Source organism: Triturus cristatus, chromosome 3_2, assembly GCF_964204655.1.
Source record: "Triturus cristatus chromosome 3_2, aTriCri1.1, whole genome shotgun sequence".
Taxonomy (NCBI): domain Eukaryota; kingdom Metazoa; phylum Chordata; class Amphibia; order Caudata; family Salamandridae; genus Triturus; species Triturus cristatus.
The window spans coordinates 829261628-829480855 of NC_140584.1; the positions used below are offsets into that span (position 1 = coordinate 829261628).

At 46.6% G+C, this 219228-nt stretch overlaps 1 protein-coding gene across 1 annotated transcript; it reads right to left on the reverse strand.

Annotated features, from left to right (window-relative positions):
• Positions 1-426: 426 nt before the first annotated feature.
• On the reverse strand, positions 427-130716 carry RILP (Rab interacting lysosomal protein). Its single transcript, XM_085649061.1, has 8 exons — positions 130347-130716; positions 64683-64806; positions 60923-61041; positions 59821-60012; positions 49338-49507; positions 19112-19234; positions 18320-18403; positions 427-1916 (listed from the first exon to the last, which is right to left on the reverse strand). The coding sequence occupies exons 1-8, from the start codon at positions 130635-130637 to the stop codon at positions 1790-1792; spliced, it is 1230 nt and encodes a 409-aa protein (XP_085505187.1). The 5' UTR covers positions 130638-130716; the 3' UTR covers positions 427-1789.
• Between the last annotated feature and the right edge of the window lie 88512 nt (positions 130717-219228).

Here is a 219228-nt window from a genome sequence, read left to right on the forward strand (position 1 = left end):
TACTTGGAGGCCATTTTTCTCTACCTTCTTCACTAACACTCTTCCCCCAAAAGCTTTCAATCCCAATATATCTCCCGCTCCTCCACTGGTTTTCAGGCCACACAATGTGCTCATCCTGCTCCCACTGATTTGGTCCCCACAGTGTGTGCCCTCTGCTGCCCCAACTTCAACCTCCACTGTGTCCCCCACCCTGCTGCCATATGCCTTAAGGGCTCCAATGTGTCCCCCCCATGTCCTACAGACCACCAACCACAACATTATGTGGTGCTCCCTCTTCCAAGGTCTTGGTCTCCTTAGCCTGCTGCTCCCTTCAGCTATAATTCATCATGCCACACTCTACGCAACATCAGCCACCCTTGATTCTGCATCCATACATCATGCATGGGCATTTGCTCCCCTGTTCCAGAACAATTATGAGGCTGAGACTGTAGATTAATACTGTCTTTATTTACCCATAGAGTTACAGAAAGTAAAACATCTGGAAATAGACATTAGAATCCATGTCACAAAAATACATTTCCTAATTCTTCAATGAATAAAAAAATAGATTTCAATCTGTTCAGATTATTAAAATAGAAGGTACAGAACGGAAAAATGGCTCATTGACAATTTCACCAATAATTGTGTCAGTGCAGTAAGTGAATACAGTCGGTGTTGAAGGGCTTTAGGTGAGAGATGGTGAATGTACCCCGAGCTGGTTTAAGAGAACTGAAGCAAAATCTCTGTCCCACGATAGGCCTTGAATGCAACCCATCGCACAAGACATCGAGACAGTATGGTGCTCATCAGTTCATTCATATCAAGTGCTGAAAAGGAAGTGCCGGTCTTCACCGCTCAGGATGTGGAGAATCAGAATGAGTCTATCGATTGAAAACTTTACTCCTTCTGAGCATTTCTTATAAGGGAAAAGTGCCAATAATATCAAGTGCCGAAAAGGAAGTGCCTGTCTTCACTGCTCAGGAAGTGGAGAATCAGAATCGATTGAAAACGTTATTCCTTTTGAGCATTTCTTATAAGGGGAAAGTGCCAATAATATCAAGTGCCGAAAGGGAAGTGCCTGTCTTCACCGCTCAGGAAGTGGAGAATCAGAATGAGTCTATCGATTGAAAACTTTACTCCCTCCGAGTAGTTCGAACCTGGTCCTCCCATACAAGGAAACTGTAAAATGTTCACATAGGCAATGTCAGCGGAGATGGTCCTCTCACCAGAGGGAGGAGAGGGGCAGATGGCAATGCTCCCGATATTGAGAGTGTGTGGGAGGAGCCTGCTGGGATGTTGGGAAGGTGCAGCACCCTAACGCACCTCTCAAACAGGAAGAATGTAGTAGGACATTTCTCTATTAAAACATACGGAGAGTCCCAGAGGACAAGTCCACCTGCACAGTGAGGGTGCCACAGGACAATACCCCTCGAACAGTGGTGGAGGTTAGTGCATCTCTCATACAGTGATTGTTGAGAAATGAGAGGAAACGTTTCTCCTGCAGGACAAAGGCCGTCTTGTACAAGGATAATGCCTCGGGGCAATACTACTGCTGATCATAGTTAGTGTTGTAGGGCAACTCCGCCATCCTTCTCCAGTACAAGCATTGTGAATGGATTTTTTCTTCCTTCAACAGTCACCACGTGATGGGACAGATTCAACGAACAGAACCTGGGCCAAAGCGCCCTTTGCATTCGCAGCGAGACCCAGGCAGAGTAAGACCACACGAGCACACAGCTCAGGCATGCGCGGGGGTGCACAGCTGGGTATCCGGCCCGGGTGCTCTCTCACAGTCCCTTCTTCCAGCTCCTCATTCTTCTGGTCGGGTCTCTGCCCCTTCAGCCTGGCCCACTTCCTGTGCATCTATGAACTCCCAGACACTCGAAGCCGGCATGCTTGTGTCTTCTTTGCTGCTGCGTCGGTACCACTGTCCAAATCTGTCAAGGAAAAGCAAAAGAGATGTAAGCATTCCACAGCTACATTAATTGCATCTGCAAGAGAGCACAAAATAGGCTTTCGGGTAACAACATCTGAACTATTACCGCCTACAGAGAAGGGCTCTATTCTAATAGAAAGCAAGCCTCCTGCTTAGATCGCCCAGGACAGATCAGGGCATTAAGGCTACAGCACATGGGAAGGTGGAGGGAGTAATACTGCAGTCAAAAGACTATGTCATCGCCTTCTCGGAGCAGGACAGCGTTTCGATCCCTTTTATTGTACATCAATGATCAAGGAAGGCATCCAGGTCAAGCAAAATAGTACACAGTTGATTTACACAATCCCTATTGCAATTTCAGCGAAGACCACATATCTGAGATTCAATTACACCGTTTGGTTATCTTGACCATGAACTTATTTACTACTCATAAGAGCCAATGGTTCGATATGGATTCCAAACAGTGAGAGGGACAGGAATTCACCTTTATGTTGGTACTAGCACTCTAGAAAGACTCCAACATCCTTACCAACGACGCCGACCCACCCTCAACTGTGGAGAGTGCGGTGGGATCCAAAGAAAACTAGCAGCCATGATAGAGATGGCGGCCCAGTAAAGCAAGGTCAGAACACAACAGGTCTGCTGGCCTTCTGCTCATCTGTGGACAGAGATCACAGCCATATTCAAGGACAGTGCTGGACCTCTTGGTCAAGCTTACACCTTCAGGACCACTGGCACAACTCTAATCCCAAGTGGAAACGGGGCGAAGCGGCTGCTCTGTCCTGCGTTTAGGCTGCAACGGAGCAGCAACTGCAAGTGAAAATTGCCAGCAGCATGGCGGTTCAAGAGCAGACCGCTGACAGACAGCAAGCCTCTGCCAGCTCAATGACGCACAGGAAGCACCAACACAACAAACCTGAGATAATGGAGGCATACATATCCGATCCACAGCATGACCATGACAAAATCCTGGCGGCAATTGCGACCAGCATTGGTGACCAAGATAGATAAGATGGTTATAGATGTGGGTATCCTCCAGGATAAGCACTGCAGACTAAGGCAAAGTGAAGCAAATTGAAACGAAACGAGGAAGCCCTGGGAGAGGCATGTCCCACTACTGAGAAGCTAAAGAGACAAGTGGACGAACTGAGGAACACAGGGATGAAGATTTGGCACGCTAAAGCAGGCACATTAATATCTGTGCCATAGGACTGCTGGAGAGGAGTCAAAGGATCCAAAATGTGACCATATTACAGAAGTGTCCTGGGGGCGCAACAGGTGTTTGCCCCTGCTTTGTGCACCCCCGGGGCACTTTGGTATTACAGAAGGGGCCGCAGATACTTGTTCGGCCCCTTCTGTCATACAGATAGCGCGGGTGCAACAAGTGCGCCAGCGCTATCTCAAGAGGGCATGCTCTCATTTGCATTGGAGCGTGGCTCCATGCAAATGAGGGAATCTCTTTACCTCAGTGCCTGCGCAGTATTTAAGACGTGGGAGCAGAGGTAAAAAAAAGGTGTCAGGAGGCATACCAACAGTGTGCCAATAAAAGGTGGTGCACTGTCAGTGTGCCCCATGGTGGCAGTCCTCTGGAGGGAGTCAAGGAGGTCCTATGGACACCCAGACATCCCCTTGCAGGTGGATGCAGTCTCTCATTACACCCGCCTACAAGGGGATCTCTCTCTTCCCTCTTTAAACGACAGGCGGGTGCCGCCTGCACAGTGAAACATTTCACCTGAATGAGCTGCCCTCAGGGCAGCACGAGTTTACACCGCCCCTGGGGGCAGGGTATTCAACCTAATAGGGCGCACTTTCCCTGTTTGCACACGGCAAACCTGTTTGAAGGTGCGCCATGGGGCAAACAGGGAAAGTGCGCTCTATACATAATAGGACCCATGGTGTCTTACCTACAGGGATGTCAGTCTACGGAGGTAGCTCCACAGAGCCTGTCCAAACTCTATGCCCAGGAAAATGCCTACAGGGTCCCAGCAAGGCACCTGCCACTGGGGCACAGCTGAGAACCATACTTGCCTGCAGGCTTCACTACCGAAATAGGGACTGCATTCTGCAGTGGACCAGAGCAACTAGGCAGATCGGATTGACAGCAACTTTCAGTATTTCCAGATCACACTGAAGCAGTTCAGCACACAAGAGGTTTGTTCTTGGAGGTTAAGAGAGGCCTCCAGGGGCAGAGCTGAGGTACCCATTGATATTCCAAGCCAGACTGAAGGTGATGCCAGACTTGCAGTTGGTATTCTTCAAGGAGCCCGCTGACGTGTGACTGGCTGAAGACACACATGGTGGTAAATGACGGCACCACCTGGCAACGAAGATTGCCACCAAAGAGGAGACAAGCCAACAAGAAAGGTGTTAACTGGCCCATTATATCACACGCTAAGCAAGAAACTGCTCCAGCCGTTGAAATCCCTAATACTTTTAAGGCATCCTAAGGGCAAGAACTTAGAGGAAACAAAAGAGATTCACCTCGGGGAAGTGTGGACTCAGACACCTTATTGGAAGATGGTCAGTCGAGGCCAAGACTGATACCTAGGGCCTCAAATTATCTCAGAGGCCCCTCATCGCCCAGACCTTCATAGATGAAGTGCACACTAACATTTGGTAATATGGGTAAAACATTTAGTGAGGTACTGATAATCTCACTATCACGGTGGTGGAGAAGGGCATATGAGGGTGTAAAGAAATACCTCTTTTTGTATAGTACTGGTTTTTCGACTTGAGTGCACTGCGGACCACTTCCATGGGAATCCATTGCAAAGGGGATAAAGTGCCTGGAACTGCCTGAAGATTGCCTCACCTATAAAGGAAACTGATTCTGAGGACCTTGCTGGTACCCTTGAATGGCTCCCTACTGGAGTTGGTCACCTAAAGTGACTCTAAGTGACCGCAATACAACTATCCCAACTTTTTGGTGAAACTATTTCCAATTTGTTGAATCTGCCAGTGCTTGTTTGTGGTCGAGTGAAATGCTCTGACTTACTATACCTATATCTCTAGAACCCTACGGTGGATCTTTTTCATCGTGGTGTCTAAAAATACAGTCTATTTTTATAAATTGGGGTTTGTTTTCTTTGGTGACTTGCCATTTTCTTTAATTGTTTTGGTGCCGTGTAAATGCTTTACATTTGTTCCTTTTCGTACGCCTTACTGCTCAGAACCATAGCCACGCAGGGTTGGGCTGAAGACTTGACAGACAAAACCCAAGGGTCCTAAAGGGGTTGTTAAGACTATTATTACATGGTGAGGGTGCACAACAACACCATATAATGCAACCCATTTCCTCTCAGAAGGGGACGCAACAGAACCACAGTGAATCTGCATCTCTGAGGTAAGTAGAAAATTGTCTTTAACAAGAACATAAATAGAAACATACAGTGTCTATTACACAAATAACAGTATACGAGAGAAAAGTGGTTTATTATATGGTGTGGTTGTGTGACTTCACCATGCAATAAACTCACAGACCCATTTTGGATCCTGTCAGGTTTGTTTGCTAGACCTTAGCTCAACCCAGGGTAGCTGTGGCTTCAAGCAGTCAGGATTTGTCAAAGGAACAAGTGTAAAGCATTGGAAGTACCAAACAGTGGAACAAGGAAGAAACACGACAAAGGAAATCCAACACCAATTTAAAAAACATCTTATTTTAAAGAATGTTTAGACACCAAAAATAGCAAAATCCAACGGAGGGTTCCGGAGATGTACACTATTAAGCACATTGTAAATCCCTGCTTTTTACCTGAATTGCAAACAAGCTTTGACAACTAACACGGTTAGCAGTCAATTGGAAATTTTTTGAAACTTTGTAAAGTTCTATTCTGTTACTCTAATCCAGTCGGGGGGGCATTCTAGTCATAAGGGCCCTTAAGGCTTGGCAGGACAGTTAACCTACAGTCAAAGCAGCTTCCAGTCCAGTTCCAGGGTCTATGTGCAAACCGCCATAGACATCAATGAAGTGGCCCTGATGCAAGGGATATACAGGATGCTGAAGGATGCGGAGAATATAGATCCAGTGATAGGGGTCTTCCTGGGGCCACCCCTCAGTCCACGAACACGGTTTGGTGACTCTGGCCACAAAAGTCAGTGTCCCTCGAAGTCCGGTTGAAGTCCAGACAAAAACCAGTTGCAATTGGTCTACGGTTACAGCAAAACCAGTGGTTCCTTTAACTGAGGATGGAGTTAGTCATAGGCGAACAAACAGTCCAGCAGACTTGGTTCCAACTTTTGAACGTTAAGACTCGGTCTACCAGGCTGTGCTTTAGTAGTCAGTGGGGATCACGCAATTGTGGCTACCAACTTGCCATGGCAGGCTTCTTCAGCTTTTGTTAGCAAGGTGCTGTAACAGGAAATCAGACAACTGACTCTTCTGTCTGGGGCTCGGGGATGGCTTTTTCTCGAGCAGGGCTCCAAAGGCACAGCCCTCTTGTTGCTAGCTGAAGGATCAGAAGGTGCAGTCCAGTCATCGGTGCAGCTTCTTTGCTGGGTCCAGGGAATAGCAGCGTAGCCTTTCTTCAGTCCTCTCTCCAGTGCAGACGTGATCTGACGTCTGGGTGCCAGTGGTGCCACTTCTATGCCCACAGCTTACCCTCAGGGGATGCAGGGACTACTAGCCAATGGGCTATCAGGTCCCCTCCTGCCTGATGACTACCACCTTCAAAATGTGGCATGTAGGTAGCGCAGAATGAAATATTCTGCCCACTCTCAAGATGACAGACCCCTTCGCTTGGTGTGTGGAGCTTGGTAGCCCACCCTGTAGCTGTGGCTACTTGAGAGCCAAGGGAAAACCAGTTTGGCAACCGTTTTTCCCTCTCTGTCTCATGCGTGTTTGTCTACCATCGGTCCTAATGTGGAAATATGGATTTTTCTGGTCAGTTATGTCCCCTATCTTGGACCCCAACGGTTCTATGTGCATGTTACAAGTACATGTATGCTCCCTCCAGTTCCAGTTATGAAGACGCAAATACATGTGCGTCCACCGTTAACATGTCCTCTGTTGATCCGCCATGAATGGGCCGGATATTCCATTCCTAAGTACGAAAGGCCACCGCCTTTATATGGTTCACTTATGCCATTTTACAGTCCAGGCAAGTAGGCCCTGATTCTGTCATCGAACTCTTCTTGCCTTCTGCCTCTGAAAACTCCAGTCTGAGCCTGCATCTGTGACCATGAACTTTGTCTCATTCTCTGCGCGGCTCACGAAGCCTGACATCAGCTTGCTGCCTGCCAAGAACTGTATTTCACCTTCAAGTTATCTGCTTCGCCCCTCAGCCGATGCATTCCTGTCCAGTAGTTTAAGTAAACATTCTTCCAGCTACCGAGCAAAGGCTCGGCTTCTCTGTCTTTATGCAAGTAATTCATAGTCCTGTTACTATGGAAGATTCCTACCCCCTCGCATTTAGTGTAGACACTTAGACGCTTGTACACGCACGCACAGTCAGTATAGAATAGATTCTGTCCGAGAGTCCTTCTTTTGTGGATAACATAGTTCTTTAAACATAGGATGTTAGATATGATTTGGGATTAGGTTGACTTGACCCCCCAGACTTTTCGTCTCCACATGTAGAGCTAAATGTCAAGTCCCCTTCACCCCCTAGTTGCACGTCAATCACACGTCATGCTGCTGCGCGCGCATCTATGCCAAGTATTATCTTATAGATCCACCTATATATGACATCATAACCAATTATGTTCCTTTTTACTCCTTATTACACCCATTTTCGGTTACGCATATGAATCGTCATTTTCCTTATCAATTGTTACGCCTACTGTATTCGCTTCATTGTAATGTATGTTCTATAAAAGTCATTTCTTGTCAATAATGTATGTACTTCACTTCCTGAACCTCCGTGGTGATGGAACTTGGAGCAACCGATTATAATCGTTCATTGGAATAAAGCCCATTCCGAACCTCTAATACCACGGATTCTGCCTCTCATTTTACTGAGCTGTTTTATTATGTTTCCGTATCAAATTAAGTCCAGGTAATGAAAATTATTTACCACACTTCAAAGGTGGCTTCTCCTTTGAAGCTCGTTTTTTGGGCTTACACCCCATTAAACCTTCCTGCAAGGTAGAGGTAATACCTCTTCCAACAACAGGCCCATTGTGTTCCTTCCTGAAGATATTTTACACACTCAGAGCATTGGCATCGAGGTCTGGTTAGCAGGCTTCAGTGCACTCAGAGTCAAAATACCAGCAGCATCAGTCCAAAACCTAGGGGGTAATCATGCAAAAACAGACATTTCCTTACACCCACTTTTAAATTCAATTTACGGCAGTAACTAAGGAACTGCACCCCTTCTATATCACATGCCTGATGTGGGGAAATACACTGCATATTAGCTGGCCTGTCTCTGAACACATGTGATGGTGTGGTTTGTGATAAAGTTTCCCGAACTGTGGGTCACGACATAAAGATACCTTATATATGTTATTTTGATAACTCATAACATTTTTAAAACAGTTCTTATATTTTATAAATAATATTCACCCGCCTCATGTCCGTTAAAGCTTGAAAGCTCACGAAAATTTGTTGTTCTGAAAACTGGGTCACAGTTGCGGCTCCACAATGTCACAGTTCTTTTTTTTTTTTTAAACAAATTTTTATTAGTTGTTTTTTTTTTAACACAAAACATGCCACTAACACGTTACTCTAAGCATTGAAGTGGTACATACTGCAACCGTGCTGCATCATTGGCCGTATTAGTAAAGGATAAGAAAGAGAGCAGAAAGTCCACTGTGCATCATAATAATTTGTCAGTACCAGTCTTTACCCAATGTCCTCAACTTGTTTCCCCTCCCCCTTCCTCCAGTCCTTCATCTTGTTGCAATCTTCCCTAAGGGAACCTTAATCCTCAGATTCCGGCAGGCATTGTCACTATCAAATCAATAACAGTCCTAGTACGAGATACAATACTATCTCTTGCTACCCAATGATTCATATTCCTGTCATTGTATGTGTTGTGCTGTGTTCTAAGACCAGCTCCAGATCCCATAATCATCATTGCGAGCTATTGTGTAGTTCCATGACATCCACTTCCTGCATTTTAAAAGTTTCTAGCATTACATCCCACTCCAATGCTATCGGGGTTTTCCGTCGCAGGGCCACACTTTCAGCGCTACCCCACCTGACCATTTCGCTATGATATGCATGTGTGGAGGGCGGTTTCTTGGACTTCCATCGCATGGTGATGGCCCGTATTGCGAGGAGTGATGACAGGTTTATAAACCTATATTGCACTTTGTGTTTTCAAGGGGACTTATGGAGGCCCAGTATACATTCCTCCATCGTGTTGGTTACGTCACTTTGCGTGGCAGCAGTTACGTGTCATCTGACAGAGTCCCAAAACCTCCCCAAGTGTGGACAGGACCATACCATGTGAGCTAAATCTGCTCCAACTTCGTAACATCTGGGGCAGTGGTGTTGCGTTTGCGGGAATATTTTGTCTAACCTATGGGGGGTAAGGTAGGCCCTATGCAATATCATGGTTTGAATAAATTTGAATTTTCAATTTCTTGTAATTTTCCTAGGGTGTGCTATGATTTTCTCCCATTCCTTATCACTGAGGGCCCGCCCTATATCTTCCGACCATATGGTACGCAGCGTAGTGAGGGCTATCCCCACGTGTGCTCGGATCCCAACGTATAGCCATTTTACCAAGTGCCTGCCCCTCCCCATGTAGTATAGCATCTTAACCAATTAGTTTGTGGCTGCCTCCTGCCGTTGTGGGGCTCAATGTGTCTTGACATAGTGTGTTACTGCTGCATGTAATATGTACATATGGTCGGGCACTCCCGTCTCCCTAAAGAAGTTGCCATAGTCCAGTAACTGTCCCTCGTGGAACAAGTCTGACACTGTGTGAACTCCTGCGTCGGTCCATGGAGCAATGGCGCGTTTTGTGATACGCCCAGCTGTTAGTGGTATACCCACTAGGGGGATGTTGCCGGCATAAGCTGGATGTGTACGCGTGTAATGGAGGGCTGCTTTCCAGCATTGTGGTGCCATGCTCAACAGGGTAGGAAGCTGCTGTGGGAGTTTGCTTCGCGGCAGTAGTAGTGCATGTAAGGCGCCTCCTGCAACATCGCGGTCAGTGTACCCTATTTCTTGGAGGTTGCGTCCGGCTGTCCAATAGGTCAGCCATTGCAGTTGGCAAGCATAGTAATATGCCCTGAGGTCTGGTACTCCGAGGCCTCCTTTATCCGTGCCCAGTTGAAGCTTTTGGAGGCTTATACTTCGTCTGCCCGATCCCCAGATGAGATCCACCATCAATGTGTTTAAGAGTTAAAAAGTACGTTGTGGGAGCAACACCGGTAAGTTCGTAAAATAGTAAATCAGTCGGGGTAGGACCACCATTTTTGTTATAGCCACTCTTCCCATTACTGACAGCGGCAATGTGGTCCAGAAGGCAATGCTAGACCTTAGGGCTCTGATTGCTCTATGTAGGTTGCCATCTAACAGATCAGTGGGCGTCCGATAGACATGTATGCCCAAATATTTAAAGGTATGTGGAGCAACCGTTAATGTCATGGGCCCGAATGAGATATCCATGGGTAGCGCCTGTTCCCGAAAGAGAAAGGCGTGAGATTTCGTCGGGTTAATGGCCAGACCAGATATACGTTCAAAAGCAGCAAATATCTCAGCCAGAGGTGCCAAATCCGACCTCAGGTCCCTAATGTATAGAATTATGTCATCTGCATATGCCGAGAAGAGGTGGGTGGTAGGCCCAATTGGAAGGCCCATCTCCTGTGCATCTACTCGTATTTTAATCGCCAAGGGTTCCAACGCTAGTATAAACAAGAGTGGCGAGAGTGGGCATCCCTGCCTTGTCCCGCAGAATATCGGATATTCAGCCGAGATATGGCCTCCAGTGCGGACACTGGCAGTGGGGGCGTGATATAGCAGGCGGAGCCATTTAACAATCTTCTGGCAGTCCAAATTTTGCAAGTGCCTTGAACATGTATTCCCAGTTCCACAATGTCCCAGTTCTGCTCCACATATCATGTGCATAGGCTATACAGGCAAATTGGCTTTGACCTGTGTACAGATTACTGGACTTGGGGCCAGATGTACGACGGTTTTTTGCGGGCGCAAATGGGTTTTAGACCCGTTTGCGCCCGCAGAACTCCTGTGGCCCATGTACTAATCCCATTTTGCCAGTCGCAAATTGACTTGCGACTCGCAAAATGGTATTAGCGACTCTCTATTAGGAAGGGGTGTTCCAAGGGCGTCCCTTCCTAATAGCGTCTCCAAAAGGTATGTATGAATCGCAATTGCGGTCGCAAAACACCAGCAGTTTACCACCTTCCCAGAGGAACCCTTCCCCTTTGTGAATGCATGTGCAAATATTTTTTTAAGGGCAGGCACGTGGTCCCTGGGACCACTGCCTGCCCTTAAAAAATGAAACTGAAAAGTTTAATTTTTATTTTTTTTAATGCATCCCGTTTTCCTTTAAGGAAAACGGGCTGATTTGTTTTTTTTTTAAACTGCTTTATTTAAAAGCAGTCCCAGACATGGAGGTCTGCTGACCCCAGCATGCCACCATCTGTGGGAGTACCAACCATTCCCAATGTGGTCTCAAATTGCGACAGCCTCATTAATATGCATAAGGCATGCAATTTAAGACCCTATTGGCAATCGCAAACAGTGTCTCAGACACTGTTGTGCATCCCAATTAGCGAGTCGCAAATGCGACGCAATTTGCGACTCGCTAATTGGCGGGTCGTACATCTGGCCCTTGGGATTTTATTAACAGGGTAGAGCGCAATTCACAGAATGGGGAGGATAAGAGGGTTGGTGAGGAATCTGCGGTTAGACACTCTCTACCAGAAAGAGTATTACTGAAGAAAAGTACCGTACTCTTCTGATAGAGATTTCTACTACAGATTCATGATCTTTGGAATGCATACCAGAGCAGTACTTATTAGGAGGTAGGTCTATGAATTTGCTATAAGCAAAAAGCCCTGGAGGAACGAGCGGGCAAAATGCCCTCTTAGGTAAACCTGGCTAGCCAGACAGTAGTGCTTCATGATGTATGGAGCGATGCTCACATTGCCACCTGGCATGGGTCCAAGAGAAGAACTCCACGTGCCAACGCAGTGGTAGAGGCCTTGGTGGAATGAGCCTGCAGTCCTCCTGGAGGATAATTATTGGCCAATGCATGGCAGATCTTCAGGCACCAGGAGGAGATGGCCCTTTTCTGCACAAACTTGTTTTTTTGCCTCTGCGAACCCTATACAGAGAGGATTGTCCATCCAGTGTTCTTTTATATGATCAATGTAAAAGCTCAGAGTTCTTTTGGGGTCTATGCAATGGAATCTCTCCTCCTCCCTAGTAAGGTTAGGCCGAGCATAGAACGCAGGCAGGGTGATGGTATGACCGATGTGGAATGGCATCCCACCTTCAAGAAGAAAGATGCCTGCCTCCGCAGAACCAGTTTATCTGTGAGGAACATGATGTGCGGTGTACGGACACAAAGAGCCTGCTGCTCCCCCCCTTGCTGTGCAGATGTTGTGGCAAGGAGGACTACTGTATTGAGGGTTATAAGCAGGAGAGGGCAGCAGTGGAGTGGCTCACAGAGAGTGCACATCAACAATGTGAGAACCAAGTTAAGTTCCCACTGTGGCATGATAAAGGGAGGAACAAAAGCCTTTAAAAAAAAAGCATCACAACCGGCGATTTAAACAATGAGAGCAGGTCTGACAACCATAAAGGGGCCAAAAGGTACCCTTTAACTTTGCCTGAAGCAAAACCTTGCCAGGCAATAGATAACACATACAACTTAACGTCATATAACTTGGCCTGGAGGGGAGGTCAAATCTGGCCAGTGTGAGCATCTTTAATTTTTTTTCTGGAGGAAGGTGTTAAGAGTGCACAGGTCTAAAATAGACAAAGGCCTACATCCTTCTTTGGCACCAGAAAGTAGAGGAAATAACAATCATGATTGACTTCTGGAATAGACACCCTCTCCATAGCCGTAAGACGGACAGATAGTCCTTCGTCAATCGCTCTGGGGATGACGGAAGGTGCAGCGGTGTGGCAATGAAGGGCAAGGTGTCCCTTGCAGACAATCTGTAGGACTCACCTGTCCAATGTGATAGTCAGTCAAGCCGGCAAGAAATGCCGGATCCTGTTTCCAACCAGGTGGCTGTGCTACACGAAGGGTATGCTAATGGGGTATGGCAGGTGGGGCTGCTAGAGAGGAGATGAGTGGGGGACATGACGTAGTGGCTCGCCGATTCTGTCCAAGAGGGTGATGGGAGCCACAACTGCAAAACTGCTAGGCACCTTGCTCAGTTTGAATTAGTTGACTGTATACGGTACCTCTGTCAAAGCCTCAAAAGAAATGATTGTGCTAACGTGCCTGGAGGGACAGATAAGACCATGGATCACGCTGTGAGCCTGCTCTTCTTGAACTGCTCTAGAGCAGAATCTGCCTTGTACTCAAACAGGAGAGTCCTGTCAAAGGGCATGTCCATGAGTGACTGGTCATCACCTGGAAAAACGGTGGACCACAGCAAAGTGTGCCAGTGAGTGGTAATGCTGGTTCTAAAGGCCCATCTGATGGAACTGGTGGTGTCCAAGCCGCAAACAGTACGGAGGCCTTTTGGGATACCTGGGAGGAACTGAACTACCGAATCCCAAAAAGTGTAGGCCCTGCGCCAACCCCTCGCCCCCCAAGGTGCACCAACCCCCAATGCTGCACACAACTGACTATGCCATGTAACAATATAAAGGGTGTAATTTTAAATAAGGCACTCCTACTGCCTTTGTCAAAGGGTCAAAATACTTACAGCAGTAGGTCTATTGGCTTTATCACAGAGTCAGCACATAAACATATCTAAAGCAGACCTACTGGTTTTGTCAAAATCCACTAATAACTATAAATCAAATGTATATATCATAAATTCATATATAGACATTTTTAATAACGGTGACTTTGACATTTTATTTTAATAAATATTTTTTTAATTAAAACAAACTAGTGTTCAAGTCTTTTAAAAGAAATAAAAAAATGTAAGCTTCAAAGTTCATCCATAGTATCAACCACAAGGAAGATCTGCCCTCCACCTAAGTGCGTACAGCTCCAGCTCGGTGTGCTTTGAAAAATATGGTAAGCTCTCCTGGGAACATGGATTTCATGACCCAGGACACTTACTGTGTTTTTTTATGTTAGTGTAGTTGCAGGGGGGACTGCCACACTCCCTGCGGCCCCCAGCATTAAGAAACAACGTTTGGTGGTGTCCCTGTTTGTTCAAGGGGCACCACCAGCATGCATTCAAAAATATAAACAAATAGTCATTGCAGGAAATTATGGGGTGCTCCTTGTCTAGAGCAATGAATAATAAATGATTGTCTCCTGCCTGCCGTTCATTCATTTATTATTTTATTTTTTTGGGGGGTGCCCACCCTGGGCACCCACACCTTTTTATAAAGTTGAGGGCCACAAGGGAAGCCCCAGACTGCTCCTCAGCCACCTCTGTGGCAGGAGCTGGCGGCGGTTTCATTTTTTGAGGGTATTCTGGTGCCCCCACGTGGCACCCACAAACCAGCTTGCGTCCATGGGGGGGGGGGGGGGGGTGAGGGGACAGGTGGGGAGCCAAGGGCCTCAACCGTCTTCCCGGCCATCACCATAGGTGATGGTGGGAGCCGGCTCACTAACTTTGCACCCTCTCGGGTGGGGGCAGCTGTTTTCACTGCTAACGCCCAGAGGGAGCATAGTTGTGTTTTCTGGCAGGGACAGTGTGGGCAAGATTTGAGCAGACAATAGCAGTGTCCTGAGGGATGGAGTTCCAGGGACACTGATTATATCTGGCCTTTGGAAATGGGGTCGCCGGGGCCTCATAGAGGCGGTTCAACCTCAGTCGCCCTGTAAAAGTGGTTTTACATTTTTTTTTTTTGCCCCTTTAGCAACCCACCCAGTAGGCGTAGGGGGCAGGGTATCCTACCCTGCCCCTTGTATCTTATTTTTGCACTTAATTTCAGGATAGGGGACTCAGTCCCAGAGACCTAAAATGGCCACCACATCTTTGTCAATGTGGCTGCAGCCAATAAGATCTTATCTCATATCTGTAGGATTTGAGGTCATAAGCAGTACATTGCGGGGGCGCGAGTTATAATTAACTCAGCTAACTAGAACTGCTGAATTTGTCTGGTTTTGTAAGAGTGAAACCTGAGCCTAACTAGAACATCTCTGTAACCTTTGGTTTTTTCAGTGAAGTTCTAAGATTTTTTTGTATTCCATTTCCTAACTATAACATCCCTGTAACCTTTGATTTTTCAGTGAATGTTTATGGTTTATAAAGTAGTAGTCAAAGTAGTAGTCCAGAGTAGTGGAGAAAGGTGGCGGGCCTCCAACCAGCTCTCAGGAATTCAGCTGTGTAGGACTTACAGGAGGTACCAGGAGGGCTATTTGGCCCCCAAGGTCCCTCTGGAGCCAAGGGGACTTCATCGCCCAACTAGCAGTTAGCCAGGAGGCACGTTTGGAGAGTGGTTGAAAAAGGGGCGTGCCTCTGACAACTTCTTAGCAATACTGCTGTGTGGGACTCACTGGAGGTGTAAGTCCCCCTTCCCTGTACCATCCCGCAGGGCCTGATCCTTTTTTCATTAAAAAAAAAACAAAACAAAAAAACAACAGGGGAGAGGGGGCGCGCGCGGCCCCCCTCCTGGGCTGATTTCGGCCCCGGGGACCCCATCTCTCGGGGCCTGGCCTTTATTTAAAAAATATTGTCAATTTCAAAAGGGGGGGGGGGGCTAAGGGGCCCCCCTCCAGGGCCATTTTCAGCCCCAGAGACCCCATCCCCTGGGTATGAATTTAAAAAAAAATTTTTTTTGAATAATAATTAGGAAGGGGTCCACGCGGCCTGCCTCCCGAACTGATTTCGGCCCTGGGGAACCCATCCCCTGGGGCCAGGCCATTTATGTAGCAATGCCTTTACGCTCTAGCTAATCCTATGTCTTGCGTTTCTAGACACAGTTACGGCTCAAACGCAACAAATCACTGAAATTCACTAGCTACGATTACCAAAGGACACAACACATGCCATAACTTGCATCAGCTACCTGGCTCAAAAAATCAGTTTGCCAACAGTCCAGAAAACAAGGACATAGCAAAAAAAAAAAAAAAAAAAACTTGGGAGATGGCACAAGTGATGGTCTGTTTTGTGCTTTGGTAATTGATGTGAGAAAATGCCACTTGTGTGGTCACCAACATTTTGTGCTGAATTTTATTGCTAGTTTCTAGACTCTCTACATGGGGCACTGCTGACCAGTGCCCAGTTTATGTGCTCTGACCACTAAGACATGTAAAAACTGGCTAATCCCTAATTGGTTTATTTAATCCTCCTGTAAAGTCAAAGTGTATGGTGTAGAAACTATACCAATGGCATGTAAAGTTAAAGGTCACCTGTGGACTACAGCAACTATTGTGTCATCCACTCATGTGACAAGTAAAAACATGGTTTTAGGCCTACCCTGTGTATCCTGACTGCAGCACCTTAAACCCTGCTTCACAGACCTGTCAAAATCACCCATGAAAGGTTGGAAAAGTTGATTTTAAATATCAAGTAAGTCACCCCTTGCTACCCACAAAGTAGGAGGCATGCTATTAAAGAGTGGAACATGTGTGGCTTTAGAAATGGCATGTTCCCCCAGTAACTAGGCCCAAAATGACAACGCCACTGGTCGGGCTGTAACTGGCACCTAGGAAAAATCAAACTATGGATTATACACTTTAATCTGTAACTTTTCTCCTGTGCAAACTACAGACTCCATTCAAAGAGTAATTGAATAAGATACCTTCAGTAATGGTCTTATTGATGCACACTAACTGTTGACTCCTCACATTGCCGTTCTGCTCCAGAAGTGACAAGCGGGGCTGCATACAAGTGCCACCCAAGTGTGCTTACGTCAGATGCTTACCAAGGCTTGTCAGAGCCCTCAGAAGCAGAGCCGAGCCCAACAGAAAATTGGCTCAACCAATGTGTAGATCTCTAGGTTGAGACCTTTTTAGATGGGAAAAGGACCCATCCCACAGAACAGGGTAGGTGGGAGGCTCAGTGTGGAATCTACAATTCAATGCAGTATCCACCAGAAAGAGCGTTACAGAAGGTATGTAACGTGTTCTGCAGATGGATACTTTTAAACAATGATTCTTCAGCAAAATCAAAGCAGTACCTTCCCAATGGAGGGTCTGTGCAGGGACTCACACTTAAAAGTCCTGTAGGACCATACGGGAAAAAAGCCCATCCTGAGAGACCTGAATGACAAGGAACGTAGTGAACGTGTGCATTGATGCCCACATAGCAGCCTGACAGATATCCAGGACAGGTATTCCATATGCTAGTGCAGTAGTGGCAACCTTCACTCAAGTAGAATGAGCCCTCAAGCCTTTAGGCGGCAGCTTCTTAGCTAGCACTTAGCAGATGTTTCTGCAGGAGACTATCTCAAGAAGCTCACAAAGAGCTGACTATTCACCAGATGGTCCTTGGTAACATCATCGCAGAAGCCGATGGCTCTCTTGGAGTCCAAATGATGCAGTATCTCCTCCCCTTTCGAAAGCTGAGACAGGGCAAATAAAGCCAGAACAGTCATAGCCTGCTGGATGTGGAAAGCTGCTACTTCCTTTAGCAGAAATGCAGCACACGTTCTCAACAGCACCTTGTATGGAAGATTGTCATAAGGTGCGTGGACTGAGAAGGCCTGCACCTCACTCACGTGACAAGCTTAGGTGATTGCAAACACAAAGAGTGCTTTAAGGGTCAAGAGACAGTGGAGAGCTCTGCATTTGGGTACATATTAGACAAATGAGAACCAAATGTAATTTTGACTTTGGCTTCACAAATGGCTTTAGTGGTAACGTCCTGTAAACCTTTAAGGAATATCATTACAAGCGATTTGAACAAAGAAGGCTAATTTGGCAACTTCAAAAAGAGCTGACAAATAGCCTTTAATCGTGCCAACACAATTTCTTGCTGGGCCAACTACAAAAAAAACCCACTCCAGACAGCTTAGCTTGTAGCAGGTCAATCAGACAGGTGCCGCACCAAGCGCAAACATGTCCCAGGGCCAGAAGTACATTGATTTTGTAGATGGGCGACTGACTGCCAGAATCACATCAACAACTTTGGGAGGAAGGAGACTAACAGTGGCCTCTTAAAAAAAAAAAAAAAAAAAAAAAAACTATGTACAGAAATCTATTAAATAAAATTTACAATGAACAGAGGATTTTTTGTCAACTGTGTGCATTCAATCTCAACAATTATAGTTACTTTGATCCTACTGCATAAAACAGAGTGTTAAATATTTCAGGTTCACCTAATAATGAGCCATGAAACCGTCTATCCACATTTCATCTCACTGTTACATCCCCGAATTAACATAATTTGAAAACTTACAGTCTCCAAATTTTAGACTCTGGAAGCCGAGCATCAACACAGTCCGATTCAGGTGATTGTGGCCATGCACCGTCCTCTTCTTCACTGTGTAACAAAACATAACAAGGTTGGTAAGTCACAAATATCCACTGCGGAACTCAGCGAAAGACCAATATATTTGTTTTGACCTCAAAGCAAGGAAAAACCTCCCATCCTGAAACTCGTAAATGCCTATAACAAAGATCGAAGTTCCATCCCATAAGAATAAAACATCACAAAAAGAGAGGTCAAAGAGACAAGAAATTCAGAGAATCAGGCATTCTGATCCCTCTTTGTTATGGTGTTTCTTTTGTCTCATCTCTGGACTGTGTAGCAAGCTGTACTGAACAAACCTCCTGTCATTCACATCAGAGGTAAAAAACAAAACAGAAACCATGTGAAAAACCGAATATTCCGGATTCTCCAAGAAAGGCATTTGAACAAAATCATAGAAATTAACTGACTGGTGAGATTAATGGCTAAATGTCCCAAATGCAGATAATTTGTCATTGAGCCAGTACTTAACTTCCGCCACCCAGTCCCCAAACATTACACCCAACATCACAAAAATAGAAGCTATCCATCCATTAATCACATTCTACTCATTAATTGAACTCAGACCTCACCACTGACACGTGGACGCTTGAGCCCTCAATGGCAATCTAAGGGCCAAAGGGTCCCTTACTTACTCTGGCCGCAAGACACTATGGGATTACTATCAAAGTGCATATCTCAGTGGACAGAATATCCACTTCTGTCCTCTGGTACACTCACCTGCTTTCAGAAGACTCAGTGATCCCCAACATTTTAGCTTTGATTTTTTTCCGCTGCCTCTTGATGGCAGATTTCATACCGTCCAATAACAGTCCTGGGATTCTCTCATCGCTTAGCAGCTCCCTGAAAGAGACCAAGCCCCAATGTCAACCTGGGTTATACTTTATTACTTATTATGCCACATTGACGTTATTCGGATTGCATTCCAAGACTCCCAATAGCTATATCCAGGGAAGGCGGTTTGCTATCTTAGCTGCCTCATGTAAATCGATAATGCATAGGTGTGTTATTAAAAGTTGTTGTTTTACAAGAGTGAGTAGGAGCAGGACCATCCACAATCATTCACAATATAGAGGGTCTGTAACTTCTTCTAAGTTTCCCACTGGGATCTTACTTGGGCTACCTTCCCAGAAGAGCCCATCAGGACTGTCTGGCAAACACAGGATCTGCTTATCAAAGACCACCCGGCAACCCCAGCATCTATCAAATCCAACCTTACTCCTCAGACCACTATCTTTATCGCCCATACCTCTTTCAGCTTGCACACTATTTGGTACCACAGAAGGGCCATCCTGCATCCTGGAGATCTCAGCACAGAGGTCCAGCATCATTTCTCTGCCTGTCAGCCTGCACCCACAGCCATTTTTCTGAAGCCTATAGCTCAAGAAACTAAATCATATGTAAGAGACTCAATGGACTTTATTACAAAGTACAAAGGCTTGCCTTTTGACAATAGTAACAAAATATTGGTATCAATGGACATAGTCTCTCTCGCTCTATATAAACATACCACAGGATGAAGCGTTGGCAGTGATGGAACACATCTTGAACAACAGATGACAGTCATGTCCAGTGCCCACTAATTTTCTGATTAATTTAGCTGCCCTTTGTTTTTAAATGAATTTTTTTTCTTTTTCAAGCAATCTATTTTAGGGGGCTCGGAAAATGCAACAAAGAGTTGTTGCATCTTTCTGAAAAGGTTTTGCCCGGTCTACGTAATACATGAGCGCTCACTTTAGGTCTAAATTATAGAGAGCCCGTTACACATTGGAGCCAGGTTGTGGAAAGAAGACCGGAAGTTCAGTGGTCTGGTTCAGGTGAAACAATGAGACCACCCTGTGAAGGAATTTGGGATTGGTGCGTAGGGCAACCCTATTCCTGTTTACTTGAATGAAAGGTTTTTCTGTTATTAATGCCTGGAGCTCACCGTCTCGCGAGGGCAACATTGAGATTCCACGTTGGTGCTGGGGGTACCAGAAGCGGGATAATCCTATTGAGGCCCCCCCATGAAAGTATTAATGACTAGTATTTTGAAGAGGGAAATGTGTTGCCTATTCTGCAGATAAGCAGCCACTGCGACCAAGCGAAGGCAAATGGAAATGAAGGGTAGGCCACACGTCTGCAAGTGAAGTAGGTAGCAGACTAAATCCTGAACCCTGGGCAACAAATGGATGATTTGTTTGGAATGACAATAATGGACAAAGTGTTTCAATTTGGCCGCGTAACAGGCGTGTGTGGTAGGTCTGTGTGCTCATGAATTCTGTGGTAGATTAAGCTACTCAAATTCTAAGACCTCAGGAGCCAGATTGCAAGACTGAATGATTTGGAGGCAGTGTGTCTGATTTCTCCATGGTCTGCGTGAGGAGGTCTGGCTTATTGGGGAGCATCGCTTGAGGAACTACTGAGAGTTCCAACAGAATTGTGAACCAGGACTGGCAGGTTCAAGTGGGGGCCACCAGGATGGGAGTGAGGGACATCTGCCATAGCCTCCGAACCACAAACAGAAGTAGCTGGAGAGGTGGCAAGATGTAGCCAAATATCCCTGACCAATTCATCCACTGAGTGTTGCCCATGGACTGGGGGTGATAGTACCAGGGGTCGAAGCTTGGGCATTTAGCTTTTTCTGCTGTGGCAAGCAAGCCTACCTCTGGGAACCACACTGCTGGAAACAGGGGAGGAGAACTCGCAGGTGGAGTTCCCAATCGTGGACTTTTTCTCTCATCCTGCTGAGCAGGATGGCAAAGACGTTGTCCACTTCCAGAAGGTATTCTGCTAGCAGATGGATCTTGTGGTGGAGAGACTATCTCCAAATGCTGTCGGCATGCTGAGAGAGTTGGGAGAAAGAGTTCCGATCTGTTTCTTAAAGTAACTGGCCATCATTTTGTCTGTACAGCTGAGGATAACCTTGCTAGTCACATGGGGTAGGAAAGCCTTCAGTGCCAGGGGGACAGTGAACAGCTCCAAGTAGTCGATGTGGAGACTCTAGTGCCTGGATTCCCATTGCTCTTGGACAGTCAGGTTTTGTAAGTGCGTCCCCCACCCCGAGAGAGAGGTGTCCATTGTGATGGTCGCCTGCGGAACTGGGTAGAGAAAAGGCAGCTTCCTGCAACCGGTTGTTGGTGTTCCACCACTGCAGAGAGCGATCAGTGTGGCAGCTGATCAACACTAGATTGTCCTACTGATCCTCCGCTTGAGACTATTGATACGCTAAGCACTCCTGTAACAGCACATATGTAATCTGACATGAGGCCATCATGCCGAGAAGGCACATGACCGTCCTGACCGTGAGCTGACAAGGTTGGAAGAGAGGAAGCAGTGCCTGGAAGGATTGTATCTGGATAGGGTTTGCGTAAGCCCTGCAGATTTCAGAGTTGTGGATTGCCCCCAAGAAGGGTTAGATTTGGAGGGGTTGGAGGTGGGATTTGGCAGCATTGATGGCAACACCTAGCTTGTGCCAAATGTTCTTTGTGATCAGAGTGTGTCTGCAGCACTGTTTTTGAGTGGTGCTCTTGATCATCCAGTCATCCAGGTAGTGGAAACGTGGACACCCTGTCTGTGCAGGTAAGCGGCCACAACTGTGAGGCACATGGCAAACACTTGAGGTGCAGTAGTGACCCTGAAAGGATGCACTTTTAATTGGTAATGTTTTTAACATAAACCTGAGATAGAAGTATTGTGCCAGGTGTATTGGTATGTTCAAATAGGCACCCTTCAGGTCGAGAGCTGCCATGAAGCTGCTTTTTGGAGGAGCGGAATAACATCCTGAAGAGTGACCATGTGAAAGTGTTCTTATAGGATGTATTGGACACTCATTGTCATTGCACGTGTCATAGATATACTCCTCTTTGTCGAGTTCCTCCAATATCAAGGTAATACTCAGGATCCATCTAACACTTGCTTTAGAACCGTACAACAGACAGATGTGTGCGTCTTACGTTACATGCATAATATTTAATCAAATCAAACAAAGCTTTATTTCGATTGTATTGTAACAATCATAGAAAGCACAGATAAAATACATCACAAATTTAAAAATAGATACACATTTTTGTCTGATAGAAAAAGTACATTTCATGTATATTTAAATCACAATCAAAAGTACGATAAAAAGAATAAAAACAATACATCTAAAATAAGCCACCTCTTCATTCCTAGATTGCAATACTCTTTCTTTGATGCAATATTGTTTTTAAGAACATAGACATCCTCCAAGCTACATTCTCATTTTCTAAAAGCTGAAGCTTAATGAACGCAGGGCGGCATTGTCTCAAGCCATAGTTCTGTCAAATTGGGACTATCCAAGTCTTTCTTAACTCCTTATAGAATTTACAGAATAAAACCAGATGTAGAGAGGATTGATTTGACAAACAATCGCATGGACATAGTTGTAACTCCCTGGCCCAGTCGTTCATATTGGGGAAAGAGACTAGTCTATGTATTGTCCCCAATCTAAATCTTATTAATAAAAACCTATCAAAAACACTGGGAACAAATACTAAATATGGCTGCAGATTAAAAATTGTAAGTACCATCTGATGCTGTAGGACACTGGGCTTAATGATTTGCCCCGGCAGTCGTAGTGTGTCCAGGAAAGTCAGGATCTTTTTTCTAAGGTCTTTCCTGGATACCAAAGTGATGGTGCTAGGGTTGGTAAAATATTCGGGATTACCCATATCTTTAGTAAAATCTCGAATATACTTAACCCATGGTATGCTTTGTGCACCGTCCAGCCTAAGACTATCTTGTAATGGGTCCCTATTAAATTTAGTCTCTTCCTTAAACCAGATCCTATGCCAAAGCAGAATTGCCTCAAGTTTTATGAGGTCGGATATATACGGGAGACCCAGCTCCGTATGACAGACATAGGTGGATGTACTAGTGGATGCCAACAGAACATATCTTTAAAAAGAGTTCTCAACCAGTTGAATTAAGTTAGTGTCAGCAAAACCCCAAATCCCAGCTCCATAGAGAACAGTTGAGACACATATGGCTTTGTAGATCTTCAGAAGTTCCAGCGGTGGATTACGTCCCAATATTTAATCACTTCTTGACAGCCCCACAAAGTTATTTATTCCAGTTGTCTTTCTTTCCTCTTTTTTTCCTACTAAAACAGATTGGAATTGTTATTGTGATACTTGGCGAGTAATTTTGAGACCATTTTTACACTCTAATACTCACCTTGCAACTTTTTCTTGTGCTAGCATGGATGTTTAATATTTTCTCTACAGCACGGCTGTCTTATCTCTCTTTTTATGTGACCAATCAGTTTACATTTATCTTGGAGGGAGCTCAAAGGCTTTTAAATTTTCCCTGTGACTTTCCTCCTGGTTAAAACACGTTAGAAGCTCTGATTGCTTGTGGTTCACTATATAGCACCATAATAAAAGATTACCGTAGTATTATGTAATCAGCAATTTTTGCATAAACTTTTGACCGGATTCCCTTGTTATATATGCTATCATTAAGAAATTGAAATTTGAGTTCTATATTAAAACTGACATTCTCACTGGATTCTTTTGTTACACATATACTATCATTATGAAATTTGGAAATTTGGGTATGTTCTAACAAATTATAAATACTGATTCTTGTTTTTGTTGTCCTCTGTTTACTTCCTCTTGTTCTACCTTTCCTGTTTTCCCTTTTTGTTATTCATTTTGCGTTTTTTAAATGCGTTTCTTTTTTCCACTTCAACAAGTGAAGTTACTTTTGATTGTGTTATGAAGTCTTATCCAAATATTGATATCATACGTTGTCTATTATATTTTTTATTTATGATTTATGTTTATGTTCTGTAAGTTTCGTTTTTACTACCATTGTGATAGGATTATGGTGTGTATTAATCAGCCTTGAAAAAGCCCTAGGCGTGCCAGCCATATGGGAGAAACACGTGTCGGCTGTTCTTTTGTTATTTTCTATAAATAAATACAGAAAAACACATGACCTTTGGGTATTTGGATATTTATTACAAAAATCAAACTATAAATATTTGCCACCACCCGTCTTTTCTACAGTTCTCCCTTTCTCTCTGGTGGATCTTTGTGGTGTAACCACCTGACCGGTTGACCTGCCTTTGGATCACTAATTAGGGTCTAGTCCAGTTGTGCATGAACCCCAGGAGCTTCACCCCTTATTAAACAAAACTAAAAGGTAAAATATACACAACACACACCACTCTAAAGAATCAATCTCTAAAGCATTTCCACCTATGACTGAACTCGCAGCATGCAGCCAGGTTAACACACCTCTCTCCAAGCACACCACAGAAGATGCCACACCAGAGTTTGCCCACAGTCATTTATCTACAGTTCAAGAATATCTCCCTGAAAAATCACATCGTCTTCCAAAATGTGGTCACCCATATTGATTTCAAAGCGATACCTTAACCTTGAGGATTGAACTTACTTGGCGGCTCAGTACGTTAACACGTATGCTGTTGGCTTTACACTTACAGTTGGACAATCTTTGCTACTTGTGACCACTCTCCTCCTGAACCTGGTTGATATCCACAGCTTGTTTTTTGGAGTCCTGAATCTTATCCCTGGCCATAGGGCATTGCTGAATTTCTTATTATAGGACATTTGCATATACCTGTGATTTGTTAGGACTGCACAGTTTAACCCCAGTACCCAATGTACTTTTAATTTTATTCTAAGGTAATGTTTGTGAACTGTAGAAACAAAATTGTGTCTGTTGTCATACACATCAAATAATTTATGTTGGTTAACACTGAACTTGATCACTACACCCAAAAAAAGGAATTGCAAAGCAGTCATTTGTCCCAACATAATGATAATTATTTGCTCTGCATCAAGCAATGTTTACCAGTGAAGTATTTCCCTCAACAAAAACATATGGTGTTAAATATTGCATCAATGTTGAATTTGCACCTGTAATGCTAGCACCAGGGGGACATTTATGCCAGCAGTTATTGACTGAGCGATTATTACTGCAATAATTGCTAACAGTAATCATGTTTTCGTGCCAAATTACTTGTGACAGTATAGTCATTTAGAGCAAGGGATCAATGTCCGTGATCCGTGCATAACCTTCCAATTTAAGGAAAGACTTCCTTCTTGGTACAGGATAGTCCAGTTACCCCTGAACACTTTGATGCTCAAGCAATCTGCTCATAGTGCAGCCCTTGAGGCATCTTGCTGGTACTTCCATTGGTTATGCTTTCAGCAGGTCTCATTGTGGGGCAGAAGCTAGGGTCTTGCTGAGGTGCCACTTCATCCCCATTTTGAGCTGTATTTTGTAGTAAAAGATAAAAGGGGAACATACGTACTCCATGGACAAGCCACGTTTTCCCCTCTCTGCTGCCAGTTATTGCTTCAGTTGCATCTACACACTGAGCCTCTCCACAAGCAACCTATGCCAAGTGGCATTTTGCTCAGATGTCACAATTCATTCATGATAACTCAATTTTTTCCATCTTCCAAACCGGATTCCGTCCAGGAAGACACACAGAATTTGCATTCGTTGCAGACTGCTGGCCTGATCTTATTCCTCCCTTTGTCCCCAGCTACATTGGTGCGTAATCTGGTGGTTAAATTTAATCATTTAATTTCTTTTGGGCCTCAGGTGACCGCGGTGGTTGGCGCTTGCTTCGGACTTCTCAAGTCTATAAGGAAATTCTTACACCTACTCCCGGTTCTGGCCCAGAAGGTGTCGTTCATGCTATCATCACGTCCAAGCTAGATTATGCTCACTCTTTATGTGGGTCTTACGGCCTATCAGCTACGGAAACTCCAGCTGGTACAAAATGCGACCTCACGGCTACTCTCAAGATGTCCCCTGGGGGTTTCATATCCGTTATTACCTTAAGGAGAGGATCAAGTTCAAATGTTTCACACTGGCCCACAGAGCCTTCTATCGGGTTGGACCAGTATATTTGGCCAAAAGGCTCACTCCATATCACCCTACCTGATCTCTCACCTCTTCAGGCACCGTGCTATAATCTAAGATGAAAAAAATGGGGTGGCTCCTCCTTTGCCCCGTTTCCGACCAGGATTGGAATGCTCTTCATTTGGCCCTCTGGGCCATGAAGGACGAACTTGTTTTCAGACTCAATCTTAAACTTATCTGTTTCATACTACCTATCAGTAGGTCAGCTCCTGCCTGGGTCGATTTCTAGCCTGTCTAGTGCTGTGACACACTATGAGTAGCCATGCGCTTTATTAATCCTCTTTGATTGATCGCTACCTGGGATGACCTTAAAAACACAGATTGGGATGGGGTCATTGCACTACCTCTCTTTGGCCTTTCAGCTGTCTTCAACACAGTAGAACATGGCACACTAACCCAAAGGCTCTAGGAAGCTGGCATAGAGGGGACTGCTCTCGACTGGATCAGGTCTTAACTTCAAAGCAGAACACAGGTCAAAGCGTCATTTTACCTTGAAATACCTCGCTCACAGGAAAACCATGTTATCTTTTCTGCCAACCACTTTTTGATTGACCTGTTACTAATGTAATAAAAACTGTTCACTAAAAAAAGTCTAAAAAAAAGAAAAATGAGGCAGATCTTTTACTGGTTAAGAGGCAGCAATGGAAGAGCCAGCGGAGACTTAACCGTTGAAAAGTAAGTAGTTTTCACTTTGCCTCCAAATGATGAACATCTGATTATTTGAGCCAGATGCCACATATTTGGCAAACCTTGAATGACAGTTCTAATGTGAAGGGGGAGTTTGTTCCAGCCTTCACCAACTAAGAACTGGAAGGTGTAGCCACCAGGGCCAGCTCTCTGGATGTGCAGGATGGAGGTGAACAGGTGGCTGGCCAATTAAAGGTGTCTGATTGGTATGAAAGCTGATGTGACTGTTCAGGTGGAGCGCAGTGGAGGATGGGGAACCAGTGGAGCTCTCTAAGGTGAGAGGATATGTGGGTGCAGGGTGAGAGATTCTGTGAGAGTCTGGCCGCTGGGTTCTGGATGATCTGGAACCAGTTGGTAAGTTGGGCAGATTCTGGAAGTGTGTTGCCATAGTCCAGATTGCTGGTGATTACAGCTTTGGTGATAGTTTGATGTGTGTTGAGAGGAGACCCTTTGAAGATCTTCCAAGGGGTCTTGAGAGTGTGGAAGCAAAAAAAGGTAACAGTTGTGCTGGCTGAAATCAATATCTGGTTATCAATCACGATTCCCAGGTGTCTGGCTTGGTTGGACGGGGTAGTGTTGGTTCCAGTTCCGATGGCCACAATGCCGAGTACCCGTGTAGCATTCCTTCCGAAGAGTACTGCCTTTGTCTTACCAGAGTTTAGCTTCAAGCAGTTGGATTCCATCCAGAGGGAGACCTCTGACATATAGTCCATAAACCTGAAGAACAAGTTACTTGCCTTCGGTAACGATGTATCTGTAAGAAACATTAGTTAGTTAGATTCCTCACCTTAGAAAATCCCCAGGCGTCAGGCTGGATCCGGAAAATGTTTTCGTCAGCAATACCCCTTGCGCGTCGCTAGGCGTCGTCTGCGGCTCCGCGTCCATCGTCGGCGTCGTGCGCCGGAATGACGTCGGAGTACTTAAGACGCCACCTTTGCGCGCTGACGTCAGTTCTTGTGCATAGCTTTCCGCGCCAGGAACGCAGAGCCATGCAAGAGACCGACACTGGTGCCAAAAAAGTCTAGGGCCCTGAAAAGGATAACCTTAACCCTAGATGTCGGTTCGCAGAACGGGGAGGATGGGTGGGTCGGTGAGGAATCTAACTAACTAATGTTTCTTACAGATACATAAGTAACTTGTTAATCTGAAAGAAACACGTTAGTTAGATTCCTCACCTTAGAATAGATACCCCAGCAATACCAACCCCGGTGGTGGGTCTGCGAACCCAGATCACACCAGAAAGTCCTGGAGAACAGAACGGCCAAAGAAGCCGTCTCTCCGGACTTGGCTGTCCAGGCAATAATGCTTGGCAAACGTGTGCAGCGTGGCCCACGTTGCTGCCTGACAAATGTCCTGCAAGGGGACTCCCCGACCCAGGGCAGTCGTCGCCACCGTGGCCCGAGTGGAATGGGCCCTCAGCCCAACAGGAGGTTCCTTTTTAGCTAAGGAGTAACTAGCTTTGATGCACAAAACTACCCACCGAGAGATGGTCCGCTTGTGCACCGCCCGCCCCTTCTTAGCGCCCACGTAGCCAACGAAGAGTTGGTCATCCACCCGGAACGGTTTTGTGCGGTCCAGATAGAAGGAGAGCGCACGTTTTGGGTCCAGACGGTGGAGCCGTTCTTACTCTTTCGAGGGATGCGGAGGCGGAAAGAAGGTGGGCAGTATAACAGACTGCCCGATGTGAAAGGCAGTCACAACCTTAGGAAGGAAGGAAGGAAGGAAGGAAGGGAGAGTGCGGAGCACAACCTTGTCCGGATGAATATAAAGGAAAGGAGGCTTAGAAGAGAGAGCCTGGAGCTCACTCACCCTTCTAGCAGAGGTGATGGCTACCAGGAAAGCCGTCTTAAGCGTCAAGAGACAAAGAGGACAATTATGAAGTGTCTCAAAGGGAGCGCACATCAGATATGTCAAAACAAGATTCAAATCCCACTGAGGCATTACGAAAGGGACAGGAGGAAACATGTGAGTAATGCCCTTAAGGAATCGAGAAACAACAAACGGGATTTGAAGAGAGAAGGCTGATCAGGAAGCCGAAGGAAGGCAGAGATAGCAGAAAGATAACCTTTAAGAGTGCCCAGAGGAGAGCCTTGCTGGGCCAAAGAAAGGAAGAGGAGAACCTCAGAAAGAGGGGCGGGAAGGGGATCCATAGACTTTGCTTGCCACAAATTTGTTCCACCTACAGGCGTATACCGTTTTAGTGGAGGGACGCCTGGCTGCCAGAATCACATCGCAGACTTCAGGAGGCAAGTCAAATGGCATCAACAATCTCCAAGCATAAAGGTGGAGACTGGACAGGTTCGGGTGGAGGACCGTCCCCTGCTGCTGCGACAGAAGGTCCTCCTGAAGAGGCAGTCGTATCGGGGGATCGATTGACATACTGAGTAGCTCGGGATACCAGTACCTTCGTGTCCAATCCGGAGCCACCAAGATGACTTGGGCCCGGTCGCGCCTGATCTTCTTCAGCACTCTGGGCATAAGTGGTACAGGTGGAAAGGCTTACAACAGACTGCAACTCCACTCGCGACGAAAAGCATCCCCGAGCGAGTGCCGCCTTGGAAACTCCAACGCGCAGAACTGCTGACATTGCACGTTCTCTTTGGTGGCAAATAGATCTAACCAAGGCTCTCCCCACTGCCGAAAGAGGCCTTGCGCCATGTCCGAGTTGAGACGCCATTCGTGATCAGTCATGCACCGGCGGCTGAGTTTGTCTGCTCTGGCGTTCAGAGAGCCCGCCAGATGGTGAACCACCAGGGTGATGCCCTGATGTTCCAGCCATGTCCAGAGGCGCAGAGCCCCCTGACAAAGGGTCCACGACCCCATCTTGCCCTGTTTGTTGCAATACCACATGGCGGTGGTGTTGTCCGTGAACACCTGCACCACACTTCCCCGGACAACGGGAAGGAATGCCTTCAGTGCAAGTCGGATCGCTCGCAGCTCCAAAAGGTTGATATGGAGCAGAGACTCCGCCGGAGACCATAGTCCTCTGATCTCCGCCTCCCCCATGTGGCCTCCCCATCCCAGGAGGGATGCATCCGTCACCACTACGTGTTCCGGGTGGGGTAGGGAGAGGGATCTGCCGCTGACCCAATCGCGGTTCGTGAGCCACCACTGCAACTGTTTTGCAGTGCCCTCCGAGATCAAGACATGGTCGGACAGGTTGCCCCGATGCTGGGCCCACTGAAACTTCAGGTCCTACTGCGGAGCCCGCATTCGCCACCTGGCGTGATGCACTAACAGGATGCAGGAGGCCATCAGACCCAGAAGCTGCAGCACCAACCTGACCGAAACCCGGGATAGAGGCTGAAAGATGGGAATCAGAGCCTGAATATCCCGGACCCGCTGCTCCGGAGGTTAAGCCCGGAACTGCGCCGAGTCCAGAACCGCCCCGATGAAAAGGAGCTTCTGGGAGGGACTCCGATGCGACTTCGGCACGTTGATGGAGAACCCCAGCAAATGCAGGAGGTCGGACGTAGTCTGGAGTGGGAGACGACCTGCTGGGGCGAGCCCGCCTTCAACAGCCAGTCGTCGAGATAGGGGAAGACTGGAACCCCTGATTGGCGCAGATGAGCTACGACCACCGCCATCACTTTCGTGAACACCCGAGGGGCACTGGTGAGGCCGAAGGAGAGCACCGTGAACTGAAAATGCTCCTGACCCACCATGAACCGCAGGTAACGCCGGTGGGCCGGCAGGACAGGAATGTGAAAATAAGCGTCCTGCAAGTCCAACGCTACCATCCAGTCTCCAGGATCCAGGGCAGCCAGAACCTGAGCTCGTGTAAGCATCTTGAACCTCTCATTCCGGAGGAAGGTGTTGACGCTCCTGAGGTCCAAGATAGGGCGTAGGACCCCTTTGCCCTTCTTGGGAACCAGAAAGTAGTGGGAATAGCAACCACGACCAGCTTCTGGACCAGGAACGCGCTCGACGGCCCCCTTGGCTAAGAGGGCTGCAACTTCCTCCCGTAGAAGATTGAAGTGATCCCCCGATATGCGGTGGCACTGCAGTGGCATGGCTAGAGGGGTCGTCTCAAAGGGGAAGGAGCATTTGGACGATTTGCAGCACCCACCTGACCGACGTGATGGAACACCAGTGGAGCAGGGGATGGCGAACTCTGCCTCCCACTGGCGTGGAATGGGCCTGAAAGCACGGATTAGGAGGGCTTTGAAGCGGATGCTGCCGGGGTTGATGTGGACTGACCGGCATGTTGACCCCCAGTACCGCCTCGGCGGAATCCATGTCCGCATGCAGGTTGGATCTGCGGCCGGTGGCTAGGCGGACGTGAGGGGACGCCCATTCCTTGGCCACGAAAGGGATGAAAGGCGGAAGTTTGCGGTCGCGGCCCCGAGAGGCCCAAGGACTTGGCCGTAGCCCGGGATTCCTTGAAGCGCACCAGCGCACTATCTGCCTTTTCGCCAAAAAGGCGAGTGCCATCAAAGGGCATATCCATGAGGGGGTGCTCTGGACATCCCCTGAGACAGATGTGGACCGCAGCCAGGCGTGGCAGCAGAGCGCCACCGTGGTTGACATCGCCCTACCCAGCGAGTCCGTAGTGTCTAGTCCACATCGAATAGCATGTCGTGCTGCATCCCGCCCGTTGGCAAGAGCCTGGGTGAGCCGCGTCCAGGCCTCCTCCGGACACTGGGGCAGCACGTCCTCCACCGTATCCTACAGAGAGTGGGAATAATGGTCCAAGAGGCAAGCGGTGTTCAAGGACCGCAGTCCCAAACTAAGGGAAGAGAACAGCTTCTTACCAAACTGCTCTAGCCTCTTGGATTCCCGATCCGGGTGAGCGGACGGAAAGGAGGATTGGGAAGTAGGGGTGTTAGCACAGAAAACTGGGGTCGCCCCGGAGCAGGGCGTTGGCGCCGGGCCACGCTCCGATCCACAGGAGGTACTGTGGAGGGCTTGAACCAGGTGCCCTTCAGAACGTCCACTAGTGCCTCATTGAACTGCAGCAGAGGCTCCGAGGAGCTTGCTGACAGTTGAAGCACTTCAGTGAGGAGGTTAGTCCTCACGGCCACAGCAGGCAGCTCCAGCCCAAGGGCTTCGGCCGCCTTGCGCAGCACCACTGAAAATGCAGCACCTTCCTCCGAAGCCACAGTCGGAGGAGAGATGAAACCAGTGTCCGGGGAGGTGTCCAGACCACTGGCATCCCCAGCTCATCTGCCCAGTCCTGAGATAAGTTGGCCTGCATGGCCAGAGGATCCTCAGACCCCTCCCAGTCGCCCCCGTCATCCGATTCCTGATAAACAGGGGGAATAATCGGAGCCGGACGGTAGATGAAATTGTGATCCATCTGCGTCGGACCGCGCTGCATCGGTGCTGAACCGGAAAACGGCGTCGTCCGGAGACGGCGCCGGGGGTGGAACCGGTGTCGGCGCCGGGGGAGGAGGCGTCGTGAGGTCGACCGGCACCAACTGAGATCCAGGCCTGGATCCCACGGGGACCTGCGGTGTCGGGACTGAAGTCGACGCCAGGGCCGGAGCCGCGACGGCAGGCGTCGATGGCGGAGCCAGGCCCCTCATGGCCGAGAGGAAGGCACTGATCTCCGCCGGAGTCGCATCAGTCCCAGGGACCGGTGGGTATGGGGACGGACGCGGCTCCAGCGGAGCTGCGGGGGTGGTACCACCCAGACCCTAGACCGAGTCGCGCGACCGGCGAGGGGAGTCCGAAGAGCGGTGTCGCCTCTTGGACTTCTTAGCATGCTTCGGCTTACCCGAAGACTTCGATCCAGACGAGCAGTGGTGGTGGCTGCGGCTCCGCGACTGGTCCTTCGACCTCCTCCTGGACCGGCACAGTGAACGGCGCGGAGCAGAGTTTCGGAGCTCGAGAAGCTTACAGGACCGCTCCCGCCTAGCCTTCGAGGTCAAGGCCTGGCAGTCGAGGCACGACTCCGCATCGTGGTCAGCCCCCAGGCAGTAAAGGCACCGGCGGTGGTGGTCCGTCACCGACATCAGTCGATGACAGGAGTCACAGGCTTTAAAACCAGGCATCCTACCAGCACCAGTTCGAATCGAGTAGACAAAAGAGTCCAAAAAGTTTTAGTCAAAAAATGACTAAAGGGGTAAGCTCTTCCCGGATCGGCGCTGTCTGGCGCGGAAAAAAATAACTGATGTCAGCGCGCGAGGGCGGCATCTAAGTACTCCGACGACGTTATTCCGGCGCATGACGCCGCCACCGGACGCGGAGCCGCAGATGACGCCTAATGATGCAGGAGATGCTGTTGAGACCATGGGTTCAGACGATGTTGGCAAGCAAGGCCATTTAGACACTGAAGAGTGAAGGATGATCCCTTGGGATGCCATAGATCAGATTAAAGGGTTCAGAGGTGTAGGGTACTAAGCAGACCTTCTGTGTGCAGCCTGTGAGGAAAGAGCTGATCCATAAAAAGCTGTTCCTTGAATCCCTGTCTCATGGAGGAGATGGGTGAGAATCGGCTGTCAAAAGCTGCAAAGAGGGTGGGGAATGTGTCACACTCCATAATGAGCCGGATGCCGTTGGTTGTGGCATTAGGGCAGTCTTGGTGCTGTGGTTAGGTCTGAAACCCGACTGGGGTGGATCCAGGAGGTGGCTGCCATTGCAGTCTCTTGTTGGGGAGTTTCTCAGCAACTGTTGCTGTAGCAGGGAGATGGGTCTGTAGTTAGCTGTTGAAGTTGATTCGGCTGTAGGTTTTTTTTCAGTAGTGGCAGGATGAGGACATGTTTCCAGGCATTCGGGAAGGCAGCAGTGGTGAAGGGGTCATTGAGGATCAGGGCTAGTTTGGGTGCAGATGGGCTTGAGAACATTGGAGAAAGCGAAGCGAAGGTTTCCTTGGAAGTGAGGGTGAACCAGTAGGTCAGGGAGCCTTCTGGTGTGGTCATAGTCATGTTGGAGGGCTGCAAGAGTACTGTGCAGTTGGAAGGGGTGCAAAGTTATCATAGATTGTGATTATCTTGTTGCGAAAGTAAAGAGTGAGCTGAGACCAGTAATTTCTGAGAGGGGGCGATTGTCATTGAGTAGGCAGCGAGAGTGGTAAATTCCATCACTATGGAGATTACTATGGAGATTACTTTCTTTTAGTTATTGGTGCTTTTGGTAGTGTCAGAGGGCTGATTTGTATGTCTGTTTGTAGCTTGGTCATCTGTGTACCAACTTGCTTGAGGTCTGGTCCTCGAGGTGGAATTTGTTTTGAGTGGGGCTAGCGCACCTGTGCAGGAGATGTTCCACTAGTTGATGTTGTTGCTGGATCAGGTGAGATAGTCTTGGTGCATAGGGTGGTGGTTTAGAAGTTCTGAGATCTATGTTTCCTAGGAGATTGTGTTCTAGTTGCCTCAGGTAGTTTGGGTTTTATAAGAGGGTGGTGTTTCACAGGTCGGTAAAGTCTTCCAGGTGGAAGCTGAATGAAAGAGCCAGAGTTGAGCACAAGAGAGGCGATGAAGTCTGGTGTTACCATGTTACCAATGTTGGCTCTAGGTCAAGGTGGCCGATAGAGCAGGGCTCCTCCCAGGGTGGAATTGTTGGAGATACTGAGTTTGAACTCTAAGTGTTCCAGTTGGTTGCAGGTGTTGATGAATTATTGGATCAGATGTATTCTTTATAGACAATTGAGATTACTCCTCTGGGTTTGCTAGTTCTTTCAAGCCTTTTGATCATGTATCCAGAGGGTGGCTGTTGCAGTGTCTCGGGCTGAGGTTGGCCAGGTCTTTGTGAGAAAGAGTAGGTTTCGGGAGAGGTTGGTAGGAGGCCCCAGATTTTGATGGTGTGTTTGGTGGGCGAACAAGTGTTCAGGATGGGGCAAGTTTTGTGTATCTGTGTCGAGAGGCAGGGGTGTGCAAGCATAGTGAGGGGAGAGGAGGGGAATGTGTTTGGTAGCACAAGAGAAGCGGCAGGCAGTGCTAAAGAACGCACCTTGGGAGCTGGCCAGGGCAACCAGGCGGCAGTGCAAGGAGAGGTGTCCTGTGGTCAGGGCATTGATGGCTGAAGCTAGGTAGCATCTAGGGCTGTGCTGGGAAGGTGGAGGACCAGGGGTCCTGGCGATGGATGCGGGCTGGGTACAGAAGGGCTCATCTTTGTAGGAGCAGGAATAAGCATGTGAGAGCGCAGGAGTGCACTAAGATAGGAAAAATGTTATGGAGGCGACAACAAGCAAAAAAAAAAAAGCAAAAAAAAGGAGGAAGAGAGAAAAAACTGAAGGGCAGAGAGGAAAGCTAAAACCAAGGTAGAAGGTGAGAAAAGAAGAAAAAAGTAATAAAAAAGTGTCAAAAAGAAAAGCAAATGTGAAAGTGAGTGAAGAGAGTGAGAAAAAAAGGGCAAAAGGAATGGAAAAGTAGCAACAAAAAGAACTAAAGTGAAAGCTCAAGTGAGGAGCAGAGAGAGTGAGTGAAAGCACTAATAAGCAAGTGCGAAGAAGCAGAAAAAGCGGCAAAAAAGAGAACTGAAGTGAGATAGAGTGAAGAGCAGATAGCATGAGAAGAAGTGCAAAGAGGCAAGCAATGAGAGGCAGAGGGGGGAATTAGGCAGCAGAAGAAGCGTGCCGGGCTTTAGGGGCTCCTGCCGAAGCATCAGTGTGGCAGGTGGGTGGGGGAGGGCCGTGGGATCACAAATGGCTGGACCTGGCCGGAGGGTCGAGGGAGTCAGGCAAGTTTGTCAGTCCGGGTCAGACAACATCTTCTCAATCCTTGCTTGGTCCTTTTCATATGCACATTAGTCAATAGTTTTGAGAGAAGGCGAGTCCAGGACAAAAGCGCTGGTCCCAAAAGACTCCATAACAGATATATCTGTACCAGTACCCAGGAAGGAATCAAACCATCAATAGCATTTTGGGTTGAGAGGGGCCATTTAGCTACAGGAGCCATTTAAACTCTAGGATGTTGTATGCATGTTGGTGAATTTCTGTTGCAACAGCTCCTCTGTTACTGTTCTAGCCAGACTAGGTCAGGTGTGAATATGTTTCCGAATGCAGCAGGAACCCAAGCCTTAAGTCTTGGTGCCTTCGCTCTGAGTGATATCTGAAAGCGCATGTCCCCAGATGCCAACCCCCCTAAAGAATCCGGAATTGAGGAATCAACCCTTCTACAGGAATAGGTAGGCATTTCTAGCTTAGTAACCACATCCGGCACCAAACCTTACTTAGATACAACCTCCTACTACTCCTCCTTCAATAGTGGCCTGTGATGAAGTCCACTACAGAAAAGTCGAAAACTCACCAGATACCATTTCCTCAAACATAATCCTTCTATGTGTTAGTCTCAGACAGCTATCTGTGACGTGCACTGTTGGCAGCTTACTGTGGACAGTATGCATAACAGTGCCAGGCAATGAAACAAGCATTGCATAGCCTATAGGTCTCACCTTTGTGACCTTATAAGTGTTTAGCCAGAGCTATTGGCTTTGCTAAGGTCTTTAAGCTATGTTGTAGAGCAGTGTGTCTGCTGTGTAGTATGTTGAAGTTACAATAAAATAGTTTTCGGAGCATTTTTGTTACCTGATATATAAACAAGAAGACATTATGTACAACTGAACGAACGCTTTAAAAAAAGAATTAACTTAAAAATGTCTTCTAGTTTTTCTTGTCCTTGAAATGCTGGCAACTTCTTCCTGCTTGTTCTAATGCTTCTTTGATATATATTTTTTGTTTTGGGATGTGGGCAGGGCGCATAAACAATGGGCGGGTGGATGTTGGGAAATAGTACCTGAACTGCAACATAACCAGAGGACGGATATTTGGCAAGAATCAACAGGTGTAGAGAACAATGAGAGAGCTAGGGAAGCGTGGGGTGCGTCTGTATCCCCTGTATATATATCAGTTTTATCAAAGTTGGACGAACCCAACGATGTTGGTACGATCACTGTCAGACAGTGCTAGGGAGCCCACTAGGTAAGTTAAAAGACCCCTCACACACCAACCTGGTTGGTGTCATGCTTCATCATTGGGGTCCCAACCAGGTGGCCGAATGCCCCCCGGTTGTGCTACAACGCCTGACTACAGCGGAGCTGGTGTGGTGCAAGAGTGTGATGTAGTGAAGGTTTAAAAATATCTCTGAGAGACCTTGCCGTGGGAAGTTTATTGTTGGCGGCTCAGGATATGCTAAAATAAAGGTATGTGATGCAACTACGAAAGAAATTATTTTCTAATAGTTGTTAGTGTTGTAGGTCTACATGTTTCAGCCCTCATCGAGATGTAAGGGGCTTTCGACAGGACCAGTGAGTGGCAAAGTGAAAGGTGCCACGTGATGGGTGAAAAAATTAAAAAGGTTGATTACCTACACACTCGCTAAGGTGTGCGGACCAGGTGTCTGCGAACTTGCGGACACCGCAGCGAAAAAAGACCTGTGGGAGGAAGAAGACAGCACAACAACATGTATAACAATGACATATTGTGCTGAGTATAACAGCAACTATAAAATGCAATCTTACGTGCTGTGAAGGAACAAACACTTTCGGATGGTCGTACCTGTGGCAACACACACACTGTGCTTGTGTAGCATGCTGCTAAAATTGGGGTTTGTCGAGGGTAAATCACTAATAGATGCTATGAAGACGCAGGTCCCCCTGTTGACTCTATAGACCAAGTGGTGATAAGCAAGACAAAACAAGCAATAAAACAGATAGGAGTGCAAACTATGCACGCTGGGTGCCTGGTGAGTGAATGCAGCAGGCAAATAGGTGGTAGTACCGTGAGGCCTCTGACTAATAATGGTCGGGCTGTGTCACAGTAGGGACCCAGTGAACGCTTGCAGGTTTGACATGCCAAGTGGCAGTGCACGTTGCTTAATAGGTTCTGGGTTTGAAGAAGGGGTGGTGTGCCCCTGTTCGCCGCGCTAGGGAGGGGGGAGAAGAAAGTTAAAATAATTAGACTATGGCTGAGTGAGATCGCTGCTCAGGATGCGGGAGGAGTGCGCTCCTCGAGCTACAATTTCTGTGAGGAGAAAGGTAATAACGGGCATGAGAGGCGGGGCGTGGAAAGCATGTCCAATCCACCGAGAAAAAGCGCGCGTCACCTTACTTGGTCGTAGAGCTGCACCTGCCTGGCACTTACTGGGGTCTCCCGGGTCCCGGATGGTGAGGGACCCATGGTGGAGGGAGATTAAATAGTAATGGGCTCCATAGGATACGTGCTGACTGACCGGAGGTCGCGGGCTGGGAAGTGGAGCCTGCGCATGTGCAGAGCCGGAGTGATGACCTGCCGCACATGCGTGGAAGGTAAAGGTGTACCGCGCATGCGTGGAGGTAAAAGGGCGACTAATCATGTGCAATAGTGTTATTACGCAGCGCTGGGATGGTGCTGGGCCAATGGGAAGAGAAACAGCTGGAGGTAACGCTGGGCATGTGGGGGAATAGATGCCAGGTTGGGGATCAGCATTCATGGCTGCAGTTAGGCCGAGTCAGTAAATGAGAGAAGTGGGAGGTAGAGAAGCGAAAGCTCATTCGCGCGTGCACCAAGATGACATTAGGCAGCGCTGAGATAGCGTGGGGATAGTGGAAGGAGAAGGAGCTGGTGGTACTGCCAGGCATGTGGAGGAATGGATACCCGGAAAGAGATCAATACTCTGAGGCTGCAGTTAGGCAAAGTCAGTAAATGAATAATTAAAGGGCAGGGTTAGGATCTCCTGAGACTGTTCCAGGGGATATTGTCGTTTAAGCCAATGGTATGGCTAGACAGACGATATATCCATCTTTGTTCTTGTTCCAAGAGGCGGCTCTGGATGTTGGGTAGGTTATGGTCTAAAGCCTCCAGAACGACCCATCTCATATCATTGGTCGTGTGGCCTTTTTCTAGGAAATGGTTGGTCATTTTCGTGGTGTTTTTCTTGCAGCGTATTGTGCTGCGGTGCTCACAGATCCTGGTTTTTATTTTGCAAGTAGTCATGCCAATGTAGGTGAGTTTACATGGGCAAGTTATCCGGTACACAACATTTTCTGTGTTGCAGTTTGTGTGCTTGCGTAGTTCCCATGTTTTGCCAGGTTCCAAATTGAGGTGTTTGGTCGTCTCGGTGATGTGGCAGACGCTGCAGTTGCCGCACGGAAAATGCCCTTTGATGTTGGGAAGGCCCCAGGCGTTTAGGACCGTGTTGGCAGGTCTGGGAAGGAGAGACGGTCTAGTAGATACAATGGTGTCCTTAATGGTTCTGGCTCTTTTGTTTGAAAGGAGGGGAGGTTCCCAATTGAGGTTGCCTGTGTTCAAGATTTTCCAGTTTTTTTTAATAATTTGGGAAACCTTGTTGGTCACCGTGTTGTAGGTGGTCACGCATGTTAGTGGCGGACTTGTAGGTTCTTTGATGTAGTTTTCCAGTAAACCTTCGCGATTTTGGTTTCTGGCCCTCTTGTTGGCTGTCTTGGTTATGTTTGGTGGGTAACCACGTTGGTGCAGCTTGTGGCAAAGGTCCGTTGCCTGTAACTTGTAATCCTTGGTGTCACTGCAGTTTCTGCGGAGACGAAGCAATTGGCCATACGGTAGGTTTTCGCGAAGGGCTCGGGGGTGGAAACTGGTAAAGTGTAGTAGAGAGTTACGGGCCGTGGGTTTGAAGTGAGTCTTGCTCATAAGGCCTCCTGATACTGCTTTTATGTCTAGGTCCAGGAATGTGGTCTGGTGCCTGTCTGAGCTGTGTGTGAACCTGAGGTTGGGGTCACACGTGTTGATCCATTCACAGAAGGAGGCCAGCGATTCTCTGGATCCTTCCCAGATCAGAAGAATGTCATCAATGTATCGTTTGTAAAATTTGATTTGAGGAATGCGTGGTAAATTGTTATTGAGGAGATGTTTGGTCTCAAATATGAATACGTACAAACCCGCTATGCTGGGGGCGAAAACGCTCCCCATAGAAGTGCCGTACTTCTGGAGATAGAGCTTGCCTTCGTATTCGAAGTAGTTCTCTTTGAGCGCAAGAGTTGCACATTTTAGTACAAAAGAAGGGGGAGTGCGGTATTGCCAGTCGGAGTCATTGAGAGCCTCTTCTAGTAGTCTAAGGGTATCATCTTGTGGGAGGCTCGTGTACAAGCTCTCTACATCGAGTGATGCCAAAAAAGAAGTACTGGGGTCATAGTGTATGTCCGCTAGAAGTCCTAGGAGGTCTTTGGTATCTTTTAGGTATGTGCTGGTGGACTGGACCAATGGTTGTAAAAAATGGTCACAGAAGCGTGACAAGGGTTCCAATAGGGACCCGATGCCTGAGACGATGGGACGTCCAGGGGGAGGGGTTTTGTTCTTGTGGATTTTGGGAACAGTATAGAAATATGGTATTTTGCCTTGTGTTGTTGTGAGGAATTTGGCCTAGTTCTTAGAGATTTGGCCAGTGTGTTCCGCATCGTCCACTAGAGTTTGGATGCGAGTTTTCAAGGAGGAGCTGGGGTCATGTGTGAGCAACTCGTAGTTTTTGGTATCATTTAATAGGCGCTCGCATTCTCGATGATAGTCATCTTTGTTGAGTATTACCGTGCCTCCCCCTTTATCAGCTGGTTTGATTATGATCTCAGGGTTGTTTTTCAGTGATTGTAGGGCCATCCGTTCTAACTTGCTTGTATTTTGGAACGTGTGGGGTTCTTTGAGGGCTTCAATTTCTTTGAACACTGTTTGCTCGTATACCAAAATTTCGAGCAAACCCTGAGATCATAATCAAACCAGCTGATAAAGGGGGAGGCACGGTAATACTCAACAAAGATGACTATCATCGAGAATGCGAGCGCCTATTAAATGATACCAAAAACTACGAGTTGCTCACACATGACCCCAGCTCCTCCTTGAAAACTCGCATCCAAACTCTAGTGGACGATGCGGAACACACTGGCCAAATCTCCAAAAACGAGGCCAAATTCCTCACAACAACACAAGGCAAAATACCTTATTTCTATACTGTTCCCAAAATCCACAAGTAATAATTTCTTTCGTAGTTGCATCACATACCTTTATTTTAGCATATCCTGAGCCGCCAACAATAAACTTCCCACGGCAAGGACTCTCAGAGATATTTTTAAACCTTCACTACATCACACTCTTGCACCACACCAGCTCCGCTGTAGTCAGGCGTTGTAGCACAACCGGGGGGCATTCGGCCACCCGGTTGGGACCCCAATGATGAAGCATGACACCAACCAGGTTGGTGTGTGAGGGGTCTTTTAACTTACCTAGTGGGTTCCCTAGCACTGTCTGACAGTGATCGTACCAACATCGTTGGGTTCGTCCAACTTTGATGAAACTGAAGAATCAACAGGTGCCAGATTCTGAGGGCATATTGATGCTGAGGTGGTGGTGTGCTGGTATGGAGGTGATGCTGAATGATAGTTATGTCGTGCTGAGGTGGTGGTTTGCTGGTGCAGAGGTGATGGTGAGTGATGTGGATTTGATGGTGAGTGATGATGAGGTGGTGCCGAGTGCTGCTGAGGTGGTGCCGGGTGATGTTTAGTTGGTGGTGCTGAACTGATGCTCCGGTGGTGCCGAGCTGGTGTTCAGGTGGTGCTGAATGGTGCTGAGTTTGTACTGTGCTGAGGTAATGCTGCGCTGATGAGGTGCTGCACTGATGCTGAGGTGGTGCTTTGCTGATGCTGAGGTCAGAGTCGGCTCTAGGGGGGTGCGAATGCACCGGGTGCTGACTTGGGGTGAGGCGTCGTATTTGGAAGCATTGTGTGGTTTTAAAAGCACCTGCTGCCATATTCCTGGCTTCCAGAAATTTACAAGCAACAATATAAATGACAAGATAACTCAAGTGATTAATGTTCTTCATGGGGAGAGAGCATGGAGGTTTGTATAGTGGAAGTTTTGACTCCTAGAAAGGTAGCACAGGGGGTTTATATGCCTGCTGCAAAGAACTTGTAACATTCAGATCACAAAGCACATATAATACAAACACGTCAGTAGGTTACTGTTTTTTTCCAAAGAGATCCTTTTGAGATTTGCAGTTTATAAATTATAATCCGAACATAGGGAGCTATTAACTGTCACCAAAAAGCTGCATAAAAACTCTAAGGCATAGATTAGAGCGTTATGATTTTATCCCGTCTTTCATTATCCTTATGTTGGAGAAAGGGTTCATTTGGATAGAAATCAATTCTGATTATTAAAAAGAACCCCCAACCATGGTGTTAAGTTTTAAATTCAGAGTTTGTGCTTCTCCAGACCAAGCACTATGAAACTATACTGTCTACCAGAATGGATGACGTGACGCCTGTACCTTGTAGTCCTCTGTTTTTTTGTAACATTTCCTATACACTAATCTACACACCTATGATTGATTGTCTCTGTGTAGTGTGTGTGTGTGATGTAGCGGCTCTGACACCCTACATTTGTATGAGTGGCAACGGCGCTATAAAATGAATAAACGCATCTGAGAGTGAGTGGTTATGGAGACATGAGGGGCACTGTTTAAGGGTGGTGATGAGGGAATCCGGTACGGAGGTGGTTAATGGGGGACGCCAACAAACATTGTTGCACAGGGCGCCACCAGCGCTAAAGCCGGCCTTGGCTGAGGTGGTGCTGCGCTGATGCTGAAATGATGCTGCCTGTTGCTGAATCGGTGCTGTGATGGTGCCGAATCGGTCCCGAGGTGGGACTGCGCTGGTGCCGAGGTGGGACTACGCTGGTGCCGAGGAACGGCTTCGCTGGTGCCTAGCAATGGCTGCGCTGGTGCCATGGAACCGCTGCGCTGGTGATGAAGTGGTGGTACGGAGGTGGTGGTAAGGAAGTGGTAGTGGTGCTGTGGTGGTAAGTAAGTGGTGGGTAAGTGGTGGTGCTGCCCTGGTAAGGAGGTGGTGGTGCTGCGCTGGTATGAAGGTGGTGGTGCTGCGCTGGTACGGAGGTGGTGCACTGATGTGGAGGTGGTGCTGATGCGCAAATGGTGTGCGCATGCTGGGGTAGTGCTGTGGTGATGCAAAGATGATGCTGTGCTAATGCAGAGATGGTGCTGTGGGGATATTGAGGTGGTGGTGCAGAGTTGGTGCTTAGGTGTAGTGAAGAGATGTTGAGTTGTGGGATATACTGTGCTAAATAAAACACAGGTGTAGGAGAGTAGGATCTGCACTTATGTTGCCCCCACTTTTTTTCTGATGTATACACCGGTTTCTGGCCCTAGTCTGGCTGGGTCCCTGCTAATCAGGGCCCCAGTCTCTCTGTTCTCTCTAAACGACTTGGTATGCATATTAGATGCACTAGTGATTGGATACTGTGGTACCTTATGAGCCCCTAGTATATGGTACCTTAGTTACCTAGAGCATAGGCACTTCACAGGCCTACCAGGGGCTGCAGCATGCATTATGCCACCCCTGGGAAGCATTCACAATCGGACACCACAGGCCTGCTACTGCAGCCTGTGTGAGGTAGTGTTAGCACTCCTCACTGAGATATAGGTTTCTATATCTCACCATACATACACATATAAACCTATCAGCCTCCCCTATGGCAGGCACTATCAACCCTGAGGGCAGGGTGCTTGGTTTACAATGTGAGGGGGTGCCTCTGCCTGAGCAGGGCCCCTCTGCAGCTACCAGAGTCTATTCTCTATGGCTGTTTGTGGATGTGGTTAAACCATATACTCTTTAAGTGCATTAAAATGCTAACTTTGGACTGACTGCATCAAAACATGTTTGGTGTCAAACAACTTGGAATCATACCCCCACATCAGTCCATCATGTGGGAGCATGATCCCACCCTTCTAGAGGGGACGACATGTAAAACAATAGAAATCCTATAGAGCCCTGGCATCACAAAATGTATGCCACCAGCACAGACACTGGGCTGCCCTCCTGCTGCTGACTAAAACTCGCAGTGGAGGAAGCCCAACCAAAGGCATCCTGTCACAGGGAGGTGTCACCACCTTCCAGACAGGATTTAGTGTATTGGGGCTGGGTGGGTGCACTCCTAGAGTGCTTTGAAGTCCTGCACTGGGGGAGCAGTAGGCTCCTCTGTGCATATGCCAGCTCAAACCGGTTCAGGGGCTAACAGCCCCTGCTCTGGCGCGAAACTGGACAAAGGGAAGTGGGTGTAACCACCCCCTCCCCTGACCCTCCTAGAGGAGTGGTCACAGAGCTAGTCCCTCCCCTATCTTCACTATAAGATAGCAAACTTTGCCATTGCAAATCAGAAAACCCTGGACGACGCTCTACAAAGAAGAATCCTGGCCCTTCGACGTTCCACTACCTTTGGAAGACAGAAGAATCTCCCTTGGAGTCAAGGAGTGACTCCCCTGCTTGGCAGGCACCAAAAACCTTAATTAACGGTTGCAAACGTTCCCGCTCCCGCCGGAGTTCGAAGTCCCTGCTGCCCCGGAAGTGGATTTCCTGACTTCTCGACGGCCATTGTGAGTCCTCAGCAAAGCTGTGGCGAGTGGACCCCACGAGTGACGAGGAACAGCAATACCATGCACTATTGTCGAGTGCAAACCCTTCACGACGTCCTATGGACTTGTGCATTGGACCATTTGTGGCCCACGCCTCCAGCAGGTTTTGCAGTGAAAATCAGAGGCCTACCCCGTCCCGATTGACCGTGGGCTCCTGTGAAGCATTTCCTGAAGAGGCGTCTTCGCGATCACTTGCCCGTTGGTTAGTGGGTCCCCGAAGACTTTATCGACTAAAAGGGCTCCCCTGGTTGCTCCAGGCCTGCCTTCACTCACCCTCGCTGGGTGAGTCCCTCAGACCTTGCTGGTCTGCACCATCGACTTTCTTCAGTCTATACGAGACTTGCAGTTGCCAAGGCTTGTTGGCTCCAATCCGGGTGCAGAAACCGCCATCAGCTGCAGACGTCGTGGGACACTCCAAATCCAGCCGCTGGTCATCCTCGATCTCTCCTGGACCTCGTGAGCGAAGAGTCAAAACACCATCGACGACCTGAAATCACCCGACATCCGTGGTCTGCCATCTTCCTGGCCACCGGTCACTGGTAAGTGACTTTGAACACTGTCCCTTCTATTTTCAGGTCGACTCCATCTTGAATCCACCTTTGGATACCACCGGACACTTCTTCAGTCGACGCAAGCAGCAAGTCTTCTTTGGTCTCCATAGAAAACAGCTACGCGACCCGACACCAAAAGACACCTATGCACCCGGCTTCCCTGGGTGAGGTAACTCGTACACTCCGGTGCCCTAGTGTGTGTTGGCCCTCGAAGTACTTACCTTGTAAGTGGCTTGCTTGTAGACTTCCTCGAAGTACCCTAGAACTTTAAAAATCTAACCGCGACTTGCACCATTATAATCAATAGGGAACCCGCGTCTGTGTTCACACACTGCACGTGTCTCCCGTGGGCCTGTTACTTACCTGCTAACAGTGCAGTAGTGAAGCCCCAGCAATTCCCCAGGCCTTGTCATTTTGCAAGTCGACATTCTTATACCATTTTTTTAGTATATGGTCTGGTACGCCCCTAGGGCTCCAGCCATATTTGTGCTTAATTTATTGTGAAACGTTGACATTTGAATGTGTATCTGGCTTCTAATCTCATAAAGAGATTAGTAGAGTGTGTCTAGTAATAAATACATATATATTTGATATATATACCTGTGTGGTGTCCTTTCATTTGGTAATTCAAGAGATTGTAAGGTAAAACAAGCTGCTTTACATTCCTCCGAGACTTAGCCTGAAGGCTGCTCTCCACAGCTACCACTAGGATAGCTTTCTTTAAAAGGTTGTCTTAAACCTATCTACCATAAGAGTCGAATTGGACTGGTGCAAGGTGGCCACTATAACTAGTGACCAGCATATGCCAGGCCAACTTCTCACAACATGTTATTATTAGCAATAAGAAGTTGCATAAGAAGAATTTAGTTCTGAAACCAGAGAAGGTGTTCTTGTTAAGAAAAACTTAATCTCTTCCGGTGTTGCAGGGACCTCGAAGTGTGACCCTGGGTGTGGTCAGAGTTGATGGGCCTGCAAGACTAACCTTTGAAACATGAAATATATTTATTACTTCTTTAACAGCTTTGCCTGTGCATGTGCATGCATACTGTGGTATGCTCTTGTGGTGGCCCTCCTTCGGGCCTGCAGTGTGCTTAAACCATGAAACAAGAGGCCTAACTCTACCACTGTAAATTAACAACCTCAGGTCGCTAGCTGGCGGAAAAAAAACAATCTAACAATGGAGTCGATGACCATGAACACTATCACCGAAAGGAGGAGTCACAGTACCTTGTGACTGGAAAAACTTCCTTGAAGACAAAAACAACTTTCAAACATCCGGACCCAACATTAGATGGCAGGAGTATGCAAAGCATGTGTATCTACAGCACACTTGCCTCAAACACTGTGTTTCTTTACAAAGCATCTTGGCATCACCACCTCAGAGTAGCCCGCTCACTGAGCGCTTTTCTAACATGCAGCCACCACAGAGTAACTCACAAGGGGCAGGCTGCCAAAAAACACCCATGAAGGTTCCAGTCCGACAGCCGAGAGGTGGTGCGGTGCAGAGAGCGGCTGCCAACAGAGGACCTTGACGCGGGCAGTGGTAAGTTACAACTGAGGAGGATGGGCTAGCCAAAAGCAAAGGAAAAAAAGAAAGTGCGCCAAGAACCCCATAAGTAAATTAAATAGTATGGGGACAGTAACAGGGGCAATCTCCTGGCAGGGTCCAAAAGACCAAAAAGCTGGACTATTTAAGCATGTCCACCAACATAAATTAGGCATGTATTGAATGGTATGAGAGCCAATTGAAAAGATGGGAGGTCCTTGAAGCCATATAAGACCTACAGAATGCCTCGCAGAGCAGTGCATGTGAGCAGACTCTAGGCGCGACCTAAACAAGCATTTGCAATGCAATAGGTCTTGCATTTGCTAAAGTTAGAGCTGTTGGTGTTGAAAATACCAATGATTTTTACTTTTGTTTTTTTATTTGCTGTGGAGTTATTATATTTGCATAGCACTATTGCCAATGGAATAAAAAAGCAAAAAGTAAAAAACATTGTCATTTTCAGCGCCAACAACTCTAACGTTAACAAATGCGAGATCTATTGCATTGAAAGTGCAATCGGTCTCACATTTGTTGGAGTTATTGGCATTATAAATAGCAATTTTTTTTACCTAGCCATGTTGCAGAGTGTAGTGCCATATGTAGCCAAAAGAGGTCCCATAGGACCTCTTTTGGTACTGCACCGTGCAAAGTTTGAGTTATTGGCATTAAAAATGCCAATGTTTTTTATCTAGCCATGTTGCAGGGTGCAGAACCATATGTGACCAAAAGAGGCCCCATGGGACCTCTACATATGGTACTGCACCCTGCAGAAGATATGGTAAAGCCACCCTACCCATAATGCATTGCATGCATGACAGTACCATGAGTACATTCAAATAGCTATGTACATATCTACAATTGGTGGCTTTGAAATGTGACTAAAGAATTATTATATTAATTCCGGATTAGGCTGTACTCTGGGTGGAGCTGATGAAGGGAAATTTATAGAAGGTTGCCTATAAATATGAGATGTGCTAGAGAGTTAAGTAACCACTGCCAGCCTTGCTTAGAAACAATCGTGTGTCCTTTCTGAACCCCATTAAGAAAATCGTGCTCCGAGGCTGAAATTAAAACCTAGAGCATAACACATGTAACAGGGGGTGTCCTCATGGGACTTTACAAGAAGAGACAAGGCGGTACTAAGAAAGGACTACTAAGCCTATTGACCAATTAAAAGCCACAGTTTACAAAGGCCTGGGACAGGAGACAATTAAAAATATGGGCGGAGCTTTATGCCCATATCCTGACTACAGCATGTCTCGAAGAGAGAGCGCTGATTAGGCGAGACCTAAAAATGGCACTTCCAGGAAGGGGGATAGCAAAAAGAAGGACACTGTCCACTGCCAATCCCCTCCCCAATCAAAAACGCCACTTTCAACTCCTTATTCCTTCTTAAAAGACAAAACAACAGGAACAGTGAGGCAGTTGGTAATATGAGGGTAAGAGGTAAAGCTCACAAATGAGAAAGCATGCAAGCTCACCAAGGTTATTAAAGTGTCAGCTTTCTCTCTTGAGTAGCATCTCCTGGTCCTGAATGCCAGCACAGGCAGTTTGCAACCAGGTAAAAGAAGAAGCAAGAAAAGATACCATTTTCTGAATTAAGTGAATACTTTTCATAACTGTGCTATGCAAGCTAAATAAAAAAAGAACAGCTAATATCCCAACCTTCTAAATCAAATAACATGAAATAAGGGGTGAAACAAAACTGAAGAGGATTTAAGAAGCAAAGCCAGACAGGTCTTTTGGAAAACAGGAGCAGGAAAGAAACCCCAGTAAAGGCAACTAGGAGGAAGAAATGTCAAACGCACAGAAACCCCTACATTAAGAGAGTAGTAACCTTTAAGTGTCACTGAATAACACTCCAAGCCCTTCTTCAACATCTTTGTCTCTTTCATAAAAGGATTCCACAATGTGACGGACCATATTTTGAGGAGGTAAAGTATGCATGCAATTAGTTTAATTCCCATTTAAGTACAGATAAGTGATCTTCGTAAACATTCTGAACAGTTGTTTTTAAAGGTCTAAGCATTCTTACAAAAGGCAATGCTTTAAAACCAGATTTTCACTTGAACTGTAGATAGAAAAATATGAAGAGACGTCTCCTAATCTGCCAATGATAACTTACATCATACGATAATCCATTTTAGTTTTTCTGAAATATATAATGAATTCTAAGCCTGCAGATGCAAACATCTGGAATACATAGCAGGTCCTCGCATTGAACAGAAATGTAAATGTAAATGTAAATGTCAAGGTACTTATAGAGCGCACTGTCACCAGACAGCCACCTTGCGGTGTCGCCTTTGCGGTTTCCTGGCGCTGATACTCATACCGCTGTGGAACCCCTCCTGGCTTTCCCTGTGAAGTGTCCACTCCTGGGCACCCCCAGGGTGAAGCCAGGCATCCTTAGCGCTGTTGGGGCCGGTGTGGAGGCTAAGCAAACTATTGCCCAGAGTTGCAGCGTGGGGCTCGTGATTAGAATAGGCACGAGGCGAGAATAGACAGGTCCGAGGAAATTGGGCCCGAGCCCCGCCGAGGCGGGAATCGAACCCTGGTCCCTGGCCAGAACTCTGCTTCAGGGTCTGCCGCTCTAACCATTGAGCCACACTCCTCCACTGTGGATGATGACATAAAAGGTGAAAATACAGAGCAGTTTAAACCGGTTGGGTTGTAACATCACACGCACAAATAGCAAGTGGGTTTTTCTTGTGTTCTAACAGCTCCACACAGCTATGGTGAACGGTTACTAAATGGCCCATTATCTGTGATGGTCCAACACCAATGTGCAGTAACAAGGGCAGTAATGGCCAACAGGTGCATGCAGTCGGTGATAGGGAGACATTAAACCAGTTAAAAACCCTAACTAACAAAGACTAGAGCATGCTCTGTGCTAACAGTAAGCAGTGCAATCTGAAGGTTCCTTATTAAAGACACTGTGGCATACATACCGCTGGTAATAGGATAACTCCTCTTGTATAAGGAAGAGATTGGTCTTGAGTTCATTGCGTTCTTGAAGAATCTGCTGGACTTCCTTCTTGGTGAAACATGGCTTGCTGGAGTCATTCTTGCTATCTCGTGCCGAAGGCTCATTTTTGTTCTGTGCTGGTCCACTTGTCGTCTTTTGCAAAAGAAACAAAACAATTGCCATTTCCTGGATTCGCAGTACATGGTCCTTTCATTGCCTCAAGATCTGTGCCTAGTGCATTTGGAACAAAGGGGATGATCAGTAGGGTGTCTACACAATCTGTACAGGACGCGTACAAGTGGGATACTCCTGCTGAGACTAGAGCTTTGGGCGTGAGGGTGTAGCCTTTGCATATTGTATTTGGAATCCATGGGAATTTTTCCTCAGGATATCAGTGTAATCTTTGTACTCCCTTTAGCTGTAGGGTAGGGATCATATTGGTCCTGAAGAAACGCAGAGGATTCGTTAAGACCACAAAGGCGTGAAACACGTTGACCCCATTGGAAACCCCACCAGCATCACATTAGAGCTATCCTGGTCCATTGAACCCACACAATAGCATTTTCCTCTTTTTAATCCTGTCAGGGAGACGGTTATATTAAATTACATTCAGGCCATCCCTAGAAAGTTTTAATTTACTTAACTTTCACTCCACCCTACACATCTTACACCCCACACATACACCTCAACCTATACAGTGTAAAAACAAAAGAACTCCAATAAAGAGCCCTCTAGCGGGGCCGGCAGGGCATTGCAGCGCCAGTCCTACGAGGAGTATGCCGTATGATGAAGCATGACACCCAATTAGGTGTGTGAGGGCAACAAGTACTGATCATTAGGATCCTCTCCTGGTTGGACCCGCTCCAACCCCCCTCTTCAGGGACAGCACCCCCTTTTTGTCTAACAGATATCATTTAGGAGCCTGGGTGCTGGACCTTTATTAGCTCTGTGTCCCCCCCTCTCATTTTATATTCCATAAACAAGATAGTCATATCGCCAAAGCAGCTGCATCTTGACATAAGTAACCATTGGCCATAGCAGGTTTCGCACTGTTTGGAGATTATGATGAAAACTTTGGACATTAATTAAACAACCCTGTCTGTTAACTTACAGTCAGATGCTTGAAAACAGCGCAGTGCATCTTCTGAATAAATTTCTGGAGACAAGAGTCCCTCCATTATTTTGAACTAATCACCAGACCTCTCCAAGACAGTGAAAAGCATAGGAATTTTATTAAACATAGGTCTCAGCATGAACCCCGACCATAGCACGGGGTTGAGGGGACCGTTGTCCAAGGTTTAACTATTAAAGAAAGCGCTTCACCTCCTCCCAGTAACATCACAAACGTTGTAGAAGTTATCAAATGTTCAGCAGCTTTGTGCCACTGCTATTACTGGATCCTTTCAGGTTACCAAATTCAGCTTCTGCAAATGGTTAAAAATGCTGGGACTGACTCAAAAAAATAATATGGGATGCTGTTGCTTTCTGTTCATTAAATCTTCACTGGCTCGGAGAGACAAGAAAGGGATATCGATCCACAGATTATTTTTTTTATGGCACACATGATTTGGCACCAGAGGGAAAATTTGGATTGTGTGTACCAGGATGGGACTTTTTGGTCAGCAGATCATTTCCTACTTAATGGACCTAAACCCCGGCTAGAGTGAGTGGGAAGAGGCGAGCGCACACTCAGTGCTCATAGACCACGGCACGCTGTCAGTGGAGATTAGACTCACTCCGGCTCTACTCAAGCTTAGAAACGCTTCTAAAAACATTTCTGTTCATGTAGGTGGTTTCCTCCTTCATGGACTTCTTTGTTGTAGGGCAAATCAAGGTAATGGGGATTGCTTTTAGGCCGGCTTCACTGAAGATTGAGAAACAATTTTTGACATGGCAATACATCTGTGCCTATATACCACACACCTAGTACTCACAGAGAGGCATGGTTAATAAGTTACTCACCTTTGTTAACACTCTTTCTGGTAGATACGATCAAATTGTAGATTCCTAACTCTTGGAATATTACCCAGGCCTCAGACTTGACACCGAAACATTTTCAGCAGTACAACTGCAAGCTGGTAGCTGGTGCATTGCGACTCCACACTGATACTATACCACTCTGTAAACGACGTGCAGAGCCTACATAGGCGCCACTCCCATGTGCTGACATCAGTTGATTTCAAAGCTGTCTGTGCCACACACGCAGAACCTCAGCAGCAAATTGACCCTGACCAGTGTGCACATTCCTATACTTGGGTTTGTATCAATGGATAGAGTCAAGTGCACAGAACAGGGAGGATGGGAGGTTTAGTGAGGAATCTGCGGTTAGATAGAGTCTCTACCAAAAAGAGTGTTATCGAAGACAAGTAACTTGTTCTTCTGATATAGACTTCTTCCCCCAGATCCATTACCTTTGGAATAATACCAGAGCAGTACCCATTTGAAGGTGGGTCAGTGAATAGACTCAAATCAAAAAAGTCCTGTAGAACCGTGCTGGCCTAATGCCCCTCAGCGAGCCGGGCTGTCCAAACAGTGGTGCTTCATGAATGTACCCCCACATAGCTGACTGGCAAGACATGAACTCCACATGCCAAATTAGTGGTAGCAGCTTTGGCCATTGTAGAGTGAGCTTGCTGTCTCCTGGAGGCTGCTTTTAGGTGAATAGTTAGCAAATCTTATTGTAGAGCAAGATCCAGTCTGAGATGGTCCTTTTCTGCATGGCCTTGTCTTGCTTTTTTTCACTATAGTGAAACTCACAAAGAGTTGATCATCCACCCGGTGTTCTCTGGTACGATAGGTTTAAAATCTTAGTACCCATCTGTGGTCCAAACGATGGAGTGTTTTCTCCTCAGAGGAGTGAGGCAGAGGAAAAAAACACAGATAAGGTGATATGTTGACCGATGTGGCACAGCGTCACAACTTTCGGCAAGAAGGATGCTCATATCCACAAACCAAGTTTATCTGGAGAGAATGTGGTAAACAGCGGGTTGACAGAGCATAAAGATCATTCACTCACTGCACCGATGTTATGGTGATGACGAGCACGGTCTTGAGGGTGAGAAGCTACAAGGGACAGCTGTGCAGTGGCTCAAATGGAGTGCACATCAAATATGTGAGGACCAGGTTACATACATGGCAACATGTTAGAGCAGGCAGGCGGGAGATTTAAAATACAATAAAAAAAATAGTTGGGAGAATGTATTTTCCCCATATTGAAACCGAAGGCAATCTGCCTGAATCAGCCTATTGGCATTTCCTTTTTGGCAGTTTAATAACATAGCACTTACAAAAACAGTCCTAAACTCTGTTTTTGTATCTGCTATGTAAAACTTCCAAAAATAAAATGTCGAGGCCTGTCACATGCTGTAATCTCCCCCTCCAGGAATTAATTACAAAGCTCTAACTTTTAAATCGGAGGTAATTCTTGGAGGTGGAGATGAAAGAGCATGCATGAGGGGTATCAACATTTCACTTTTGCCATTTTTCCAGTAGTTCACGATTCTGTAACCCAAATCGGGTTCTGCATGCAAGATTTGGGAGACTGGCCTTGAAATCGGTATAGTCTTCCACTGGAATCGGCAGAGTTGGCTTGCATGAGGGTAAGGTCCCACTGCGGCATGACGAAAGGGGAGGGAGGAAACAGATGTAGGCCTTTCAAAAATGTATCACCTCAGCTGATTTAAATAAGGAGGGTTGGTCCGACAACCGTAAAAGACAAAAGACCCAAAAGGTACCATTTAATGTGACCAGAGCAAAGCTTTGTCAGGCGAGGTACAAAAACAACAAATGTCAGATTCCTCAAGGAAGGTCAAAGATGTTCAGATGTCGCCGCTCAATCTCCAAGCATGAAGGTGGAGATTGCACAGGCCGAATTGCTGCGACAGCAGATCCTCCCAGAGGGGCAGCCTGATCGGTGGCCAGATTCGAAACACAGGCATTGTGGACATCATACTCTCCATGCCCAGTCTGGTGCCACTAGGATGATTTGGGCCCAGTTGGTCCTTATCTTCTTCCGAACAGGTATAAGCGTGAAGGTGTAAAAGAGTCCAGAGTCCTACCCTGGGTAGAATGAGTCTCCTAGAGAGATATGGCTTAGAAACTGCAATGCGCCACAGTGCTAACATTTTGAGTTCCTAGCAGTGGCTCATAGATCAAGCCAAGGTTTTCCCCCATTTGCGGAAGAGATCTTGCACCAACTACCACTCGTAATCCGCTAGGAGTTGGTGACTGAGTTTGCCCGCCCTGACATTCAAAGATCCTGCCAGGTGGTTCTCCATCAGGAAAGTTCTGCCATTTCCAGAAGCAGAGCGCCTCCTGGCATAGGATCCAGGACCCCCACCCCGCCCTGCTTGTGGGAATGCCACACAGCGGTGTTGTTATCCATAAAGACCTACACCAGCTTCTTTTCAGTGGACGAAAGGAAGTCTGTTAACGCCAATTGGATGTCCCTCAACTCCAGAAGATTGGTATGGACCCAGCACTCCACACGAGACGAGAGGCCTCTGATATCCACCTCTTGTAGGTGTGTCAACCTCAATTCGGAAGTGATGCATCGGTCACCACGGTCTGCTCTAAATTAGATAGGATGAGAGATCGGCTACTGACCCAATCGCATTACAGCAACCACCCTTGCAGATAGTTTGCTGGCTCTTCTGAAATCTGGACATGGTTGGAAAGGTCCCTTTGATGTTGGGCCCACTAAGACTTCAGTTTTACCAACAGAATGCAGGAGGCCAACAGTCCCAGCTTCCTCAGAGTCGACATCACTGAAACCCAGGAGAGAGGATGAAAGATCAGGATCATAGCCTAAATGTCCTGGTCTCTCCTTTCTGAGGGAAAGGAACAAAACTGAGCGGGATCCAGAATGCCGTCAATGAAGTGGAGCATCTGAGAACGAGTTAACTGTGACTTTGGCACGTTGAACCCCAAAGATGACAGCAGGTTCGCTTGCCTGGGGCGAGTCCACCTTCAGCAGCCAGTCGTAGAGGTAGGGAGAAGAGAGGGACCCTGACCTCTGTATTCACAGATTGGTAGTAGCACCCCATCAGAGGGGCACTTCGTGAGGCCAAAGAAGAGCACAATGGACTGAAACGGCTCCTGTCCCACTACAAACAACAGGTAGCACTGATCAGCCTGCAGGACAGGTATATGACAATAGGTGTCCTGCATATCAAACTCCACCATTCAGTCTCCAGGGTCGAGGGCACACAAGACCTTGGCCACAGTGAGCATCTTGAATTTGTCCTTTCGGAGGAAGGTGTTAAAAGGGTGCAGGTCTAAAACAGAACTAAGTCCTCCATCTTTCTTTAGCAAGTAGTGGTGCAGAAAGTAGTGGGATTAACAACTGCCACCCTCTCAATAGTCCCTTTGCTCAAAAGGGCTTGCACATCTGGCTGTAGGACGGACAGATGGTCCTTAGTCAGTTGTTCTGGGGACAGGAGGTGTGGCAAAGTATTTTTGACGGGTAAAGCATGTCCCTTCTGGACAATTTGCAGGACCCACCTTTTTTATGTTATGACTTAACCGGGTAAGAATTGTCAGATCCTGCATCCACACATCGGCAAATACCTTTAGTGTGCCCATAGTGTGCTCCACTATGGGCACACTAAAGGTATTTGCCGATGGGGATGCTCGGGGGCAGGGGGAATCTTAGACTGACCGATACACTGTACATGGCTGACTATGTGGTCGGTGTTTGCCACGGCCGCAAAACTGCTGGGCATCTTGCTACGGTTAAAATGGCTTTTGGTATGAAGTACCTCTGCCAGAACCACGAAAGGAATAGTGGTGCTGATGCAGTTGGCGAGGTGGGGCAGATAAGCTCATGGAAAGAGCTGTGGCCCTGCCCTCTTTAAAGTGCTACGGAGAGGAATCTGTCTTGTCTCCAAAAAAGATGGGTCCCGTCAAAGGGCATGTCCATAAGGGAGGACTCAACATCACCTGAAAAGCCTGTTGATCACAGCCAGGTATGGTAGCTTTGAGGAAGTGTGGTGTTTTATACGGTGTGGTGTGGTTGTGTAATATCACTGTGTAAGATGCTCACCAACCCATTTAGGACGCTAAGGGTTCGTCTGTCAAACCCTCAGCTTAACCCTGGGTGGCTGTTCCACTGAGCAGCAAAGCTTACACAGAAGAACAAGTGTAAAGCAATTACACAGCACCAAAACAATTGGAGAAGAAATCAACATGTCACTCAAGAAATCAGACACCAGTCTATAAAAACAGACTGTATTTTTATAAGAATTGAGACACTAGAATGAAAAAGATCCAAAGGAGGTTATCCGAGCTATAGATTTTACAAGCAATAATAAATCAAAGCAATTTCACTCGCGAACAAGCCTTGGCAAAGCCAACAAATTTGATGCTTAGAAACCATTTCAAAGAAAACTTGGGCAAGAGTCAATGCGATCAATTAGAAGTACTTGAGGCGCCCAATTTCAGCAGGGAGCTAGGCAGGACCACCAGTTCGCAATTCTCCAGCAACTACAAGCACTTTATCAGCGTTGCATTGGATTCCTAAGGATCAGACCTGATGCAAGGGATGAAGGATGCTGGAGATGCTCCAAGGATACTGTGGATGTGCCGCAGTCGATGAGGGGGTCTTCCTGAAGGGACTCCTTGGTCCACATAGATAGTGAGGGAGGTCCCTGGTGCAGGGTCAGCATCCCACAAAGTCCTCTCCGGTCTTCTCGAAGACCAGTTGCCACTGGATTGCCAGTTGCCTGGTGTCAGGGTCACAGGACAATCCTTCCTGGGTCGATAACTCTCCTTCTGAGGGCCACAGAAACTTTCCGACAGCACTCCCAGGCTCAGCAAACGCGGGTGCAACTCTGTGCGTCAGATCTAGGTCTTTGTTTCTGCAGGGCAGTTGCGGTAGCAACTTGAAGTCTTTGGACTACCAACTTACCCCAGCAGACTTCAGCTGATGTATCCCTGTGCTGCGAACAGGAGGCCAGTCGCTGGACTTTGGAGTCTCTTCGCTTTACTGGGCTTTGGAAACGACTTCTCCTTGAGCAGGACACAACAGCCTCTGTTCTCTTGCCACCATGTGCAGTCTTTGACGGTGCAGCCTCTCTTCGCTAGTCCTTTAGTGCAGCAGGGCATTCCTTCTTCGGTCCTTCTTTCAAGTCGGTCGAGAAAGGAGGTCTGGGTGCCAGGAGTACCCCCTTCATGCTTGGAAAGTGCCCTCAGGGCAGGATGTGGTTGGTCATCAATGGGCTACCAGGTTACCTCCCACCTGGTAACCACTTCCTGTGGAGTGTGGCATCTGGCTATCCCAGTATGCACCATTCTGCTCACTAAAAAGATGTCGATACCCCTCTATCGGTGTTCAGATCTCACTAGACCACCTCTGGAGTTTTGCTACCTAAGGGCTACGTGCCCCTGGGCAACGCGGTTTGGCAACTGGTTTCCCCTCTCTGCTCCCCATGCCAGCCTGTCTCCCTAACAAATGGGGCAGCCCTCCCCCCGGCATAACACATTTGCCCTTTAAAGGCAGCTTTTCCTTTGAAGCCTTCCTTTGAGGTTAACACTCAAGTGGCTTCCCGCAAGAGGGAGGCGGCACCTCCCTGGCCTGCAATCCTTCATTGTTCTCCTTCCGGACAGTCGCCGGCACCTCTGTCCAGAAAGCCAGAAAGCGGTCTCATGGAAGAAGCTCCGTGTTGCTCCGGATGGCACAGAGGTTTTAAAGGCAACAAAATGGCAGCTTTGCCAAAGTTGTACACTGCAACAAGTTATATTAATTTCGACTTGAGATACAAGTCGATCTTAATGTACAGAGTTGTTTGATTCCTAGGAGGGCCCACTTTGGGCGCACCATTCAGGAGTTAGTACAGTTGAGAGGTCAGCGTATAAAGCTGTAACAAGTCTTCCTACAGTAAACGTTTTGTGTGTTTACTATCAGGACATGTAAAGTACATGTCCTGCCTGTGGCATATGTTGCATCCTGCCTTAGGACTTGGTAGGCATGCTAGTGGGGTGACTTGCACAGATTTACAGGGAACGTGGTGGCTTTGTCATTGCTTTCAATGGCAAAGCCGGGCTAGCAGCGCCAAACTGGTTTACCCATCTGAAGTGGTGAACTGGGGGACTCTTTTTACTCGGGGGAGAACCAGCGTGGCACAACCATTTCTGCAAGACCTGGGGTACCCCTCAAACTTATATGCCCAGAATACCATATACTAGGGACATACAGGTACATTAGCTACTTCCAATTGGTTACAGCCAATTCGACATTCACTTTAGATTCAGGGCATGGGTGTCTGGTTAGCAGGTCTCAATGCATTTTCTGAGTGGGAAAACCAGCAGCATCAGTTAAACTGGGTGGTGATCACACAAAAAGAGGCCTATCATAACAACAACACTCCCGATGAAGTCTGTGGTGTCCAGCCACAGCGAATTGTACATTTGGCAGCGTCACACCCATCCTGACAGTCCTGGGTGACGAGGTGGCAAAGGTCTTTCAGTATACCTGGGAGAATCTGAGCAACTGAATCCCAGAGAGTGTGGGAGTGTCCGTCCCACAGGCTATTGGCATTAACAGACCAGAGGGTCAAATATATTGAGGAAAGTATTCTACTAGAAAGTCTCTACTCCTTTAGACTTTATATCTGATGGAGTAGTCAGACAAGTGTTAGGATTCCTCTGACTAGCAGAAGCGTGCACCAATAAACTTTCAGGAGAGGGGTGCCGAGACAGAAATAAGGGGTCACCTGGGCAGGGGGGTGGCGCCTCGCAATTTGGCGATGTGCTGGAGGCCAGGCCCTCAAGAGGGTGTCTGTCAATGCATCATTGAAAGGCAGCATGGGCTCTGCATTGGTTTATCCTGACTGAAGGACGTCCATCAGAACATTGGATTTGACCTCTATATTTGGGAGCTTTACTTCAAGAACTTTGGCTGCCCTCCGCATGACTATGGCGAAGGAAGCACTTTCCTCAGTGCCATGGCTTAGAGGTGAGAGGAGGGCAGAGTCAGAAAAGGTGTCAATGCCACTGGCATCCTGGAGGTCATCACACCAGTTCACCTAATAGTAGGGTTGGCCAGTTTCATCATCTGCATCATAGTCATTATCTGAATCAATTCCGAATAGGGAATGCAGCGTGTGGGTGGAGGGGGGACACTAAGCAGATCCAAGGCAGAAGGCTGTGGTTGGTTAGAGTGCAGCCTCTGTCATAGCAGCGCTAAGTTGGAGTGCACAATGGGCATCCCTTCTCCTCCAGCATGGACATTCCGGGACCCAGCAGCGGATTTGGTACAGGTGCCAGAGAAGGCCCGATGACTGGTTTGATGGGTCCAACTGGTGCCAAGGGCAAACCCGCCGGCAATACCTCAAATGCCTGGCGGCTCCTTGAGGCCTGTAGGCATGCGTAAGAGTGTCAGAAGTGTTCTGGGGAGTTGGAGTGTTGCCTCATCGAACTCTTCCATCTGCTTTGTTGTCACAAACGGGCCTGGAAACTCCGATTGGGCTGGGACAAGTTGCAGGATGGGCTCCGATGTCGACCAATGTTGGGAGAGAGAGTGAGAGGGCATGGCAATACCCTTGCACCTTCTCAAGAGACCAAGAGTTGCGTTAGGAGGCTGAGTCCCGTTAGACATTGAGAGTTTTTTCTTCGACTTACCTGAATATTTGGAGTGTGACCAAACCTTGGGACTAGTCACAACACTGAATCTTGGAGGTGCTTGATGTAGAGTTTGGCCTCGCGTTCTCGTATGGTCTTCAGGTTCATCGATGTGCAGTCATTGCAGGCCTTCAGAATTGTGGCTCGACCCCAGGCATACCTGATGAGTATCTGTCACAGTTGTTTGTTTGCAACAGCCCTTATAGGGTTTGAAACCTGTCAAATTGGGAGGAGACATTTCCCTTGCACACTGTAAACTTTGAGGTACAAGTGTCTGAGAGAAAAGGTAGTTTGAGATCCACGTCTGGTGATGTAAAAAGAAAGGAATCGACATCAGCGTGTGGCTCTTCGGCTGAATGGAGCTGCGTCCAGCCCCCACCCCCTCCCTCAGCGCCTGGGGACCCTCAAGGGTGAGTAGCACGCTTCCATTTCCCGAATTGATTGAGAGTGGCATCTATATCGGCTATGTACCAGATTTCTAGAGTGTAACAGCATCAATGAGAAACCACACAGCACCATTTACCTGTGCAGAGGTACTGCTTCATGCTTTCCCCATACTCACTGTAGTTTAATTTTTATTTAGCCAAACTGATTCTGCAACACTAAAGGTTTGAGTATTAACAGACCTCAAAATTGCTGAATTTGTTTTTAACTAAACAGCATACACCTTCCAGCTCCTTCACCTGATTACCACCTACCAGCAACAGTAATCAGGTATCATTTACCTGAGTGTCTGGTACTGAATAACTTTGAATCACAAGCTTTTGATCTAATTGTGTTCAGTTTAACTAATGGCTTGTGTATAACTTTGTTCTAAGTGCATAAGAATTTAATGGTTCATAACTCACTGAATCAGAAACAGACGTCTCCAACACAGCCAAGCTTCTGGGCCTCTTGTCCACCTGACCCGGTTGTGTTTGCAACAGGGTCTCGAGCTCCAGTTTCCGTTCAAGCGTGGACTTCAGTTGTGCCTGAACCACAGAAAGCTTCCGGCGCAGATCTTCATTCATCCGCATGAACCTGTCCAACTGTTCCTGCAGCTGATCCAAGAAAAAAGAGAAGAATTACAGTAGAGCCGAGGGAGAACAAAAGTAGCATGGATGCAAACCATGGCGAAGAACAGCAAGCACGAGTTGTGCATGCCTCTCTTTCTTACGGTTCGCAGAGTAGGCCAAAGTATTCCTGAAAAGGGAGGAAGAGGGAGGCAATGGGGGAACTTCTTAGTAAGCAATGAAGGATAAATAGAGGGGTAGGTATATCAAAGTATTCAGAGCTGTGCACACACTTGATTTACACCAATGACGAGCCTGGACAGTGATTTGAGGACGTTTCAAACCGGTCTTCGCTCTTATAACATTTCAATCATTATAACAAGTAGATCCCATATTGTTCTCTAGCTTAAAGGCAGGAGCTGGAAACAATGGACCTTCTAAAAACTGAAAGAACCTCAGTGAGCCTGGAGTAACTGTGCAAAATGGAAGAACCCTGCTAGCTTTTTTGGAAAAACAGAATGCAATGACTTTGTACAAGTCCTTCTACGAACTAGAAGACTTTCCTAGAAAGATGCGGTAGTTTCCAACAGTGACATCTTTAAAAGCAGAATGGTCATACAACAGGAAATGAGAAGAAATCACTGAGGCAATGTATTGACAGAGAAATGTTACCACGTTGGCATGGGAGTTCATTGCAGTACCAAGAGTACTCCCTTCCAGTAGTATGAAGAGTAAGCCCTGCATTGCTTTTAACCCTAGTGAAAGGATAACAGTCTCTAAAATTGTTCAGCGAATCATCAACAGCAAGTCGTATCCTCCTGCTGGCCTTTTTTATTCCAGTATTAAGTAAGCTAGGCTCCCCCATAGTAGGCCAGACTCATTGGCATATGAATAGTGTGTACCTAAACCCCCCCACACTTCGCAGCATTTTTCAATGGGGAAATCCAGATAGTCTTACCGCCTCAGTGTCACTGTTCTTCTGTTGAATCTCACGGGATTGGGCTCTGATCTCATCCCTCTGTCGGTCCACCACATCTTTCAATTTCAACATCAATTCATGTTCTTTTGCTGCACTGTCTGATTTGTAAGGAAATAGAATGGTTATTCCTGCATTTGTGCCCATTCTCCTGCGTTATCTAGCCCCGTATTTGTTCTATTACCCAGAGCCAATCGCTCAAGATTCCTGTCTTAGCGTCCACCAAGCTTCACTGATAAACCCTTCTAAATCATCTCCGCACACTCACTTTCTTAAATCTATCCTTAGTGACGGTCTCCTTTAAAAAATGGGAGGTGCATTACACCTCCAAATGGTCCCTAATAATAATAATAATCCACATTTGTAAAGCGCGAACAATCACCCGTAAGGGTCTCTAGGCGCTGGGGTTCGTCGGGAAGATTAAGCAAGCTATTGCCCAGAGTCACATGGTGCTGGGCTAATCTGCTAATCGAACCGTGATCCCCAGATTCCGGAGTCAGACGGCGCCACACCTCTTCCACTAAGAGGAAGTGTTGATTCGCAATCCTCTTTTAATGACAGGTTGGCTCAATTATGGTGGTCCCATTCTTAAATATTGCATTTTATACCAATCCCGCACTCTTAGTTCAAACACATACATCAATCATAGCCTAACAGGGTAGAAAATTCACCTCTGATGCAGCAAACACTTGACACATAGGAAAACACTTTGTCTTTGAACAACGTAAGTTTTTGAAATCCTGTAAAAACATCTCCAAGTACTTAGACATTTTCAGCATGATACTTATTTGATAAAGTCACCATTATGATCTCTAAATTCTTAGATGACAAAATATTATGAGGTTTAATTTGACAGTCTTAGAATACCCACACAAATTGATTACTTAAATATTACAGATTTTTTTATTGTAAAGACAATAAAGGTCATTCAAAATTACACAGTTGCAAGCATTTAGGGAATGGAAATATCCACGTTATAGAGACACGCCCATGCAGTCGAGCTGGTTACGAAATTGCAACCTTAACTACGTCAAGTCATTCAATTTAACAAGGTCACTCATTACAAAAGAGTGGCGACCCTCAACTTTGAATTGCTGCTCCACTATTTCCCTAATAAAATGCACATTTTTAACAGTTTTACTCAGTTAATTCAGTCTTAGGCTAGAAGAGGGAAAGAGGTCTGTGGTCCCTCAACCCCCCCCGCCCCCAGGTAAAATAATATACTTTTCTATTTTCCTTTTTCGAGGATTAAAGAATCATGTGACATATGGTTTCTCAACATCTCATGTCGTGTATTAAGGCAAGCATAATACATGAGAGCATGTTGCTTGTAATACAAATAAATAAACACTGTAACTGTTCAATTTTGAGGACTTATTACAGTTCAGTTCCGACATCACATTGCCTGCTGCCGGAAGCTAAGGTGAAAAGCAGATCATGGAGCATATTTACAGCTGCATTTAAGCAGCGAAAACGAATCTTAATTTTCCTTCTTATGCTGTGTTTTAAGGAACATATTTGTGATAACGTTTATTATTTGTAATCTTTCGGTAATTAAAGAAAGACCGACATTAAAGGTGACTTGTATTGAACTGATACAATTATCTTTTTTGCAATAAATATGTAACTGCTTTTTCGTGTGTTTATTTTTGCACTACAGATTCGACTTTTATTCTTTGTGTCTGCATACATCCCATCTTTCTCATCTGAAAGCGTAAAACACCAACTATTTAACCAGCTTTTGGGAAGGGTGAAAGTATGCCCATGTATTCTAAGAAATACAGTACCACCAGCAGTACATTATAAGGATATTGCAAGTCAGCTCGGAGTGACATGACCGTATAAATAAATTCGACCTTCAGACTCATTTCCTTATATGGTCCGAAAACTCTTCGGTGACTGGCCATATCCTTATAATACGCCGTTTGGAGTACTTTATCAGATATATCATGCCTGCTAGAAATAGTCTCCATATTATTGCCTAAAGGTCTACCTCTCCAGTTCATACCAGATGGAAGTATAGTCTATTACATGGGTACTCGCAAACATTCCTCCGGGGGCCGCAAAATACTATCTGTGGCTATACCCCTGTGCACCACAGCCAGGAAGCTTACAAGCTTACACTTGCAAAGTGTATAGAAGGCCTGGGTGTGTCTCAGACCTCTTCTTAATTAAAGATTTTCCAATCCTCGTGAATATCCAGAAAATTTACATTACCCATTTAAAAAGGACATTTATATAAGTATTAGTATACATTCACAAGAAGACTAGGATTCCAAAGTAGCCATAATATAGCACACAACCTTTATGATTATACAGTCGATTTAACAAATATTAGGTGATCAGCTTTAAGGCCCAATACAGTTAAAACCGAGATATGCACATAACTTGGTATTGACTTATTTACCACATGCAATACTCACCAATAGTACTCCACATTTACTGTAAGCCTCTGATGTTGCTTAATGGCCAACAAAGAAGCTCATATTATAGATGGGCAACTAGCTTTGCCGGATATGATTATTTTAGGATCCACCAGAGAGAGGATGTAGCGGCTAGGCGGTCGACCTCAAATCTGGGGAACCGGGTTCGATTCTCAGAAACAACGCTCAGCATCCTGTTATTCTGGGCAAATCACTTAATATCCCCGTGCCTAACAAAAATGAATGTGTCCTTATTGTAACGCAACTGGTGCTCATGTAAAGCGCTCCGATACCCGATAATTTCGGGTCAAGTTCTTGCTATATAAAACTCTGGAGAAAAAAAAAGCCTACAGCCCTTGGTTACCATATGCAATAATTCAGGGAAAATATGAATTGGGTACCATGCATGATTACTGCAGAGTGATTTTAATATTTTTAATTTACACAGGAAAAGCTGCTGATAGTATTTTCCTTTGCTTGTCAAGTTTTGGATGGAGTAGTGCAAGATTTCTTCTCCATCTTCACTTATATATTGGTCTTGACCCACAATTCACTTGGAGGCTGGGACAGTCATGCATGTATGGAAGCAAGTGCTTACGAAGACAAACTATTTGAAAAAGATTTGCGGTTCCTTGTTGAGCAAAGTTGTGCTGCTGAATTTCTGTTGAAGTTCCAACACATGTAAACAAATGCAACTAGTCAAAGAAAGGCGAGAAAGACCTCTTTATACCACATCGGATTCCAACTTTCTTCCATTATTTCGAAGTGTAAGTAGAAATTCCTTTCTAGAAAAATATATTCTATGAGGTATACAGTAAAAAAAAAATTAAAAAAAAATTGAAACCGACTTTACCATGTATCCATGTACGGAACAAAGATTTCCACAAACCCTTGTACAATTCAGTCCGGTATCAACAATCACGACTGTTACAAACCCCAGCGAGTGCTCGGTCACTTCTGTATGCTGCATGATTTTAGTGATCAAAAAGGACGTGGAGAAAATCTAGCTTGCAGATGGTAGGGTAGAGGGTGGCAGAATGGGCAAAGAACAACTTTTAGACGAGTTTACTGGCCCTCAGTCCAGAGTATCCACTCTTTCTTACTAGATAATTGAGCCCCAGAATTTTCTTACACTCGCTCTCAAACTAGAAATCCACTATCCTACAATACAGAGTGTACTGACTCTATGCATGTCACTGATTCCTAGAGTACAGCTACTGTCTCATAGGTGCACAAGTCCCAAGTGATTTGTGTCTGGTTAGTGGTAAAGGTAACCAGCCAGCCTTATGTTCGTTTCCACTTCTACCACACCAGCTTACCATCCTGAGACTGGTTTTCGGCCAGTTGGACAAGCAATTTCTGGTTCTCCTCCTTGAGATGCGCCACCTCGTTCTGAAGAAGATGTTCCTTTTTCTGGGCTTCGAAAAGTTTCTGCTCCAATTCCTGTGCAAGTGAAACGTATGAATTAATCCTCTACACCAAACTAACATAAGAATATTCAGAATACATGCCCAGGTGTGAGCCAGTGTCACACCTGGAAACTAATTCTCGGCTAGTCACTTAAAGTCACCAACAAATTGAGCATGTCCAATTTGGTTATAATCCACTGTTGTCCTCTGCACTTTCCACACTAATTTAATGGCAATACAACGTACGCTCTTTTCAAATAGTAGCCAAAGCATTGCAATACATGCTTCCTTAAAACCATGAGCTGCACACCACAACCCACGCTTTCTTCAAACCCTGATCCATGGATTCTACACAATTCATGTTCTGCTGAGCTCTGATGTATTGCAAACGCGTTCCTTTAACTCCGAGATTCAACAAAACACTATCAGTTCCTTAAAACCAACCAATTAAATGAAGCCCATGCTCTACCTGAGCTAGGAGCAAGCCTACAAAGGGCATGTCCTCCTCAATTCCTGAGCCACGCCAGAGTAGCCTGCTCTCCTCAAAAGCCTTTGCTGTGTCAGAGCAGAATTTGTTCTCCTCAAATTCTGCACTGAATTTACCACAGGTCATTTCTAAAAAGATTCGTACAGATCCAGCTCAACCCGATAACAGTGTACCTAAAAATGCATTTAAGAACAACCAGATTAAAGTAAAGGAGTTACACATACAGCAGTGAACATCTTGGTACTTAGCAGGGATCAGAGAGCCTTGGGACATATGGTACCCTTTTGCCTTTGGCAATTTATCTGGCCCACAAAGTATCACAGGCCAAACGCCTCAAGATTACAGACCTTAATCTGGAATTGGACATTGTAGGTCACAAAAAAAAAGCCAGAGGACATTATGGGAAGCACGAGTGATATGATCTACAAGTCCTATTTGAGTAATCCAGTTCTGCACACACAAAAGACGTAATACACAAGTGAAGCTCTGCATGATGAGGAAGCTTCCAAAGACTATGTGTCAATGCAAAGGCATAAGGCAAAGATTTTAATGTTGAATGAGAGAAATGATTGGTGTGAAGAATCTGAGCACTTCGAGTTTATAAAAGCCAAACTTAAGTGTACCAACTATGTGAAATCGCAAATTAAGGCTATAGTGGATGAATAACTCAAGGTTACAAATCACAAACAGTACACTCCACAAATAAAGTCAACACTCAGCCCTACCAAGTACCACGCATCAGGCGTAAAGACTAATAAATATCAGTATGGTGATCCGCATCACCGCACTGAAATGCAAAGTCACGCATTTTGTAGCGCTGCTATTAGCACTGAGGAAAGCAGCTCACAATCCATGCTGCTCTGGCAGCCACAGACGGTGACTGACAGACAGTGCCGGCAAGTTTAGGAGGGAGGGGGCAGAAGGGACAATCACGCACACATACACAGTCATGCATTCACGCGTACACACAAAAACATATCCATTCACAATACTCATTACCAAACATTCATACATAAATGCACCAAACATATATTTAAAAAACAAAAAACACTTACCTGCTTCTCTGCTCCGGAGGTCATAGGCGGCTTGGGACTGCTGCCTTCCCTCATTGGCTGACCAAATGTCAGCCAATGAGGGAAGGCAGCAGTCCCAACGTAATCACACAGTGGGGTGGGGTCAGTGAGACTGCTGGCCCCACCCCACTCTGTGGTAAAGTATCACTGATTGAACCTCGGTCCTGGGCGCTTCAGGGCTTAAAACGGAAGCGCCAAGGTGCGAGGCAAGCAGTGATGCTATCCCTTGTCACTGTGGCAAGGGCCTCGAGGTCCTTTGCTGAACTGAGGAGGTCACGCCCACAGGAGCTGTGACGTCCTCAGCCCAGCAACGTTCAGCTCCGGCAGCCAGGAGCCTGAGCATTTAGCGCATGTCTGGCTCCTGGCTGCCTGACCTGAAGATGAACAGTGTCTGTCAAGCTGACTTTTGTTCAGCCTGACATACACCATTCATGAGGGCCAAAAGGTGGTTTTCATTGCTTGATTTTGGTTACAAGAAAGTGTCACACATAGTCGTTGAATGTCACTCATAAGTACACTGAAATTATGACAATGTCACACACAAGCAATTTGAAACCTTGACAGCTATGGACACTTCACATGCTTAAAACCACTTGGATCTGAACTCTTCAAACATGAAGCAGAACGTGTGCCCTTCAAAGATAGTGCTAATATGATAACTCATGTTCTCTTCAGGACTACCAGAATCGCAACAAAAAAACAACAACAAATAAAACATCTGACAGAAATATCCTGTCCTAAATAACACTTACAAAACATATATCACCCCATTAGAGTTAAAAATAGAGAATCTACACCCAATTGGAGAATATGTTTGTAAAGTTTGTAAAGGATATTTAGGACACAGTATTTCAGTCACATTTTATTTTTGCTGCCTATATTTTGACATACAGCCCTCATCAGACTGAGAGGTTGGAAAATAACCTGGGCACTCATTAAACTCATGTCAGAACAGGAAAATACTGCGTACAGAAAAAACGAAATGCACTATTTTCACATTTGTTTCCGAAGGGAGAACACGTGGTATTAGGATGGCACAAGCATACCAGCAACATCTCTGGGAACTGTTCTCTCTAACTCTACCATTTAAACATAACCCACTCGCTATAGCTCAAAACAAATCATTCTTGTGTTATCCTACTGAAATGCGCCGCTTTGCTAATAACCCTCCTTCCCATAAGTGAGGTGAGCTACAACCACCAGCTCAAACTAAGCACAAAAGTCAAGCATAATTTATATAATGCATGAAGATGGGTAACAGGAAAAGAGGCACGACGCTCTACTTTCAGATCACTGGCTACCCAACCAGTGTGTTCTTATATGTGCGCATAGCAAATTAATGATCAATTGGAGAAAATCAACTGCTGTCAACAAATCCAAACTCTGATCCTCAATGCAAGAAAACTTGTTTATTCATATGATACTGTCCACCAATCTTTCACGACAAAGTGAAGAACATTCACAAATTCCTATGTTTTTGAGTTATCACGAGAAAGGGCATATCAAACCAGTAATTAAGCTGTACAAGAATTGAGATTCAAACAAATTGTGGCCCTGAAGAGGTGACTGTCACGAAACATGTGTTTGCTTTTCTATTAAGTGATAATCAGTTATTTTGATGTTTAGATGGCTGAAGAGTAGGGGCGCAACTAGAGGAGGGGGGGGAGGGGGGGGGGTGACACTCCCAGCCAGGGCTGGCCCTAGCACTGGTCTCACACGGTGCAACAGTCTTTTTTGCCGCCCCTCCTCCATTTTCTCCTTATCCATTAATTACCTCACTACTACTCACCAACAATGCACCTCATCTCTCTACAGCACTGTAGGAATGTAGGATCTGCTTTCATAGTCACCCCCACTTTTTCCTAGTGTCAATGTTTTTTCTGACTAGTCTGACTGGAATCCTGCTAATCAGGACCCCAGTCTCTGTGCTTCCTCCCTAAAAATTGGACATCGTGAGTACTTAGGTACCTCACAGATTAGCTACTGATGAACCCTTTCAAGTCCCTTGTATATGGTACTAAGGTACCCAGGGAATACACCAGGGCCCCCACCCCCATGGGCTGAAGCATGTATTATGCCACTCATGAGGGACCACTTAAATTGTGTCTACAGGCCTGCCATTGAAGCCTGTGTAAGCTGGTGCTAGCACCACTTACGACAGATATAGGTTTCCTACATCTGAGGGCACTGCACTTAAAACCTATAAGCCAACACTAAGGCAGGCCTTTCAAGTGCGAGGGTGCCCTGTGCACGAGCAGGGCACCCCTACAACCTTCGGAGTCCATTCTCCTGGGTTGTGAGTGCATCAGCCATTATAATACATTGAGTGGCCATGCGTTATTACGTGATGGCCATCTCTAAACTGGCTGTAACTAACCCTGTTGTGTTTGGTATCAAACATGTTGGAATCATACCCAAACACCGTAAATGTTGTTGAGAGAATGATTCCATGCACTGCAAAGCTCCTCCGGGAGGCCCTCAGTGCTCCTGGTACCAGTCTTCTAAACTCGGACAGCAAGCTATGGCTGCTGCCGACCAGAGACCCGATTCTGCCCCCCTGCTGCTGAGCCAGGCTCGGGCAGGGGAAGGCATGACAATAGATTTCCTGTCACAAGAAGGTGTAACCACCTCCCAGACAGGATTTAATGTATTGGGACAAGGTGGGAGAGCTTGCCAGCACCACCACGGAGACTGCTTGTGGGGCACATTTGGTGCCCTCCTTGCATACTCCAATCCAAACCAGCTCAGGGAGCCGTTGGCTCCCACTCTGGCGTGAAACTGGACAAAGGAAATGGGAGTATCCTCCCCACTGTCCAGCCCCTCCTCTGGGAGGGACCCCTGAATCGTCCCATCATCACCTTAGGGTACTTATGTGCTTACCTGTAGGTGGATCTCTACATTCATCGTGGGACAAGATTCAGATCGAACTCCACTTCATCTCACTTTCCGGGCACTCTGGACTTCGTGTTGGGAACAGAGACCGCAACTGGGAAGACTCCTGCTGCTTCTGGTCTCGTCGTGGTGCAAGTCTTCTGCAACGTCTGTGCCCGTGCTCCATACAGGTTCTTCACAGGGCCTGTGGACATCAAAGACACCCAAAGGAGTCACTCTCCTGCATCTGCAGGCACCACAATGCAGCTGACCGGTCTGCTGATCCTGGACTCCCACGGACTCTGAAAGGCTCAGCAACACAGGTGGCAGTTCTGCAACTCCCTCGAGGCCTGACCTGTCTTCACAGCAAGTTTGAAGCCAGTATCCCTCTTCAAAACCGCTGGAGCAGAACTCCTGTGCATCCCGTCGACTTGCCGTTGCCAAGACTTGTTGATGGTCTCCTACAGAGATCTCCGGGCTCCAAGAAGCTCCAGCATCAAGCATCTCCTGCAGCCAAGATATTCGTCCTCACCACATCCTCTGAACCGTGGCCCTTCATCCCTGGCAAGCTGTTTGAGGTCCACTTGCGACCAATGTACCTCCGGCCTGTGGGTCCTCTGGAGGGTCTTCTTTGGCTCCAGTATGCTTGCCTGCTTGCTCTGGGCCTGCTCTGACTTACCTGATCGCGGTTAGTCACTTGGACCTTGCTGGTCCCAATATTGCACCTTTTTCGAATACTGCGCCTGTTGCCAAGTCTTTTTGGTGCCCCTGGCGGACACGGACATCCTGGCTCTCGACACCAGACATGGGACAGCTTGTAACTGGCTCCTGGTCATCCTTAGAGTCGCCTAGTCCACACAGCTGCAGCTGCAACTTCCAGGGTTCTGTCAACTCTCCTGCATCGGACGTCGGTGGGCATTCGTCTTCCGTGCCTCCTGGTCACTTCTGAGTGACATAGACTGTCCCCTCTGCTTGCAGGTTCTTCTCGCCTTGAATCCACCTTTGGGTTCCACCGGACTCTTTCACCTTCTTCGCCAGGGGCATCTTTACTGAAGTCGTCCATCGTGGTCTATGGCCGTTTCCGACGTCACTTCACACCTATGCACCTGGCTTCCCTGGTGTAGGTATTCTGGTTCCTCGGGTATCCACAGGTGGGGTGACTCTCCAACCTTCCATCTTCCACTGGGTTTCTTCAGGATCCACATGGAAGGGTCGTTCTTTAAAACTGCAACCACGACTTACCCATTGACTTGTATTGAGCATGTGTTCCCACTCAGCACTCGACCTCCGTGGGGTTCCTAGATACTACCCTTCGGTGGTTTCTTGGGTCCCTGACTCTTCTACATTCTCTGGGTCCAACTTAGGTTTTGGTTTGCATTCCACGATTTTAGTATATGGCTTAGTCTCCCCCTAGGGACCACTTTGTATTTGTGCTACTTACCTGTTCTGTTACTGAAGTATTGTGTGTATTGTGGTTATATCTACGGGTAGGAGATATTGCAATGTGTTAGTGAGTAATTATAATGAATACCTAATTTTGCAAGTACACTTTGTGGTTCTTTTCCACTTAACTCACACCATAAGATTATGTACTGGTAAAACAAGCTCCTTTACACTCCTTCTAGACTAAGCCTGAAGGCTGCTCTTCACAGCTACCACTTAGAGAGCTTTATATGGTTGTCTAAGACCATTAAAATCACCATATGGGTTGTTTGGATTAGTGCAGGGTGCTACACTTACATAACGGAGCACCATATACTAAGCCAGCATTCTACAAGCACCTTTCTGACAAACATTTCATTTTTTATAGCACTACTCATAGTTTATTCATACTCAGTTCTGAGAGCTGCACGGTACACATTCTTTGTAGCAGGCACATTAACCTTCTGCGCGGTGTGGGTGGCAGAAGTACCCATGTGGATGTACCCCATGTGGATGTACGGTGAGTGATGAAACAGTGTGAGAGTAAGGTAAGAGGAGCAACTGCAGGGTGAGTGAGGTGACCATATAAATTTGGGTGCGGATGCAAGTGCAGAGTGGGACGAAAGAATGGATGGTTAGCGATGGGTTTGTTTGAGTGAGATTGCAGATTGAGCAGTGAGGGGGACAATTGAGTGAAGTGTCCATAAGTTCAGGGTGAGTAGAGTGCGTGTGTCACTGCAGGGTGAGGTACAAGGTGAACAGCACAAGTGCACTGTGCGTGCAGAGTGACCGCTGTGTGTGCAGGGTGAGCGGGTGAATGGTCTGAGTGCATGGTGATCAGTGTAAGTGCATTGTGATCGCTGTGAGTGCAGGGTGAGCGTGAAGGTGAAGGGGGAGAATGAGGAGTGAGTTATTTGAATGCAGGTGCATTCCCAGACTCTTGAAGTAACTCAGCATGTTATTGGCAGCAGCATAGGATTTCGGATACAAGTTAAACTATTGCTATTATGGCATTAATCAGGATCGAGGGTGGAGGAAATAAATATTGTGCTGATCCTGAAACAAACTTCCAGTCTTGCGATTAGGGTTGCCAGCTCATTATTTTGATGTCCCAGATGGTACAAAAATAAGCAGTAACCTAAAGCCGCATTTTCAGCACTTAGCTGTGCATACTTCGAACAGCAAATCTAAATAGAATGCACTTTTAATTGTGTTCTAGGGCTGCCTGAATGGTCCGTGACTAATAATTAAAGGGAAAAAAGACAGAAAAGTCACATTACAAATTAATACAAACTTTTAGATTAATAACCCTATTTAGTGTCAAGACAGGTCTTTGCAGGCTCTTTAAACAACAAATGGCTGGCATTTTTCTTTTGGCAACCCTACTTTATATTCCTTTTCATTAAATGCATTCTCACACTACAACAGTAACTGTAAAATGCAAATGTAAGGAATAGGCAGAGTGGGGGCCCAGGGGGTATTGGAAATAGAAAAAATGAAGCCTCCGTAACCAGTTTACAAAGGTATATAAATATGAAAATGGTCTTTAAAGACCTGTGAAAAACTCGGGCGTGCCAGAGATAAGACTCCAGACACTGCCCAGCCAAGCCCACAGCAGCTCGAGCTGCAGCAGGCCGGGCTGAGACACGCGATGGGGGAAAGGGAGGCTGGAGCCCTTTTAGCCGGAAAGAGAACGTTTCCTCTAAAACTCGTTTTTTAGGTCTCGTCTGGCGTAGATTGTGCAGACATGCGCAGTCTCGCTGGCAATATTTAATGAGTTAGGGTAGATTTCACTAGCAGGGTTGAAGCACGGCCCCTCTTTTCCATTGGCTGGCGTCACTGTTTATGCTAAACGGTGGCCAGCCATTGGAAAAGAGCGTCTAGTGACGTACACTTTTCTCTTTTAGAGCCGTCCCAGTTGGACTGGCTCGCTTGCTTTACGTTTGTAGTAAAGCCTTTTCTTATCTTTATGGGGCCATGTGTTTCAAACACATGGCCCCATAAAGACAAGAGATCACCGCCTGGAACTTCATAAAGCTCCGACGTCACCGCAAGCCGCGCTGGGATTGGCCCAGCCTCGCAGGTTGCCTAGCAGGCAGTGGAGGGGTGGGCTCGGCTGCACGCTTTCCTGCTCCCTTTCCTTACGAGGCGGCGTGTTGGAGGCCGCGCATTGCTCCGTTCTAAAGACTCTGCTGAGCCTCTGTTTGCCGACGGCGAGAGGAGCGTCGGCCTCTTGCTGCTTGGCCGATCAGAAGGCGTTCCGCCTCCACTGAAAGATTGTGGTATGTTGTAGCAGAGTTATTATTAAACGGCCGCTATTCGTTTGAGTCACTGGGATAGATTCTCCGGTGTGGTTTATCATGATTCTGTTTTGCGTCTGTTTAGTTCCAGGTATTCGGGGACTATGTTTGTGAGGGTTCTACTGGGATTGACTGGTGCCAAATGTGTTGAGGTTATGGTGATGGTGCTATCTGTTTGAAGACTAATGTTTGGCATGTCCTGTGTGTTGCTTGTGCTAGAATGTTTTTTATATCTTGTGTTAAAGTTGTGTTTAGGGTGTCTTGTAGTTTATGTATTATGTTGAGACACTCCGGGTGGGAGGTTTCGGATCTAGATTCTGGCCGGAGTGCCCTCTGTGTTATGATCAGTCAGTGTGCTGTATGTGTTAGTTTTACTGGGTCCTGTGTCGTGGGGCACATGTTGGGTTAAGGGTTATTTATGGTGGATTTGTCCTGCCCAAGTTCCCTCCTGTACAAGTTGTAAGATATGACGCTTGGCGATTCAGTGCGTACGTCTGCGCGTCCCCATGACGTCCGTATAATACGAAATGAACATGCACTAAGAAATGAGATTAGAAAGCAATACTTTGTGAGAATAGATTTGGGGATGCGCAAGCAGGGGCGGGTGCTTGTAGGGCGTGGTGTGCCTTGTGGCACAGACTTTTTTTTTTAAAGCGTGTACTTCCGGAGGGCAATTGAGCAGAAGGGGCTGCAGTGATGGTGGTGCGAGTTAGAGGTCCAAGCAAGTGAGGCACCATTGGAGTTCTGGTGTGCAAACAAATCACTGCTGGTATTTTTGGCGCATGATGCAAATAGACACGGAGGAAGTGCCGAGAAAGTGATTGTGTATGAAGGAACGAGAGAAGGGGTGGCTTCCGTCAGTAAAAAAATCTGTTCATTTTCTGCCCTGCCAGTCACCGCTGGAACGTGACACTGCTCAACACTGTAGAGAGGCACCCCCGGCCAGACATCTGAGGGACAAGGGCAACAGATGGAGAGAAGACTTGTGCACACGGCTTCAGAGCCTGGCCCGCACCGAGCAGAGAGGTGCATTACGACCGAAAAATCACGTAATGGATCTGAGGGCCAATAACTGCCCAGTGGGTATTCGAGCAGAGAATACAGCTCTGTCAGTGCACCTCTGCCTTGCCTACAGCGCAACCTGCTTACCCATCACTGGGGGCACACTTGCATACATGCCAATAGACCAGAATCATGCGCGAGACGCACGATTTTTGACACACAAAAAAGGTTTTATCTCGCCTTTTATTAAGTTAAAGCCATTTGCTTGGCTATATAATACCATTAGCAAAGCAAATGGCTTTAACTTAATAAAAGGCGAAGCCTATTGCATTTTCAATGCTTGTTGTTGATATATAGTTAATCAAATTGTGCAGAGAAAAAAGTTCAATACCCCTGTTCAACACCCAACAAAAGCACACAAACACAGCCTGCATCAAAAAAATAAAACTCTTTCTCCACGAGTTGCTCACAATGTCCTATTACACTGAATAAAAGGGCAAGTTGATTTTCATGTAGAGAATAGAACTAGGCAGGACAACTCTGGTCAGAACTAGTTTACAACGGATCAAATAAAAACCATTTCATTCTAAATCTCATAATTGAACCGGGAGAACAAAACCGAGTAGTCATCATTTGGAACGGATCGGATCCCACACCTTTTCATATTTTTTCAAGACATCACCACAAAAAAATCTTCATGGCATCATCTGAGTACATGGCCCACCACAGACTCATCATACTTGACTTTCTCCCCATCCTGAAAGAAATAGTTAGTGATATATTTCGAGTGAATGCTCTGTTTTGCACAGATTACTCATCTGAACAGGCGTCAGGCTGGATGAGAGATTATGTCAATTCTACAATGATTTCAGGAACAGGGACGGCATGGCTTAAAAAAATTGTGCTGTCCTTATTATCCTTTCCGCCGTCACTGCTAATGGCACACAACAAGCACGAAGACACAGCAAAAAAAAAAAAAAGTGTCAAAAATTAAGGCTCCTATGTTAGAAGAACAAAACCCCAGAAATTAATATCCAGGAAGACAGTTTCCACCAGAAAAGTCAAAAGGGAAATACGCATTAGAAGAAACGGTTACTTTAGCTCGAAAACAAAGAAGACCTCACAGTAGTGCACCAGAAAACCCGAGGCGGGTCTGAGGATTAACCTGATATCATAGACATAACTGCTGGAGCACAGGTCACCTAGAACTTGCTCAATCCCTAGACTTCCCAACCCAGCCTGTGGCTGTACTAAAAGATATGAGCAGAGGATGGCATTTCTACAATGTAAACTTCAAGGCAAGGCTTGTAGAATCCAAAGAGCCAGTGGTTCCCAAACTGTGCACCGTGGCTCCCTTGGGAGCCGTCAAACCTAGCTGGGGGAGCCAAGCTCCAAGCACTTTAATGCATTTAATGTTGAAGGGTCCATTGGCTTTATTTAAACTAATTAGACTTAAACGCATTATTCCGATGATTTGTAAGTGGCATGCCTAAAGCTGTAAACGTAGTGCTTAATTGATGCCATATCAAGGGAAATGACCTCCATAATTCACTGGTTCTCCACGTTCCAACACTCCCAAAGAAGGCGGAAGATGCCCGATTAATTTTGTTAGACTCGTTAATGGTTTTATTTTTTTTCAGAATGCATTTTACACTAATGCAAGTTATTAGGAAAGTACAGTTGTCCTGTCTATTAAACACACTTAGTATTATTAAGTATTGACATTTGTACTTGAATCATAGGTACTTCCAGTACACATTTCATTCAGTACACACACATTTCCGTACAAGCCTGGAGCACAGGGAAGTAAAACACCATATACGGCATAATGCCAACATCTGAAAGCAAGAAAAAGACGTTTAAAAAAAAAAAAAAAATCTGAGGAATTTATTTTACTTGCATTGATTTGGAGGCAATTTTAGGGAGGAGATAGCAAAAATAAAGCTGCATGTGGTTTAAAAACCATGAGTCACCCTTCTAACACAGGTGTGCTGGCACGTATGACACAGGTAGAAATGTAAGTGCATGTAAATATTCTTCAAGTGCAGAAACACTTTGGCAATGGGGCCTACAAGCATGGGGGTGCTATCTAGCACTGTAAGTGGGATAAAAAGGTTTGAGAGGGTACTCTAAAAAAGGCATGGGCAAAGTGTAACTAGGAGTATTTTATTAGAGGCGCTGCCTTAGTAATACAAAACACCCTGCGTATATGATTATAATACCTCTACCCACTTCATCCCAATTATTTTCAGGAAGAAAAATGCAAGTACTCCCGAGGATGGGCTTACATCCCCCCCCACCCTCCAAAAAAAAGTAACATTAGGGAGCCATGAGCAATGGCCAATAAGTCAAGGGAGCTGCAGGTTGAAAAAGTTTGGGAGCCACTGCACTGAGCCATTATAGTGGCTAGAAAATGGTGATTGGTGGATCCAAACAAAAAGCTTGCAATTCTAGCGTCCTTTCCGACCGAAAAAGTCATGTAAATGCTTATAAAGAGAATTGCGCAAAACATACCAACGAAAACTTGTGTTGCCATAACCTTGGTCAGTGTGATGAGTTGATAAGACTTTTTCCTAAAAAAACAAGCACTGAAAATGCAACAGGTCTCGCCTTTGATTAAGTTAAAGCCATTTGCTTTGCTAGTGGTATTGTAAAGCAAATGGCTTTAACTTAATCAAAGGCGATACCTATTGCATTTTCAATGCTTGTTTCTTGTTGTTTGTGAACATGGCTGTAAGTGGGCTCCTCTGCCTGCGTGCTTGAATATGTGCGTCTACGCCTGCCCCTATGTGCATATATAATACAAAAGTAAAACCTATTTGATTTATCAGTGATTGTACGTTCTGGCTTTTCTTTGCAGCGTCACCTTTGTAGTGTAAGGTTTTATAAAATTGAACGCTCGGATACACATTTTCAAGTAAAGCAGCCAGGCTGCTTCGGAAAGTGAGAAGACTTGTAATTTACACAACCTGTCATGAAATATCTTCTCACAACTTGCAGGCAATGACCAAGATCCAGTCTATATTCACAATACTTACCTTCAGAAGCCCTGAGACAAAGAGCTGGAGGCCTGAGCAGTAAGATGTAGGACTTTACATCAAAGCTGCAGCGCTTTTTCTGGGATAAATCCCTTTTCTTGATTAAGTGTTATTAAAGCATTTTACCAGAGTCGATATAGCGGCTTTTGTCGGTTTGCCTTGGACGACGCCTGCCCAATTAGTCTCTAATTCATGTAACACCTCCATAAGGCCTTTCAGCCAAATGCCTCCTCCATTTGTCTTCCTTGCAGGGGACGAGCGCGCAATATCAAGGGGAGCCGAGCAAACAGGAAGCCCGAAGATGAATAGAAAGATCCTGTGTGAGAAGCACCCTCTTAAGGAGAGCCGCAGCCCGTCTGTCCCCACGCTGCAGGAAGCGCACACTCGTGTGTGCTGTGGACGAGACACGCTGACACAGACTCTGATGGCACTTGTCAAGTCAAGCATTTGCAATGCTATAGGTTTCGTATTTACGCGAGTTTGAGCTATTGGCATTGTAAATGACAATGCCTTTTATTTATGTTTTGCAAACAAACACATAAATAAAAAGGCATTGTCATTTACAATGCCAATAGTTCAAACTCGCTTAATTGCGAGACCTATTGCATTGCAAATGCTTTATTTTTTTTATAAATAATACTTGGTCATCGTGGGGGAGGTGAGGTCAAATGCTCCCCACTGAGTTATACCTCTGTTTAGTTCTTAATTGTATTAGGTCATACAGGACTAATTTGACAGCCTTCAGAATATAATATAATCTTTGTGGGCCAATGTAATAAGGTTATTTGTCAGTATCAGCTAGGCTGAGATTGCTGCGACATATTAACATTCTGATGACATGGTTTACATTCCGCACTTGAGTGGTTGATGTAACAGTTGTTGTTGTAACTGCGTCTGGTTGAGACACAGTTAGGTGGTTTCTTGTCTCTTGATAATAAGTCTCTTGACAGAAAGAAGTGAGGCCTGCGACTACGATTTATTACAACCATTTTGGCGACGAACCTACATGGAGCGTCGAGTGCAGACGGAGCGTCGCAGCACGAATCAGCTACAAAGGGAGGAAGTTGGCGGACAGGCAGTGGATGACACAGTAAGGGCAACTGTGACGACTTGCCCATTAAGGTACTGCTGCATGTTTATGAATATCTTGGGAGTGCTTACTTCGGTGTGTCCAGCGAGGTGTGCGAGCGCTCTCACGAGCAGACTGTGCACAACCAGGGGCGGAGGAGAGGTGCGTCACGAAGAGTAAAACTCACACGCACCTTCATTCATGCTACATGTACACCTTAAAGAATGTACACCTTAAAGCCTTCGGCATGTCCTACATGGTGTGAGGTACACCCCAGCAAGCTGTGTGCACATCTGGAGGCATGCGGGAGCCGTGTTGCATCAGCTGTTATTTCAAACGTGCTAGAAACATTCAACAAGTGTTCTGTGCAAGCGCGTATTCTGCAATTAGGCGGTAGAGTATGTTTATAAATAGACATATCTAAAAGGAAAGGTTCCTCTTTGGCGTGATGTTTAGCTGCTGCAGACATATGCTTACCTCAGGCATTGGTGTGGTAAACCCGTGCAGCGTGCACTGTGTTCAACGACTCTGGGTCGGCAGCAGAATACTTCTGTTCAAGAAAAGACTATTTCTGGTTGGCATTCAGTTCAAACATCAGGAAAAAAAAGCTCTCGGCTTTGGCAAAGGCAGCCGCTTGTTAATAATTGCATCGCGCTTTCACTTTAAGTGAAAGGGCGATGAAAAAATAAACACACGGCTGCCTTTGCCAAAGGTGAATGATAACAAAAAAGCGCTAATTAGGAGACACTGTCTCCTGCCGCCGGTTAGAGATCCAATCCCGCTGGGTGTGGATAAAAGGAGACAGGGTAACAAGCAGTGAGTGCAATGCCGTCAGTGCAATCATTGCACTGCCTTTGGCATAATTTGTGACGCCAAACGACGCGCACAAATCAAAACTGAAGGCGGAGCTGGGACAAGGCTTCTGGAATCGTATCGATTCCAAGAAGCCTCGTATGACGAGAGCAGAGCATGCCCTGTTTACGTCAGGCAGAGACCTAAAAAAATGGCAGACATCCAGGTCGCTTTCTCCAACACAGTTGAGGCAAGAATCCACTTGGCTCAACCCAGTGTATGTTTCATTCCATAGATATGCCTGGGAGGAGGAAAATCCGCCAAAGAACCCACGAAGGCCAGGGATGAAGAGGCGTGGAGGACGCCCAGAGCGACGTGCCCAGAGACTGGGCTGCAGCCACGACAACAACTCCGGCGCTCATGACGGGGACGCCCGAGCATCTGTGTCTGGCCCACTAGAATACCGTCGCACAACCGCCAAGAGTCCCAGGGCACAAACAGAGTCTCACGCGGCATCAGCCAGGCCAGAGAGAGAGTGAGAGAGACTGCGGCCTTGTCAGGCGCGCCCGCTCAAACGGGTAAGAGGCCTACAGGGAAGGCTGGTGCTACAGTGGAAGGCTGGTGCTGAAGAGCGTCTAAAGAGGTGGAGCACAGTCCCTGGGGCGGGGCGCAGGTTGAGGATACAAGCCACAGCGCAAATAATTAGATAAAGTTTGCAGCTTGTGAGCGGGGCCTGGGGCCGGACATACTGAGCAAGTATGCCGGGCGGCCCATATGAGAGACTGCTACGACCCTGAGAAGCATTCATTGAACGAAATAGGGCCGAGGAGGCCTTCCCACACCATATCCTAGAATTTAACCACGGTGTGCCCAACTGCCAAAGGAAGGCTTAAGGAGGCAGCACTAGAGCACAGGGATAAAGGGCTGAATATGCTGCGTTGCACTTAAAACACTCCTATTACATAGGGGGGGACAAGCCGGGCCATCTGCTGGCAAGTAAGCTTTGAGCGCGAAGCCAACAGACAAAAGTCCATTCTCTCAGGGGTCACAGCGGGGAGGAACTCACAGATGACGAAGACATAGCAGAAACATTCCGGGACTTTTATGCGGAATTTTAGAAGGAGGAGGCCCTAGCAGACCACTACTTATCATATTTAGAAGGAGCTCACACATCTAAGATAACTACCGATCAAGCGGACTCTCCTGATGCGCCTATAAGGATTGAAGAGGTGATCGTGGCGATATATTCCGCCTTAAGTCTCTCAAGTCGCCGGGTCCAGATGGATTTTCAGCTGCTTTTTAGAAGACAGTCTGCCAACCCTTGGTTCCGATCCGGACACGATTATTTAACTCCTTTGGGGTACCGGGATCGATCTCCTCCAAAATGTTAGCGGCGGCCATTGTGGTCCTATCCAAACCTGGGAAGGACAAAGAATTATGTGGCTCCTACCGCCCTGTATCCCTTCTCAATGTGGACTTAAAATTGTTCACAAGTATCTTGGCTAAAAGTTTAGTCCCACTGATGCCAGCTATATTTGAGCCCGATCAAGCAGGATATATGTAAAACCATCAAAACGGGGATAATACCAAACGGATTCTTCATTTTAATTAATACGACCCATCATACAAATATGGACGCACTCTTATTGACAGCAGACGCGGAGAAAGCGTTTGACCTGGTGGATTGGGGATACTTAGAAATAACACTGGCCCACTTTGGCATGGGGGATCGATTTCGATCATGGGTGGCAATATGCTACAGCTCTCCCACAACTTCAATTAGGGTTAATGGCATTTCTTCTCATCCTTTCTCCATTCAAAGGGTACTAGTCAGGGGTGCCCTTTGAAGCCCCTTCTATTTGCCCTCTACATTGAACCACTGGCCCAAAAAGTTCAAGATAATCCACACATTAAGGGCATTCCATTTGGGGGGGGGGGGGGGGGGGGAAGCCAACTCAATAAGCCTATATGCCGATGACATATTAGAATCACTTGAGTCTCCGGAGAGGTCGCTACTGGCTTTTCAAGAAGAACTGTAGACCTTGGTCGGGGCTCTGGTTTCCGGTTAAACGTAGGTAAATCACAGGCCCTCAGCCTATACGGGACGTTTGAGGGTTCAGCGACAGTGGGAAATCAATTCCCGGAGGCCCAAGCAGCTCACTCTATCCAGTATCTGGGGATAGGTCTGGCCTCAACCATTAAGCAAACGGTCATGTTGATTTACGCTAAACTAGCTCGACAGATTAAGAAAGATTTAGCTAGCTGGAGACATCATCGCCTGTCACTCCTGGGTCGCATTACAGCCATTAAAATGTCAACTCTACCTAAAGCATTATATCTGTTTCAAACATTACGGGTCTCCCCGCCTAAGGGAACCCTCACTTCACTACAAAAGGACATACTCCACATTGTCTGGGCAGGAACTCGCCCGCGCATGTGACGGCAACTGGGTTATTTGAGCCCAGAGGATGGGGGATCCCAAATTTAATTGATTTTTTTTTTTAGCAGCTCAGATGAGATATTTGGTGGAGTGGAGATGAGATGAATAAGAAAAACGATGGCTGTTCCAGGACAGGGCGATAGCAGGACTCCCCCTGTGGAAGGTGCCTTTTCTAAAGAAATCCGACAGGCCCCGGCGTCTCCAGAGGTCAGCCATTACAAAGTCAGTGATGGAGGTGTGGGACGGGGTGGCCACTAGAAGGGAACTCACAACTTTTTCCTCTCCCATGACGCCACTGTCTGAGAACAGGGCGTTCTCCCTGGGTATGCAGGGCAAGTCATTTACAGCATGACAGGCTACCCTATGCAGGGCAGCAGGACAAATATTCGATGTTGAGGGGATTATTCCATTCCCACAGCTGCGGCAGGAATACACATTACCAGAGTCAGAACGGTTATGTTACTAGCAGTTAAAACACTGGCTGCTCCATCCCAGTACACATCCACAAGTTAGCCGCCGGTTGACGAGATATGAAAAATGGCTGTTCACAAAAAAACAACGATAAGAATCTGATCTCCGAACTATATGCTATGCTTCGTTAACCGTCCCCCCTGCAACCCACACCTAGCCAGAAACGTTGAGCAAAGGAAATAGAGAGGGACCTATCGAGTGGGGAGAAATTTACTATAGGGCCAAAGACACCACACAAAATACGCTCAGTAGAGAAACTGCCACCAAAATAGCTACTTATTGGTACCAATCGCTAGTGCGCCTTAAAGGAAAAACTGAACGTAGCACTACTTGTTGGTGGGGGTGTGGGGAAGGTGGTACCCTCTTGCATTTGCTGAGGGATCGCCCCGTCTTGGCATCTTATTGGCCCAAGATTTTAGACAAAAAAAGATCAGCTGTTTGACACACAGATCAAAAGATGTCCAGCATACCTAGTACTGGGATTGCCCAATCCTTTAACATTCCCATTGAAATCTCGTAAGGGGAGACAGATGGGTCTGGCGCTGGGGGTGCGCTTCAAAACATTTTGACACACTGGGGGACGTAAACAGTACCTACGTACCTAGGCTGGCTAGATAGAATATGGTACGTCCTTGGGATGGAGCGAATAAATGCCACTATTGTAAACTCCGAATCTGCATTTAAAGAAGTATGGAAACCGCTCCTCACCCTCCTATCCACAGAATTTAATGAAATCACTTACCTGAAATATCTCCGCCTTCTTCGGCTAACGGATACAGAATAATTCCCCCAACAAAAAATGAAACTTAGCTTTGAGATACCTCTGTAGACCAGTTCTAAAACTGTAGTCTGTAATAAGATTACCGGTAAGGGGGGTGGGGGGAGTTAGGAGATGTTTGAATTTCCTTTGCTTTGTTTATCTCCTTCACATATTTAGGAGAGCACCACATTACATGTAATACACCGTGTATCATGGAATGTAACCACAGTGGAAGAAAGACGTAGGTGGTGTAACAGATGTGTGTTGTATATTACAAACTGTGATGTGCTCATAGCAACTGAGACCATAATGATGATGATAATAAAATGATTTAAACCTAACCGTTTGCAAATTGCTTAAAACCTGGCTGCTCCAACTCCTGTAATTCTCTTTTAACTCCTCTTTCTGGACAGCACTCTGGTCTGACCAGCGTTTTGGGATGAGCCCAACATTGGGAAACCTTTCTTAGGTAGCCATGCAATTTATAAATCACGTATAGTAATAAGGGAAATAGGCAAATGGGTGACAACTCAATATTTGCACACAGACAGAAATGTTATCAGAGTGACAAAAGTTCAGCTCCTTCTCCAAGAACCTTGTAGCAGTTAGAAAGAACCACATCACCCCACAACGATCAGTCCACCAGGGCTACACCCAGACTTCAGAAATCAAGGCAATATGTTTGGAGGTTTTGGTTTACAACCGGACTCCTGCGGAGCTGAAACAGCAGCAACCTCATTGGACATACCACGCCTGTCTGACCCAATATAGTGTGATGAAGATTAGGCTTGATGGGGCCAACCTTTGATGCAAAACACCAAAGTCAGAGTAAGACCAAATGTGCAGAGCAACGTGTGAGGAGACAGTATGAAGCCCCTACCCCAACCCGCCCCTCCCATAACCACCCCAGCCCGTGCCCCCAAAACCCCCCGCCCCACCTACACTGACAGGAGGGAGAAAAGGTGAGCCTTCTGTCATATGTTTGTTGGAGCGAGTGCACCACCATAGAAAGTGTCCTAACGGTCCCATAAACTGATGTCACTGCAAATTGTACCTGGTTACTTGCCAGATTCATTTTTTTAAAAACTCACGTTACGTGCAGTTGCGCCTCACTGCAGAGTGCTGACCTTTACCAACCAACAAACAGTATAGGTAGAGGGTGACATGCTGCCTCCGCCCTCCTGAAATTAGAAGCTTTGACGAGTAAGTCTTTGAGAAAGGCCTTCCGGGTTAAAGAGAATCCAAATGGGATGAGTGAAAATGGAAGGATGCTCAATTCAACAGAACTTCAGGCGATACCTTCAGACAGAGATGCAGAATAGAGAGTGTGCTGAAGAACTAGATCGGGGGTCCCCAACCTTTTGTGTAAGAAGGGATACTTATATTCAGTGACATCATTCCGAGCTACCACTAATATTAGTGTTGTAATTGTGATCACATGAAACAAAATTACATTCTTGGCCACCATATGCAAGAATACCAGCACTGGTCACCTCAGTGAATCATGGGTAACGCATAACAGCCATATTCCCCAGGCATATAATATTAGCGATAAGTTTCCCCAACACTGCATGATTGATCAGCTTTACATATATACTCGGAACTCAGCCATTTTTCTCTTAACACCAGCTTATGAGGTGTGAAAATACACACATTTTCGTCACGCATGCACACTTTTCAATTTTGATATACTTATATTATTTGAACAAGCAAATACTTCTAATTTAGTGGGCTAGGCTGCATGCAGGAAAGCTACTTACAGGTAGCTTAAAAGCTATAAGTAGTTCACTAGCTACTCGTTGGAGAATCCTGGCCTAGAGAAACAATATAGTTTTCAATGCTGAAGGCTTACATGAATTAAAAGCCCTTACATCAATCTATACCAGACAACAATTTATGCAGAAAACTTTCAACAGAAGAGCAGGCAGTTCCTTCTGCAGAATGTGGGCAGAGGCGAGTTCGAAGACTTCTCGAAAATGGGAGTAAGTAAATTACAAATTAATAATAGGATCCATGCTCCTATGGTTAACTCCTCACACAACTTCAGGAAAGTTTCACTTTGCTTTTCCCCCCATGTCCACACCATAAGAAGAAAATGACCATCCAAGTTCATTGGATGTCTTAACTGAGGTCACTGTCAGGATGGATTGGTCTGCCAGAGGCTTGGCAAGTGTATTGTGACTACCAAGGTTGCAGCAGAAGCCGCTGCTGCTGAATGTGGATCTTCTGTAAAGGATGAAACATCTGCAATGGTTCCAAAAATATTTTTCAGTGAGGACAAATTTAAAGCGCTTGCAGTAGTATTACTTTGTTTTAATTTTTCAAGTCATTCACCCTCTTTGTCCCTAAAACCATGCCCCATCAAATAGCAAAGCAAATAGTTTAATTTGTATACGTGAATCTGGCACGGTACATCCAAGATTCTCTTCTAAGCACAACCCAATAGTCAAACTGCAATTCTTCTCTCAGGTTTTACACATGGAATGTGCCTGGAAGCCTCAAACACAGCAATAACAAAAAATAATGGCTTGTACAAGCTCCAGCGAAGGGGGACCAGACATATGAGCATGTTTACATCACTTCACATGCACACAACAAGACACAGCTGTCATTTCTGTTATTTTTTTATTTTATTTACCTTTCCAAGATGGTGGACGCCAATCTAGGAGCGGTAAATAAGAATTCATTTAAATGTGCACAAAAGTGTATTTTTACAGAAGGAACAGCCCGACACCAAATGGCAGCTGCAAGGCCTTACAAAAATATAAAAGATACAAGTTTTTTTCTTTTTACAAGGCTCTGACGGGAGGCGTGGGGAAGCAACAAAGAAACATGGGGGAGAAGTGAACACGGAGGGTAGGGAGGGAAGTAAAGGGAGCATCAGAAGAGTTTGCGGTACCTGGGGGTTCAAAAACAAAAATTAAAGAACATTTTTTTTTAAATTGAAGCCGTGGTGGGAGAAGCAATGGAGCTGCAGTGGGTGTGGAGAAGAGAGATACAGACCGCATGGCGGACTGGATATTTGAGAGGTAGCAGCAGACAAATGAGAGAGGAAGAACACATGCACGCCCATGAGTGCTGAAAGAAATATAAAGTAATTCCTGAATGCAAGCAGTGGAAGGATAAAAGCCATCTAATCAACAGGATACAAAATAAGCTATGCTTCATGGAAGGGACAAAGATATCAGAGGAAGGAAGAAATCCACTCAACAAGAAGCAATCAAATGGGTTCTGACAATAAAGCCAACCAATGGTATTCAATGGGCTTTCCAAAAAGAAATTAAGTGTTGGCACTGAGTTTGTAAAATAAGAGTGCCGGTATCCAATGTTCTGCTCAGAAACCTGCGGTTGGCGCTATTAATGTTGGTGCACTTAATACCAAGGATGCGTAGTCTTGAATCCACCCCAGGCATCTTTACTCCACTGCTTGACACTCCCTTCCCTTTTAACTCACTCTTGTGGGTTCCTGATTTTCCCCTTCATGACTGTTTTCCTTCTTTCTCTTTCTTTCTCCTTTGTGTGCTTGTACCTCTCTTGGTTTTAGGAAATTTCTGAAAAGGAAAAAATAAGTGCTGGTCCTCAAAAATGTGTTTGTGCCCAGTCACCAGTTCAAATTGAGTAATGGTATTGTTCACGATAGGTCTTTTGACAACAGACAGCTAAAAGCAAAACTGTAGGGGAGATCTTACAATATCTGTTACAATAAGAATCAGAAAACCAGAAGTTGCTAGCAATTTCTTGGGTTGAAATGCAATCCAACATATTAACAGTGTTTATATTTTAGGCTCCAGATTTTTTAATTAATATTGAGAACTATAGACAAGTTTTTCTGAATCAGCAGCGTTGGGTGCTCTGTAATCTTCAGGGCTCGCCAGATTTACTTCAATTGTTGATCAAGTCTCTGCAATCAGAACAGTTGCCACACCAATCATTAAATTGTAGCGCAGGCTGATTTTAATAGGCTTGGGATCTGTTTGAATGTTGTCTGGTTTCATTACTGGGCCATCTGATTGCCTGGAGTGCAGCGACTATGTCTACATTTTAAGACTTTTGCAGATCCCTCCACCCCAAAAAAACATTCAATCAATCAACAAAGGTTCCTATTCAAGCAAAATTAATGGTGGAGGTTAGAAATTGGGTTTCTGCTTGGCAGAGGTATACATCATGTCCAATCAGGAACCACAATCTTGGTCACGGTAAGTTATAAACACCCTAAATTAATTTGTGCTCACCCTCTTGTAGCCTGGCACAGCGCAGTCAGGCTTAACTTAAGAAGCAATGCGTAAAGTATTTGTGCAACACTTCAAACAGTAAAACAGTGAAAATACCACACAAAAAGATACTACAACTGATTAGAGAAACAGAGCTTAATTTCATTACCAAAATCCAATAAGTGTAAGAGGAGTTATTAATTTTTAAAGAATAAACTGAAGGGTATTGCTTAAAAATATAAAGCGCTAAAAAGGGCTATCTGGTCGCGTAAGACTAGGTCAAATTCCCCCCTTAACAGATGACCAATGGACCTACTGCTGCCAGCAGCCCGGGGAAATATCCGCTAGCAGTAAACTGAGAATCATCCACTACAAATACTCACACCGACTATATTATACACCTGTGAAAATCATGCGCTTCCATCTTAGAGACACAGAGCGCTGTGGAGGGTGCGGATTTCTCACACTTGGCCTAGGACTGTGCCCCTGTTCGACACTGTTGGGCAAAAGTACTAGGGGCGCTAGATCAGATGACCGGGCTGCACATTCCGAACTCCCCGATAATCCTATTAGGTTACACTAAAGAGCTGGACATCCGCTATAGGCGGTATGTATCACTAGCTCTCCTGATAGCCAAACACAGAGTGGCATGCAGATGGGGAAGCGGGAGGGCGCCCAAATTTAAAGAATGGCTGCAAGACCTTACATTCTGCCAAGAACAACTGAACACATATGCTGAACTACTGCCACCTTCGTCTCTCCTGTGAGACATCTGGAGTCCCTTACAACAATACCTTCTAGCACAATCAGAAGTTGCTGAGGCAGAGGTTACTGAGACTGGTAATAACGGATTGCGAGTCCCCATGGGGGGCACACAAGGACTCTAGGTACTTTAAGTTTGCCGGGGGCACAATACTGTTTTTATTTGTTGCAGCTTGACACTCGCAACGTAAAGGGTAGCATCTTGTTATGCATTGAATAACTCTCCGTAAATGTGACATGGCGTTTTCTTTTCTTTATTCACCGTTGTGCGAAGATTTCTCCTACGGTGTGTATTTCTATGTTCATGAAAACCAATAAAACAAAGTTTATAAAAAAAATATAAAAAAAAAGAAGGACTAGCTCAAATTCAAAAGCTCAAGCGGACTGCGATGGAGCGCAGCGAATACTGGGACCAGCCTTAGCCCACTGAAACAGTATCATGGTTTGCGCAAAGGAGACTATGAATCAACAACGATCCTAAGGATGTAGGCGATGCGTTGGCTCCAAGCCGCGCAAAGTCGGCGAAGCGCCGGTAACGGAGGCGATGCACCATAGTCGATTTGATGTCCTTGATCCTCACAGCAGCGGCAATGTGTTGGTGGAGATGAGCCGGTTCTGCGCTCCGCAACGGCATTAATGCTTGGATTTTTAAGGGAGCAGAACTTTATAACCACTACCAAGGGCCTAGGACTGTATGGGTACCACTTAGCAGGGCAAGACTCACAGATGGCAGAGTCCAGGTGCTGACGTCTTTGGAGTCCCAGATATTTCAGAACAGGAGGCAAGCACACAAGCCCTTTGAGTCACTTTGGTCCTGGGTTGTAGAGATGCAGGTCCAGTTCTTCTCACTCCTAGGCCAAGAGGGCAGCAGGCCGCATGTCAGCACAGCAAAGCAGGAGTCCAGCAGAGTAGTAGTCCTTGTAACAGCACAGTAGTCCTTTTTCCTGGCAGAGTACCACAGGTCCAGAAGTATACTGAGTTGTTAGGGTCATTAGTCCAGTTCTCACACTTAGCAGAGCGTCTGAAGTGGGAGAGACTTCAAAGAGATGCCTTTGAAGTGCAGAGTCACTGCCCTCTTTACCCTGGTTCGAGACTTACTACAGGGGGGTATGCAGCCTTTGTGTGGGGACAGGACACAGCCTATTCAGGTGTGTCAGCTCATCCCTCCCATCCTGCCCCGGATGGACCATCAGGATGTGGATAGCCCATTAGTCAAATCTAAGCTCCATTTGTGTGAGGCTGTCTAAAGGGAATGCACAAAGCCCAGCTGTCACCCGCCCCAGACATGTATTCAGAGACAGGCAGAAGGCACCAAATGGCTGGAACAGCATGGAGAGCAAAGAAACGTTGGATTTAGGCCCAGATCTCTGTACTAGAGTGAATGTTTGACACCGTTCTACATTCTGTCCATTAATTGTTCTTTTTACATTTTTCACCCAGAGTGAGACGGGTATGACCAAACGTGGGTCCTGTGCTCTCCATGCCACTGGAGTCAAGCTAGCCTGGCTGATGAGGGGTGAAATCAGTCCCAGGATGCTTGTTTCAAGCCCAGGAAGGACCTGGCCTGGCAGTTCGGGCTGGACTGTTCCCATGAGGAGCAGGGTCAAAACTGATTTTCATATGGCTGGATTTTAACTGGAATGGCAAGGGAAGCAAAACAAACAATGGATTTAGGCCCAGATCTCTGTACTGGGGTGAATGTATGACATTGTTCAACATTCTGACCATCAATTGTTCTTTTTCAAACTTTCTAAAAGTAGCATTTTCAGAATTACAACTTACAATCCGACTTCACCAAAAGTTGTGATTTTAAATTGTGATTTCAGAGACATTATACTTGAGGTCCCATCTCTTTCTACTAGGAAATGACACTTATGAAATGTAACACGGTAAGACCAATGGTATCCTACTGAAGAGATAGGCCTCGCAGTAGTGAAAAACTAAATGTAAGAGTTCGTCACTACCAGGACAAGTAAAACTTAAAAGTAATTGTCCTACTTTTTAAATACACTGCATCCTGCCCTTCGGCAGTCCAAGGCCTACCTTAAGGGAGGCTTGTATGTATTAAAAAGGAAGGTTTAGGACTGGCAAGAGGGTTAAATTGTCAGGTCAACATGACAGTGTAAAACTGCACCCACAGTCTGCAATGGCAGGCCTGAGGCATGTTCAAAGGGCTACTTAAGTGGGTGGCACAATCAGTGCTGCGGGCCCACTAGCAGGATTTAATTTAAAGGTCCCGGGGACATGTGGTGCACTTTACTAGGGACTTATATGTAAATTAAATATGCAAATTGTGGATAAGCCAATGTTACCATGTTTTAAGCACATACACTTTAGCACTGGTTAGCAGTGGTAAAGTGCCCAGAGTCCCAAAGCCATCAAAAACAAAGTCAGCAAAAAGTGTAGGCATGTAAACAAAAAGTCAAGGGAAACCACGCCAAGGATATCAGGTCTAACAGTTGAATTTTAAGGTGCCAGAATGTTAGTAACCTGTTCCTAGGTGTGACATTGCCCAAATGCTTTTAAAGACCAGTTGCACGTCAAATAGTATGTTTCCAATGTGAGCAGATGCTGTAGTGGGTCAGTACACACCATGATTCTCCTCAAATCCATCATAGTGTTGAGACCCATTTCTCAAAAATGGCTGGCTGCGGTCAAGATTTGTCACTGGCATCCACGGTCCAGGAGAATCCATTTGACTGCAAGGCTTTATCAGACTCAACTGAAATCTGACTATGGGGTTTGTGAACTACCCTAAAATAGTGAGATCTCAGAACCACAATACCTAGACAGTGGGTGCAAATGGTTCCAAAATGAGGATGGCCAGCTCTTTCCAAAGGGACTTGGGCACATGAGAAAGGCTTAAAGGTTGAGAACTTTGAGTGCCTCTGCGAATGAAAATGTATAACTTCCTGCAGGTACAGCGTGGGCCAGAGGGGGTGAAGGCTCAACAGTGCTGATGTACAAAAGTGTTGCTGCAGCTCCACAGACCAGGTGTTGCTCATCCATGGTCTTGGTGTTATTTCTTGACAATATGGCCAGCAGTAATGTCATGGGTTTATGGTGGTCTTGGTTACTTGAGGCACTCTCCACTCAGGCGATTTAACCATCTGGCCTTCTGCAGATCTTACAGCAGTCAGGGCAGCTCCTCTTTGGGAGAATTTGACTTTCTCCGTTTTTTTTGTGTTTAGGCTTTTTACTTACTGACTGGGTAGTGCTCTGCCTCAGAATAGCCACCTGCATCCTACGGGGCAGGAGCTCGGCTTAACCGTACAACAGAAGGAGTGGAAGTCTGGAGAACCTCTTTCTCTCGGAGGGTGGGACTTCCATAGAGTCTACCCACAGGCGTGTGCTTGGTTCCCCGTTGCAAGTCACCAAAAAAAAAAAAAGACTTGATCCACAAACCATACTTCCAATGATGAAGGCATGCTCCACCAGTCGGTACAATGGGGCTCCCACAAAACGTCACTAAGGACAGATTGGCTCACCCTACAGTGCAACAGCATTTTGGGATCTCCCTAACATAATCACTGGATCGACTTTGTTAATCAAACTTCAGAACAAGAGAGGATTTCACAGCACTTGACAAGCTTTTCCTGGAAGGTGGCAACTGGATCAGTTTGAAATAGGTTGTCTATTAGTAAGGAGAAAACAGTCTTGCAAACCAGGTGCCCTCTATTCCCAGGAGGTGCTATTAATCACACAACTTCGGCAGGGCGGTGTGTGGATGACCTCCATTCAGGGGATGGAAGAGTTCCTAGTGACTGCCTCAATAGCGGATGGCTAGCTTTGTATTGCACCCGGTAGTACCGGTCTGTACCCGCCCTACCTGTTTTTCCCCAAAGATGAAATCCAACTAGTGGGATCAGTGCACTCTTACTCTGCACGCAGGCCTGGCAGTTCCAGCCGTAACTGGTACCGACAGTAGCACACATTTTTCCCAAAATGAGACGCCATGGTTTTGCCAGTCTGCTGCTGTCGACGTTTTGGTGACCTGACCCGTATAACTTAAAGCTGGAGCATAGCAGCATCCACTACGCAATCTTAAAGATGGAGTAAATACCTAGCCCGCAAGGTTAAAGTACGAATTATCCATGAGCTGTCGGGGAAAGGACGTTCATCAGAAATCAGCTGAGTGCAAAAGACGCAGGTTCTGATACATACCACTCTGTGGTTACAAGGGAAAAGGTGACAAGGCAGCCGGTTAAAGGTGAATACACTTTTATTCCTTGAATGAGTCACACCAATTACAGGCAGCTGGCGGCCCTCACAAACTGCTCAGTCCCACTCCAGCCGTCACCTGCCTGCTACACCCGGCCTTTATGGAACATCGGTATCGACATTCCATGAAAGCATATATGCCACGAGACAATACAGCATTGTCACAAGCGTGTACGGCAAACTAACTAGGACATAACACACCTCCCTTTTTCCACTCAAATAGAATTTTAAAAAACAATTGAGTAACTTGCAAATATACTTATAAAAACTGTGAAGGTAAAAAACCCTAAAATGTATGATGATATTCTACGGAATAAATAATACAGCAAAAGCCCCATGAGGAATACATAGTACATGTAATACAGGTAATGTAAACAGTTTCACATGTGATCCAGCAAAGAAAACAATCCAAATTCAAAAGAGAATAAAATCTTTGAAAATCTCAGGCATTTAACAAATACATTTTCCTGAGGAACAATTTCACTTGTCTTACTCCCTACAGGCCCAGTACGCACGTTCGGCCCCCCTCCGCCCCCCCCACCAACCACACTTACACTAACCATGCACCATTGCCCATTCAGCAATTTCACTGCACATCTATCTGTGCCCACCGCCTACCCCGGACAAGGTGGGTCAAATCTTACTCTACCTTTAGTGCACCTGGATTCAGTTAGTATCACCCGTACCCAATCACCTTTTCCAAAAGGCACACACTTAGCTCCTTTCATGACATTATACCTCTCTTTGCTTTTTCTTGGACTACCACAAATTTTATTTCTGATTTCTCCAATATCCTGATCAAATTGACCACTAGACCCTAGATAAGTTTTTCAACGACGACGGCCTCAGAAGGTCCTGTGTGACCCTGCCCCTCAAGGCCACAAAAGTTGAAACCCCTGTCACACTGTGAGGCGTGTTGCGGTATGACCACGACAGAGCACGAACAGCATACACCACTTCAACATCATCAATCAGTGCCCCGCTGACACAGTCACTGACCATTCTGTTAGCCCTATTAATTTGACCATTACCCTGGGGATGATAGAGACTACACCTTTTGTGCCGGATACCCGCACCATTCAAGAACTCATATCTCTGATTAATCAAACTGCACATCATTATCAGACAGTAATTTTGAAAGAAAACCTTCTACGGCAAAAACAGTGATAAATGTGATAATACTTCTGGTTCAAGCTACTTTGTCTAATGATCAATTAGAACAACGGCAAAATGTTGAGCATGAGGTAAAACATTAAAAGGCCCCAGGAAATCTATAGTAATTTTTTCCCATACTCTCAGAGGACATTCAGGAATGACCATGGGTGGGGTTCCATATTTCAAACCTTTGTCATTTCTCACACAATTCACACGCTTACCAACCAAATCCTCCACATCCCTGTGCATACCTGGCCACCAGAAAATTTATCTCAATCTTTTTTTTTGTCATGGTCATGCCTAAATGACCCTCATGACTTGTACTTAGAAGTCTGTCTCTGATCTTCCTTGGATGAATCAACTTGTCTATTCTGAACAATAACCCATATTCCATTGATAATTCTGACTACACCTTACTATACGCTTGAAGTTCCACAGAAAGATTGCCTTCTCTTGGCCAACCTTTTTTCACATACTTCACAATTTTATTCAACACCAAATCTTGGTTGAGTGGACACTTCCATTCCTCCTCACTGACATACTTGGTACCCAATATGTAACAGGTGATAAATAGGGTCCGAGGGAAACACCCGACCAACCTAGACAAGTCCCCCACTAATTATGTATAAACAAAGAGGTCCAGGGGTCAGAAAAACAGAGAGACAGAAGTCAATCAAGAAAAAAATATGAAAACCTGTGTAATACAACAATCACTATCTGGACAAGAAAGTCCTCAAAAAGAGGACATAATCCCATCACCCACCGTGGTGGCATGCTTAATCATATGGGATCTCCTCTTAACCACACCTGGTGTGATTAAGGAGCTACTACTCCCAGGAAGAACTAGATCTCATAAAGATCAATGAAGCCAGCATAGGTAAGGTGAAAAAATGGAGTGCAGTGTAAGAAAAAAGTGATATCAAATTGACTACAGGGAGAAAAATGATTTAATAAGGATCTCCCGGTGCCAACAATAAAAGAACAGTAGTGGCGCGGTCTAAACGAAAAACAATAAACCAAATAAAGGCCCTGGTGCATCTCCTTTAAACAGTTGAAAGAAATCGTTTTTGTTACACAGGTGATTTTAAAGGAATATTTGTATGTTTCAAAAATCGACACTTAGAAGAATTTCTGGCAAAAGCCAGGCAATGTTATCCTATGGAGGAGAGTTGGGTTATCGGAAAATCACAGTTGTAATTACTTTTTAGGGTCAGTGCTGGGCACAAAGATCCAGCACTGGGATCTCTCCTGGGTGATTTTTAGTGAATATTTTAAAGTTTAAAAACTCGACACTTAGAAGAGTTGCTGAGCATGCCTTTGAAACTTCCCCTGCCCATCCTGGGGGAGGAGGCTTGGTACCTCATCCCAGGATGTGAATTGTTGCAGGCCCACGAGAGCGGATGGCTCTTTACCCAGGGGGCCAGCAACCTGTCTGCTGGGTGGCAGCCTAGGCAGCCTCTCAGTCCGGACATGGGTTGTGGGTTAGTTTGAGGGGGGCAACTCTAAGTTGCCCTCTGTCGTGCATTTTACATTAAATCCCACACTGGCATCAGTGTGGGTTTAATGTGCTGAGAAGTTTGATACCAAACTTCTCAGTCTTCAGTGTAGCCATTATGGGGCTGTGGAGTTCGGAATGACAACCTCCCAGCACCATATACTCTTAATGGCAGCACTGCTCTTACAGTGCCCAGGAATGGACCAGGGTACTGTAGGGGTACAGGGCTCATGCACCAGTACCCACACCACTGGCATAGTGCACCCAGCTAGAAGGGTGAAAGAGGAATGCCAGGGTAGTGTGTTTGTGGGCATTGCACACAGGGATGTGTGCCATGTCGACTCTCTGTTTTGTTCTGCACCAAGGAGGGAGAGGGAGAGGGAGAGGGACGGCACAGGGCCTCTAAAGGTGGCACAATAAGTGCTGCAGCCCTTAGGGCGCCTTCTCTGGTCACAGGGCCCTGGGTACCTAGGGTACCATTTACCAGGGGCTGACATGTGGCCAGAGATGCCAATTGGGTTTAGGATTCAATACAGTTTATGGGGAGGAACACAGGCCCTGGGCACCTGATTGGCAGGAGCCCAGGGCACACTCAGTCAAAGTACATCAGCAATTCAGCAAAAAGTGGGGGCATATCATGCAAGAAAGATGGCACTTTCTCACAGCACTTCCTTAAGGGCCTTCAATAAACCCGGACGCAGACCAATGCCCTTTCCAGAAAAAACATGGACCAGGTACTCTACCTCATGTATGCCAAAATAACATCGGTCTCCTGAGTTTCAATCCTTTCTCTTTCAAGGCAGCCAAAACCACATCCAACCTAGCCAAATGCTCATCATGATCTTCCCATAGACCAAAATGCCATCCTGGAAGACAAGAAAACCCTTCAGTCCTGTCGATACCTCACACATCACTCTTTGGAATACCGCAGGAGTGGCAGCAAGTCCAAAGGGCATCCTACAAAATTGGTAAACCTCACTAGGTGTGATGAAAGCAGTAAGATATCTAGATTCTTTCACCAACACCACCTGATGATACGTGGACTGTAAATTTACTTGCTCCTGCCAGAGTACACTTCATTTCTTCAATTTTGGTAGAGGATACCCATCAAACCAAATGACTGGATTTAAACTCCTGAGATCAATGCACATCTTAAATTCTTTGTTCTTTTTACAGGCAACAACTATAAGTGACAACCACAGGGATGATTCTATAGGTTTGATCATCCCTCCTTGCATAGTTATTCAATCATTCGTCTAGGCCCGGTCTTACACTTAACAGTACCACTCTCAACTTATGCTTCACAGGAATGCTCCCTTTCTTCAATCTGATAACATGTTCGAAATCTATGAGCATTCCCAATTCGTCTGCAAACACCTCTGTGTTTTTCCAAACAAGAGTGTACATTATTGATTTTCCTTTTCCAATTGACATTCTGCTATATTTAAAACTTTGCGCATGCACCCTGACTTGAGAATAATTCCTAAGAAAGCTTGATGGTACCAACTTAGAATGTCTGGCCCACAGTACGAGACATTAATCTTACCTTACACCTCTTGACCTTTAAAATTGACAGTTTGAAAAAACTCACCAAATCAACGTTGATGCCAATATATCCCTGAGGAGTAACATCAGGTGGTAGTAACCCATCTTTAAATTTGTTGTGCGAAAAGTATCTTGGGATAGATTGGTCTGTTAGTGAAGGTAATATCACCCCACCAATTTTTGAAATTTTCCACAAGGTCATCAGATTTAGGTACATTATCCTCATGAACCATCACACACAACGATGGACTGTTCATAACATTTAACATTTCTTAGTCACACCCTTTACACTTGAATTCTTGTACACAATCTTTGGATTTTGAACAATCGTTCTCTTGAAATTGTTACACAACTATAAACTATTCAGGTCATCAGTCAATTTCTCATCACATTCCTTCACCAGATTCACACTACCTTCTTTGCATTCATACGACGCACCTTAGCAAAATGACCAGCGACTCCACACTTACTACTTTCTTTGGTAACTGCATGACACTGTTTGTAAGAAGCTATGTGAAACTTGTTCCGCAATATTAGCAATTGTCAGAGTTGAAGATTCTTCTCTTATCACCCTATTTGTTTGTACTGGTCTGGTTTCTTTTAATAAATAAAACTGTGTCATCCATCTTGTTAATTTCCTTGGCAGATTCTTTTGAATCCTGAATGCTGTTTGCAATTTCTAAGGCTTCATTTAATGGCGGTGTTTAACAAGCAAGTAGTCTCTCTTGTATTATCGTATTATGACACTGAGTTACTAAATAACTGATCTGCAAAGTTTCCAAATTCACATTTGGCTGCAAGAACATGCAATGACGCTACATACATGTCGACTAATTCAGAGGCAGGTAGTTCTCTCGAAAAAAACGTTATCTCCTCATAACCAAATTTGAATGCTTTGAGAAATGCTCTTCTAATCTTTTTACCACCTCCTCATTCTCATCCAGTTCATCATTTTTCTCTGGTGTATACAGAGGAAGATGAGCAAAAATGTCATGACCCTTGAGGCCTAAGGAGTGTTCAAGTAACCATTTAATCCTCAAAAAAAGATCAAAACTTATTCTTTTAAAACTTTTCTTCTAGGTAGGCTACATAGAAGAAGAGTTTTATAAGCATAAGCAGATGTGAATAAAGGAACCCTTAAAAAAAAAAAAAAAATTGGAGGTGGAGTATGTGCATTTTGTATTTTAAATGACTTGAAAAATTACATATTTGTTGTGATGAATGGTGGGTGCTGACCATTTTTTTTTTTATTGTTCTATGGAGCTATGCTCCTGTGTGGATGATTAGGAAGCTGATCTTCCAGATCGATGCACCACACTTGTTTGGACTACAAGGTTTACTAGAAGTGATGGGTGCAATTCAGGTTGTTTCAGTCTTACTTTTGTAAATCAACCATTTAATCCCATCAGGTTTAAACCTGAATCCATCAATGGCTCCAAGAAATTATTTGAAAGCTCTAAAACATTCTTTCCAGGCAATGTTTGGCTCCCCTGGAGACTGTAAGAATGTCCGCGGAGGGTAGAGAGCCTGCATATTTAATGTTAAGTCTAAGCTAACTCGGAAAAGTCACAATGTGTAGTAAGAGCTAATAGTCGCTTCTTCAAGAGAAACAAAAAAATTAATAAGTGGGGACAGCAACTATGGTTTATTACTAGAAGAAAATGATCCTCATTCTCATTTTTTGCACTCTTATTCAAGCGACCTACTAAATAAGATTCTATTCTCACATGATTTGGGCTTTGCCAACAGCTTGTGCTCTCTCCCAGTCGATTTTCAGAATACTTTTATTGGGAGAGGTTTGAAATTAAGAATCAACTTTATTATTTTACCTAGTCGTCATGCTTCATGCCTCTTAAGTTATAAAACCCATACGAACGCAATAAGCGACCACCTCCCATTGAGTGTAAATTGAGCACTCCCAACCAGCAGGCGGATCCAACATATTAGCCAAGTACCTTGGGCCCAGAATTTATCTTTGGGGAGGACCAACGGGTATTAATTGCGCTGGTCCAGTTGTGAACCAGTAGAGTTCACCAAACAAATTGTGACCAAGTGCTATAACTGTATTTTAACCTGTTTGGAGGAATACAGTTCCCATGATATTACGCTAGAAGCTTTCGCTCAACTTACATTGGATATACGAAATACTCTTAGGGTGGAGCGTAAAGGAGCACAAACACGCAGCCAGGGTTGGTTCTATACCAAATGTACGAAAGCTTACACTAAATTAAAACCAGCTCTCCATAGATCTGAAAGGGACAGAGTGGAAATTCGGGAGTGCAGGAAGGTATATAACCAGGCCCTAAAACTACGCAAAAAGGAGTTAAAAGATGACACACGGGCCACTCTTCATGAAGCCTCAGGGAATAAAGATAGTGCCGCTTTTTGGCAGGCAGTGAATGCTCATTTTTTCACTGCCTTTAATAAACCGCCGATAGAGGTTGCGATCGATGAAAAGCAATGGAAGGATTTTTTTCCAAGGTCTATAGTTCTTACCCAGATGAAGTAAGTTTAACGTCCCCTTGTAGCCAACAGTAAATTAGTACCTATGAAAATACCACCCGAAGACCTTTATTTTACATATAATGAGGTCACTGGTGCAATCAACGAGAGCAAGGGCGGTAAGACTCCTAACACAGACGGTGTGCCTATTGATCTTTTTAAAACAAATCTGCCCCTTTGGGCTCCTTTATGGACACGGGTATTGCATGCCTGCTGCTCGGAGGGTTTGATTAAGACCTGGTCCGAGTCTATTTTAGTACCCATTTTTAAGAAAGGCGACCGGCAAAACCCAGCCTGCTATCGCCCAATATCTTTACTGGACTCTTGGGTGAAGGTAGCCGGAAGATCGTTTTAAACCGGCTCCAAGATTGGGCAGTAGAAAAAAATATTAGATGTACAATATGGTTTTAGGCTGGGGTTGGGCACTATGGAGCAAGCTCTAAATCTCAGTATTTTAACAGGGAAATACACATAGGCTAAAACAGGGAGACTTTACCTGGCATTCGTCGACCTCACAGCCGCTTTCGACTGTGTCATGCATAGTAAACTTTGGGTCATTTTAACTGATATGGGGGGGAGAACCCCTCGTTGGTCCTGTTTCTGAGGCAGCTGTACAGTGGGGCGACAGCCAAGGTCAGATATGGAACCAGGGGAGAATGCACTGTACCATTTATGGTGGAAAGGGGGGTTAGACAGGGCTGCGTCCTGGCACCGTTCTTGCTCACTTTATACACAAATGCCCTGGGACAAGTGATGGTTGAAAAGGTGCAGGACACACCATTTATTAATAAACGCCCTATAGCTACCCTTCTGTATGCGGACGACTCGGTGTTGATGGCCCGCACACAGATAGGCCTACAAAAGGCAAAAGCCACCTATACTGCATACATGGACAGTCTTGGCTTAAAACTGAACGCCACAAAAACCTACATAATGACGTGTGGGAAGGGAAGCCTGAAATGCAGGAGCATGTTCATAGGGGTCAGTAGGGTAGAATCTACCAAGACATTTTCATATTTAGGTATTTTATTCGATTCTAATGGGTCCTGGCTTCAGGCTGTTAAAAGCAGGAGATTACTTTTTATAAAATAGACGGCAGCTGTGGCCAATTTCGCAAAACAATTGGGTAGAAGGCCACCAGCCCTGCTCCTGCAGATCTATCAAGCTAAATGTAGGAGTATAGCTACTTATGGGGCAGGCATGTGGGGATTCCAAGACTCCCAACCCATTCAGAGAGTTGAAAATGCCGTTTTAAAGTTTCTCCTGGCGGTCCCAGCTAGTACTTCTGTCCACAATTGCCATAGTGAATTAGGCGTTCCATATATTGCAGACATCATTAAAGCTCAGCCTGCTCTAGTATGGCAAAGGATTTGGATTAAACAAGGTAGCATTAAAGACAGCATGAAGCTGGAACAGGTTACTAAGATCGCCTGGTTAAAATGCATAAAAAAAAACCTTCATGTGTGACCTTGGGCACCCTGATTATTATCATTCCCCTGAATCCATAAACTCGGTCTCCAGGAAGGAGCTTAGAATAATTTGTATGACTCACCTGGAGGCAAACAGATTTATTTTAGAAGCAAATAAACAGACAGTACAATGGCACCAATCGATTTTAACTAACCCCACTATACAGCCGTATATACAGAACTTTTACCATCTGATAAGTTTTCCTGAAATAAATAACTGGTCAAAAGAGTTATGCTGTTGTCCATGCGATAATATGTCTTTGCAATCATCAATGCACGCGGTTTTATTCTGCAAATTTTACAAAAAACAAAGAAAGAGGTGGATTCTGTCAATTTTAAGGTTAGGGGAGTGGACACAATGCCGACCGGCGTTTTTATTTCTGCAATTTGTAGACAATTAATGTTTTACTAATGCAATTGCCTGTCTTTTAAAAAGTATATTGAGAATCAGAAAGACTATTTCTGTTTAAATTTCACACGGACATGTGTTTTTGATACTCTGTGATGGACTTAATTCCGTGAGACATTGTTTTAATTGTGATTCCTTTTTCTTTTTTTTTTGTCTGTGCTGTATGTCCATAATTACGTGTTTTTTGAAAGATGAACTGTTTTTTAATTGTTGTGTCTGCTTTTGTGATTTTACATGTATAAAATCGAATAAAGCTTGTTCTGATACTGATTACGGATACAGTAGTCACCAATAATAATTCAACTTTGACAATAACAGTGTATTAAAAATATATTTTATTTTCTTTTTGACTTGGTAATCACTTGAAGTGGAGGCTCAAATCACTCAAAATCACTAGAATTGTCAAGGTTTAAAAGACAAAAAAAATTGCATGACCTTGTTGAGGACATGACAGGCAATGTAAGAAGGCTGCCATTATTTGATAGGCAGATGTCTGACCTAGTTTGAGACATGTCAGGCAGGGTAGGATGGCCACCGTTCATCAATCAGAAGAGCATATCAACATTCCATGAACGAATATATGCATCGAGCCCACACAATTCAACACTGTCAAAAGTGTGTACGGAAAACATTAGGACATAACAGAAACAGATGATGGACTGCATATGCGCAGGGTAGGGGGTCAGCCAATCTACAACCCCAAGAAGACACTGCAACACCAAACAAGGATGAAATTTTGCAGTGAAGACACTCAATATTGAGCACATTTCCAGCTAATATGAAATTAAAATCCAGCGAATATGAAATTAAAACATAACCGACTGACGTTTAACTAATATTTTAAACCAATCTGCTCTTAGCCATCCACTCAGCCAAGAGCATGCTAATCCATTTACAGTGTTGTGCTATAAAAGTGTTCTCACTCACACAGCGGACCTCACAAGTAGGTCTGGTGTGCATTCGGATTAGACGGAGCATCAAGGATCACGTGATAGGAGTGAGGGGGGAAAGCTTGCCTGAGGTCGCAGCCTCTGTCTACAAGATTATTCAGCAGATTTAGTTAACGTTTGTGTAGAGTCTGGTCTTTCATTTTACTTCCATATGTGCCCAACAGACACCACCACAGTCTCCTTCTCTTTCAAAGAAGGTAATTATGGGTAAATTTGGTGAACTATAGTGAACTTCAATGAAGACTCTTCCCTCAGAATGTGTTAAAACACTGGTGATGTTTAATCCAGATGTCTCCTGTTCAGCGAAACAACAAAATTCCCATTCCCAAGAAGGTGCAGGGCGTGAGGGCAGACTTTGGACATTAGTGCCGACAAGTCTAAGTACACTGGGTCCTCTGCAAAACAACCACAAATACCAGTAATTAAGAATCCGAATCCGAGGAGGAGCCTAGCGCGCAACCAAGATGGCCGCGTAGGTGCGAGGCTCCCGAGGACCTCCGCGACCTCCTGAATTAATCCTGGCGATATCCTGTCCTTGTTGAGGGGACTGTGTTGGGGAACCGGAGCTGAGGCGCCACCCGTTTTTTGGGCTCGAATCGGACCCCGGACGCCGGTGGGAGCATCGATCGAAGGTTGTGGCCTTCTCCTCGCCGGCCCCCCGGATTGGAGTAGTGGGGCGATCCGGGGACAAAGTGAATAACAGCGGCGAACGAGGCTGGGCGACTGGCGTACCCCGCACTTTCACTTTCGCTTTTGCGCCCTCCTAGCTCTCAAGCGGGGTCGGACTGCGGAGCGGGGTGTGGCCTTGTCCAGGAGCCCGGCTGACCCGCCGGCGGTGGGTTGACCCGCGGTTCGGTGGTCGCCCCTGCCCCCCCCCTGGCACCCGTGACTTGGTATAGCGGCCCGTTTGGGGTGCTTGGCACGACGGTGGAAGAGCCAGCATGTCCACCAAACAAGATGGCGACCGGGCGAAGGTGAAGACGACCCGCCGTGGCACGGCGCACCAGGCCAACAGTATGGACCGCTACACGCTCCAGAAGGGTTCTCCGGAGACATCGCGTGCATCCCCGGTGGGCCCGACGGAGGCATCCGCTCATCCGGTGGATCTGACCCTCCGGGACGTCATGGGCGCCATCGCAGAGATGAAGGCCTCGGTGGACCAGCGTTTCGACACCTTAGCGCAAAAAATAGACTCGGTCCTGGTGGATGTGAGCCTTGTGAGGGCAGACTTGTCCAAAACAAACGACCGAGTCGACTCCCTGGCCCACACCACGACGAGCCTCACGACAGACGTGGTGGCCCTCCAGAAGGAGGTGCGCCGGCTTGGCCAGGCGAGCGCCCTGATGGACCGGCGACTGGAGGACTCCGAGGGTCGGGCCCGGAGGAATAATGTCCGTATTGTGGGGGTGCCGGAGGGACGAGAGGCGGAGGCGGCGGATCTTTTCGTGGAAGAGTTGATCCTGACCCATCTCCAGCCCCGGGGGCTGAGTAAGTTTTTTGCGGTGGAGCGTGCTCACCGGGTCCCCGGGGGCAGACCTAAGACTGGTGCCCTGCCGCGGCCTCTCATTGCCCGGATTTTTAATTTCCGGGACAGAGATGCTATCCTCCAGACCTCCAGACAACAGGGACCGGTCAAGCTTGACAACATGGAGGTACATTTCTACCCAGACTTTACCCCGGCGGTCCAGAAGCAGCGGCAGAGCTTTCTTGGTGTTAAACGTCGCCTGAGGGACCTGAACCTCAAGTACTCAATGCTCTTTCCAGCTAAGCTGAGGGTAGAGGTGGATGGTCGCACGCACTTCTTCGACCGGCCCGAGGCGGCTGGGGACTGGCTGGACACTCTGCCTGGAGATCGGGGCCGGGGGGGCGGGGGGGGCGCGGCTGGCGAGGAGGGCCCGCCGGAGTAGAATTGAGGGGTGACTGCATAGGCCTTGCTCTGGACGTTGTTCCTTCACCATTTATTGATTGCGTATTTTCCCCTCCTATGGAGGTCGTGCGGGGTCTGTTGGGGGCTTCCCTCCTCCTCTGGGGGACTAGTTAGTATTTTAGCTATGGGGCGACAGGCACACTGCACTTTGGGGGGGCTGTCTGGGCTCATGCAGGGGTGCAGGGAGGGGGGAGTTTTGTTGGGACCGGGGGGTGGGGGGGGTGTGTTGTTTGTTAGCACCGCAGGGCAAACCCGCTACTATGTTGTTGTTTTTAGGATGCTCGATGGGGGACGACCGATTGTTTCGACGTATGATGGGGGGTAGGGATTTGGCTGTGTTGTCATGGAATGTTAACGGCCTGGGGGATAGGATTAAGCGTGGTGTGGTCCTGCAGTACTTAAAACGTATTTCACCAGATGTTGTCTTCCTGCAGGAGACGCACCTTATAGGTAACTCCTTTCATGCAATGAACCGGCGGGGATATCGTTTGGCGGCCCATTCTGGCTTCACCTCGGGCTCGCGGGGGGTGGGTATTATGATCAAGAACTCGCTCCCGTTGGAGATTGATGAGGTGCGCCATGATGAGAGGGGACGCTACACGGTTCTGGTGGGAAGAATGGAGGGTAGAGTGTTTATCTTTATATCAGTGTACGTCCCGCCTGGGTTACAAGCCACCACATTTGCGGACCTGGGGCGCCTCCTTCTGGACCTTCCGAGTGGCCTGCTGGTGGTTGGAGGGGATTTTAATGCGGTAGCCTCTGGGTCTATGGATCGCCATCCCCCTAGGGACCTCCCCCGGGCACAGGCGTGGCTGCCCGGCCTTCTGGACACGCTGGGCCTGGTGGATTGCTGGCGATTAAAGCATCCTGCATTGCGACAGTACACCTTCCACTCGGGTGCCCATGGTAGCCTCTCGCGGCTTGATTACATCCTTGTCCCGGCGGCCCACGCAGGGAGGGTGGGGGAGGTGCGCCATCTGGCGCGGGGTATCTCAGACCACTCCCCATTGTTGTTGCATCTCGATGTCTTCCCGAGGGGGGATGGCAGGGTGGCCCCAATCAATGCATGGTATTTGCGCGACCCCACCATTCGTGCCGATTTGATCAAATCCCTACAGCGATATTTCGATGAGAATGTGGGGTCGGTCTCTTCGGCCATCTCCCTGTGGGAGGCTTTCAAGGTAGTCCTTAGAGGGGAGGCCCTCTCCTTTATCTCCCATGCCCGGCGGCGCGAGCGGGAGGAGGTGACCCGGGTAGAGGCCGAGATTGCAGAACTGGAGGGTGCCCTGGGAAGCGGGGTAACAGACGACAAGTTGCATGTTCTACACCTAAAGCAGGCGGCCTATCGGGCCCTCGTCACGGAGGCGGCCAGGGGCCTCAGTAGAGAGCAGCAGGGGCGATTGTATGATGTGGGTGATAAGGCTGGCAAATTGATTGCGTGGTTGGATAAGAGGGAGAGAGCGAGCCGTGTGGTGCCTTTGATTGAGAGTGTTGATGGTGCGTGTGTCACTGAGCCGGAAGCCATTGTCTCCTGCTTCGCGGATTATTTCCGCGAAGTCTACTCCCCGGTTTCCCCCTGCTCGGAGGCAGACTCCCATGCCCTGCTTCGGGACATCGCACTGCCCTCCCTAACGGTGGAGGACAGGGATTCGCTGGACGCCCCTCCCACCTCGGACGAAATTGCCTTGGCTATTCGCTCGGTTGCATCCGGCAAGGCCATGGGCCCCAATGGTATTCCCATCGAGCTCTACAAGCTACGCCCGGATGTGTTGGCGCCCCACCTGCGCGCGATGTTCCTGGCGGCCCACTCGCGGGGTTCCCTCCCGCCGGACCAGCGTCTAGCCACAATTGTGGTGATCCACAAGGAGGGGAGGCCCCGTGAACGGGTCACATCCTATAGGCCGATTTCGCTTTTGAACGCGGAGCCCAAAATCCTCGCCAAGGTGTTGGCCAACAGGTTGGTTGGCGTGGTGGGCGATTTGGTCCACCAAGACCAATCTGGCTTTATACCGCACCGTAACACGGCGCTCAATCTGCGGCGCTTGCACGGGGTGCTCGCGCGTGTCCCATTTGTGCGGGAGCCGGCCATCTTGGCGTCCTTGGACGCCACCATGGCGTTTGATACGCTTGAATGGCCATACATCTGGGCGATGCTGGCAAAATTCGGGTTTGGCCCGGGTTTCATTAGCTGGGTCAAATTGCTATATTCGGGCCCATTGGCGCAGGTGGTAGTGAATGGGCGAGTCTCGGCCCCATTCGCGCTGGGGAGGGGTACGCGACAGGGCTGCCCCCTGTCGCCTCTCCTGTTTGCTCTGGCCCTGGAGCCCCTGGCGGAGTGGCTGCGGTGGCACCCTTCTATCCGTGGTCTCCGCTGGACTCCCGAGCATGAGGACCGTGTGTCCCTCTATGCTGACGATATCCTTCTGTATCTCGCCTCCCCGCGTAAATCACTGATCGTCCTGGTTGATGTTTTGCGTTCATTCGGTCGCAACTCAGGCCTGGTCATCAACTGGGCGAAATCCTGTGTATATGTGCTTTCCGGGGAGGCTCCGGCCTTACCACGGGACTGTCCGATCCAGATTGCCTCCCAAGGTTTTCGGTACCTGGGTATCTATATCACTCTTGACCCGGAGGCCCGCTATGAGCGGAATTTGTTACCCCCCCTCCGGCGTTTGAGGGAGGACGTGGTGCGCTGGCGGCGTCTGCCGCTCTCGCCGCTCGGCCGAGCGGCCTTGTTTAAAATGATGTCCCTGGCACGCTTCCTCTACGCCCTCCAGAATACTATGGACTTGGTCCCGGCACACTATTTCCGTGAGGTGGAGGGCCTCCAGCGGCGCCTGTTCTGGGACGGGAGGCCGCGCATTGCTCTGGCTAAATTGACGCTCCCGTGGTACGATGGGGGGGTCGCCCTCCCTGACATTAAACGGTATTACTGGGCCTCCCAACTAGCTGCAATTAATCATGGCCTTTACGGGCCCGCCTTGAACCCGGCATTTGAGATGGATAAGATGCTCCTGCCCGGTGGCGATTACAATCGAGCGCTCTACTCTGGCGCGCCCGACTCCCGTCTGACGGGGCCGACGCGTGTCATGGTGCGTGTCTGGCACGCGGCTAATGCAGCTATGGGGTGGAAGGACAGTTTGACCCGGGCGTCACCGCTATATGCGTCTGAGAGGTTGGGCTCCCTGTGGACATCGAAGGGCTTCGAGAAGTGGGACACGATCGGAATCAGCACAGTGGGAGATCTCTGGACGAGGGGGGGATTCAAAACTTTTGAGACGCTGCAGGCGGAGTTCCAGCTGCAGGGCAGTGAGTACTTTCGGTACCTACAGGTCCGGCATGCGCTGGGCTCCGTCTTCCCGGATGTCGCATCCATTCCGGAGTCTTCCCCCCTGGAGGACAGAGTCCTAGATGGCCATGTCCCGGACAGTACGATCTCCCTCATATACAAAAAACTGATCAACGATAGATCGTGCCTGCTGACTAATCTCCGCGAGGCTTGGGTTGCCGACGGGCTGGAGCTGGACGATGAGGATTGGATTTCCGCGGTGGCCTCTCCGAAAGAGGTGGCCATCCCGGCTCGCCTTCGTTTCGTCCAGCTCAAGATCCTTCACCGGGTTTACGTGACGGGGCCAAGGCTTCTGCGTATGGGTTTTGCTGGTGACGGAATGTGTAAGCGTGGCTGTGGTGCGTTGGCGACTTTCATGCATATACTGTGGGAGTGCCCGAAGGTGGAGCGATTCTGGCGTGGTGTGCTTGAGGTCCTGCGTGTGGTGACGCGTGTTGCGCTGCTGCCTGAAGCGAGGAGATGCTTGCTGAATGTATGGGAACCGAATGACTATTCGGTCCCGCAGACGCGGTGGGTGACTCTGGGATACATGATAGCCAAGCGCGACATTGCTCAATTGTGGGGATCCCAGAGGCCCCCTGCGGTGTCGGCCTGGAAAGAGCATATGGATTGGTGTATGTTTCGTGAAAAGGTGGTGTATGTGGCGAGAGGTAAGCCTGGGGCGTGGGTGAAACTCTGGGGCCCCTGGAACGCCTACCGCGGGGGTATTTGTGAGCCACCACTGCTACCGGCTGCCTCGCCTGCTCCGTCTCCCTAGACGGCCCTCCTCCCTCAGCCGCGGGCGCGCGGTCCCCCAGTCCCTGATCTATTCCCATTCCCCTCTCCAGAGTTCTGCTGCTGGTTTGGATCCCCCACTTATGGAGCACGTGCTGTTATTTTGGATCGCGGGTTGCCTTGCGGGTGTGGTTTTTTGGTGTTGTTTTGTTTCAAGAAAAGGGAACCGTACTGTGGGCTTGGAGCTGTGTGGCCTGCACCATTGATTACTCCTGTTTCACTGCTCTGCACTGCCTAGAGACTTTTACTGTAAGTGTGCAATATGTTTTTGTCATTCTAGCGGCCGGCCGGATGGTTGTAGGCCCATACCTGTAACTTTTACGAACTGCAATAAACGGTTTCAAAAAAAAAAAAAAAAAAAAAAAAAAAAAAAAGAATCCGAATCCTGGAAACCACTATCCTATCGGATGAGTCATTAGTAGCAAGAAGATCCTGCAACACCAATAAACACTGAGACTTTGACCCCACTGTTGAATTAAATAACAGGTCTAGATCAGGCAGTCATCACAGTGGGGCAAAGTGCCTAGTATGAGAACAAAGTGTGCACTCCTAAATTTCAAAGGTGCACAATAGGGTCAGCCGTCTCCAACTGAACTCAGACAAGACAGAGGTCCTCATCCTCGGACCATCCCCATCCGCCTGGGACGACTCCTGGTGGCCTACAGCACTGGGCACCGCGCCGACACCCATGAACCACGCACGCAACCTGGGATTCATCCTGGACTCCTCCCTCACAATGACCAAGCAAGTCAACGCCATCTCATCCTCATGCTTCAACACCCTGCGCATGCTCCGAAAGATCTTCCGGTGGATCCCTACCGAAACCAGAAAGACGGTCACCCAGGCCCTTTTCACCAGCCGACTGGACTACGGGATCGCCCTCTACGCAGGAACCACAGCCAAACTTCAGAAAAGGCTCCAGCGCATACAGAACGCATCCGCACGACTCGTCCTCGACATCCCTCGCCTCAGCCACATATCTGCCCACCTGAGAGAACTGCACTGGCTTCCCGTCAGCAAAAGGATCACCTTCAGGCTCCTCACCCACGCACACAAAGCGCTACACAACACGGGCCCCGAATACCTCAACAGCCGCCTCACGTTCCACACTCCAACCCGCCACCTCTGCCCCGCCAGCCTTGCCCTCGCCAGCGTACCACGGATTGGAGACGTGGAGCTCCCTACCCACCCACCTACGACTGACCCAGGACCATCTCGCCTTCAGGAAACACCTCAAGACCTGGCTTTTCGAGCAGTAGCAGCACCCCCCAGCGCCTTGAGACCCTCACGGGTGACTAGCGCGCTCTATAAATGTATTGATTGAGTGATTGATAGGGTACCTTGGTGAGAGGTCTTCATTCACAGACATATATGACAAAATCAGGACTAGAGCAGCCAATGGCACGGAAGCTTCATTCTAGCAAGAGGGCAGCAAGAGTGTGTTTAACGCAAAACAAAATTGAGACGAGACCCAAATTAGTTGACCAAAGTGACGGAGGGGGAATCACAGAATCTAAGGTCTGGACACCAAGTAAAGCTTGGGGGAATACCCCAAAATATTGCACCTTATTGTGAAGTGGACAGTGATGTCAGGGAATGCCAACTTTAGTAGCAAGAGCGGTTGTCTGAAGACAGAAACAACATGTATAAAAAGTATGGAAAATGGCAATGTAAAGGTCTACTTCTGCCTAATGGGAGCACCATGCATCTTGAATAGGGGGGCCATTAGAGTGTGGCAAAATCCTAGAAAGTGAAAACATTGCATTAATCAGAGGTTCTGTTAGAGGGACAATGGATTAATACCACAGACCACGCCCGAAACCTCGGCATCGTACTCTACTCCTCTCTCTCCATGACCCGGCAGGCCAACACCGTTGCCTCCACCTGCTTCACCACCCTCCGTATCCTCCGAAAGACCTTCAGATGGATCCCCCGAATCAAGGAAGACCGTCACACCCACACACTCATAACCAGCAGACTGGACTACGGCAACACCCTCTATGCCGGGATCAACAAGTCTCTGTTTCGCAAACTCCAGACCATACAGAACACCGCAGCCAGACTCGTCCTCGGCATGCCTCGACACGAACACATAACCCATCACCTGCGGAACCTCCACTGGCTCCCCGTTGAGAAAAGAGTAACTTTCAAGATGCTCACCCACGCCTACAAATGCCTCCAAAACACCCGACCCCAATATCTCAAAGACAGAATCTCCTTCCACGTACCCAAGAGGAACCTCTGATCAGCCGACCTTGCCATCGTCAAACCCCCGCGCATCAACAGAGCAAGAATGGGCGGCAGAACCTTCTCCTACATCACGGCCAAAGCCTGGAACAACCTCCCGATCGACATCAGACGCACCCCACCCTGCACATCTTCAGGAAGGCCCTCAAGACCTGGCTCTTCGACTGATCAGAGCTGCTCCCCCCCACCCCCCACTCCCACAGTGCCTTGAGACCCTTACAGGGGAGTAGCGTGCTTAAAAAAAACCTGATCGATTGATTGATTGGTTGAGTGACCCACAGAGGTGTGAATAAAGGGAGAGAATGCATCAACCAAAGGGCCAGAACACAGAGTAATGGAACCTGTGGCAGTATTGATAGAGGGTCTATGATTGAAAGTGTTAAGGAGGTAACTTTTTGGGCTGGATGTAGTTCTAGAAAAGAGTACCAACATTTTAATGAAAACATACATTACGCTTCTCTCCAACCGATATTTCTTTAACGTATATCTAGAAGCACAAGCCACACAAAGACCCTTAATAGGTTTCGATATTCCAGGCGCTCAAGGATTTCAAGAAAGCTGATTCAAGAACTCAAGAGTTGAATTTTTATGATATTGTAACAACTAAATTATTTGTTGTCAAAATCGCACCAGTTATGCTAACACTTCTCTCCACTTTAATTTACTTCATTTGATCATTACATACAACTACATGGGTTATAGCAAATTAATATCCTCTGCTAGAATGACTGCAGTGTATTGAATTTTCGTGTACTAATTGGGCAACAAGAACCGTACTGTTCCTTCTTTGCGATGGTCACTAAGTATTTAAAAACAAATATTCTTTAGTTGCCTGAAAGAAGACTACATTTCGAAAGAAGTGCACATTGTTTTCAATAACTTAATAAAGCGTTTTAGATGAATTGTAATGACTGGTAGATGCATTCCAAAAACAACTGAATTCTGCTAGGCCCATTACATTGCCTAGAATACCGGCATCAATCATCATTTAACAGCCCAGTGAGCAAATTTATACTCTATAAATAGGGGCGATCGATCAAACAATATCTACCAAATACCCTTTCCTAGTAACCGATCTAATCAACTCCAAACTCGTCAGCTTTGCCCCATTTGGACATTTAAGAATATGTGTGGAGCATACAGCGCTTAAAAAAAAGAACCTGCTTTATGGTGTATATCATGGAGACCAGCATATCAAAGCCAGCAAAGCACTCTACCCCCTCACTCACATTCTGCTGAGTGACTATCCCCACACAGTCTTTAGGAAACAAGCCCTCCAAGTCCAACAGGGAGTGCCACTTATCAAGATGCATGCAACAGTTACAGAAGCTTGCATTCTCTCCTTCACTGGCAAATCCAGAACACAGCCAAGGCAAACACATTATTTTTAGGTTTAGCCAACAGACAGCTTTATACATGAATTGTCTTAGACCTAGTGTCTACAGTACAATATAATACAATGGGCCAGACCTATGCTTACGACTGGATAGCTTTCTTGTCTAACTCAGTTGCTCGCTCCTTACACAATGGATGTCCTATGTTTGTGTTTTTCCCACCCCTGAAGCATTTCCTGTTTACATTGCTCTATTTTTTTGGGTTTGCACTGCATTAAGGGGCACACCTTTTAATTTACCTTCCCAAAATGGAAGCTAGCCGTCTTGGAACAGTAAATTAGTTAAAAAAGAAATGAAACTCCAAAATGGCAAGTGAGTGATTACATGCGTACATGACCATGTGGCCATCTTGGAATGTATGTTCTTTACAACCAAAAACATTCCAAGACTAATGTCTAAGTGTGCACATGCATTAGTGGCCAACTTGTAATGGGTTTTATCATTAACTAAAAGAAACAGCATTCCAAATGGCCACCTGTGTGTGCGCGCATGTATGCTTACGCACCTGTAGCCTTTTTTGGAATTGTAGTTATTTTTTTAATTTACATTTTATGATACAATCAAGCACTAGCAAGCTAATAGCGCTACGCCTCGTGATATTTTTGAGCAACAGTGCTTTAGCAGCACAGTAAAAACTTACATTAGTAATACAAGGAAACTTGCTGTAGTTACTGTTAGTTACTGGTCCTACTTGCTAAAAGATTTTTCATTGGAATCCATCAGCCACATTATATAGAAGAAGTGTAAGCAAGAAGCACTGACCCAGTATAATGCAAATACGTGCTAATTCTAGCCAATGTCTGTGGAGAATATATCACATTTACTTATTCTACAATGGCCATGTCAAGCCCAACTGGTTGACAAAGCCAACCCTAGGTTCTTCTCCATCCCTGGATGCATTGAGAGAGCTCCATGGGTAATGTACTTAGGGGAACAGCGCTCTGCAAAGATTTCCCCAAGGGACTGAAGGAAGCTTCAAATAAACAGGAATAATCGTAAAATAGTTCTAACAGGAAATGGTATTATTGGTGGATATTTTAAAATAGAGCAAAATGCAATCTTGCGTCCATTTTAGACGTGAGGGGGTATTTTTGTTCTAAAAAGATAGCGCCAAATGCAGAATTACTCTTCTCGTGCAATCCCGCATAATCTCGCTGAATGTTTGGGTAATTCCGTGAGATCATGCTACACCTATGGTACTCCTAATACGACCTCTCTTAGCGGCCCGCGAACCTTTCAGGAAATGTACCCATGGGGGGGGCGGAAGAAAAGAGAGAGAGACAGAGAGAGAGAGAGAGAGAGAGACACAGAGAGACAGAGAGTAGAGACGAGTAGAGACAGAGTGGAGACAGAGTGGAGACAGAGTGGAGACAGAGTGGAGACAGAGTGGAGACAGAGTGGAGACAGAGTGGAGACAGAGTGGAGACAGAGTGGAGACAGAGTGGAGAGAGAGACTGACAGAGAGAGACTAACAGAGAGAGAGCTAGAGAATGACTGACAGAGAGAGACTGGCTGAAAGAGAGAGAGAGAGACTGACAGAGAGAGAGAGACTGACAGAGAGAGCGAGACTGACTGAGGTAGAGCGAAAGACTGACAGAGAGGAACTGAGAGAGACACTGACAGGGAGAGTTACACTGACCGAGAGAGAGCCTGACCGAGAGAGAGCCTGACCGAGAGAGAGCCTGACCGAGAGAGAGACTGACCGAGAGAGAGAGACTGACCGAGAGAGAGAGACTGACCGAGAGAGAGAGACTGACAGAGAGAGAGAGAGACTGACAGAGAGAGAGAGAGACTGACAGAGAGAGAGAGAGACTGACAGAGAGAGAGAGAGACTGACAGAGAGAGAGAGAGACTGACAGAGAGAGAGAGAGACTGACAGAGAGAGAGAGACTGACAGAGAGAGAGAGACTGACAGAGAGAGAGAGACTGACAGAGCGAGAGAAACTGACTGACAGAGAGAGAGAAACTGACTGACAGAGAGAGAGAGACTGCCTGACCGAGAGAGAGAGACTGCCTGACCGAGAGAGAGAGACTGACCGAGAGAGAGAGACTGACCGAGAGAGAGAGACTGACAGAGAGAGAGAGACTGACAGAGAGAGAGAGACTGACAGAGAGAGAGAGACTGACAGAGAGAGAGAGAGAGAGACTGACAGAGAGAGAGAGAGACTGACAGAGAGAGAGACTGACAGAGAGAGAGAGACTGACAGAGAGAGAGAGACTGACAGAGAGAGAGAAACTGACTGACAAAGAGAGACTGACCGAGAGAGAGAGACTGCCTGACAGAAAGAGAGGGAGACTGCCTGACAGAAAGAGGGAGACTGCCTGACAGAAAGAGGGAGACTGCCTGACAGAAAGAGGGAGACTGACTGAGAGAGAGAGACTGACACAGACACTGACAGAGAGAGAGACACTGACAGAGAGACTGACAGAGAGAAAGAGAGAGAGACTGCCTGACAGAAAGAGAGAGAGACTGCTTTAGAGAGAGACTGACAGAGAGAGACACTAACAGAGAGACTGACAAAGAGAGACTGACCGAGAGAGAGAGACTGCCTGACAGAAAGAGAGGGAGACTGCCTGACAGAAAGAGGGAGACTGCCTGACAGAAAGAGGGAGACTGCCTGACAGAAAGAGGGAGACTGCCTGAGAGAGAGAGGGAGACTGACACAGACACTGACAGAGAGAGAGACACTGACAGAGAGACTGACAGAGAGAAAGAGAGAGAGACTGCCTGACAGAAAGAGAGAGAGAGAGACACTAACAGAGAGACTGCCTGACAGAGAGAGAGAGAGACTGCCTGACAGAGAGAGAGAGAGACTGCCTGACAGAGAGAGAGAGAGAGAGAGAGAGGGAGACTGCCTGACAGAGAGAGAGAGAGAGAGAGGGAGACTGCCTGACAGAGAGAGAGGGAGACTGCCTGACAGAGAGAGAGAGACTGACAGAGAGAAAGAGACTGACAGAGAGAAAGAGACTGACAGAGAGAGAGAGACTGACAGAGAGAGAGAGACTGACAGAGAGAGAGAGAGACTGACAGAGAGAGAGAGAGACACTGACAGAGAGACACTGACAGAAAGAGAGAGGCACTGACTGACAGAGGGCGAGAGACACTGATTGACAGAGGGAGAGAGACTGGCTCACAGAAAGAGAGAGACTGGCAGAGAGAGACTGGCTGACACTGACCGAAAGAGACTGATTCAGAGAGAAACTGACTGACACAGAGAGACTGACCGAGAGAGAGAGTGAGACTGACCGAGAGAGAGGGACTGAGGTACAGAGAGAGGGACTGACAGAGTCTCTCTGTCAGTCTCTGACAGAGAGAGACTGAACGACAGAGTGACTGACTGAAAGAGAAAGACGGACTGAAAAAGAGAGAGAGAGAGAGAGAGAGAGCGAGAGAGCGAGAGACTGTGATGGAATTGAGGTCAAAATGTGTATGAAGCTATGCAATGCCTCTTAAGGTTGCTATTGTCTGCTAATAAAAATGTATTATAAAATGTAATTTTGAAATACAGCATTGACTGTTTTGAAACGGGTTTGATTTTTTTACTTTAGCCCCCTCCCACTGACACTGCCCCTCCACTGAACCCACCCCTACCGGTGCGGCCCTCGGCCACAAACCACACCAAATATTGCGAATACCCATGTACTACACGGAATTACACAAGTTATTCCCACCCCTAGTGTAAATTCACTTTCAAGAGTGGTAGAAATCAAATACAATTAAGACTTGTCCAACAAGTAACCTAAATGCTTTTTCGTCAAGCATGAGAGGAACTAAATAACTATGAAACTTTTAATGTGGATGCAGCCAATTTACAGCAATCACATGTGGCGTCTGCTAACTGGGCGACGACTCCAGAGAGGAATGTACTGTCAATATTTGCTGGAATTGCATCACTTGTAATGCAAGAGAACTGAACGTCTTCTGAAGTGTTTTTGTTGTGCAAGAAAGGCAAAACGCTTCAAATAAGTTTAAAGAGCAGATAAGTTCATGTATTTGTTTTATTATGAAATGTTTACGTTTTGGACAACTTTTGGGATGCATAATTATTAACAGATCATTAAGTTCAATGTATTGGAGGTTGTATCGTCGTATATTCTTTAAAATTTTAGTCAGTAAATTATTTTTTCTATAAATTATTTGCAAAGATGCACACATCTGACTTCATCCTTGTACCAGCACAGATGTTTACTAGGTTATGTGTGCTTATTGAGTACACAGACGGCTTAGTCAGTCTGATTCTCTTACTTCTTTAATAACCGCCTGTGATTTTCTCAGTACTTACTGAGAACGTCAAGATCCAGTCCTTTAGTTTGAATCTTTTTCATTGTGAAAACAACAGCTTTCAACATTTTACTTACAGAGAACTTGCAATAGATATTTCTCAATCTTAGTAGGGTTGAGAGCCTCGAAAATACCCAGGGAAGCTCTTCGACAAACCACCATGGGAGTTCCAACTGTCTTGTCCTGCGCCTGAGCGAAAATTTCCTTTGTATGGGGGACCAGCTGAATAGTGGACCTTCGGCCTGGGAAAAGGAAACTTAAACCTCCTACTCCCGGCACCTAGGAGTCCATCTCCCTACAAGGGCACCTTGAGCACAAATAACTTTATAATGCAGACAGGCTTTTTGAAAGATTGCCCTAGTCAGACCACCAACTAGATCTCAACTTGGAGCAACATGATCTCAGAACAAAGATTTTCAATGGTCAGGAGAACTGTACTTTCCAGCTCCTGTGCCCCTTTTTCTGAGCTGTGCTATGGTTTTGTTGTTTCAGGATGTATAAAGCATGCCAAATCACCTGTGAGCGTCTGAAGGCACTGGAGTTGCTAGCTGATTCGCAGTGCTCTGTTCATTTGAACAACCACGTCTTGAGTCATTTTCTGAATTCCTGGAGCGATGCAGCATTCCAGAGTTGCAGGGGAAGGTCGTTCCAGGCTTTGCCGCTAGGTGAGAAGAAGCGTCCTCTACTGTTGGACCGGCGGGTCGGGGGGGGTCTATGAGGAAAAGGGAGGCTGATCGCAGGAATCTGGTTGGTTAGTGGACGGTCATTAATTTGTTGATGTATGCTGGTCTTTCTTCTTAAAGGGCTTTGTATGTGTGGTCAGCATCTTGAACTGGCATCTCTTCTGGATCAGGAGCCAGTGTAGCTTCTTGAGGTATGGGGTGATGCAAGTCCATCTGGGGAGGTTAAGGACAAGTCTTGTTGCTGCGTTTTGTATTGTCTGTAGTCTCTTAATGAGGCGTGCAGTGATTCCTACATAAAGAGTGTTACTGTAGTCCAGCCTGCTGGTGATGAGGGCTTGAGTGATAGTCCTTTTAGTGTCGATTGGGAACCACCTGAAGATATTACGTAGCATGCGTAGGGTGTGGAAGCAGGCCCACAAAACTGCGTTTACCTGTTTCTGCATAGATAACTTGCTGTCCATGATGATGCCGAGGTTGCTGGGATGGTCTGTCGGGGTGGAGGAGGGCAGGGCCGAGTTCAGCAGGCCACCAAGTGTCCTTCCATGGTGAGATGTTGTTCCCAAAGATGAGGACTTCCATCTTGACAGAGTTGAACTTGAGACCGTTGTCTTTCATCCAGTCGGCAATGTTAATCATACATCTGTGGCAGCTGGTTCTGGTGGTGGAGGGGTCTTGTGACAGCAACAGGATGAGCTGGGTGTCGTCGGCATAGGTGAAGATGTTGAGCCCGTGCAATTTGATGGTGTTGGCCAGGGGGGGTCATGCACGTGTTGAAGAAGATGGGGTTGAGCGACAATCCTTGTGGGATGCCACAGATGATCTTCTTGAGTCCTGAGGTGAATGGTGGGAGACAGATTGGTTCTTCCTTTCAAGGGCATCTCCCTGGATTCCGATTTGGTGGAGTCTCTTGATCAAGATGTAGTGGGAGACTGTGTTGAGGGCGACTGACAGATCTGGGGAATGAGGGCTGCTGATTCGCCGTGGTCTACGAGGGCCCAGAGGTCGTCGGTGTCTGCTATCTCAGAGCTGTGGTTGGCTAGGAATCCGGATTGAGAAGGGTCCAGGTGGTTGTGGTGCTCGAAGTGTTTGGTGAGTTGCTGGTTGATTATCTTTGAGAGCCTTCACCGGAAAGAGGAGTACGCAGATGCGCCGGTAGTTCTTCGGATCCGCTGGGTCAGCGAATGGTTTGTTCAGGAGGGGCCTCACTTCAGCGTGTTGCCAGTCCTCAGGGAAGCAGGCTGTGGCGATGGAGGTGTTCAGGACTTTCTTGATCTTGTTGCCAATTGTCTTGCCTTACTTTCCGCTAAAGAGCTAAATAATCAAGGTTGGGCTTCAAGAATGTGAAGATATTTCTATTAGAACCCTAGGTACAGCTATATATCGGCAGTTACACACAAACTATTTATTTTACTTACGCATTTTCTTGAGCGACACATAAACCCAAATTAACAGTAACATTTTACAATAAAATAAAACACAACAAACTGCCAACGGCAACAATAAAGAAACACTGAGAAAAGATAGAGTCTATATATGGAAAATAATACACTATACAGAATAAAAGGTAAATTAGCAGACAAATACGAGAGTTTTCAAAAGTGGACTGAGGTACTCCAAGAAAAACAGTGCATTTGTTCTTTTTACTAAAACATCTTCAAATTTCAATTAAGTTGTAAAAGAATTACACACAGCTGTGGCGATGCTGGAAAACATCTCCATCGTTTTAGATTATTTAAAACTTGTAATCATTTTCAAAATTCAACACCTCTCGTGCTCCAACTTTCTCTTGAATTTTTAGGTTTTTCTGTTAGAAATGGTGGTGTTCCAAGACAAACCACTTTATGAGATAGTCCGGCGATCGTAACCTACAGGCAATGCAGGTTTTGAAGTAAGGGCCAAATATGAATAAAAATGCCATTGTGGCTATCAGTATGGTTGTAGCATGAAGCAATAGCTTGAATGAAGTTACAGAGATATTAGGCATCTCATAATTAAACCAATTTTCCTGCTGTGAAACAGTACTTGTACCGGATAGGTTAGCCCCCAAACACATGAAGATTTTACAGGTCCCGACTGAAAATGGCCATTACACTGGATCCCTTTGATTTTTAATATGGGACTCTTGGGATGGGAACGTTCCCTGCATGGTGTACAGGTGTGACCCCTGTCCTGTGTTCCCAACTCCAAGTATATCGTATCACAGTTTTCAGATTTATGGCTCAAGTCTCCTCCTAATCTGGCGTCCGTACCACAGCCTAGGTCTGCCCTGGACTAATGAATGGGCTGGACCTAGAAGAACGCACTAAGTGGATCTTCTGTAGTGACAACAGGACTATTGTCCCCGTCTCACTGGTTCACATGTGTAGCGCGGTGGTGGCAGCATATCCTGCTATTACACATGAAAACTGAACTGGCCCAAACTGGTTCTGTAAAGGCAAACAGAAACTACATACCCCTTATGCTAATGTGGGAGCACTTACTTATTTTTCCAGCTCCAAGATCTCTCTCATCACGGATGGTATGTCGACTGAGTACCCAGAAGACTACAGCACAAGAGGCTGCCTCTGCCGGACACTCACCTTTCCAAAGGTGAGGGATATTACCTGGAGTCTAATGTGAAGGAAGAACTGCCCGACTTGTCCCAGGAACCCAAAGAGTCCTTGTCTGAGTGAAGGAGAAAGCCCACCCTGCAGAAGGCAGCCTGAAGGTGGCTAGAAGCAGTTGATTCTGGTTCAAGGGTGCATCCACTAGAAACTCACTGACTGTGTGACTGGCATGATCATTGTTCAGAAACATGCCTGAGTGGCCTTCTGTGTCATCCTAGTTATGCTCTCATGGCCGCCCATGACACCCGAGAAAGTGTGCCCAATCGGTTGTCCTGGCGGAAGCCAGAATCAACATCTGTCCAGTGGCAACCCTCTCTGTCCCTGCAAACCCAGACGGCAATGACCCCCAGAGGTTTTCAAAAAGAATAGTCTGTTCTGAAGATTCAGGCCACCGCCCTGAGGTGCTACATGCCAAACTAGCACCTGCCAACCGAGGCACTCAAGACACCAGCGCCCAATCATACAGCTGTCAACGTGCTCCCAATAGCACCTAGAAGTAACCCACCATCACCAAAGCCCGTGTCCACAAAAGAAGACTGCTATATCACGTCTACCCAGCCGGCCACAGGACAACTGACAGGGCACTCTGACAAATTCAGGCTTGACAAACCTGTGAGGTCCATGTGCTGGAGCCCAGAAGAGGACTGATGCCAGAACACCCACTCTCCAAACACTCACTGTGCGGCCTGAAACCTGTCAACCTGAGCAGTTCTGACACAAGCCGTATACTTGGGCATGCACTCCATGGGTGAACCCACCTGCCCATAGGATGCCTCCTGCCAGTCTACACCACCATGAGGAAGGAATGGGTGACACACTATATAGGGCTTATTTAGCCTCCAAGAAGAGACAGTGTTCTAAGATAGGGAGGGGGCGTTGCACCCGAGCTAGAGACTATGCTAGCAGAACCCAAAGTCATAGAGGGAAACAGGGAGCCTGGTTGGGCCCCACTTTGGACTCCAACCAGAGTATCAGGTATCTACAGCATCATTGCAGAGTGTAGAATTGCTCATTTAAGTAAAATAAAGTACTTGTCTTTTTCAAATGAGAAGCACTGGGCTCTTTGTGCGCTGCTGGGAGTGGTATTGAGAGCTGAACCCATGTCTCGCCGCCTATGTATCAATGTTGCCCAGAGCCAATGTACCCCCGTACTAACCTACCTGAGAAGCCTGTGACTACTGGCCATTGCTACCACCAAGTGAAGTGCTGAAATAGCTGTACTTGGCCCAGATTGAAGAGCCATAGTAAGACTGACCCTGTGACAATAGACGTAAATAACCTCTGCACCCACAGCTTTGGCCCAGTGCTCCCTGTCTCCACATTGTCCCCCGAAAAGAGACTTTGTGGATCAGTATTTTTTAATTTGGCCTGTAGCGCTTCTTAGGCGGAAACAAAGCCTGACAAGTTCTGCCAGGGGTCCTACTGTTTTCACTGTGTGAAGTGGTCTCCATAAAGTGTCTAATGAAGCAAAAGGAGTCCTACCCGCAGAACTGCAAGTCTCCCTGTACATTCAAAAAGACCTCCATCAGCCAGCCCCTCACCTCTAGCCTCGACTAGGCATGCTGTTGAGCAGGGCCGGATTGGGAACTCGAAAGCAGCCCTGGCAATTTTATCGGACCAGCTCCTGGGGGAAGCACTGCCTTTGTCCCGGGAGGCTGGAAATGCTTGCTTGCCGCTTTTGTTACTGGGGGGTCGATAATGCAGCTATGCTGCAAAACCGGTCCCAATCACTGCAAAACAGGCCCCCACCATACCAAGGAAATGCCCGGTACGGCCAGCCTGGCCCGACTGTTGAGCATGGTGTGCAGCACTTATCTAAGGTCAGAAGACGGACAAGTGTTTTAAGCCCCACTGGCGGGAGGGAAGAGTATTGGGAGAGCTTGTTAACTAGTTAGGAGATTATGTTAGCTGTGCAGAATTCAAGCAACTAGCCTACACTTGAAGCCTGAATTTTGAGCTTCCTAACAGGACCCATTCATCCACTTGGAACTATCTAGGTCAGGATCACAAATCTTTGTTCTGGAAGTAAAGGATCACCTCGAATACCCTCAACTAGCAAATTTGAATACCCAGCGAACCAGGAACTTTGGACCTGTGAGGCTAATGCCTATTCTTCAGATTCTACAATGAACCAAATGTTTAGAGACCAGCCTATAGACAGCCTGGCTTTCTAAGAGAACTGAAAAATACCTGAAGAACAACCATAAATGCTCAGAGAATAGTTGTCATGCCATCATAATGTGCTTTGACAGATTAGATTAAAGCTTATAAAGCGCTTGGTTACTCCAACGGTCCCCGCGCTGAGACAACTCAGTCCTAACAACAGAGCCCTATCGCGCCAGAAAACCCCTAATCCCAACATAGAACGGCCTATCCGCAACAACAGCGCTTAACACCAGTCCCCCAGTGATGACTGAAAGATCCAAGTCTTAAGCTTTTTGTGAAACATCGCTTCAGACGGATGCATCCTCGATTCCAAAAGCAGCTTGTTCCAAGCTTTGGCTGCTAAAAAGCTAAAGGATCTGCCTCTCAAACGTGCTTTTTGAACTTTAGGCACTATCAACTTAGCAGTTCCCACAGACCGGAGATTCCAGGTAGGTCTGTAGGGGGTAAAGTAAAGGGCGCAGAAAACTAGGCCCTTTCTCATTAAAAATCCTGTGGCAGAAGCATAGAGATTTAAAAGTGACTCTTGCCTGTACTGGTAACCAGTGTAGCTCCCTTAAGGCAGCTCCCACCAGGGTGTGCCTCAGAATGTTCAGTATCATTCGGGGCGCTGCATTTTGGACCTTCTGTAGTATATTCAAATTGCCTTTTATAGTCCCTGAATAGAGGATGTTGCAGAAATCCAGACGAGATGTAACCAGGGCCTGCACAATGGTCTTTTTGGCATCTAATGGTAGAATATCTAAGATTTTGCATAGCATTCTTAGAATGCCAAAGCATGTGCCTGCCAGAGCTGATATTTTACCTGTAAAAGATAAGAGATCCCTGTGAAATGAAGAGCAGAGCACGCAGTAAGTGACCCCACCATCTGCTGCCCTCTGTATTTTGGGCAAATCCACAGCTTCTATGTTAAATTCATTCTTCTATCTAAACTTATTCAGAGCTATCATAAGTGTTGAAATCTCATAATAATCTAATACTGGCCCATTAGATTCTGCAAAACCAGTCTCTCCTAAACGACGAGAGAAAACCATGGCATAGGACTTTAAACAGTAAGATATTTTCCACAATATAAATCGGGGCTTGATATTTGACGGGTTTATTCTTGCTCTTTTCTACTGTACTACAAGGTCTAGGGTGTTTAAAGTATTACTTTCGTTTAAAATGAATAACCTAGATGCCAATATCAGTATCAAAACGTGTTGGCATTTCATAAAACTAAATACCAATAGTGCTAAGAACTTACAATAACAAACAATGTCATCCCTAAAATGTAAGAATATAAATAATTGATAATGAGCTAATAACCCTAGAGCTAAATAGTGAACTTAAATAATGAATGTCACTTGTTAATCACAGCCATAACACATTGTGCCCTTAAAGCCCAAAGGTAAGCTAAACTAGATGCCAACAAAACAGACCCTTTACATACATCTATTTATAAAGGAGCTAGAAAATAATCAGTATACTTTATGAAGTGGAAATACATTCTATTTAATTAGTCCCACAAGATCATAAAGCACAATAGTGAATCGGGTTTATTGCCAGTGGGGACAATGATCACCCTAAACCACAAGTCTTTAAACTGAGGGGCGCACCCCTGCTCCCCAACCACCCCTCGTCCCCCCCACACACACACACACACAAAAGTCTGCGGAGTCCGTGGTGGCGTTCCCACGGGTCGTAAATACCACAAAAAATACTTACAAATTAAGACGCACTGGAAGCCAGACTATTTTCCGTGTTTCAAGGCCATCTTCATTTACACAAAGCTGTTGAAGTTAGGGTTGCCACCTTTCCCCAAAGAAAAATACCAAGCAGTTTCTGCAAAGCCCCGCCAGGATTCTTAAGTAGAACTTTAGACTACCTCATTTGTAGTGTAGTCATTTTTAATATGGCCTTTCAATTTTTGTTGATTTTTATTTTCAGTCAGGGGTCCTTTGGGTAATTGTTTCTTCTAACATTTACGGTTTAAAGTATGTATTTATAAGAAGAAAAAATATCGCCTTTAGGTGATTTTTCCAATTTTGTACCAGTCAAGACATTAAAATACTGGCCATGCATATTTGAAGTTCATAAAAAGTATGGAAACTGTGATCCTGAGCCCTGTGATGGCAGGGTCAAAGACATGGCTAAAACCAACAAAATATTGTATACGTATTTTATTGTTTTTTCACCTCTACAGCAACAGTCTGCAAAATAATGCACAAACCTTAGATAAAAAATAAATGCAAATGAAACTAATTTGTCGGAAATACACTCTTATGTTATGAAATGTCAACTGGTTAATTCAACCATTTCAGATGTCCGTGAGACCAGAGTCACACAATTGCATCCTGCTTGGTGCAGTGCAGAATTGTGTGTATTTATAGGGCAATATGGTACCAGCATGTAACAGAAAACACGGTGAATATCATTACTTTAAAATTGTATTACATAAAGTTGAAGATAGGCTGCTCCATAATGATTTAGTGTATATGATAAAACATGCGATTTCAATGTATACATATAAGTAATAACCAGACTGTACCAAGTGCAGACATTTTTATGAGTCCATTAAAAAGGCTTGTTCCAAAACTCAACTCAGCATCCTTATGATAACTCTAAAAAAAAGTATACATCTTCGTTATCAGGATGCTTCAAGTGACTCCATAAATTAAAGCACTTTCGGTCCCCACCACACCCCCTCACCTTTGACCCTCACACAGATGTATCTCCAGGTCCCTGTTAACACTTCAGGGATGGTTATTTTCAACAACAACCATGGGAACTATTTTTGAAAAATTAAAAACACTTAAGTACCTTGGTCCTCCTACACCCAGCCAACTTACACCTCTGCTTACATGCAGATGGCCTCTCAGGTGATTTGAGGTGGTGGCAGCGAGGAGGCCTAAAAGGTTGCATTTAGAGCCTTGATCATCAAGAACCCTGGAGCCCCTGAGTAAGAGCAAAACCCAAGGATAGCTTCAAAGACAAGGCCCAGATGAAGGGGTGCTAAGGGGGTTTAATTTTTTTTTTAACAAGTGGACAGACACAGCTTCCCCACTTCCTCAAAGTGAAGCCCTAAAGAAGGTGTTAGGAAATGTGGGCCCATTTTTGTTTAATGGCCCATCATTACCATTAGAGTGCGGGTGAACTGGCACTGGAGTAATGGTATGAGGGGTTACTGCACCCCAAATATGGATATGTTCCCAGCAAAAAAAGGGGACTGGGGAGCCATTTACCTAGTTAATATTGGGGCACAAGTTCCCCTTGCTACAACGCACAGGTTCCAAACACAAGAGGGTGAGATGTGGAGCTTTTTTCTTTTTTTGACACAAAGGGGAAGACGGCCTGCTTTGGGCCTCAGTCCTAGGAAGTGATGGCCCAGTGGAGTGGGCAGAGAAGTAGGTATCATTTGTGCTGCAGACGCCATGGCAATGGGGCCCAGAGATGCTTGAGCCAAACTAAACCTCTAATATAACGGTTTTACTATCATTCTTTGCTTGCATTAGGGCTCAGTATACCCTTGATGAGCCATTATTGCTTTGGGCATCGAACCAAGAGATGAGGACATTGAAGCAGTGGAGACCTAAGCTTGGGCCTCAGAGAGGTAACAGAAAGGAGCATGGGGGGGTAACAATGGGCAGAGGAGATTGCTTGCTTTGCAAGGCATTCGTTCTCATTAGTAAGGCAGGTGCAGAGGCACTGGTGTCCAGGAAGTTGAAGGACCCACTGCATCACTGTTGAGCCTGTCTTACCTTACAATAGAAGCATGGTGGATAGCATGTGGGCGGAGTGCCCCGTTTATGCAAAGAGGTGGGCAAAACACGTGAAACCTTCTATTTTCTGAAAGGGACTGTGAGTCTGTTTCAAGATTGCAGTGACAGCCAGGCTTAGTGAGGAAGGCGAGAATGAGGCAGAGGAGATATTATATTATTAAAATATATATTCTGTTTTTAATGTAATTTCTCACATTTAGGGTGGATTATGAGATACTGAAATAGTACCCCTAAAATGATCTCATAAGCCCGCCCCGCCCTCTGTACTCAACCCTGCCCCTCCCACGCCCCCATGCCTTTTCATAACGTTTTGGAGGGGGGCCCCCTAACTTCAAAACATATTGGGTAAGGGGGCTCAGACCAAAAACGTTTGAAGACCTCTACACAAAGCTAAAAAAAAAAGTCCATAATTTTAAAGATATCCATTAAAATGGCATTATTAACATTATGCTTTATTCCAAGAAGTTGTGTGTTTGGAGAAGTAATTTAGAAATTTCTCTGAGGTAATTTAGAAAGAGTTCTGTAGCATTTTCTATTACTTTGACTCCAAAGGCATAGTTGAAATGTAACACACTGCAAGTGCACCATGTTTTTCTTAATTAACAGCGGCGATCATTTTCTCTAAGGCTAAGCCTTTAGGCCAGGGCATAGGGTGATCGTATTTGAAACACTCTCCGATTCTTGTTTATACGTGACATTTTGAGTCCAAGACTCTTTCATTAGACCAACAGCCAGAGATTTCTGAAAGGTCAAATAGATAGAGAGCTAGAAAGATAGATATGCTGCCCCTATCTATCAGTGTTACCCAGATTTGCAATTTAAAACGCCAGCACATATCTAGTGCAGTACCTTAAAGGCCGCTTTAGAGTAAATCAAATCAAAGCAAAGCTTCTAATATTCTGTATTGAGTAACCAAACCTCACATCAATTTCCCTGTAACCGTTGGGTAATTCTTTCTAAACCTTCCCAAATCAGCGAGGACATATTTTCACTCTAGCCTACATGAATACAGTTGCAATACAAAACTGAGGCCAGATCGACCAATTTAGATACTACAAGCTTACTCAATCTCTTGCTAAGGACATATTATAGTTCACCCAAAGAAAAAGAGAGTCTCAGTATATTATGTTCATTCAATTCATTTACAAAAGCATGGGCAAATACTGATGGGAGAGGATAGCATGGAGGACAATATTTCAGAAAAAAAGATATCAATACTCAACCCCCTGCATTAATAGATTAACAGAATTTCGAACTACAATACAAGGTGGTTATGTCTAACAACATCCAAATACTTCCAGCAGGCCTTAAAAAAAATCATTAAAATGTTACTAGACCTGCAGGTTGAGTAACTTGAATGATCTACTCGACCTAACTAATGTATCCGACCCATAAACTGGTCTCAAATTGTGTAATCTTTGGCAAATATTTTATTTTACTGTCGCCTTTTACTTCATTCTCACGTATGAGCACACCTTCAAACATGTGAGTTCAGCATTTCTGCTGTACAAAACAAAACTCTTTTGTTTGATTAAACAGACTAAACATTTGCTCCATGTGTAATAATAATCTCGCCCCTACAGAGGGTACGCATGATCCCCGACTTGCCTCTCAGTTTACTAATAGTATTACCATCAGGGCAGAGGCAGGACTGTTTCTGAGTTCATGTATAAACACTCAACTCTAATAAATAGATTACTAAAGCATGATGTGGTAGCGCACTGTCATTTACTAACAGTAAATTTCCAGAAAAATGTCAAAAACCTTCCCACAACCTTACTGATGAAACTATATAGTGTATTAACAATTTGTGAAAATTGGGTTTCAGAAACATATCTATCATTTGTACATCACCAAGTAAAGTGTTCTTATTTGTTTTTCCATCCTATTAAAATATTGTTTTCTTCACACACAAGTACAAAACAAATCGGCTTTCACAACTACTGAACCATATTCTGAAATGTTTGTACAGTTTATTTATTAGCTATTTAAATGTGTTAGAAAGATACCCTAAAGCCTTTAATTTCACAATTCATACAGCAGATCAGACAGTTCACTTTACAAAACCCTGGAACTCTGCAGTCAGAGATGGAAAAGTCCATGGAAACTGACTTCTGACCCTCTGTTTTGGAACACAAAGCAAATATGACAAGATAAAAACAAGATTTAAAGGCATTTTTATTGCACTTAACTGACTATACAAAACACCTGTTCTTTGTCAACTTGCCAAAATGGGTGAATATGTCCTAAATATAGCTTGACCTCATAAAATCTGACTCACCATAGCGACTGGATTTTTTTAGGCTTGTCATGTGATGTACCTTAAAGTCCAAACCCCTCAACATACCACATGCTTGGTAGCAAATCTTCTAAATATACATTTCTGTTTATGATACATTCATTTTCAATGTATTGATTTACTCTGTGGGCATAATTGCACAGACACTGGAGATTTACTGGTATTTCACCCAGCAAACATTTGCTGGTAAAAATCAACACCCTTGGTGCCCCCAAGTTTAGGAGGAAGAGACTTTGTGAAGGAAGTATGATGGGGAAAAGGGAAACTGCTATCTTGTGCCCTTACCTACACTTGGAACTACCTATCAGATTCCTCTGCAGACCCACCATGACTCATATACTCACTTTTTCATTACAGATATTCTGTTTGTTTTGAACACGTTCTTCTCAGCTGGAGCAACTCAATCAACATTAATCTTTGGACCCTAGCAGCCTTCATCCATATAGTCCCCGCACACACTAACAAAAACATCCCTTTGCTCCCTTTAATTTTCTTTTACCAGTAGAGAACACTTACTGCCAAGTAAAGTGAAGGTGAATAAAGCCAGTCTTTGCAAATACCTACAGTTGCTTAACCCCTGTATGACGAAGAGCATTGCAGTGGCACCCTTACGGTCTACTGAACGATTCTAGAAATGTGAGCTGTACTCATGCTGACATCTTTGCACTGAAAACAAATTGACTGGGGCAATCCTCAATCAGGAGTGTTCATAGACCCATCCAGAAAACTTCAGTCCTACAGAATTTGCACATTCTAGTGCGTCAAAGGCTAGTAAGCAGAGTGAGTATCATCACAGCACCATCCCAATTTGCTTCTCACCCACCAGCAGAGGCAAGATGCGGCACTTGGAAAGGAAAAGTCTGATTCTGCATGAGTTTGCCATGGAAGAAGAAAACGGACTAGTTCGCTCTAACACTTAACACTGGTAGTATAGATTGCTTCCCAACACTCCCAGCGTTTGTGGACTGGAGAACTTGGACACAGCCGTTACCCTTTAAGTAACCAGATTGAAAGATCACCAGAGATGGAGGGAGGACTTAATAGCTTTGCGTGGTGTGTGTGTGTGGGGGGGGAATAGGCTAAACACAATGGAATATCTAACAGTGTGGAACAGGTACCTAACCGTACGGAACGAGGGGCACCACACAAAAAATGGGATTAATATCTTGTGCCAGGCAAGCCAAACAAGTTGAACCAGTTGAGTGAGCTAGTACCAAACACCTTCATTGGCTGAATGGAAAGGAGATACCAACAAATTAGGCTGCTTGATTGAGTTTCGAGTGGCTAGTTCAATTATTTCAAATGGCCTTCCCTGGGGATATAAACTGGTACTGTAAGACAGGAATAGGTGCTCACTTTTCCCAATAGAATCTGTTTGTCAAGCCAGAAAAGGATTGCACCAGGAATAAAAAACATAAAAATTTAATTATCTACCTGCCAGTCACAAGTTGGGACCATAGCAAACACAACAAGATGATGAACTGAGTGATGAAACATTTCAACCACTCACCCCCAGTAAAGAGATCTGGGTTGAATCCATTGTTTTTTGCTCACCATGCCACCTCAGTTTGGACCTAGCCATATGCAAATCAGTCTTGACCCTGCTCCTCATGGGAACAGTCCAGTCCGAAATAGCAGGCCAGGTCCTCCTGGGACCGGTAACAACCATACTGGGGTATCACCCCTCATCAGCCAGCTAGCTTGAATACAGTGGCACAGTGAGCAAGGGACCCACATCTGGGCATACCTATGCCACTTAGGGGGAACACAGCAAACACATCAAGATGATGGACGGAGTGATGAAACTTTTAGACCGCTCATCCCCAGTGATCTGGGTTGAATCAATCGTTCTTTTGCTCACTATGTCACCCAAGTTGGGACCAGCCATAAAAGACTGGTGAGAAGCATGCATGGCTGATGGCGGAAAAGGGATAGAATGCCCCATGTGCCAACAGCATGCCTCATCTGCCAAAGAAACGAGGTTCAGCTACTGTTCTGAAGATCACTGCTTGAAGTTTGGGGTGATACCAGAGACTGTGCTCCTATCAAGCCTAACCCAACACCACTGCTGGAGATCAGACACTCTTCCCTACTTCTGGCATCATGAGTGAGAGTAAAGGGCTGCAGACATCAACAGACTGAACTGCATTTGTAGAACAGCTTGCCCAAAATACTCTTTTTTTCCCCAAATGTGGCATGCTGTTTGTGTGATGACCAGCAACATGGGCATTTGCTACAACAACTATAATTTTTTTAAGTATGCAGTGATAAGGGGGAAAAAATACTGACTTTAGTTTATTACACTAATTTCTATACCTGCTAAGATATTAAAATGCTGGTCACGCTGGTAAAAGAAAACCAAAAAACAGCTAGGTGATAGCCCCATGTGCACCGTGTTATGGTCACATATGTGCCAATTTTATTTGTGGGAAAGTACGAGATGTGTAGGATTTCAGGAAGGAGGTAAGGAGAAAAATGGCTTAAGTCAAACAGACTACATAAAAAAGGCGAATTAACAGGAGTGTTTAAGACACTCCTCTAAGACCAAAACCCCTTCCACAGATCTAAGTAATTCTCGAACTGAAACATTTTCAATTCTAATTATTTACAACTACATCAATGCTAATCATTTGTCTCATGCAGCTGACAAGCATTGGTAAATCCAATGGACGGTGTTTGTTTTGGGCATATGAGTTGGCTGTTGAATGCCATAGTTGGATGCAATAATAAAAAAAACTCAGAGACGTGCTGGTCAGGTGGCACCTCGCTGTGGAAGCACATAATTTTAGTTTACCTATTTTAAACCACATCCTTATTTACATAGGCATTGCCGCTTGGAAAGGTTTCCTTATAACACTCCTTTGGTCACGTCCCCAAAGACGTTTTAAGGCATGGGCAAAGTATGCTCTGGTACAGGGCCCCAGCCTTCCAGGGGGCCCCCCTGATAGAGCTAGCTATGTTCTTCAGAGTCTTGCCCTGATGATCTTAAATAATTCTTAAACAGATTGTTTTAAGTACAGTTTCCTTTCATTTATTTTTAATGTGGGTGATGTGCGAAAGTCTATTACAGACATTTTTCAGAGGAATGTTGTGTTTATGTTTCATGCAACATCCATAAAAAAGGTCAGGACATGATATATGAGAAATAGGAGGGTGTCACTCAGATTATTTGCTGCAATATTAGTGAGCCGCTGCTGTGTTGCAATATTGAAAACACACATTACTATCCCTGAATATTAGATGTAAACATATTTAGAATTTGGACGAGTGTGCCAGTGCATGATCAAGGACCTGGGCAAAGTGGGCATGAAGAAGCTGAAATTGGATCATACATGCAAAGCTGTTCCAAAAAGGGCCCCCCAAAATCCTTAAAATGTCCCTGCACATCCCTTTCAAAGGCGCACTCACATCTTTTCAATCCGATTTAAAGAACTGAATTCGGGCATTTTGTGGCTGAAAACGAAACTTGGATCCGCCAAATGACGGTCATTGTCATCCAAGAGGTTTTATAAATCGTTGTATACTGTTCAAACATCACGCCTTTGATAAAATCTCTACAATGCGACACCTGCGTGGCGTTGAATTAAGATGTCGTTTTAATCCACTGCGAAGCACCCTCTCTTGCGACTGCAACCTCCCCCTCACCTCGGCCCGCTCCTCATCGGCTCGCAGAGTTCGCAGGGCTCGCAGCGCCTGCCGGCCCCGGCACTGGTCCTCTCCGCGCTCGGCGAAGGCCTCGAGCAACTCCAGGACTCGCACCACTTGTGGCACCAGCGCAGCCACAGAGTCCGGCCCGTGGGCCTCGTGCAGAGTCCGCAGTGACGTGCCCAGAAGGCCGGCCATGCATAGCACGTCCGGGCGGGAGAGAAGTCCAGGGGGCCGCATCCAGAGCCCCGGGTCCACCTGGGCTCTCGTCTCCAGCCCCTGGAGCTCCATGTGTAAATGTCAACCTCCGAAGCTCCACTACTGAAAACTCTCACTGACAGACCTACGTCTCCGCCCACTTCCGGGACGTGAAGCGCAGGGGAGGGGGGCGTTCCGAGGCCAATGACACAAATAGCGAGACTGTCCCAGTGTGAGCCCTGGGATCGAACAGGCGTCCGAGCTTGATCGGCGTTGGAAGGTGATGAAAGTATTTCTGCTGCCAGAATGTCCTACTTCTATTATATGATTCGACAAATAATTTTGATTGAGCATTGTAATGTAAATTAGTGCTCTGAGGTTTGAATGTCAGAATAAAGTGGGGTTCCATGGGACGCCATTCTAGAAGAAATAAGCTGAGTATCACAGGATCACGCCACGGAACTATAGCTACGGGAGTTGTGCACGAAAGTCTAAGGAGCTGATTACAAGTATAGGCGCTATTTATCGCACCTGGTAACAAACGATAACCACAGGTACGTCATTTATCGGGTGTGATAAATAGTACCTATTACGAGTTTCTGGGGAATAATATGAGGATTTTGGTTTTTAACATAGCAAAATCCACATGATACAGTAATTACCGTATGCTTTTCCCCTGCTAGATTCTGCTGAAATGTAACTAAGGTTGATGTATTTAACGTATACAATAATAATCGGATGTGTAAAAATAACTCGTAAATCTAACACGTGCGTAAACGGGTTTATACAAAAATTACTGACTTGTGATTAGGCCCTTACCAGTGCTTTAAATGGCTAGTATCAACACTTTTTCCTTTTCTCTCCTTTAGTACCAGCACGTTTCCTAAAACAAGGAGAGTACCGGTAGTCATGGGGCCCTGACTTCACCCCAGCCAGGGCTCCCTTCATCAGTCAACTGGTACCTCAGCAGCACCTTCAACACACACTGCACGTTGGAAGCCTGGGCTGAGCTGCCCCAAGAGCGCTGTAGTGTTGTGTGGCAGCTAGGCCTGGCGTAAAATGAGGGCGCAAAGACACAGGTATTTTAGGATAGTGGTCAGCCCGAAACTGAACCACGCCCAGCGCGCTGGGCCTTTTAATAATAAACTCACGTGGTCTCGACCTCCGTCGAGCCCACCTTATGTGTTGCACTTGGAGGGGGGCGATTAGCTACATCCCCTCCCCTGCTGCTGCGAGAGACGTGGACTGTCCCACAGCCTCTCGCGATATTACATTCCTCCTTTGCAGGAGACAATAACAGGATGAACACAGTCTCAAGAACATAAACGTAAACTTTCAGTCCAGACCGCTAAACACCGGTCGAATTATAACAAGAATGGAACAGTCTTACTTGGACGCTCGTTGCAGCTGCTCACCCTGGCTGCAACCCGACCTTCGATCGCCGACTAGCCGCTGGTCACGTAGTCCTTATACTTCTGGGAAGGCTTGGGACAGGGCTCGGAGGTGATACCTGCCTTGGCTGTTCCGCAGCTGTGAGTCTGGCGGCTGGTTAACTGGATCGCAGGTGGAAGTTAGGCTTTGTTCCCCACCAGATTCTTGGTCTGGTGGCGGCGAGGATGGTTGGTTAGTGAAAAGGTCGATAGAGTCTGATCGCCCACGTCCTGTCACTCCACTGCTAGGAGTCGCGGGTCCATCTCGGGGCCTCCCATCCTGTCCTGGAGGCTCGGAGGCATCGCTCCCATCAGCGGGCGGGACTCTTTTAAAGAAAGATACGTTGCGGGTGACTGTCTCTGTTCCTCGCTGTGCAGTCATCATGGTGCCTTTTATGGCGACGACAATCCATGGGTGCAGTTCAACCGGTGTACGGAACTTCCCACATCGGTCTTGCACTAGCACCTGGTCGCCTACGGCAATAGACCTCTCTTTGGCATGTCTCTTCCGGGACGCTGCTTCGTTAGTCTTTTATCGTTTGAGATCTGACAGATTCTGGGGACTCGCTGCTTCCGCCCACATGGAATGGTGGGGGATGGTGTCTGTAACTGCTCGGCCAAAACACAGTCGGCTTGGAGAGATGCCAGTGGTGCAGTGGGGGGTGAGCCGGTACTCTCTGAGAAATTGATACACCGCTCGTTCTAGGTTGAGCCCTTCGGCTAGCGCGATCTGGATAGTCTTATTCAGCGTTCGCATCAGCCACTCTACTTCGCCATTGGCCTGGGGCAACCTTGGTGTTATTTTCCGGTGCTTTATTTTGTGGGAGGCTAGGTACTTGGCTACTTCGGCGCTGGTTAACGGCGGCCCATTGTCAGTGCGGAGTTCTCCAAAAAGCCCATGAGTGGCTATTACTTTTTCCAATTTGGGGATGACTTCCGCGGCGGATGTTGAGGATACGAACTCCACTTCAGGATACCTGGAAAAGTCATCGACAATTACCAACATGTGTCTTCCCCCTGGTAGGCTGCCAAAATCTCCACTTGCTCTGTCCCATGGGCCGCTTGGGGCCGCTTCGGTGATTATCGGTGCTGGTCTACTTGGTAGGCTCGTGGCGAGGCATACGGGGCAGTGCTGTATTAGGGATTCTATTTGGTGGTCCAGGCCGGGAAACCAAACTTTACTACGAAGCCGGTTCTTGGATTTGACAATCCCTTGATGTGCTCCATGGGCGAGAAGGGCTCCTTGTCTGGTGAGACTAGCTGGTAGAACCAGGCGCGGACCACAAAGGAGGCAGCCATCCGCTGACACCGACAGTTCTTGACGGACTTGGTGCAGTGATTTCAGTGTTGCTTGGGCTGCCGCCGTCCGCAGGATTGAAGGATTTTGTAGAGGCCGCCAGTCTCCTGAGGAGACTGCTTGTATCGCTATTTGGATGCAGTCTTCGTCTCGAGTGGCAGCTATGACTTCTTGCAGCGACATCGGGAGGGGTCGGGACCGCTCGATTATCATCCGCATGTAGTCCTCCGTGGCGGCCGCTTCTGCAGCTTCTGGAGGGGTGGCTGGCAAGGCATGCCGTGACAGGAAGTCAGCTGGGTTCCGGGTGCCCGGTCTGTACTCCACTTTCAGCTGGAACTCTTGTAGATGTAGTATCCACTTCTCGATCCGTGGCGAAGGGCGAGACGAGGAGCCTTGGAAGAGTACAAGTAGATGTAGAAATGGCGGCACCCCCAGAGAATGGCTATGGCCTCTCTTTCGATTTGCGAGTAACGCTGATCGCTAGGTGTGAGTGTCCTGCTCGCATAGGCAACCGGTGCCCACTCCCCACAGCCTTGACGTTGCGCCAGGACGGCGCCGAGGCCGGTGTGGCTGGCGTCAACCACCATGGCACCAGTCATGGCGCGGGTCGAAATAGACAAGTGTAGTATCCGCGGACAGGGGAGCCTTCGTCTGCTAGAACGCTTGTTCTTGTACCGGGCCCCAGGTCCAGTGGGTGGTGGTTTTCGTGAGCTCTCATAGTGGACCTGTCAGATCCAATAGGCCGCAATATGTGACCATGCCAAAGAATCTGTGGACTCCTGTTACTGACGTAGGGTCTGGTGCTTCCTGGACATCCTTCACTTTGGTGGGATCGGGCCCGATGCCTCTGTCCGAGAAATGATATCCGAAGAAGCTGATGTCTCGGCGTAGGAACTTGCACTTTTCCCTGTGTAGGGTTAATCCGCAGTCTTTGAGGCGTGTGAACACCGCGTGGAGGCGGCGGATGTGTTCCTCTAGAGAGGGGGCGCGGACCAAGATATCATCGCTCACATTGAGCACTCCTTCCAGCTCTTGCAGGACGGTCTTGATGATGTTTTAGAACACTTCGGCTGTGTTGGAGATTCCGAAGTTAAGGCGTTTGTAGCGCCAGAGGCCTGCGTGGGTGGAGAAGGTCGTGATCGGGCGAGAGTCCGGGTGAAGAGGGACTTGATGATACCCGGATCGGAGGTCCATTTTCGAGATCCACTTTGCCCCTGCAAGTTCGCCTATGATGTCATCGACAGTGGGTGTCAGGTGGCGTTCCCGTTTGATGGCGAGGTTTGGGATCCGCATGTCGATGCATATGCGGACAGCGTCCGGCTGCATCGCTTTCTTCGCGTCTACGATGGGGGACACCCACGGGGTGGAGCCTTTTACCTGTTCAATGATTACGGCTGCTTCCAGTAGGCGGAGCTCCGTCTCGACCTTTGGGCGGAGGTGGAAAGCAATCCTCCTGTGCCTGAGGGCAACTGGGGCTACCGACTTGTCGATGTGCAGGCGGACTGATGGGCCTTTAAGGCATCCAATCCCATCAAAGAGAGGTGCAAACTCAGATATTAGGCGGTCTAGATTGTATGCTCGTACTGTGAAAGCAAAATGTATGAGGCGTAGCTCTTGTGCGGTGCGACATCCGAGTAGAAAGCCTGAACCCTCTCGGGAGACATAGATCTTGGATGACTGACGAACGTCATTGTGAGAGAGCTCAGCTTGGAACACCCCGTACATTCGGAGTGGGATGTAGGTCCCAAAGGCGTACACTTGGACGTTGGTGCTGCGGAGTGCAGGCGGATTGGGTAGTAGTCTGTAGGCACTGACGGCCATGAGGTTGATCGTTGCTCCTGTGTCGATGAGTGTCGCCACAGGGTAGCCCTGTACGTTGGCGGTGCACATGGGTGCTGCTTGCGGGGACACAGAGAGAGTGTGTACCATGTGCACCACATGCACAGTTGCGGCTTCATCTTCGTCCATGTCGCCACTCAAGGAGTCATCTGGGAGAGGCTCGAGGGCACGCACTTGACGTGTTGGGCCTTGCAACTGTCGCAAAGATCTCGAGCAACAGACTATTGAGAAATTATTGACTTTTCCGCATGCGCTGCAAGTTTTCCCTTGAGCTGGACAAGCGCCGTCGTGCAGGAGCGGGCCTCCACACCATCCACAGAGGCGGACCTTGGGGTTCTGTCTGGGGCCTTGGGCCACGGGTTTCCTAGGTCTTTGCCGCGGCCCTCGCGAGTCGGAACGGATAGCGCAGACAGGTTCTTCTTTGACGGCTACCGTGGCCTTGAGTTCCATATGGGCCACCCTGGCCTTGGACAGTTCTTTGGAGCGCCCCAGGGTCAATATGTCCTTCATCGCCATGTTGTGTTCTTCAAGAATGCGCTCGCGCAGTTTTGAAGAAGCACACCCCTGAATGAATTGTGCGCGTACCTCATCGTCCTCATCGGGTAGGGTGCATGTGCTTGCCAACTCTTTGAGGCGGGCATAGAATACGTCGTAGTCCGGGTTGGCATACGGCTCAAAATGCGCTGTTATGGCATTGCGCATCGTGACATAGGTCTTCGGGGGCCCAGCTTCGTGGACGGTCTTCGCGATTTTGTGAATGTCCGCACCGCCAAGGTGGAGGAGCATGGACCGTTGTCGTGGGGCTTGTATCTCCGCAGCCTCGAAGAACCTCTCCAACCGCTCCACCCACTCTTTCCATCATGCAGCCTGGGAAGGCGGTGGGCCAGTAATGGTGAAGGGTTCCAGAGGTGGGACGGTGGTCATGCTGGCGCAGCCACGGACAGCCGACGGGATGCAGGAGGGCTATTCAGCTGCAGCGGCAGGGCGCAGGAGCGTTAACAGCCGGTGGAGACAATGGTGTGGGGCCACATGGTGGCGCGGTGGTGCGTTGGCTGGCGTCGGGCAAGCAGGAGGCGGCGGCTAGGGCCCGGACAGGGCGTGCGCGCTATGGCCAGCCAGGACCCTTCCACAGCCGGGGGTCGGTAGCTATGGCCTTCACCAATTCCTGGGCCAGTGTGGAGAGAGGCAGCAGAGCACTTTGGGTTGAAGCGTGTAGGCAGGCTTTACCTGAAGGACAGGTTCCCCTGACTCGTCTGGCAGTATCTCTGTTGTGCCAATATTGCAGGCTTGCAGGCTGAAAGAGGCAGCAGAGGAGTCCTCATTAATGCCTGCTGCGCGCGTGTCCTAGGGCCGGGCCAACACCGTTGCTTGACGAGGTGAATTGGTGTGGTAATGCTGAGAGGCCAGAGGGGGCAGCAGAGAGGCGGTAAACGCTTACCGCGCCGTTGCGCTTCCTCGTGGCGTCAGACACTGCCGGGACACACACTCGGGCAGACAGGTATGCGCGCTTCTCCACGCTACGTGCTCCAGGCGAGCACCGACGGTCTGGTGGGGTTCCTGCGAGGTCGCTGCCGCAAGCGGGAACACAGGCTGACACCCGCGCTCAGCGAGGCACATCGGCGGGAGCCACACAGCAACAGGCGGGTGCGCGGAGGCAGCGGGGGACAGCGCGGCGGGTCGGAGGTAGGACAGCGGCTTGCTGACACCACCTCGTCGCCAGTGTAGTGTTGTGTGGGAGCTAGGCCTGGCGTAAAATGAGGGCGCAAAGACACACGTATTTTAGGATAGTGGTCAGCCCGAAACTGAACCACGCCCAGCGCTCTCGGCCTTTTATTAATAAACTCACGTGGTCTTGACCTCCGTCGAATCCACCTTATGTGTTGCACTTGGAGGGGGGCGGTTAGCTACATCACCTCCCCTGCTGCTGCGAGAGACGTGGACTGTCCCACAGCCTCTCGCGATATTACAAGCGCCAGGACAGCAGCTCTCGTCAAGATACCGCATGTGCTGCTCTGGAAGTCATCATAGCAGGGGGGATTAGCTTATCCTTTGATCTTTCGCAATGAGGGCAGAGAGGGGGCTGTAAAATCTAATGGACGCAGCGGTGGGACGCACTCTTCATGACAGACTATGACATGGACAGATCAAAAGAACGTTTAATATTGCTTTCCCCTTCTCTAACCATCGCTACACAACTGAATTGCTTATTTGCATGTGTAAATAATAAGGGATCTTGTTACCAAACTCGCTGATCCCTAGTTTATCGCCCTTGGGCGGAAGACGGTAAGTCTAGTGAGAAATGAGATGTGCTCTTTGAACACAGATGCTTGCAGCCAGCGCTAAGCCACCTGGGCTTAAATGCCACAAGGATGTACAGGGCAGAAATTCTTATCAGAAGCCAATAAGTGTGTTGCATGACTAGGTATGTGTGTGTTATTCACACTCATGGTTTCAATTTACTGCACACTGTGATCGAATGCCAAAAGCAGGAAAACAGAACATTTTCATTTATTTGGTGCTCCTAGGTGGTCGTCTATACAAGTTATTTTTGTATAGGCACAGTAAACATATTTAATCTCCAATAATCCCATCTCCTCACTGGGATTTAGTGTCAATGGTCATATTTTGATTCAGGTAGACCATCTTGCCATTTGTAACATGTCTTGAAAACCTTTTCCTTTTCTTTTTAAAATGTATGTCATTGTCAATTGCAAATTCAAGATTACTTTTGACATTTAGTAAGTATATGAGGCATTTAATATAAATTATTAGCTGAATTAACACACATGGGATCGTGGTGTGAGGCCATGTCAGCCCAGTAGATACCTTTTTAGGTCGAGTCTGGGCAGCTAATGCGCTGCTCTTTGAGGCATGCTGTATTCAGGTATGGACTTGAAGCTCCACCCATCTTTTCAATTGGCCCCTGTTACTGTTGTTTCTAAATGGTTGCTTTTGATTCATGAATAGGCTTAGTAGTCCCTCCTTAGTACTGCCTTGTCTGCATTTGTATCCTCCCATAAGGACTGGACTTTTGACTTGTGTTGTTACATGGTCTGTTTTATTTACAGTCTGCGAGCCCTATTTTCTTTAATGATTTTCCCCTATTGCAGGCCTGCAGTGCTTTCCTGCAACGGTGCCCGCTTTGCCTCCGGGCGTCTTTGCTACGATTTCAGCACAGTGCCTGCTTTTACATTTTTATAGGGCCAACTTCACAAACAAATTCTTTTTTTTGTAAATGCGCCCCATACCACTCTTTCACTTTATTGGCTGCCGGGCACCTTTCTTTAAACGAGTCGTGTCTAAAGAAAGGGTCATTGTCGCCATTAAAGTGAAAGCTCAGCATGGGGTGCTTTTACAAAAAAATCATTTGTTTGTCAACTTGATAAACACATGCTTTTTTTTTTTTTGTAAAAGTGCCTCAAACCACGCTTTCACTTTAATGGCGGCCGTGCACCTTTAGTTAGATAAACTGCATCTAAAGAAAGGTGCGTGGCCGCCATTAAATTGAAAGTACGGCATGGGGCGCTTTTACAAGCATTTGTGTTGCAATACGTCTCACATTTGCTAGAGTTTAAGCTATTGCCATTATAAAAGATAATGGGCCCGATTCACAGAATTAACTTAAGACAAAATCCTAAACTTACTACTTTTGGTATTCACAGAATGCACTTACTACTTTTGGTATTCACAGAATGCACTTACTACTTTTGGTATTCACAGAATGGATTTACGACTACTAACTTTCCGTCCGCACTCGGGCCGGAAATTCCGGCCCGGAGGCGGGGCTTCCGGCCCGGAGGCGGAGCTTCCGGCCCGGAGGTGGGGATTCCGGCCGGTGGCGGAGATTTAGCCATGGCCCGCCTCCGGGCCGGAAGCTCCGCCTCCGGGCCGGAATTTCCGGCCCGAGTGCGGACGTAAAGTTAGTAGTCGTAAATCCATTCTGTGAATACCAAAAGTAGTAAGTGCATTCTGTGAATACCAAAAGTAGTAAGTGCATTCTGTGAATACCAAAAGTAGTAAGTTTCGGATTTTGTCTTAAGTTAATTCTGTGAATCGGGCCCAATGCCTTTAATTTATGTGTTGTTTTTTAAAACATAAATAAAAGGCATTGTCGTTTACAATCCCAATAGCTTAAACTCTCACAAATGCGAGACCTATTGCATTGCAAAGGCTTGTTCTATCTGATATCAAATTTGCAATATGTTTACGCTGTCCAACACTCCTTTTCAACCTTATAAAATGGAATGTTGAAAGGCTGAGTCACCAACAGCAATATCGACAGTGTTTCTGTGTAAGCATTTCTCTTCTACTACTAGCAAGAGAGAGAGAGAGAGAATATGCTGCTCACTAAAGTTATACAAAGTATGTCACTTGGAAAGCACCTCTGGTTTCCAGGTTCGACAGAAACACCCACTAGAGCCGAGCATTAAAAGACTGCTCAATGAAATTGCTCACTTTTTGAAGCTGCGTATTCACTAATCTTGAGAAACAGGAATCTGAGGCCATTCTCTTAAGTAAGTTAATACAGGGAATCATAAGTAGCAATCAAGTGGATAACTATGTGGCTTGTTATAAAGCCACAAAGAGTTTGCTAGAAAGATCTATGTACATTCTAATCAAAGGTTCAACTCCCAATAAAATTGCATTGGGTTCCTTTGTGTCTGTTTGAATGCACAGCATGCAACATGTAAGTCACAGATTTCTTTTTTATGAAGATAGCTCAGTAGACTACCGTTTTGTTGCATAGAGCCTTGTATTACCTGAGGGTCAAAAGTTAGCATCCTTGTAATATAGCTCAGTGAGTTATGACCCTGCAGCAAGGACCTGCATATAAACAACAAGACTTATATTTAGAACCTCACTGTTTTTTCCTCAATATTTTCTTATTTTCAGCTTGCTAAAAAAGGGTTACTTTGGGTAGTAATAATTACTTATTAGTAAGGCCTATCTAAAGGGTTATTAGTGTGATAACTAATGGACAGATACATCTGACATTCTAACAATGCAAGTAGATTTATTGCATAAACCTCTACAAGTTTCACAAACCTATCCTGCCACTTTTTCCACCTTTAGCATCTCCCTTGTGCCCACCCTATACTCCGCCCCCAGCCCACACCTCCTTTTGGTGAGTACCTGCACTTATTCTTTTCCATTTAAAGCACTGGCCCTTACAGTATTTGTATGTGTCACCTAGCAGACCGTGCAAGCTGGTTGTAAAATGCTTATTGTGCACTTACCGCGGGCTTACTTTACTGTCACTCTCATTTTCTGTTTTTCTTATTCAGTGGCTTGCCTTCATTTTCTGGAGCATGTTCTGTTTACAATCCTTTTGATTTGAGTATTTCTATCATTTCACTGCTCACATTTAGGGAACTACTTCTTTCTTTTGCATTTAGCACTCAATGACAGTGCATGTGTTTTCTAGCTCTCCCTTCGTGTGCAGCGTCACCCCCGTCAAGTATCCATATCCCCCAAGCTCCATGTTGCTTCTCTCCCCTCCCAGCTTGTCTGTAGAGCACAGCAATACGGATTGATATATGTGTTTGGATATGATAACTGAAGACCAGACTTTAGTGGTTGTGTTTGCTTTATCTCATGCATTTCACACATAGCATTAACGCACAAGCTTTGGCACACAAAGGCTTTTATTGTGCTGGGAGATGGTCAACCTGCTGGATTCAGTGAGCTGTAATCTGAGGCATAAGGTGCCCTTAAGCATGAAAATTCACCTGAAGGTACATCCATCTGCTCCGTGGGCTACTGCACAAAACCAAAAGGCTAAATCCTGTGAACTCCTTTGTAAATTCTCTTCAGGGTTTCCTCAAAGAACAGCATTTGAAAAATAAACCATGACGTTTATAAAGATTGATAACATTGAATTCAATGTACAGTTTTGAGATACCATAAGATATGCGCTTACCTTTCCTCTACTAGTAAGAAATTATTTTTTGTTCTACTTTTTTATTAACAATACAGGCAAAGATTGTCAAAGCTAACAGCTCTACACTTGCATTATGAAGGCGAGGCCTTTGCCAGTGCTGCTTCTTGTTACTATGGCAGTAGTGTTATCAGAAGTTTTAAAATGTGAGAGCAAAATTGTGATTTTAAAGTCATGTACAACATCTTATAGTTTTTAACTGGCAAAATAATGCAAGATTTCAATACATGCTATTTCATTATTTTCAAAGCAACGCATTTCTGCCATCTGACGCTTTAAATAAAGGGTCGCTGTACAAGGAAGGTGGCACGGCACACTGCACAGCTTGGCAGTCTTGACAGTTCTACTGAGCAGCAAGGCAGAGTATACGTTGGTTGTTGGAGTACTTGAATACCTCAGTTAGTTTTGTAACGAGGTAGCTTGTGTCGGGATCCCCCTCGAGGTGCGGTGACCTAGCCTGCAAATCAATAAGAAAAGCCAACCCAAAGGTCTTTTTTGGCCCTAAGAGCCATGGCACTACCGAGCCACCCAGATATTTGCTACAGCAGACGTGCATCACATGTCATGTAAAAATTTGTAAAGACTTCAGAATTCAAAAAGAGTGTATTTCTTTAAGTTCGGAGGTGTTACATATTAGTACATTAACATACATCACTGCTTTGAGTGGCATTTATTAAAAGTGATATTTTCCAAACGTGAACTTAGGAACATTTATGAACTGCACCTATCTTCCCAGACAACAATGCCAACAGTGAACCAAGACACAAGTCAGTTATTATGGGCTTATATTGTTGTTATGGTGGAGCAAACATGTAGTCTATTTAACCCTCTATAAGATAGGTTTTTGCACAGTGCACAACCTGAACTGATCTATATCACGGTTAGAGGTATCCTCTTCCCCTTACAGTGGCACAGCCGTCGATGAGACCGCTCACCGGGTTAGCCTCGGAGTGAGTATATCCAGGTACTTCGTTACTCGCTGCCGTAAGCACAGCATACATACAATCTTCACGTGGGTCTTAGAGGAGAGCACGATTAACGTCAAAGAGTCCATCCATTGAATCCTGTGAGGGGCGCACGCGCGCTCCAGTAAACCTCTGCCCAGTTCCTGTTCTGACGGGTCTGCGCAACTCTTGTGTGCGTCACTTCCTCAGCACGGAACAAGACATGTGCTGTGACGCAGGTAGTCGGTAGTCAGGCAGAATGAAAACACTACATTGCCCCACAGATTATTCCAATAGTGCACATCAGTCCATTACCGTTATAAGGTGTCCTTTCTTGAACTTGAAAGATGAGCAGAAAAGGAGATGAAATAGGAGGAGGGAGGGAAGCATTTGAACTGGCTGACATCCTAGGTTGAGTGGGAAAGAAGAGACAGCAGCAGGTCCCAAGGAAGATTACAGTGAAAGTGAAGAGAGACAGAGCAGCAGGAACAATGAAGATTTCACTTGGGATTTCCATGTCCGTTTCACTTTCTGGTTTAAAGAATCCGCATCTGAGGCTGGAGACTCCATCTCAGATAGACATTCACAAGGGTCTCCATGCAGTGTCCTAAAATCTGAAGAACTCCAGGTAATTGTGTGTCCTTCTTGCCAAGCAGAGATCACCAACCCAGAAGTGTCCGTGGCAAATTATATATAGCTTGGGATCAAAGTTGGGGTCATCCTCGCAACGGCCACGGTTTTGTTAAGGAATGGGCTTCCTTCATAAGATGCTTACCTCTAGCTGGTCTCTGTTGGTCTGCTTATTTCTTCATCTTCACTTTTTCTTTGGCAACTGAACGTTGTATCTTCAGTTACCCCATTTCAGAGTTTTCCACTGCGTGAGGAACAGCAATGTACATTTTTCTCCTAAACATTAGCTCTGCAGGCGGTATGGCCGTTGTGTTATGAGGACTATCCCTGTAGTTTCTAGTCCTTCGGCACAGTGCTTCAGAAATGGAGTAGTTGGTGATCTTTACACCTTGAAGCTCATTCTTCATTGTCGCCACAAATCGTTGCATGATTCTGTTAGCTTAAAGCCATAATGGCATTTTTTAATGGTGCTTGAAACACAGGTGGTCATCAAACTCCTTAAACTCTCCCCTTGAGAAAGGTGGTCCACTGTATAACTTTACTATATTGGGATTAACAAAAGGGGAAAATATCTTATTGAGAGCCAGTATGGTTACTTCAAAACCAATGCTAGGGACGGTCATCACCGTAGGAAATCTTGAACATTTATCAGTGACAGCCAACAGATGTTAGACAGTTGCAATGGAACAAAACCTTCAAATGACTCCTCACTCCACACCTGTGTGAATAATTGTGACATTCTAGATGGCCAAGGGAGAAGTCCTTGCTGACAGTCTGGCAGACATGACATTCTTTTACTTTCTTCCCCACTCGGTTCTCTATTTAGGGAAACAATCATTTTGTCTGAGCAGTCTTTTATCCAGAAACACCACCGGGAGCTAAAATTGTTGGTATCAGCTAAGCTCCAATGAAAGGCTGTGCCACTCCTATCAACAGTGGTTCATGTGTGCTCATAACAGTGGGTATTCAGGATTGCAATGGCAGCTTTCTGAATGACTGGTACATTGACGAGAAGACCTTTTGCCACCCGATGATGAAGATGCCACCAATGCTGTAGAGTGACGTCTGTTCATCGCTGTCATGCAGCTATCAATTCTGAAGTTGCACTTGCAGCACACTTGTTTACGTGCCTCCTCTTCGCCTTTGTTGCATTTTTGTCTCACTCTTGGAGTGATGCACCCACCGTGCTTCAGACCACTCACCAGGTAAGTCACAGAGCGATTGTGTGCAGGTGTTTCTTTACTCGCTATGATAAGCATAGCAGACATGCAATCTCTCCATGTACATTAGAGAAAAGCATGAAAAAGGTCTTAGAGTTCTTTCAGTGAATAGGGTGAAGAAGGGGCACTGGCTCCTGTGGTCTGAGGGGCCCATTGCACATTATTCATGGCTGTCATATAATATCAAACATGGGGATAGAAGGGTTTATATTCCCTGCTTGCAACAACATCTTGTCATTGGTAGGAAGTGCTATTTAAATACAATTCCAGCATGCTATAAAAGGGCACATTGCATCTTTGCTATGACACTGAGAAATAAACAGGTAGGAGGCGAGAGAAATAAAACAGAGGCGAGAGAAGATAGGTGACAGGAAGGGAGCTGTAGAGTAGCATCGCAGGTAGAAAAGGACTAGACAGTCCTGTTGAAGACTGCAGCTCTCATTACGAGTGACCCAGTGAACTGCAATGTCCAGTCTTTCTTGATGCATTGATACATGCTCTATTGTGCTATTTGATATGTAATGCACTAGGAGATACTAGAATGTGGTCCACTGGTGACTGGATGCTGTTGGATCCTCAAACATGATATATTGTGTCCATGCTTGGTCAGGCAGCTGTATTGAGGGGGCTTGGCAGGGTGGTGGGATCCTGTGGACAACACCCACCTGTTAAAAATGTGGTTGGAGATTTTGCTGAGGGCATGAGTTGCATGATCCCAACACCTATGCGGTCCTGCCTTTCTAGTAGCCTCACATTACTCCAGTACATCGTATCTCATTGCATCGCTTTCTGCCATTTTACCACCATTTTTTCAGACCAACATCTAAAGCCTCCTTTCTCTGTGCGCTCTGGAGGCCGAAGGTCAGCTGTCCCCACTCGTGTAGGTGAAGCAGGATGCTCGTTGATGCAGAAGGGCCTCAGGCAGTTATTGCTTGCTCCTAATCTACCAAACCTGTGTCTTCAAGATTTCAAGAAGCATAGCATGAGGAGAAGGCGATCTCAAAAACGCCTGAGCCTGCAGTCAAGACACTATAGACCAAACTACCAAGATATCTGATGAGACGCAACGGTCCATTTTCACAGTCGAAAGATCCCACGAATTCCAGAGGCCAAGGGAAGAATAATCCCCCAACAAGGTATAATGATGCAATTTACAAGAGAAAACCAAAAACAAGGCCACTAGGAAAGGACTGAGTAATCACGACGACGGAATGACAAAGAAGGGGCAACATTTGGAAGCACTCAGGCCTATATCATCCATCATTAACAGGAGGTAAAACTGATCCTAGTGGAAGCTGTGGTACATACATCTGCAAAGTCTCACTGCCTACCTCGATTGGAGCTGAAAGAAATGGTTTGCTGACCTAGCTGAGGTGAAGATATAACATCTGTACCACATATGCAAAATCTATAAACCAATTCTGCAGTCAGAATAAAAAGAGCTTCACCAAGTGAGACCTTAAAGAAGTGAGCCCCGTTTAAAAAAATAGAGTTTCTAAATGGAACCTCGCTGATAAGGTTCAGCTTTATAGATCATGCTCCGGGCAGAGGCCTAATAACGGAATCCACTAAGATTGCAATGAAATTGGACTATAATAAACATGTTGTTTTCAGGGGTTAACCCCCTTTCTCACCAAAATCTCTGTGTTATCATATGCGAGAAGCAACTGAGCAACCACCGATCCCAAGCATAAATTAAATCATCAACCCCTGTCCTCGGAGATGCTGGGATGACACTCCATTCAGAGCCTTAAGAAGCTTAACCGCGGCAAGTTTGGGGAGAAAAGAAAGGCTGCGCTCATCAGTACACCACCAATGATAAAAAAAGACACCGAAGAACAAAAACAAAAGAAGATTATAAGCGTCCTGAATGAAGCAAAGGCTCACGGTAAATTAACAAATTTACTGTAAGAAATCAGGATCTACTAATGCATAAAAGAATGGAGATAGACCCCCAAAGCCCACAGCAACAAATCCAAAAAGGAACCTACATGAGCATCCCTTGTTAATAACAAAAGAAGATACAAGTACAGACTTTTCAGAAGAAACAAACTGCAACATAAACTAAACAGCACGTGATTCCCGAAATCTAATTAATACTGAAAGAAACCAGCAGTAGCCACAAAAAGAAGAAACCTCCTGCATATGCTAAACCTAATTCCACGGATGTTGAAACTAAGCCAAGAGGCAAAGGAGTTACACCCTGATACAGCAGAGCTCAAAGTAAGAGATACAACCGATAAAGGCCATGTCTCCCCAGATACAAGTCTTCATACAGAATTCAAACTGAAAAATAACAATGTGACTGAAGCTTCTAACTTGTGTATTTAAATATGGCTCTGCACAGAAATCCACTTAGAGGATGCAACCCACTCTCCTCAAACCCTGCCTCCTACCAAGTTTCAGAACAAAAGATGCCACCCACGAGACGCCAAACAAAAGGTCCGCTCAGATAGTGCACTAGAAAAGGATTTAACCAACACATAGCCAAATGTTACACACTTGACTCAGTCAATTCCACCAAATGGTCAGAAAATGGGAAAGCACAAGTTACATAGCACCTTAGTCGAAATAATACACACCAATAATAAGAGCATACCAGAGGAACAAACTTCTAAAAACGGGCTATGCGATGCACAATACTTCACCATCTGCAACTTAATCAAAATCCCAGCACATGAAGGCAGACTCTCACTCAAAAACAAAGCCTACAGAGCATTAATAGACAGACTGGGGAAGGGCACTGTTAAAATTAGTGACCTTTAAATGGCCAAAAGTCACAACGCAGGCCCAAGGCCAAGAAATGACTATGTCCTAGTCAATCAATCAATAATCAGGGAATTGTGAAGCGTGCTACTAAAGCGCTGGGGGAGGGGGGTTAGCTCCGGTTGGTCAAAGAGTGGGCACCGGAAACACAAATATGATAAAATACTCTTATCATCTCCTTTTCTGAAGCTAGAATAATACTTGAGACTACACATCTGAAGAGGCTTCGGGCGACAAGCACAAGTATCAATTAGAAGACAATTTCAAGTAGTGATATTCTCAGGTCCCACGATAGGGAGAAAAACAGGGCCTCAGGACCTCAGAAAATCAGGGTTAGATGTACTAAGATTTTACGCTATTTTGTGACACAAATCGGCGCACATTCTTTTTGTCTGATTTTCTTTCCAGCACTAAACTTGTTTAGAAGTGGAAATAACCTGAAAGTAACGCGAAGCAGCGCGTAGCACTGCTCTGCATTCCTTAGCACCAAGGGGGGCGTGCCACGGGTGGCGCGCGGGCGTTCCATGCCACCACCCAAGGTTTCTGACATTAAGACTTACTAAATAAAGACGACGGGGTTTAGCGTCAGAAAATAGCGCACCCTTCAACTAGGCTGTATGAAGGAGAAATGCTTTTTTCTCCTTTATTTTCCGACTTTGCATGTGTGCTGCACTGTACAGCACACATACAAAGTTGGAACATGTTTAAAATGAGTCTAAGCATAGTATTTTGTACTGGAAGTATATTCTTCCAGTAGAAAACCTATGCTTGACTCATGGAATCTCACGGAGACATCCTCGCACTTTGGTGCAAAAGTGCCTCAGTAGCACACGGCAGCTAATTTCAGTGTCGGCGCTAGGGAGAGGGGAGGAGAGTGCCAGATTTCAGTAAATTTGGCGGTCGCCTGCTCTCTTCTTCTTGCGCAGTGCAGCATTTGCGTAGTAGACAGCTACCGGTGATGCATATACTGCTTTACCGATGAAATCTCCGACCGCGAACCTGCAGGGAAACAAAAGAAAAATTGAAGCCCCGAACGCCGGGGCACGTCCGTTGTGGGGGAGCGTCCAGGCAAATTAAGTTAAAAACAATAAAAAATTAAATTTGCATAATAAACAGTTATACAAAAATCAGCAGGACATTAGATACATTATTGTCAACAGGTGTGAGTGACTATCCTTAACAAAGACTCTAATACAGATTGTTTCCTAACCGAGTCTAACATCCTCCTCTGCATTTTTGTATACTAACATTTCTGGGCCGTATGGCAAGGTCGCTAACCGGTGTCAGGTCCTACTAGCTGCGCCGCCCCTACAGGTGTGCGCATCCGCAGCCGGGCCCGGTAATTACCCGGTCCATGCCGTGAACTCCATTTACCCACTAAAGGAGGGCCCTTACTCTGCGCCATCCGGTGACGTCATGAGTATGCGCGCGCGGGGTGGCTACCAGCCTAAGGAAAGCGTGACTCCCCAGCCCGCGCCCCTTTGAAGCACCAGTTACCTTGCCCCTGAAGTTCCAGGAGGGGCCAATGGCCCCTCCCCCTGGGCGGGCACCTCCGTAGGATGATGCCCGCCCCCTCAGACCTTCAAATAGTTGCTCACCGGTCATGACCTTACCGCATGCCCCATACCTAATAAATACGACGACCTATGGGAGAAAATTCTAAAGGACAACTACCCTGACTAAAATCACACATCATGTATAACACCATAAAGCTACAAGGGAAGAAAGGCCTAAACACGACTGCACCAGTTACACATAATACAGTATCATTCACTACTTTGGAGAAAAAGGCCTACGAGAAAGCATAATCAAGAACATAACTTCACAATACAATATTAATCACTACAATGGGAGAAAAATCCTAAAAGAAAACCTCATCAGAAATTAACATTTCAGAACAGTTTACCGCGCCCAATGTCCGCTAGTCGGACTAGTAACGCATCAACCACGTACTCCAGGGATGGTGGGTGGGGAAAAATTGAAGCCCCGAACGCCGGGGCACGTCCGTTGTGGGGGAGCGTCCAGGCAACAAGGGGGTCACCTGGGCGCTCCCCGCCTCTTTATCCCACAGTGGCCCGCCCCCCTCCCCTCCGACCCGGATGTCGATTAACGACATCCGGGTCACGGTTGCAGCCAATCGGTGGCAGGGCGCGCCCCCAGTGGACACGCCCCACCACCGAGAAGTCCGGGGGAGGTCGCCGCACCGCCATGCAGGCGGGGGGGCCAAGAGCCCCCCCTTTCCATTTGCGGCTGCTGCGCCGCTTGAGAAATTGGTAAATCCGGGCCTCAGTCTACTTCTAATTGACTTTATGGTAGGAAAGTTCTCAGAGAGAAACAGCACCCAAATGACTGTTCCTTCACCTAAAAATGTACAACCCAAAAAGAAAGTTAAACACTCAGCCTACAGAAAACCACTATTTCGAAAAAAAAACTCCCAAACAAGCTCTTAGGCCACATTCTGAGGGAAAAAAAAGTCATGGCTGGATGGACTAGAATCAAACCCCAGCAAGATAGGAGTCAAACAGGTGCACTGGTGGAAGAAAACCCCACTCTTATCATGGGACGTGGCCAGCATCACAAAAATACTAAGGGACACAGACTTAGTGAACTTTCTGACAAACCATGAAATTCTAGTTCTGCAAAAAACCTGAGTGTCAAGAGAATGGGAAATCCCAGATTACATCAGCTATACGAAATGTGCTAAACAGCTGCCCATCACATGAAACTGCGTGGGACTACAGACAGCTTGCAGAACTGAAAGCTTTCGGAATCAAAGCATTGGCTAATGCCCACGAGAATCTACAGATGTGGGACCCTACCAGATAATTCTATATTGTGATTAATACACGTCTATGCATGGTAACAGAGACTAGAGGGGTTCCTCAATGTCCCTACTTTCACCGGAGAAGTGATGTTCAAACCCACCGAGTCAAAACCTGTTACCCTCGTTTTATTTAACACAAAAAATGAACAGTTTATGTGCAGCAGATGTTAACACGCAGAGTACCAGTGACATATGCTGGGCGAATTACACTTGTGGCACAGAGATCCACCAACCAGGTAGATATGGTAAAAAGAAACACTTACATCCTACAAGAACTTGTTGGGTTAATTCTAACAACACCAGCAAACAGCGCAGGACACATCATTACATCCCCCAGGAGAGGTAGTTGGAAACTCACAAGCAGTGCGGTAGCATTTAAAAAGCGTGTGGCGGTGCACACACGTCTTTAGGCCGATTGGAGGAGGCAACGTTGTGTAGTAAGAGTCCAGCTGTTCACAACAATATGTCATGTCCAGTAACCAAGTCTTAGCTGTGAGTGAACGTCTCCTGCCCCTCGCACATGCCACCCTCGTCTCTGCCAGCAGGAGCGCCACTGAGGAAAGTCGACGGGGATTAGGACGAGTCAATGTACAGCCCAGCACCGCCAACAACGGTGACGGTTTCATATTCACATCAAGCATCAAAAATACCAGTATGCCTGCACTGTAGGACAGAACCAAGTAAGATATATAAAGTCTGCGTTGCCAGTATGGCTGCGGTAGCAAACCGCATCGTCCACCGAACCCCATCTCAGAGTATATGTGCTGAAGACAGGCGCGCAACACCCATTGGGCTCACCGGGCTTCAGCCCCCCCCCCCCCCCCCCCCGTCATGTGTGTCAGCCCGGCTGAGACAGCCTCGCGGGCTGGCGTCCGTCTAATTACAGCCGCACCTGAGTACTTCACGAAGTTCACGGGTCTTTAAAAGACCATTTACACGTTAATGATGCTTTTGTTGTGTTTTCGCCCTTTCTTACAGCCACTCTGCATATGGCTGGAAGACTTAGCCCCCCCCCCCCGAAATCTTTTTCAGCCCCCCCCGAAATTTGGCTCTAGTTGCCCGCCTGGCTGAAGATATATTCACTTTAGAGGTATCAACCTCCATCTGTTGTTGGGGAGGTGGCCCCCGTGTGGTAGCAGCAGTGCAGCCAAACATGATCAGAATTGTCTTTTTTTTACAGATTAAATTCCCCCTTCTCTGTGACCTTCGGAATTAAGATGGGAACGTCCGTCTATATTGATTTATATAGTTTCATCATGATGTGCTTATTGATAGGGTGAGAAGGAGTGACGTTTCGTTCTCGTGGAAAAGAGAAGTTTGCCCTCCACAACGTCCGCAGTCTATAATACAGTGACAGATGTGTGGCCTCGCAGTCCAGCCTTGTCTCAATGTGAGGACAATCAATAAAGTTGCTACAGGGAGCAAGTCAGCAGAGGTAGGCCGCCCCTGATTTCTTCAATTTGTCAATGACATGGTAAGTCGTCAGAGCAGGTGGGACACGAAGGATTGTTCCGCGCACATTAAACGCGACATGCAGCTCCCCGCTGATTATCAGCCAAGCTAACCTCAGGCAGGTGTTTACATTTATTTACAAACAGTTACAGAAAAGACTGTTACCATCAAGGATGTAGTCTTGTAGGTTACAAAAGATGTAGGTTTATTAGGGTTGGCTCAGGTTACAGGTAAACCAGGTAAAGCCCCACCAGGAGCAGCACCCTCCATCCAACTGTCCACTCCTCCAAGCACCAACACTCAACATCCAGCCATCCGATGACCTCGCTCACTGGCCGAGCAGCAGGGAACGTCAAGACTGCGGGGAGAATGCACAAGATAGCAAGAAGTCACAACAAGGACACTGGCTGAGAGCGGCTAGTAGAGGTGTAGTAGCAACCGTGCCCCAACCATTGCAATGTGTGGCATCAAATGTGGGGGACGGAGCCAGTAGAACAGAAACTGAGCCTGGGCCCAAATATACATAGCTTAAAATTGGGTGCTGCAAGGCCACCCTGTTCGCAGGGTAGCATTAATAGTTCCTATTTTAGCCTGGGGGGGACTTGCCTGCCACGCCAACTCAATCATGCTGGAGTGTAGTTTTTTAAAGAACAGCTGGTTCAATGGGATATTTAAAAATAAATAAAGGGGCAGGAACCGCCATCTTTTCACTTTGTCATTGATTCTTGTCAGCACAGCATTATAGTTCTTAGACAGAACAGTATTCATATCCTGGCTTATCCAAATGCCAATGTTTTTTGTTGAAGATGTGCTTGTTTGTGGCAATTTTACCTGCATAATGGGGAAGCTTTTCAGAAAAAGGGAATTGAAATTAGCAATTAGTTTTCCATCAATCCAGCACCAATATTCAAACAAGCGTTTTGTATAGCCAATAGGTCTTCCCTTTGGGACCTTTATAAGTGTTTATCCGGAGCTTTTGGCTTTGCCAATGTTTTTAAGCTATGTTGTAGAGCAGCATGGATGCGTTGGGGCTGAGTGATGCTGAGGTGGTGCTGTGCTGGTGTTGTGGTCGTGCTCAGGTGCTGCTGAGTGATACTGAGGTGATACCACGGTGGTGCTGCTGAAGTGGTTTGCTGAGTGACGCTGTATTATGCTGAAATGGTGCTGCGCTGATGCTGAGGTGGTGTTATTGTGGTATTGCACTCATGCATTGGTTTTGAGGTGGTGCTGTGCTGATGCTGCAGTGGTGCTGAGTGATGCTGTGCTGGTGCTGCACTGATGCTGAGATGGTGGTGCTGCACTGATGCTGAGGTAGTGCTGCGCTGGTTGTGAGGTGGTGCTGCACTGGTGCAGTGGTGGTCTGTGGCGGTGCTGAGTGATGATGTGCTGGTGTTGTGGTGGTTATCAGGGGCTGCTGAGTGATGCTCAGGTGGTGCTGCAGTGGTGCTCCTGAGGGTATGCTAAGTGAAGCTGACTGATGTCGAAGTGGTCCTGTTCTGATGCTGAGGTGGTCCAGAATGATGCTTAAGTGGTGCTCAGATGGTGCTGTGCTGGTGCTCAGATGGTGCTGAGTTGGTGCTGAGTTGGTGCTGCGCTGGTGCTGAGGTGCTGATGCACTGGTGCTGAAGTGGTGTTGTGCTAATGCTGAAGGGGTGCTGTGTTGGGGCTTAGATGCTGCTGAGGTGGTGCTGGTGTTGTGGTGGTGCTCAGGTGCTGCTGAGTGATGCTCAGGTGGTTCTGTGGTGGTACTGCTGTAGTGGTACTGAGTGATGCTGACAAGTGCTATAGTGGTGCTTCACTGACACTGAGGTCGTGCTGAGATGGTGTTGCACTGATGCGCATGTGCAGAGGTGGTGCTGTGCTTATGCGGTGGTGGTGCTAAAGTGGTGCTGTACTGGTACTGAACAATGCTGAGGTGGTGCTGAGTGATGCTGCAGTAGCGCCGAGTGATGCAGAGGTGGTGGTGCTGCGCTGGTGCTCAGGTGGTGCTGAGCTGGTGCTGTGCTGAGTCTGAAGTGGTGCTGTGTTGGTGCTGAGTTGCTGCTGAGGTGAGGCTGTGCTGGTGTTGAAGTGGGTATGCACTGGTGGTGGTGCACTGATTCGAAAGTGATGCTGTGCTGATGCTGAGATGGTGCTGTGTTGAGGTTGAAGGGGGTGATACGCTGGTGCTGAGATGGTGTCCTTACATCAGCAGCGATACCCACGCACATTCAGCGTGCTTCTCAGGGGATCTGAAAAGGGCTCATTTTTAGGTCTCGCCTGACCCAGCGCATGCGCTGGGTCAGGCGAGACTTTTTGAGAGGGCTCCAAAAAGTGCTACCAGGCCAGCCTAGAGCTACAGTGCAAGTGCGCGGGCGCGCGCGCCGCGCTTGATCGCGATTACTTTCACTTTCGCGGCCGCACGGCCACTTGGCATAGCCAATAGGTCTCGCTTTTGGGACCTTATAAGTATTTAGTTATGCAACTGTTACATGGCTAAACACTTGTAAGGTCCCAAAGGCGAGACCTATTGGCTATGCCAATGCTTGTTCTTTCCAGTATGGTACCTCACTTCACAGATAATCTAATTAATTTAGAGTTCAAGGAGCTTCCTCGCTGGGAACAGCTGGAGGTCAATCACAGAACAGCTGGAATATCATACCTGACCACTACAACGAGCACAAAAAACTAACAAATCTCTTGCAGTGTCAATTCACAAGTTGCTGAGATTTACAGAAATTCTGATTTGTTTTTGTATTTCCTCAGCTTGTGTTTTTGTGTAAGACATAACTTCTATGCATGCTTTGTAAAAATGCCAGATATATATTTCAGTACGTGTGTGTTCAAATACAATTTTTATAATTGAACAGGTGATACAAACTGAATTTAATAATACCCATTAAAACTCATTTTAACAATCTTACAATAGCAAAATATTGATTTAAAACGTATGCCTTCGCAGGTTACATGGAGTTCTTTAAAGTGAGAACATGACTGGGTGATTTTATTAAGAGTGTAAACTTGCAGTTTACACAAAGACCGTTGCAAAAAAATCATTAGTCCACCAAACTACTTAACAATATATTAAAATAAGTAGCTTAAACGTAGAGCTCTGCCGAAGGTACAAGAACCACCTGAGCTATTTTATGATGATTTCGACCTGTCACCAGCGATTTCTTCAGCAAATGCATTAATTACCAGAGTTATCTCACCAGCATCACACCCTGAAACCTGCTGGGTGTTCATGGACCTGCGCAGCAAGTGCCTTTACCTCCCAAACTAGCTTAAAATGCAGTCTGTTAAGTACAGAGTAAGGAAGGCAGCAGAGTTTGGCAATCACATTTTTGCATTGCCACGTGCGGGCCGAATATGTAAAAAAAATGCATAGGGTGACTGTAATTCACTCTGGTTCTCATCACTCCGCTCTTCTGGATTACTCCCTCAACACTCCGCTCCCTTATATCAAATTCTAGGTTCCTGAGGTACATGTTTTTTTAATTTTCAGCACTGAGCAAAAACGTGTTTTCATTACATTTGTGAAATATTCCCAATAAAACCCTCCCTTAAGAGCGACATGAGCCATGTTTAACTGTCAATCTCTTTTTAGATCTGGTTGGCACCAGAGCTGTCTGTAAAATGTATTGTCATCAAATCTTTAAAATATACATAAAAAAGATTCCTCGCCTCATGCTACCAGCAGTTTTGTGTAATTTTTTTTCTTTCAAGAGAGGATGTGGCTTAACGTCTAGAGCGGCCGACTTTGAAGCTGGGGAATCAGGTTCAAGTCTGGCGGGAGGCTCAAACATCCTGTGATTCTGGGCAAATAACGTAATCTCCCGTACCTAAACATGAGTCTGTCTGTAATGCAATTGGTGCTCATGTAAAGCGCTCCGATACCTTTGGGTCGAGATTGCGCTACATAAAACTGAAAAAAAGTGCTTTAATCGGAATGCACAAGGTACTCTTTTGCAAGTGAGAGTACACTCAGCCATAGCGCTGTTTGTCAAATTTAATTCATAAGCGCATTGCTCCTAATCTTTACAGCACTTGCAAAGCCAATAGGACAGGCTTTTATGTGATGAACAGCACTAATAGTGAACTGGAGGAGTTCTTAGGTACAAACAGCCTAACACATGACAGCTGGCACATGTGTGACTACAGGCGGTATTACCACCTTTCCACAGAGGAGTTTGTTTTGCTCATAGTTCGGGAAACTACAGCATCTTGACAAAATTATGTGAATTTTCATTTGGCATACAGTGCTTTATATTGCTCTCAGTAAACTATATTACAGAGACGCCAACGCCTCACCATGCTGCATGCGGGTGTAAGCTCATATCAAGCACATCAGATATGACAATGAAGCAATGTGGATATGGTTGGCATCATTCACCAGCCTCTGGAATTTGCTGAGTCAAATACAGTTCCCACACGTTTGGCGTTTCCAAACAATGTAAATAACAAGTGTTACTGTTACGCAATTCAATGGTATCTATTTTATCGACCTCAGTAGATGGAAGGACTGAGCTTGCCTGGTCTGGTATTCAACACGTGACCTTTCGTACAGTGAACATGACTGCAGCAGTCTTTACCTTACTGAGCCTTGTTGTAGCTCTACTCCTACCCCTATGTGCACTCTGCAGCACGACTGCTCACGACCCGCCCCCCCAACTCTATGTTCATGCCTGTGCGTGTGAAGTTGAGTGGAATGCAAATGCAGCTGGTCCAGTATACAGACCTGCCAACTAAATAAAATAGGGAAAAAAGTTACTCCAATTTCTGAACTCTTGCTTTGTATTAAGAAACTGACAGAGGGAGGAATCATTGTAAACTAGTGCTGTTTGTAATCATACCTAAGCAGACCCCCAGGATATGAGAACACACTGGGTGTGCTAAGGGGAACAAAAGAAGACCAAAACACCCACACCAAAAGATGCAGATTGTTTTAGTGAGAGGATGTGGCATAACATCAAGAGCTGATGACCTTTGAACTGGGGAAGTGGGTTTGAGTCACTGCATTGGCTCTCCCGTGCCAACAGAAATGCAGGTACATACCCATCTGAAATGTAAATAAAACCATCGCAGACATTTTATTAGCACCGAATGCCTACAGGAAGACAAGCTGACAATTCAAAAACATCAGATGAAACAAAATAAAACAAGATAGGTTGTGAACATGGACAACGGGAAGAGGCGAGAGCAAAGGCACCACCGACAGAACTAGAGCGGCTGCGGGCAAGCAAGAAATATTGTGGGACCATTCAATGCAAAAAAAAGAGTGCACCGAATAAATGATAAATAAATCCAAAAGTAAGGGCACATATAACAGGGGCAGTCACCAGAAAAGTGAAAACACTCCCAAAGGCGGGACCAGGAGCAGCATTTCAGCAATAAAAATAATGTGATTTATAAAGGCACATGAAACAACAAATGGAAAGCGGTGGGCGTGGTCTAAGCCCACAGCGGGATTACAGCAAGCCTCGCAGAGCAACGCATGTGCGCTGCCTCTAGGCTCGACCTAAAAAGGATGCAAGAGGCAAACAGTTCCTACAGTTATGTACCAGCTTGATCTCAGGCCTCAACTCTTACGAAAACAAGGAAACTCAGACTCTAATCTACAATGCATGTGGAGGCACAGACGGTCATTGGCTATATTCTCCTCATGTTTGAGGATTGGTCCGGATTCAAAAGTCTTAAGGTTTTATGGATTGTTAAAAGCGATCATAACTTCCTATCCTTAGATGTCAAAAGAAATACACACAAACTCAAGGAAATTCTAAACTTGAGCAAAACCTGGGAAATTGGCAGTCAAATAAGGGTAAGATTGAACCCAAAACCAAACAATGGCAAAATGGTACCGACATCCAGAAACATGTTTCCAATCTAAGGCACGAAATAACAACACAAGAAAACGGGCATTAGGTGCTAATGAATTCTCTACTACCAATTGTCTCAAAGAGATTTTCCACACAAAAAAGAGCACACAGAAAGATTGTAAATAAAGGATAGTTTAATGATGAATTTAAAATGGTAAAAGAAAGTCTGAAAGCTTTAGTCTGTAGAGAAGAAGCACCATATGAAATCAAGGAAGCAAGAAGCACCTACAAACTACTGAATAAACAAAAGAAAGTAGACATCCTTTGGAAATAAGTGATTAATGCTAGCAAAAGCTGCACTTGAGAAAGACCTGCGCACTGTCTGGCAGAAAATTGGAGAATGTCTAGGAACAAAAAGAGAGTTCTTAAAAGCCTATATTCCAGAGGATAAATGGGTACAACAGACTTCTACAATCTACATAGGCCACCCATTAAAACACTGAAAGAGAAAGATTAGCAAGGATGATACCATCATTTTAAAGCAAAATCCAGTGTGGTGGCAAAGTATTCCAACAGCAACCTTCATTGAAATTTCCTTGACGAACACATGCATCGCACTCTGGCAGAACAGCATAATGGTGCTTTGTACAAGAAGGGACCCCAAAACTGCCCTAAATCCTATAGACTAATCAGCCATAAAGACATTGATTGCAAAGTATTCCCCAAACTGCTACTCAGGGCAATGGAAGACTGGATACTAAGTTCAATTGAAGGAGGATTTAGAGAAGGTGTGTCCACTATTGACCAAATATTTGCCCTCCTGGCCTAAGCTAAGGTGTCTCCTCTCCTTCAATTTTTAGTTTAATGTTTATTTTTTCAATTAGGGCCCAGTACACCCATGCTGTGGCAGTATTGTTTGGCCCCATTGGTCTGAGGCCCAAAACAACACTGGCACAGCAAGGATGTACTTGGCCCTAATTCAAGCAAGGAAGTATCGTAAAATAGCCCTAAGTGGGGTTTAGTTGGCCCCTCACACCTCTGGGCCACGGTGCCTCTGCACCTGAAGCACCAATGATACCCACTCCTCTGCCAACGCCACTGGGCCATCACTCCCAGGCCTGAAGCACAAAGCAGTCTTTGGGCTTGGTATATGGTTCTGTAAATATAACATGGCTGTGTATTAAACCAACATGAACTTCACAGAATAGGGACGCTGCCCACATATACCATCAATGAATGTTGGTGAGTTTCGGCTAGCTCACAGTACCACATCCAACCCCTAAACCAACCAGAGTAACAGATGAAGTTGGCAACCTCGAACTTGAAAATCTGATTCCCAAGGAATCCGTGAAAACAAATCTAACTCTTTTGTTAAGTCACTCTTGCATGCCCAAGGTAAACACAAGAAAGATACGACAATGCATTTTCAAAAATTGATTGAAATGATCATATTCTTGCATAAAAAGCATGAGCCCGGATTTATTAGAAAGATGAGATATGTTACTATAATCACAATTGTTAGAATGGTAAACAATATGAACAATTTAGCCATGTCAGTTGTTGCTAATAGTTTTTTACTCCTGTCTGTATCTAGTACTCTACTAAAGAGAGCATAACGGAAGCACCATTCTGCCAGATCAGCGGGTCGCAGTGCACAGGTTATTTTCCTTCGCAGGATGGAGGTCGAAGTCAGCAGGGCTGCATCTTAGTCACAGTTCTACCTTTACCATGCAGGTAAGTATTTGTTTTACATCGCCTTCTTTTCTTGTTATTTTAAAAATTGATTTTAGGATTTAGGACTGGGTAGAGATAAAGGGGGTGAGGGTGTCTTTAGGGTTTATGGACAGATAGTGATAAAGGGAGGTAAGGGTGATTTGAAGGTTCAGGAGTGGAGAAAGGCAAAGGGAGGTGAGGATGACCTGAGGGTGCATGGGTGGGTGCAATTAAAGGGAGGTGAGAGTGATTGGAGGTTGCAGGGGTGGGTGGAGCCAAAGGGAGGTGAGGGGGACTTTAGGGTTCAGGGGTGGGTAGAGGTAAAAGGAGGGAAAGGCGACTTGAGCGTACAGGAGTGGGTAGAGATAAAGGGAGGTGAGGGTGATTTTAGGGTTATGGGGTGGGTAGGGGTAAAGGGAGGTGAGCTTGACTTTAGGGTTCACGGTGGGCAGAGATAAAGGGAGGTGAGGGTGATTTTAGGGTTATGGGGTGAATAGGGGTAAAGGGAAGTGATGGGGGACAGAGAGCTAAAGCAGACACAGGCCATTTTTAACTAAGAACTGCAGTAAATAAGTGTTGTTTTTCCTTTTAAAGTTAAGTAAAGGCTGTGTTTATTTTACATTATTATCAGGCTGCAGATGGCAGAGCCTGATAAGGAACAGTGCTCAGTCCACTTTATGACCCATGTGGGACACAGAGGTTCAGAACTGAAGCACTGAGGTATTTAACTCTTAAATAAAAGTGGTTCTTAACTCAATATTGGAGCATGGGAACAAAATGTAATTTCTCAATGCTTTTAGTTAAAGAAAATTAAAATAAAGACTTAACTTAATAATTAATGTTCTCCCTTTTCAAAGTGTCACATTTAGAAACTGTAGACATCTTGCTCCCAGTGGTTGGTAGACACAGTGCGATATTTGTAACTGAAAAATACGGTCATTTTCTTTTAAATGGTAGAAATACAGTTTAAAAAAATGTTTTTATTAAACATGGTCTTAATGTTTTTCTCTATTTTATATGAAGCCAATTAAGTCCTAATGTTGTATGTAGCATGTTTCTTCATTTTAAATTCCTCACATTTAAACAAATGACTTTATTTTCCAGTTATAAATATGGCATCATATCTACAGGCCACTGTGAGTAATATGTCTGCTGTTTGTAAATACACTTAGACATGGCAGAAAATTAAGTGAGAGTTTGATTTAATGCATATAAACATAAAGTTAACTCTTCAGTTGAATTTTCTCCCATTTCAAACTGTCACATTTACACACAGCAGGCTTCTTGCTCCCAGTGGCTGGTAGACACGCTGCCATATTTATACCTGAAAAATACTGAAATTTTTTTAAAGTGCAGAAAAAAATTCCTTATTATGAACATTTGTGCAGTAAATATGTTTGCACTTTGCATTTCTCCCATTAAAAAAATCAAATGGTTGTATGTTTGTGTTGTACATGTAATGGTGCCACATATGTTGAAAGGTTCGTCCTGTGCCACAAGTACATATAACACAGGCTCTCAGTCATCCATACACATATATCCCATTCATCCATACATATGTTCATACATCCCCACAGACCATGCACTCACTGACGCACATGGCAGTTCTATCATAGTACCCCTAGTCACAGTATTTTGTTCAAACCATAGTATCGCGTTTCATTGACATTAGGTTTAAAGTCAATGAAGCTGGGCGAGGGGGTGTCTGGTATTAATGCGCAAGTTACATGGCCTTCAGTAGCTGATGACGATTTGCACTGCTCAGAAGTAACTCTCATTACAGAAAAGGTTGGCAACCCCTGACTAGTTGAACTGAAATAGTATTGGTCCATTATTGGTAAACAACAGTCTGTGTCACGGATACTGCTCAGTAACAGGCAGAGGAACCACATAAATTACTTCACAAAGTCATCAACAATGTTCCTTATATCTACAATCCTTATTATTGCTCAGAAATAGGCTAAGTTAAGGCAGTGAATGCTGTAGAAAATTCTTGAAAGGGCTATCATCAAGGTGGACTACTCATTAGGGTGAGTAGACACCACCAGTATATGTTGTTCACTGGGTAAGTTTACCCGTGGCAGTAGGAGACTTGAGCTCTAATCCTAGCTTTACCACTTTACCAAAATATGCTTTTAGTAAACACTGTATTAAAAATCTGGGCAGGCTCCCAATAGAGCGGCATGTTGCTAGGGAGGGCAGTGAAGGGGTCTCTCAATCAGAACCACCCTACTACAGTTGTAGTTTGGTGAGCAAGCCAAAAGATAAGATGTATATTTGCTCCATCCCCCTGTAGCCAACTTGTGTGTCCTTGGCAATCACATTTGTAGCATATTCCTTTCTACCTTTAAAAAAAGTACAGAGAAGCTGGGAGATCCCACCGATTTACATAAAAATATAGTATTGCTCCCTCCTAATGGAGGGTGAGCCCACCCTGACACACTAGGGTGCATATGTACAAGCCCCTATTGTGAGAAAGTGGCTCTGTATATACTGTTCCCAAATAGGTACAGTGTGTACAGAGTCCACAGTCCCCAGAGGTTTGGCAGAGGTTAAAGTTAGATATAATCTTATTCTCTAAAGTGGTAGCTTGGTCGAGCAGTAAGGCAGTATCAGAGGACAGTGTAAAGCATTTGGTGTACACACTCAGTCAGCAAATGGTCTCACACACTCAAGAACTGAACTCTAGGCCAATGGTTTGTATAAAAATATATGGTTGTTTTATTTTAGAACCAACAATAGGTATCAAAATATACTTTCTCAGAATGAGATGCTTTAGTTACATACTTTGCAATAGGCAATTGACTTTTGCAGATAATAGTTACAGTTTTGTTGCAATAGGCAACACAATTTCAAACACAATAAGACATTGAGCTCAATGGGAATTTTAAGTTCTGTGCACTTGATTACTTTCAGGATTACTTTTCTAACTCCAGGACTGGATCCTAGATTCAGTCCTGGGACAGTTCTTGGAAACAAGTGAGTAAATTCGTTTTGGTTACTGTGGTGATTTTTAAGCAATATTTAGCTATTTTAAAAGTTGACACTTAGAAACTTTTGCTAATCAAATTACCAATGTTATCCTACGGAAGGAAATTCACTTAGCAGGTAAGTGGGGTTATGTTTACTTTTTCTAGGTCAGTGTTGGATCCTAGATCCAGCACTAGTGTACCACCTGTAAGCAGCTGAGAAACTGCGTTTAAGTTACACAGGTGATCTTTAAGGAATATTTATACGTTTGCAAAATCGACACTTAAAAGAGATTTCATAGAAAAACAGTCAATGGTTTCCTATGAGAGAAAATTCAAGTTACGGGTAAAGTATGTTCTCGTTACTTTTGTAATCCAGTGTTGGGCTCCTAGGCTCAGTACTGGGGCATCTATCTAAAACAGGTAAGTAATTACATTTTCACAGTTGGTACGATTTTTAAAGAATATTTGTAGTTTGCAAAAATCAACACTTCGAAGAAATTTCACAGAAAAACAATGGTTTCCTATGGGAGAAAATTGAATTAGTGGTAAGTACGGTTGTAAGTACTTTTCAGGGTCAGTGCTGGGCACCAAGATCCAGCACTGGGATCTCTCCTAATAGCAGGTGAGTATTTCCGTTTTCGTTACTCGGTTGATTTTAGGTGAATATTTTAAAGTTTAGAAACTCCACACTTAGAAGAAATTTCAGAAGAAGCCAGTTAATGTTACTCTATGGAAGAAAAGTGAGTTATCGGCTTTTGGGTAAGTACTCGACTGGCAGAGTTAAGGTTCTGGGCATAGACTCAGGGGTCTCCCAGGGTTAGGTAAGTACAGTTGTTACACCCTCAGCGGCACAGGGGCAGCAGCCGGGTGCAGAGTGAGTTAGGCCCAATGTTATCCTATGGGAGGCAGGGGGGCCTTGGTTGGTGGCTGCTAACTAGCAGGCCACGTGGCTGTGGGAGCTGAGCTCCGGGTCACTTGCTCAGGGCAAATGGGGAAGTATGTAGGAGTAGGAGTTGCACTGCCAGGGCCACTTGGGCGGCTTGGTGCAGGGTGCTTTTGAGCCTTCGGGTGCTCAATGGATTTCAATGGGAAAGCTCAAGGACGAACAAAGGCTGCAAGCTCGGGGACGAAGATTCTTCAGGTGCCACTACCACTTTGAGAGGTAAGTTGGGTAGTTGGAGGATAGGTAGGTACCCAGGAGTCAGGCACAGGGGGCTGCAGGGCGCCGGGTGCAGGGGTGCCTTTTGATGTCAGGAAATCTTACCCTCTGTTGATCGCGGTTGGGGGGTCCCTGGTTCAGAGGCTGCAGGCGTCGTCAGGAGCGTCGAGGTGGGTCCTTGGGTGCCAGATTCGGGGTCACAGTCGCCGGGGGGACGTCCTCGGGGTCTTTGTCCACTCCGGCACAGGCCAGGTTTGACGGGTGCAGAGTGTGCAGGGTTTGCGGTTCCGGGCTGATGCCAGGGGTTAGAAACTTGCTTTCAGCAGAGCCTCTGCTCATGGGAGTCCCAGGTGTTCAGAGTCACAAGGTAGCCAGGTCCTCTGAGGTTTGAGAGGTTGCTGGCTGCAGGATGTGCCGGGATTTAGCAGGAGCAGGTTCGAGGGTCGACAGGCCGGCAGGGCTGGGGCCAAAGCAGGTGGTGTCTTCCTCTTCTTAGCAGCTGCACGGCCGGTCTTCTTTCTTCTTGTTCTTCTTTGCTAGTTTAGAATCTGGAATCTGAGGAAGGAAGGTTCAGGGTGCCCCTAAATACTAAATTTAGGGGCGTTACAGGTAGGTAAAGGGCAGGGACCACTGGGTCCCTGTCCTGGGGTGGGTACACCCCCTATCCTGCCACTCTCCTGTGGGTGGGGGGCTGTGGCCTAGTCCTGATTGGGTAGGGCTCCCCATCTTCAAGATGGCGAGAGCCCTGAGATGTGCTTCACCTCGTCTCCCCCACCTGAGGAGTGGGGTTGGCAGGGCTGGCACATCCCCTGTCCTTACTTGGAGTTTACGGCCAGTCTTCCCGCCAGAGTGGGGGTCAGAACCGGTGGGGGCCAGTTGCTGAGTACAGCAAGTGGCATGGAGAAGCTCACAAAGGCGGCATGCCTTTGAAGCTTCCCCCTGCCCATCCTGGGGGAGGAGAACTAGCACCTCTCCCAGGATGTGCATTGTTGCAGGCCCAGGAGAGCGGGGGGCTCTCCACCCATGGGTCCAGCAACATGTCTGCTGTGTGGCAGCCTAGGCAGCCTCTCAGACAAGACGTGGATTGTAGGTTAGGTTTCAGGGGGCATCTCTAAGATGTCTTCTGTAGTGCTTTGTACATTAAATCCCACACTGACATCAGTGCGGGTTTAATGTGCTGAGAAGTTTGATACCAAACTTCTCAGTCTTCAGTGATGCCATTATGGTGCTGTGGAGTTCGTGTTTGACGAGCTCCCAGCACCATATACTCTTAAATGGCAGCACTGCACTTACAGTGCCCAGGAATGGACCTGGGTACTGTAGGGACACAGAGCTCATGCTCCTGTGCCCTCACCACTGGCATAGGGCACCCAGCTAGAGGGGTGGCTGATGTATGCCAGGGCAGTGTAGGTTGTGGGCATGGCACACATGGATGTGTGCCATGTCAACTCTTTGTTTTGTCTGGTACCCAGACACTCAGCCTGCAAGGGCAGTGTGTGTGTGTTAGGCTACAGGGCCTCTAAGGGTGGCACAAATAGTGCTGCAGCCCTTAGAGGCCTTTCCTGGTCACAAGGCCCTGGGTACCTATGGTACCATTTACCCAGGGGCTGACATGTGGCCAGGGTTTGCCAATTTGGGTTTTAGGTTTTAGGGAAGGAACATAGGCCCTGGGCACCTGATTGGCAGGAGTCCAGGACACACTCAGTCAAAGTACGTTCTGCAATTCAGCAAAAAGTGGGGGCATACCATGCAAGAAAGATGGCACTTTCTCACACCTGTTGCCACCACAACATCACTTTTTACGACGTTGTGGTGGCGATGGGGGCATTGCCTTATTTACAAGTAGGGCTCCCGGTTTTTTGGTATTTATTTTTTCAACATTTCTGTCTGTATTTATCCATATTTATTTTTTGCTCATTTTTCTGTATTTATCCATTTTTATTTTGTGTTTTCTTTATAAATGAAGCTGCAATGGGTATTTTTCCACATATATTTAACTGATAAATGTATACTCGCATTTGAATGTCCAAAAGGTTTCAGCAGTATACAGTGCAATAACGTTATCTGAAAACACTTGCATTGTAGAATAGCATAAATAATTGTAGATCTGCACTTAGTTAAGCTTAATTAAGAAATCTAATGTCTTTTTTCATGTCTCCTACCTCTGAATCTGTACACCTACTGACCTGGCACGCATGACTAACAGTAGAAAAAAATAATTGAAAAAAGGCCTATTTTCTGTATTTTTCTGTATTTAAAAATAAATACAGACAGAAAAATAAATAGTTTGCTGTCTGTATTTATCTGTAAAAAATAGTAAGAACAGAAGACTTGGAGCCTTATTTACAAGGCAGCGACAAGCCACTTAACGTAGCTTAACGCTGCCTTGTAAATAAGGCCCCCTTTCAAGTTATGCTTAGCGTGAAAGGGGTGGGCAGTGGGTGTTGCAGTGGGCATTCCACCGCAACAACCCATTGATTTTGATGCTCCCCCTATTTACAAGGGCAGCGTAAATAGGAGGCAGCACCAAAATTAAGACCAGGGAAAACCTGCTCTTACGTTGAAATGAGGAGAAATGCATTATTTCTCCTCGTTTTTAGGTCTCGCTGAGCCAGCGCATGCGCTGGCTGCGAGACATTTAGTGTGTGGGTTTTCAAAGTGCTGCCACAGGCTTTTGGTGGCCTCAGGCTTGCGTGCACGCGAGCGTGCCCGCGCGCAGCCACCATCTGTCTTTCCTCCGTCACACAACTCCCGCTTCACCCCCGCCCCCACCACAGATCGCTTCGCTCGCCGCGCTTGATCGCGATCCCTTTCACTTTCGCGTGCCGCGCTGCCATGTCACTTTCACGACCGCGCGGCCAATGCTTGTTTGATTAAACGCAGAGACAGCAAAACGACAAGCGAGTGTGATATAAACCAGGTAAGAGATTGCAGTGTGCAGCTGGGGTATTAGATTGATGTATGCTCTTCACGTGGACGAACCCTCCATCAACACATTAGGCAAAGCCTTTTTTCTCACATTATTACTTTCTTATTGTTTATTTAGCGCGTGCCTTTAATTTGAGCGAATACCTGCACATCATCAATGTTGCATCTGTTCCGCAGCAAATCAAAAATGGTGCAAAGTTGGTGCATACAAATATTTTGTTCCACATTTTTGGTTAGAGTTTTGCCTTTTTTATTTAACCCATCTATGGCCACAAACAGTAAAAGAAAGAATGCCGTACTAAAATTATTTTTCCGTTCAAACACAAAGTCGTTGTCAAACAGGGGTGGTTGCTGCAAGGGAATGTCTTTCAAAAAGCAACAGGCATTGATCATGCCAATAGGTCTGGCTTTGTCTAGAGAGACGTTGGCTTTGCCAAGTATTGTTTTCGGATAATTAGTTTACTGTTCCAAGAAAGTTGTGTGTTACCCATCTTGGAACATTAAACTTATGATAAAGTAGAACAAAAGCAGTTATATGCTTGTGCGTGCACAAACACTTACATATACCTGTGGCCATCTTTGAATGATTTTTGTTATACAGAAAAACACCTATGACACTCTCTCACCCCTGTACTTCCTCATGCATGCACAGACAGTGATCTTGGAACGTTTGTAAATCCATATAAAGATGGGTGCCGGTAGCAGTGCCTGAATCGGATGCATTACACTACATGCTATCAGCGAGGCTAAGGCACTGCCATGTACTCACAAAAGAAACAAGCATTGGCATAGCCAATAGTTCTCGTCTTTGGGACCTTATAAGTGTTTAGTTATCCAGCACAATATCCTTGGTGCAACAACATCAAGTATTGGATGGCTAAACACTTATAAGGTCTCAAAGGCGAGACCTATTGACTATGCCAATGCTTGTTGCTTTTACCATGTGTGCTGCCTTGTGCAGCACACATAGAAAAAGCAAAATGCCTTGGATTGTTTATGTACAGGAAGGTCCCCCTTCCTGTACATAAACATTCTTTAAACTAAAATGCCATTTTGTGACTTCCATGTGTGCTGAATTAAGCAGCACACATAGAAGTGACAAAATGTCATTTAAAGATTGTTTATTTACAGGAAGGGGGACCTGCGTTGGCGCTAAACTGCAAAGTGTAGCACCATCGCAGGGGGAAACGCAAGGCTGCACCATATTGTTGTAAATATGGTGCAGACTTGCGTTTCTGAAGTGGCAGAGTGAGGCGTTAAGCCATGACAGCTAAAGCCTCACTCCTTTCTTGAACATATGTCCCTAGGTGTTGGAGGTGATGACCCAATGATGAAGCATGCCACTGGTTGATACTGGTGAGTGAGGGTCCCTCAAAAAAATGTAAAATTGAAAATAAAAATGTGGGGATGTTTTTTAAGAGGTCCATATTGGGTCCCACTTTCCGTGTGATTGTTTAGATTTCACTTTTGAAGGCGAAAGTGTTGTACTACCTCTATCGCTTCTTTCTCCCTTAGGTTTGTGATAGTTGATGTTATTATGGATGTGCGAAAGCAAATATATGCCTTAACACGCTGATATCTTTGTTATATGACCGGATTTCAATATCATTTTACTATTAACCTGAAGTCAATGCATGCATTTCTGAGGCCTTGAAGCCATTTTATCTAGTGTTGTACAACTGCGCCTTTTTTGCACTATGTAGTAAGTGTAGCCTCGCTCTGAAGACTGGCAACATGACGTGTGGAAAGTAGTGGAGTCAGCGTTTGTTTTTATATCTATTTTCCAAGTACGACTTGAATTCCTTCTTGTGAGAAGATTCTGCTTCATGCTCCAAATTTTGTTATACTGAATAACAGTTTTTATCACGTGTTCTTGTTTCCCCTGACTTGAGAAACATTTATAAAATTGTGTCTTAAATGTTTGGATTTTAGCAGCACATGCTTTAAGTGGATTTTGAGCAGAAACTCTGGTCCATTGAAATAACAATAGTCATAACTGTTTTGCTTGCTGATTGCTGTTTCTGCATTAAACACATTAGGCTTAAGCTTCCCTGAAAGAGTTGGGTTTTATCTTACTCACTCTTACTATCGTCTTCCACAGGGAAGCCGATGTCCCTCTCTGTTTTCATTTAAACCTCGCTTCCAAGCCCGGGGTGTATTTAGACTGGAGGTGAAGTATTCAGTAGGTACAGAAAACAAAGAACCTCTGGGCATATCATCAAGGCGCCGCAATAAAATTATCGCCGCTTTAGCGTCCCTTTTTGGGCGAAAAGCAGCGATAATTTGATTGCACTATCAGCAAGGACACGCTATTGCATGAATCCATGCCTCAGCGCCTGTTTCCTTAATGCCCAGTATCTCAATGCTAATGAGATGCATAGTAGGCGTTCCTCACTAAAATAACGTGAGACATGTCGCTAAAACAACACACTCCTATCAGCAACCTGGCCGCAAACCCACGTAGAGACGATAATAGTAGCGCTAACCCCGCTTATCGCTGCTTTGTTTATGCCTGCTTTCAATCTGACTTACCCATTATATCCAATGGGAGGTGGATTGTAGGGTTGAGTCCGACCTGCCCTGCCCTATCAACAAGGATTTGACTATCGCTGTGCTGTCAGCAATAATCGCACACTTTCGCCGCTATCGCTGGATTTCCTATCGCATTGGAGATATGTGTTGCTGATAGCGCACTATCTCTGCAATACAATCCAGCGATAGCCGGCGTTAAGTTAAAACGCGCTAAGCGCGCTTAGCGATGATTATCGCTTCTTGATGCTGATATGCCCGCTCAATACTAAGGTGAGCAATCTTTGTGCTCCTCTTAGCCTTCTCTTTATGAACTTCTGTCTCTTCCACTATAATTTCAGTGGAGCACTGAGGTTCCCTGCACTATTGTCCCAAAACAGATATTTTTGATGGATTTGGTAACCACATTTAATATTTCGTAGATTTTCAGTGCTCCTCGGCACATTGGGTGTGAGGATATTTTTAGAATTAACAGTGTGGCCACAAAGTCACCACACTCTTTATACTCAGCGCCTCATTTATGAGTTTATGCCGTAGGGCAGCGCCGCAGGTGTTCCTGCAGCTCTGCTCTACGGCAAAAGAAAAAGACAGGAATATGTATTGGATACGGTGCCTTCCTGTACTTTTTCCCTGCGCTGATGCACAATGAGTTGCCGTGCACCCACGTAGGCACATTTGCACCATGGTGCAAGGGTGCCTGCATTGTAGGGATGATTATTTTTGTGCAGGAAGGGAACCCTTCGCAAGGGGCAGCCCCAGGGTGGCTAAATACTGTTTTGCACACAATTTTGGAGTTATCTGCACCAGGACCGTCACAGCAGTACATCATCGTTAAAAATGTTCCTGTGTAATTTGTTCTCCATTCAGATCGTTACATCAAGGGACCTGTCCTCTCTTTTTCTTTATTTACAGATATTGGTTTGGTTTTGCACTAACTTCATGTACTATTTTCGTGCACTGATTGAAAACCTGACCTCATCCATGGTCCCAAGGATAGGGATGCTGGCCCTGATGAAAGCCTCAGGAACTTGTAGGCTCATGGTAGGGTGTTTAAACATGCTAGCTTGACCTTAGGGTAGAATATTTCTCTTGACTTTTTTACTGATTATTTGCCTCATAGAAGTTTCTGGACAGCCTTTTGGTAATTTTATGTTTTGTGTCCTTTACACCCCTCTATTAAGAAGGAGCCCATCACTTTGATAGTGTTCTTTATTTACACTAATGCTGCACCAACCACAGAAGCTCCCTCGATGTTCGGATAAAGCCCACTCATGTCATGAGCTCTAACACAAGGGATGAGCTGGTCCAATGATGAAGCATACCTGCCTTGTGTGGGTGATGGCTCAGTGCCCTATTAATAAGGGTGTCATCACGACCTATATCCTTAGTTAACGTAGATTATAAAATTTTCTCGAAAGCTCTAGCCCTAAGATTAGAACCATATCTTCCCATGCTGCTTGGAAAAGAACAATCAGGTGTTGTCAAAGGTCGCAACATCACTGACAATACACGCTTATTCTTTGACATTTTATCTAAATCATCACATTATCCGGACTCCTTGGCGGCAATTGCGTTAGATGCAGAAAAGGCCTTTGATAGGGTTTACTGGCCTTTATCTTCCACGCTCTCAAGTGGTTTGGGTTTGGACCGAAAATCATTTCTTTAATAGCCCTACTTTACTCTGAGCCCAAGGCCGCCATATCTACCAATGGCCTCATCTCCCCCTACTTTAATCTTAAACGAGGAGTACGCCAAGGATGCCCCTTGTCCCCTTTTCTTTTCAATTTGGCCTTAGAACCCTTTCTCTCAAGAATACGCCAGAATAACTCAATCAAAGGTTTTGTCTCGGATCCTCAACAAATTAAGCTGGCAGCATATGCTGACGATATTTTAGTTTTTCTCTCCATACCACAATCTTCACTTACAGCTTTCATGGGAGAGGTGGAGGCCTATGGATTGGTATCTGGCTATAAACTGAATAGAGGAAAATGTGAGATATTACCCTTAACCAAATACACCTTTAAGGATGATTTTATGATCTCCAACTTTACTTGGAGCCCTAAACATATCAAATATCTTGGTATCTGGTTCTCTCCCTCTATAAAGACATCTATCTCTTTAAACATAGACAAATGTTCTGCCAAACTTAAAACTTTGGTCGCAAGATGGCATCCCCTTCATCTTTCTTGGTGGGGTCGTCTGGACACAATCAAAATGATGTTGACTCCGATAGTTTTGTATATCCTTTCTAACATTCCACTTTCCATTCCATCTAAATTCTTTCAAAAGATTAATTTTATTTTAACTTCTTTTTTATGGAATGCTAAGAAACCAAGAATGGCGTTACAGAAATTAAAAAGACCAAAATCTGAAGGCGGAGTCAATTTCCCCCATTTCTCCAATTATCACAAAGCCTTTCAGTTACGACAACTATCAAATTGGATCACTAATCAATCTGAAGATAAACCTCTCTGGGTGGAGCTTGAGACCTCGTTTTTAGCTCCCTTCTCATTTCAGGAATATCTCTCCTTTACTCGCAAACCACAAAAGCTCTCTACTCCCATAATTAAGCAATCCTGTAAACTACTATCCACTGCACCCTACTTAGTAGTACATAATTTAGACACTTTTCTCAATTCCACAATAAACAAATCCTTCTCAATAGGAAACCTATATTTTGGAAGGCTTGGAGAAATAAAGGTCTACTCTGGGTTCATCAATTTTTAGATCAGGGCGCACCCATTCAATTTACGCAATTACAAACTCTTTATCATTTGCCTTCTTCCTTTAAACCTACATTTTTGACCTTGCAGAAAGCAATACTTGATACTTATGCTAAACTCAAATCTTCACCTTCCTCACCCTCCCACCCCCTTTTCCCATGGCATAACCTTTTGCACATAAACCCCAAAGCATCCACCATTTATGCCCGTTTAATGGTACCTCCTGAGGTCCGAGACAAAACCAAAGTGGAACTCTCGTGGGAATCCGATCTCAGAACAAATTGGAAAATGTCCCCAGCACACGTAAACAACAGTTATATAGGTTAATTTAGCACGCTGTAAGCATCAAGTAGAACAAAGTACAATGATTCTTGAGATTTTCTTTCTTTTATTACTTTGTTCATCCAACAGCCAACACGTGTTTCGTCGCACAGGGTATTACAAATTATCAGAGCAGATAGCTCACTAGAGGTTTTGATATCTTTACAGACCCAATTAAAGAAGAACATAGGTATTTATATGGCAGCTACATCTTTAAGAACTCACTATTTAATTTTCTTTTCATCGGCACATTGGGCATGCAATGCGAAGGCACTCTCACGTCACGTTAGGCCACCTCTATACCTCATCAGGCCCTTTTTAAGATACTAGGTCTATACGTGTGTTGTTTATGTTCACCGTGGACGGGTTTAATATCCGCACTCACCAAGTACAATTGGCAACACGTCTTCCATCCTTTGGGTTTCTTTGGTGATTTTTGTCAGCCTTTAATACGTAAAGATTTCACCGCACATCATCCCTGTGTGTAACGCCCTGAACGTCTCAGGATCGTTTAACAGACACGATAATGAGAACGCAACCACTTGTGAAGGTTTAGTTATTTTAATGAAGGCAAAAATAATACAAGGAATAAACAAAGGTTATAGTCACTGGAATCCTCCAGGCTAAGTACGTTACCAGCCCACAGCACGGATGGTCCTAACCGTCCTCTGCATATACGCCGATCCCGGCGTATGCCAACAGAGGGCAGAAATGAAATGGCCGACAATGCCAATCGGTAGGCTGTGAGGGGCACGAAGAGTGTTGGGGAGAATCGAGGAGTCAGGGAAACACCCAGCCGGGGTCTCTACCTGAAGGGAGCAGCCGCTCAACCTCTTCCTCAGACTGCACCGGGACGCGGAGTCACCTCCTGGTGATGCGTCACCGATACCCCAATCACAAGCAAAGAAGACTGAACCGAGAGCAGCCGCTCGATCGATCCTGTGGACTTCCGAGTCTGTAACGCGGCAAACACCTCCTGGTGTGCGTTACAGCTGGCAGTCCCTGTATCTCTGGTCGGGCTGGGAGTTAAGACTCCAACCAGCAAAAGCGCCACTGCGCTTTGACTCAGCCGAGTCAAAAAGCGAAGCTCAATGGTTATCCGGTAGAGCTTCCGGGTCCTTCACAGGTGACGATGGGGCAAGACACGGCCCAGGGAGTAACGACTCGACCTACCTCCGTTCTTGCCTTACTGGAGCACCACTCCGGAACACTGCTCTTCACTAAGCAGGTACGTCGGTGTAAACACAATATCCGACAGCGTTGTACCTCCCGGTTCCTCCCTTTATAGGGCGTGTTTTCCTTGAGTTATGTAACAGCTCTCCTGTTTACATAAGGGCGTGTTTTCCTTGAGTTATGTAACAGCTCTCCTGTTTACATAAGGGCGTGTTTTCCTTGAGTTATGTAACAGCTCTCCTGTTTACATAACCTCTCAACCGCTAAGCATCCTGGGAGATGTAGTCCGTTTTCGCTGGTTACCGTTTTCCTCCCCTCGCATGACAGGAATTCTTGACACTGTGCATGTGTGCACATATATCCTCTTATTAATTTTTGGAGTGTTTCAGTAAACTCTATGAATATGAACTTTTATATACGGATTCAAACTAGTTGCTACATTGCTTGTTCTCCATCTTTTTTGTTTTATGTACAGCTTTGATAAAGTCGCGGGTGTAATACCCTGTGCGACGAAACACGTGTTGGCTGTTGGATGAACAAAGGAATAAAAGAAAGAAAATATCAAGAATCATCGTACTTTGTTCTACTTGATGCTTACACGGGAGTGGTTTCTCCATTAGGGCCTTTTGGTCTCTGATCCCTCCCTATATAGCAGCTCAAAGTAGACATTTACAATCTGCTGCCATACAGATTAAATTTATAGTTTTAACATTAATTTCGGAATGGAGGACAAACCTCAAAATGATTCTTCAAATGCAGGTTCTTTGAATACCAAATCTCAGATTTATTATTTATATACATGCATAGTATGGATAATGTATGTCAATCATCATGTTTTTGTCAGAACATAATACATTCAATTTGTTCAGAGCATAATTAATTCACAGCCTAATCCAACACGCAAACATTGATTAAAGATAAACATTGCATCAGAATTATTCCATCAACATATAGAAACACCAACAAGTGGTTCCTCATTTGGTACAATTCACAGGTAAAAATAACCAGCAGTAGAGACTTCAACCCTGTTGAGTCACTACAATATTAAAACAGAAAAAATGCCAGCCGACACATGTTATGCGAATCCTATTGCTTCATTAAGGCTCACGACAGATCGTACTTAAGTACAAAGCACCAATGTCTTCAGTTTCTTCAAAGTAATATAAAGAATAAACATCCGGGGGCATATTATCAAGAACGTGTGATAATCATTGCAAAAGTTACTTAACGCAACTCCCAACATCGCAGTCTACAGGCTAGCACAAAGGATGTTGCCGGAGCAAGTACGGAGGAGAACCAGAAACCAACACAAACCCCCCGGAGGACCTGCCTGGGCCCTCGGGGTCAGGGAAGGGCACGGACAAGAAGAGTAGGAAGAAGCACTTCAGTCCGCAGGAGAACAGGATCCTGATAACGGAGGTGGTCGAACACCATCAACAACTGTTCGTCACCCCCACTGTGTCATTCGCGACATAAAATGGACTATGGCAGGCAATCGTGGACAAGGTGAATGCAGTCGGAGTGCTGAAGAGGACAATGGACGAGGTCAAGAGGCACTGGAATGACATCAAGCGCTGAAACTCGCCAACAACCAGAAGGCAGCAATGCAGACTGGCGGTGGCAGTCCTGCGCCACAGGAGGAGCTGGACGACATGGAGGAATTGGTGTCCACAGTCATCAGTGGGGAGACTGTGGCAGGAGTTGTGGGACTGGACACTGCTCAACAGGACCAGACACAACAGCACCAGGGTGAGTAATGACCAGGGAATGGGTGGACGGGAGGAGATGGGCACAATGGCACACATGCACAAGTAAGTAGGGCACCAGCTGCGAACAAATCATGCCCCAGACCCAAACTCCCACAAAGAGAAATATGTACCCAAGTATGCAACATCTCAGCACTGTATGAGCACAGACGTCAGAGCCACACCGCATGTAAGGGATAAGGGGCAGCCAAATCAGAGCTTCAGGGGCGACTCCCCAAAAATGCGGCACGTGCACAGCACATCAACATTGACAACGAAGTGGTACAAAATGCAACACGTTCACCACAGAACAGAGTACACAACTGGTGCCGACTGGATGTAGACACTGGCCAATCACAAGTGGCATTGCAGGGAAATGTTAGTTGAAAATGTACACGTACAAACACACAGCCATGATGTTGTCGGAATGTCCACTGTCCTGCTGCAAATGGGCAGCCCCCCCAAACAGCCACGATGTACACAGTCATGCAGTCTGTATGTAAACATGTACAATGCGACAACACACATGTGAACACATTGTTAAACTGCATCTACCCTTCACATTGCAGAGGGACAATCACCACCTCCTGCAGAGCAGTCCCAACCTCTCTTCTCTGATGATGAAGAGAACCACGACACCTTTGACTCCGACACCCTCCGAGAGTTCATTGACAGTCTCAGCAGCACACCTCCAGGATCAGGGCAGGCCAGTTGCAACAAGGAGAACCCATCCTCTGCACAGACCACACTGCAGGCAGCACCCACCACCACGGCTGCCTCCCAGGACCCCCACGAAGAACACATGGCCTTCCAAAGCCGTGGGTTGGGATGCCAGGAGCAGCTGGCGGAACAGGTGCGGGTGGGCTTCGACCGCATGGCAGACAAACTAGATACCATACGTGGGTGTCTAAGTTCCATCAGGCACCACTCACAGTGCCTAACAGACACCCACAGTCCGCTCCATGCTCTCCAACAAACCATGGCTGACATCGCTAGAGTCCTGACTGTGAGACAAGAACAACTGTCTAGTCAAAGTGGCTCTAGCGACCTCGCAAGGGAGTTGGGACTCATGCAGAGACTCTAGGAAAACATAGAGCGGGCCCATGTGGAAAGAGCGGCTGACACGGCTGCACACCGGTGAGAGGTAGCTGGGTTCCACAATGACCTCAAAACCATCCTCATGGCATTGCTGCCACAAGGCCTGGCGCAGATGCATGCTGCTGCTACCACTACATCCACATCGGCGCCCCCTGAAGTGTCAGTGCCACACAGTGCTTGAGAGAGGCCAGCACCACCCACACGTGAGGCACATGAGACAGCAGAGGACGAAGATGCGGATGAATCTGGCTTTGTGTTAAGAAGGACGCAGTAGCATTCATCTCCGCCTCATGGACGATTTCAGCTTGGTTCTGCCCTCTGCATCATCACCTTCCACTGTCCCCCGATACACTCTGCGACACTCACCTTGGACCTCGACATGGACTGCCATATTCTGTTTGATCGCTAATGACCCAGCTATAAGACTGCGGACTGAACTCTTCCACTTCCTTTGTACCTGTCATTCCCTGAATGACTCTGGCTGGCCCACAACGGGTAAACATTTGAAACTGTGGTTTGCATGGCCCTGTACTGCTTCAGATGCAACACCCCACTGAATCTACATTAAACATTCCGAATCACACAGATGTGTCGTCTCTATGGTCTTTCAAGTGTGGTAGTATGGATGAATGTGAGATCAGTGAATTCCTCTTACGTCCATGTGGCTCATGTCGTTGGACTTGGGTCACAGGGTGACACATTGTCCGTGTGGCGCCGATGCAACAACGGCGACACACACATTTGTAACTCCCTTGTCCAGCCCCATACGGAACCATGCACAGAGCCCCTGGGTGATTGTTCAAACCCCTGCGCTGGACTGGCATACGCCGGGCCAGCCCACTACGCTTACACTCCAGGGGGGTACTCCCCTGTAGTGATCTGCTGCTCACAGGTCTGGTTGTCAGCATGCCACGGCCACTCCCTCACGGCTGGTTTACACCCACACCACACCCATCCAGCACACGCGTCACCGCACATGGGACCCTGCCAATAAATGGGCCGGGCGCATGTGCACTATGCCATTTCCAACCTCTCCCAAGGGTGTATCCGTGTGGTGTGCATGTAGGCATGGGGGCCCAGGGGCCTGCGACATCACATTCCGCAGGCCCGGAGGGGACATGATGGCGTCTGCACCACGATACCCAATCATAGAGGGTCCATGACTAGCCAGGCACAGACTTGGTGGCACCGGATACCCTGCGGCCGGCACAGGCACACCACCACGGGACGGTGACTTTCGGTGCATTGAGGTAGGGGCACCTTAAGTGCTGAGTGGGTGTGCAGCCTGCGATTATACCCCGTCCCGGCGGTCTGGACGGCTCAGGTTTTGTGTGCCCTGCGCCCTGGGCTTGTGGCTTGCAGCGGCACATAGTGGGCCCTCTTTTCTACACGCCGGTGGTGGAAGGTGAACAGTGCAGCCTGAGTGCGCAGGGGCAGGCATGCACCGCTGGGCGGCGGGAGGGGTTGGGGTGCATCTACCTGGGTGCACAGGGGCTGGCATGCACCGCTGGGTTGCGGGAGGGGGTGGGGTGCATCTGCCTGGGTGCGCAGGAGCGGACAGGTGATGGTGTTGTGTGCAATTGCATGTACTTTGCCATTCAGGTATCTGGACTCTGTTTTAGATGATGGGTCTGTCTCAGATGTGGGACCTGGTGGACTGCACTACATACCGGCACGTGGTTGGAGACACACCGGTGGCAGCAGGTGAGCAGTGTGGCATGGGTGCGCTGTGTAGGCACTCTCTCTCCCTGTCCCTCTCGTCTTTTCTCTGTCTCTCTCTCCCCCTCTCTGTCCGTCTATCTCTCTCTCCCCCTCTCTGTCCAGCTATCTCACTCTTCCTCTATCTGTCCGTCTATCTCTCTCTCCCCCTCTCTGTCTGTCTGTCACTCTCTCCCCCTCTCTGTCCGTCTTTCTTTCGCTCCCCCTCTCTGTCCATCTATCTCTCTCTTTCTCTCTCTCTCCTTCACTCTCTCTCTGTCCCTTGATGTGCGCAGGACACACCTTCTCATCATGGTTTTTCTCTTGCAGGCTGTGACCTACGGATTGTCCCGAGGGGAGCTGACATCTGTCTTCATTTCTGTTCTGTGTTTATTTTAATACATTTTCATTTTTTGCTTCGATGGTGAATGTGTGATGCTCATATTTTTGACGACACATGCATGTCACCAGATGTGATTGTGCGACATCATGCGGGTTATTTGGTATATGGTTCCGTGTGGTTGATGGTGGGGGGTGCTCAGAGTGGGGCCCCGGGTGGGGGGGAGGTGGAGGTCCTGGGGGTGATGGCGGTGGGGGTTGTTGACCTCTTGGGGCTCCGGGATACATGTACTGTGGCTCCATGGCATCTGTTTTTCTTCAGGTGTGGCTCTGGGCTGGGCTCCCTTTTGCGGTGCAGGTTGTAGTCCTACTTTGCACCAGGTCGGAGCAGGTGTTAGTTTCCTGGTGCTAACACGCCTTATCGCATGTTTTGTGATCTTATCGCCGATGTGGCTGGTCATTGAGAATGTTGTGGAGTGGTGTTGTTGCGGCTTTTTGTTCCGGAACGCCTACTCTGCATCTCATAATTGATAGTTGCCGGGGTCATCCTTGGCAATGTTTTTTGCGGCTGCTATCGCCGGAAAAGTGGTGATATGGGCTGTTTGCACCAACGTGTGACTGGGATGGTAAGTTTATCGCAAATCTGGCTGCGTTAAGGTGCCGATAACTCGGAGATAGCTCCTTGAGAATATGGCCCCAGTCCTCAAAAAGTCAGATGGGCGATTCCTTCCCTCTTTATATAACTTTCCACTTAGCAAACTGTCAGACATAATATTTCTCCAACAACTTCAATTATTTATTGCTTATCGATGCTTTTCCATGATAAGGACTCCATGTCACGTCTCACAATCTCTTTGTATCTGCACGACAAACACCCATACTGTATTAGGTATTATGATCTGAAGAAAACATGATGTGAGATTTGATATTCAAAGAACCTGCACTTGAAGAATTATTTTGGGGTGCCTCCTCCATTAAAATGTTTTTGTTGTTTATACTTCTGATGATAGTGGGCAGCTATCATCTTGGGGTGCACCATTATGCTACGTAGATCATTCCTATTACTTGCCCAGTTTAATTGTTTATTCGTTATATAGTTTTAACATCCTTATTGACAGTGCCTGGTCAGAGACTGTCCCGCGGCTCAAATACATTTGTGCACAAATAGTGCCCTAAGAATGACGCCATGACGCAGGGCCTACCAATTCAAAGCCCTTAGTACAATGTAAGTGGAGCTGAAATGTCATCAGCACCTTGGCTCTGATGTAAAGCAGCCTTACTGGGACTGGGTTTCCATGTCCAGCCCAGTCCAAGGCTATGCATCAAGTAAATCTTCCTCGTTCCTACATGAATCTGACCCTATCTCACAGGGTAGACATACAGGTGTTCCTGCGCTCTTCCTGTTTGCGGCCTCCTGGAAGAAAAGGGATCCCAATCTGCCTTCACTGGCAACCTGCAGCAGCTGGGAAACAAGCATTTGCAATACACTAGGTCTCGCATTTGTGAGAGTTTGAGCTATTGACGTTGTAAATGACCATACCTTTTTTTAATGTGTTTTGCAAACCAGCAAGGGATGTGTAAACCCACACCTTGTACCTATAGTCCTTGCTTACGAGAAGCAAGGCTCCTAGTAAAACGGGCGCAGTTACAGCCAGTCTTGCTTCTCGTTAGCAACAACTATAAGTACAAAGTGCTTGTTTGCGCACCGCTTGCAGGTTTTCAAAACACATAAATAAAAAGCGTTGTCATTTACAATGTCAATAGCTCAAACTCTCGCAAATGCGAGACCTATTGCATTGCAAATGCTTGTCTTCTTTTACAACTCCAGTACTGTTTAATGGGCTTCACTGATTCAGCCTAGGTAAAATGAAGTACTTCCGGTTCTTTAACTTTAATAGACTGTGTTAGAAAGACCTGTAGCAAGATTGCCTTGACCTTTACTGGTGCAATAAAGCAGGAGAGAGGAATGAGGCTGTAAAGCAATTCTTTGAGGAGACCTGCCCAGCAGTTCACAAGGTACTTCCCTCAGAGGAGAGCAAAGCCTCATTTGTATTAACTTCAGTCACCCAGACTGTAATCACAGAGGCGTATAAACATGGCATCAACATTAAGCTGTACCTTCTGCCAGAAAGGCTGATGATGTAGGCCTGTGAGAGCACAGACTTAGGGAGGGGTGCCGGGGGGGGGGAGCAGGGCCGTACTGGGAACCACATCCGGCCCTGGCAAAGTGCTTTGCCGGCCCCCTTTCGCCCCCCCGCATATATATATATATATATATATATATATATAGCCCTTAGTCACGACAAAATGTAACATAAAATAGTCTTTATCTTATGCCAGTCATTACCAACCAGAGCTCCCAAGTTTCCCACTTCAGTGCATGAATAAATGATGGGATACCGTAAGAAGTTTCTTGGCACTGACTGAAATAACAGATATTTGTTGTTACCTAACAGTAATCGTTTTATCAACCTTAAGAGGTGAAAGGCTGAGTGGGTTGACAGGGATTTGAACCTTGGACTATGCAATGAAATTCAGATTCTTGCAGTGGATTCATTATAGTCCACAAGAGTCACCAGACTCAGCTGTCACACTAGATTTCCAGTCCTGCATTCTGCAGCTTGCAGTCTTGGTTCCCCTTAAGTAAGTTGATTGAACAAATTCCTATGATAATAATGAATAATCCGAGGCGTGAGGTGACATAAAACCACCTGCCCACTCTAGAAAAGTCTACCTAATATTAGTGAAGGTCCAGTTTTATTGATTGCATTTGGCTGCAACAGAAGAATCAGTTGTTTGAAATGGATGGGATTTTATCATAGCAGAGAGTGCATAACACCTTCTGCCAATCCTTGTGTTTAAGCCAACAACGCTTTGCATTCTGGGATTCGTAGTTTCACTTTAACATTATAGCTATGTCTTAAAAAAACAGCACGCAAATTTTTGTTGACTTAAAAGCCATTCCCGATGTTTAAGCCAAGATCACTTTGAATTGTGGGATTCGCAGTTTAATTTTAACATTATAGCTATGTCCTAAAAATAAATGAGCATGCACATTTTTGTTGGCTAAAAAGCCAGAGCTGGGAGGCTCATTGGCGGCTTTGCATGCGTTTGTTTTGATGTGCTTTGTAAATTGCTGGGTGTAATCTTAAAACTGATCATTTCAAAGCCACTGAGACAATTATCACTTTATTTTGTTGCCACGGAATGCACAAACCTTCCTATCGTTTTCCTGCATCTACCTCCCTGAGGTGAGGTGCTCTTCACACGCGCTAGATCATGACACTGGCCTGTTACATTGGTGGTGACCCAGGGAACGCCATATCCACGCACACATAGGTAAGGGGAAGCGCTTCCAGTCATTTAACTTAAATAAGCTCGCCCTGACATTTTAATATGCAATAAACAAGGGAGATCGCGTGGTCTGTAAAAGATTTCCATTTCTAGGAGACCCCTCTGCCGAACAATTAATATGGTACTACCCTCAGATGAGATCAAAGGCCATATTTGCATTAACCTCAGACACGCAGACTGTATGGTAGAAGGTGAACTTCTGCCAGGATGGCGACAGGGTGGTGGGGCCAGTCAGACATGGCAGAGAAAATTATTAGACAGGTGCTTGTTACCTCAGTGAAGGAGCCACACGTCGCAAACACAGCCTAAACACATCACCCAGGATGGGGTTTGGCACACCCCTCGCCTTGTCACGCGAGTGGACTCTCCGGTTCCCGCAAATCTGTGACTACACGCAATTTGGGAAACAAATGCTTGTACGAGGCTTTTAAGAACGACGTGGTTTAGTGCGCTACACTTTTACGTTCTACTTGGATTGGCGCTAGCACGCTTGCCGGACTGTATGATTATAGGGAGATGAATTGCCACAATTTCCCCATTTCATTTCCTTGCGAAAACTAGGACTACGGAAGCTGAGAAACAATTTACCCCTCCACCCCCCAAATATTCCTAATGACATGGGCCATTCCTACAGTTAAAGCCTAATTTTTTAGCCAATAGCACTTTAGGTTTTGTAGAGTTATTCTCCCAGTTGGCAGAAAAGACCTGCAAAGTGTTTTGTGATACAAATTTAACGTCAGTGTTAGGCGGTGACATGAGTTAACAAGCTGTCTCCACGTGCACATCTCCTGTCCGCGCAGGCACAGCGAGCAGGAGACTCGTGAGGGACAGGAGATGTGCACGAGTACACATGACCCATACGGGACAGGAGATGTGCACGCGTACACAAGACCCGTACGTGTGCACATCTCCTGTCCGTACGCCAGTGCATCTCCGGTCCCCCTTTGGCCAAGAAACCGACGACGATAGATTTCTCCAAGGCATGCAGCGCATGCGCTGTGTCGCTAGGCGAGACCTAAAAAATGAGCCTCACGCCACGCTGATTCAGGTGGGTGGAAGACAGGATTGCTTAGTAGGCTGTAGGGGATATATTAGAGCCAGCTGCCGCTTTTGAAAGGCCAGAGGGCGAGTCAGTGAAATGTGACAGACATTGGGATGGGCCCCTATCGGGCCCTGTATTAATTTCCTTTATCTGTACTGGCAAATAATGCTGATCTTTTTCTGAACCATTAATGTGAAAAAAGCATTGGTAAAGCATAGAGGTGTGTGAGAACTCACAGCTTTGTCAATGTCTTTTAGCCATGTTGGACAGCAGTGTGGCAGCTGTTCAGCATGATTAAAGTAGAGTGGCATAGAGTAGAGTGGTATAGAGTAGAGTGGCATAAAGTAGAGTGTTGGAGGGTGGTATAGACTGGAGTGTCGTAGAGTATAGTGTCGTGGAATGGAGTGGCATAGAGTAGAGTGGCATAGAGTGATATAAAGTAGAGTGGTGTAGAATGGAATGTAGTGGTGTAGAGTGGAGTGGCATAGAGTGGGTTAGCGTAGAGTGGCATAGAGTGACGTGGAGTAGTATGGAGTAGCGTAGAGTGGTGTAGAGTAGAGTGTAGTGGTGTAGAGTAGGCTGGAATGGAATAGAGTGGAGTGCCGTAGAGTGGCAATGTGTGGAGTAGAGTATCATAGAGTGGAATGGAGTGGGCCGAGTGACGTGGGATAGAGAGTAGTGCCATGGAGTATCTTAGTGTAGAGTGCCATAGAGTAGAGTGCCATTGTGTGAAGGGCAGTGACATACAGTAGAGTGGTGCAGAGTGAAGTGACACAGACTGCCATACAGTGGAATTGAGTAAAGTGGCATAGCTTAGAGTGGTGTAAACTGGAGTGGAATACAGTGTCACAGAGTAGACTGGCGTAGAGTAGATTGTATAGAGTGGAGGGGCATAAAGTGGAGTAGCATAGAGTAGTGTATAATAGAGTGACATATAGTAGAGTGGCATGGAGTTGTGCGGAATGGAGTAGAATGGAGTGGAGTAGAATGGCATAGAGTAGAGTAGTGTAGAGTGGAGTGTAGCAGCGTAGAGTGGAGTTGATTGGCGTGGAATGGTGTGGAATGGCGTAGAGTGGCATAGAGTGGCGAGTCGCTGAGTGGGTTGGTGTGGAGTGGCATAGACTGGAGTAGAGTGCGTAGAGTGGTGTAGAGTGGAATGGAGTGGGGTACAGTGATGTGGCATAGAGTGGAGTGGCGTTGAGTGAAGTCGAGTGCTGTTGAGTGGCAATGTGAGGAGTAAAGTGGTGTACAGTAGAGTGGAATGGAGTGGAGTGGCATAGATTGGAGTGGTGCAAAGTGAAGTGACATAGATGGAGTGGTGTGAAGAGGCATAGAGTGGAGTGGTGTAGAGTAGTGTGGGGTAGAGTAGAGTGGACTGGAGTGCCATAGATTGGAGTAGAATGGAGTGGCGCAGAGTAGTGTGGTATGGATTAGAGTGGAGTGAGGTACAGTAGAGTGGAGTGGCATAGAGTAGCAAAGAGTAGAATGGCACAGAGTGAACTGGCTAATAGTGGAGTGGCATAGAGTGCTGTAGAGTGGCATTGTGCGAAGTAGAATGGTGTATGGTTTGCTACAGAGTGGCACTGTGTTGAGTGGAGTTGCGTAGACTGCAATGGCATAGAGTGGAGTATAAAAGAGTGGCGTAGAGTGGTATAGAGTTGGGTGGAACGGAGTATAGTGTTGTGGAGTAGAGTGCTGTAGATTACAGTGGCGTAAAGTAGAGTGGAGTGGCGTAGGGTGGAGATGCATAGAGTGCCATTGTGTGGAGTGCAGTGGCTTAAAGTAGAGCGGCACAGAATGGAGTGGAGTGATGTAGAGTGGTGTAGAATAGAGTGGAGCGGCATAGAAGAGAGTGGTGTAGAGTAGAGTGATGTAGAGTGGAGTGGCATAAAGCAGTGTAGAGTAGAGTGGAGTAGCATAGAATAGTGCAGTTGTGGGTGTAAGTAACTAAAGTGTCAATAGAGTAAGATCTCCGACCCTGGGTCTAGGTCCACTCTCACCCCGCAACTCCGCTGTGCCGTCTCTTGCCTCCAGACCCCGACCTCCTCCTTGGGAGGTTTGAGGCTGCTGCCTGCCCCTGCACCTGTTTCCTGCTCCAACTGGGACCAGAATGCCTGCAACCACCGTAACCTTTCTCAGCCGTTTTTTTTCTTAGTTTTTCCCTGTTGTGCCACTGTTATTGTGCCCATCTGTGTCTTGCTCTAATTCCCCCACTGTTTTTATTTTCTTGTGCCTGCCTGTTCCTTGCGCCGCTGCTGCCCCTCCCTCCCGGAATTCACCCCGGAACTCCCCCCCGGAATTCCCCCGCTCCCGCCTCCCAGCCTCTCCTCCCTCCCACCTCCCCTACTTAATGGCGGCCGCACGCAGTGTGCGCGCCAAAGGCAAGCCCATCTGCGCCCGTCCGCGACCCAACCGCGGCCAGCGCCAGGAACCCTGGACCTCCCACTACCCATCGCTACAACACCACCACCCTCCTCGCACTCAACCCTGGAAGACTTAGAGAATTACAACTGGCCTCGCCGAACACAACCCATGGCCACTTCTCCTGCCTCCACTGCTGCCAGACCCTCACTGCCACCCCAACCTCCAACACCATCGACGCCAGCACCGGCGACACCCTAAAATGCATCCTCCTCAACGCACGCTCCGTACACACACACGCCATGGAGATCTGGAACCTACTCGACTCTCTCTCGCCCGAAATCGCCTTCTTCACAGAGACCTGGTCCAACACATCCTCCGCCCCCGACATCAGCACCGCCATCCCAGATGGATACAAGTTCCAGAGGAAAGACCGACCCAACCACCCAGGAGGGAGCCTCGCCATTGCCCACAAGAGCACCCTCTGCCTCACCACCTCGAGCGAAACCTTCCCCTCCGCCGAACACCTGCACTTCCAGATCAAGACCACCCCCAAAGCCACACTTCGAGGAACCCTTGTCTACAGACCCCCCGGCCCCGAACACCCTTTGCCACCACCATCACCGACTTCTACACACCCCACGCAATCGCCTCAACAAACTACATACTCATTGGAGACCTGAACTTCCATGTCGACAATCCCAGCGACCCCAACTCCACTATTCTTTGTGACAACCTCACCAGCATCGGACATAAACAACTCGTCAACACACCGACCCACAGAGCACGACACACCCTCGACCCCAGGAAACAGCGACCAATTCAGCCACACAACGCAGCCACCATGGACCGACCACCACTGCGTACACTTTGTCATCAACAAACCCAAGGCACCCAAACCAGCCCCAAGCCCACCACGAAGGAACTGGAGCAAGGTTACCGATGAGCAACTTAACTCCAGCCTCACCCAAGACAACCACACCTGGGCACCCGACACAAACGACGCAAACGAAGCAGCCAGAGAACTCCACACCTGGATCTCCAACTGCGCAGACGAGCTCGCCCCGCTACGCAACCCCAACAGACAACACCCCAGGAAAGCCGCCTGGTTCACCACCGCTCTCCAAGAAGCCAGACGCACCTGCAGACGCCTGGAGAAGAACTGGAGAGACACCAAGAAAACCGACAAGTACGCCATGACGGACTACCACAACCAGATCAGAGCCACCAAGAGGAACTTCATCCACAACAAAATCCTGACCAACTCCACCAACTCCAAGGAACTTTTCAGTGTCATGCAAGAATTCACCAACCCACGCAGCGAAGCCACAGACATCACCCCATCCCAAGACCTCTGCGACAAGCTTGGAACCTATTTCCACCTCAAGATCAAAAACCTCTACAACAACTTCATCGACCATCCACCAGGCGCCATAGACGGCCCCCCGCCCCACCAGAAACACCAGCCAGCCCACCATCTCCAACTGGACACCAATCACGGCCGAAGACACCACCTCAACCATGAAAAGCATCCACTCGGGGCCCCCACCTACCCCTGCCCCCCTCACATCTACCACAGAGCCAAAGCCGCCATTGCACCCGAACTACAACGCACCATCAACACCACCTGCAAAACAGGCACCTTCCCAGATGACTGGAAGCATGCAGAAGTCAGACCCCTGCTCAAGAAGCCCACATCTGACCCCACCGACCTCAAGAACTATCGGCCCATCTCGCTCTTCCACTTCGCAGCCAAAGTTGCAGAGAAAACATTCAACAGGAAACTTACACGATTCATTGAAGAGAACGCCATCCTCGACCCGTCCCAATCCAGATTCCGAAGCAACCACAGCACAGAGACAGCCCTACTCACCGCCACAGACAACATCTGCACCCTCCTGGATCAATGCCACTCTGCTACCGTCATGCTACTTGACCTATCAGCGGCCTTCAACACCATCTCCCACCGCACACTAGCCACCAGACTACACGACGCAGGCATACAAGGAACAGCCCCGGACTGGATCCGATCATTCCTCACCAGAATAAGCCAAAGGATCAGACTCCTACCCTTCCTCTCCGACCCCACGAAAATCACCTGCAGAGTCCCACAGGGTTCATAACTGAGCCCTACCCTCTTCAACATCTACATGGCCAACCTCGCAGCCATCGTCCGACAACACGGCCTCAACATCGTATCCTATGCCGACGACACCCAGCTCATCCTCTCCCTCACCAAAGACCCCACCACTGCCAAACTCAACTTCCAGAAAGGAATGCAAGTCGTCGCAGTCTGGATGAGCAACAGCTGCCTGAAGCTCAACTCCAAGAAGACAGAAGTCCTCCTCCTCTGTACCACCCCTTCTGCATGGGACAGCACCTGGTGGCCGACCGCCCTCGGAAGCCCACCTACCCCCTCAGACCACGCCAAGAACCTCGGCATCGTACTCGACTCATCACTCACCATGAACCGACAGGTCAACGCCGTCACCTCCAGCTGCTTCAACACCCTTCGCATCCTCCACAAGACCTTCAGGTGGATCCCCCCTGAGTCAAGGAAGACAGTCACCCACGCACTCATCACCAGCAGACTGGACTATGGAAACGCACTGTACGCCGGCATCAACAAGTCCCTACTCCGCAAACTCCAGACAATACAGAACACCACCGCCAGATTCATCCTCTGCATCCCCCGACATGAACACATCAGCCAACACCTACGAAGTGTCCATTGGCTCCCCATGGAGAAAAGAGTCACTTTCAAAATCCTCACTCATGCCTACAAATGCCTACACAATAACGAACCCAAATACTTCAACGACAGAATCAACTTCCACGTACCCAAAAGAAACCTTCGATCTTCCAACCTCTCCCTGGCCGAAACCCAGCGCATCCACAGAGCCAGAGCAGGCGGAAGATCCTTCTCTCACATTGCAGCTAAGACCTGGAACGAGCTACCGGCAGACATCAGACACGCCCCCTCCCTGAACACCTTCAGGAAGACCCTCAAGGCCTGGCTCTTCGGCTAAACAGATCAGTGGACCCCACCCCCTGTCCCTCTAAGCGCCTTTAGATCCTCACGGGTGAGTAGCGTGCTTACAATTCCCTGATTGATTGAATGATTGAATAGAGACGGCAGATAGAATGAAAGCAACATAAATAGGAAGCCATATGCCTGTCTTAAAACTAAGAAAGCACATTGCAGGTCCAGAAATATACTGAAATGCTTATAAAATAAAAAATAGTGTGTTGTAAAAAAGAGGAGGAAGAACAAAGTTGAGGAAGAACACATACTTGGTCCATGTTCCAAGGAACAGCTAACACAAGAAAACAAGGGAAGCCTACGGGAGCTAAGCAATCAAACGATTGCAAATGAGAGTGATAACTAAAACAGCTTACGGTATCTTGTGGGTGGGTTGTAAGCCCACTGAATTGTAAACAGGACTTGTGCTTTGTAGGCGAGAACTAGAAACAGTAAGGCATAATTTTAACAGAGTTGCCTGCAGATGTTTATAACGGGTCACTATTGAGAGCTCTGAAGTTGAGCCTGAAGGCAGTGTGAGTTTTTCACAGTGCCAGTCAGTGGGGCATAAAAGTGTTCAGAATACATGCACATCCAATCATTGGCACTCTTCAGGACGCACAGAGCAATGGCTACGTTTTCCAGTTGAAATTGTGATTCTGTGTAAATGTTTGTGAAAGAGGCACACAGCTGTCAAAATATTGACAAGGCGAACGTAAAAGAATGCACAGTGCCTACGTCTGAGTTCATGTGTTGTGAGGGAGATGTGAGGAAGTGCATTCAGGGGAGAGTGAAAAGAGTGTGGTGAAGAGGAAAAAGCTGAGATGTAAGATATGTAGATGGACGAGATGTGGAGAGATAAAGACTGTACATGTCTAACATAGAGTAAAGAAAACGGGAGTGATTAACACACTCTGAAGACCACAACCCCTTGCACAGGCTTCTGTAATGTTTAATCCACAGTCTCAAAGTTTCATTATTGAAACACTTTCAGTATTAATAATTTACAGCAAAATCATTGCTGTTACTCATTTTTCTTAAAAAGCTAACTCCTAATGAAAAAGCCAATAGATCAGGCTGCTTTTAGGTGTATATCAGTTGTTGTGTTACATGTCTGGGTGCAATAACAGAAAGCTCAGAGAGTAACCAAATTACCAGCTGAGTGGAACAGTATAGGTATAAAAGAAAATGTGTTTCGGTGTTTAAGCAACGCCCTTAATCACATAGGCCATGCCACTTAAAGCCCTAGGTATGTTTGTCATGTTTAAGTCAAGTAGGCATCCACAACTTGCACAAATGTTCCAGATTGACGCAAACTAGGATTTGGAGGAAAGACTGGTTTGTCCTTTAGATTCTCTCAGGATCTGAGTGAGGCTCAGGTGTGCAGGGAGAGACCAAGGATAGAGTGTGCAGATCCCACAGCTTTCATCGGCCGTGAAGAAGCTGAGGGTCCTTGCAGCTTCTGAGCTGTTAATGGAGTTGCCGGGCCGCTAATGGAGGCTGCATCACCCTCTACCTTCCACTGGTTAAGAGCCCTCACAATGTAGAGTATAGATATGCTTAACAATAATCTAAACAAGGGTCCTAGGGGAACTAGTTTAAGGACTATAGCACCTTCAATCCCCACAAGACATAGAAATACACTAACAGAAGATCTTAAGTCCAAAAATAACGAACAAAAAGTTGCGTGATGCTACAGACACCGTGCACACCTCTTCAGGTAGTTAGTACATCACTGAGCCAGGAGATTAAGAGTCCATCAGCCCACCCTTGTTGGCAGAGCTTCGTCATTTGAGACTCTAATGGGTCAAGGTCTGGGCCCACATAATCGAGCCAACCGGCCCTACTGGGTACCTGACCCAATGATCCCAAGATAGAAAAATCTCCTGCCACAGTGTGCAATACAATTTTTAGAAGACTCAAAAAAACATATGCAGTGCTCTAACGTGAAAGTGCTTAAAAATTACTACGTGGTCAAAAAATATGTTTATTAAAAACTGACCAGGTGTCATATCTAAAAACCAAAAATAGTCTTAAACAAATAAGACTATTTCCTGACTTGGTCTCATAAGGTCAGAAAATGTGTTTATGTGTTTATGCAACACCCTTAATCACATAGGCCATGCCACTTAAAGCCCTAGGTATGTTTGTCATGTTTAAGTCAAGTAGGCATGCACAACTTGCACAAATGTTCCAGATTGACGCAAACTAGGATTTGGAGGAAAGACTGGTTTGTCCTTTAGATTCTCTCAGGATCTGAGTGAGGCTCAGGTGTGCAGGGAGAGACCAAGGATAGAGTGTGCAGATCCCACAGCTTTCATCGGCCGTGAAGAAGCTGAGGGTCCTTGCAGCTTCTGAGCTGTTAATGGAGTTGCCGGGCCGCTAATGGAGGCTGCATCACCCTCTACCTTCCACTGGTTAAGAGCCCTCACAATGTAGAGTATAGATATGCGCCTCACCACTTTCAGCGTTCACCAGCCGCCACTGAGTATCAACAATGGGTGTTTTGACTTTGACAAACAGAAACTCTTATTGGTACCGGTAGTGGAACCCTGTAATTCTATTCCCCATACATGTTATATTGAAGAAGGTGACAACAAAGATAGACAGGCCTGTGAAGGCCAAGATGAGAGACCCACACCTCCTTTACCCACAACTGTAGAGCCTACTGTCTGTCTTGAGAACGCTGGATGATTTCTGATACAGTTGGTGGCCTGGCATGTGCCAAACATACATGCCTCAAACAGACAGCCGGATCATCCTGTAGCTAATGTCATTGTGAGGCACACATTATTAGGGTGACGTGAACTCGATGTAGCTTATAGAGCATTCTGATACGCTGTCAAGGGGTAACCCTGTAGATTCGCAAGATTTGGCTTTCTGACCCCCTGTCACCAAGGACTTACTCAGTGAGCCAACCTGAATCAGAAATCCAGTTGGACTGCAGCCCATACACAGCCCACTGAGCAACGTTGAGCTGGAAGCGTTTACTGGGAACAAACAGTCCCATAACATAAATTCAGGGACAACCAGGGAACACCCAGCCCACTTTCGCAAACACTCTCAAAACACCACTAAGAGGCAGGACATAGATTTTAAAACGTTAATGACAATAACAGAAAGACTTCTAACACGTTGAAATCTATAGTCCTAGCACCCTCATATTGCTAATTCTAGGTACAATGCTAACTCTAACTGAATCAGTAAATAATAATCCTAATTCTGAGTTTTGGAGATGATGCACACAGTTTACCTATTTTCACAACAGCAGGGAGCTGTTGGGTCATTCTAAAACAGCTTCGTAGCTATTTCCTTTACTCTTGTGCAGCTCTGGAACATAAACCGCATCCGGGGAAGGGACTCGGCTCACTGTCGCTCCCTGCTAAAATGGGTGCTGCACTCTGACGTAACTTTGCCCGCCATATTCCTTGTGAAGCTCCTCTCTAAACTATATTCTGACACCTAGGTTTTTATGGGATCCGATCAAGAGATTGTTCAAAAAGGTCTTATCTTTTGTTATGTATTTATTTGTCATGGAGGTAAATGTGTTAGCTCAATTATCACCTTTATCAGACACAGTCTTGATATTCTAGCAAACAATCCTAGAGAGGGAATGCACATTATGCAGGCATTTCTATGCATGTCTAAAATAGAAAAAGAACAGTTTAAATGCACAATATCGTCATATGACTGAAGTAGAAGAGTCTGAACTCATAGGGTTCACAACAGTAAATGGCCTGCAGGCAGGTCTGCAGGCGATCATGTCTGCATTGTCAAATATTGAGGAGGACATTTTGCAAACACTTTGCACTGGTGACATCCTTCAGCTGTTGTGCCAGGAGAATGGGGTAGGGTCCTTTTGATGCCTGAAAGGGGTTGGGAATTTCATGCACCTGTTATTGTGGGAGGTAATACTATACCGGCTAATACTAATGCTGCAGTATTTACCAGGTGCAGTATTGCCTGCCAAATTGTAAGTCATGGACCCCAGAATGCAGGGGATATGTCAATACCACCAGTTTTTCCTAGTTCGGAGGTGCAAAACGCACAAGAATTGTGTGTTTTTCCCCATTCAAGCTTCAGTGGGTTTTGCCTGAGCAGATTTTGCCTGTGTGTGGTAAGTAGCACACATCCAGGCACAAACTTCTATTTCAACTAGAATCACTTTACTGACCTGAAAAGACTAAGGGCCTGATTTAGATCTTGGGGGGACTGCGACCAAGTAGACTTTTTTGGCAGCCTTCTCGCCCGCCTGCCTGCTGGTTTGCCCACACAATTTAGATGCTGGAGTTCAATGGGCAGCAAATATCTGTCAAAAACATGTAGCCACTGTTGTAGCAGATAGAATTGATTTTATAGGTAAAATGTGCCATTTTGGAAAAAATATTGACAGTTACTATTATTGCTTGGTGTCCCTCAGATGGAGCATTTCCATTATACAATTGGTAGGAAGAGCATGCAAAAATCCAGAGGAGCAAACAAAGATGGAAGATACCCAAAAGACCTATATACAAAAGGCTTGGAATGCAAGGATTTCTTTCTCTAACCACAAATAGGACAGGCCACTACATAATGTTCAACATATTTTCACACTAATAACCACTGAAACGAGTGAATAAATAACTCTGATGTAGATTTGATTCTAAAATTAGCAGCTATGGCTGAAACTTAGCACAGCTCATGCTGAAATTATACAGTACTTTTTGCTGAAAGTAGACATCATGGTGATCAGTAAGTGGTACTGTAAGGTTCTCAAGTTCTTCTGGGACCATAGACTTATGTTCTAGTCAAACTCTTTCTAGGAAAATCTGAACCACTCTAATGATACAATGCAAAGGAACAATAGAGTAATCATATACCACTTGACTCTCTGGATACCGACAGGATAATAAAGGTATCTGCAGAAGATTCTTGGATTATGGGATATGTGTAATATAGGAATAATATTGTGCAAAGAAGTAATTCCCCACCTGGTTTGACAACCAATCCTTCAGGAAATGTTCCAGAGGCATTGAAGGTTTCTATGATCTCTTCTGATATTGAATGGCACTTTAGTTCCAATTCAAAAATGCCTGCACTTACAGCAAGCTCTCTTCATGGCGATACATTCTCATTCTAAACGGAATATTATTGTTCACAGACAGGCTATGATAAAGATAAAATATGAGATGCTCACATCTATTGTCAGCTCCGCTGCTCGGTCTAAAGCATCGGTTTCAATTATGAATTATTTAGTGGAGTCAGGATGACACAATATGGTTGCTTAGGTATAAGCCTCTTTTAAGTTACTAAAAGCTTACACTGCTCAAAGATCACAACGAAAGCCTTTTTTCTCTTCTTTTCTTCTCGCAGAACTCCAGTGATTTTAGTGTTCAAATAATCAGACTTCCCCACAAAACTGGGAAAACACTTTTTCTTTGACGTTTATGAGAAAATGCCATTTTAATATTGTCGAGCTCTTCGTAGGATTCATAAATAGACTAGTGGAGTTCAGTCTGAAACCCAATGGTTCTATTTCACATGCTTTTGATGTTCCTCAGTGGTCTTAGAATATATAACAATGTGTTCTAAGTAGACTAAGACTTACTGGTTTAATTTAACTGCGAAATATGAACCATAAGTTGCCAGATGACTGCAGGAGCATTGCACAATGCAAAGGGCATGGCATGATACAATACCCAAGAGGTGAATGAAATGCTGTTTTCCACTTATCATTTTCATTAATCTTTAGGGGATGGTATGCCCCACTGATGTCCAGTTTAGTAAAGACTGTAGTGCCTCATATTAAAACAAAAACATTGGCAGCTCCTTATCAGGGATGTCTGCGAGCAAACCCTGCCTCCTGCGAGGCTCCAGATTCTGTCCTTTGCCTCTTCCGGCACTGCGGAATAATTAATAGAGCAGTGTTCATGAAAATACAACTTTCCTGTGTTCATGAACACCGCCAGTGCGCATGCCTGCCCTCTTGGTCTGCCTCTGGCTTCTTATGATAGGAGGAGGAGGTGACTGAAGCAGGACCCAGCTACAGAATGCTATTAAAACACAATACTCTGTAGGTGGATGTCTCGATTCTATTACAGGACCGGAGGCTTCATATTATGCTTCTCTTTCTATTTATTGCCACTCACAGCAGCCAATGAAAAACTTTGTATAATGTAAATAAACTACATTTCCCATGATGCACATGTAACACATCACATCCTGTAACGCCCCATAAGAACCACCATCACCGGAAATCATCCTCTTTCGTCGCTGCTCACGCAGAAAGTTAAGTGTATTCTCTGTGTTATTTGACATTTTGGTTATAATAGGCACTCTGTTATCGCTATGTGGCACGCGCCCCTATGCAATTGATCACGCGCTACTGCCGCGCGTTGTGGTTATTCTGCTTTGCCTAGTTGTGTTTGGCCTTTTGTCATTGCTGTGGCAACGCGCGCTCGGTTTCTCACGAGCTGCGGCACTTCCGCTGCCATCTGGGAGTGCGCTTTCACGCCGATGTGTTCTCGGCAGTGAAAGCATCTTGAATTTACCGCTAAGCGGGACTGTAATCGCCGCATGCGGCCGCCTTTACGGCCTTGTCATTCTCCCGATCGGGAGCAGCTGGGGTACTGCGCCGTCTACGGTGGTGCTTTCCTTTGATTTATGACGCGCAGAGGCTCCCCTCATAGCCGAACGCGCGAGGAGCCTTCGTTTTTATTTTAGGTTTCGACGTGTGAAGCCCAATTGGGCTATTTTTGGTAGGATTTGGGCTAAGCATGCGCTACTGCCCGTTTTTTGTCTTAATTTGCTCATTCCTTCATCACTCTCCACTGAGCAGCAATTCCTACGCCTGGCTGGATGAAAGAACGTTTGGGCCTGGAGGGGGCACACCTCCTGTAAAGAAAATACTGCTCTTTGGCTCCACTTAAGCCCTGGGGGCTGCAAGAACTGTGCTACAGCTTATGCTGAGGACCTAGGTACCCTTTCTGATTTCTGTGCTGTGGGTTGGCTCCCCCCCTTTTACTCCTCTCTGTCCTTTGCCTTATGAGCAAGTATATATACAAATTTGGTCCCACAATGGAGGATTGGTTCCATTATGAGGAGGAAAATACTTTATATGAAGAGGAAGTGGCAAATCCTTCCATTGAGGACAACATTGTTGAGGCCCTGGACACCTCTGTCCAGGAGTGGTCAACAAGGCCCTTGATAAAGCAGTTCCAGGAACTGTGCAACAGGCGCTAGCTACTGCATTGAAACCAATTACAAAACAACTTGAAAAGATTGCAAAACGTCATGGTTTCACTGCTCCGGCAATACCTCCCAAAGATGTTCCTCAGCCTAAACCCTGGCCTCATTCTTCCACTTACTGTTCACCCCCCCCCCCACCCCGACACCGACAAATCTAGGACCCCAGACATTGACATAGACCCGGATACTATGGGAACTGACACCCTGGACGAGTCCCCTCCCAAGAAGAGAACGAAGAAATCAAAGCATGTGGAAACATCTCAAGCTATTCCCACTCCCTTCACATTCAACCCAGCTGATATAGTTCACCCCAGGTCGTCAGATTGGTTACCTGCCCCTGAGGTTGCGGCATATTTGCACAAAAACATTCACAAAAGTTTTGACAAAGAGGTGTGCAACAGACTCCGCTCGGAGTGTCCTAGACCAGATATTTCTGATAAGGTGGCCGAAACCCCAGATATAGATCCAGCCTCTTCACCTTCTTGAAAAAGTTCGCGAAAGACCCCAAGAAGGGTATCGATCGCGCCAGGATAAGCTCTTAGATGTGGTCGGCCCTCTTGCTAAGATCCTGGTAATGGCTTTAGAAGCGCAGGAATCTGGAACTGCAGTGGATCCACATGTCCTGGCAGGATGGACACAGCGGGCCATATGTCTCTTGGGTAATGCTAACTGTGCCATCTCCACTGAGCGGTGCAAATCGATCCTCATGCGCATTGACTCCAAACACGGAATCGGCTGCAGCAGAACCTGGTCCCCTAGCGGACGGGAACCTGTTCGGGGACCGTTTCGTCAAGGACGTAGCCAAGTATGTGGGCACCTTCACCACTCTTAACAAGGCACAGTCGGGCATTAAAAGAGTCTTTCAGGCTGGTGTTTTCAACAGGACCGGACGAGGCCGAGGACGCTCGTTTGACCGCCAGTTCTCCCAAGGTCCTCAGAGAGGAGACTACGATCGAGGCAGAGGAGAGTGGGACTCCACCCGTGGTGGAACCTTTTACCCCCACCAGACAGCGCTTCAACAGAGGGTCGTACCGCGGAGGCTTCCAAAACCCTGAATCCTCAGGTAAGTGCTCCAGACAAATTCATACTTCCTCTGGGGGGCATATTCAGTTTTTCTATCACAATTGGGTTCAACTATCTCAGGATGCTTCGATACTGCACACAGTTCAGGGTTTTCATCTCGATTTCTTTCAGACCCACTATCAGGACTGGCAAACCAGACAGCTTTCTTTTTACCAACTAGAGTGCGATTTTATAGATTCCGAACTCAAAGAATTGCTGCAGAAACACGCAATAGCGTATTGCGACGAGGGCCCTCACGTTTTCTGCAGCAATATTTTTCTGGTGCAGAAGAAGGGCGGAGGTTACAGGTTGGTACTCAATTTAAAGGATTTCAATCATTACATGACCTACAAACACTTCAAGATGGAGAGCATCCATCTTTTGGCGGACCTCCTGAAACAAGGGGACTGGATGGTCCGTCTGGACCTGAAAGACGCCTATCTATCTATTCCCATCTTTCCTCCCCATCGCCGATTCCTGCAATTTCAATGGCGGAACCGATGGTACGAATATTTGGTCCTTCCTTTCGGACTTTCCTCGGCAACGTGGTGCTTCACCAAGGTACTGAAACCAGTGATAGCGTATCTCAGGGAGCAGGGAGTTCGCATGATAGTTTATCTAGATGACATTCTTATCATGGCGCAATCTCCACTTCTGGCAGTGCAGCACTTACGCATGACCATTGTTACCTTACAAAACCTGGGATTTGTGATCAACGAGCCCAAGTTGGTTCTGTGTCCTACCCAGACGATAGATTTCCTAGGCTTTGTCATAAATTCCCAAACGGCTCAGCTGAGTCTTCCAAGCTCCAAACTTCGGGATATCAAAAAGCAGATGCGCTCCCTGTTATCCAAACAGATGGTCTCAATCAGACTGATTGCCAGGATAGTGGGCCTTCTGGCGTCCTCCATTCAAGCAATTTTTCCCGGACCCCTCCATTATCGAGCCCTTCACAGGCTAAAGATTCAGCACCTGCAGAAAGGTCTCTCTTACACAGATCTAGTACCTCTTTCCCAAGAGGTACGGGAGGAGATCCACTGGGGGCTTGCCCACGTAGAGGCATGGAATGGCAGGGCCATTTTCGGCTCTCTGCTAGAGGTTGTCATAGAGTCCGACGCCAGCCGGTGGGGCTGGGGAGCTCGCTATGGAAAGGTTTCCACAGGAGGGCGTTGGTCCCTACGCGAACTTGACCTCCATATCAATTGCCTAGAACTACTTGCAGGGTCGTTCACGATCACCCAAACAAGTCTTGTGTTGCATCCTGTTGCGGATGGAGAACATCTCAGTAGTTCAGTACATCAACAAGTTGGGAGGCACGAGGTCCTCCATGCTAGTAGAAATAGCGAAGGACTATTGGCATTATTGCCTGAGTCATCAGATCTCGGTCATAGCCGAGTACATCCCTGGCCGGTTGAATGTAGTGGCAGACTGGAACTCCAGACATCTCAAGGATTACAGCGATTGGCAACTCCAACCCCAGAAAGTGCAGTGGCTTCAGGCGATCTGGGGACATTGCGAGATCGATTTGTTTGCCTCTAGACTGAATCGTCAAATGACCAAGCTTTTCAGCTGGAGGCCGGATCCGTTGGCTCTGGCGACGGACACTTTTTCACAGGATTGGACCCTGAAACTGAATTATGCTTTTCCCCCCTTCATTCTGATTGCCTGAGTGTTCACACAGATAATGCGCCAGAAGGCTGAGGTGATCCTAGTGACTCCCCTGTGGAAGTCGCAGCCTTGGTTCCCAATACTATTGGAGGCGATCTGCGACTTCCCCAGGATGATTCCGTGGTCCTCGACAATGCTCCAGGGTCCTCATGGAGAGATGCACCCGATGGTAATATCGGGGCAGTTGTCCCTGATGGCCTGGAGACTTTCCGGCAACGTTGGCAAATGCCAGGATTTTCGGAACAAGCTTCAGACTTTATCAACCAAGCTGGGGCCCCTTCAATCAAGAAAAGGTATTCTTCAGCTTGGAAGTGTTGGGTTCGTTGGTGCGTGGAACAACATGTGGATCCTGTGGGGGCAGACTTACCCTATGTTGTAAATTTTTTGTCCAAAAAGGCTTTTGAGGGTTTGGCATATCTTTCCGTCAACAATTTCCGTTCGGTCATTTCGGCGGGTCATTCTCAGCATGAGGGCAAACCAATAGGGATGCATCCATTAATTTGTAAACTCTTGAAAGGTATTAGAGTTGCTAATCCACCCAAACTGAAGTATTCTTCCTTGTGGGATGTCTCGCTAGTTCTTTCCTTGTTCAATCAATGGCCAAGAAATGAAATGTTGACAAAGAAACACCTCTCAGCCAAATTGCCCATGCTGTTATGTCTGTCGGCATGTAGAAGTTCGTCGGATGTTAAAGCTCTAGATATTACAGGTAGAGTATTTACTCCTGAAGGAGTTTCTTTTAACATCACTTCTAGGACTAAAACTATGTCACGTAATGTGGAATATGATGCTGTTCCCGCTAATACCAAGCTCTGTGTAGTTCAATGTCTCAAGGACTACGAAGAATGTACCAGGTCTATTTGGCCTGATCTTGTGGTGCAATTATTAATTACTTTGCAGAAACCTTACAAACCTGTTACTGCGGCTACTATAGCCAGATAGTTAAAATCTGTTATGCAAGAAGCTGGTATTAATACTCGGGTGTTTGGGGCGCATTCTGTTCATGTTGGGTTCTGCTATTCAGGATATCATGCATTCTGCAGATTGGTCTTCTGAGTCTACGTTTAAACAGTTTTATTATAAACCGGTGGGTGATATATCCTCTGTGGTTTTTGATCAGCGTTAAACTGGCATAATACGAAGCCTCCGGTCCTGTAATAGAATAAAAATTTAGCTAGCATTCGCGCCAAGAATTTTCAATTCTATTAAGGACAATATTGTAATAGTTACCCACCCATTTATATTTATATTCTGGTTACACAGAAGTTACGGCTTGTTCTGTCTCTCATTCTTCCAGGTTCTGAGAAGAACATGGATTAAGTGTAATTCTGGTTAAGAAGACGTACTTCTCAGCTGGACTGGTTCTTCCACGTTGGAGGATGTTATTATTTGGTCTTCAGTTATGTTGTTGGACTTTTACTGTTCGAAGCAAAGAAAGAGGATGATTTCCGGTGATGGTGGCTGTTATGGGGCATTACAAGATGTGATGTGTTACATGTGCATCATGGGAAATGTAGTTTATTTACATTATACAAAGTTTTTCATTGGCTGCTGTGAGTGGCAATAAATAGAAAGAGAAGCATAATCCTTGCCTCCGTGTCCTTAATATAATTGAAAATTCTTGGCGCGAATGCTAGCTAATTTTTTATTCTGCACGTCTGAGGGGCGTAGTTCAACTACGATCACCTCACACAGGCACAATCTATTTTATTTAGCAGACGTTCTGTGCATGCATCAAGCAGCACAGTGTATCTGCTAACACGTGGCTGTCAGGGCACATATCAGTACTTCCTTGAGGCCAATAAGAAGCCACACAGAGCAGCAGGGGCAGGTTCCCCAGTACTGTCCCTGCTCCTTATTGGTCTCTGTGTGCATTCTTATCAGGAAGCCGGGAGAGGGATTGTGGTGGGTCTTCCCCTTTTCAAACCTGGCCTTGCCGCTCTGGCTGGCTCTTTTTGAGAATCATGGCTTGCTGGTCCCAATGCTGAGCGCCAAATTCCTGCTCCGCTGCTGCTATTGAGCCTCCAAGTCGCCAGCAAAGGAAGGAAGGTACGTAAATAAAGGTTGCTTCTCTGTGCATGTGTGTACGTTTGTGAGTGATTGAGTGAGAATGAGTAGAAGTGAGAGTGTGTGTGTGCGTGTCTGAGAGTGTCAGTGATTGAAAATCTGAGTTTGTAGAGTGTATGAATAAGTGAAAGTACAAGGGAGTGGCTAAAGGAGTTGGGGGTGTTAGGAGTGAATGGAGATTGTGAGAGGGAGTAGAAGTGAAGTGAGTCAGGGGTGTAACTATCAATGTTGCAGCAGATGCAGTTGCACCAGGCCCAGTGTCAGTGAGTGAGAAAGGGTGAGTGTGTGTTTGTGAAAGTGAGAATCAGTGAGCATTAGGACATTTGTATGAGAGTAACAGTGAGTGGGAGTGAATGTGAGAATGAGTAAGTGTGAGAGTGGGGGGAAGAGAGTGAATGTGAGAAGGAGTGATAGTAAATGAGAGAGTGTCAGTGAGTAAGTAACAGTGTGTTTGTTTGCATGTTTTATGATTGGGAGTCTGCTGCTATCCAGTGGCGTAACAAAACTTGAGGGGGCCCCCATACAAGGTATGTGGAGGGGCCCCCTCCAGACCCAATCAGGAGCTCTCTGGTCATTTATCTGTACACCTAAGGTTTGCTCCTACCAGTCTCTCACAATCTGCTAATGCACCATTGATATAAAGGCCGCCCGCTTGTATCAGTCCCATCTCCAGCCAGTTTCTGATTCTGCTCCAGTTGCCGCTGTGTGGTATGGCAATCAGAGCCTGTAGCGGGAGTTCCCTGGCATATGGCACACATGTCTGCGTGAGCTGAAGAGCCCTCTTCCAAACATATAGCAATGTTTTTATGAGAACCTCCCTCCCATGCTTGCGTGGAAGGCCCTCCTGGGCCAGCAGCAGTCACGCCACCTCTCTCTCCGGCGGGACCTCTGGGCTGTCATCCCTGTAGACCCCCCTATAGTGCTCTGTACAGCACCTCCCATCTCCCCCATTGCAACTGTGCAGCTAGATATTACAGCTTGAAATGAAGTACTGCCAGAAACCCCTCGAGAAGGGTAGTTTTAGTTTCGCCAAAATCTGCCCATTTCTGTCCACTGCCCCATATAAGCTGGAGAAGTAACGCACCAATTGTCTGAAAAACTGCCCTGGGGATTTCTATGGGGAGTGCCCTGAAGTGGTAGAGTAATCTAGGGAGGATTGCTGTCTTGATCAAGGCTATTCTGCCCATAACTGATAGTGGCAGTATCTAACTACAGGGTAAACAGCATTTACCACGAATCCTTTTCCACGCAGGCAATTACAACCCGGTCGTTACAACGACCGTGTTGTAACAACGCATACCATTAGCCCGCAAGTCGGAACAATGCCTTGCGAAGGGGGCAGAAGGTGTTGGATTTAAAATCCAACACCTTCCCTACTGTTGGACATACTGGAGTTGGAATAGTAAATTATACCATCCCAACATCCAGCGCCCCCCCTAGAGCAAGCCGTTGTTACGACTTGCGGGGTAATGGTATGCGTTGTTACATCGCGGTTGTTGTAACAACTGCGTTGTAATTGCATGCGGGGAAAAATCATGCAGAGTACACTGGCATATTCAACTACTAGTGAAGCCACAGCCATTACAACATATAGGCCTTGCGGTGTGTGAATGATTCGGATGCCCAGTTGACCCTCAGTCCCGACAGTTTCACAAAGTGCTCCAGTGCTCCAATTGCCCCCTGAACATTGAACGCTGCCCCCCTTGTGTACAGTAACATATCATCGGCATTTAGTGACAAATAGATGGGAGCCCCATTAATCCTGAGACCATGGTAATGTATACCCTGTCACAGTACATTAGCCAACATTTCTAGTGCCATCGCAAACAGCATTGGTTACAGTGGACAACCCTGTCTGGTACCTCGTCCCACTGCGTAGGTGTCAGGTACAATGCGGCCTGTTTTCACTCAAGCTACTGGATTCGCAAAAAGCAACTTGGGCCAATGGCGAAATTTGCTGCCCACACCCATGCTCGCCATCAATTTGCTTTCGATTTTGCTTATTAATTCCCCCACACCCTACAAGTTGCTTCCTCCCACCCGTGACCTCCATGTTCCTTCCAGAAATCCCATGTTGCTTCAGTCCTCCCACCTCTTGGGCATTTTTTTGTATTTTCTGATACAGGTTGGATCGGCGACTAAAAAGAAAAAAATAGCAGCTACACCGTTTTTTAGGTCTCGCGCCTAGCGTTGCAGTGCGCAACACTGCTCGCGTAGCGAGAGACTTCTTGTAGGGGTTTCAAAACTAACCTAGGAATCGCACACGCTCGTGCGTGTGCTTTACGTTTTGCCCCAATCTATTGGCCTTTGCGTGCGTCTTTTTAACAAAGACAGCACGCAGTTGGCCAAAGGCAGGCGCATTGCTCCGCCCATGGCCTATTGGTGTCGGTTACCCGCACCGCAGCCATGTGGTTTCAATTATCGTGCCCAGACACGGGCGCAGTAATTGAAACCACAAGTCTCGCTGTGGTGCGCGCGCGCACCACTCGCAGGCTTGTCTGTTTTACAATAGCGATCGCTTTCACTTTCGCGATCTCTTTCACTGCCGCTTGCTATTATTGCGGCTCCAAGTTCTTAAAGTGTCTCGTTGTAACAATAGGTGTGATTTCTGATATTTATGTTCCCCTCGTCTTCATTGCTTGAGTTTGCTCGCGAGAAAGTGTCACTCATAGTCGCTGAATGTCACTAATATTGTATAGAAAGTATGAAAATGTCACACGTAAGCAATCTGAATCCTTGACATATATGGCTTTGCTATAGATACATTTGGCACACACACATTTTAGATGGCCGCCTCATTCACGTACATTTTAAGGCGATCCATTTACACTCTTGCCCCGAATCAGTAGTAGTGAATGCTTGTCAGTTGCCATGCCAACCACCGAACTCTCAGTAAAGAAAGGCTGAGAGTTCTCGTTTTTCTTCTGCATCTCGGCAATGGAAACGGTAAGTGTTACCTCCTACACTTCCCGATGTCTCACTCTCGCCCAGTCACAGTGATGGAGTTGGCACCCTCACAGCACACGCGACTGCAGAATGTGTGAAAACTCAATGAGCTGTACACAGAAGTAATCACACAAGGTTGCTTCTAATCAAAGCAGAGGAGTAAACTGTATTTACCTGGTGATTCGTGCATGAACATACCATTAGATTCGACCACACGACGCTCGCAAAGGTTTATAAAGCAAAGCTCCTTTGCTTAATATCATTTTTATTTCCAAAGATACAAATGCTTTGACTTTGCGGGATTCTGACGTCGCGTTCCACTGCGCTAACTACACTACAGTGGCCATGTTTTGTTTGAGGGGACGACAGGCAAACCTCGATTGGAACAAAGTTTATTTCGCCCTTCTGTAAACCGCTGTATTCAATTTTACTTATTCACTATCCCAACTTTCTTAGATCTTAAATCAAGTTCAGCTAAGATCCCGATTAAAAGTTTCACACAGTGTATGGTGCTGTAACAATTTTCAATGCCTTTAAAATCAACAAGCATTTGCAGTGCAATAGGTCTCGCATTTACGCGAGTTTGAGCTATTGACATTGCAAATAATAATTCTTTTTATTTTTGTTTTTCTTTTAAAAACATAAATAAAAGGCATTGTTATTTACAATGACAATAGCTGAAACTCTCGTAACTGCAAGACCTATTGCATTGAAAATGCTTGTTATGCTTGCGCTTGAGTGTTGTGTGCGCTTACTAAATTATGCAATAGGCTTTTTGTTTATTTATCCATGCTGCACAGCATCGGGGATGCTGTACAGCACACCTAAGAAATGTCGAGAAAACCAATGGGTCCTAAAGGCGATACTTATTGGCTTTACCGGTACTTGTTAATGCAGGGCTTTTAAAACTAAGCCTTGCTGATGCCGCTACAAACTGCCTTTCTGCCATTTCTACTTGGGTTAAACTACTCACTGTTATTATTTCAATGTTACCACGTTGTAGGATGGGAGGCTGAGTTGGCCTCTAAACTTAGAATGAAATCTCTTTATTGTCATTTTATTTTTCATGCTAGTTGCACTATCAGCGGTGGGGGGGCGATGCCCCTCCCTCCCAATAGAGGAACCGGCGCTGTTGAGTGGCCCTGTAGATGTAAGATTGCATTGTGGAAAACTATGGAATGCCAACTACAATAGCATAATTGGGAGAAGCTATTATATTGAGCAATGGCACTTCCTTATAACTTCAAATGGAAACAGCGAAAAGCAGCATAATTTATTTTGCTGTTCCTGAGGCCAAGGGTAAACCAACCATGGTTTGAAAAGTGTTCTGGGTCAGTCTTTGGAATTCTGGAAATACGATTTTCCATTGCTCATTTTTATTCCTGTACATGCCACAATAATCACAGTGTAGTAAAGAATTCCATAATCAGCTCATAATTTAACAGACAGTAAGAATAGATGTGAAAATGACATTGAAGATATCTGAGAAGAGCTAAGAAGGGGAAGCCGGTGTCTACTGATCTCAGCATATCCTGAAGGATTCTGTGGTCACACAAGACTTGTTTGGAATAAATGCATAGAGTCCCTGCAATACAGAGACCAGATCGTCATTGTTTCTCTCTTTCTAACTCAGAAACTGATGCCGAGAAGATTGGACAGATGAGGACATTTACCCAAGCTTGGGTTACGTTCTCAGCGCCCGCAGCGCGCGCGCGCAGCGGGCGCGCCAGAGGCAAGCCCGTCTGCGCCCGTCCGCGCGCCGGACGAGCATAGGATGGCTCAAGCTCCTGCCAGCGACGTTGAGGGACGCCGCCGGTACACCAGACTACAGCTCCTGGATATAGGAGGTAGGATGGCCCCCACTGTACCCACTCAGAGCAAGGGTGCTATGCAACCCTGCAATTCAGTACCTAGAACAGGCAAGAGACCTCTGAAAGAGCCAGGCACACTCAAATGTGCTCTGCTGAACTGCAGATCGCTAGTTAAGCATCACACTGAAACTGCACTGCTACTAGAAGATCTGCGGTTGGATGCGCTCTTCCTCACAGAAACATGGGCTAGAGCAGATGCAGCTGTGGAGATTGGCTCCGCCTGTCCAGAGGGTTTTAAGTTTATACATAAACCCAGACAGGGCGGTAAGGGAGGAGGGGTGGGACTAATCTATAGGGAGAATTTGCGCCCGAGCCTGTTACATACGGAGGCGATTGAGGGGATCGAAGTCATGGCCTTTTCACTACAAGGCGACAGAGGGAACTTACTTACAGGCCTGCTCTGTTATCGTCCACCGGGGCTGCACACTCCAACGCAACCTCTTTTGAATATAATCATCAACCTTGCACTCACACATTCAAAGATGGTTGTCCTAGGTGACTTTAACTGGCGGGAGGACGCAAGCACAAATAACCAGTTGAGGGATCTAACGGCTACCTGTCTTGGCCTTGGCCTCCACCAGCTAGTTACATCTCCCACCCACCAAAAAGGCCACATACTGGATCTGTTGTTCGCAAATAAGACGGAGGTCGAACTTTTAGGCGCTCACCCGCTTATTTGGACAGACCATTTTTGTATTCAGTTTAAGATACTGCTACCAGCTACCTCTTGCCAATCCAAAACCACGGCAATATACAGAGAGGGTAGAAACTGGGTCAGATTGGCCAAAACCGGATCACGGTTGACTCTCCCCACAGCTAGTCTTTTCCTAACCTCCAGATCGGTGGAGGATAATTACAATGCCTACCATAAGTTTATAACTAACGAACTGGACTTTTTAATCCCGAAGAAGAGGATTAGAGTCAGGAGCAGACCATCAGCGCCTTGGTACGATGATGACCTGCGACAGTTAAAACAGCTCTGTAGGCAGATTGAAAGGAAATGGAGGAAGGGGCTTCTTGCCAGGGATAAAGCGGCGCTGAAATCCGCACAGAGTAGATACAAGCAACTTATCCTGGATCGCAAAGCGAGCTTCTACGCTGACTCTATAGCGTCTGCCCCAAATGGAGCAAGGGAACTGTTTAGAATAGTGAACTCCCTATCGGCCCCTAGCTGCCTCGAAAATAAAGTAGTACCCTCCAAGAGGTTATGCGATGATATTGCTACCTACTTTAAGGACAAGGTTAAGAAGATCACGGACCTCTTTGGGGTCTCTGATAGAGTAGCTGATGCCTCTGGGAAAGGAACGCACCACGAGAAGCCAAGTGGTGATTGTTCTCTAACCCTTTTTCCATCTTTCTCAGATGAGTCATTTATCAAGACGGCACACAGCATCTCGTCAGGTTCCCCCCTCGACCCACTGCCCCAGAAGGTTTGGAAGCTTTGGGGTCACTCGACCTTCCCCTGGCTGCGCCAGATCTGTAATCAGTCGTTGGCAGAGGGCATGGTCCCGGATAGTTGGAAACTGGCCTTGGTCTCCCCTCTAATCAAAAAATCAACCCTGGACCCAACCGTCCCTGCCAGCTTCCGGCCAATATCACTCCTCCCGTTCCCTATTAAAATCTTGGAGAAGGCGGTGAGCAGATCCCTCTCGAGTTATCTAGAGGCTAACCGTTTGCTGGACAGGGACCAGTTCGGCTTCCGCCCTTGCCACGGAACCGAGTCCGCACTAGTCACCATGCTGGACACGTTGCGGATGCGGGCTGACACAGGGAGCACCGCTGTTTTGGTGCTCCTAGATCTGTCAGCCGCATTCGATACCGTGAGTCATGAAACACTGCTGCGACGGCTGACGGAGGTTGGGGTTGGGGGCCAAGCACTACAGTGGCTGCGCTCTTATCTAACGGGAAGACACCAAAGGGTGACCATGGGTTTCTTCATCTCAGAGACCACACCAGTGGACTTTGGAGTTCCACAGGGCTCTAGTATCAGCCCCATCCTATTTAATATATACTTACAACCGCTATTTTCCATCATTAAAGCGTTTGGGGTGGAGCTGATCAATTATGCTGACGACACCCAACTGGCCTTTTCCTTGGAAGGCAAACAGGCAGTCTCTCTGGAGCAGTTCCAAAATTGCATGAGGCAGACTACGGACTGGCTACGGAGAAATTGTCTGCAGTTCAACGGAGACAAAACAGAACTGTTGCTTTATGCACCAACAAAACTGATTCAACATCCTCCGGTGGACTTCAGAATCGCCCCGGATTCAGCTCCACTGACGCCAGTTAGCACTGTACGGAACCTGGGGGTTTTGTTCGATAACAACCTTCAGCTGGCTTCACAGGCTAGCAAAACTTCCAGTACCTGCTTTGGTCTACTGCGACTTCTACGCCGTGTCCTCCCATTGCTGCCTGCAGATTCTCGTAACACGGTTGTTAGAAGCATTATCCTCAGCAGGCTGGATTACTGTAACTCTCTGTATCTCGAAGCCCCCCAATACATTCTGCAGGGGCTACAGAGAGTTCAGTCAGCTGCTGCCAAGTTGGCACTTGGTCGTAAGTTTGACTCTTCCTCCACCCAGGCACTCCGAGATCTACATTGGTTACCCGTTAAAGAAAGAGTCCGTTTTAAAACTCTGTGCCTGGTGCACAAGGCAATCCATGGACTAGGCCCGATCCCACTCCAGGAAAGATTTGCCTGGTATTCCCCGGTAAGGCAGCTGCGGTCATCCAAGGCCAACCTGCTGGTACAGCCCAGTTTTAAACGGGCAAGACTAGGAGGGAGGGCATTCAGGGTGGTTGGAGCTCAAAGCTGGAACGAGCTCCCACCAGCTCTCAGACAAACGCAGTCTTTGATAGAATTTAGAAGGAGCCTCAAAACCTGGTTGTTCCCAGCAGCGTAAAGTCTCCGACTTGCCCTCTTGTGCGATAAAACATCTTGTCTGGTCAGAGCGCCTGGATACCCGTAGGGTTACAGTTTTTGTTTTCTCTCTGCGCTATATAAATCCTTATATTATTATTATTATTATTATTATATGTGATGCTCAATCAACAGAACTGTGCTAATTAGTTAATTAAGAGTAGTAACATGCTGTGTTTTTCAGAACGAGGCAAATAAAGTTCCTTCCACCAAAGTGGTTTTAAGTAGCTGTTTAAACCAGATAACTTAAGAAAGCATATCTTGATTTCCTTGTAGAATATCACAGAGAGATTCTTCAGACCAAAAATGTAATATTGGATCAATGAAACATTCATTTATAGGCTGTCAGAAAAGCAGCACAGTTCTCTAAACTCATGTCCAAAGTAGTGCCCAAGGAACCGCCCAGGCCGAGCCGTGCCATACAGAGAATTAATCAAGTACCCCATTTTTGATAGATCATGCACAAATAAGGCTGGATGAAAAGCAGCAGAATCCAATAATTCATTTAACTTGGTTGCATTTCCCAAAAAACAAAGATCACCAGCTGAGGCTTCAGGGAGATCTAGCGTTCTAGCTGCCATAGTCTACCATCATGCAACAGCGGTATTTCCAGAAATTGTTACTGGATAGTGTGTGCTAAATCCTGGTCTGGATTCACAGCATGAGTTGGTTTGAATCCATGGGCTGACCAGAAATAAGAAGTTGTTGGATGTGCACCCTGCTACTATGGATATTTATTTGTATCTTTCTTTGAGTGCCATATATAAAAGTGACTCCTTTCTTCAGCCACAGTGTCGCTCCACAATTAAAAGCAAGTAAATGTGTACAAGTGTTACTTAAAAAGAAGCCAACAAATAGGAGGAAAAAGCTGTGTGGCATAAAAAAGCCATTAGACACAGTTGTTGTGAGGATCTGGGAGTAACATCTTGTTTAGATAGTAGTGACCGTGTTTAAGGCCTGATATTTTAAGGTGGGGCATGAGGTTTGAGGCAACTCTGGATTCCTATTAAAGGGTTTAGAAAAAAAGGAACTGACACCAGTGCGGGATGGCACCGGGGAAGGTTTGGGGGATAGGAGGGCAATCCTGGACCGAGCTATTGCGCCATCTATCAGTGCAGGAGAGCTACTACAAGTTTCCAGATCCAGTCTGACACCTGTAGGAGATTCAAGAGGTTAGGAATCTGTAGGTACAAGGATCCATTAGAAAGTGAGGATGTAACAAAATTGAACAGTGTGAAGGACCCATTGGTCTGTAGTAATCACCGGCTAGTTAGAAAGACAATATCGAATTCTGCCCACTCAGATGGCAGTTGGAGCGGGAATTAAAATGGCTTGGCAGTGAGGAGGAGGTCTGCTGCATGTGTTGGTGCCACGTCCCCTACCACCACCCTTTCACTTGGAGCTAAGAAAAGGCTTGGTTGGCTACTTCAACTACACCCCCGAACTCCACTGGACCGACCATCGCTGCATCCACTTCACCTTCCGGAAACCAACCACGCACCACCGCACCCAACAGATCCCCCGCTGCTGCTGGAGCAAAGTCACCGAAGACCAGCTAACCACCACCCTCGCCCAGAGCCCACCCGTGGACCCCACCGACCCCAAAACTGCTGCCCGCAACCTCAGACAATGGATCGACGACTGCGCCAACACCCTCGCCCCGATCAGGAAACCCTCCAACAGACACACCAGCAAGAAAGCCAGCTGGTTCACTGGGGACCTCCAGGCCTCCAAGCAAACCTGCCGAAAGCTCGAGAAGAAACGACACCGTGAACAGACACCGGACAGCTAAGCAGCTCACAAGAACGCCACCCGCAGACACCATCACCTCATCAGATCTGCCAAAAGGGCCTCCTTCAAAGACCGCCTAGACAACAACGCACACAACAGCAAAGAGCTCTTCAACATCATGAAGGGACTCTCCAACCCCAGCTCCAACACCAACGACATCCCACCTTCGCAAGACCTCAACGACTCCCTTGCCACCTTCTTCCCTCGCAAGATCACAGACACCCACGACAGCTTCAACGTCACGACCGCCCTGACAACCACTGAGACCTCCCTCCCCACGGCCACCATGCGCACCGATCCCCTACTCTCCTGGACCAACATAAACGACGACGACACCATCAAAATCATGAACACCATTCACTCCGGATCTCCGTCAGACCCATGCCCACACCACATCTTCAACAAAGCCAGCACCACCATCGCACCCCATCTCCGGAAAGTCATCAACATCTCCTTCGAGACAACGACTTTCTCGGAGACCTGGAAGCACACCGAGATCAACGCCCTACTCAAAAAACCCAAGTCTGACCCCAAGGACCTCAAGAACGTCCGGCCCATCTCCCTGCTCCCGTTCCCGGCGAAGGTCATCGAGAAGACCATCATCAGACAACTGACCCACTACCTCGAGGAGAACAGCATCCTGGACCATCCCAGTCTGGGTTCCACAGCAACCACAGCACCGAAACTGCCCTCATCGCCGCCGCCGATGACATCAGGGCTCTGCTGGACAACGGAGGAACCGCGGCCCTCATCCTCCTGGACCTGTCAGCCGCCTTCGACACTGTCTGCCACCGCACCCTACGCACACGCTTCCACGACGCTGGGATCGAGACAAGGCTCTGGACTGGACCACCACCTTACACTCCGGCAGAACCCAGAGCGTCCACCTCCGAAGCCACTGAGATCATCTGCGGCGTACCCCAGGGCTCATCCCTCAACCCGACATTGTTCAACATCTACATGGCATCGCTCGCCCACGTCGCCCGGCAGCACGACCTCAACATCATCTCCTACGCCGACACCCAGCTGACCCTCTCCCTCACCAAGGACCCCCTCACCGCCGAAACCAACCTCCACGAAGGAATGAAAGCCGTCGCCGAGTGGATGCAGAACAGCCGACTGAAGCTAAACTCAGACAAGACGTAAGTCCTCATCCTCGGCTCCAACCCCTTGGCCTGGGACGACTCCTGGTGGCCGACCACAATGGAAACAGCCCCAACACCCACCGACCACGCACGCAACCTAGGGTTCATCCTAGACTCTACCCTCTCCATGTCAAAACAGGTCACCGCCGTCTCGTCCTCCGCATGCTCCGCAAGATCTACAGGTGGATCCCCACCGAAACAAGAACGGTCACCCAGGCCCTCATCAGCAACAGGTTGGACTACGGAAATGACCTCTACGCAGGAGCCTCGGCCAAACTCCTGAAATGACTTCAATGCATTCAAAACGCCTCTGCACGCCTGATGCTCGACATCCCCCTACGCAGCCACATCACACCCCACCTGAGAGACCTGCACTGGCTACCCGTCAACAAGAGGATTACCTTCAAGCTCCTCACCCACACACACAAGGCACTCCACAACACCGGACCAGCATACCTCAACAGACGACAGCTTCAACACCCCCAACCGCCAGGTCTGCTCCGCTGACCTCGCCACCGTCCCCAGCATCCGAAGAGTGACCTCCGGTGGCAGATTGTTCTCCAACCTCGCCCCCATCCTCCTACGGCAGACCCAGGACCTGCTGACCTTCAGAAGACTCCTCAAGACCTGGCTATTCGAGCAGTAGCAGCATCATCTCCCCCCAAAGCGCCTTCAGACCCTCACAGGTGAGTAGTGCGCTTTACAAATGTTCTGATTGATTGATTGCTGGTCAAGCTGTGAGGGCTGTCTCTGATGGTAGGTAAGGACCCTCAAAAATCCTCAAATGTTTCGATACTTCTGGTGGAATTAGCCAGCATGGCATAGTCGCCCTGATATCTTCAAAGTGTTCTAACTCTGAATCTGCCATCTTGCCAAACAGCTTGACTCCATAAAATGGCTTGTCCATGCAAGAACCTTGGAAGCCACAGGAAAAGGCATGCATCAAAGCCTGGCATCAGATCGCAAAACTAGTGCCCATAGTCAATCAATCACTCAATTAAACAGCATTTGTAAAGTGCAACACTTTCACCCCTAGGGGGTATCTGGGCGTAGTGTCTCCGATGAAGAGCCAGGTCTTGAGTCTCTTTCTAAAGTCTACCAGCGAGGAGGCTATATTGAGCTGGAGGGGAAGGTCGTTCCAGGTCTTGGCAGCAACGTGGGAGAAGGAGCTGCCACTGCTGCGGCTGCAACTGAAACTGGGGTGTGTGCGAGGGCGAGTGAAGGGAAACACAGGTTACTAGCGGGTTGCTAGAAGTTCAGGCGATGGTTGATGTAGGCAGGTCCTAGGTTGAAGAGGGCTTTGTAGGTGTGCGTGAGGATCTTGAACTTGCATCTCTTCTGGATGGGGAGCCAGTGGAGGTCTCTCAGGTGGGCCACGATGTGGGTTTGTTTGGCGAGGTCCATGATGAGTCTGGCTGTAGCGTTCTGTATGGTCTGGAGTCTCCTGAGGAGCTGGGTGGAAATGCCGGTGTAGAGGGTGTTGTCGTAGTCAAGGAGGCTGGTTACGAGGGCCTGGCTGACAGTCTTTCTGGTGTTGGTTGGGATCCATCTGAAGGTTCTGCAGAGCATGCAAAGTGTGTGGAAGCAGGAGTAGGCGACTGCGTTGACTTGTTGTTTCATGGTTAGTTGGCTGTCGAGGATGATGCCAAGGTTCCGTGCATGGTCAGTGAGTGTGGGTGTTGGACTGAGTTCTGCAAGCCACCAGCTGTGGTCCCAAACGGAGGTGTTCTTCCCAAAGATCAGTACTTCCGTTTTGTCGGAGTTGACTTGGAGTCAGTTGTCTCTCATCTACTTTGCTACATTGGTCATAGCATTGCAGAAGCTTTTTTTGATGTTGGAGGGGTCCTCTGTGAGTGAGAGGATCAGTTGGGTGTCGTCTGCATAGGAGATTACGTTGAGTCCAAGGGATCTGACAACGTCTGTGAGGGGTGTCATGTAGATTTTGAACAGGGTGGGGCCAAGGTATGATCCTTGTGGTACACCGCATTTGATGTCTTTGGGTACAGAGTTGAAGGGAGGCAGTTGAATGCTCTGTGTGCGTCCTGTAAGGGGTGCGTCCTGTAAGGGAGGAGGCAATCCACATGAGGGCATCTTGCTGTATGCCTATGTTGTAGTGTCTGTTGATGAGGGTGTTGTGGAAGACTGTCAAACACCGCAGAGAGGTTGAGGGAGATCAGGGCCACAGTTTCTTTGCGGTTGAGGAGTGTTCTGATGTCGTCTGTGGCAGCAATCAGTGCAGTCTTAGTGCTGTGGTTGGCACTGAATCCTGATTGTGTGGCGTCCAGAAGCTGGTTTTGTTCCAGGAATTTGGTGAGCTGCCGGTTGATGGCTTTCTCAAGTACTTTGGCTGGGTAGGGGAGCAGGGAGATAGGACGATAATTTTTTAGATGCCTGGGGTCGGCAGAGGCTTTCTTTAGGAGGGGTCTGACGTCTGCGTGTTTCAATTTGTCTGGGAAGGTTGCTGTGGAGATGGAGGTGTAGAGGATGCTGTTGAGTTGTGTGCTGATTGGGTTTGTTGCAAAGTTGTAGTGATGGTGGGAGCAGGGGTCGGTGGGCGCTCCGGGGTGGATGGAGAACATGATGGCTGAGGTAGTCAGGGCGGTAAGCGGGGACTAGGTGGTAATTGTTTCGCTGACATTCGCTGGCTGGTTGAGGGCGTCGGTGTAAAGGGTGATGGGTTGGAGGTTGAAATTGTTGTAGATGTTGGTGATTTTGCTGTGGAAGTAGCAGGAAACTGTGTCAGAATTCTTGGAAGGGGTGGATGGTGTTCTCTATGGATGTCGCATTGGACAATTCTTTGGCTATTCTGAAGAGTTCCTGTGTGGTTGACTGCGGAGTTGATGCAGATGGTGATGATTGCTTTCTTGGCTTCCTTGATATGCCGAGGATAGTTGCTAAGGGCTGTTTTGTGAGCTGCTCTGTCGGCGGAGTTCTTGGTGGCAAGTTATTATTTCTCCAGTTGGTGGCAGTTGCGCTTGATGGTCCTGAGTTCTAGGGTGTCCCAGCTGGCATGTTTGGAGGTCTTGTTAGATTTTGTAGGTTTCAGTGATGCAACTCTGTCAGTGATCCAGGTAGTGAAGTTCTGGATGGCCTGGTCGAGGTCTATAGAGGCCTCGGATTGTGAGGTACTGAGGGCTTGTGACCACTGAGTTTCGGTGATCTTGCTCTAGCTACAGTGAGAGGAGATCTGACGCCTGGTGGTATCGTGCTGGGTGTCAGTGATAGTGAAGTGTACGATGGTGGGATCAGTCCAGGTGAGTTCTGTGATGTGGCTGAATTTGATTCTGTCGCTGGAGGTGAAAATTGAGTTGTCGTTGTTGATGGTGCATTTGTTGGTTAGTGCTAGTGAAGCAGCCATTAGTGTCTATGCTGGACCTCTAAATATTCTTTGATGCATGCTTGCAGCCCTAAACAGGCTGAGCAAAGTAGCTCCTGAAATCCTTAGGCAGGGTGGACAAAATCTCACTTGCCACATCCCAGTGGGAACGTCTGCAGCGACCCAAGATGCATCAAGGATCAGAGCACTGCCTAGCAGTAGTGCTCATTTTGTTGGACTCCCAGTCCTGTGGCACAGTGGGAAATGCGTTCTGATGAAGTCTCAACTATAAGGCTGCGAGAAGAGGAATTTTGCATTAGCCAGGTTTGATCACCTGCCACAGGTTTATGTCTCTGAGCAATATGGTACAAAAGGGGGTGGTGATGGACGGAGCATCAGAACCAATCAAACACTCACACCCAGTCAACAGATCTGGGTTTGATCCATCACCGTTCTTTAGCCCACTCTGCTACCCCAGTTCAGACATGGCCATATGCAAATCAGTCTGACCCTGTGCCTCATGGGAACAGTCCAGCCCGAACTGCCAAGCCATGTCTTCCCTGGACCGGAAACAAGCTTCCTAGGACCGGTTTCTGGCATTTCAGCCGTCTTCAGCCAGGCTTGCTTGAATCCAGTGGCAAAGTGAGCAAGGGACTCACGTCTGAGCATACCCTGCCAACTTATGGTGAACAAAGCGGTACAAAAGGGGGTGGTGATGGACGGAGCATCAGAACCAATCAAACACTCACACCCAGTCAACAGATCGGGTTTCACCGTTCTTTAGCCCACTCTGCCACCCCAGTTCAGACATGGCCATATGCAAATCAGTCTGACCCTGCGCCTCATGGGAACAGTCCAGCCCGAACTGCCAAGCCATGCCTTCCCTGGACCGGAAACAAGCTTCCTAGGACCGGTTTCTGGCATTTCAGCCGTCTTCAGCCAGGCTTGCTTGAATCCAGTGGCAAAGTGAGCAAGGGACTCACGTCTGAGCATACCCTGCCAACTTATGGCGAACAAAGCGGTACAAAAGGGGGTGGTGATGGACGGAGCATCAGAACCAATCAAACACTCACACCCAGTCAACATATCTGGGTTTCACCGTTCTTTAGCCCACTCTGCCACCCCAGTTCAGACATGGCCATATGCAAATCAGTCTGGCCCTGTGCCTCATGGTAACAGTCCAGCCCGAACTGCCAAGCCATGCCTTCCCTGGACCGGAAACAAGCTTCCTAGGACCGGTTTCTGGCATTTCAGCCGTCTTCAACCAGGCTTGCTTGAATCCAGTGGCAAAGTGAGCAAGGGACTCACGTCTGAGCATACCCAGCCAACTTATGGCGAACAAAGCGGTACAAAAGGGGGTGGTGATGGACGGAGCATCAGAACCAATCAAACACTCACACCCAGTCAACAGATCCGGGTTTGATCCATCACTGTTCTTTAGCCCACTCTGCCACCCCAGCTCAGACATGGCCATATGCAAATCAGTCTGACCCTGTGCCTCATGGAAACAGTCCAGCCCGAACTGCCAAGCCATGCCTTCCCTGGACCGGAAACAAAATTCCTAGGACCGGTTTCTGGCATTTGGTGACTCAAAGGCCAGGCTAAGCTATGAGGGACTCAGTCAAGGTTTTGTGAAATGGAAACAACAGTTTTGAACCAGGCTGTAAGATCTCAGTCAAAACGCTAGCTTTAGTCTCCACTGTGGGCACAAGTAAATATCCTGTGGCTCTCCGTACCAACACCACAAAAGAAGGACACTTTCCTCAGTTGGAGCCCCCAAGAATGAATTCAGATCTGCTTCTGGTGAAGTGTCTAAGCCACTGGTATTTTCCAGGTCAAAATATAAGCCAACATTGGTGTAATGAACGTGAAGCAAGTTGTCCAACTCCTCGTCGTCATCTTCATTATAAGGAGCAGACTCGGGTGACTAAAGAGCATCTTAGTCAGAGCCAAAGAGGGGCTGCATCCTATTGAAATATTACCTTTGAAGCAAGGAGAAAGGAGGAGTCTTAACATAGCAAGTTTTATAGTACATGCTTAAGAAAATACAATGGGTTTGGACGTTTGGTGCATAAAAGTATTATAAGGAATAACAGGCATATAAATAAGTTGATTAATTCGAACTAATAAAATATATCGTACTAAAAATAGCTAATAAACAAATACATATGTGGTGTTTGTGGGGGGTCATCATTTTGTTTGACACAATGGTTATGCAGTGCTCTATGTGTTATAATTTGATATGATCCGCAAGAATGGGCAGAAGGGTCGGCGAAGATTCCAATGGCAACCGGTAGTTGCAGTGGGGATCCGAGCCAACCGGACGCTTCATGTCGTGGATTCTGTACTTTTGAATAAAGGCTGATGTTTTCCTCATCCTGGTGTTGGGCTCTAGTTACTACATTTGGCAACAGGATTCCCCATTCTGCAGTCGCCCACCGACATTGCCGCTGAATCTTCTGCAACCAATGCAGTACTCCGGCCTCCCACTCAATTTTTCAGCCTCGTCATAGTGTTGGTCCAACGTGACGGTCTTTGTCATGAATGCTGCTGATCCAGGCTGTCTTGGAGGTACACATTTGTTTTTATAACCCAGGTCCACACTGTATCGTACGCCATTTTCGCGAGCTCAAGCAACCCACCCACACAGCCACGCACACTCTAGTCACGTGACAGAGGTTTGAAGCCTCATCTACTGTACACAAACGTAATGCCCGGCATGGTGGCCATATTGAGGTGGGAAATACATGTAAGAGCCTTATTAATTTAAGCAATACTGTTTTTGTGGGGTGGGGGGGGGGGGAGGGGGCGGCTGTCACAGTGATGTTTTCCACTCACACTCTTATATAGGGTGTCGAAACATCGACGTTACTCACACAAGCATCTTTTGCCCAAACACACAATGTTGTATAAAATGAAAATCGCATGTCTATTTAGGGCTCTCTAAGATTTTGGGAGGCAGCAAGAAGTCTCTGTTTACGGGTTATTCATGTGTAACGTGTTTTCTTAGAGACACACTTCTATGTCACTAAAATCTTTTGTACTTGTAGTGTTATGTATTGTACAATGTGTATCAGTCCTGTTTTATATTACTATTGATATGTCTTTAATCACATATGATATATGAAGTTTAATATATCTTACACCAATGTTTTCTAATTGAATTGAGTCCCTGCCATTTTTGAGTTATTGTTTATGTCTACAGCCAGTGTGTGTGTATCATTAATTGTTGGTCCGACCTTTGAGAGGACTAAGCGATTTCCTTGAAGAAATTTCTTTCCCCGTGGCAGAACTGCTGTGCATATATTGGTGGTGCCAAACTAGTCAATGGGGACTGGGGGCACATCGGTTGGAGGCTGCTCACAGGAAGGTAAAGTGGCCTTGGAGGGTGATATTCCGGAGTTAAGGTAAATACAAAGGGTGGCCTAATGTAGCACCAACACCACACCACTAGCGGCGGCGGGTGCAGGGTGCTCACACAGCGTCAGGGCGGCCAATGTTACCCTATGGAGATCGTCAAAGTCGCGGTTGAGGGAGGTCATCATGAAGAGGCTGCAGGAGTGACACTAGACCTTGGAGGTGACATCCCTCGATGGTTAGGAGGTCAGGACCGCCGGGGAAACACTTCAGGAATGGTGGGCCCTCTGGACACGGGTTGTGGACGGCAAGTGCAGAGATAAGTCCTTGAGCAAGGTTTCTTGGTTCCGCACAGTCTTGATCTTCGTTTGTGGACAGGGCCGCTGTCCTTGGGAGTCTTGAGTCCTTATTGAAGCAGGAGAGCAGTCCTCACCAAGTCTGAAGGTTATTGATCCTTTTTGGAGCCGTCGTTTTCTTTGCGGCGGGTTCGGGGCTGCAGGCAGGCTGGTAGGACTTGAGCCAAGTCAGTTGGGCCTGGAGTCTTTACTGCTGTGATGTCTTTGGGTTCCAGTCTTCTCAGGTCATCAATTCTGCTGAGCTGGGTTCAGGGGTGCCCCTAAATACTGTATTTAGGGGCAATGCTGGGGTAGCTAGGCAGTAGCCAACAGGCTACTGACCTTAGGTTGACTACACCATTAGTGTGCTCACCCCACGTGAGCACAATCCCTGACCATGATTGGAGGGTGCCTGCCATCTGCAAGATGAAGTGTGGGTTTCACCTCATCTCCCCCACCTGAGGGATGTGGTTGGCAGAGGTGGGCCCACCTTTTGGGCTGTCCTGATTTTTCCTGCTTGTCATACAGCTGAAAAGGGGGTGAGACCGGAAGTTGGCAAGCTCCTGATAGCAAGAGAGGCTGGGAGTTGCGTTGCAAAGGTTGCATGGCCTTTGAAGCTCCCCTGCCACGGATGGCTCTTTCTGACCCGGGGGAGGCATTAACACCTCCGCCCAGGAAAGGCTTTGTTTCTGGGCTTAGGGAGCGAGGGCTCTCACCCCAGAGGTCCAGAAACTTGTCTCGCGGTGGTAGGCTGGTGTTCACCAGACAGCAACCAACCAGTGGTTGGTTTGGTTGAGGGTTCCCCTCTAGAAAGGACCACTGAGTGCATGGGATAATAAATCTGACACTGGAATCAGCGCACGTTTATTATTCTGAGATGTTTGCTACCAAACATCCCATGATTCAGTAAAGCCATTATGGTGCTACGAAGCTTGTAATGACCAGTTTTTAGACCATATATTCAGTATCGCTTTACTGGGCACTTATAATATCTAAGAATGGCCTTAGATATTATAGGGGCCCGTCTGCTCATGCAGATAGGAACTCACATGAGGGATAGTGCACCCTACCTTAAGCGTGACTTACCTAAGCCTCATGCAGTGCTGGGCATGGCACACACGGGTGTGTGCCATGTTGACTCTTCACTTTTAGCTGCACCACATCACGTAGGCTGCAATGGCAGTGGGGCATGTGTATGGTGAGAGGCCCCTGAGGGTGGCATAATACGTGCTACAGCCCTCAGAGGCCTTTCCCTGGCTACCATGCCCTTGGTACCATAGGTACCCCTTACAAGGGGCTTACAGGTAGGCCAGAGTTGTGTCAATGGTGGAAACAATGGTACAGGTTAGGTAAAGAACACTGGCCCTGGAAACCTGATTGGCAGGGACCAAGGGCACACTCAGTCAAAGTGCACCAGGTATCAGGAGAAACCTTAGGGGGTAACTATGAAAAAAGGGCACTTTCCTACAGAGCTGTTAGGGTATTTCACATCCAAAATAGAATGCCTTGGTACAGAAACTAATACCAAGATTTATTTAGCCATTAAGGGTAAGGACATCATTGGTTGGCAAGATTTGGCTAAAATGGGTTTACATCTAGTACCAGGTACAGACAACCCGGTGGTTGTTGGAGAGTTAACTACAGCCTATGTCAATGGAGTCACCGAAACGATTGAGGACATCTTATCTGAGTTTGGGGATCTGTTTTGTGAGCAGGTGGGTGAGGTCAAAGGGTTTGAACATCAGATTAGACTCAAACTACAGGCTCATCTCATAGTACACAAGGTTCACCCTGTTCCACTTAGCATCAGAGAAGAACTTAAACTGGCACTTAAGGATTTATGCTCCCAAGGCGTCATTGCGCCTTGCGATACTTCACAGTTGACTACTCCCGTGGTGGTGGCACAGACAATGTCAGGGTAAATCAAACTATGTGCTGACTTACATACTCTCAAAAAGGAACATAGTGGTAGACTGTCATCCCCTTTCCAAAATACATGAGCTGTAAGCCAATTTGGGAGGTGAGAAGTGTTTTTGCACCATAGACGTAAGATCAGCTTATCACCAGGTTGCTTTGACCACTGACTCCCAAGAACTGACCATCCTTTGTGACGCGGTTTGGTACTTATATCTCAGGCTGCAATTCAATTTAGCATCAGCTGCCAGTGTATTTCAGACACTAATGGACAATTTGAGTGGAGAATTTAAAGAAGTTCAGGCATATCCGGATGCCATTTTGGTTTTCACTGGTAGTCTGGAGGCACATAATCAGATTTTAAGGACAATTCTATCAGTCCTGTTACACAGGGGGTATGACCATCAGACAAGACAAATGTAAGTGTGCCGCTGAAGAATTGAAGTGCTTAGGTCATACCATATCCTCTTCAGGCATAAAACCTACATTTTCTCTGATTAAGGTCATCAAAGAAGCTAAACCACCTTTTGAATGAAACGCTCTACACTCTAGCAGAGGCTAGCAGAGTACTACACACGTTTTGTACCAGGTTACACTGTTGAACCGCTGAGTGTTGCTCAGAAAAGGTTAAAAAATTGTGGACACAGGAATTAAAGACTGCATTTGACAATCTCAAAAATTGATTAAAAATGCACCAGCATTGAATGCATTTCATGAGGGATGCACTTCTGTAATTACTGTGGACGCCACTCT

Coding starts and splice junctions, on each gene's coding strand:
- RILP (XM_085649061.1), bottom strand. CDS start 130,637: ATGGAGCTCCAGGGGCTGGAGACGAGAGCCCAGGTGGACCCGGGGCTC. Junction 61,042..64,682: donor CGAAAACCAGTCTCAGGATG/GTAAGCTGGTGT, acceptor CTTACAAATCAG/ACAGTGCAGCAAAAGAACAT. Junction 60,013..60,922: donor AGAACAGTGACACTGAGGCG/GTAAGACTATCT, acceptor TTCTTGGATCAG/CTGCAGGAACAGTTGGACAG.